The sequence below is a fragment of the Dipodomys spectabilis genome, unplaced genomic scaffold (genome assembly GCF_019054845.1).
Source record: "Dipodomys spectabilis isolate Male_0828 unplaced genomic scaffold, ASM1905484v1 ptg000277l, whole genome shotgun sequence".
In the NCBI taxonomy this organism is placed as follows: Eukaryota; Metazoa; Chordata; class Mammalia; order Rodentia; family Heteromyidae; genus Dipodomys; species Dipodomys spectabilis.
Window position 1 is genome coordinate 484,230 of NW_024870954.1, and position 258,736 is coordinate 742,965.

At 48.2% G+C, this 258,736-nt stretch overlaps 4 protein-coding genes and 3 pseudogenes across 9 annotated transcripts; 5 read left to right on the forward strand and 2 right to left on the reverse strand.

The window, feature by feature from the left end:
* The first annotated feature begins 18,949 nt into the window (after nt 1–18,949).
* On the forward strand, nt 18,950–115,321 carry Esyt2 (extended synaptotagmin 2). 2 transcript variants are annotated; one of them, XM_042701015.1, is made up of 24 exons: nt 18,972–19,354; nt 45,733–45,774; nt 46,962–47,096; nt 51,420–51,496; nt 56,519–56,591; nt 56,780–56,869; nt 67,408–67,463; nt 73,152–73,272; nt 75,661–75,837; nt 76,942–77,024; nt 80,669–80,717; nt 82,545–82,634; nt 83,415–83,510; nt 89,772–89,834; nt 93,858–93,932; nt 94,897–94,983; nt 101,071–101,220; nt 102,922–103,298; nt 105,568–105,666; nt 106,463–106,594; nt 107,621–107,726; nt 111,857–111,906; nt 111,993–112,882; nt 115,205–115,321. In XM_042701015.1, exons 1-23 carry the CDS (start codon nt 19,031–19,033, stop codon nt 112,036–112,038), a joined length of 2,598 nt encoding a protein of 865 aa, XP_042556949.1. In that variant the 5' UTR covers nt 18,972–19,030; the 3' UTR covers nt 112,039–112,882; nt 115,205–115,321. The 2 variants fall into 2 exon arrangements, with proteins under 2 accessions (XP_042556950.1, XP_042556949.1); XM_042701016.1 differs by lacking the exon at nt 89,772–89,834 and having other exon boundaries at nt 18,950–19,354.
* On the forward strand, nt 40,049–40,348 carry LOC122126406 (guanine nucleotide-binding protein G(I)/G(S)/G(O) subunit gamma-5-like). Its single transcript, XM_042701009.1, has one exon. The coding sequence runs from the start codon at nt 40,049–40,051 to the stop codon at nt 40,346–40,348; it is 300 nt and encodes a 99-aa protein (XP_042556943.1).
* Nucleotides 115,322–117,304: 1,983 nt separating the features above from the next.
* LOC122126411 lies at nt 117,305–118,095 on the forward strand (annotated as a pseudogene).
* Nucleotides 118,096–128,212: 10,117 nt separating this feature from the next.
* Ncapg2 (non-SMC condensin II complex subunit G2) lies at nt 128,213–188,717 on the forward strand. 3 transcript variants are annotated; one of them, XM_042701011.1, is made up of 29 exons: nt 128,245–128,297; nt 129,676–129,801; nt 130,008–130,124; nt 131,664–131,852; nt 132,462–132,576; nt 134,468–134,622; nt 136,993–137,127; nt 140,438–140,532; nt 142,448–142,517; nt 143,613–143,699; nt 145,980–146,072; nt 147,540–147,665; nt 152,168–152,347; nt 154,879–155,031; nt 158,393–158,615; nt 158,829–158,932; nt 161,049–161,222; nt 164,902–164,972; nt 166,009–166,162; nt 166,249–166,422; nt 166,903–167,019; nt 167,121–167,261; nt 167,633–167,732; nt 171,311–171,498; nt 173,378–173,518; nt 176,125–176,228; nt 177,958–178,058; nt 180,983–181,082; nt 187,704–188,717. In XM_042701011.1, exons 3-29 carry the CDS (start codon nt 130,047–130,049, stop codon nt 187,753–187,755), a joined length of 3,420 nt encoding a protein of 1,139 aa, XP_042556945.1. In that variant the 5' UTR covers nt 128,245–128,297; nt 129,676–129,801; nt 130,008–130,046; the 3' UTR covers nt 187,756–188,717. The 3 variants fall into 3 exon arrangements, with proteins under 3 accessions (XP_042556947.1, XP_042556948.1, XP_042556945.1); XM_042701013.1 differs by lacking the exon at nt 129,676–129,801 and having other exon boundaries at nt 128,213–128,297; XM_042701014.1 differs by lacking the exon at nt 129,676–129,801 and having other exon boundaries at nt 128,215–128,269.
* On the forward strand, nt 159,777–159,889 carry LOC122126420 (annotated as a pseudogene).
* LOC122126412 lies at nt 176,334–176,847 on the reverse strand (annotated as a pseudogene). The gene has a single exon (XR_006150921.1). The product of XR_006150921.1 is annotated as a 60S ribosomal protein L26-like (transcript).
* Nucleotides 188,139–190,408, reverse strand: LOC122126410. 2 transcript variants are annotated; one of them, XM_042701018.1, is made up of 2 exons: nt 189,362–190,408; nt 188,139–189,266 (listed from the first exon to the last, which is right to left on the reverse strand). In XM_042701018.1, the coding sequence occupies exons 1-2, from the start codon at nt 190,109–190,111 to the stop codon at nt 188,778–188,780; spliced, it is 1,239 nt and encodes a 412-aa protein (XP_042556952.1). In that variant the 5' UTR covers nt 190,112–190,408; the 3' UTR covers nt 188,139–188,777. The 2 variants fall into 2 exon arrangements, with proteins under 2 accessions (XP_042556952.1, XP_042556951.1); XM_042701017.1 differs by having other exon boundaries at nt 189,321–190,408.
* Nucleotides 190,409–258,736: the final 68,328 nt, after the last annotated feature.

The following is a 258,736-nucleotide window of genomic DNA, read 5'->3' on the forward strand; positions in this document are numbered from 1 at the left end:
GCTCTGCGGTTGTCTCTGGGCGGGGCTCTGCGGCTGTCTCTGGGCGGGGCTCTGCGGCTGTCTCTGGGCGGGGCCGTGCGGCTGTCTCTGGGCGGGGCTCTGCGGCTGTCTCTGGGCGGGGCTCTGCGGCTGTCTCTGGGCGGGGCTCTGCGGCTGTCTCTGGGCGGGCTCTGCGGCTGTCTCTGGGCGGGCTCTGCGGCTGTCTCTGGGCGGGGCTCTGCGGCTGTCTCTGGGCGGGGCCGTGCGGCTGTCTCTGGGCGGGGCCGTGCGGCTGTCTCTGGGCGGGGCCGTGCGGCTGTCTCTGGGCGGGCTCTGCGGCTGTCTCTGGGCGGGGCTCTGCGGCTGTCTCTGGGCGGGGCCGTGCGGCTGTCTCTGGGCGGGGCTCTGCGGCTGTCTCTGGGCGGGGCTCTGCGGCTGTCTCTGGGCGGGGCCGTGCGGCTGTCTCTGGGCGGGGCTCTGCGGCTGTCTCTGGGCGGGGCTCTGCGGCTGTCTCTGGGCGGGGCTCTGCGGCTGTCTCTGGGCGGGCTCTGCGGCTGTCTCTGGGCGGGGCCGTGCGGCTGTCTCTGGGCGGGCTCTGCGGCTGTCTCTGGGCGGGGCCGTGCGGCTGTCTCTGGGCGGGGCTCTGCGGCTGTCTCTGGGCGGGCTCTGCGGCTGTCTCTGGGCGGGGCTCTGCGGCTGTCTCTGGGCGGGGCCGTGCGGCTGTCTCTGGGCGGGGCCGTGCGGCTGTCTCTGGGCGGGCTCTGCGCTGTCTCTGGGCGGGCTCTGCGGCTGCGCGGCCTGGCCCGGCAGGGAGGGGTGACTTGGCTGGCTGCTCGCTGCCCTGGGGGAGAGGAGGAGGGCTCTTGTGTTTGCACAGCCGCCCTGGACGCGAGCCTCCTGCGGGACGCGCGCCAACACGGCTGACACAGACTGACACGGCTGACACGGACTGACACGGCTGACACGGACTGACACGGCTGACACGGACTGACACGGCTGACACGGCTGACACGGACTGACACGGCTGACACGGGCTGACACGGCTGACACGGACTGACACGGCTGACACGGACTGACATGGCTGACACGGACTGACACGGCTGACATGGCTGACACGGCTGACACGGACTGACACGGCTGACACGGACTGACACGGCTGACACGGACTGACACGGCTGACATGGCTGACACGGCTGACACGGACTGACACGGCTGACACGGACTGACACGGCTGACACGGGCTGACACGGCTGACACGGCTGACATGGACTGACACGGCTGACACGGACTGACACGGCTGACACGGACTGACACGGCTGACATGGACTGACACGGACTAACATGGCTGACACGGACTGACACGGCTGACACGGCTGACACTGCTGACATGGACTGACACGGACTGACACGGCTGACACGGGCTGACACTGCTGACACGGCTGACAGACTGACACGGCTGACACGGGGACGGCTGACACGGAATGACATGGCTGACATGGGCTGACACGGACTGACATGGCCACCTGGGGCATCGCCCGGGTCACACCGGCCCACCCTCGGCCTCCCCTCGGAGCCGCCGCGGTGAGAGCGGGCGGGCCGCGTCCCCCGAGCTTTCACAGGCCGCGGACGTCTGAAGACCGACCGGGGGAGCGGGCGACTCTGGAGGCCCGGCGTCTTCACGGGAGGACGGTCCGTCTGACCCCGGGAAGCCAGGGGCCTTCTGCAGGAAGGAAATCCACACACGCGTGCTAAGCAGTGCTGTGGTGGACTGTGCTAAGCAGTGCTGTGGTGGACCGTGCTAAGCAGTGCTGTGGTGGACCAGGCTAAGCAGTGCTGTGGTGGACCGTGCTAAGCAGTGCTGTGGTGGACCAGGCTAAGCAGTGCTGTGGTGGACCAGGCTAAGCAGTGCTGTGGTGGACCAGGCTAAGCAGTGCTGTGGTGGACCAGGCTAAGCAGTGCTGTGGTGGACCAGGCTAAGCAGTGCTGTGGTGGACCAGGCTAAGCGGGTGCCGTGGTGGACCAGGCTAAGCAGTGCTGTGGTGGACCGTGCTAAGCGGGTGCCGTGGTGGACCAGGCTAAGCGGGTGCTGTGGTGGACCAGGCTAAGCAGTGCTGTGGTGGACCGTGCTAAGCAGTGCTGTGGTGGACCAGGCTAAGCAGTGCTGTGGTGGACCAGGCTAAGCAGTGCTGTGGTGGACCAGGCTAAGCAGTGCTGTGGTGGACCAGGCTAAGCAGTGCTGTGGTGGACCAGGCTAAGCGGGTGCCGTGGTGGACCAGGCTAAGCAGGTGCCGTGGTGGACCAGGCTAAGCGGGTGCCGTGGTGGACCAGGCTAAGCGGGTGCCGTGGTGGACCGTGCTAAGCGGGTGCCGTGGTGGACCAGGCTAAGCAGTGCTGTGGTGGACCAGGCTAAGCGGGTGCTGTGGTGGACCAGGCTAAGCGGGTGCCGTGGTGGACCAGGCTAAGCGGGTGCCGCTGTGGTGGACCAGGCTAAGCGGGTGCCGTGGTGGACTGTGCTAAGCGGGTGCCGTGGTGGACTGTGCTAAGCGGGTGCTGTGGTGGACCAGGCTAAGCGGGTGCTGTGGTGGACCAGGCTAAGCAGTGCTGTGGTGGACCAGGCTAAGCAGTGCTGTGGTGGACCAGGCTAAACAGTGCTGTGGTGGACCAGGCTAAGCAGTGCTGTGGTGGACCAGGCTAAGCAGTGCTGTGGTGGACTGTGCTAAGCAGTGCTGTGGTGGACCAGGCTAAGCGGGTGCCGTGGTGAACCAGGCTAAGCAGTGCTGTGGTGGACCAGGCTAAGCGGGTGCCGTGGTGGACCAGGCTAAGCGGGTGCTGTGGTGGACCAGGCTAAGCAGTGCTGTGGTGGACCGTGCTAAGCAGTGCTGTGGTGGACCAGGCTAAGCAGTGCTGTGGTGGACCAGGCTAAGCAGTGCTGTGGTGGACCAGGCTAAGCAGTGCTGTGGTGGACCAGGCTAAGCGGGTGCCGTGGTGGACCAGGCTAAGCGGGTGCCGTGGTGGACCAGGCTAAGCGGGTGCTGTGGTGGACCAGGCTAAGCGGGTGCCGTGGTGGACTGTGCTAAGCGGGTGCCGTGGTGGACTGTGCTAAGCGGGTGATGTGGTGGACCAGGCTAAGCAGTGCTGTGGTGGACCAGGCTAAGCAGTGCCGTGGTGGACCAGGCTAAGCAGTGCTGTGGTGGACCAGGCTAAGCGGGTGCTGTGGTGGACCGTGCTAAGCGGGTGATGTGATGGACCAGGCTAAGCAGTGCTGTGGTGGACCAGGCTAAGCAGTGCTGTGGTGGACCAGGCTAAGCAGTGCTGTGGTGGACCAGGCTAAGCTGTGCTGTGGTGGACTGTGCTAAGCAGTGCTGTGGTGGACCAGGCTAAGCGGGTGCCGTGGTGGACCAGGCTAAGCGGGTGCCGTGGTGGACCAGGCTAAGCGGGTGCCGTGGTGGACCGTGCTAAGCGGGTGCCGTGGTGGACCAGGCTAAGCAGTGCTGTGGTGGACCAGGCTAAGCGGGTGCCGTGGTGGACCAGGCTAAGCGGGTGCCGTGGTGGACCAGGCTAAGCGGGTGCCGCTGTGGTGGACCAGGCTAAGCGGGTGGGGTGGTGGACTGTGCTAAGCGGGTGCCGTGGTGGACCAGGCTAAGCGGGTGCTGTGGTGGACCAGGCTAAGCAGTGCTGTGGTGGACCGTGCTAAGCAGTGCTGTGGTGGACCAGGCTAAGCAGTGCTGTGGTGGACCAGGCTAAGCAGTGCTGTGGTGGACCAGGCTAAGCAGTGCTGTGGTGGACCAGGCTAAGCGGGTGCCGTGGTGGACCAGGCTAAGCAGGTGCCGTGGTGGACCAGGCTAAGCGGGTGCCGTGGTGGACCAGGCTAAGCGGGTGCCGTGGTGGACCGTGCTAAGCGGGTGCCGTGGTGGACCAGGCTAAGCAGTGCTGTGGTGGACCAGGCTAAGCGGGTGCTGTGGTGGACCAGGCTAAGCGGGTGCCGTGGTGGACCAGGCTAAGCGGGTGCCGCTGTGGTGGACCAGGCTAAGCGGGTGCCGTGGTGGACTGTGCTAAGCGGGTGCCGTGGTGGACTGTGCTAAGCGGGTGCTGTGGTGGACCAGGCTAAGCGGGTGCTGTGGTGGACCAGGCTAAGCGGGTGCTGTGGTGGACCAGGCTAAGCAGTGCTGTGGTGGACCAGGCTAAACAGTGCTGTGGTGGACCAGGCTAAGCAGTGCTGTGGTGGACCAGGCTAAGCAGTGCTGTGGTGGACTGTGCTAAGCAGTGCTGTGGTGGACCAGGCTAAGCGGGTGCCGTGGTGGACCAGGCTAAGCGGGTGCTGTGGTGGACCGTGCTAAGCGGGTGCCGTGGTGGACCAGGCTAAGCGGGTGCCGTGGTGGACTGTGCTAAGCGGGTGCCGTGGTGGACCAGGCTAAGCAGTGCTGTGGTGGACCAGGCTAAGCGGGTGCTGTGGTGGACCAGGCTAAGCGGGTGCCGTGGTGGACTGTGCTAAGCGGGTGCCGTGGTGGACCAGGCTAAGCTGGTGCCGTGGTGGACCAGGCTAAGCGGGTGCCGTGGTGGACCAGGCTAAGCGGGTGCCGTGGTGGACCAGGCTAAGCGGGTGCCGTGGTGGACCAGGCTAAGCGGGTGCCGTGGTGGACCAGGCTAAGCGGGTGCCGTGGTGGACCAGGCTAAGCGGGTGCCGTGGTGGACCAGGCTAAGCGGGTGCCGTGGTGGACCAGGCTAAGCGGGTGCTGTGGTGGACCAGGCTAAGCGGGTGCCGTGGTGGACTGTGCTAAGCGGGTGCCGTGGTGGACTGTGCTAAGCGGGTGATGTGGTGGACCAGGCTAAGCAGTGCTGTGGTGGACCAGGCTAAGCAGTGCCGTGGTGGACCAGGCTAAGCAGTGCTGTGGTGGACCAGGCTAAGCGGGTGCTGTGGTGGACCGTGCTAAGCGGGTGATGTGATGGACCAGGCTAAGCAGTGCTGTGGTGGACCAGGCTAAGCAGTGCTGTGGTGGACCAGGCTAAGCAGTGCTGTGGTGGACCAGGCTAAGCTGTGCTGTGGTGGACTGTGCTAAGCAGTGCTGTGGTGGACCAGGCTAAGCGGGTGCCGTGGTGGACCAGGCTAAGCGGGTGCCGTGGTGGACCAGGCTAAGCGGGTGCCGTGGTGGACCGTGCTAAGCGGGTGCCGTGGTGGACCAGGCTAAGCAGTGCTGTGGTGGACCAGGCTAAGCGGGTGCCGTGGTGGACCAGGCTAAGCGGGTGCCGTGGTGGACCAGGCTAAGCGGGTGCCGCTGTGGTGGACCAGGCTAAGCGGGTGCCGTGGTGGACTGTGCTAAGCGGGTGCCGTGGTGGACTGTGCTAAGCGGGTGCTGTGGTGGACCAGGCTAAGCAGTGCTGTGGTGGACCAGGCTAAACAGTGCTGTGGTGGACCAGGCTAAGCAGTGCTGTGGTGGACCAGGCTAAGCAGTGCTGTGGTGGACTGTGCTAAGCAGTGCTGTGGTGGACCAGGCTAAGCGGGTGCTGTGGTGGACCAGGCTAAGCGGGTGCTGTGGTGGACCGTGCTAAGCGGGTGCCGTGGTGGACCAGGCTAAGCGGGTGCCGTGGTGGACTGTGCTAAGCGGGTGCTGTGGTGGACCAGGCTAAGCAGTGCTGTGGTGGACCAGGCTAAGCGGGTGCTGTGGTGGACCAGGCTAAGCGGGTGCCGTGGTGGACTGTGCTAAGCGGGTCCGTGGTGGACCAGGCTAAGCGGGTGCCGTGGTGGACCAGGCTAAGCGGGTGCTGTGGTGGACCAGGCTAAGCGGGTGCCGTGGTGGACCAGGCTAAGCGGGTGCCACTGTGGTGGACCAGGCTAAGCGGGTGCCGTGGTGGACCAGGCTAAGCGGGTGCTGTGGTGGACCAGGCTAAGCGGGTGCCGTGGTGGACTGTGCTAAGCGGGTCCGTGGTGGACCAGGCTAAGCGGGTGCCGTGGTGGACCAGGCTAAGCGGGTGCTGTGGTGGACCAGGCTAAGCGGGTGCCGTGGTGGACCAGGCTAAGCGGGTGCCACTGTGGTGGACCAGGCTAAGCGGGTGCCGTGGTGGACCAGGCTAAGCGGGTGCCGTGGTGGACCAGGCTAAGCGGGTGCCGTGGTGGACCAGGCTAAGCGGGTGCCGTGGTGGACCAGGCTAAGCGGGTGCTGTGGTGGACCAGGCTAAGCGGGTGCTGTGGTGGACCAGGCTAAGCGGGTGCCGTGGTGGACTGTGCTAAGCGGGTGCCGTGGTGGACTGTGCTAAGCGGGTGCTGTGGTGGACCAGGCTAAGCAGTGCTGTGGTGGACCAGGCTAAGCAGTGCTGTGGTGGACCAGGGTAAGCAGGTGCCGTGGTGGACCAGGCTAAGCGGTGCTGTGGTGGACCAGGCTAAGCAGTGCTGTGGTGGACTGTGCTAAGCAGTGCTGTGGTGGACCAGGCTAAGCAGTGCTGTGGTGGACTGTGCTAAGTGGGTGCTGTGGTGGACCAGGCTAAGCGGTGCTGTGGTGGACCAGGCTAAGCGGGTGCTGTGGTGGACCAGGCTAAGCGGGTGCCGTGGTGGACCGTGCTAAGCAGTGCTGTGGTGGACCAGGCTAAGCGGGTGCCATGGTGGACCGTGTTAAGCAGTGCTGTGGTGGACCAGGCTAAGCGGGTGCCGTGGTGGACCAGGCTAAGCGGGTGCTGTGGTGGACCGTGCTAAGCGGGTGCCGTGGTGGACCAGGCTAAGCGGGTGCCGTGGTGGACTGTGCTAAGCGGGTGCCGTGGTGGACCAGGCTAAGCAGTGCTGTGGTGGACCAGGCTAAGCGGGTGCTGTGGTGGACCAGGCTAAGCGGGTGCCGTGGTGGACTGTGCTAAGCGGGTGCCGTGGTGGACCAGGCTAAGCGGGTGCTGTGGTGGACCAGGCTAAGCGGGTGCCGTGGTGGACCAGGCTAAGCGGGTGCCACTGTGGTGGACCAGGCTAAGCGGGTGCCGTGGTGGACCAGGCTAAGCGGGTGCCGTGGTGGACCAGGCTAAGCGGGTGCCGTGGTGGACCAGGCTAAGCGGGTGCCGTGGTGGACCAGGCTAAGCGGGTGCTGTGGTGGACCAGGCTAAGCGGGTGCTGTGGTGGACCAGGCTAAGCGGGTGCCGTGGTGGACTGTGCTAAGCGGGTGCCGTGGTGGACTGTGCTAAGCGGGTGATGTGGTGGACCAGGCTAAGCAGTGCTGTGGTGGACCAGGCTAAGCAGTGCCGTGGTGGACCAGGCTAAGCAGTGCTGTGGTGGACCAGGCTAAGCGGGTGCTGTGGTGGACCGTGCTAAGCGGGTGATGTGATGGACCAGGCTAAGCAGTGCTGTGGTGGACTGTGCTAAGCAGTGCTGTGGTGGACCAGGCTAAGCAGTGCTGTGGTGGACCAGGCTAAGCAGTGCTGTGGTGGACCAGGCTAAGCTGTGCTGTGGTGGACTGTGCTAAGCAGTGCTGTGGTGGACCAGGCTAAGCGGGTGCCGTGGTGGACCAGGCTAAGCGGGTGCCGTGGTGGACCAGGCTAAGCGGGTGCCGTGGTGGACCGTGCTAAGCGTGTGCCGTGGTGGACCAGGCTAAGCAGTGCTGTGGTGGACCAGGCTAAGCGGGTGCTGTGGTGGACCAGGCTAAGCGGGTGCCGTGGTGGACCAGGCTAAGCGGGTGCCGCTGTGGTAGACCAGGCTAAGCGGGTGCCGTGGTGGACTGTGCTAAGCGGGTGCCGTGGTGGACTGTGCTAAGCGGGTGCTGTGGTGGACCAGGCTAAGCAGTGCTGTGGTGGACCAGGCTAAACAGTGCTGTGGTGGACCAGGCTAAGCAGTGCTGTGGTGGACCAGGCTAAGCAGTGCTGTGGTGGACTGTGCTAAGCAGTGCTGTGGTGGACCAGGCTAAGCGGGTGCCGTGGTGGACCAGGCTAAGCGGGTGCTGTGGTGGACCGTGCTAAGCGGGTGCCGTGGTGGACCAGGCTAAGCGGGTGCCGTGGTGGACTGTGCTAAGCGGGTGCCGTGGTGGACCAGGCTAAGCAGTGCTGTGGTGGACCAGGCTAAGCGGGTGCTGTGGTGGACCAGGCTAAGCGGGTGCCGTGGTGGACTGTGCTAAGCGGGTCCGTGGTGGACCAGGCTAAGCGGGTGCCGTGGTGGACCAGGCTAAGCGGGTGCTGTGGTGGACCAGGCTAAGCGGGTGCCGTGGTGGACCAGGCTAAGCGGGTGCCACTGTGGTGGACCAGGCTAAGCGGGTGCCACTGTGGTGGACCAGGCTAAGCGGGTGCCGTGGTGGACCAGGCTAAGCGGGTGCCGTGGTGGACCAGGCTAAGCGGGTGCCGTGGTGGACCAGGCTAAGCGGGTGCCGTGGTGGACCAGGCTAAGCGGGTGCTGTGGTGGACCAGGCTAAGCGGGTGCCGTGGTGGACTGTGCTAAGCGGGTGCCGTGGTGGACTGTGCTAAGCGGGTGCTGTGGTGGACCAGGCTAAGCAGTGCTGTGGTGGACCAGGCTAAGCAGTGCTGTGGTGGACCAGGGTAAGCAGGTGCCGTGGTGGACCAGGCTAAGCGGTGCTGTGGTGGACCAGGCTAAGCAGTGCTGTGGTGGACTGTGCTAAGCAGTGCTGTGGTGGACCAGGCTAAGCAGTGCTGTGGTGGACTGTGCTAAGTGGGTGCTGTGGTGGACCAGGCTAAGCGGTGCTGTGGTGGACCAGGCTAAGCGGGTGCTGTGGTGGACCAGGCTAAGCGGGTGCCGTGGTGGACCGTGCTAAGCAGTGCCGTGGTGGACCAGGCTAAGCGGGTGCCATGGTGGACCGTGTTAAGCAGTGCTGTGGTGGACCAGGCTAAGCGGGTGCCGTGGTGGACCAGGCTAAGCGGGTGCCGCTGTGGTGGACCAGGCTAAGTGGGTGCCGTGGTGGACCAGGCTAAGCAGTGCTGTGGTGGACTGTGCTAAGCGGGTGCTGTGGTGGACTGTGCTAAGCGGGTGCTGTGGTGGACCAGGCTAAGCAGTGCTGTGGTGGACCAGGCTAAGCAGTGCTGTGGTGGACCAGGCTAAGCGGGTGCCGTGGTGGACCAGGCTAAGCAGGTGCCGTGGTGGACCAGGCTAAGCGGGTGCCGTGGTGGACCAGGCTAAGCGGGTGCTGTGGTGGACCGTGCTAAGCGGGTGATGTGGTGGACCAGGCTAAGCGGGTGCCGTGGTGGACTGTGCTAAGCGGGTGCTGTGGTGGACTGTGCTAAGCGGGTGCTGTGGTGGACCAAGCTAAGCGGGTGCCGTGGTGGACCGTGCCAAGCGGGTGCCGTGGTGGACCAGGCTAAGCGGGTGCTGTGGTGGACTGTGCTAAGCGGGTGCTGTGGTGGACTGTGCTAAGCAGTGCTGTGGTGGACCAGGCTAAGCGGGTGCCGTGGTGGACCGTGCTAAGTGGGTGCCGTGGTGGACTGTGCTAAGCGGGTGCTGTGGTGGACCAGGCTAAGCGGGTGCCGTGGTGGACTGTGCTAAGCGGGTGCCGTGGTAGACCAGGCTAAGCGGGTGCCGTGGTGGACCGTGCTAAGCGGGTGCCGTGGTGGACCGTGCTAAGCGGTGCTGTGGTGGACCAGGCTAAGCAGGATGCCGTGGTGGACCAGGCTAAGCGGGTGCTGTGGTGGACTGTGCTATGCAGTGCTGTGGTGGACCAGGCTAAGCGGGTGCCATGGTGGACCGTGCTAAACAGTGCTGTGGTGGACCAGGCTAAGCGGGTGCCGTGGTGGACTGTGCTAAGCAGTGCTGTGGTGGACCAGGCTAAGCGGGTGCCGTGGTGGACCAGGCTAAGCGGGTGCTGTGGTGGACTGTGCTAAGCAGTGCTGTGGTGGACTGTGCTAAGCGGGTGCTGTGGTGGGCTAGGCTAAGCAGGTGCTGTTATAGATTGTAGTTTACTTGTCTACTTGTTTTATACAAAAATCCACTCATGGAGCTTGGCAGTGAGGACATTATTGACAGATTAGAGGCCCTCCTGTTTCCCTGTGGTCTATCACCATCTTCATTTCCACTCTTCTGCGTATTAAAAGAGCCAGATGGCAGTGGCTCACGCCTGTCATCCTAGCTACTTAAGAGGCTGAGATCTGAGGATCTCAGTTCAAAGCCAGCCTGAGCAGGAAAGGCCATGAAACTCTTATCTCCAATAAATCGCCAGAAAACCCGAAGTGGCGCTGTGGCTCAAGTGGTAGAGCGCTCACCTTGAGCTGAAGAACTGAGGGACAGCGCCCAGGCCCAGAGTTCAGACCCCACAACTGACAATAAACAAATAACTAAATATGTCAAAGGGATATCTTGAGGGATGGCTGTTATTCAGTAACTGCTCCACACAAGGCACCAAAGTAAGTGTAATGATCTCACACTTCACCTGATTCTCTTAGTCTTGTGTTGCTGTTTCTCACACAGAGATAGAAAGGATAATTAGCTTGCCTAAAGTGCTTCACTGAGGCACTAGCTTGTTCTTAAGCACTATATAACACCAGCTGAGAAAATAGCCCAAACTGGAAGGCCTCATATTCTGTTGATTGTGAGGCTGAATAAGGCCACCATCCATATTAGAAGTGACGTCTGCTGAGGAATGAGAGCCCCCGTCGCTTACCTGCGGCCACAAACTGCCATCAGACCCAACCAAAAATGTTTAGGATGAGGAGGACCAGCAAGTGGAAGAGGGCAGAGTCCTCCCTTCAGCATAGAGCTCATCAGCTCTTTAGTCCACTACCAAAAAAATTTCTTTTCAGAGCATTTCACAGAAAATTCACCAAGTAACAAAGATTTATCAAAGCAAAGCATAATAGAAAGGGTAAGAAGAGCCATCCCCGATAGACACAAAATGGGAGCCAAGAGTTCATAAAGGCTGTTGTTGGTGCATGAGTTTTTACCTCCAGACTAAGCCAGGAATCCAGCTTAACCTTTTCCTAAAAACAGGGTCAGAACACCTGAAAACTTTTCTTTGCATTTGTTTCATTGTTATGATAAATGTGAGGCACAGAGGAGTTACCATTACATAAGACCTGGAAACATTTACTAATTCTGCTTTGTTCCCAAGAATGGAGACAAGGGTGGGTTTAGAGTGGGCTAGTTGCCAAAAACATGGATACAATGAGTGTCATCTTTATGAGCGCTCCTTTCTGTGCTGAGACTACATTGCTCATTTAGGGAGACCAAAACTCAGCATCTAAAGAGAGGACAATGGAAGGAATGCAAGCCCGTGTGGTCTATTCCTTTCTGCTCTAGTGATTTTCAGCTTCAGTTTCCAGAATCTGGGACAAAATTCTGAACTAGTTTTGTTTTCCTTGTCACCTCCCCTTGTCTCTATCCAGCCTCAACTTCCTTCTCATTATCTTCTAACTGTAAATATATTCAGCTCTTTCCACTCCAGTCTGACCAACCCATGATCCACTGAAGACAAAGCTGTCTAAAAGGTAAGTCCTGTCACTACCGCACTATTTCATCGTCAGACAGAATAACTGCCAATGTGCCATAATTACAGAGCTTTGTGAATGGAAATCATTAATACGCAATGCAAAGCTCCCTTAGACTTAGCAGCTCTAGACAGTGAATGCCAGAGAAGCTTGGGGCTGGGAAGGTGGCTCAGTGGTAGAGCGCTTGCCTTGCATGCCTGAGACCCTGGGTTCAATTCCCCAGCACCACATAAGCAAAAAGAAAAAAGCCAGAACTGGTGGCTCCAGTGGTAGAGCGCTAGCCTTGAGCTGAAGAGCTGAGGGACAGCGCCCAGGCCCAGAGTTCAGACCCCACGACCGGACCCCCCCAAAAAAAACAAAACAAAAAAACAAAACAAAACAAAAAAGCCAGAAGCTTATAGATTCTTGAGCCTAGATATGGGACTAGGTTTTCAAATCCAGAGACTTACTGATTTAGGTTCTCAAAGCCAGAAGTGCTAGAAACCCATCCTCACGCAGAAACTCCAGCGTCATGGGCCTCAGCTCTCAACATCTCTGGTAACTCAGCTCTGGAGCTCACCAAGCCCCTGGGGTTTGCAGCTTCAGTATCTTAGCCATTCACAGCCTCTTGTCTTCTACGTTGAGTCTCATGTCTCTGCAGTTTCTGACCCAGGCTGCTTTCCTGAACTCTGTTTTGTTTTGTTTTGTTTTGTTGGTCAGTTGTGAGGCTTGAACTCTGGGCCTGGGGCTGTCCCTCAGCTCTTCAGCTCAAGGCTAGCACCCTACCACTTAAGCCACAGCACCACTTCTAGTTTTCTGGTGGTTTATTGGATATAGGAGTCTCACAGAGTGGGGCGCTGATGGCTCACGCCTGTAATAATCCTAGCTACTCAGGAGGCTGAGATCTGAGGATCGCAGTTCAAAGCCAGCCCAGGCAGGAAAGTCCCTGAGACTCTTATCTCCAATAAACCAGTAGAAAACTGGAAGTGGCACTATGGCTCAAGGGGTAGAGCGCTCGCCTTGAGCTGAAGAGCTGAGGGACAGCACCCAGGCCCAGAGTTCAAGCCCCACGACTGACAAAAAAAAAAAAAAAAAAGACTCACAGACTTTCCTGCCTGGGGTTGGCTTTGAACCGAAATCCTCAGATCTCAGCTTTCTGAGTAACTAGGGTTACAGGAGTAAGCCACTGGTACCCAGCTTTTCCTGAACTTCAGCCACCTTCTGGTTACTCCTGGGTGTATCTGCTGTGTTGAGTCCAAGCAACCAACACAGCCTGCTTTACCCATGATAAGGACTATAAGTAGATCATGAAAGACATCTTGGGAGGGGTTTTATTGAGGCCTAACGTTGCAACACAAGGAAGATGTAAGCAGCCATCCCAGAAAATCCCGTGGAGATAGTCATGTATAGGAGAAGGAGGTTTATAAGGAGGGGCCGTCACCCACAAGAATAGGAGCAATATGGTGCCTGCCCTAGCCAGAGAGGATCCTGTACCGCTGGGACTAGAGATGGGAGGTACTCCACATGCCCAGCCAGGTCTGGGCAGAGAGGGAATGCCCACCTATAGCAGAGAACCCCGCAGGAGCCCTGGGAGAGGGGGGGGTTAGCTCAGGTTTGGGTGGAAGGCATTGGGAGGCGGGGGCACCATGCCTGGCTAGTTGGCTCCAGTTCTCCTGGGTGAAAACAGGGCTTCTTTCCTACCACAGCAGCGCTGCTCTGAGGCACAAGGCACGTGGGCAGCACCGGACCTCTCGAGCAGGAGCAGCAGGCTGGGGTCTTCTGTAGCTGCCACACCAGTTCCTGAAGGTTCTCATATGCAGGGTATATTCAAACAACCTGACGCAGCATCAGAAAAGTTGACGTGGCCTAGAGTGATGGTTGGATGTGGTATCATCTCTAAAGTGAAGCCGAGAAGCTAGGACAGCCTCAGCTCTATGACTTGGGTGAAACATCATCTGCAGCTTGGTCTCAATAGGAGTTCAAGGCTGAGGTGCAGTTTCTTGCAGCCATGAAGTTTAGATGACAGGACAGGGAAAGGACTGACCGGCACCCAAGACATGCCGGATGCCGGGTCCAGTGCTATGGCAGTGAAAGATTAAAAACCTCACTTTACCATTACCATTACTAGCTAACTGCTGATTTTGCTTCTGTAAACATGCTTGCATTCAGACCCCCTTTCCCTGGGAGATAAAACTGGGCAGTGGCTCAGGGATATTGGCCGGCCCAGATGTCCCGATATCAGCCCACCCAGGACAAGGACAGCGTTATAGATAGTACATGTTCTTCAGTTCCAGATTAATTAAGCAATCCCTGGGACAAACCTTGACAACGACCACCTGGCAAGACCACAAGCTGAGCCAAGTGTCAACCAATCATGGGCCTGTAACCATGTAACCCCCCCTTAAACCAACCATGGGCCAGTCATTTTACAAAGAGTGTTACAAAATTTCCCGCGTGGCAAAGTGATTGTTGGTGTATATGGTGACCTTTAAATGGACCAATCATGGGATGCTTTGTGTTATGCGTTAATCTTGTGGTTTTTGCCTTTAAAAAGGCTTGTAGCCACTGCTCGGGGCTCCCTGTCTGCTCGGGACAGAGAGTCCCTTTGAGCAAACGTCAAATAAACTCCTCTTGCTTATTGCATCTCCCGGCCTGGAGTCTGAGTTTTCTGGGGCGCCCTCCCGTTGACGAAAGTATCCTAGGGGACTAGAGTCTTTCAGCAGTACTGCTCAGTCCCAGAGTCTGGGAACCACGGCCCCAGTCCACCAGCTTCGTGAACAGGGACACTGACAATCTAGGAGCTAACCAGCTTTCTGTGACAGCTTGTGCTGCCACTGCCAGGAAAAAAAAAGTTCTTACAACAAAAATCTAACATGAAATTTGAAATTAACCTTCTCCTTAGGAAAAACTTCTCTAACAATGCTTAAACCCTAGTCCTTCCTGGTCTCCCTACTAAGCCCCACCATATTCGCAGAGTAAATGGAGTTTTAGCCATAACAGGACTTAAATTATTTTCTGAATATCTGATTTGACCATCAATTATGTTCTAAGTCATAACATTTCTTTTATCATCTTTATTCACCAGTAACTTTCTGAACTTGATAGAAACAAATGTTAAAATGCTAAACAAAATAAAGCCTTATCTGGACCTCTAATGGCTCCTAAGAGTGAAGAAAAAATATGCAAGCAGCTATTAAAAGATGTGAAAATGCAGGAGATAAGAAGACTTGGTTGCAGAAGTGACAATGTCTGCTGGGCACTGGTGGCTCACGCCTGTCACCCTAGCTACTCAGGAGGCTGAGATGTGAGGATCGCCGTTCAAAGCCAGCCTGGGCAGAAATGTCTGTGAGACTCTTATCTCAAATAAACCACTTGAAAACCGGAAGTAGCGCTGTGGCTCAAGCGGTAGAGCGCTCCCATTAAGCTGAAGAGTGCAGGCCCTGAGTTCAAGCCCCATAACCGCCCCCCCTCAAAAAAAAAAAGAAGAAGAAGTGACAAAGTGTGCCTGGAGCAATGAGATTAAAAAGGGTTCACCGTGGTTAAATCTGTAAGTATAAATAACCAGGAAGATAGGCTAGGGAAGAGCACTTTGAAAGGCGCAGACAGTTTGAGCACAAGTTCAAGGTGAGTAATGAACAATTATAACCATGTTTTCTGGTTGTGATACAGGGTAAATCACATATATGATTGCATATTTTCTTGATTTTGTTTTGCGAGTCCTAGGGCTTGAACTCAGGGCCTGGGCACTGTTCTTGAGTTTCTTTTTGCTCAAGGCTAGCACCTACTGGTTGAGTCACAGCACCACTTGAGGATTTTTCTGTTTATGTGATACTGAGCAATCAAACCCAGGGCTTCATGCATGCTAGGCAAGCACTCTGCTAGAAAGCCACATTCTCAGCCCATGATGGCATATTTCCTAGTAGCTGCACTTTTAAAGTTAAAAATAGCTGAATTCAAATTTAATACATTGTATTTTACCAAATATATACGTGTTATCAATGTACATATATAAAATACTGGGTTATTGTCTATTTTTCATATTGTCTCAATGTCTATCACAACCTGACAATGGGCAAGGCAATAATGGAGACTGGACCCTAGAATTGAGATTTGGAGTCCTAGGGGACTGAAGACTTCTGCCAGGTTCAGATCCCAAGGTTCCATTAACCAAGGTCTTCATTGCATTTCATACAGGGAAGTACTGGCAGCAAGTAAGGTATAACATGTGACAATATTTTGTATACTTGTAATAAACAACTTACAATTTGTATAAACCTTAGTCTACCCCTCAGACTCCAAGCAGTTTAGGGGTGAATTAGCCCATACCTGGAATAGAAATATGAATTCCAGGTAAGCCAGGACTGACGGACATCTCCAGGAAACAGGTTATGTTGGGAGAACGGCCTTCTAGCCTCCATACTCTTAAGATCTCACAGCTTCTGAAGCTAGTGCGGCCTTCACGGTGGGATACTATGAGCCTCAGCAGTGAAAAAACTTGTGGTTGGTAGGATGAGGAAGTGACCTCAGAGGAAGAGGAAGTGACCTCAGAGCCGGGGAAGCCTCTCACTGTGGAGGATGAGGAAGTGACCTCAGAGGAAGAGGAAGTGACCTCAGACCGGGGAAGCCTCTCACTGTGGAGGATGAGGAAGTGACCTCAGACCGGGGAAGCCTCCCACTGTGGAGGATGAGGAAGTGACCTCAGACCGGGAAAGCCTCGCACTGTGGAGGATGAGGAAGTGACCTCAGACCGGGGAAGCCTCGCACTGTGGAGGGTGGTGTGATCTCAGTAGATGAGGAAGCGACCTCCGAGGTGAGGAAGCGACCTCCGAGGTGAGGGAGTGACCTCCGAGGTGACCTCCGAGGTGAGGAAGTGACCTCCGAGGTGAGGAAGTGGCCTCCGAGGTGACCTCCGAGGTGAGGAGTGACCTCCGAGGTGAGGAAGTGACCTCCGAGGTGACCTCCGAGGTGAGGAGTGACCTCCGAGGTGAGGAAGTGACCTCCGAGGTGACCTCCGAGGTGAGGAAGTGACCTCCGAGGTGAGGGAGTGACCTCCGAGGTGAGGAAGTGACCTCCGAGGTGAGGAGGTGACCTCCGAGGTGAGGAGTGACCTCCGAGGTGAGGAGTGACCTCCGAGGTGAGGAGTGACCTCCGAGGTGACCTCCGAGGTGAGGAAGTGACCTCCGAGGTGAGGAGTGACCTCCGAGGTGACCTCCGAGGTGAGGAAGTGGCCTCCGAGGTGACCTCCGAGGTGAGGAAGTGACCTCCGAGGTGAGGAAGTGACCTCCGAGGTGAGGAGGTGACCTCCGAGGTGAGGAAGTGACCTCCGAGGTGAGGAGTGACCTCCGAGGTGACCTCCGAGGTGAGGAAGTGACCTCCGAGGTGACCTCCGAGGTGAGGAGTGACCTCCGAGGTGAGGAAGTGACCTCCGAGGTGACCTCCGAGGTGAGGAGTGACCTCCGAGGTGAGGAAGTGACCTCCGAGGTGAGGAGTGACCTCCGAGGTGAGGAAGCGACCTCCGAGGTGAGGAAGTGACCTCCGAGGTGAGGAAGTGATCTCCGAGGTGACCTCCGAGGTGAGGAAGTGACCTCCGAGGTGAGGAAGTGACCTCCGAGGTGAGGAAGTGACCTCCGAGGTGAGGAAGTGATCTCCGAGGTGACCTCCGAGGTGAGGAAGTGACCTCCGAGGTGAGGAAGTGACCTCCGAGGTGAGGAGGTGACCTCCGAGGTGAGGAAGTGACCTCCGAGGTGAGGAGTGACCTCCGAGGTGACCTCCGAGGTGAGGAAGTGACCTCCGAGGTGACCTCCGAGGTGAGGAGTGACCTCCGAGGTGAGGAAGTGACCTCCGAGGTGACCTCCGAGGTGAGGAGTGACCTCCGAGGTGAGGAAGTGACCTCCGAGGTGAGGAGTGACCTCCGAGGTGAGGAAGTGACCTCCGAGGTGAGGAGTGACCTCCGAGGTGAGGAGTGACCTCCGAGGTGAGGAAGCGACCTCCGAGGTGAGGAGTGACCTCCGAGGTGAGGAGTGATCTCCGAGGTGAGGAAGCGACCTCCGAGGTGAGGAGTGACCTCCGAGGTGAGGAGTGACCTCCGAGGTGAGGAAGCGACCTCCGAGGTGAGGAAGTGGCCTCCGAGGTGAGGAGTGACCTCCGAGGTGAGGAAGTGACCTCCGAGGTGAGGAAGTGACCTCCGAGGTGAGGAGTGACCTCCGAGGTGAGGAGTGACCTCCGAGGTGAGGAAGCGACCTCCGAGGTGAGGAGTGACCTCCGAGGTGAGGAGTGACCTCCGAGGTGACCTCCGAGGTGAGGAAGTGACCTCCGAGGTGAGGAGTGACCTCCGAGGTGAGGAAGTGACCTCCGAGGTGAGGAAGTGACCTCCGAGGTGAGGAGTGACCTCCGAGGTGAGGAGTGACCTCCGAGGTGAGGAAGCGACCTCCGAGGTGAGGAGTGACCTCCGAGGTGAGGAGTGACCTCCGAGGTGAGGAAGCGACCTCCGAGGTGAGGAGTGACCTCCGAGGTGAGGAGTGACCTCCGAGGTGAGGAGTGACCTCCGAGGTGAGGAGGTGACCTCCGAGGTGAGGAAGTGGCCTCCGAGGTGAGGAAGCGACCTCCGAGGTGAGGAGTGACCTCCGAGGTGAGGAAGCGACCTCCGAGGTGAGGAGTGACCTCCGAGGTGAGGAGGTGACCTCCGAGGTGAGGAGTGACCTCCGAGGTGAGGAGTGACCTCCGAGGTGAGGAGTGACCTCCGAGGTGAGGAAGTGACCTCCGAGGTGAGGAGTGACCTCCGAGGTGAGGAGTGACCTCCGAGGTGACCTCCGAGGTGAGGAGTGACCTCCGAGGTGAGGAAGTGACCTCCGAGGTGACCTCCGAGGTGAGGAAGTGACCTCCGAGGTGAGGAGTGACCTCCGAGGTGACCTCCGAGGTGAGGAAGTGGCCTCCGACGTGACCTCCGAGGTGAGGAGCGGCCTCCGGGCCGGGGTCCGGTGACTGGCGGGCAGAGGCCGGGCCGCTCCCCGCTCTCCCCGCGGTGCCGGAGGGACCCGGCCGTGGTCCACGCGCGGAGGCCGCCGCTCGCGGCCGAAGCCGGCAGGAGTCGGGCGCTCGCCCGCGGAGGCGGGGCGCGCGGGCAGGGAAAGGGAAGGCCCTGGCCGGGCGCACGCGCACACACGCGCGCGGCGTGCAGGCAGGCGCCCCGCCGCCCGCCCACGGCAGGCCGCGCCGCACGGAAATAGACCGGGACCCGCGGGAGGCGTCTCGGCAGCGAGCCCGCGCGCGCGACCCCTCCCCCGGCGGAGGGCCCGGGGCGGGCCTGGGGCGGGGCGGGGCGGGGCCCGGCCGGGGCGAGCGAGGCTGCGCGAGGCTGCGCGAGGCGTGCGACGCCGCCCGCGGGAGGCGGGGCGAGGCTCGGCGCGATGGCGTCACGACTCGCCCACCCACGGCGGCGCTGGGCGTGCGTGCGGGGGCGCCGGCGTCGCGCTGCAGATGGGCGGGGTCGCGCGGGCGTGAGGACGCAGCGCCTCGCCCGTCCGCGGGCGGGGCCGCGCGCCGCGATGACGTCACGGGCGGCCGGCGGGCGCGCAGGGGCGGCGCCAGCCGTTCCCCTCAGGGGCGCTGGCGCGCCAGTCCCAGCCGGCTGCCGTCCGCGGGAACGCAGCGCCCGCCCGGGCCCGAGGGCAGTGCCGCGCGGCTGGCCATGAGCGGCGCTGGGGACGCGGGCTCGGAGGCCGGCGGGGCCGGGGGCCGCCCGGCGCCCGAGCCCCCCGGCGGCGCCCTCAGCGTGGACGTGCCGGGCCTGCTGGCGCAGCTGGCGCGCAGCTTCGCGCTGCTGCTGCCGGTGTACGCGCTCGGCTACCTGGGGCTGAGCTTCAGCTGGGTGCTGCTGGCGCTGGGGCTGCTCGCCTGGTGCCGCCGGAGCCGCGGCCTGAAGGCCAGCCGCCTGTGCCGCGCGCTGGCGCTGCTGGAGGACGAGGAGCGCACGGTGCGCCTGGGCGTGCGCGCCTGCGACCTGCCGGCCTGGGTGAGTGCGTGGGGCGGGGGCTGAGACCCGGGCCCGCGACCCCGCCGGGGACCCGGCCCCGAGACCCCGCCCGAGACCCCGCCGGGGACCCGGCCCCGAGACCCCGCCCGAGACCCCGCCGGGGACCCGGCCCCGAGACCCCGCCCGAGACCCCGCCGGGGACCCGACCCCGAGACCCCGCCCGAGACCCCGCCGGGGACCCCGCCGGGGACCCGACCCCGAGACCCCGCCGGGGACCCCGCCGGGGACCCGACCCCGAGACCCCGCCCGAGACCCCGCCGGGGACCCGGCCCCGAGACCCCGCCCGAGACCCCGCCGGGGACCCGGCCCCGAGACCCTGCCCGAGACCCCGCCGGGGACCCGGCCCCGAGACCCCGCCCGAGACCCCGCCGGGGACCCGACCCCGAGACCCCGCCCGAGACCCCGCCGGGGACCCCGCCGGGGACCCGACCCCGAGACCCCGCCGGGGACCCGACCCCGAGACCCCGCCGGGGACCCGACCCCGAGACCCCGCCGGGGACCCGGCCCCGAGACCCCGCCCGAGACCCCGCCGGGGACCCGGCCCCGAGACCCCGCCCGCGACCCCGCCGGGGACCCCGCCGGGGACCCGACCCCGAGACCCCGCCGGGGACCCCGCCGGGGACCCGACCCCGAGACCCCGCCGGGGACCCCGCCGGGGACCCGACCCCGAGACCCCGCCGGGGACCCGACCCCGAGACCCCGCCGGGGACCCGACCCCGAGACCCCGCCGGGGACCCGGCCCCGAGACCCTGCCCGAGACCCCGCCGGGGACCCGACCCCGAGACCCCGCCCGAGACCCCGCCGGGGACCCGACCCCGGGACCCGGCCCCGAGACCTGTGGCCGGCAGGTCGGGCTCCTCCGGGTCAGTCCCCTCCCTGCGGCCCGGCTCCCCTGCCGGCCCCGGCCCGGGGTGGGGCGGGGTGCGGGCGTCGGGTCCGGTCAGCGCCGCGCTCTCCCCGCGTCGCCCCCCTCCCTCCCGCGCCTCACCCGCCCCGGGCGGGGCCGGCTGGTCGCTCTCCCTGGCCCGGTTCTGCAGCCGTTTCCGCACCAGCGCCGGAGCGCCCCGGCTTCCCAACTCGCCCCGGCGAGTCGGCGGGGAGGCGGGAGGGAGCCCCGGCCCAGGCGGGGAGGCGAGAGGCGGGAGGGAGCCCCGGCCCGGGCCCCGGCGGGGAGGCGGGAGGGAGCCCCGGCCCCGGCCCCGGCGGGGAGGCGGAAGGCAGGAGGCGGGAGGGAGCCCCGGCCCCGGCGGAAGGCGGGAGGGAGCCCCGGGCCCGGCCCCGGCCCCGGCGGGGAGGCGGGAGGCGGGAGGGAGCCCCGGCCCCGGCCCCGGCGGGGAGGCGAGAGGGAGCCCCGGCCCCGGCCCCGGCGGAAGGCGGGAGGCGGGAGGGAGCCCGGTGCCAGCCGCCCGGGGGCCTGCGCACCGCACCGCAGCCCGGCTGGGAAGGTGGCTCAGCGCTGACGAGCGGAGGAGCAGCGCCCAGGCCCAGAGTTCGAGCCCACGACCGACAACACACACGAGTAGTGGAGAGGCGCCCTGGGCAGCCCAGCCTGCCTTTGCGTGCGTGTGCTGGTGGCTTTTCTTGGACTGGCCGGGAAACCGTGGACGCTGGCCTGGAAGGCGCCTCGTTCCTGCGGGAGAGGCGCGCTTGCCCTCGCCGCTTAACTCGTCTTTCACTTCCTTTCTTCTACCCAGGGAAAGACCTGGGCGGCTTGACGCGTAGAGGATAGTCTTGTGGTTGTTTCGCTGTCATTGGAGTTTGAACTCAGGGCTTTGTGCTCGCAAAGCATGTGTTCCACTGCTTGAGTAATTCTTCTGGCTCTTTAAGCCTTTATTATAGAAGTGACTCCTCTGTGTCAATGGGGGCTGTAGAAAATTATACTCTGAAGAATATTCGTGTGTGTGTGTCTGTGTCTGTGTCTGTCTGTCCGTGTGTCCGTGTCTGTGTCCATCCCTGTCCCTGTCCGTCCATCCGTGTGCCCTGGTACTTGAACTCTGCTTTTAGCTCGTGGCTGATGCTTTGCCACTTGAGGCACACCTCAGTTTTGCTAATTGGAGGTAGAGTCTCTCAAACTTTTCTGCCCTGGCTGGCTCTCTCAAGTATCTCAGATTGTAGAAGTGAGTTACTGCTACCTACCTTGAAAAATGTTTACAGAGATGAATGAAGATAATATTCCATTTTTGCATATTTGAAAAATTAGAACTTAATATAGCTAAGATGTGTGACTCTTATTTTTACTGTTGTCATTAAATGTTGATGTTAAGGTTTCAAAATATAGAAACCAAACTTGTCATGTATAGTATTATTTAACTGGTGTTTTTTTTTTCCCTCATGTTTGCTGGTATTGGGTCTTGAACTTAGAGCCTGAACTTGGCTGTATCACACTCACAGCTAGTGCTCTACATCTGAGCCTTTAGCTTCAGCATTTTGCTCGTTAATGGGAGATAAGCATCTCTTGTATTTATTTGTCTGCCTAGGTTGGTTTTAAATCACAATCTTCAGACCTCAGCTTCCCGAATATTTAGGGTTATAGATATGATCAATTGGTAACCAGCTTACCTTACTGTTTTGACAATTATTCTTTTTTCTTTTTTTTTTTTTGGGTCCGGTTGTGGGGCCTGAACTCTGGGCCTGGGTGCTGTCCCTCAGCTCTTCAGCTCAAGACTAGCACTCTACCACTTGAGCCACAGCGCCACTTCTGGCTTTTTTCTTTCTGTTTATGTGGTGCTGAGGAATCGAACCCAGGGCCTCAAGCATGCAAGGCAAGCCCTCTACCACTGAGCCACCTTCCCAGCCCCCAATTATTCTTTTAGTACTCAGATATTTGGATAATTAAGAATTAAAGCAAATTTAGTTTCTTTGGATAAGTTCTTCCATATTATTGTGTGCAAATGTATTTTGTGGACAACTTTCCTCTCATTCTTCTGGGAAGCTTTAAGAGAATTTATCAGTAGCCTAAATGTAATACATACTGTTTAAGAACAAGATAAAAATAATGTATTGTGGTATCATGTACAGAAAGGATTTGCCTCTTCTCTAAGTTTTAATCATTGACTTACTACTTCCTAAAATTTTGTGAATACTTGTAACAGGATTGAGGATACCAAGTTAATTTATTTTAAATTGAGCGCCACTTTAGCCTGCAGATTTCAGAGTGATTCCACAGTTTGAGAACTGGCATGTGAGATGTGAGCTGCTGGGTTTCTGGTGTATGCTGACACTGTGGCTGTTACCAAGGAAGACAGGACTGTGACAGTTCAGTAAGTTAATACAGCGTGCCCCAATGTTGATGAAAATGAGCAGCAAATAGGTGCTTTCAGTTGTTGTGGATACTATAAAATTAGGTGTAAAGTTGGGATATATGCATCCTGTGGCCTGTATGCTCTTGTTCTAGTATATTTCTGTTTCAGATTAATGTTCTTCTCCTTGTATAAAAATGAGAAAGCTGGGCACTGGCAGCTCATGCCTGTAATCCCAGCTACTCAAGAGGCTGAGATCTGAGGATCACAGTTCATAGCCAGCCCAGGCAGGAAAGTCCATGAGACTTTTACCTCCAATTAATTACCAGAAAACCGGAAGTGGTGCTCTGGCTCAAGTGGTAGAGCGCTTGCCTTGAGCTGAAGAGCTGAGGGACAGTGCCCAGGCCCAGAGTTCAAGCCCCACAACCGACCAAAAAAAGAGAGAAAATATGTCAAATATAAGTATGCATTAAGATACATTATATAGCTTATAAATATGTATTTATACATATAAATCTCAATACTGTAAAGAAACAGGTATGGAAAACTTACTACTATTTTTAGTTTTGTTATTAAGCCTAATGAACCTCTAGACTTTCCTGAGCCTTTTATGAGATAATGGTCACAGCATTTAATCTTGAAATAAATATTGTGAAGTACTTAAAAAGAATATTGAATTTTACACTTAAATAAGTGGCTTGGATAGTCAATTATATCATTTATTTATTTAGGTTTTGGGCTTTCAACTCAGGGCCTGGGCGCTGTCTGTGAGTTCTTTTTGCTCAAGGCTAGAGCTTTACCACTTTGAGCCATAGCACCACTTCTGGTTTTTGAGTGGTTAATTGGAGATACAAGTCTCATGGACTTTACTGTTTGGGCTAGCTTTGAGCTGTGATCCTCAGATCTCAGCACAGAATTATAGTTGTGAGCCACCGTTGCCTGGCTTCAATTATATCTTAATTACTAAGTATTACTAAAAATGCAGACATTGGTTGGGCACTAGTAGCTCGCACCTGTGATCCTAGATACTCGGGAGGCTGAGACCTGAAGATTGTGATTCAAAGCTAGCCTGGGAAGAAGAAGAAAAAAGTGGGATGTATTTAGATCTAAACTTGTGACATCAGAAGAGGAAAACTATAGCATAATGCAATATCATTCTCTTCTTTAATTCCCAGAAAACTTACAAGCGGGATTATTGCTTGTTCTATTGAATTCTTGTGTCCTGAACTTTTACAGTAGCTAGCAGTACCTACCTAACTTTCAATTACTCCTACCCACCTAACTTTCTTCAATTACTCTGTTCACCTTTACTCTCAATTATTTTATTGTACCTTAAACTGAGACACCTTGTATTCTTTGGAAATGGGTGGGGAATAGTTCTTATAGCTAATGGTTGTCTTTTACAAGAGATCAATAAAAATGTTTTATTTATAGGTATCTTTCTCCTGTCACTGATTTTCTTTCCTTTTTCCTCCCTTCCCTCCCCTCCCCTCCCCTCCCCTCCCCTCCCCTCCCCTCCCCTCCCCTCCCCTCCCCTCCCCTCTTTTCCAGTTATGGGGCCTGAACACTGGGCCTGGGTGCTGTCCCTCAGCTTTTCAGCTCAACTAGTGCTCTACCACTTGAGCCACAGTGCCACTTCCAGCTTTTTCTGCTTATGTGATGCTGAGGACTCGAACCCAGGGCCTCATGCATGAAAGGCAAGCACTCTACCACTGATCCACCTTCCCAGCCCCCCGATTTTCTTTTTAAGTATTATAAGTCCTGTATCTTTTTTTAAAAGTAAACTATGTATTTTGGTGAATTTTTTAGATACCACATTTTACGAATTATCATCTATATGTTGGGATTTAAAATTAATTTTTATGGATTTACTTATTTACTTGGCCAATATTGTTAAGATATGTGCTGTGTTTCAGGTAATATGAGGTATTGCGCTGCATTTCAGGTTATTTAGAGACATGAAAATGAGGAGAGCAAGGCTTTAAACTTAGGATATTATTAGTTGGTCAGAACAAAGTTGCATGTAATTCTAGTTTTAAAATTCATGGCCCTGGGCGACGGTGGCTCACGCCTGTAATCCTAGCTGCTCAGGAGGCTGAGATCTGAGGATCGCAGTTCAAAGCCAGCCTGGGCAGGAAAGTCTGTGAGACTCTTATCTCCAATAAAACCACTCAAAAACTGGAAGTGGTGCTGTGGCTCAAGCAGTAGAGTGCTCGCTCGCCTTGAGCTGAAGAGTTGGGGGACAGCGTCCACGCCCAGAATTCAAGCCCCATGACCGACCCCCCCCAAAAAAAAAAATCATGGTGTGGAGCCGGGCATCAGTGGCTTACACCTGTAAACCTAGCTACTTAGAAGGCTGATATCTGAGAACTGTAGTTCAAAGCCAGACCAGGCAGGAAAGTACATGAGACTCCTATCTCCAGAAATGAAGATGTGGCTCAAAGAGGTAGAGCGCTATCCTTGAGGGAAAAAGGTCAGGGGTAGTGGCCAGGTCCTGAGTTCAAGCATCATGACTGATTAAAAAAAAATGAATACAAAGTCATGGTGTGCAGTGGTGGTCTGAGTTATTGCACAGGTGCCTTGTGCCACCTCCCTCCCCCACTGCAGCTGGAGTTGGAACAAATGAGCCTTGAGTTTTTCTTCCTTTCTGTTTCACTGTTGTGTGTGTATTTTGTGTTGCTAAGACTTTATCTTCCATAATGTTGTTGTTTTTTTTTCCCAGTCCTTCAACTCAGGGCCGGCCTGAGCACTGTCCCTCAGCTTCTTTTTGTCAAGGCTAGCACTGTACCACTTGAGCCACAATGCCACTCACAGCTTTTTCTGCTTATATGGTGTAGGCTAGGCAAGCACTCTACCACTAAGCCACATACCCAAGCCCATGGTTTGGTATTTCTTTTTCTTTGTTTCTTTTTTTTTGGTTGGTTGGTTGTGGGGCTTGAACTCTGGGCTGGGCACTATCCCTGAGTTCTTCAGCTCAAGGCTAGTGCTCTACCACTTGAGCCACAGCGCCACTTCCAGCCTTTTCTGTTTATGTGGTGCTGAGGAATCAAACCCAGGGCCTCATGCTTGCAAGGCAAGCACTCTACCACTGAGCCACCTTCCCAGCCCTAGATACAATTTTCTGTAACACTGAACCTGAACTTAGAAAATGAGAGGTCATGAAGTAAAGCTGGCCCATTTATATCTACTATAGTGTCTATCATAGTGCATTTGCGTGTAGTTTGTGCTCTGTAAATCTAGTCAGACTGTTGAAACAATTGGCATTAATTATTTCTTAGGCTTTTTTGCACCTCGTTCTGTAAATTGCTGCCTCGCGCCAGTGTTGCTGTCATTACATGTGCTTAAAAGTGAGTTGCACTGCTCTTTTGGTTTCACTCCTGTGAGCCTGACTACTCAGAAACCTGAGAATGAGGATTGTGGTTTGAAGCCAGACGAGATAGGAAAGTCTGTGAGAGACTTACTTCCAATTAACCACCAAGAAGCCTGAAGTGGAGCTGTGGCTCAAGTGGTAGAGTACTAGCCGTAAGCAAAAAAGCTCAGGGGTAGTGCCCACGGCTGAACCTCCACAAGACAAATGTTGGACAGAGTGACATGCTCCTGTCATTCTAGCTACGCAGAAAACATAAATAGGAGGATTTCAGGCCAGCCCTGGCAAAAAGTGATACCCTATCTGAAGAAGAATTAAATAAATACTTGCCTCCCTGAGTTCAACAACCCTAGTACTGCCCTCCCCGTGTGCCCAGCTTCTCTTGAGAGAAGTCTGTGAAGTGTGACACTCCTCTGTGTGCCCCCCTTAAGGATGTTGCCTCTCAGGTGACCCAGACTCTAGCGCTTGTCTCCTGCTCTCAGATCTCCAGATTCTGCTGGCTTCTGTTTCTCAGCTGTATTTTTGCTGACTTTCTCCTTCTCTCATACCATACTCCTGAAGGACAACAGCTTAGAATGCCAGTCTCAACTCTGTGGTCCACTTCTCTGAATTTTAACCCCTCAAGTTCTCACCTGGCAGCTCTTGCAGTGTTTTAAAGTTCCATGCAAATGTGTGTGTGGGTGCACAGACATATGGGGCCTGTGCTGTGTTCAGCAGCACATGTCAACAGACATTTCAATTCTGATGTACATCGAGATTTTTAACTGCCTTAATGGTAAGAGTGGCTGGGCTATGTCCCTCACTTATCAGTGACACTGAGCCAGATGCTTCTTAAGGACTAGAGAGAAAACGAAACATCTTTGTTGGTTAGTCTGCTAACAAGAAGCTCTGAACTGAGCTCAAAATTCTCTTCCAGGCCTCTTGTGTTGTTTATTTGATTCTATTGTTGCTTTGGGAAATATCTCATTAAAATAAATGAACAGTTGTAAAATAGGATATGTTAGGAAAATGAAAGAGTTCTGGAGATACATCGTGGTAGGAATTGTACAATTATAGGAAGGTGCTTACTATCACTTCATTGAACCTGATCATTATATGCAAGAAAATGTCTCATAAATGTTAGAAATACAGGAAAATAATTGTGTGATTAAATACCCCTAGCACGTGATTTAACAGGTGTACTTCTGGACATTTGTTCTGGAAAAATGAAAAATATTTATTTTTTTTATTTTTTAGGGTCTGGTCGTGGGGCCTGAACTCTGGGCCTGGGCCCTGTCCCTCAGCTCTTCAGCTCAAGGCTAGCACTCTACCACTTGAGCCATAGCACCACTTCCAGCTTTTTTCTTTTTGCTTATGTGGTGCTGAGGAATCGAACCCAGGGCCTCAGGCATGGCAAGGCAAGCGCTCTACCACTGAGCCACCTTCCAGCCCTGGAAAAATGAAATTTATGTACAGACAAAACTATTATACAAATGGCCACAATGGCTTAATTTATAGTAATAAAAAAAACAACAGGGCCCCACAACTGGACCCAACAAATAAAAAATAAAAATAAAAACAACCACCCCCACCAATACGGCATTTATTAGGTGAGTGGTTAAACTGAAACATCATGCCATGGAATATCACTTGACATTAGAAAGGAGGAAACTACTGCTGTGGGTGGCAAACCACGGGCATTATGCTGAATCAAAAGTCAGTCTTAAAAGATAACATGAGCAGGGCACTGGTGGCTCACACCTGTCATCCCAGCTACTCAGGAGGTTGAGATCAGAGGATCATGGTTCAAAGCCAGCCCAGGCAGGAAAGTCCATGAAACTCTTATCTCCAATAAACCACCAGAAAACCGGAAGTGGCACTGTTGCTCAAGTGGTAGGGCACTAGCCTTGAGCTGAAGAGCTGAGGGACAACACCTAGGCCCAGAGTTCAAGCCCTATGACCGACAAAAAAATGACAGGATACATAGTTCCATTTATGTGTATTTTTAATGGTAGAATTGTAGACATGGAGAAGAGATTCCTAGTTACAGGCCCTGGGGATGGGGTCATGAGCAAGGCGGTGAGCTGTCAGGACCTGGGGATGGGGTCATGAGCAAGGCGGTTGTGCTGTCAGGACCTGGGGATGGGGTCATGAGCAAGGCGGTGTGCTGTCAGGCAGTCAGGACTGTAGTAGGACAGCTCTGCTTCCACTGCTTCCATTGTAGGGTGGTTTCCAAGTCCACATGATGGAGGAGGGAGGCAGAAGCTGCACGTCTGGTTTTGATGTTGTGTAAGATATAACCAGGGGAAACAGTAAAAAGCAAACAGACTTGTGTGCTTTAGAAATTTCTATAATTACTTAAAAAAGGAAAATCCTTGGGGTGATTTCCGAACTGTTTTTTATGAGCAACACTTCTCACCCCACAGGTGTGGGATTTCTTTGCATCTAAGAACACCAGCTGGGTGTTCTGCATTTCATGTAACTGACACCAACCACCAGAGTCAGCATCAGAGTCCTGGAGTTCAGGGCTGCCTCACTCGGAAGCCGGCTGCATGTGGGGTGCTCCGCTGCCCACCTTCTCAGTCCACTACAGATGTAGGATTTCTAAAAATCCTCTCAGATTTGATCATTTTCTAAAACGGAGCACAGAACTCAGGACAGCACTTCTGATGTAACAGGTTTATTAAAAAGAATAGGACTTGGAAACAGCCAGACAGAAGAAATGCACAAGGAGAGTTACTGAGCACAGAGCCTGCTTGCCCTTGGTGGGCATACCCCTGTTCTGGTGAACACCCCGTGTGTTTACCCACCCAGACAGTTCTTGAGCTCCCAGCATCTAGGTTTTTCTATACTGGCTCTATGCTGACAAGATCACTGACAAAACTGGCTCTTGCCCATCAGCTGACCTCAGTCCTTCCAGTCCTAGAGGGTCAGAGATGAGGCTGGAAATTCCAGCTCTGCAGCCCTGCCTGGATGTTTTTGGTGTACCGTCCCTTTCCTGGGGCAGATCCCAAAGGACTTCCTTTTGTTAGCCCCTTGATGAATTGGAGACAGAAACCAGATAATGCATTTTTTATTCTTTGATGGTAATCTTAGGATCTAATTATTGGTTTCTTTAGGCTTTTTAGAATTGAGAAGAATGTCTGTAATATTTTCCCTAGAGGCTTCCTATCATTCATTAGTTTATATGGAAAACAACAAATGATAGAATAAATCATGTTGGTTTTTTCTGGATTATGACAGTAGTATCAAAATTGTGTTTTGTTTTTTCTTTTGCCACAGCGCCACTTCTTTTCTTTTTGCTTATGTGGTGCTGAGGAATCGAACCCAGGGCCTCATGCATGCAAGGCAAGCACTCTACCACTGAGCCACCTTCCCAGCCCCAAAATTGTGGGGTTTTAAAACAAGTGTTTCCACACTGACATTATAGTGTGGCAGGCAAGATTGTGTGGCAAGACAGATGTACTGGAATCTTAAGCATCCATTTCTCAGGAAAAAATAACTTAGTGGCTCACAGGTCTCTTCACTGTTTCTTCATTTTATGCAGATTTTGGGGTGCCAAGTTTCTGATTTTACTCTCAAAGTAATACTCAAGGTAATTGCTCTCTACATGAGAGTGTAAAGTTAATCCTTTAGGTTTATTTGAAACAAGGTCTTGCCTACCTACCTGGACTGTTTTGAGACTTGTGATCCTCTTGGATTTGCCTTCTGGGTGCTGAAATTGCAGGCTTGTGCCACTATGCCTGGCTTAACTTTGTGTGCGTATGTGTTAGTAATGCGGTTTGAACTCAGGTCCTTGGTTTGCTTTTTTGCTCAGGGATGGCACTTTACCACATGACTACCAAACCTTTCTTAAAAATAAAAACTTCCCACACAGCAGGTGCCGGTGGCTTACGCCTGTAATCCTAGCTACTCAGGAGGCTGAGATCTGAGGATTGCAGTCCAAAGCCAGCCTGGGCAGGAAAAGCCATGAAACTCTTATCCCATAAACCACCAGAATACTGAAATTGGCATTGTGGCTCAAGTGGTAGAGGAGTGCTAGCCTTGAGCTGAAGAGCTGAGGGACAGCACCCAGGCCCAGAGTTCAAGCCTCATGATGGACAAAAAAAAAACCCCACAAAAAAAAACCTTCACAGCAAAACTTCAAATTTGATGTGACTTATGAAGCTGTGTAGCAGTTTGGTATTCTCATCACTTCTATAATTCTAAAGGATCTTAACCTTGCCTTCAGTCTCAGATTGTGTGTATATGTATGTATACACATATACATGAAATACATATATAGTATATGAAGATACAATTCATATAGACAGTAGAACAAAGCTGGATTTTTCCCACATAAAACATGTACAAGGGCTGAGAAGGTGGCTGAGTGGTAGAGTAGAGTGCTTGCCTAGGAACATGAAGCCCTGTGTTTGATTCCTCAACACCACATACACAGAAAAAGCCAGAAGTGGTACTGTGGGTCAAGTGGTAGCATGCTAGCCTTGAGCAAAAGAAGCTCAGAGACAGCACCCAGGCCCTGAGTTCAAGCCTTAGGACTGGCAAAAAGACATGTACAAGTAATTCAGAACTACAATTCCATTTCTACAATTCTGGTCAAAGCACAATCATGTTCTTTTTTCTTTTTTTCTTTCTTTCTTTCTTTTTTTTTTTTGTTGGTAGTGGGTCTTGAACTCTGGGCCTGGGCTCTGTCCCTCAGCTCTTTAGCTCAGGCTAGCACTCTACCACTTGAACCACAGCACCACTTCCGGTTTTCTGGTGGTTAATTGGAGATAAGTCTCATGGACTTTCTTGCTCAGGCTGGCTTTCAACCATGATTCTCAGATCTCAGCCTCCTGAGTAGCTAGGATCACAGGTGTGAGCCACCGGCGCCTGGCTTAGTATGTTCTTTTGAATAGTATTTAATTTGAATTTAAAGTGAAAAGCACCAGATTGCCTTATGTGTTAAAGACAGTCTTCTTCTCTTGGGCTCATGTTAATTTATGAGTTTGATGTAATTCATGCCAAAACTTCAGTTTAATTTAAGATTAAATCAAGATAATCTGCTTTTGTGACCTTACTTTTTTGTTAGCAGTAGCAAAACATTGTCTAAAGAACTTGAGAATTTTGTTAGCTTTTGTTTCAACTTTTTTTTGTTGGTCATGGGCCTGAACTCTGGGCCTGGGTGCTGTCCCTCAGCTCTTCAGCTCAAGGCTAACTATCACTCGAGCCACAGCACCACTTCTGGCTTTTTCTGCTTATGTGGTGCTGAGGAATTAAACCCAGGTCCTCATGCATGCAAGGCAAGCGCTCTACCACTGAGCTACCTTCCCAGCTCTGTTTCAGCTTCTTAAAAATGTCACACATGGACATGTTTCCATGCAAGACATTAAGTAAATTATTAGAGGGCTGCCTTACTGCTCTTCTGGCTGCAAGCTACAAGGTGTCCCTGGTTCTTTGTTTGTTTTCCTACATACTTGGTCATTTTTTTGAGTTCTTATGTTCTATACAGGGCACAGTTCAAAGAATCTGAAGACATTTCTTGCTTCTGAGTGGTGGCCTCCAGAGGCCCTGGGAACAAGGAGGGTGAGATGGGCCACTGGTGTGCAGGAATTGCATAGTGGAACTTTAACTCTGCCTTTGGATATTAGTCCTGGCTTAGAATCTGTTGTCATTCCTCACATGCATTGCAACAAAAGCTCTTCCAAAAATAAATAGCTACAACATACGAAATTTAGTGTACATTCATTCTCTTAGTGAATTAGAAATAAATATTGGTTTTAGCCAGGCATGGTAGCATATGGCTGTAATCCCAGAACTCAAGAGACTGAGTTTGAAATCAGCCTGGGCTACATAGGGAGATTGGCTCAAAAACAAAAAATAAAACAGTTTTCCTTTGTTTCTTAATCTACAAAAATAGATAGTAGCCATTTGTATAACAAAGAAATCATAATGAATTATTGAAGATAAATACCCCTTAAGCATTTTGTAGGCAGAGACAAGAATCTGTTTGCTACCATTGTTTCTCCTTCAGCCAGAAGGAGCTGTGAGTTTATGGTGTTGATCTAAGCAAACTAGTTCTTCACTATGGCTAATTTCCCATCTTTTGTCAGTATCCAGCCCTTATTTTAGACCACTGGAGTCTGCATGATATAGGAAAGTACAATTTTACCTCAGATAGGCTTCCATTTAATTTGTAGTAAGAAAATAAAAAGGGTACTGTTGCCAAGAGTCTGTGACTTGCCTATCTACTCAGGAGGCTGAGATCTGAGGATCACCAGTCCAGGCAGAAAAGTTCATGAGACTTTTTTTTTTTTTTGAATGGGTCGTAGGGCTTGAACTCTGGGCTTGGGCACTGTTCCGGTGCTCTTCAGCTCAATGTGAGCACTCTACCACTTGAGCCACAGTGCCACTTGCGGTTTTCTAATGGCTTATTGGAGATAAGAGTCTGACGGACTTTCCTGCCTGGGCTGGCTTTGAACCTCGATCCTCAGATCTCAGCATCCTGAGTAGCTAGGATTATAGGTGTGGGCCACTGGCGCCTGGCTTATGAGACTTTTATCTCCAATAAACTACTGAAAAATGTGGAAGTGGAGCAGTGGCTCTAATGAGCAAAAGAAGCTTAGGGGATAGCTCCCAGGCTGAGTTCAAGTCCCATGAACTGCACAAAAGAAAAAGAAGGGGGGGGGGTCAGTGGAGTTACTATACTTATGATCAAAGATGAGAACTTATATTGGTGTTATTTCATGTTCCCTTGTGAAAGTTCTCCTCTCTGAAAAGAGATTTTTGAAAATGTTTCCTGTTACAAGAGCCTTAAAAATGAATTTTTCAGAAATGTTGTGCTATACATTCTTTTTGGTGTGTCAGGTAACACCATTTCAGGAACAACTCTACAGAACACTGACACAATCCACTGAGAAAATTATAACCTTGGGGGTTTTTAGAGAGATTAATGACTTTATTTACGATGTGAACAATTGGTTACCTGCTCTTTAAACACTAGAAATAGATAAAAACAATCCTTTGTGTATTCTTTGCACCATGCCAAGTAGTAATTTGAACATAATATGAGGATCTATTCCAGGGTTTGCAGATGATATGAGGATCTATTCCAGGGTTTGCAGATGTTTTTAAAGAAGCTAGGTTCTTTACAACCTTTAATGTGGAGTCCTGTTTTCTTTATAGAACTATCTGAACAAAACATCCCAGCATCTTAGAAAAATAGCTTTTTTTTTGTCAGTCATGGGGCTTGAACTCTGGTACTTGAACTCTGGGTACTGTCTTTGAGCTCTTTCTCTCAAGGCTAGCGCCCTACCACTTTGAAGCCACAGCGCCATTTCCAGTTTTCTGGTGGTTAATTGGAGATAAAAGTCTCATGGACTTTTCTGCCTGGTCTGGCTTTGAATTGTGGTCCTCAGATCTCAGCCTCCTGAGTAGGATTACAGATAGGAACCACCAGTGATCAGTGAAATATTAATTTTAATATTAATTAATTAATCTCAAGATTCTTGTCCCTGTTCTTGTACGTTCTGTGGGTGCTGACTCAAGTCTCTGGAAGAGATAGGAGCAGGGCAGATTGCAATCAAGGTCTTGAAGGGAAACAGTTTGGGAAATGGTAGTGAACTTTTCGTATGCCTGGGCATTTTCCAGAAGATTACACACCAGGACACAGTATGGCCACCAGCACAGCCATGAGGAAGCCGGGCCTAGCTGTGTGTGTGTGTGTGTGTGTGTGTGTGTGTGTGTGTGTGTGCGCGCACGCGTGCGTGTGCGCGTGCTTGTAAACTTGTAGGTAAATATGTACGCAAGTGTATTTATTATTCAAGGGAGAACTCAAATAGTGTAATTCCTTAGACAGGCAAAGCCGATGCCCAAAAAAAACCCCAGCACTGGGAAATGGGTACTTGCAAGGCAGAGGTGGGGCTGAGGGGAAGGTGGAGAGAATCCAGTTCATAAATTGCTTTGTTAAATGGTAACTCCTTTGTATAACTACTTAAAGATAACAAAGAAGTGTAAGTGTGAAAAGATGACACAGCTGAATGTTGTCGCCACCATTTTCTCCTCCTGTGCTCAGCAGCCGAGCACAGACAGCAGAGCTGTCTACAGAGTAGCAGATGCCGTCAAGGTACTCCTGGCTTGAGGCTTTCAGATGTTAACAATCTTTCCCTTGAAAGTTTTGTCCAGTGTCTTTGTGTGTGTGTGTGTGTGTGTGCGCGCGCGCGCGTGCGTGTGTGCCTGCACATGCATGTGTGCTTGCACTTGGGTGTGTGCCTGCGCATGCCTGTTCAAATACTAGGGCTTAAACTCAGGACCTTAGTGCTGTCCCTTAGCTTTTTCACTCAAGTGGCACTTTATTACCTGAGCCACGGCTCCACCTCTGACCTTTTGCTGATTAATTCTACAGAAGAGTCTCACAGACTTCCTGCTTCCATCCTCCAGTATGAACCTCCTGAATAGCTAGGATTACAGGCTTGAGCCATTTATGCCTGATTACCTTGTATATTGTGAGCCAGCATTTTCTAAGCAGTTTTAACTTTTTGTAAATTTTCTTCATGCAGAATTTAAAACTAATTTGTTTGTAGATAAAACAGTACAAAGCATTTTAAGTATTTAAAAGTCTTGAGTTCATTTTTAGTCTCCCCAGACTTGGCTCAAGCCTAAAGTGTGCTGTGTGCTTCCAGGCACAGATGTATACCAGTGTTTACAGGTTTCCTGATGTATAACTAATAAAGAATAACACCTCACCTTTACAATGACAATAGAAATTAAATTTAAAAAGTAAATGGTTGGATATTAAACTAAAAAAAGAATAAGCTCAGGTTTTCTTAGAACTCCTGGTTTTTTTGTGTTCATTTGTTTATCCTGTTGATTTTAAAACAAGGAGAAAAACTATGGGCTATCAGAGACCTTCTTCCAGTGCAGGACCGCTGGTGTGCTCAGGAGGAGGCACTCATAGCTCTGCCCTTAAGAAGTGTGGTGTGGTTGGGTGGGTGGGTCAGTGAGCTCAGCTTGTGGCTCTTGTGACCCCTAGCTGTGGTAGATGATTGACATTCCCTCCATCCGATCACGGTCAGAGATTGTGAAAAAATTGTTCTCGAGCATCCAGTAATTGCTTCAAGCACTATTTGCAGTTTTGTTTTGATGTAGTGACTGAAGGTCTTCAGGATGGAGTCAAACTCAAATCTTTCTTGGAATTAAGAATATGAGTAAACAAAAAAAATTTTTGGAGGTGCTAGAGTTTTGAACTTGGCGTTCTATCACTTGAGCTGTGCTCCCAGCTCTTTTTGCTTTAGTTACGTTTTCTGTAGGGTCTTGCATTTTTGCCTGGGCTAGCCTGGACTACTGTCCTATTTCTACTTCCCTCAGAGCAGGAATGATGAGCAATGCCCCCATACTAGCTACTGATTGAGAAGGGACCTTGCTTTTTGTTTGGGCTGGCCTCAAATTGTGATTCTACCTTCCAGGTAGCTGGGATTATAGATGTGCACCATCATACCTAGTTAAATAAAATAAGTAAATAGGATTGACTTGCTAAAGTGGTCCCATACATCCATCCCAGGGGACCACCATCCCAGAGGCAGGCAGGCACAGGAGATTGATCAACTGTTATAAGGCTCATCAGAGGAGCCATATCCCCCACCCCCTGCCCCCCCACCAAAGGGAACACATGGCTTCAGCACCACCTGGGTAGCAGGAGGTCTGAGGGAAGGAAGTGAGGTAGAGGGAGCCTGGGTGGATCTGGGCGAAGAGAGGGAGGGGCCAGCTGTATGGTGGGAACTCCAGGGATGGGAGGGGCTGAGGACCAAAGGTGAGCAAAATGCTAACAAAGTGATCATTCACATATCATTGATTTTTAATTAAAGGTATTAAGGTATCAGTACTTCAATCATAATAGAAGTAGACGTGGTTATCATTGTGTGACTTTGCCAGATGTTATCTCTCTAAATCTAGTGTCTGTTGTTTTTTTTTGTCGGTTGTGGGGCTTGAACTCTGGGCTTGGGCGCTATCCCTCAGCTCTTCAGCTCAAGGAAAGTGCTCTATCGCTTGAGCCACAGCACCACTTCTGGTTTTTTTTTTTCTAGTGGTTTATTGGAGATAAAAGTCTCATGGACTTTACTGCCTAGGCTGGCTTAGAACAGTGATACTCAGATCTCAGCCTCCTGAGTAGCTAGGATTACAGGCATGAGCCACCAGCGCCCAGCTGTATCTAATATATTAATACCTAATAAATATCTAAATAAATACTTCTACATTGTTTATTAATGTAGGTTTACTTTTTAAAAAGGAGTGAGCAGGGCTGGGAAGGTGGCTCAGCGGTAGAGTGCTTGCCTTGCATCCATGAGGCCCTGGGTTTGATTCCTCAGCACCACATAAGTAGAAAAAATGCAGAAAGTGGCGCCGTGGTCAAGTGGTAGAGTACTCCTCTTGAGCTGAAGAGCTGAGGGACAGCACCCAGACCCAGAGTTCAGGCCCCCGAGACTGGCCCCCCTCCCCCTAAAAAAGGAGTAAGCAGTAGGATTAATTTGTGTTGCATACTTCAGCATTTCCTGTACACACTTGTGTGTGTGTGTGTGTTGGGGGGGGCGGTACTGGGGCTTTGAACCCAAGGACTTGTAGTTGCTATACAGCCTCTCTACCACTGGAACAATCTCCCAATCTGTTTGCTTTAGTTATTTCTCAGATGGGCTCTCAGGTTTTTTGCCCAGGGCTGGCTTCAGACCAGCGTCTGCCTCTTTGAAAGGCTGGAATTATAGGTACACACAGAGCACTTCCTACTTTCCCGAAAAATAGCTGCTGTACTGATTATAGTTGTTACTATCAAGCTATGGTGTGGAATTTACAAACCATTCTATACAAGATCTTGATATACAATGATTGGTATACAATGACATACATCACATTCTATACAATGATCTTCAGAGAGCAGTACTGTGTTTTTTTTGTTGACTGTGGGGCTTGAACTCTGGGCTTGGGCGCTGTCCCTGCGCTCTTCAGCTCAAGGCGAGTACTCTACCACTTGAGCTACAGCGCCACTTCCAGTTTTCTGGTGGTTTATTGGAGATAAGAGTCTCATGGATTTTCCTGCCTGGGCTGGCTTTGAATCGTGATCCTCAGATCTCAGCCTTATGAGTAACTAGGATGACAGGCGTGAACCACCGGCGCCTGGCCAAGAGCAGTATTGTTTGAAGAAAGTCATTCCTGTTATCTAACTTCAGTTTTATTCCAAATTGTATTGTTAACTTTTAGAGATGGGAAAATATTTACCCAGAAATTAAAAATTGACCATTTTACACATTTGTTTTATCCTTTTTGTTTTAGCCAGGTGTAACAGGAAGGACTAGAGTCCCCTGGGTCTGGATTTCATTTTTCCTAGTCTGTTAGAGCCATTGATCTTTCAAAGCCTTCTTGTGAACATTAAACAAGATATTGTATGTAGAGTTCCTGACTAAGTTAAATGTTCTGATTTTGTATATTTGGTTTAGTTTTTCTAAACATACAACTTTGGTAATACCATTAAAATTAGAATATCAAATAGACCTTTGTTCTTTCAAATGATAAGGGTGGTTTCAACTCTTAATAGAAACATGAATAACCTCACAATGATTATTTGTGGTTCACAGAGATAATAAATAGTAAACATGAAAGTTGATTATGTAATCGGAACTGTAAAGGAGCTTTCAGTAACTTTTTCTCACTTGGACAATATGATTTGAATGAAATAATATGGGTTCACCCATTCCTGGTTAACAATATGCTTCTCTTATCTAAGTATCTGTTTCTCTGATGTTTTTGCTACTTTAAATTCTGTTGTGTGCAACATGAGCAAATGTTTATGAATATGTATTAGTGAGAAGCAGATTTTACTTAGTGAACAGAATTTAAAATGTGGTAGCAGATATATTCTGTTCAAGTTTGATATATTCTAGTGAGAATATCTCTTGAGCATGTGCACTAACAGCTTGCAAATTAAACGCCACAGAGCCAGTGGATGGCTTGGGATGCTCCTGCAAATCGCCTCAGGAACAGGCCTCTTGTGTGCCTGGTTCTCTGTTAGTTCCAGAGAAAATCAGTCACTGCAGAGAATCACTTTGCATGCTAACCTCACATATTTCTTGCCAGTACCTTGGATGTTCCTGTGTGCCTTGTAGAATAAAGCCAGCCCTACTTAGCATGTCCATATCTCACTTGGAGTTTTCATATCCATTCCTCCATCTGTAGTTCAGCCACACTGAATTGTCTGTGGCTTAGCATGTTCTCAGAGGGGTAACAAAGTTCGACAGGAAATGTACTCATTACCTCACTTATGTAACCATAATCCCTCTATACATCACCTTTCCAGTAAATTAAAATTAATTTTTAAAAAGCCAAAAAAAAGAATTTTCTCAAATCTCACTTTGAACACCATAGTTCACCTCTTGGACACCAGATTGTGGAGCTGTATGGGTACCCTGCCCAGTTTTCTAGCGGAAACCAGTTCAGAGTCCAGTGACTCTCGCACTACCTGGGACTAGTTCAGACAGCACAGGTTTGCTAAGAGTGCCTCTCCTCCAGGTGACAATTCCTGTTATAGGTTGCCACCAGTGCTCCTGATGAACCAGTTACAAATGTGGTTTCTCATGCCCTCAACACTTACTGTTGAGGATATAGACAACCAGCCAGATGACTTGTCCATTGGGCAGGGCATGGGCAGGGTCACACAGTGTTGATACCCTTTTACAGACTCCTGATGTGCTCACTGCCCCATGGCCAACAGGCAAACTCTCCAAACCTGGTCCTTCCGCTTGGGTGGAGGCTTCGTTAAGTAGACATTGGTGATCATCTCATCCTCGGCTCCTGTCCTTTCCCCAGAGGTGGGAGGAGGGTGGCTGGCTGGAAGTTCAGTTCCTGCCCCCATCCTGAAGCTAGCCAGGAACCCAGCAGTACTCACCTGATTAGAACAAGAGATGGTCCTGTCACCTAGGAAATTCTGAGATTTAGGATCTTTGTATCAGAAATTCAGAGTCAAAGACTAATTTTAAGACAAAAGATTGTTCTAGCAACTGTATCCACAAGGGTTTTGGAAGCTGTAAAGAAGTATGGGAAGCTGGGCCTGGGCACTGGGGCTCCGTCCTTCCACCTCAACCCTCATGAGAGGCAGAGGTTGGGAGATGTGGTTCAAGGGCAGCCCAGGAAAGAAGGAGTTTGTGAGATTGCATCTCAACCCATGGCTGGGCGTGGAGGCACAAACCTGTTACTCCAATCCAGAATAGCACAATTGCTGAGCACAGCAGCACACAACTGTCATCCTCATTGACTTGGTGAAACACAGACATTAGAGTTGAAGCTCAGGCCGTAACACAAGACCCACTTCAAAAAGTAATGAAGGCAAAGAGAGAGAGGCTGGAGACATGGCTTACATGGTAGAGTACCTGCCTTGGAAGTATCCTGAGTTCAATCCCCAGTACCATACTCCCCATTCCCCCCAAACCCCCAAAAATGGCAGGACTGTTCGTGAACCTTCCAGGGGCAGGTACTGCTCCTCCCTCCCCACATGTGCCCTTTGGTTGGGACAGGAACAGACCCTAATTGCTGGATACATGGGTTCTTTAGGGAAGCAGCTAACGCATGCCAAACAAGGATGGCTCTGCGAAGGAAATGCATTGTCTGAGGCTTGAGCTCACAATCGTCAGAAGTTGTTCTTGTGCTGCCTTGAGTGGACAGGCACAGTGGTTCTAACCAGATGTGCTCTGGGGGGCCACCGTGGCATCAAGCATGACAGAGCCCCTGAAGTCAGTGTTGGAAGGGAGAAGCACTCAACTGCAGAGCACCCCGTGTGGTGACCCTCGCCCCAAAAAAGAAAGAATATAAAATGTGAAATTGTTAGGACCAGGTCAAAATTAAGAAGATAGGGTACTAGACCAAGGAAGAAGGAAATTTAACTAGGACACACAAGTCCCAGGTAACCTGAGGAACATAGGTACAGGCCCTGGGAATAGAACAAAACTGGTGTCGAAAACGAACTTCACAACGTTGGTGGGGGGGAGCGGGGAGGATTGGGTAGGAGGGCGGAGAGGGGGGAGGATGGGAAGGGGAAACAAAGGAGGAGGCTACAATGCTTGATAAGAAATGTACTCATGCCCCGCCGCGCGCCGCCCCTTCGTCTGGCCCCGCCGCCCGCCGCCCCTCGCTCCGACGCGGCAGCCTCGGCTCCCGGGCGCCAGGTCTGGGTCCTCCAGCGTCGCCGCGATGAAGAAGGTGGTTCAGCAGCTCCGGATGGAGGCCGGGCTCAACCGCGTGAAGGTTTCTCAGGCAGCTGCAGACTTGAAACAATTCTGTCTGCAGAATGCTCAACATGATCCACTGCTGACTGGAGTGTCTTCAAGTACAAATCCCTTCAGACCCCAGAAAGTCTGCTCCTTTTTGTAGTCCAGTAAATCTTTCAAAGGATCTCCAGACTATTTCCTATGAACCAGTGAATATTCAAGAGAGAGAAAGTTGAAGCCTGTACAGAACCTTCTCTGTAACACACGTGCCATAAAATACCAACTTCTACTTAATGTCAGTCCTTAACATCTACCTCTCTGAATTTTCATGAATTTCTATTTCACAAAGTTAACTGTTTTATATACACTGGCAATGGCATACAATAAAATACTTAATGTAAAGGTTAAAAAAAAAGTACTCATTATCTTGCCCATGTAATTGTAACCCCTCTGTACAGTATTTTCACAATAAAAAATAAAAATAAAAAAAAACCATGAAAATAAAAATAGAACAAAACTGGTCTGACAGTTACTGAAACTTGACCATTTGTATTAAGAATAGACCAAGCCTGGTGCTGGTGGCTCACTCCTGCCATCCTAGCTACTCAGAAGGCTGAGATCTGAGCATCATGGTTCAAAGCCAGCCTGGGCAAGAAAGTCCATGAAACTCTTATTTCCAATAAACCACACAGAAAACCGGAAGTGGTGCTGTGGCTCAAGTGGTAGAGCACTCGCCTTGAGCTGAAGAGCTCAGAGACAGCACCCAGCCCCAGAGTTCAAGCCCCACGACCGACCAAAAAAAAAAAAAAGGGCCAAATGTTAAATTTCAAAGATAAAGCCTTGAGTAAAGTAGAGAGTCAGGCATCAGGATGTTTGCAAGCTCAGCCATCTTACTTTGCTTTGATGACTTATTGCCTTGGTTACCGGAATTATAATCCCCATTTATTCTGCTTTTGTAACTTGTTTGTCACCTGTGAGTGGCCCCCATGGGCCTTGCCTTTAGGTTCCCTGAGCTATTTGACCTCACCGCTGTTCTTCACTGTCTTGGTATAGTGAGGGCTAGTCACCATGGCTATTATTGATTCCTAGCCTGATTGACTGAGTGTTGGTGATTCCTTTCTTTAGCTGATCGTGGGTTTGTGTCCCACCGGCCCCAGGGAGATTGGGATACTTCGCCTGTCCAGCCAGAAGGGCATTTGGTCAACACAGCTATGCTTTGTCCTTAAAACTTGACATAATCAAAATTTTTCTTTTTTTTTTCAAATTTTTCTTGCTAATAAAACGTGAAAACTTTTGTGTAATTATGTTCATACTGGAGCTTAAATTCAGGGCCTCAAGCTTGGTGCTTTACCACTTGAGCTATAGCTCCACTTCCAGCTTTTTGCTAGCTAATAATTGGTGATAGGAATCTCAGAGACATTCTAGACTTGACTAGCTTTCAACCATAATCCTCATCCTCTTTAGTTGCTAGGATTATAGGTGTGAGTCATCAGGGCCTGACTGGAATACTTTTGCTGTAGGAAAATCCTATTTCCAATAACTACCTCTTCTAGTGTAACTAAAGCCTGGTTTAATTTTGATAACTCAATTTTCACTTAATTTTGTTTATTTTGAAAAAAAATAGTACATCTGTGTCAAAAACATTTTCCTCCCTCTTTCCCTCCCTTCCTTCCTTGTTTATTTTGGAGAAGGGCTCCAGTAAGAAGCCCAGACAGGCCTGTAATTCACAACCTTTCTGCCCCAGCCTCCCAGTGCTTGGACTATGGGCATGTACCACCACATTCAGTATGTGGTATTTTCTTAATTTGAATCTTCAATTACAAGAGTAATTTATGCTTCTCAAAAGGAATTCAGAAGTATAGACATAGTGGAAAAAGTGAAGCCTTGTTCTTTTTGTTACTGGTTTCAGTATATATTCTTGTACTCTTGTGCACTTACAGACATGATAACTTATATGTGTATTTACATACATATATGTAGATTGTATGTGCAAACTATTTAAAGAATATATCATCTGTTCATCAGTTTTTATTTGTAGGGAAATTTGGCTCTATCTTACATTACCAGACATGGTACTTTCTCATGATTTTTGAAATCTTTTTTTTTTTGGTCAGTTGTGGGGCTTGAACTCTGGCCCTGGTCGCTGTCGCTGTCCCTGAGCTCTTCAGCTCTAGGCGAGCGCTCTACCAGTTGAGCCAATTCTGGTTTTCTGGTGGTTAATTGAAGATGAATTAACCATTTCATGGTTTTATGGACTTTCCTGCCCGGGCTGGCTTTGAACCACAATCCTCAGATCTCAGCCTTCTCAGTAGCTAGGATGACGGTGTGAGCCACCAGCACCTAGCTGAAGTTTTTTTAGAAAATAGTACATTTGATAGTATTTGGAAACAGGAATTTTATATAATATGGTGACTAAAACATTTAGGAATTATTACCATACTAGGTCAGGTAAGCTACAGATTTTGTGGGAAGTCTGGTGGAGAGAAGATGGAAGGCCTGTGACTTTAAGGGAGACAGGAGTTGAGGATTCTGACCCTGATTCACTCAGAATGTTGCCGTGACTGGTGCAGATTTATGGAGAGTTAAGGTACTGTGGGCACCGGAGCAGTTTGGCTCTAGTGGTGTCACAAACAGGAAGTTGCCTGGACCTGCATCAAGCTCTGGCTCTAGGTCAGTGCTGGCAGCGTGTGTTGGGAAGATGAGAGGTTGGTGGAGAAGCTCACGAGGGATCCCTGTCAGCCGTGCTGCTTTGGCTAGACTCCACAGGAATGTGACAGACATGACATTAGAGAGTAAGCTGGGGAAAATGTTAGCGCTCTGTGAAGATCAGCTTGAGGAAGTTGAACTATTCGATAAACAAGTAGGTGCTCGAGTCTTTGCGAAAGCAAATCGAAATGAAATTCTCATTTTCTAGAATTGTTTTGGCAGCTAAATTTAGTGTAGTTGGGAAGTCTGGAAAGGAGAGGTCTTGAAGGGAAGTTGATGTAGACAGACATCAAAGAAAGGCAAGAGCATTCAGATGTTAGGTAGATACTTCAGAGATGTTATTTAGTATTTGCTATGAAATTACAGAAGGAGCACATGAAGTTTTGGCTGTCACTAAATAGAAGGTGTATTTGTGTGTGTGTGTGTGTGTGTGTGTGTGTTCCTGTTGCCACCGTTGTTCATTGGGCTTAGAAGAAGGGGGGCAGTAAGGGAGACAGACAGCCTCTTAGTAAGTTGGGAGGGATCATGGCTGAATGTGTGGTGTAATACTTGGCCCACCCTTTGTTGACGTGACTTTTACGGTTGAGGTCATTTACAGTAATATAAAGAAATGTCATTGTACCAATTGCAGATGAATTTTAAAAAGTCTCACAAATCCTCCAGTTATACACCCCAAATTTCCTCCTGTTCCTTACAGGAGAATATAATATTCTTGGGTCAAAATTCGCCTCTCTGTGGTCTCAGAAGCACGTCCCCAGAATTGAATGATCATCTCCAGTTCTCTTTCCACGACCCTTGCCTTTTTTTGAGTATTGTCTTTTCCAGCTTGTAAGCCGTTGTTTTAGTTAGAAAAGGTTTTTACCCTTCAGTGTTTTGTTTTCGAGTGGATCCGAACTAACTTAATTTAGGAACATTTTATTTCAGCTCATTCTAGCCTACCTATGGTTCAAGCAAATTAAGTACGTCATGTGATGTGGTGTGGTACAACAGAATAATGCCTGCTTAGGCTTGCAGACAAAAGGGAACCCATGATACTACCAATGCCAAAGCAGCTGTGTGCTCCTCTGCTGAGGCTCAGGAGATAGAGTCACTGCAGGGCTTCTGTGAGCTGATGTGCTGTTACTTATGTCGGACTAAGGCCCCATTTTCTCAACCATGAGAGGTAGAACTGTTTCTCAGATGAGACTCCTTTTTGTTTTTTTTTTTTTGTTGGTCGTGGGGCTTGAACTCTGGGCCTGGGCGCTGTCCCTCAGCTCTTCAGCTCAAGGCAAGTGCTCTACCACTTGAGCCACAGTGCCACTTCTCGTTTTCTGAGTGGTTTATTGGAGATAAGAGTCCCATGGCCTTTGCTGCCCTGGCTGGCTTTCAACCGTGATCCTCAGATCTCAGCCTCCTGAGTAGCTAGGAGGACAGGGGTGAGCCACCGGTGCCCTGCGAGCCTTTTTTATAGACTCTCTCCCCCATGAAAATAAATTCTGCCTGTGAGCAAAATTAAGATGAATAGACTTTGCCAGAGAACCATGCAGACATACAGGTACAGAGAACAAAGAAAGGCTTATAGCTGGGAAATGGGGCTGGTAAGACTCCTTCTCACAAGGAAGAATGAGAAGTACCGCCTATGTCTAAGGTGACCTATATAACCTAGGAGGATTAGGAGGGGCTGGAAGGGGCTAGGAGGCGGAGACCTGGTATGGACGTGTGTGCCAGGAGCTTCATCATGTTGGACTAGGATTTATGGCTGCTGTCCAAATAGTAGATAAGGGTCCTGCAGCTGCCCAGGCCTGAAAATCACTTCAAGGGGCTCTAGTTGCCTTCTGTGGTGGCAGCTGCCCTAGAGAAGTGCCATCCCAAGGTAGAGGGGGCTGGAAGATGATTGCTTACTGCCTTTACTACAGGGGCCTGGTGTTGCCTAGGAAAGGGGCATGCTAAGCTGTGGAGAAGGGAAGGCATGGACTAAGCTATGGGAAGGGAGCTGCTTTCACTAACACTGCCTACCTTGGGTTTTCTGTATGGTCCAATTTAGCCTGCCTGGAGATGAGGTGAGGGTGTTGACTTGGGTTCTTTGTAGCTTAGGAAAATTATAGCCACCAAACCCTTCTCAGTCACCAGCACAAACTCCTGTCATCTGTTGTATCTCTACACCACAGTGTGTGCTCACAGCAGTGGTCTGCGTGCTCTTCTTTCTTTGAAAGCCCTCCTCTGCGGGTAGTTTTAATCTTAGCTCCAACAGAGAATTCCCCTCCCTACAATAGTTAGGTTTCTTTTAGCCTTTTAAATACTTCTTTAATCCACAGGTGCTGCTCATAGAAAATTAAAATTATAGCATGCAGTTGGGAAAGTGCGGGAGACTGAGTGGAAAAGAGCCTCATGATGGGGCGGAGGAGGAGAGCAGAAGAGAATGGTAGTGTGTTAAGACTGGATTTCTAGGGGCTGGGAAGGCGGCTCAGTGGTTGAGGGCTTGCCTTGCATGCCTGAGGCCCTGGGTTCAATTCCTCAGCACCACATAAGCAAAAAGAAAAAAAAAAAGACTGGATTTCTAGAACATAATGATGACATTGTTGATAATTCTTTTTAAAAGGAAGAGGTCCTTTTCGTGTATATTTCAGCTGCCTGGGGCTTTCCTTCTGGACCTTAGGAGGAAGAAAAGGCTCTGGAAGCTCTGAATTCCGGAATGTGCTGAGCCAGGTGCCCCACATTTTGGCTCCAGGGCATTAGAGCTGGGTGTTTTAAAAGAAACATGATGTAAACATAAGGCATACAATTAGAATACAAAATAGCCTGTGGGACATTTTATTTACAGTTGTCTGGCTTCAAGTCATGTATGTGCATTTTTTCTTTTAGGTTCATTTTCCAGACACTGAAAGAGCAGAATGGCTAAATAAGGTAAGATTAGAATATTACAAATACCATCTATCAGTGGGAATTAAGATGAGAAACCATCTTTGCCTATTTGGGGATTTCACTGTGGCACCCTTTGAGTTCTTTCAAATGCGAGAGAGGCTGACTTCTCAGCAGAAAACCCAATTGTAAGTGGTTTGTTACATTCCTTTCAAAGAGGAAGAGCTGTGTCATTAGGCTGAGAAAACATGGTGTGTTTGCATTGCGTCACCACTGGCTTGTGTCTTCCTTCCTGAGTGGAGCATGCTGAAGTCAATTTTACAGTGATCACAAGCAGAGCTAAGTAACTCAAAAAGCAGAACAACATACAATATTTTTATTAACGTTTCTTAATTGGTGTACTGGAATTGGGTCTGTTTACCTTGTGTATTGTGCATCTGTAGATCTATATAGTGAATACTAGATAGCACTTTGCAGAACTAGAAGTTTGTCGAAAAAATTTCAATATTAAGATATAGTTTTAAGATTTCTAGCAATGATAGGACACAAGAGCATATTGGCCAGTTTAGGAAATGGAATCTCTTAGATTCTTCTGCCCAGGCTGGCTTTGAACCAAAATCTTCCAGGTTTTAGCTTTCCCAATAGTGAGGATTATAGTCTTGAGCCACTGATGCCTGGTTGTTGTGGTAAGTTTAGGTTAAACTTTAAAGTATACATAACAAGAAGACCATTTCCCCCTTCTTTTCTGTAGAAATGGGTTTTTGTTTTTTTTTTCAGGTAAGGGGTAGTTTATTCAGTAGACCTGCTGGGACCAGGCAAGGTTGGCACTCCACGCAGCTGGGAAAGGCTTAGGAAAGAGAGAGAGGAAAGAGAGAGAAAAGAGCTTGAGAAGAGCTAGACAAGAGCAGAGAGAGAGGTAGCCGAGTAAGAACAGCAGCACTCACGTGGTATTCAGGTAAGGGGTAGGTTTATTCATCCTTCCGGCTGGCACCAGGTCATCTTGGTCCTCCATGTGGTGGGGAAAGGCCTGGGAAAGAGAGCTGGGAGAGCTGGGAAAGAGAGAGAGAAGAGCTAGAAAAGAACAGGGAGAGAGTAGAGAGAGTACAGAGAGCAGAGAGAGCTAGAAAAGAGCCAGAAATGGATTTTAATAAACTACAGAATTACAATTTTTCATTGTGACTCCAGTGTTACTTTGAATTACAGTGATCAACATGAGTTCTTTTTCCTTCCAGACTGTAAAACACATGTGGCCTTTTATTTGCCAATTTATAGAGAAGCTGTTTCGAGAAACCATAGAACCAGCTGTTCGGGGAGCAAATGCTCACCTCAGTACCTTCAGCTTTACAAAGGTGGACATGGGTTATCAGGTCAGTTACTTCTTGTGTCCTTACTTATGCATACAGTAGGGTTGCTTTGGAAATATAAAAACATCTTAAGCCACCCCAAATGCTGTGGAGGAAAGTGTTTACCAAGAAGAAACATACGTGTTTTGTGTATGGTTCCTTTAGGGTCTGCTCTGTATATCCTGGGCTGAATTTTCCTGCTTACAGGAAGTCTGCGTGTGCCCCACTCTGAGTGTGCTTTTGTGCTCAGTTCAACCTTCACATGTCTTTTTACTCCAGATCCTTCTGATAGAATTCAGTCTGACACATTTAAAGTGTGATCCAGTAGTTGCCAACAAAGTTAATTTATATTTACTCCTAAGATGTTATAAAGTGGGCTGGGGTGGTGGCTCAGTGGTAGAGCGCTTGCCTTGCATGCCTGAGGCCCTGAGTTCGACTCCTCAGTACCACATAAGCAAAAAGAAAAAAACCAGAAGTGGCGCTGTGGCTCAAGTGGTAGAGCGCTAGCCTTGAGCTGAAGAGCTGAGGGACAGAGCCCAGGCCCAGAGTTCAGGCTCCAGGACCAGACAAAAAAAAAAAAAAAGATGTTATAAAGTAATAGCTCATGGTACTGATCTTGATTGAAGGATCTTATTCATTACATAGATGGAAGGAGATTTTATTGATGGGACTGTATTATGAAAGGAAAGCAGTGTCATTTCTAATAACAGCCACCTGTTAGATTTAAGTGACTCCATCATGGCAGGCTCCTTTTTCTGAGTTACGTTTCTTTTGAGACAAGGCCTTGCTGTGCAGCCTTGGCTGGCCACAGACGTGCAGTGTGCCTGCTTCAGCCTCCCAAGTGCTGGGGTTTATATTAGCTCTCCTTTTATTTTTCAAGCCAGTTTTTATAAGGATTGTATGGTCTGCCCCAAGAATTAGCAACAGTTTACGATAACATGTTTTATATGCCTAATAAAAACTCAGAGTTTGGCTCTACATTAAACACATACACAGTTCGTACATCTCAGTGCACAAAGGAAACGTGGGCATCACCGTGCAGTAGGCAGGGTGGTAGCAGGAGTGGCTGAGGGAGTGTCTCTCGGGTGGCTCTGTGTTATGTTCATCCCATGCTCTCCAGACTGCTGGTCATCTTTCCCCATGAAAGCTGATCTTGTTCATACTGAGAATATTGTCTCTTGGTGCAGTTCTTCTAAGTACTGTGTTTCCCAGTGGAGGCTCATGGGGGCATTTCCCTGTATATCTAGCTGGTTCCTTTAGCTTTGAAGTCTCCACATTCTGGACATTCCTGAGGTGTGGCATCCTGTTCAGATGGCCAAGTACTTGGACAGGATGTTGTGTGACCATGTAAAGTAATGCTTACTTTACTTTCCATATCCAAAAGTGACAGCAGCAGTTGGGAATCACAACTCCAAGTTTAAATGCTATAAAGTACCTGTCACAAACTTTCTGGGCAGTATTGATGTTTTAGCTTCAGATAGCATTTTCTTTTCCTGCTTTACTCTCCCTTTTACATCCTTCAAAATGGTAAAAGTCTTTCTTTGCTGTGGAGCTGTACAAAAACTAAGGCTAAGTATAGCATGCAAATCATAGTTTGTTGTCCCTTAATGGAAAGAATGCTGATGTTTGTAGAGACAGAAAATTTTAACTGCAGCAGGGTTTATTTGGGGAAGAACGCAATGATATTCAGTTCTGTTGCATGTGCTTTGAGTTTTACACTCACTTAATGGACCCTTGGAGAACAGTGATTGCAGTGGAAGAGTCCTGCATAGTACAAGTGGTTCTGGCACCATTGACCTTGTAATATCTGAGTGGCTATTCTCTGGCATAAAGTTTCCCCTGTTGTCTGGCCCCAGTCCCTCCTGCTGTTGGAAATGTACTGTCTCTCCTGAGCCCTGAACCCTCTTTCTCTGGGAAAAGAAGGGTGTCCACGAGAACAAAAATATGAAATCAGAAAACAGAACAAAATTACTGATAAAGGGCAAAACCTCTCGTTAAAAACCTCAAGCAAAGACTGACTGCTGGTCAGCCTTAGCCTCTTCTCCATCCTTGCTAAAAAGCAATAGACCCTCTCTCCCTCATCCAGGTTTACCAGGCTGGCAGCTGTGCAGAAGGCACTGACCACCTGGAGGTTTGTCTTCAGCTGCACTGAGCTTCTGTATTAGTTGGAAGAGTACAATAAAAATAATTTCTATGTAGTGTCAATAGCATTGATAGGATTGTCATGCTGACCAAGTCAAGATTATGTTTTACTTATGCTCCTGTGACTCAAGGCTGTGTTTTTGCTATGTTTTGCTTCTGTAACTTGGCTTGCTTCCCTCAGTAGCAAGGCCTTAAGCCCACAGGTGACATCACCACTGTCCTCCAGTTGAAGACCACGGTCCCACTATGGGTGGCTTTTGCAAATTATTACTATGATATTTACTATAAAGAACAAATGAATTTAAGGCCATATAACCATAACCAATGAAAATGTGCCAGACCTGCCTTGCATTGCTCGTCTATGTAACTCTAGGTAACCTACCCCTATAAAAACCCATCCTACCCAGAGCTCACGGCCGTTCTCCCACTTTGCTAGGAACCAGACCTGCGTTGCTGTAATAAAGTTCCTAGCTCCTTTAACTGGGTATCTTTGATTCTCTTTGGGATCTGTGATATTATAACCTCTGACAAGTAGTCCCCACCCTAGCAATCTACAGTAGTAGTAGTCAGTCTGAGCTGCCCCGTTTTCACTGACCCACAGAGCTGGTTGAGTTTCTGAGTGATTACTTGCTTTTAGATATCTTAGCTAGAATCATGAGGGAAACTCCTGGAACCTGGGTGGTAAGAAAGGTGCAGATTCCCAGTGAAGTTTACATGCAGTTTTGTAGCTCTGTCAGAGACCGGGACACCCAGCCTGTCATCTGTACTCTGAAGGGTTCTCCTCATATCTAGTTCTATGCTACTAGGAACGTAAAGAACTTTCTTCAAAGCTGTCCCATATTTATAAATGAGAAGAAGGTTTGAAGGCCCTTGAGACATATGTTACAAATCTACCTTTTGTGTTTATGGAGCTATTTCCTTTACCATGTATTAATGTTTGAAGCTGGCCTGAGCAGGGGTCTGTGAAACTCTCATCTCTAATCAATCACCAAGAAACCTTCAAGTGATAGAGTGCTAGCCTCGAGTAAAAAAGGTCATGGACAGTATTCAGGCCCTGGATTCAAGCTTCAAGCCCCAGGACACATACACACACACATACATACATACACACACACACACACACACACAGATATTTCATATACAATTTGTCTTTTTTCTTTCTGAGACAAGGTCTCTATATAGCCTAGGTTGACTCAAACTCAATGATCCTCCTGATTTTGTCTCCTTAGTGTTGGAAATTACAGTCATATCCAACTTTCCAACTTGTCTGTCTTTCTTCCTTCCTTCCTTCCTTCCTTCCTTCCTTCCTTCCTTCCTTCCTTCCTTCCTTCCTTCCTTCCTTCCTTCCTTCCTTTCTTTCTTTCTTTCTGCTTTCTTTCTTTCTATCTCTCTCTTTGTCTCTGTCTCTCTCTCTGTCTCTGTCTCTCTCTCTCTCTCTCTCACTCACTCATGGGGCCTGAACTCTGGGCCTGGGCACTGTCCCTTAGCTCTTCAGCTCAAGGCTAGTGCTCTACCACTTGAGCTACAGTGCCACTTCTGGCTTTTTCTGCTTATGTAGTGCTGAGGAATTGAACCCAGGGCCTCTTGCACACGAGGCAAGCACTGTACCACCTTCCCAGCCTCTTTCCTTACTTCAAAAACCTCGTTTTTATGACAATCTCAAGTGAAAAGTTTTGATACATAAATAAAAAATAAAGGAAAGTTATGTTTTAAATAATGTAGTGAAGATGGAATAGAGTAAAATGGTCAGAGTTAATGGAAAGAAATGAGATGATAGGATTTAGAAACGGACTGGGGGTGTGGCTGTAACAAAGGCCAGCTGTAAGCAATAAGCCAAGCTAACGCACAAGACTCAGTTCAAAGCTTGGTACTAGATGGGGGGAGAGGGGGAAGGAAGGGAGAGACAACAATATCTAATGTTGACTGAGTACTACATGACAGGCAGTATACTTGATACTTTACATTCATTGTGTCATTTAACTTCCCCAAAATTTAATGAAGTAGGTACCCTTGTCGTTTTTATATCACAGGTAAGGAAGCTGTGAAACAGAGGCTAAATAACTTCTTGAAGGCCAAACAGAATGTTCTGAAAGTCGAACATTAATTCCTGTAGTATGCTGCTAATCCTTTTTCTTGTTACCTCTTTGTTATATTGTTTTTTAAGAAAAATTCTTGTTTTTTAAAATAAGTTACTTCTTATTTCAGCCCCTTAGGGTCAATGGTGTTAAGGTATATACTGAAAATGTAGACAAAAGACAAATTATTCTGGACCTTCAAATTAGGTAAGTTTTTATTTGCATTATATTTTGCCATGGTTAATGACAAAGAATGTCACTTAGCTATTCCCATAGGTAGAAGATATGATGGAACATGCTTCTTACTGTTCTTTTTGGGAATTTAAATTTTCTAGTATATCAAAATTTTATTCACCTTCTGAATTTTAGTTCCTAACAGCCTAGGTAATTGTCATTCATAAAATGTGTCAAAGAAATTGAATATGCTATAAGAAAAGAAAGAAAGCTAAACACAACTAATATCCCTTATGAACTTTATGCAAAAATTGTAAACACTACATCAGTAAACTAAACTCAGCAGCATATTAAATTGGTTATACAACACAAAGTAGAATTTATTCCTAGAATGTAAAGATACTTAAACATATGAAAATCAGTCAATATAATACACCACATTAACAGAAAGGAGGTTAATTATATAATTGTCTCACTTGAGGCAAAAACACAGAATTTTATGATAAAAACAAATGTTTTATCTAGAGCAGATAGCCAGAAAAGGAAATAAATGATACTCAAATGGGAAAGGGATAGGGAAATTTTCTCTGTTCATAAAGATATAGTCCTTCTATATAGAAATCTCTATGGGTAGGTAAAAATCAGGGGATCACGATTCAAGACCAGCTGTCACAAAAAGAGGTTTGTAAACCTTCATCTTTAATGGTTGGGAGCAGTGGCATGCACCTGTCATCTCCAGAAACATCAGGAAGTACAAAGAGGACCACAACCCATACTGACTGTACCTTGAAAATACCCAAGGCAGAAAGGGCCTGGAGGTATGGCTCAGATGGTAGAGTACCTGCCTAGTCAGCACTAGAACTCAGGATCAGTTCTCAGTAGGTATGGGGAGGAGGAGAGGGAGGGAAGAATGCTAAGAAGGAAATCCTAAAGATTCCAAAAAAGACCTGTTAGAACTAGTAAATGAATTCAGCAACGTAGAAGTAGACAAAGTCTGTACACAAAAATCAATTGCATTTTTGTACACTAATAAACGGTGAACCAATAAACAATTGAAACTAAGGATACCATTCCACATTTAATAGAATTAAAGTATATAAAAGTCTTAGGAATAAACTTAACTAAGCTTGTAAAAGACTTGTACAATGAAAACTAGAAAACAATACTGAAGGAAATTAAAGACAGTACATATAAATGTTTAGATGCTCTATGTTAATGAATTGCATACCTTAATATTGTTAAAATATCAGTATTACCCAAAGCTATCTGACTTAGTGCAGTCTCCATAATCATAAATCTGAGCTATAAGTTAATAGAATAGACAACTTTTAAAATAACATACATAAACTAAGCAGCTATTAAAAATGGACAAAACATTTGGCAAGATCTTTCTTCAGTGAAGGTATACAAGTGATCACTACACACATAAAAAGATACTCAACTCAAAATCATTAGGAAAATGTAAACCACAGAGAGATACTACTTCATTCACATTAGTGTAACTACCAACAAACCAGAGAGGAAATGGACATTGGACAACTTGAGTACTATTGGTGGGAACTTAAAATGGTTTAGCTGAAAACACTGTAGCAGTTTCCCCTAAAACCATAAAAATATAATTACCATAGGATCCAGCAATTCCACTTCTGTTTGTGTTGACTTAGTCCTTTTCTGTTGCTACAGCAGAATATCTGAGACTGTGTGGTCCATAAGGAATAGAAGTTTATTTCAGCGTACAGTGCTGGAGGTGGAATCTTTAAGATCAGGTGGTTACATTGGGTCTTTCGCTGCTTCAGCTCAGGTGGAAACTGGAAAGCCTAGGTTGGGTATGGGCAAAGGAGTGAGAATATGCAATATAGATTTGCTTTATAAGACCCATCCTCCAGGTAACTAAGAGGGACATGTGCAAAAAAGACATTACTACATCCATAAGATCTCCTTTCCCAGAATTCAGTCCTACCTCCCAGCACTGACTGTAGTACTGAAAAGCTAAAGTTCTTTTGGAAGACCCACTCAGGCCGTATCATAAATATTCCCAAAATACTTGGAAGCAGAGGCTGGACAGATACCTGTTCACCACTGTTCCAACATCATCACAGTCATGTATGGCATCTTTGCGCGCATGACAGCGGTCCATCATTATTTCCTTGCCTAGGAACATTGTAGCCATTGAGGTTTAGGTAGGTACACTCTACGATGGTCACACAGTGACCAAATTCTCAGATTTGTTGCTGTTACATCATAACTTTAATTTATAGTAGCTGAAAGCAACTCAGGTGTCCCAAGACAGGTCCCGGGGTATATGGTATACGCTACATCATACACCTTGGTATCGACAGTCATTACTCAGCCAGTCACATGTTACATGGTTAATCCTTAAGGACATTGGTTTAACTGAAAGAAGTCAGAACAAAAAGACAGGAACTGTATGAATCTACTTGTAGTCCCTTGAGTAATTAAAGTCGCGAAGGCAGAAAGCAGAGCAGTGAGCATCAGTGACCTGAGGAGGAATGAGCAGTCAGTTGGTAATGGATACAGAATTTTTGTTTGCAAGATGTGAAAGTTCTCAAGATGAGTGGTGCTGGTGGTTGTGTGGCATTATGTGTGTATATAATAACACTAAGCCATACCCTTCAAAAGTGAAGTTTATGTTACATGTAGCTTCATATCTTTTAAATTGTCTTTTGAAGAAGAATTTACCAAAATGATGCTAATTGAAATGAACTCCAAGAAATGGAAACAAGATGTTTCTTATTGTACTGTTTGTATTTATTTCTGTTTTCTTTCTTTTTTCCTTTGGTTTATTACCTTTTGTCATTATTTTCGATTTTTGTACCCTTTGTCTTATATATGTTTATCTGATTTGGGAAGGAGAAGGGCAAGGGGAAATCACAGAAACAATGGGATAAAGGGTGAACCAATTCAGCAGGGATGTTCACTAAACACTATAGAAAAAGAGCTTTACAATTTGCGGGGTGGGGTGGGGGAGGTGGAGTGGGGAGGGGGTAAAGTGGGAGGAAGTGAAGGAGGGGGTAACTTCAAAAAGAATGTGTTCATTACCTGACTTATGTAACTGTAACCCTTCTGTATATCTCCTTTACAATAAAATTGAAATAAAGCAATTTAGCTAGGTGCCGGTGGCTCACGCCTGTCATCCTAGCTACTGAGGAGGCTGAGATCTGAGAATCCCAGTTCAAAGCCAGCCCAGGCAGGAAAGTCCGTGAGACTCTTACCTCCAATAAACCACCAGAAAACTGGAAGTGTTGCTGTGGTTTAAGTGTGCTCGCCTTGATCTGAAGAGCTGAGGGACAGCGCCCAGGCTCAAAGTTCAAGCCCCACGACCAACAACAACAAAAAAAGAATTTACCATGGACCGAGTCTATCATGATAAAAGTACCTTTCCTTGTTTCTTATTCTTGTTCTTTTTTGTCAGTCATGGGGCTTGAATTCTGTGTCTGGGCACTGTCACTCAACACTTCAGCTCAAGGCCAGCAGTCTACCACTTGAGCCACAGCGCCACTTCTGGTTTTCTGGTGGTTAATTGGAGATAAGAGTCTCACAGACTTTGCTGCCTGGGCTGGCTTTGAACCATGGTCCTCAGATCTCATCCTCCTGAGTAGCTAGGATTACAAGTGTGAGCCACCGGCATCTAGCTGCTTTTTGTTTATTTGTTTTAGCAGGGTTTTTTTTTTTTTTTTGGTCCGGTTGTGGGGCCTGAACTCTGGGCCTGGGCACTGTCCCTCAGCTCTTCAGCTCAAGGCTAGCGCTCTACCACTTGAGCCACAGCGCCACTTCTGGCTTTTTTCTTTTTATGTGGTGCTGAGGAATCGAACCCAGGGCCTCAAGCATGCAAGGCAAGCGCTCTACCACTGAGCCACCTTCCCAGCCCCTGTTTTAGCAACGTTTTATTTTAGTATAACTGGGTTATGCCAAATCCTATACCATCCCATGGAGGGAGGGATCCTGTTTGCATTGCATGACTACACTGAAAGTAGATGTCATAGTAGATTCACACTTGTTTCATATTTGTGTTTGGGATGACTTAATCATTGAGTAAAATCTGAATCCCAAACAGATTGCTGCTTCTAATTTTTGATATTACAGAGCCTGTACTACCTAAGTGAGCATTTTTTTGGGGGGGGGGGGAGAATACCACTATTTTCATGATAGTGGTAAAATAAAATTCAGGCTTTTTTGGCACTTTCAGGATGGGCAGTCTACCACTTGAGATGTACCTTCAGCCCCTTTTGCATTGGTTCTTTTCTTTTTTTTTTGGGGGGTCCGGTAGTGGGGCCTGAACTCTGGGCCTGGGCGCTGTCCCTCAGCTCTTCAGTTCAAGGCTAGCGCTCTACCACTTGAGCCACAGCGCCACTCCGGATTTTTTCTTTTTGCTTATGTGGTGCTAAGGAATTGAACCCAGGGCCTCAGGCATACAAGGCGGGTGCTCTACCACTGAGCCACCTTCCCAGCCCTGCATTGGTTATTTTCAAGAGAGGGTCTTGCTGTATGTTCCGGTTGGTCTGGGCTGCACTCTTCCTACCTGTGCTTCTCCATGCTGCCATACCTGGCCAGCTACTGCAGCCAGCTGCTGCGCAGGACATAGTCCTCCCCGCTGATTTTACCTTAGATCCCCTAATAGTCGCTCTCCCAGTAGCTGGGATTGCAGGCTGGAACCACTGCATCTGGCTAAACCTGAACTTCTTTTGTGTTTGTGTGTGTGCGCATGTACACAAGTGCACAAAGCGTGCACATGTGTGTTAATACTGGGGCTTGAACCCAGGGCCCCAGGCACTGCCCAAACTTGTTTTGCTCAAAGCTACTGCTCTACCACTTGAGCCACCATCTACTTTTGGTGTTTTGGTGGTTAATTGGAGATAGGAGTATCACAGACTTCCCTGCATGGGCTGGCTTTGAATCTCGATCCTTAGATGTCAGCTTCTTAGTAGCTAGGATTACAGGTGTGAGCTACTGGGGCCCAGCAGCTATAGTTTTTAACCAGTGATTAAGAAAAGACTTCCACTTACTTCGTGTAATGCAGAATTTTTTCTGTGTTAGTTTTGTAGGAAATTGTGAGATTGATTTGGAGATCAAACGATACTTTTGTAGAGCTGGTGTGAAAAGTATACAGGTAAGTTTGTCAGATTTTCAGCTTTAAGTTCTCCAAGTTGTATCAGAAGAAAACTGTAAAGTTTGTACTTGCTTAGTAGGTTTTGGAAGTAAGTTTGTCTTTATGGTTGTAGTTGGAAGAAACATGAAGTCAGGTGCATGACCCTGTAGAACTGTGTTCTCTGACTTGCTCTGCTTTCCTGAGGGCAGGTCCATGGGACGATGCGTGTGATCCTGGAGCCGCTCATCGGAGACATGCCCTTGGTGGGAGCTTTGTCCATCTTCTTCCTTAGAAAACCCGTAAGTCCCTATTTACCTCGTGTTTATCTACCGATTTGTAACAAGACCAATACAGACAACAGAAAGACAAAATTATACCCGTAACTCATGTTTCCCCTTTCCAGTGCACATGGATTTTTTATTGCTCTTCACCTTCATGGAGGCTTCTCCCTCTTTCCCCTACCCTTTCCTCCTCCACTCCCCCACTTCTTCCTCCGCGGTCCTGGAGTTTGAGCTCAGGCCTCCCACTTGCCAGAGAGGTACTATGTCCCTTAAGCCATGCCTCTACCCTTTTTTGCTTTAGTGATTTTTTTGTTGTTGTTGTTGGTCGTGGGGCTTGAACTCTGGGCCTGGGCGCTGTCCCTCAGCTCTTCAGCTCAAGGCGAGCGCTCTATCCCTTGAGCTACAGCGCCACTTCCGGTTTTCTGGTGGTTTATTGGAGGTAGGAGTCTCACGGTCTCTCCTGCCCGGGCTGGCTTTGAATCGCGATCCTCAGATCTCAGCCTCCTGAGTAGCTAGGATTACAGGCGTGAGCCACCAGCGCCCGGCTTGCTTTAGTGATTTTTAAGATAGGGTTGTGCATTTTTTGCCAACGTCTGACCCAGGATCATGATACTATTACTCTTACCTGTGCTTCTGCATGGCTGGATCATAGACATGACCTACCAGGCCTGACCTGTACAGGTTGAGATGGATGTATTGCTAAGTTTTTGCCCAGGCTGTCTTTCTAAACTTTGCTTCCTGAGTAACTGAGATTAAAGGTGTGCCTAATCATAACTAGCCTTGAAAAAAAGTTTTTTAAAAAAGTATAGGTTATAGCTCACCTTTGATTCAGCACCTATCACTGAGTATAATTTTAAGATATTTGCTGAATTAATTCTCATGTGCCTAAAGCTAAATAATGTTTCCCATTACTGATCATGAACTAAGATCAGGAACTATTTGTCAAAGTGACACCACTGATCAATATTGGAACATGCATGTAGACCTACATTAGTCTGACACAGAATCTATGTTCCTTAACACTGTGTTACTGTTACACTGTGAGCTCTCCCACTGACCACTGGAGATGAATCCAACAGCCTTTTAGATGCATTTCCCTCCCTTTCTGTGGTTGAGTTTGATGAAGTACACATATAGCTTTGTGTAGTGTGTTTTTAAAAGACATAAAAGTTCTTTTTATTGACCTAACACTTGGATAAGCCACATATTATTGTTACATATACATTTTTTTTTTTTTTGAGTTCGGTTGTGGGGCCTGAACTCTGGCCTGGGCGCTGTCCCTCAGCTCTTCAGCTCAAGGCTAGCAATCTGCCACTTGAGCCACAGCACCACTTCCGGCTTTTTTCTTTTTGCTTATGTGGTGCTGAGGAATCGAACCCAGGGCCTCAGGCATGCAAAGCAAGCACTCTACCACTGAGCCACCTTCCCAGCCCCTACATTTTTTTGTTGTTATCAGTAGTTAGTACTTACTACTCATTATTAGCACTAAAACAAGGTAACAAAGCAGTTCGTTATTCCTGTCAGAGTCATTCCTTCTAACCTGGGTTCTTATAGCCTCCAACTGGCATTAGCTTTAGTGGAGGGACTAGGGAAAACTGACCCTCTGGTGTTGTCTTGTCCTTACAGAAAAGGTCACGATGATGTCAAGAGCATCTCTGGTCTCCACCACTGCTCTTGTGAAGTTCTGAAGGCACTGAGGAAAATGTCAGGCCCAGTTATCTCCTCCTCTCGACCTGCTCCTCCTGAGAATGCCATCTTTTCTCTCTCTTTTTCTTTCTTTCTTTCTTTCTTTCTTTCTTTCTTTCTTTCTTTCTTTCTTTCTTTCTTTCTTTCTTTCTTTCTTTCTTTCTTTCTTTCTTTCTTTCTTTCTTTCTTTCTTTCTTTCTTTCTTTCTTTCTTTCCAAAAATTTTTTTATTGTGATTAAGTGGTTACAGAATTTCCCAAATTTCACAGTATTGTGAGATAGTGATGCTTAGTTAAAGTCACAAACACATCCTCACTTTCATGGGGCAAATTGTCTTTCATGGTTTATCATCTTTATGAATTCTGTGAGCTTTGCCATACGGTTATCTCTTCCACATTGGGTGATATGTACATTTCTTTTGTTTTGCATAGCACCAGCTGTTCCCTCTTTCCCACTCGTTCCCTCCCTCCCATCGCTGCCATTGAGTTGCTTAGTTCATTTTGATCAATGTCCAGTGCAGCTGATGGGTCCCGCTGTTGTATGTTTTTCCCTGATTCCCTCTAGTTCTGTGTCGTCCTCTTGGTTTCCCTCCGGTGTGCACATATATACCATACATGTGATCAGCAGCATGGGGTTATTTAGTAGTGATTCAACCAGATAAGTGGAAGTCTTTTGTTTCTTAATTAAGTCTTGTTAATTTTGTCGTATTACCTTACATTTTGGATTTAACATACTTATCAGGGAGACCATGTGCCATTTGTCTCTGCTCTTGGCTTACCTCGCTCAACATGATTTCTTCTAGCTCCATGGATTTCCCTGCAAATGCCATCATTTTGTCCTACAGAGTTTAGTGAGTGTTGCATCTGGTGGTATATAGGTAACCCTAGACAAGTCCCTGGGGAAGGCCTTTGACATCATGTATAACTTAACATGAGTATATTTGTATAATTTGTGCATTTGGTTGTTAAAATGTGCGTTTATCTAAGCCCAACCAACTGTGGTGTGAGAAGTACTTTTTCTGTGTGAAAACATGAGAGGAGGGGCTGGGAAGGTGGCTCAGTGGTAAGAGCGCTTGCCTTGCATGCATGAGGCCCTGGGTTCAATTCCTCAGCACCACATAAGCAGAAAAATCCAGAAGTGACGCTGTGGCTCCAGTGGTAGAGCGCTAGCCTTGAGCTGAAGAGCTGAGGGACAGCGCCCAGGCCCAGAGTTCAGGCCCCACAACCGGACCCAAAAAACAAAAAAACAAAAACAAAAAAAACATGAGAGGATCTGTGTTCTCACTGTCTGTTAGGGTAGGGTTTTTACTCTTGATGGCTTATTGCTTAAATAATAGTCTTATTTTGAATGCATTTTAAGTACTTTGGGCATGGTAAAACCAAAGGCAATTCGAAGTGCTAGATGTGTGTATCCAGTGGTAGTGCACTAACCTAGTAAGCATGAGGGCCTGAATTCAAACTTTAGTCTCACTTTTTCCCACAAAGATGGAAAGGGATCTCTGCCAGATTTTACTTTGTTAAAATTTTTTGAGCAATAAAAGATTTAAAAGACAATATTGTAAGAAACTGACTTCATTTATGACTATTAAAAAACTAATCTTTTAACAAATTCGCTAAATATTTTTTTAGTTTACCATCATTGACTAGGGACTTTTTAAAAAAAATTTTTTTGTGATGGTACTGGGGCTTGAACTCAGGGTTTCACTTGTTCAGTTTTCCTGGTCATGGGTGGTGCTCTACCGCTTGAGCAATGTCTCTAGTCAGTCATTATTGGTTAATTGGAGATGGAGTTTCACAGACTTTAAAACGCAGGCAGATATTCTTCAGGTCTCACCCTTGTGAGTAGATAGGGTTACAGGCCTGAGCCACTGGTGTCCTACAGGCTAGGAATTTTTTTTTTTTTTTTTTGGCCAGTCCTGGGGCTTGAACTTCGGGTCTGGGTACTGTCCCTGAGCTTCAAATTTTGCTCAGGGCTAGCACTCTATCACTTGAGCCACAATACCACTGGCTTTTTCTATTTATGTGGTACTGAGGAGTTGAACCCAGGACTTTGTGCATACTAAGTAAACACTACCACTAAGCCACATTCCCAGCCCATTATTCTAAATAATTTAAACAAAGGGTTGAGTGTGTTTGTTTTGTTGTTGTTTATGGCCTGGAAAGTAACAGAACTTTAGTTTGGATCTTCCACAGATAATTTACTAATTAACAGCAGTATAGCATTCATTTCAAGTATATTCTTAGTACCTAGAAGAAAAAGATGAGGCCGAAAAGTTCAGAATTACTCATTTCCTTATATGGTGAGTAAAGCTACTGCAAGCACTTCAGAAGGAATTTTTCAGTTACTTTTAACTGGAAAATATGAGAATAGATTTACTGTTAGTTGCCAACTAAACTTTCCTGACACTGGTGAGAAATATAACTGGCAGGGTTTTTTATTTCATTATTTTTTTACTGTCGAGGTGATTCAGAAGTATACAGAGGCCTGTCTAAAACCTTTATACATTTTGATGCTTGCTGATTTGTTTAGGTTTGTTTTGATGCAAGGCAAGCACTCTACCACTGAGCCACCTTCCCAGCCCCATAGTGAATTTTTTAAACAAGGTTTTTATAAATACTTTGCTACATATAGGTTTAGTGTTCTAGCAAGGTCCTGTCACTAGGGTGAACACAGTAGGGTAAGGAGGAAAGTACAGCTAAATATACAGAGAAAGTATATACAGAAAGTGTTAGGTAAATTAAATTGGCTGCCGAAAAAAGAGAGAGCAGCAGGTGGTATTCAGGCAAGGAAAGTTTATTTTCGAGATTCAGGCTGTGTCTGGTCAAGTTGGAAGCCTAGGCAGAAAGGATTAAAAAAAAAAAAAAAAAAAAAGTCAAGTTAATCCAAGGCTTATCAAGGCCAGGGGCAGGAGAAGGTGTGTCCACACCCATGTGGACATGAGTGTGTGTGTGTGGGGGGGGGATTGCCTCCCAGTGTGCCAGTTACCTAGGTGACGGAGGTACTGGGGGGAGACTTAACCAATAGGAGGGAGGAGTCTGATCCACCTTCCCAGGGTGGACCTCACAGAAAGTATGTACCTTCTGAACACATACAAATGTATAGAAACATACAGGTAAATGGGGTGTAACTACATAGTAGAGCTTTTGCTTACCATGTACCAAAGTCTGAGTTTCCATTCCCAGCAATGCCTTGAGGGAAGGGGAGGTGGGAAGGAGAAAGGGAAAGGGGAGGCAGGGAAGCAAATTCTGGTAAGAGCCAGAAGGAACTTCACTTTTTTTTTTTTTGGTCGGTCATGAGGCTTGACCTCTGGGCCTGGGCGCTGTCCCTGTGCTCGTCAGCTCAAAGTGAGCGCTCTACCACTTGAGCTACAGCGCCACTTCCGGTTTCCTAGTGGTTTATTGGAAATAAGAGTCTCCTGGACTTTCCTGCCCGGGCTGGCTTTGAACCATGATCCTCAGATCTCAGCCTCCTGAGTAGCTAGGATTACAGGCGTGAGCCACTGGCACCTGGCGGAACTTCACTCTTAACTGGTAGCTGTTGGATATGCCCTTGGCATATCCAGGGTACTGTCTTTTAAGTGTGTGCAGGTTACGCTTTGTAAATATCAGAGGTTTTTCCCAGAGCTCCTTCCAGGGCTGGAAGTGTGGTTCAGCAGTTCAGTGTCTGCCTAGCAAGAGCAAGATCCTGGATTCAAATTATAACCCCACGGAAAAAACTTCTTGTGCAGATATACCAGGGCTGCTCCCGCTGGACTCATCTTTAGGGATTTTTCCAGTCAAGCAAAGAGGGACGGCTTCTGGAGTTTGCTGAACCACAAATTTCGTTTGTCAAAAAATAGTAGTCACTGTGAGAAGAACTTAAACCCTGGGAGCTTAGAATTTCAGAAATTCACATGTTTTTTTGTTGTCATTGGTGCCTTCCCCCACACCTTATACTAGCTTTTTAATTCAGTGCATTGTACTTCGTAGGCTCTACCACTTGAACCATGCCTCCAGTATTTTTGCTTTAGTTATTTTTGTCTTAAATTTTTATTTTTTCCTACTGTGACTAGACTCGAACCATGATCTTCCTGTCTATTCCTCTTGTATAGTTATGAACATAGGAATATGTCACCATGCCCAGCTTAATTCTTTGAAATGGAGGTTTCAATAACTTTTTGCCCAGGCTAAACATAATCCTCCGATTTCTGCCTCCTGAGTAGTTAGTTGCTACTATAGTTGTGAGCTACCATGCCTAGGAGATTCAAGTGGTAAGCAAAGCAAGTGACCAAGGAAAGTTTTTAACTATAAAAAACTGTGTTGTCATTGTCCCGTGAAACTTCCCCAGGAGACTCAATTTGAGTCTCAGAAACAATTTGGAGCCAGGAGCACACAACTGCCTGAAATTTTGCTCCAGTTCTTCGTTGTTGTTGTTGTTGTTGTTGTTTGTTTGTGTGATTTTTTTTTCTCTTTCAAGAATAGCTTAGATTCTGTAGTCTACAGGTCAAGGAGTGTGCCTGCAGCCCTCCATAGATCAGAAGCCTGTATCTAGAGCTTTGCAGACTCAGACCACATTTGAAATAACTTCAGAACTGTGGGGTTATTTAACTTGCTAAGTTTTCTGAGTTTCTTGGACCTGTTATTTGATGTCTTTCCCATTTCGGACAGTCATCCCTTGGTGGTCCTGGTTCATCCGGGGTCCCAAGATGTTGCTCTCTCTCTGTCTCTCCTCCCATGTTCCATGGCTGTGGTGGATAGACTGGCCAAGGACCTTAGCCAGCCACACCCCAACGGGCCTCTCCTCTAGCTACAGTGGGTCCTCCCTTTGCTTCCTTCCCTCAGTGTCCTCCCTCCCTAAGCTAGAAGGAGGGAGGAGCAGCTGCCCTTGCAGAAAGTGCACTCCCCTTCCTGACAATATGCCACAAGCACAGTGGAGGTGTGCACCCATACTGTGCCTTTGGCATGGTCATCTCCCCTCCTCTGAAAGTCCCACTCCCGCCTTTCCTCTTCTGGAGCTGTTTGCAAGGAAGTGTCTCAGGCTGGTGAGTGGAGACCGCAGACCTTGTACACCATCAAGAGTAGTGCTCCTCTGTTTCCTCCACCCTCAGTGAGTGCTGGCTGTCCTGGGACCTGAACACATAAGAAAAACATTTTTGGAATTGTACTGCCAGCCCACATCTAAATCAGAACCACTAGGGAAAAACTTACTGGGTTTGCTTTATTTCTGTAAATTTAGAAAGGTTGTATTTTAGTAAAATAAGATTCAAGTAGGGAGAAATGGAGAACAGTGCAACATCATTGCTCCCCATGCAGGAACGAGAGTGTAAGGCTCCCAGTTTGCATTTAGCAGACTTCCCGGGTAACTTGCTGGGACTCTGCCCTGCAGTGTAAGTGCTCAGTGGTCAGTCGCTTTCACCCATCTGTTTTCTTCCACTTACTAGTGCATCTGGGAACAGCAGAAAAGGCACCTGATTTTCATGACATTTATTGTTCCAGGTAAAACATTAACTTGGACCACATTCACATTCTACTTCTACCAGAGCTGGAGATGATGTCCAGTGCTTGGAAATTCATGTTTCGTTCACTCCTCAGTTTCCTAAAATAGAGATTTGACTCATCCCGAAGCCCTGGTCTGCGCTGTCCCAGCAAAGGAGGGGGGTGGGGGGAAAGTATAGCTAATTTTAGTTGTTTTTCCAAAGTGCTGCACTGATCTATTCCTCCTGGCAGTTTCTCCCTGGTGTGTGTGTGTGTGTGTGTGTGTGTGTGTGTGTGTGTGTGTGTGTGTGTGTGTGTGTGTGTGTGTGTGTGTGTGTGTGTGTGTGTGTAAACTTTTCAAACTGAGATTCTAAAAAAAATCTTTCTCACACTCACTCTTTCACACACTTGTTTCCTCTCACACTTACCTTTACACACACTCATATTCCCATCTAGTTCTGTCACATTTCATCTCTTTCTCATACATGGTACCTCACACATTTACCCTCACATGCTCGTTCTCAAATACGCTTGCTCTCCATACTCCTACTTGTTTGTCTTTCTCTCCCACTGGCTTGCTCATCTTCACACGCTCTAGACTTCTGTGCTTAGCAGCCTCTCCTGGTCTCATTGTCTGGAACTCGGGGACCCTTTGCCTGGGTCTCCTTTTTGCACTCAAGTCTCTCTTCGGAGCCCAGCTGGCTCTGACCTCTCCCACAGTCTCATGTCTGCCTTCTTAACAGTTTGCTTCTCTGAACCTTAGCAGCATGCAGGAGTGTTTCAACCATTTTCATGAGGTTCATGTGGAAACAGCAGCAGTGTATATTGTCTGTAAACCAGACTGAGAGACAAGTTCAAAAAGCAAGTTGGGGTTAGAGCTGTTCCATGTAGAGAGACATTAGGGGAGAAGGTACATCAGAGGCAGGGCTTGGCTTAGGGCAAAGATGACCCTTGAAAACGAGGCTACCCCCAATGTGGACTGAGCAGGAAAGAGGATTTCATTTTGGCTTGTTAACTAGCTGTGAAGTCCAAAAGTTCCAGGTGAAATCATTTCCTTCAGGTCTGAGTTTTCTTATTTGTAAAATTCAGATATAGTTATTTTGGTTCTGTATCTAATTCTAAACTTGACTACCAACTTTTTTTTTTTTTTTTTTGGGTCCGGTCGTGGGGCCTAAACTCTGGGCCTGGGCGCTGTCCCTCAGCTCTTCATCTCAAGGCTAGCTAGTGCTCTACCACTTGAGCCACAGTGCCACTTCTGGCTTTTTTCTTTTTGCTTATGTGGTGCTGAGGAATTGAACCCAGGGCCTCATGCATGCAAGGCAAGCGCTCTACCACTGAGCCACCTTCCCAGCCCCGCCTTTTTGTTCTTGCATAATGCTATCATGCTTTTTTTCTTTTTTTGCTGAAAATGGAAACTTTCCTGTATTGTCAATGCCTTTTATCTTTGATTTTGATGATGGAAAGATATCTTTCAGATTTCTAGTCTTAAGCTTTTTTCTTGTTGTTCATAAGACAGTGTTATTGCTACCTTTTGTGGATGCTTTGCAGCTAATCTTTGCAGTTTTTATCATTTAAAATACAACAGCAGATTTAATTCAGTTCTGTTATCAGGCTTTTAAAATTTTCATGCAGGGGCTGGGGAGGTGGCTCAGTGGTAGAGTGCTTGCAAGGCAAGCACGATGCCCTGGGTTTGATTCCTCAGCACCACATAAACAGAAAAAGCTGGAAGTGGTGCTGTGGCTCAAGTGGCTGAAGAGCTGAGGGTTAGTGCTCAAGCCAAGTTCAAGCCCCACCACCGACCAAAAAAATAAATAAAGTCTTCACGCAACAGCAGGCTACACCTAGCTGATGAAAATCAGCAAAGTGTTGGTTGGAGCAAGGGTTGAAACAAGGTCTCATAGTGTAGTCCAGGCTAATCTCAACCCTCACATTCTTCTTGCTCTAGCCTTTGGGAGTTGGGATTATAGGTGTGTCTCACGTGCCAAACAAAGCATACTTTTTTTTTTTTAAGCAAAACGAAGTAGAGGCCATCTAGGATACATTTTACAGTGAATTTAAAATTCAATTCAGTTTTATGTGTCTTAGGAGACAGAATGCCAGCTTGTTTAATTCAGTGTCATACTCGGCTGAGGTTGCTCTGAATGCCTGACTCAGCTGTTTTCCTGTGTCAGTCTTCCAGAAGCTGGGACTATCGTTACACAGCACCATGACAGCTGTGATTTATTTATTCATTTATTTTTGTCTGTTGTAGGGCTTGAATTTAGGGCCTGGGTACTGTCCTTGAGCCTTTTTGTTCAAGGCTAGTGCCCTACCACTTTGAGTCACAGGGCTACTTCCTGTTTTCTCATGGTTAATTGGAGATGAGTCTCTTGGACTTTCGTGCATGGGCTGGGCTGGCTTTGAACCACAATCCTTAGATCTCAGCCTCGTGATTAGCTAGGATTACCAGTGTGAGGCACCAGTTCCCAGCTTGTGATCATTTTTGTATGACACATTTATGCAGTTTTCTAATCCGAGTGCTACTAACAAATAGCAATGCATCCGGAGAAAAAGCTGATGATGGATCAGTGTAATTAAAGAGACAATTCTTCTATTCTGGGCTACAGTTTTGATCAGATAAGCAGGGTGTTGAAAACGGGTAATGGGAATGGCTTTCATTGTTGTGTGTGCATGTGTATAATGATATGTAGTATGCACAGTTTTAGGAATCAGAACCCAGAAAAGATTCCTTGGTTGTTCTCCTTCATGCGCTTAATACATGTGTTTTCTTTGACAACTTAGAATTGGTCATTTGGTTTTTAGTTTATTCATGTGATACTTAGGTATCCTGGTGTTTTTTTTTTTTTTTTTTTGTAGGTGGTGAGTATTGAACTCTGGGCTTGGGTGCTGTCCCTCATCTCTTCGGCTCAAGGCAAGTGCTCTACCACTTGAGCCACTGCACCACTTCTGGTTTTCTAGTGGTTTATTGGAGATAAGAGTCTCACAGACTTTCCTGCCCGGGCTTGCTTTGAACCGTGATCCTTATATCTGAGCCTCCTGAATAGCTAGGATTACAGGCCTTAGCCACCAGCACCTGGCTCCTGGTGTTCTTAAGATCAGAGTAATTAGCCGGGCGCTCGTGGCTCATGCCTATAATCTTAGCTACTCTGGAGGCTGAGATTTGAGGAACTAGGTTCGAAGCCAGCCCGGGCAGGAAAGTCTGTGAGACTCATGTCCAGTAAACCACCAGAAAACCGGAAGTGGTGCTGTGGCTCAAGTGGTAGAGTACTCGCCTTGAGCCGAAGAGCTGAGGGACAGCACCCAGGCTCAGAGTTCAAGCTCCAGGACTGGCAAAAAAAGAAAAAGAAACCTGTATGCATTTGATATGAAACTGGAAACTGTATGGACCCCTAATATCATTGTTCTTTTTTTAAAACAGCTTTTAGAGATTAACTGGACAGGACTGACTAATCTTCTGGACATCCCTGGATTAAAGTGAGTTTGTTCAGAACCCACCGTTGGCTCATTGATAATGTCTTTTGTCACAGACATACCATAAAAATGGCTAACACTATTGTCTGGCATGTAGAATTGGTGCCTCTCAGTAGGCTTTCATCAGAAGTGACCAGAGTGTAGTTGAGTTTTGTTCACTCAGCCGTGCCTATCTAAAGCAATCCTGATTAAAGTAGGATGACTCCAGGAGAATCATAGAGCCACTCCTCGTGTACCTTTTTTTCTAGGGCATGTCTCCAGTGGTGGCACTTTAGAGAGTAGCTGTCCCTTCCCTGCCTTTTCTCGCCTTTACCTCTGTCTCAGTGAGCAGGACCTCAGGGTGAAGTTTCTGTATGGTATACTGGGAGTCCCTTCCTTCCTCTGTAATGATTTAATATCTGAAAATGCGTGAGGCATGGAGGTTTCGCCCCTGGGAGGGAGTGGGATTGGGCTGTTGCTGAGTCCCAGTATTCGTCTGAAATGGTGGGTGGAACTTCGAAAGCCAGAAGTTTGGGTTACACCCTTCTAAACTTGGTTTTGCTCCTTTTGCTATTTTATTCGAAGTTTAAAACACATTACTTGTTAAGGGTGCAAGTCTTTCAGAAATTTGAGGCAGTCCTGTTCAAAAGTCAGTTGTAGGTGCTATGGGTTGCTGGACTAGGAAACTTACCGTCTTTCATAGAGCTATAGAAGGAACATCGTTAAAATATTTATCATCTGACTCAACTGGTCTTAAAAATGGAGAGAGCATGAGTGAGAGAGAAGAGAAAGAGGGAGCAAGTACTCTACCTCTGAGTTACATCAGTAGCCGTTCCAATCAAGACTATTTTTTAAGGCAGATTGTGTATCTACTTTGAACCAGCCACTGTTCTCAATTTGGTTGTAACTGAACAGCAGTCCCACAACTGTTCTTACGGAGCTCAGCCTGCTGCTGGCCTCAAAGACTTGTACAATGAGGGCATCTGGCACAGGAAAGGTTACTACAGACTGATGCTGTGGGCCAGCATGCACCTGCCAAATTTTCCTCAGCCTACCTAGGACAGATTCCTGAAGATGAGGTTTGGATCTCATGTATACCTTTAGAGGAGGAAAGAGAACAGGTTAGTTGTTTGAAAATAAACCACTGAATGGAGGTATCCCCCAAAGAAAGAGTCTTCACAGGAAGTAAGGGGACTGGGTATTGTTTGCCAGGTTAAAAAAACAAACAAGCAACAGATACCTACATGATGAATGTTTCACTGTGTGTACTTTGTCTCTGATTGGCGGGAAACCGAAATAACACATGCTATGGAGCTTCTGCTCTGTAAAATAACACCATATTAGCTATCCAAAGGCTTGACATCAGACCATGTAAATGATGTGCCCCTCCTCTGGCAAGCTAGTTAGTCCCAAGCCAGCTTCTTTACAAGGGATCTACACACAGACACAGTCGATAAGCACTAAGCACACACATGCATATGCATACATATCTAGCTTCTCTTTAATAATGTATCTGTAGATAGTCTCGTTTTACATAGTAGTAGCTTCGACTATTTATATTTATCTGTGTAGTATACGTATTCCTGTACACTCATCTCTATAGAATTACATAATTAAAAATTTACATGCACTTGTATATCACATATATAGAAAGATTAATATACATCATGAGAATAGCTGGGAGCTGTGGCTTACATCTAAAACCCTCTTTTATTCCTATCAGTCCTGGGGCTTGAACTCAGGGCCTCAGCACTGTGCCTGAGCTGCTTTTTTTCCTCAAGGCTAGCACTCTACCACATGAGCCACAGCGCTACTACCGGCTTTTTCTGTGTATGTGGTGCTGAGGAATGGAACCCAGGGCTTCATGCATGCTAGGCAGGCACTCTACCACTGAGCCACCTTCCCAGCCCACATCTATAATCCTAACAACTCAGGAGGCTGAGATCTGAGGCTTATGGTTTAGAACCATCCAGGCAGACAAATCTAAGAGACTTATCTCCAAATAACCAGCAAAAAGCTGGAAGTGGATATGAGGCTCAAGTGGTAGTGCCAGCCCTGAACAACACAGTGAGACTGAAAGACCCTGAGTTAGAAAAGAAAAAAACAGGCAATCTACAGTATAAAATTTAAAAATGAGATATATATTTAATATACTATATAGTTTACATTCAGTCATATAAATTTTATATAATATATAATATATCATAAGCTTACATAATAAAATATAAAATTGGGGCCACTAGCTCTTGCAGACTTTGTGTCAAGTTAGAGGTGTAAGCTGGCCACTAGTGACTCACATCTGTAATCTTAGCTACTCAGGAAGCCAAAGTCAGGAAGACTGTTTTAAGGCCTGTCTAAGCAGAAAAGTCCACTAGATTCCATCTTCAAAATACCTAAGAAAAAGCTTGACTGGAGGCACGGCTCTCACACGTGCAAAGCTGGAGTTCAGATCCCACTTGCATTACCACCATCACTGCCTCTCCCCAGATTAGAGCTATAACAAGTCTTACGTTGTACCCAAAAGAGGTAAATAATAGTTGAGGTTAGTTACAATGAAGCCTCGCTCCTGTCCATAGGCTGTATTAATTGACTACAAAAAGGAGCCTGAAATAAAATAGGGCTAGTGCCTGAGTCACTTGTCTTTTGTGGTGGTCGTGTTTTTATGCTGATGCTTGGCTTTCTCAGTCATGGCTGGCCCTCTGGCACGTGAGTCTCACATCCAATTCTGACTTTCTTGCTGGATGGTGGGAGATAAAAGTATTGAAGATTTGTCTGCACAGCTTGTCTTTTACTCTCAATCTTCAGATTTCAGCTTCTTTAAGTAGCTAGTGGCTCCACTGCCTGGCTTTGTTACTGTTTTGCTTATTAGTTTTTATTGACATATATTGTTCAAGATTAATTGTACTTACAAACTGACATGTTGAATTAAAACTCCTTTGAAAATAATAAATATTATATAAAGTAAGATGTTTCACTGTGATACTTCCATAAATGTATACGGTGTAATCATTCACGCTGTCATTCTTTCTTTCCTCTAACCCTTCTCCTCCCTCATCTACCCCTCCAGAAATCCCTCTTTAGTGATATTTGTTGTCTTTATTTTTATGTATGTGTGTATATGTGAATATTTATGGATGTGTGTATGTATGTACTTGTATGCGTGTGTGTACTTATGTGTATGTAGGCGTGTATGGGTATATATGTTTGTGTGTATGTGTGTGTATTTATGCGGGTATGCATGTGTGTATGTATCTGTGTGTATTTGTTGGTACTAGGACTTGAACTCAGGACCTCCCTAAGCTTTTATGTTCAAGGCTGGCACTCTGCCACTTGAGCTACTGGATTTTGGTGGTTAAACGGAGATAAGAATCTCACTGACTTTTCTGCCTGGGCTGGCTTCTAACTTTGGTCCTCAGATTTCAGCCACCTGTGCCTGGCTGTTTTTGTTTTTATTTGAAAGTTTTTTCTTCTAAATTCTTCAAATGAAAGAAAAAGATGAGTATTGCTTTTGTGGGTCTGGCTTGATTTCGTTTAGCATGATGCTTGGCTGTTCTCCTGAATGTCCCAGTTGTGTCTCAGTGAAGAACTTCAGGCAGCCTGGGAAAGGTGGAAGAGGACGGAGGCTGGGGCATGCACAGGAGTGGGGCTAAGGAGGGATTTGGGAATCGTGGCTTTAAGAGATCACTGCTGTGTGGGTGCTGCTGGGATAGGAGCAGCGCCCACAGCGGATGGTTCAGAATGCTCTGAGATTTGGGAGTGGGCATTTGCCACATTTGAACTGTGTTTCTAAGCCAGCATGCACAAGGTGGGTGCTGCAAAGGGTGCTTCAGTTTAGCACATTTCTCCATATAAACAAAACCACTGTTTCGGAGAGAAATGCCCAAGATAAGAATACATCTGGTGTGGGGCTGTGCAGAGCTTGCACAAGCCCTCAGCATCTCCCTAGAGTATCAGTAGCCAGGGCCATCTGCTCATAGTAGAGCAGTTCCATGTGCATTTAGCACTTAGGGTTTTTAAAATCTTTTTTCCTGTTAAACTGAAAAGCCTGTAAAGTAAATTCTGTATCTTGTCATAACACCTGGATCCCTGTCTTGCTCAGGTAATACTTGCTGAATGGTGATGCTGATAATTATTGTCTCACTAGATGTATTTAACTGTATAATTACATATCTGTGCTAATGATTTGATCTGGCAAGAACTATGATCCTTCAAAACTTTGCAGTTCTGGAAAATACGTTCCATAGCAATATCTTTACATTTATATGCTTTCACAAGTATGGCCAGACACTTAAAGGGTAGGCAAGCCAGGTGCCAGCGCCTCGCACCTCGAATCCTAGCTACTCAGAAGGCTGAGAACTAAGGATCACGGTTCAAAGCCAGTCAGGGTAGGAAAGTCCCTGTAAGACTCTTATCTCCAATAAACCACTCAAAAAAACTAACAAAAACCAGAAGTAGAGCTGTACCTCTTAAGTGGTAGAGCTGAAGAGCTCAGGGACAGTGCCTAGAGTTCAAGCCCCACAACCACCACCATCACCACCACCAACAAAAATAGAACAGTGAGACCTGCTAAAATTGGTCTAGGATGGGAAAAAGGAGGAAGAGACCAATAGAGGGGATAAGATTGATAGGAATATATTGTAAATATGTGAATGTCATGGTGAAATCTCTGTAACTAATATATGCTAATAAGAAAGAGTAGGCAAAAGATACATTCAATTATATTCTTTTGCAAAATGCACTGGGATATGATAAATTATACAGAACTCTAGACACACAGTGAAACCAAAAGAGGGTACTCTTAGGAGAGAAACAAAGGTGCAGTGCCTGCCTGTGTGCCTCTTCATAGTTACATAAAGTAATACACACACTGAAAGGAACTCCAGGATATGGAAACAAGAGACTTCTCTTTTTTCTCCCCTCCGCTTTTTTTTTTTTTTTAGATTTTAGTTTGTGATATTCTGTTTTCTTTTATCTTAAGTATGGTATATTCAAAAATACATCTTTAGGAGGGTTGAAGGGAAGATACAGAACTCGAGGGAAAAGGGTGAGAAAGTGCAGGAGTGCAGCTCACTGGACATGGGTGAAAATGACCTATACAACTCGGGTGGAGACGGGAGGCAGAGGCCGGGGGAGTGAGGGGCAGAAGACACTGCACAAAAGGAAATGCACCCATTGCCTGACTCATGTAAATGTAATCCTTCCATACATCACCTCTATAATAACAATAATGTAAACTTATAAATCTTTTGCACTATATAATAGGCTAGAGTTTGCTCTATAGTGCAATATAATAGACTTAAATATTAAAATACTCAGTATAAAAGAGTGTGAATAAACAATTCTTTTGCTTCATCAGAAGCTAGTATACAGTAGTAGTAAATGTAATATGTGTAAAAAGCATAGGCCAGTCAATGTTTGCTGTTACTCTTTTGTGTATGAAGTATTTCAAGTTGAAAAATTAATGAAACGTATCTTACTCAACATCTAGTCTATAATGAAGTTACACAGAAATGTATAAAAGATTTTTTAGGAAATTGCAACATAGTGGGAATTTTACCTATTCTGAAGATAAATTCTACCTTGTAGTTATCATAGCAGTTTCCCAGCTGAAGTGTCTTACCTGTCAATAGATACTGCATCATATTGTGGCTTGCTTATTGTTTGTTAAAGGTGATATGTCTGATTGTTTGTTCTTTACCTTCAAACTAACAGTGGTTTATCCGACACTATCATTCTGGATATAATATCGAACTACCTGGTGCTTCCCAATAGAATCACTGTTCCTCTTGTCAGTGAAGTGCAGATAGCTCAGTTGCGGTTTCCTATACCAAAGGTAAGCATGCTATAGCGTCTATAACACTAAAAATACCTTAAGGACTTGTGCAGACATGGGTTATCTGGGGTGGTGTAATTCCCCAGGTCTGTCTGAAGGTCTGCATTGCCACCTTTGTCCTGATGCAGTGGTGACTGTCCTGCTCTCCACCCTCTGCTGAACAGGTGTGCCTGTGACTCAGAGATCTCAAGGGGCTCATGAGCCTCAGTTGAGCTCCTTAGAGGTTCTGCAAACACTACTGTAAGTCATAATGACAGCTAGGAGCATCTTGACAGCCTCAGTCATTTCAGAGGGTATGTGCTTTGTTTGTCCTTTCTGGGATTGTAATTGCTCGTAGCAACATGAGAGACGAGGAAGGTTGTGATAGGATGGCGTGTGTAGGTGTCTCTCGGACATTGGAATGTGATTACTGCTGGTGTCAGTGTGCAGGGTGGCAGCAGAGGCCCTTGGATAGCAGCTGTCTGTGCAGAGTGGAACAGCAGAGCTGGAACTTGGTGGACATGTGGCAGAGCATGACTAGCGTCAAAGTTGTTTTTTTGTTTGTTTGCTTTTTGGTGCCAGATCTGGGCTTGATATCTGGGCCAGAGTGCTGCCTGTGAGCTTTTATGCTCAAGGCTAGCACTCTACCACTTGAGCCACAGCTTTATTTCTGACTTTTTTGGTAGTTAATCAAAGATAAGAGTCTCACAAGCATTCCTGCTAGGCTGGCTTTGAATCGCAATCCTCAGATCTCAGCCTCATAAGTAGTTAGGATGACAGGTGTGAGCTACCCTTCCCCAGCTTAGCATCAACTTTTACATCTGTAAAATGATAACTGCACTTGGCACACAGCTGGATCACAGACATACAGTCACCTTCAGTTGAGCAAACTGAAGTCTCACAAAGTGGTGAGGCTTGGTAGACAGGAAGTTCTGGTCATGAGGGTTAGTGGAGTAAGTGATTTTCACAATCCAGAGTGTCAGACACCAGATATGAGTCTGCATTATTTATATATATATATATATATATATATACATATATATGCATGTATTATTATATGTATGCATTATTTGCAGTAAGGAATACTACTGGTGCACACTAGGTTGTTTTATACTCACATAAGGAGTAAGCTGGTGCTGTTTCAAGTGTGTGTGTGTGTTTGTTTGAGTTAGAGAGAGAGAGACTGATGAACTCAGGGTCTCAAGCCCTCACTTAGCTTTTTTGCTTGGAGATAGTAATCTACCATTTGAGCTACACCTCCTTTGTTTCAGTTTTTGTTTCCTGAAGTAGAGATGTTTCCCTGATGCTTTTTACTTTTCCTGGCTAAATTAGATCTCAACAATAGTACATAAATCATCAAACATGCATGAACACACAGTAGATTTAATGTGACACTACATATTAGAATGTCTTTTTCTTTAATGTTAGATGCAGGAATCTTTCTTGACATATTTCTTTACTGTATGGACCTTTTTTCTCTGAGTGCAGTGAGCATTGAACCTTCCAGGTTCCAGCTGCCCTCCATCCCAAGGCTTAAAGGTCAATATTATACAAAGATGTTGCCAGATCATTTAACCTTTAGTCATATGAAAATATAAAGGAGAAATTTTCAATGTTTTTTAAGGGTGCTCATTCACAGAGAAGCTTATCTTGTGCTGATTGAGACAGGAATGTCACTCTGTAACCTTTTAAGAGTAGGGAGAAAATGGGACAAGACATCCTACTTTACCATCCAAACTTTACCACCTTTGTTTGCTTTGAAAGAAATATGAAGCTGGGCACCAGTGGCCCACACCTGTAATCCTAGCTACTCAGGAGGCAGAGATCTGAGGATTGAGGTTCAAAGCCCGCCAGGGCAGAAAAGTCCGTGAGACACTTATCTCCAGTAAACCACCAGAAAACTGGAAGTGGCGCTGTGGCACAAGTGGTAAAGTGCTAGCCTTGAGCTGAAGAGCTGAGGGACAGTGCCCAGGCCCAGAGTTTAAGCCCCATCATCAACAAAAAAAGAAAGAAAAATATGAGTGGACTTTTTTTGTCAGCTGTTTTAGAGAATAGACTATTTAAAGTCTACATGTAATACATATTTCAGAATTTCAGTTTACTCTTGGTTTAATGACAGTATTTCATAGGACTTTTCAAAAAATTGAGTGGTGTGGTTACTACCTATGAAGTACTTAGTGACAGGTCTGATGCACCTTCATGTCAGTTATTACTTAGAACTAGAGTGTAGAATCATTTGGTGAGCAGCATGGCTCTGTGTCTTCAGTTTCCTTTGGGGTTACGTTCACTGCCATGCTAGGACCTCTGTAGTCAGTGTTCCTGACACCCCAGTTCTTCCAACTGGGTCAGATACATAGCTGTCAACCAATCTCTGTAAATGAACCACAAATGCTTTGTTCTTCTTTTCAGGGTGTTTTAAGGATACATTTTATTGAAGCTCAGGATCTTCAGGGGAAAGATACTTACCTTAAGGGTCTCGTCAAAGGAAAGTCAGACCCCTATGGGATCCTCCGAGTGGGAAACCAGATCTTCCAGAGCAAGGTCATCAAGGAGAACCTGAGTCCCAAATGGAACGAGGTATATGAGGTAAGGGATTTGTCCTGCTGGGTTCCTTGGTGTGGTGCACTTGACACTGAGTTGGTGCATGGCCCTTTTCATTCCAAACTTCACATAGCAGTGTGGCTAATGTAAACCATTGCTTAAATTTTCTTTGCTTTAATTTCCCATCTTTAAAAAAGTATTTTCTCTTCCTCATAACAAACAAGAATGTTATGAGGAACATTTTTAAAGCTTAATTATATAGTGTTTTATATATACATATATACAATAAATAATTGGCAAAATATTCTTATGTATTTTTCTAATCATAAAATGTTACACGTGGTTATTAACACATATAAACACAAAGGTGAGATTCTTCTGTTGTATGAACCTTTCACTTAACGCATGCAGGCATGCATGGTATTTACACGCCAATGAACAGAGACCCCCTTGAGTTAAATGTCTTACTGCCTTGAATTTACAATTTTTCTGCTTCAGTCTTCCAAGTATTAGAATTAACACGTGTGGGCAGCTACACTGAGCTGAACTGTACATGATTTTAATTAACAACCATTCTTTTGAATGGTTGTGAATACCATCATTTACTCGTACTTGTCAGTGCAATATTATCAGCACACGTATAATGTGAATGTTTTCCACATGTGAAGCTCCTCAACGTGAATTGCTGGATCAAAAGGTACAGGTTTTTAAAGGACAGGATTCTTCAAAACAATAATGGATTTATGCTACTCCTGCTTCCTGACTCCCTGCCCTTTGTCAACCTGTGACTTCCTCATTTTCTTTTTCTCTGAGTGCTAACTGGGCAGTGGTTATTCTGTGGTTATTCTGAATGGAATTACTTCAGGGGTGCTGTATCCTGCATCTTTTCTCTGTCCTGGGCCTTGTACAGGGTGTGGGTGATGTTGTATTTGACCCAACAAGATGTAATGCACATAACCAGAAACAAGCACAGTGAGATGTTGCTATGTAGGCAAGTATTTTAGAATGCTTCAGACATCAGGAAGATGTGTGGTCTGACAATAAAAACAGCTTACTGCTAAAGTACATAGTCATATTTATTATAATCATCATAGCAGTAGATGACGGCTTTAGGGAGGCGGCAGTAACTCCTAACCATTCATTTTTCAGGCTTTAGTCTATGAACACCCTGGACAAGAATTGGAGATTGAACTCTTTGATGAAGACCCGGACAAAGATGACTTCTTAGGAAGGTGACGGGAAGTGTGGGAACTCCTCTATCACTGTCATAGATAGGAGCTTTCAATACATTTTAAAGTCGTTTTTAAATGTAATGTTTCACCTTCTGTTTCTCTCTTTCTTCTTCTTTCCTTCCTCCTCTCGTCTCCATCCTCCTCTTCGTCCCCATCTTCCTCTCCTCTCCCCTCCCCTCCCCTCCCCCTCCTCCCCCTTCTCTTCTTTTCTTTTTTGTCAGTCATGGGGCCTGAACTCTGGGCCTGGGCGCTGTTCCTCAGCTCTTTAGCTCAAGGCTAGCGCTCTGCCACTTGAGCCACAGCTCCTACTTCCAGCTTTTTCTGCTTATGTGGTGCTGAGGAATTGAACCCAGGACCTCATGCATGTGAGGCAAGCACTCTACCACTGAGCTACCTTCCCAACCCTCTTTTCTTTCTTTTTTCTTTTTCTTTTCTTTTCTTTTCTTTTCCTGTCCTGGGTCTTGAACTCAGGACTTTGGCACTCTCTCTGAGCTTCTTTTTGCTCAAGGCTAGTGCTCTACCACTGGAGCCACAGTGCCACTCCCAGCTTTTCCCAAGTAGTTTATTGGAGATAGGAGTCTCACAGACTTTTCTGTCTGGGCTAGCTTCAGATCACGATCCTCAGATATCAGCCCTCTTGTGTAGCTAGGATTATAGGCAAGAGCCAGTAGTGTCCCATCTTCTGTTCTTCAAGTATTATTATTTCTTCTTCTTTTTTTGGGGGGGGGGGGGTCCAGTCGTGGGCCTGAACTCTGGGCCTGGGCAGTTCCCTCAGCTCTTCAGCTCAAGCTAGCGCTCTACCACTTGAGCCACAGCGCCACTTCCGGCTTTTTTCTTTTTGCTTATGTGGTGCTGAGGAATCGAACCCAGGGCCTCAAGCATGCAAGGCAAGCACTCTACCACTGAGCCACCTTCCCAGCCCACTAAGTATTATTATTTCTAAAAGGGCCTTGTTGTGTGTTGCAGTAACAGCTAGCCCAAGGACCCCTTGAGTCAGGTTTAAACACATGAGAGGTCCAGAGGCTACACTCAGAGATGCCTATGTGCAGGTGCCTACAGGGGTGCTTTGTCCTGGTTTGTAAAAGTAGCTTTTTTTAGTTTGGCCTATACATTGTGATAATAAATGTCAATTTATTTTGTTTCAGTTGAATGACTAATAGCTGAAAAAAAGTGAGCTAAAAAAAAATTATAGGGCCAGTTTGTTGGATTTAGGCCTGTGCCCGTAGTACTAGCTACTCCAAAAACAGGAGTAGGAGAGTTTGCAGTCCTGAGCCCAGCTGAGACAAAAGCACCAGACCCAAGCTACAAGCGAAGGGCTGGGAATGTGGCTCCAATGATAGAGTGCTTGGCTAGCAATGAGGTCTTGAATTCAAAGTATCACCAAAAAATTATTTTTCTATTTGATCTTTTTTCCCCCTTGGTATTAGGGCTTGAAGTCAGGGTCTTAATCTCACGCATAACTTGTTCATTCAAGGCTAGCATTCCACTACTTGAGCCACAATCCCGCTTCTGATTTTTTACTTGTTTATTGGAGATGAACGTCTTACAGACTTTTCTGCCCAGACTGGCTTTGAAGTGTAATTCTCAGATATTAGCCTCCTCCTAAGTAGCTAGGATTACTGGTGTGAGCCACCAGTAACAGTCCTTCTAATCTATATTATTTAACCTTGTTATTGTGTGTGTGGAGGGAACATGGCACCAGTGGCTCATGCCTATAATTCTAGGTTTTCAGGAGTCTGTCTGAGGAGTCTGTCTGTCAAGGTTCAGAACCAGCCCTAGCAGGCAAATACTCAAGAGTCTATCTTTAGTTAGCTAGCAAAAAGCTGGAATTGAAGATGTGTGGCTCAAGAGGTAGAGTGCCAGCCATGAGCAAAGGCCCTGAGTTCAAAACCTGAGTTAAAACCCCAGTGCTGGCACGCATGCGCGTGTTAGCGTACACACACACACACACACACACACACACACACACGCACGCACGCACGCACGCACGCACACAGAGATATAGGAGTGGGTGACATTGCTGAGGTTTAGGAGTGGGTGACATTGCTGAGGTTTGTGCTTTTTCTGAAGTAATCTTGTATGTTATACCTGATTTGAGACTATCTAAGATTTTATGTGTTGTGTTCTGACTTGGGTATCTGTGGCTGCAAAAGAAAACTGAAGTAAAAGCAACTTCAAGAGGAATGTTGTGAGATCAAATGTGTTCTGGTAAACTTAGTGTGTAGACTGGAGGCTAACAGATCAACCAGGGTTAGGAAATGAGGGTTTACACTAAGACCTAGACTGCAGGGGCAGAGGGAAGGGTGTGTAAAGAGGAATGCAAGTACAATCGTCTTAGTCATTCTCACTCCTGTGGGGGTCGCCATCCTTTGAACCGGAGAAAGGTTTTGGAAATAGAGCAGGGTTCTTTTTGGAAATTGAGCCCCAAAGGCCTCTGTAGGACTGGATACTCTGTGTGTCTGGAGTCTGCAAGCGCAGGTGGAAGGTCCGAGTTACAATTCAGTACGAGAGCAACTGATCCATGGGGATTGGGGATCAGGAATGGAGCAGCACCAGCGGAGAATTTGTAATGTAAGAGAGTTGAGCTTTTTTTTGTCAGTCTCTTGGCTTGGACACTGCCCTGTGCTTTTCAGCTCAAGGCTAGTGCTCTACCACTTGAGCCACAGAACCACTTCTGGTTTTCTGGAGGTCTATTGGAGAGAGTCTCACGGAGGGGGTGGGAAGGTGGCTCAGTGGTAGAGGGCTTGCCTTGCATGCATGAGGCCCTGGGTTTGATTCCTCAGCACCACATGAGCAAAAAAAGAAAAAAATAAAAGGATATAGTCTCACAGAGTTTCCTGCCTGGGCTGGCTTTGTAACTGTGATCCTCAGATCTCAGCCTTATGAGTAGCTAGGATGACAGGCGTGAGCCACCAGCACCTAGCCAAGAGTGCCCGGCGAGTTGAGATATTTTTAAATATTTTCAGTGCATACTTCATTGTAGGAAAGACTAGGGTTTTTTAAAAAATCATTTATTTACTTATTTATTTATTTATTTTTGTCGGTCATGGGGTTTGAACTCTGGGCCTGAGCACTGTCCCTCAGCTCTTCAGCTCAAGGCTAGCATTCTACCACTTGAGCTACAACACCACTTCTGGTTTTCTGGTGGTTTATTGGAGATGAGTTTTACGAATTTTCCTGCTTGGGCTGGCTTTGAACCGTGATCCTCAGATCTCAGCCTCCTGAGTAGCTAGGATGACAGGTGTGAGCCACCCAGCGCCTGCCTTTTTTTTTTTTTTGTCGGTCATGGGGCTTGAACTCTGGGCCTGGGCACTGTTCCTTATCTCTTTAGCTCAAGGCTAGCGCTCTACCACTTGAGCCCCAGCACCACTTCCATGATTTTTTATTTTTTATGGCTCTGATTTCAGCTGAGCCAAACTTGGAATTCTGACTTTTAGAAACTAAATCTTAGTCTTGTCCTCACTTCTCTGGACGTTGTTAGGAATATGCTGGGTAAACCTTAAGGAATGCAGCCTGTTTCCTAGCAAACTCTAGCACTTGGTTGCATTTCTGGAGTACCTTTTCAATGCGCATGTTTGAGGTCATTTTAGTCACAAAATGTGGGTGTTCTAAAGGTGTTTTCCTGTATTTTGTTTTTCCTATAGTCTTATGATTGATCTCATTGAAGTGGAGAAGGAGCGCCTTTTAGACGAAGTAAGTTTTCTGCAGTGAAATAAGCATTGCCTCCTGTGTGTGACCCCAGAAGGGCTGCGGCTCACTTTCCCACTCAGCCATTGTGGGGAAGCTGGACAAGAGACATGTGCTTCACAGATACAGAGAATCTAGCAGGCCTGTGCTAGAGTGGGTTCAGTGGTAGAATGCTTGTCCAGCATGCACCTTATAAGCACTGAACATGCATATAAGCACATACATGCACATTCATACATACACACAGAACGTAGGCCTTTAACAACAAAGTAAAAATGAAGTTAAGAGTCACATGAGATGGAATGCCTAGAATACTTAGTATGTGCTAGAAATTCTTATAGAATACACAACTATCTATTGCAGACAGACCTTCATGCCAAGGCAGGCATTAGGGCAAAGATGTAGGTGAGCCGCTCAGTAATGAGGATTGTCACTGTAGCTGCAGTGAACAGCAGAGACATACATGCACTTAGCCTGTTAAAGGTACCTCTAAGTGCTACAAAAATGTACAGCAGAAAATACTTCTAGTGGAGATGTTACTAACAGAATTAAACAGGAAGGGTGGGGAGGAGGGGGGGCAGCAGGGGGCGCTGGGGAGATGGGAAGGGGAAACAAAGGAGGAGGCAACAATGCTTAATAAGAGATATACTCATTACCTTGCCCATGTAATTGTAACCCCTCTGTACGGTATTTTCATAATAAAAAAAAAAAGAATTGCACAAGAAGAATGTGAATTGGCTTCCAAAAGGTGAGTAAAATTGAGGCACATGAAGTTTAAAACTAAATCAGTATTTTGACTTTGCAGCCTTTAAAGCAGAATCTTCCTGCCCATGAGGGTTCAGTGTCCATGTAGCAAGTGATTCTGTGTGCCTTCTTGGACTCTGAGCCGGAGGCTTCTGTGGGACTGGATGCTTCGTGGGTCTCAAATCTGGAATCACATGTGAAAGGGCGTCTGAGTTAAATTTCAGTACGTGAGCACCTGCGTCCAGACATAGCACAGTGTTGAACAGAATAGACAAAGACCTGTGCTCTGCCTGGCCTTTCCTTATTGGATGTTTGAAGACCCTCTTTGGTTATCTCTTGTGATTTTGTTTTGTTTTTAATTGTTATTTTTAAGGGGTTGTACAAAGGAGCTATAGTTTTATTGTTTTTTTATTTTTATTTTATTTATTTATTTTTGTTCATTGTGGAACTTGAACTCTGGGCCTGGGCACTGTCCCTCAGCTCTTAAACTCAAGGCTAATGCTCTACCCCTTGAGCCATAGCACCATTTCCGGCTTTTTCTGTTTATGTGGTGCTGAGGAATTGAACCCAGGGCCTCATGCATGCGAGGCAAGCGCTCTACCACTGAGCTACCTTCCCAGCTCTTAAAGAAGAAATGAAATTTTGCTTATTTTTATTTATTTTTTTGTGTGTTGGTCGTGGGGCTTGAACTCTGAGCTTAGGTGCTGCTCCTGAGTTCTCCAGCTCAAGGCCAGCACTCTACCACTTGAGCCACAGCACCATTTCCGGGGTTACAGTTTTATAACTCAGGTTGTGAGAACAGTGCTACTTGGGCATATCCCCTTCTTGGCTTTCCCACACACAGCATGATGGTGGTCATAACCTCACAGGGGTTTTTGTGAGGGTGAATAGATCCTTTAGCTTGTCTCTGGGCAGTCAGGGCAAGGTCATTACATACTCAGGACAGACTAAGTGCAAATTAAGTCCTTCTGTGCTGTTGAAGAACTGTCCATGCACACAGTCAGCACACAGTGCCGTATTGGTAGAGACAGTTTCAGTCCGCAGTTGACACTCATAAGAACTTCTGCTGAACATAGCACCTTTTTTCAGTGGTTCTCACTGGACGAAGTTCCCAAAGGAAAGCTGCACTTAAAGCTGGAGTGGCTTGCACTATTACCGGACGCATCGAACCTCGACAAGGTGCGTGAAGGGTCTGTTCTTAATGACCAATCGCTCAGGATCTAGGATCAGTCTCTGACCGTGTTGCTACTTGACAAAAACAAAAAACAGAACAACACACACACATACACACATAAATGTATGTCTGTATGTAAGTTTGTGTATGTGTATATAACACTAGTCTTTATTATGCCATTAGTTACTACAGTAATGTCAGGAATAAGTTAAAACATTAAAGAACTGCAAGTTATTATACTTGTTCTATAAGATCTTCAAATTTGTGCTTGTAATGGAAGAGATTCGGAATGATATAATCATTGTGTGAGTACTTTTAGTAAATAACCTCTTTTTTTGGGGTGGGGGGCTGGCCATGGGGCTTTAAACTTGGGGTCTGGTGTTGTCCTTAAGCTCTTTTGCTCAAACCTAGCACTCTCCTACTTTGAGCCACAGCTCTACTTCTCATTTTCTGGTGGTTAATTGGAGATAAGAGTCTTGCTGACTTTCCTGCATGGGCTTGATTTTAATCATGAGCCTGAGATCTCAGCTTCCTGAGTAGTGAAGATTTACAGGCATGAGCCCCCAAGACCCAGCTAATAAATACTTTTTAAATGTTATTTCATACACATCAAAGGGTATGAAATAACATTTGAGAGATACTGTTTCTGTTCTTGGTCTGTTGAATGCATTGAATGGTTTATTTCTCAGCTTTTTCTCTTGATCATAAATGACACAGTACAGTCAACTGGGAACAACCTGTCCTTGGTGAACATGAACCTGCTGAGATACTTCCTTCCTTTCTAGGTGCTGGCAGATATCAGAGCTGACAAAAACCAAGCCAATGATGGTCTTTCTTCTGCATTGCTGATTTTGTATTTGGATTCAGCAAGGAACCTTCCGGTAGGTTATACAATAACTCATTTGGGTACTTTACTCCTGGTAGCAGATCTTGCTTGGAAATCTCTACTTTGTTCAGTCATGATGTGCCATGTGGTTTTGTCTGGCTATGTGTTCAATTCAGTGCAGGAGAGTAGCAAAAGAGAAGTGTGAGTTAACATTTTGCAGGTTCACCATTATTTCTATTAGAACTTTGTTTGCTAAAATGGGAATAGTCTCTGTTTGGAACAGGAATGAAATAAAACTGCTCTGAGCACAAACTCCAAAAACGGGGTGCAGTACCCAGAGCTGCTGAAGCCAGGCAGCCACCAGGGTGCCAGGTGCAGGTTGGCGCTGCTGGCCAGACATGCTGACCTTCAGGTAGCCAGGGTGGTTCAGAGAACAGAGAGGACACACAAGTGATGTTTCACTGCCCAAAAGATAGTTTTGTTTGTTTACATCAGCATTGTTTTGTTCTTAGAGAAAACACAGTCTTAAAAATAACAGTTGGGCTGGGAAGGTGACTCAGTGGTAGAGTGCTTGCCTTGCATGCCTGAGGCCCTGGGTTCGATTCCTCAGCACCACATAAGCAAAAAAAGACAAAGAAAAAGAAAAAAGCTGGAAGTGGTGCTGTGGCTCAAGTGGTAGAGCGCTAGCCTTGAGCTGAAGAGCTGAGGGACAGCGCCCAGGCCCAGAGTTCAGGCCCCACGACCGGACCCAAAAAAAGAAAAAAAATAACAGCTAACTTTGGAAAAGGGAAATCCTACCAATCCAATCATTTTAGGCACAGGGTGATTCTCCACTGTCATGCTTTAAACCCAGTATTTAGGGTATGTCATTGTTATAAATGTGACATTGTTTGTTAATTTTTCTGATCATCCTATCTTTGTCTACTGGGTAGACATTTTTTAATTTCCTTGTGCCAATGGCTGGTTTTGTTGAAAGGAAGACTACCGCTGCCAGGCACAGAGGCTCCACCTCCAACATCTTTCATTGCATAATTATTTTTACTTAGTAAATCTCATCACAGAAACACTTGGCTTTTTCAACACTCTGTTTTGGACCTTTCCAGTATAATCCAACCTTGCTGTGGGAAAACTGTGTTTCTTTGTGGTTGATAGAATGGTTTTCATTTAGCATCTTTCAAGTTTTTAACATTGTACATTTACTTAGACTTTTCAAAAAAAGTAAATGTACTTTTTGAATCAATATATTTTATTTCAAGTTAATAAAAATACAATTGAACATTTATTTTCTACACTGGGAAGATGTAATTGTTGTTATAACTGCCTGTAATTGTACTCTTTCTTTCAATGAGGATTTCTTGACTGATTTTAATTTCTTGAATTCTTAACTTTTCTGAATGTTTGATCAGTCCGTTTAGGTAAAGTCTATGACCTGTTGAGCATGGTGGTACATGCTTGTAATCCCAGCACTTGCAAGGCTGAGGCAGAAGGAGCATGAATTTGAAATCAGCCTAGGCTTCTAGTGAGATCATGTCTCAAACAAAATAAATCTGTGACCATATCTGTTAGAATTTCAATTTGCATAAGGTACTTTATTATTATTTAGCCTTTTTATAGAATTTCTTACCAATAGAACTTTCTGCTTTTGATCATGGTAGTGTTTACTATACACTGTTGTTTATAATGTCTGATAAAAGTAAATTTCTTGTATATTTTATCATAGAAATAACAGAGGTGGCCAGGCTCTGGTGGCTCACACTTATAATCCTAGCTACTTAGGAGGCTGAGATCTGAGGATCGTAGTTTAAAGCCAGCCCAGACAGTAAAGTCCATGAGACTCTTTATCTCCAGATAACCACCAAAAAAACAGAAGTGGAACTATGGCTCGGAGTGGTAGAGCGCTGGCTTTGGCCAAAAAGAAAAACGCTCAGGGACAGTGCCGAGGTCCTGAGTTCAAGCCCCACAACCAACAAAAAAACAAAAGAGAAATACTGGAGTTCGTGAACTGGCAAGAAAGGATTTGGCCTCTCTGCAGAACTGTGTGCTTTGTAATATCAAAGTGAAATTCTAATACTGTCACATAAGCAAAGAGGCAGTGAATGCGCTGCCCTTCTGTCAGGGGAGTACTCTGGATGTGGCAGTGCCGTGGCTGTTGGAGGCACAGCATCCCCGCACAGCCACTACTCCGCGAGGTATCTGGAGTAGCCGGAGCCTTGGCTGGCCAGGCCCTCTGTGTGGGGGTCCTCCTCGAGACTCTGTCTCAGCAGTCCTGTTTGTTTGTGCTTCTGTGCTTCTGGTGTGTACACACTGACCACAATCCACCATTCTTTGCTTTCTCTTCCCATCTCCACTTTCCTAAGAGTATCTACGAGGGAAACTTTGGGTGTGGCTACTTAAAAGAAAGGCGAGCGTCGGGACTAGTGTTTTGTGAGAATACTACCTCAGTCTATAGAGCACTATTTGTGAGTCCTCCAGCTCCTTCTTCTTCTGCCCAAGTGTGGCCTGGAACGTTTGTGCAGTCTGTTCCTTGGAATGATGTGCATGCCGTTTTCCGTTCCTTGCATGATTTCAGTTACTGTGTCTTCCCTTGGTGCTGTTTTTGTAGAATGTCACACTCTTGGGTAGTGCATCAGACATGAGATGAGCTAACCTAAGATTCTTCAACTGCTACTGACCCATAAGAACTAGAAAAGCAAAAAAACAAAAAACAAAAAACAATTTTAAAAAGTCCTTTGAGGAAGAAGTAAAGCCATAATGCTAAAATTTATCATCTATAGTTCATGTCAATCTGAGATGTGAATATTTCTTTTACAAGACTTTCTTAAATCTCCTTTTTCCTTCTGACCAAGTATAACAGTGTTAGAAACTGGCCCCCTCCTGTCTGTACCTTATATGTCTCTCTTGGTCACTAGACAGGGTCATGTGCAGCCAGGGTCACCCAGCTAGCGAGAGCCTGCCTTCTACCAGTGGCCTGGCCAGAACCCTCAGAGCAGAAAAAAGCTGCATTGGGTTCAGCTTCTTTCTAAGAAGGAAGAATTAAGTTTCCTAGAATAGTTGAGCATTTTGTTTTGATCTCATTATATCTGCTTCCTGTGCTGTGTATGGGGCCTTTACTCCCACTAATATCCTGGTTGATATCTAGTCTTACTCTATGATCATTGAATACTACTAATAACTCACTTATTAGTCTAGAAAGTCACTCTTGAGACTCACATAATAATCAGTGACATTCCTAAAGTCCTCTAGTCCTTTGGGTCCAGTAATGAAAGGACTTGGCGTTTTTGTAGAGCATTCCTTTGTTTCCAAAGGCTTTCCACATCCACCCTCAGTTTATTATCAGGGGCTGAGGAGGACCATACTTAAAGAAGAAGTATTTGTCTCATTTTCTAGATGAGGAAAACCTTGACTCCAGCAGGTAGGCAAGTCCCTTGGCACCTTCCTGGCCTTGTCCACTTACCTTTGTAAGGCCTTTTTAAAAGTCAGAAGGAAGTCAGTGTGGGAGAACACTCCTGTAATTCCAGTACCCCAGTGGCTGAGTCAGGAAGCTCTTATGCTTGAGGCCAGCCTGGGTTATATACATACTAAAATCCTATCTCAAAAAACAGAAGTCAAGAGGAGATTAGCAGTGATGTATATATAATGTTTTAAAAAATCACTTCTGGCCAGCGCCAGTGGCTCACGCCTGTCATCCTAGCTACTCTGGAGGCTGAGATCTGAGAATTGCGGTTCAAAGCCAACCTGGGCAGGAAAGTCCATGAAACTCTTCTCTCCAATAAGCCACCAGAAAACCTGAAGTGGCGCTGTAGCTGAAGTGGTAGAGTGCTAGCCTTGAGCCGAAGAGCTGAGGGACAGCACCCAGGCCCAGAGTTCAAGCCCCACGACCGACCCCCCCAAAAAAAAAATCACTTCTGCTTCTAGTATTTCTTGGTGGAAAACATCATAAACAGTGTAAATGACAGTATCACTGTGCCATTTGCACTCTGTCAATCTTAGTGTCTCTTTTAACTTTTCTAAGTTGCTTTTTCCTAATCTACAACTACTTCCCTGTCAGATTTGTAAATTGCTTTGTAGTATTTAGCCTATGACATTTCTTGGTTCTCAAAATTATTTTCTTTGTACATTGTCAGAGCACATTGTACTTTATAACTAGGATGCATGAGACACGTAAATGCTCATAGAATAAATGTGGGCACTTCCTTTTTACCCACTGGTTTCCTATAAGAAATCAGATCAGCTTTCTCAGTCTTTGACATCAGACTGAGGTATCATCTTACTTTCCACTTGCTTCAGACAGCTTTAATTGCCATTCCAGGGGCATATTGGCAACCTAAAAATGATGCAGCAGGACCTTACTGGGTTATAAATGGCCCCTTTTATTATAGACTCCCAGGACTTGACCCTTCTCCTTCCAAACTCTGCCCTGCCCCGCCTTCCTGACCAAACCCTGTTCTCCAACTTTAGGCCTGCACACTGAGGGTATTCTGACTATGATGGCCAGGACAGCTTTAGAATCTTAGGCTTATAATACTGTGTTTACAAGTACTTTCCAACATCTAAGTGATCAGGCTGTGAGGGATCCATGTGTGTATCTAATTTAGTCTGTAAAGACAGCACAGAGGCCACAAGTGACTGAGACTAGAGAGCTGCAGCCACGTCACTTGATGTGTTTATGGACGCACAGCTCTGTGCTTGGAGTTCATCTGAAGCGAGGGGCATTTACATAATGCCTGCTTTAAGTGTAACCATGAGGTTTTTGCCCACTTGAGTGGTACCTATCTATAATCTTAACCCTAAGGAGGCTGAGGTAGGAGGATCTGGTCTATGTAAAATGTTGCTAGCCTGAACAATATAGCAAGACCTTGTTTTAAAAAACAACAAAAACACTTGACAACTCTATAATAGCAACTCTTGTATTCACCCATAAGGACAAGTATGCCTCTGTTATTTTGGCTTTTGCTTAAGCAAAAAAGTATAGGTGCTACTGCCGCCTCCGTGGATGGTCAGGGGTCTAGAAGTACATGGAGCCTGCCTTCTGCCTCTCAACCCTAGATACCAGTCCAACGCATCTCAGTTACTAGTCTGTCTGGCCTCCAGGCCGTGCAGCTTGCTGTGATCACACACAGTTCCTCTTGCATGCCAGTTTCACACCACAGCTGCTTTTGTCCCCATAACTGATGCATGGTACACTACCAGGCACATTTGGTCCAGCCATCTCTGCCTAGCATGAGCTTCAGGAAAGGCCTCACTCTTGAAGGCAGCCTCCTATGACCCATAGTGTGCAAGCTGATGGCGAGTGCCTTCTCCAGGCACCAGCCAGAGATGGAAGAAGTGGTTTTATGTCTTTGGAGAGCCCTGCAGACTGAACAGATACCTCGAACTGAGTATCATGGACTCCTGGCTTCCCAGGTGCTCCACCTTCCCACACACTCAGCACCAATCATAGAAGACTGGGAAGCTATCTTCCTCCATGACCACATCTGCTGCTTGACACAAAGGTACACATCAAGTTCAGTTTGCCATCTGAAGTTAATTACAGCTACACTGATAAAAGCCTTTAACTTCAAAACATTAGTCCAGGAAGTAACTTGCAAAAGAATTCAGTCTTACCTTTATGAAAGTAACAGGTTGAAAACAACTCAGTGGGGCTGGGAAGGTGGCTCAGTGGTAGAGCGCTTGCCTTGCGTGCATGAAGCTCTGGGTTCAATTCCTCAGCACCACATAAGCAGAAAAGGCCAGAAGTGGTGCCTGTGGCTCAACTGGTAGAGCGCTCACCTTGAGCTGAAGAGCTGAGGGACAGCGCCCAGGCCCAGAGTTCAAGCCCCACGACCGGACCAAAAAAAGAAAAAGAAAACAACTCAGTAAAAGGACACCAAACCCAAGATGTAGGATACAATTTAAACCCAAGAGAAATGACCTTTTCAGCCTCTACGGTGGGTTCACACAGAGCGGCCCTGCTTTTGCAAGAAGGCCTGGCTGAGGCAGCACCCAGCACGCCTCAGATGACACCCGAATGGCAGGGATACGGTAGAGGCTCACTTGGCAGAACCTTTCCCCAGGCTTCACTCCGGCATTCCCAGCTCACTAAGGCCAGGGTTGAGAATAAAGGACTGCTGAAGATAAATGTGTTTTGATATTTCTGGATTAAGGTCACTCTAAGGTAAAATTCTGAACATAAAGAAGAATTTAATAGTTGTGTGTGCTACTTAATTTGGTTTAAATTTTGTTTATTTTCATAATTTCCATGTCATTAACCTTACATAAACTCCTCATTGCATGTTTTATTAACCCTTGGTGTATTCGTTTTCTTCTGATCTGAAAGAGTAACCCATTAGACTTTAACCCCGGTGTCTTGAAGAAGTCTGCAGTTCAGAGAGCTTTAAAGGTAAACGAAGTGTTCTCTTGAGGTCATGGTGTTAATCAAGACATATTGAAAGAGATGATACTTGGGCTCTCGTAAGTATGTGGGCAGATTTCCTCCCACCTTAATGTAATTGTCCGGTAAAAAGAGATCCAGCTTTTGTTATCCAAGAATTGGAAAGAAGAAATTAATAATGTACAAAAATATGATAAATTAGATTTCTTTGTGTCTCTAAAGCAATTGAAACATCCATATTTTGTTTGGATTTGTGAAAATGGAGACCTAGTTCTATTTATAGTCTTGTCCAACTTTTGCGATATGATTTAAAGACCCACCTTACAAACTGTGCCTGCAACATCAATTAATCACCTCTTCCAATATGTTGAGTAGGGGCCTCTCTGAGTCAACAACCTCATGTCTTTGGTGCTGTGGGTTTGGGTAACAGATCTTTCCAGAAGCTTTAAATTTTCAAATGAGGTATATTGAAAACTAAGCTCCACCCCCTAAAACTTGACACTGCCCTGTATTCTGTAACTTGTTTGTTAAAAGTTCAATCACTTCAATGCTTTTCCCCCCAGGTTTAAGCCTAAATAAGGAAGGGTGTTAAATATGATTGTCTTAAGAAAATTCCCAAAGAACCAGGAAGTTTTTAGCCAGTTTCACGGGAGAAAAGTTAAAATTTCAAAGATAAAGGACGCTGGGGAAAGAAGGCTTTTCAGTGCTTGTACCTGATTCTGAGTGGTGGTGTGTGGGTCAGGGGTTGCATCCTGTGAGTGCAGGTCAGCACGCGGTGAAATGCCTGCACCGCCTTGGCCCTGGAGGGACCCAGGACAGCCCTCCCAGATCCCTGCCCCTTGCTGTTGGAAGGTTATTGCTCTGCAGATGTCAGGCTGCTCAGCACTTCGATCCATAGGGATGTTTAACCACTTGTTTAATCAAGATGAAAGTATTCTCCATTGGATTACTAAATTAAAGTAAGGCATACTAAGGGCCAGATGCCTGGCTCAATGATACAGAACTTGCCTGGCAAGCACATGGCCCTAAGTTCAAACCCCATAACCCTCTCAAAAAGCATATGGACGTGCATTGTGTAGGAAAGCAGGTGCATTAAGATCATGGTGTCACATTAGTTCATTTAAGCTTAATATCAAGTGCTAGAAATGGCATTATGTCCGGTTTGTAGATGTAGGAGCTAAGGATGAGATTGATGAAACAGTCGGGTGCCAGTGGCTCACGCCTGTCATCCTAGCTACTCAGGAGGCTGAGATCTGAGGATGGCAGTTCAAAGCCAGCCCGGGCAGGAAAGTCCATGAGACTGATCTCCAATAAACCACTAGAAAACCAGAAGTGGTCTGTGGCTCAGGCCATGGAGCACTTGCCTTGAGCTGAAGAGCACAGGGACAGCGCCCAGGTCCAGAGTTCAAGCCCCACGACCAACAAGAAAAAAGAGAGAGAGATTGATTAAACAATTAGGTTTCACTAGGCGAGAGATAAAAACCTGAGATTTTAATTTCAAGATAGTGTGACTTAAAAGCTTACATTTTTGGGCTGGGACGGTGACTCAGTGGTAGAGCGCTTGCCTTGCATGCATGAGGCCCTGGGTTCAATTCCTCTACCACATAAGCAGAAAAAGCCACAAGTGGTGCTGTGGCTAAGTGGTAGAGCTCTAGTCTTGAGCTGAAGAGCTGGGGGACAGCGCCTAGGCCCAGAGTTCAGGCCCCACAACTAACAAACAAAAACAACAACAACAGAAAACAAACATTTTCATTATGCTTTATATCTTTGCCTTGTGTTGGTGCATTTTGGGTACTGTGTTATTGTAGGAAACTTAATGAATAATTTAATCTTGTTTCATATAATCTAAAATGTCATCCATATTGAAGAACATCATTATTTTATGTACCACTAAGAAAGACTATAAAATGTCAGCTAAATTTTGACAGTATTTATTTTACATTTAGGAGATACATATACACACACACTAAGTATATTCCTCACACACATATATAAAAGCAAAATGTAAGCATGATGAATTGGTTAAGATGGTTACACTTATTCACTACTGCAAACTACTCAAAAAGCAAGTATGTGGTATTATCAATGATAAGTTCCCATCTGTTTTCAGAGATGTTACAAAGTAGGGAATAAGTGTGTCTTTCAATTGTAAAATACACTAAATCTATTCCAGGTGCTGGTGACTTATACCTATAATCTTAGCTACTCAGGAAGCTGAGATCTGAGGATTGGATCACAGTTTGAAGCTGCCTTCACAGTCAGGATATTCTGTGAGATTCTTATCTCCAATTCACCAGTAAAAAGCTGAAAGTGTGGATTTGGCTCAAATGGTAAAGCACCCAACTTGAGCCAAAAAGCCCATTGAGAGAATGAGGGCCTCCGTTCCAGCCCCAGCCCCAGCCTACACATACATACACACAAGACACAGTGAATTCCAGGGAATCATAGACTACTCTTCAGAGATGAAGTACTTGTACTAGTTTGGAGACAAACTCGTTGTCTGTGTCAAAGAGCCAGGATAGCACCGGTTGACGCATGATATGCTGATAGCCTCATGGATGAGATCTGGGAAGGGATATGCCTTTTAAATCTGGCCCCATTTATCTACAAGGGACGTGTATGCAAAGAATTTTATTCACAGAGGACTGTGGTCAGCACAGACTTGAGGATCCTAATATTAAACGAAGAAAGAAAAAAGTGAATTAGGGAGAAATCAGTGCTCTCTGCCACAGTTGTCTGAAGCATTGGATATTTCTTTAACAGCATTTATTTCATTTTGCAGAATTCATTCACATCAAAAAAGATGAACCAGAAAATAGATTGTCACAGTAGGTTTGCGATAGTAATATTTTCCCAATAATAATGTGATTTTCACACCTATTTCTATCATTGCCGCAGTGTTGAGGATTGACTCTAAAATTTTGTAGCTAAAAACATTTTTGTGACCCTCTAATTAATTGTCACTAACAGATATTTAACTATATCTTCTTATGGGGCTAAGTTATAAATAAACCTCATGTCACATATCTGTTGTATTTTGCTATGTTTTCTTCTATCAGCTGTCTGTGATGATGCCGCTTGCTATTTTTTTATTTCTGAAATTTTTATAATTATGTTTTCTTAATTTCATGCAATTCTAAGCTGACATTCTTGTAGTCAAAATTAGGTAGTACCTAATAATCAAGATTTGAAGTCTGATAGCTATGTGTTCTTGAGCAGAGGATGTTAGATTAAAAATGCAAGGCTCATATCTGAAAACTTAGTGTTTTGTTATTCCAACTGGAGAATTTTGAATTATCATTCTTTTACATTTGTCTTCTCATGGTTCTTAAGAATTATAATTAACATTAAGTGTTAAAAGAGCCAGGTTCTGATAGCTCAGACCTCTCATTCTAGCTATTCAGGAGGCTGAAATCTGAGAATCCCAGTTCAAAGTCAGACCAGGCAGAAAATTCCCTGAAACTTTTATCTCCAACTAGCCACCAGAAAACTGGAAGTAGAGCTATGGCTCAAAGTGGTAGAGAGCTAAATTTGAGCAAAAAGAGCTTAGGTGCAGCACCCAGGCTCTGAGTTCAAGGCCTATGACCGACCACCCCCCTCCCCGCCCCCCCCCCCCCCCAAAAATGTTAAAAGATTGAGTTTTCCCCAATACGCTGCTTAACTTTTAACTTTATCATTTAAGGATAGTGTGTAGCCAGACAGTGGTATGTGTGTGTCTGTAGTTGTAGCTACTCAAGAGGCAGGAGGATCAGGCAAGCCTGGGATTCAAGACCAGCCTGAACAGCAGAGCTGAGACCCCTAAAAAGTGTGAATGAAAGTTTTCTTAATTTATTTTATGGTATAAACAGGTATGGGTTAGGGTGTGCCTTGAAATTGTTTTCCAGCTAAATTGTTCTCAAGTATCCTTTGTATCTGAAATATCAGAGATAAATAGATACAACTCATAATTTTGGCCAATAGTTTCATTTTTAGTAGAACTCATTTAGAAATGTGTCTAATAATTTTATCTATTTTGTTTTTGTTTTGGGGTAGTCAGGGAAGAAAATAAACAGCAACCCAAATCCTCTTGTCCACATGTCAGTTGGTCACAAGGCTCAGGAAAGTAAGGTAAGGCACTCACATGTGGCTGATTTTCTGACACTACCTTAATATGATCACAATTACCACTGTCACCATCCAGCGCTGTTCCAGGTATATGGCGTGTGGCTGCCAGGACCGTCGTGTTCTCTTTTTTTCCCCCTTTAAAGCCATCATTTAATAGGTAACCAACTACCTACTTTGTAAATGAATGTGTTTCTATTTTTTAAAATAACTTTAAAAGTACTATATGAATGATTTCATGGATATGTGGGAAAAATGCCCAAGTTTCCTTTGATCAGCCTACAAATAGCTTTAAGCTAACCAAAAGTACTTAAATCCACCACATATAGTTTAGGTCCAAGGCTTGAAATAAAGTATTGCTGTTGTTTTAATATGTCTTTCTCACTGACTTTTAGCAATTATTCAGTGACAGGTCACTGTTTACTGAGAGTCATCTCCATTTAACCAACAGAAAACTGGAAGTGGTGCTGTGGCTCAAGTGGTAGAGCGCTAGCCTTGAGCTGAAGTGCTCATGGACAGTAGTGCCAAGCCCAGAGTTCAAGGCCCACGACCAACAAAAAAAGTGGGGGGCTGGGAAGGTGGCTCAGTGGTAGAGTGCTTACCTCCCATGCATGAGGCCCTGTGTTTGATTCCTCAGCACCACATAAGCAGTAAAAGCCAGAAGTGGCGCTGTGGCTCAAGTGGTAGAGGGCTAGCCTTGAGCTGAAGAGCTGAGGGACAGCGCCCAGGCCCAGAGTTCAGGCCCCAGGACCAACCAAAAAAAAGGCAGAAAAAGACTCTGAAACTTTGGACTGTCTATCCATCTTTTCGAATAGTTTAACACTAATATGATAGTACATCTCAGTAATCTAAGTAATTATGTCTTAGAATTTGATTGAGGTTATCCTGTCCTGTAAACATTCGTAAGTACAGTGCTGGTATTCCTTTCCCAGAGCATATATCAGTGCTAATGTTGGACTATTTCTTTCAGATTCGGTATAAAACCAATGAACCTGTGTGGGAGGAAAACTTTACTTTCTTTGTTCACAATCCCAAGCGCCAGGACCTTGAAGTTGAGGTATTTTACTTGCATTTTTAATCTTGTGTTTAATAATTAATACAATAAGCTATACATAAAGAATACAGTTTGATGAGTTCTGATTTGTACACACAAACATACACGTATCCATGTGATTTTTCATACAGTAGTATGTTGTTATACAACCCTACTAAACTTAAGTTTGTTTTTGATCTTGCAACATAGACAAGGCTGGGATGAAAGTCATGTACTACCCTGCCTGACATGTGTTAATTCTAGTGACTGTTGCATAAATGTCTTAGGGTTTTATGTGTGGGCAGTGTTATTACCCACTGTGAGGGCCACATCTGCTTCCCATTGCTCCTCTTGCTTGCCCACCTTCCTTATTCTCTGTGTGGTGAAGAGTTGGTGCGGAGACACCCTACCCCCGCCTGGCGCAGTGAAACTACCAGGACTGATCTCCCAAGATGCCTGATCAGAGATGCTCCCTTGGCTTGTCCTAGTTTGCTGAGCGTTTGTTTTCGTGGGTGAATATCAGATTTCACTCAAAGGCTTTTCTGTATTTAGTCAAATGATTATAGTAGTTTTTTTTTTTTAAATAAGATTCACTGTTGATTTTCTAATATTAAAACTGAAGGAATTTTATTTACTTTTTAGGATCAATGTTTGGAAACATTACAAGCAAATTTTTGTTCAGGGATAGGCCCCATGTGGACTCTTTGAAGTTTTTGTGTCTTACAATGGACACCGATCTGTACTATTCTTTCCTTATAGCGTCCTTTTCTATTTTGGTGTCTGAGTATTTGACCCCTTGAATGAATTAGGAAGTATCCTTCCTCTTTGATTTTCTGAGTTTGTGTAGAATTGATTTTTTAAATCTTTTTTTTTTTTTTTTTTTGCCTTATATATTTGGTAGTCTGCAGTTTTCCTTGTGAAAAAGTTTTTAAAGGCAAACTCAAGCCAGGCGCCGGTGGCTCACACCTGTCATCCTGCCTACTCAGGAGGCTGAGATCTGAGGATCGGGGTGCAAAGCCAGCCTAGGCAGGAAGGTCCGTGAGACTCTTATCCCCAATAAACCACTAAAAAACCGAGAGTGGCGCTGTGGCTCAAGTGGTAGAGCGCTCACTTTGAGCTGAAAAGCTGAGAAATAGCACCCAGGCCCAGAGTTCAAGCCCCACGACCGACAAAAAAAATGCAAACTCTATTCTATCAGTGGATATAGAGCTATCCAAGTTATCTGTTACTTGTGGTTTGATTGTGACATTAATGTCTTTCAAGAAATTGGTTGCTTTCATCTGTGTTGTTGAAACCTTTCTATAAGGTTAGCCTTTGATGTTTTCCAGTCCCATTGAAATGTGTATGTACATAGGAGATGATCTTCCCAGTCTGACAAGAGGTTTATTGATTTTACTTTCTGAAAGAAATAACTTGTGGTTTCATTGATGATCATTATTGGTTTTTTTTCTTCATAATTTCAGTAGTTTTTGCCATGATCAATCTCATTTCATGTTTTATGATTATTCAGCTTTCATTTGCTTCTCTTTGCCTAATTTCTGAAAAGGAAACTTGATAGAAGAACTGTTATAACACAGGCATTTGGTCTAACTTTTGACTTACAGTTTCATTTTTATTTCTTTTGATAATTTCCCTTTTGATTATTATTTCCTCCATTTCCCTTTTCCTTTTTTTTTTTTTTTTTGGGTCCGGTCGTGGGGCCTGAACTCTGGGCCTGGGCGCTGTCCCTTAGCTCTTCAGCTCAAGGCTAGTGCTCTACCACTTGAGCCACAGCGCCACTTCCGGCTTTTTTTTTCCTGCTTATGTGGTGCTGAGGAATCGAACCCAGGGCCTCATGCATGCAAGGCAGGCACTCTACCACTGAGCCACCTTCCCAGCCCCTCCATTTCCCTTTTCCCTTCCCTCCCTCCTTCCCTCCCTCCCTCCCTCCCTCCCTCTCTCCCTTCCTCCCTCTCTCTCTCTCTTTCCCTCTCTCTCTCTTTCTTTCTTTCTCTCTCTTTCTTTCTTTCTTTCTTTCTTTCTTTCTTCCTTTCTTTCTTTCTTCCTTTCTCCCTCTCCCTCTCCCTCTCCCTCTCCCTCTCCTGTCGTGGAGCTTGAACTCTGGGCCTGGGCGCTGTCTCTCAGCTCTTCAGCCCAGGGCAAGTGTTCTGCCACTTGAGCACAGTTCCATTTCTGGTTTTCTAATGGTTTATTGGAGAAAAGAGTCTCATGGACTGTCCTGCCTGGGCTGGCTTTCCAGAGTAGCTAGGATTACAGGTGTGAGCCACTGGTACCAGGCTGCATTTCTTCCTTGTTTTGAGGATTTCTGATTTACACGTATGTTGCTTAGTGTTTAAGTAGTTGGGAATTTTAAACATTCCATAATGGTCAGAGTATATGCTTTGTATAACTTGAGCCCTTTACATTGAGAATGGTTTGTTGCCACAGCTTTCCTTTGGCTTTTTAAAAGTTGTTAGTTGGAGGTAAGAGTCTCAAAGACTTTCCTGTCAGGGCCGTTTTTTGTTGGTTTTTTTTTTTTAAAGAGATTGTCGACCAGCTCTGTTGATTGGAAACAAACGTGACAGTTCAGCTTTTTCAAGGGTCTCAGTAGACATATGGAAGGAACAGAGACACTGTATCAGGACCTGCTAGGAATCAGAGATGAGTAATGCCTATATTCCTTTTTATGGCTCTGTTCATACCTTCTCTCTGTGTGAGTTTGTTTTGTTTTGTTTTGTTTTTTGTCTGTCATGGGCCTGAACGCTGGGCGCTGTCCCATTGCTCTTCAGCTCAAGGCTAGCGCTCTACTTTTTCTGCTTATGTGGTACTGAGGAGTCAAACCCAGGGCATCATGCATACAAGGCAAGCACTCTACCAGGCCCCAGTTTGGTGGGTTCTTTTTGAATATTTTTTTAATTGAGATTAAGCGATTATATAAATTTTACAAATTTTCACAGTATTTTGGAATAGTGATATTTACTTAAAGTCGCAAGCACATTTTAAACTTCATGAGGCAAACTGTCATTGTCATTATTGTGGTCTATAAAGCTTATGGACTCTACAAACTTTGACACTCCAGCTATTTATTCCAAATCAGGTGATACATACATTTTTTTTCCCTTTTGTTTAGTATAAGCTATTCCTACTTTCCCTCTTATTCCCTCCCTCCCACCACTGCCCTTGAGTTGCTTAGTTCATTTTAATCAATATCCAGTGCAGCTGATGAGCCCCTCTGTGTATTTTTTCCCATTTCCCTCTGATTCTGTGCCCTCCTCCTAGCTTCCCTCAGATGTGCGCATGTATATACCATATATGAGGTCAAGAACATGGAGTCATCTAGAAACGATACAACAAATTAAGTAGAGGTCCTTTGTTTCTTGAGTCCTGTTTTCTGTGTTGTATCTGCATTTTGAATTAACATCCACATATTGGGGGACTATGTGCCATTTGTCTCTCTGATCTAGTGCTGGTTTTGAGCCATCATCTTAGGTCTAAGCCTCCTGTGTGGTGAAGATTGCAGGCATGAGCCACCAGTGCCTGGCTGTGGCCCCTGTTGATGCCTGCCCTCCACCTACCTGAAGAGCATGTGTTTCTGATGTGGAGTGTATCTTAGCAGAAGGGAGCTAAGGGGGACACTTTTGTGTACTCTGTTTTCTATCTGTTTGCTGTGTCAGAGATAGAGCTTGTGGAACTTATACTCTAACTGCATCTACCTGTTTTTTTAAATCGTTCTCTGTTTATGCTACATTTGTTCAGAGCTTCACTAATAGATGGTGTGAACATCAGGGGCTGAAGGCTCATCAGCATGCCCTGTTTCATTGCTGTTTGTTGTTTTATACTCGTGACCTCTGTTATACATAAAAATACTTGGTAGGAGCCAGGCACCGGTGGCTCATGCCTGTAATCCTAGCTACTCAGGAGGCTGAGATCTGAGGATCATGGTTCAAACCCAGCCCAAGCAAGAAAGTCCGTGAAACTCTTATCTCCAATAAATCACAAAAAAACCGAAATGGAGCTATAGCTCAAGTGGTAGAACACTAGCCTTGAGCTGAAGAGCTGAGGGACAGTGTTCAGGTCCAGAGTTCAAGCCCATGACCGACAAAAAACAACCCCAAACCAAAAAAACTTGGTAGGTGCCAGTAGCCCTCTAATTCTAGCTACTCAAGAAGCTCAGATCACAGTTTGAAGCCAAAGTTCATAAGACTCTTATCTCCAATTAACCACCAAAAAGCTGGAAGTGGAGCTGAGGTTCAAATGATAGAGTCCTCCTTGAGTAAAGAAGCTCAGCACCTAGGCCCTGAGTTCAAGCCACAGGACTGTCATAAACAAAAACACCCTGTATCTATAATTTTCCTTTATAAAATGACTATTAAAATAACTTGTACTTTTGAAGGTGTGTGTGTGTGTGTGTGTGTGTGTGTGTGTGTGTGTGTGTGTGTATTAAAATAACTTGTACTTTTGAAGGTGTGTGTGTGTGTGTGTGTGTGTGTGTGTCCTTTATAAAATGACTATTAAAATAACTTGTACTTTTGAAGGTGTGTGTGTGTGTGTGTGTGTGTGTGTGTATTAAAATAACTTGTACTTTTGAAGGTGTGTGTGTGTGTGTGTGTGTGTGTGTGTGTGTGTGTGTGTGAGAGAGACTGGGTCTGAACCCAGGACCCTGCACATACTAGATGAGTGCTCTACCACAGAAGCACATTTGCAGGCCAAATGTGCCTGCAATAAAATAATAAAATAATTTATTTTATTATCATTTTTAATTTTTTTTTTTTTTTGTCGGTCATGGGTTTTGAACTCGGCCTAAGTGCTGTCCCTTAACTCCTCAGCTCAAGGTGAGCACTCTACCACTTGAGCCACAGCGCCACTTCTGGTTTTCTAGTGATTTATTGGACATAGGAGTCTCATGGACTTTCCCACCCAGTTGGCTTTGAACCGCGATCCTCAGATCTCCACCTCCTGAGTAGCTGGGATTTCAGGAGTGAGCCACCTAGCCTGGCGATCTTTGTTTTTGTTTTTTTTTAATATAATTTTACTGTTAGTAAGTTCTTATATAGAGGGATTACCATTTTCTAAGTCAGGTAATGAGTACATTTCTTTCTGGACAGTGTCACTCCTTTCTTTGCTTCCTTTAGTTCCCCCACCCATCACTGCATACAAGTTGCATAGTTTTCACATAGTGTCAGCTGCATACCATGCATTTGTTCAGCCTTCCTCCCTCCGAATCACCCCTTTGCTCGCCGAAAGCAAAAGCAAAAAACAATACCACCACCACGTCTCTATTTCCTGGAATTTGTTTCCATAAATAGTATTCTAAATGATCAGAGTAATTTTGCCTTTGGGTTCCTCCCCTAAGACTATCCTCCTTTAGTCTAACTTTCTGTGTGTGAATTCTTAGAGTCCTGTATAAGTTATCATGTCCAGTTGTTATCAGATCCAGCTTCTGTATGTGAGAGAACACATGCACCATTTGTCTCTGAGCCTGGCTTACTTCATTTAACATGATTTGCTCTAGGTTCATACACTTCACTGCCAATGATGTAATATTATTCTAGTAGATGAGTAACCTTCTATCATGTATCTGTACCACATCTTTTTGATGGACTCATCTGTTGTAGGGCAACTGGGCGGTTCCCATAGCTTGTCTGTTGTGGTAGTGCAGCAGTGAACATGTGTCTTTACCATATCCTGGCTTGTGATGCTCTAGTGCTGGGTTATAGAGGACTGGTGTGTTTAGTTTTCTGAGGATCTGCAAAGTGCCTTCCTGAATGGTTGTACTAGTTTATATTCCCGTCAACATTCCCCACATTCCCTGCCAACATTTGTTTGAATTGTTGTTTGAATTTACAATGTTGGCTAGTCTTACCTGGGGTGAGATGGAATCTCAGAGTTATTTTGGTTTGCATTTCCTTTATGGTCAGGGGTGATGAACATTTCCTCATGTGTTTGCCATTCTTCTTCTGAGAAGTCTCAGTCTAGTTCCTTTGCCCCTTTATTAATAGGTTTATTTATTTGGGGGGAGTTAGTTTCTTGAGTTCCTTGTGTATTTTGGATACTAGCTGTGAAATGTTTGAAGTATATTTTTCAAAGGCTAGTTTTTGGACCTTTCAGTGTTTTCTGTTCTGTGTTTTGCAGGTCAAGGATGAGCAGCATCAGTGTTCCTTGGGGAGCCTGAGGGTCCCCCTTAGTGAGTTGCTCACCAGTGATGACATGACAATAAACCAGCGGTTTCAGCTGAGCAACTCCGGACCAAACAGCACCTTAAAAATGAAGATTGCTCTTAGGGTACTGTACCGTCCTTCATATGCTAGTGGGAAGAGAGAAGGCAGATGCAACCCGCACTGCTCCTGGTCCCAGCCAGTGTAACTGGTGGTGGAGAGGTGTAGGGAGGTGATACAGCAGCCAGGTGGCCGTGGTGTTAGGGACCATCAGGGAGTTCTTTTGAGGAGAGCAGAGACCATAGCAGTCTTGGACCTCTAACAAGCACTTCATTTCTAGGTATCAACAGGCCAGTGGGTCAGAAAGCGTCACTCCATCAGAGGCAAGCAGCAAGCCATGGGTTTAAATCCCTAGAAACTTGCTGGGCATTCAGTGGCTCACATCTCTAATCCTAGCTACTCAGAAGGCTGAGGTCTGAGGATCCAAGTTGGAAGCCTGCCTAGGCAAAAAAATCAGAGAGGCTCTTATAGCCAAATCACCATCAGAAAGCTAGGACTGGATGCCGGGCTGAAGCGTCAGTAGTTCAGCCACAACAAAAAAGCTGCGCAAGAGCATGAGGCCCTGTGTTCAAGCCCCAGTACCAGAGCACACGCGTGTGTACACACACACACACATGCACACACGGTCTCTCTCACCAGTTCTATCAATAAATAATCAATTTTATCTATCTAAAATATACAGGAGTGGGGGCATAGCTCAAGTACTAAAGCACTTGCCTAGCAAAGTCAGGGCACTGATTATAAACCTTAGTGCCATAAAACAACCACACACACACACATGAACATGTGCACTTAAACATTACATACAAGCGTATGTACACACATATATGCACATATACACATGAAACATTAACATAAGAAGCCTACTTTTTTTTTTTTTAATGCTAGGGATTGAATGCAATGTCTTACTCATGCATGGCAAGTGCTCTACTATTGAGTTATCTCCACCCAGAGAATGAACTTTTAAAAATAGTTTAAATGAACTGGATCTCTTGAAGATCGTAATGACAATATTCTTTGTACCTGATTAGACTCAGAGCACTGGTGCAACCTTTGGCAGAGTTCCCAGCTACAAATTCCATGTTCTTAGGACTAATAGCCTGTTTCCAAAACATGACTCTTGGTAATTGCACGATATACAGGGAGGCCATGAGCATGTGGATGTTTACTGACATTTTGTTTCTTAAAAGTGAGGAAATCCTCAAGCCATCTTTGGAGCCCCGGAATGGAGGGCCCGCAGAGTTCAGAGGTTGTTACTAGTCTGTGTGTGTGTGCACATGTATGTGTGTGTGTGTGTGCACACTACTTTTGTCGCTGCTCCAGGATGTGCCCCAAAGCTGGGGGACATTGTGACTGGCCCCTGTTGGCCGCTGCTCTGCACTTGGTGGTTTAGGGTTGCACAATGAGATCAGATTTTCTCTGAACTTCCTACGTATGTAGAATGGGGGGTTTCATTGTCTTATCAGGGGTCTGTGGCTTGGTAGGCTTCTCTCATGAGAACATTGTTCCACAAATTGTGGAAGAATGTGTACAAATAGAAGAGACCAGAAAAAGACAGAAGAGGTATTTCGACTACTGAAACTGCTTTTTCTAAATTTGTAGCAGAATATGACTTTGATAAGTGAATAATTGAAAAGATAATACTTAATTAAAAAAAATTTTGAGCCAAGTTTTAAAGATACTTGGGAATGGATGCATCTAACTTGATATAGTCAAGATGTGCCCAGATGTTGCTAGTGTAACTGGGTTCCGTGTTTATTGCCTCTAGGTACTTCATCTGGAAAAGCAAGAGAGGCCTTCGGACTACCAACATTCAGCTCAAGTAAAACGACCTTCTGTTTCCAAAGAAGGAAGGAAAATGCCTGTCAAATCTCAAGTATCTGCCTCTGGTAGCAGCACTGGTGGCAGCAGTGTGGCTCCACCCACACCAGTGCTGGGGAGCCACGAGGAGCCCAGAGTGGAGGAGGAGGCCCAGCCCCCGGACGCCACCCCTCCCAGGCAGGGAGACCTGGGCAGGAGCTCCTCCAGCCTCCTGGCCTCCCCCAGCCACGTCTCTGCCAAGGAGCCCACGCCCAGCATCGCGTCAGACATCTCCCTGCCCATCGCCACCCAGGAGCTGCGTCAAAGGCTGCGGCAGCTCGAGAAGTAACTATTATTAATGCTTTCGGCATTGTTTATCACAGAGTGTGCACCCCACACCACATTGTCAGACACCATCAGAGTTCAGATCGCCACATGGAAGGTTGTCATCAGGCTTAGACTTTGCCCCCACATCAAGGGTTGTTAATACCCACACACTAAGGGTTATTGATACCATCAGAGTAGTTGTTAACATCATCAGAGCTCATGTCCTCCATGCCGAAGTTAGTTGTTCTTTACACATCACAGTTCACATTCTATACACTTAAAGTGGTTATTGCCATTAGCGTCTATGTCTCTCATACTAAGGGCAACTGTAAACTCCATCAGTTTACATCCGCCATAGCTATGGTTGTTAACACTTATCAGTTCTCATCCCTATACTGAGAAAGGTGGTTTTTACCAGGTTCACATCTCCTGTACTGAGAGTGGCGGTCATTTACACCATCAGAGTTCACACCCCACACTGAGGGTGGCGGTCATAAACATCATCAGAGTTCACACCCCACACTGAGGGGCGGTTATAAACACCATCAGAACCCACATCCTCGCGCTGAGCACCGCCACACACCATAGGAGGGAGCTAGGTTCTTAGGTTAGTTAGCTAGACTAATTTTGATTTGTGCTGTTGTTTCATAATCTGAATCTTTGATCTTCAAAATAAGACCTGCTGTTTTATAGGTGTATAGCAGAATGATGAAGTGAGAATTTTGGCAAGTAGGAAGGGCAGGAGGCTTAGCACCATGCATGTGCTTCTGGCCAGGAATGGATGGTAAGGGTCTCCTGTGGACCCTTACGTGTACATGGGCAGTTTGGCTTGGCTCCTTTTGCAGAAGAGTGAGTCTTTGCTTGTGTGGGCAGCATCCCATTACCACCATTCAGTCCCTCTTGTCTGGATGTTTGTGTTGGTTTCTTATTTTAACCAGAGATTCATAACTATGCATATGGCTTCTTAGGGTAAGGAAGAACATAGTTAATGCTTCCATTAGATGCTAAAAATTCCTGTGATTAGGGTATATTGGCCTCTGAGACTGCTCTTCCTATTTTAAATTTTTTATTGTGATTAAGTGAGTACATAAATTTCACAGTATTGTGAGATAGTGATTCTTAGTCACAAACACATTCTAACCTTCATGAGGCAAATTGTCATTATCACAGTCTATAAAGTTTGTGAATTCTATGAGCTTTGACACTGTATCTGTTTATTTCTGTATCAGGTGATATGTACATCTCTTTCCTTTGGCTCAGTGTGAGCTGCTCCCTCTCCCCGCTCCCTCCCTCCCTCCCGTCGCTGCCCTGGAGTTGCTTAGTTTGTTTTCATCAATGTCCAGTGCAGCTGATGGACCCTTCTGTTGTATGTTTCCCTGCTTCCCTCTGTTTCTGTGTCCTCTTTCTAGTTTCCCTCAGATGTGCACATACATGCCATACATGTGGTCAGCAGCATGCAGTCATTTAGTAATGATAGAACAAGATGAGTGGAGGTCCTCTGTTTCTCGAGTCTTGTTTACTTTGTTGTATCTCCTTATGTTTTGGCTTTAGCATCCACATATCAGTCCCTTTTGCTCTTGGCTTACCTTACTCAGAATGTTCCATTCATTTCCGTGAATGCCATATTTTGTCCTCTCTAATGGCTGCATAATGTTCCGTTGTATGTAGGTACCACAATTTTTGGATCCATTCATCTGTAAGTGGGGCATTTGGGTTGTTTCCATATCTTGGCTATTGTGAACAGTGCTGCAATGAACATGGAGGTGCATGTGTCCTTGTATCCTGTTTGCTCTTCCTGTTTTAATGAATTGTGCTAAGTTATAGGAAAATACTAAGAGAGGCGTGGGTAATGGTGAAGAGATGTTTGTTCTTGGTGATTGTGAAGACACATGTGCAGACATGTGAGGTCCTCTGATCCACACTCACTTTTTGCCTTCGCAGTTTGCAGGTCATTATTTTGGAAAAAAGCAATGAGTTATATGAGTTGGGGAAGATGGCTTGCCCAGCAGGTGCGAGGCTGCAAGGCAGGCACTCCCAAGAGAAGATCTCAGGATTGAGGCCCCAATAGGGAGGTCTCCGTGTCATTTTCATTTTAGGCACACTGTGAAAGACTGTCCGTTTTGAATCGTTAAGTTACTGAACCCTCTAGTTTCAAATGTTGTTTTAAGTCCGTGGAAATTTGATTTCTTTTTATATAAATGAACGGAGCCGACCTGTACACTGTGCCATGAACCATTTTACTCTGGCAGTCAGGGGAAGGCTGGTGACCTCTGTTCTGTTTTCCCAGTGGGACGACCTTGGGCCAGTCCCCGCTGGGGCAGATCCAGTTGACAATCCGGCACAGCTCCCAAAGGAATAAGCTCATCGTGGTGGTGCATGCCTGCAGGTAAGCGCCCAGCTTCCTTGCTGCTCATGATTCTTGTCTTTCTATGTGATTCTGACTTGTCTTATTAGCAGTTGAAAAGGATATAAATAAGGAGTTGAGCCTATGAAAACCTGTTGGAAACAGGAAAATAAAATTGGTGGCATGTAGAAGCATAATATAAATAGCCTTTAATTAAATATGTAATTTGGAGCATCTTGTATGTTCTTGCTGTTAAGATAATAACGGAGAAGAGGAACAGTGGAGGCCACATCATGTAGATAGGTCTGCTGGCACCCTGTGGAGTTCCAGTTCACTTAGGTCAGTGAGGAATCTGAGGTGGCTAATGCTTGGCAGTACGTGGCTCACACCAGTGTTCCTTTCTAGTACAGAGAAAGTGGACCCTGTGCCAGCCCAGTTTGTGTAGGTGGAGGAAATGGCCCAAGCAGGTCCAGTAGGGGACCCGTGTGTCAGCTCAGACTCATGCCAGGAAGGCCTGAGTGGCATCACGGGACTTCTGGGTGCTGGCTCACTTGACAGAGTCAGGGTGAAACAGTAGAAGGCTAAGAGACAGTGTTAGCAGCAAAGAAGAGGGACGTAGAATCCCTCCAAACCTGGGCTCAGGAAGTAGACACCAAAGTCTCCTCTGACAAAGTTGCTGAAAGGGAATTTGGGAGAGATGCCAGCAGGCAAATGGGCTTCTCTGCCTCTCTCTCCTTGCTTCTGCTTGGTGTTTAAACATGAAATCAGCACTGAAGAAAATGTGATGGTATTCTCATTTTCTGAATTCTAATCAGTCTTTTCTGGTTTGTGTTATGAGAAATCTTATTGCCTTCTCTGAGGATGGCTCCGATCCCTATGTCCGCATGTATTTATTACCAGACAAGAGGAGATCGGGAAGGAGGAAAACACATGTGTCAAAGAAGACATTAAACCCTATATTTGATCAAAGGTATGGCAGATTCTTTATCTAAGAAGAGGCTTGTTGTGTAGCAGATAAGGACAGGCCTGAAAAACGTTTTTGAGTAACTAAGCATATGAGTCAGGCTCTGTTGAAAAATTAAACGGACAACCTTTACCACATTTTCAATATTGTGAACCTCAAGTAGACGTGCTAAATGTAACAGACCAAACTACAAACACTTCACAGGAAGACCAAGGATTACATAAAAGTCAAATTATTGGCTGGGTGCCGGTGGCTCACGCCTGTAATCCTAGCTACTAAGGAGGCTGAGATCTGAGGATCATGGTTCAAAGCCAGCCCAAGCCGGAAAGTCCATGAGACTTTTTTTTTGGGGGGGGGGAGGGTCCAGTCATGGGGCCTGAACTCTAGGCCTGGGCGCTGTCCCTCAGCTCTTCAGCTCAAGGCTAGCGCTCTACCACTTGAGCCACAGCACCACTTCTGGCTTTTTTCTTTTTGCTTATGTGGTGCTGAGGAATCGAACCCAGGGCCTCATGCATGCAAGGCAAGCGCTCTACCACTGAGCCACCTTCCCAGCCCCAGTTTCTCTTTTCTTTTCCTTCTCTTTCCCCTTCCCTTCTTTGTTGGTCTTGGGGGTTGAACTCAGGGCCTGGGTGTTGTCCCTGATCTCTTTCGCTTCAGGCTAGCACTCTACTACTTTGAGCCACAGCACCACTTCAGTTTTCCAGTGATTAATTGGAGCTAAGAGGCTTATGGCCTTTCCTACTGGCTGGCTTTAAACCATGATCCTCATATCTCAGCTTCCTGGGAAGCTAGTATTATAGGTGTAAACCATAGTGCCCAGCTTGGTCCCAGTTTCTTTTAACTCAGATCTGTCTTATTAACCACATTTTCATACCAGAATCTGTATTTAAACCACAAGACAGCTCTAGTTTTATAAGAAAAAGAAAATATACTGTTGGGAGTACTTTCATAAGCAGAAATGTCATTTTCAATTAAAAGGAAAAGTGAACATAATTATGGAGAATCTTAAGTCACGTCCTGTTCCCATTTCAGCTTTGACTTCAGTGTCTCACTCCCTGAGGTTCAGAGGAGGACGCTGGACGTAGCAGTGAAGAACAGTGGCGGCTTCTTGTCCAAAGACAAAGGGCTTCTTGGCAAAGTGAGTTTAAAAAGAGTGCTTGATTGGTTCCTATACTTTAAAAATTGAACACCTCCCACTGTTCCTGGATCTATCTAAATGGATTCAAACTTATTTAGAAGTTGGTTTAGAAATGGGTTTAGAAGGAATATTGATTTTTTAATTTTTAAGGCTTTGCTCAATACTACATTGAAGGAATACATGGAGGAAAATATTCTCAAATAGCTCATCTCTTCAACCGTCACTATTCTTCTAGCTACTAGTATCTAGCAGATTATAAGCTTTATCTACTAATATTTTAGGTGTCTGTACTCATGTTGAACTTCTGTGTAAAATTGTGTGCCCTTTAATAGTGCATGTAAGAGGTAAGTTAGGGAAGAGGGCTTTGAATTGTAGATACTACTTTCTCAGTAGCGGCAGTAGTACAGAAAGCTCCCGTCGGCTATGCTGCCTGTGTTAGTTATAATGCTTTCTTGCCACTGTGACCAATACCTGAAAGAGGCATTTTGGAGGAAGAAAGATTCATCTTGAATCACAGTTTCCATCCACTGTTACTTGCCTCTGTTAGTCTTGGGTCACAGTAAAGCAAAGTATCTTCATCAGGAGCCACATTGTGGCAGGGCAGAGCAGAGCTTCTGAACTCATGGAAGCCAGGAGGCAGGGAGAGACAGAAATGGACCTGGGACAAGATACACAGGCCCTTGACATCCACAGGTACATGGTTGAAGAGGGAAAAACATGAATGCTCAGGATGCACACAGTTCAGTGCTGTGTTGCAGATGCTTGAGTCCTTTTTCCTGTAAGCTGCCCAACTTCTACTGAAAATACGCTGCTTTTCAGAGCAAATCTAAAATTTTTACTTTATCACTTATACTAAGCACATTACCAAGCCCTTTTTGCTTTAGAGGGTCCCTGTCATTTACCTTGCTTTGGGCAGCATTTGTTTTGGGGGAAGTGCATTTTTCACAAAATTAAGAACAGGTAAATTGTTCCAGTTTTTGTTTGTCCTGGGATGTTTTTCTCTGCTCTTCAGTTATGAAGGAAAGCTTGAAGGGGTAGAGTGTTCTTGGTTGGTAGCTCACTTTCAGTGTTTGGCATACATCATGCCAAGCCCTTGAGTTTCAGCTGAGAAGTCTGCAGTTATTTTGACTACTTTTCCTTTTTTAAGTAATCAATCTTTTCTCTATAAAAGCTTTAAGTATCCTTTCTTTGTTTTCTACCAGTCTGTTTGGATAACGATATGGCAGTAGAAGTTTCTTCTCTGGACCGATGGTCTGGTGGGTGTTCTAAAAGCCTCTTCCATCTGAAAGTTCTGTGCTAGAATTCTGTTAAATTGTCCCCGGAATTGCCTGTTCTTTCTCAGCCACAAATTAGGTCTTCAGATTGAGTCCTAAAGTTTTTTAAAGCTCCTTGCTTGTTTCTTGGCGTGGTTCTATATATTAACTCCTTTCTCTCTATATCTACTCTTATCTTCAAGCCCCAAATCTCTGCCTACTATGTCTTCTATTTTGCTGTAGAAGAATTCTACTTTGTTATTTCTTTGCTTTCTGTTTGGTCATTTGTAAGGGTTTCTATCTCTATTGAAGGTCTTTTTTTTTTTTTGGTCTGGTCATGGGGCCTGAACTCTGGGCCTGGGTGTTGTCCCTCAGCTCTTCAGCTCAGCACCACTTCCAACTTTTTTCTTTTTGCTTATGTGGTACTGAGGGATCGAACCCAGGGCCTCATGCATGCAAAGCAAGCGCTCTACCACTGAGCCACCTTCCCAACCCCTCTATTGAAGGTCTTGTACTGACTTCTTCATTGAGTTGTCTGTACCTTCCTGCAACTCTTTTAACTGTTTTTTCATTGGACTCCTTTGCCATTTCTTGGAATTCATTTGGCTTTTTGTGTTCTCCATGAATTCTTCCGTTATTGTCTCATTATGTTCACGAAATACCTTGTAAAAGCTTTCTATCATTTCATCGACTAAAGTAGGTCTTTCCGTAGCCTAGTTTGCAATATTTCTTCTAGGTCACTGTCTGTTCTATTGTTATCTGGTTGTTTTCTGTGGGTGTTATATTTCCTTGATTTCTCATACTTGTATTTCTCTGATGGATTTTACCCATTTGAAGACCTTTTTGTTGTGACTTTCGAGAGTATGAGATCTTCCTAATAGGTTATTCTCTGTGTTCTTGGTTGACTGGGTTTGATGGTTTGATCTTTTGTTGTGATTTACTTATCTAGATTCTAGGTTTGTAAAGGCTATTCAGTGCAAGATTAGAGTTCAATCATGATCTGGAGCAATGAGTTAAAGCTTAACTATCAGTTGAAGAATTAGGGTACTAGGTATGGCAGGAATGGAGAAGAATAGTTTCCAGAAAGATCTAGAGGTGAAAGAGATAAAAGATTATAGAGGAGTTAGGAGAGGAAAGAAGGAAACGAAGACAGGGAATGTGTGTAAGGGAAGGAAAGAAGAAGGAAAGAGAAATCATGTGATCTACTCTAGTGAAGGAAAACCCTCGTGTACTCTAAACAGCCTACGCGAGGTGCTGATATTCATCTACTTAATCAGCCCTGCACTTTTAAATGGAGAAAAGCAACATAGAGAAAACAAACAGAATATACACAAATGTCCACACATATACACATACATATATAAATAAAGCAAACAAAAACAACAACAAAAATGAACAAGTGCATAAACTGAAAAACAAAAATTGAAAGAAGAGTTTTCTTTTCAACTGTCCAGGCTACCTTGTCTGGAGAGTTGCTCTGTATCTTTTTGATCCTCTGTGTTCTGAGGCCCTCCTCCTGGTGGCTTAGGGGAGGAAGGAAGGCGTGGGGTGGCAACCACAGGGCCTGCCACAGAAGTTCTTACTCCTTCTGTTTACCTGGGGCTGCACAGAAGTTCTTACTCCTTCTGTTTACCTGGGGCTGCACAGGCTGGAGGTCAGGTAATCTGACCTCTTCCTGCTGGCCTCTGGCAGATCCCCCCCCCCCCCCCCCCAATTGTCGGTGTCCTGGACAGGGCCATTGTCCTGGAGCACAATTTTCTTCTGCCTTTTTTCTACTCTGCACCCAGCAGATAACACAGTAATTCAAACACAATTGATGATAATGCAGGACTGACTTAGAGATTCCCAGCACCAACAACTGTGTAATGTGCATGCAGAATTTAAAAATTGTTATTTTTGAAAATTCTTTTGGTTTTTAAAATATATTACCAATTTTTTACCATGATGCTCAAAACTACATGTGGTAAATCTATGAATAAGGCAGACTCACTGTCTTTCCTGGGTAAGCCCTTAAGGACCTGTTTCTTCCAGCTAGGCCCCATCTCACACCTGCTACAACCTCCTTAATGCCATTAAAATTGAAGCCATCAGTGGATTAGTCCATTGGATACAGATCAGAGGCTGAGTCACCCACTTCCTCAAACCTCACAGGTGGTGCCAGAGAGCCTTTAGCACATGAGCCCTTAGGGAAGCACTTCATGCACAAACCATAGTATGACAGTGTTACATTTGCTGATATCCACATAAGTTCCTTTATCTAATGCTTCATAATAATGTAATCTTTTCTTTTATGCCAGTACTGAGGTTTGAAAACTCAGGGATTAGCCGTGGTCCCTTAGCTTTTTCACTTATAGCTGGTGCTCTACCACTAGAGCCACAGCTCCACTCCCAGCTTTTTGGTGTTTAATTGGATGTAAGACTGGCTTTGAACTTTGGTCCTCAGATCTCAGCCTTCTGAGTAGCTAGAATTACAGATGTCAGCCACCAGAGCTCAGCATAACTTAATCGCAAAACTATTGGATAGGGAGCTGGGAAGGTGGCTCAGTGGTAGAGCGCTTGCCTTGCATGCATGAGGCCCTGGGTTCAATTCCTCAGTATCACATATGCAAAAAAAGCCAGAAGTGGTGCTATGGCTCAAGTGGTAGAGCACTCACCTGAACTGAAGAGCTGAGGGACAGAGCCCAGGCCCAGAGTTCAGGCCCCACGACTGTAAAAACAAACTATTGATATAAGAAGACTCTCTTAGATAAAATCAATCCTAACAGTTGAAAAGATTGAAGAACTGGGAGCCTCAAAGAAAGGAGAGGACTAGATTCAGAGAAGGTTGGAGAAGCAATGGAAGACTTGAGTTTCTCATCCCTGTCTTTGGACCCACAGGTGTTGGTCGCTCTGGCATCTGAAGAGCTTGCCAAGGGCTGGACACAGTGGTAAGTATTCCCTCCCTGGCCACGTGTGAGGAACGCTCAGGGAGGAGCCTGGCTCCTGTCTGCCATGCGCTTCTTTGCTTTCTCAGGTATGACCTCACAGAAGATGGGACGAGGCCACAGGTGGTGGCGTAGTCACGCTGGACGTGAGGCGTCTTTGTCTCAGCGCATCTCGCCTCAACTTGGAACACACCTTCTTACAGATGTACCAAGGCTATTTTTTATAATCTCATGTGTTGAATTATTCATACCGTAATAATTTTATAAGGCTGTTGGCATTTTAGGCAGGGTTGGCAGATATTATCGTCAAACTTCTATGTTGCGTTTCCTCTAGTGCTTCACTGGGTACTGTTATGTTCAGTACTGGGTGTCAGGTTAGGAGCAGACCAGAGCTTGCTTTATTACTGCCTTGTTCTGCATCACTGAAGGGCACTAGGTCATGTAAATAGACTGCATTTTTATAATCTACATACTAGCTTGGATTCAGAAGAAAATGGATCAAGGAAATACTTTCTTTAAAAGCTTGTTAAGTTCTTGTGACAAATAATCATTCTCATCTGTGCAGCAAAAAGCTCTCAGTGACCTGTTTTGCATATATTTAAAAGGGAAAATAGAAAGATAATTACCTTAATTAGGCTTTAGCATATTCCTGCCCATTACAAATGATCAAAGAAAGGATTCAAAATATTAACATTTTACAAATTTAAAATGTTATTGAGAAGTCAGTGGAGGGCTGGTGAGGAATACAAAGTATCAAGAAAACTGTCATGCTTTATAAATCATAATGTATTTATCTGAAATGTCCTATTTTCCATTGCTTGTTATAACTGATGTGTGAAATTGTACCGAGATGCGCACCTGCTGGGCTGGTGATGCAAACCTGTATGCCGGCCCTCAGGAGGCTACAGAGCAGGCCCTGACTCGAGAACAAAGGTGTGCACGTTACACAAAGATGAAAACAGACTTTCAGTGTTAGCAGGTGAGCTCTTGTCACCACGGGTTGTTGGTCATGTTCCCAGAGCTTCCTAGTCTGTGCAGATAGGAGCCTTCGCTGCTGCACTGTAAGGTCGTGAGGCAGGCCAGGAGGAGCACTCAACACGGTGCCCCTCGGAACTGAGCGCTGCCCTTGCACGGAGGCACAGGGTCTCCGTGGACCAAGCGGCCTGCCTGGTGCCGTCCCATCAGTGGTGGCTCTTCATTAACCCTGGCTTCCTCCTGTGTGCGACGACAAGCCTTCATTTTGGAATATTGCCATGACATTTTTATTTTGGAATTTTTTCTCTTTAGATGATAAAAAGCATGGTGTTTTATACCTAAGAATCCCAGAAACCTCTTGTGAGAGGGGGCTCTGTAGGTGGCAGCATTACAAGCTGTGTAGACATTAAGCTGTAGGATGAAGGCGGCTTTCTTGACCATGAGAACATTTAGAACTATCTATACACCTACAAGATATAAAATTTTGCACTGAAAATTGGAGATGTTCTTTTTGCATCATGCTGGAAACAAATAATTATGGGTAGCTCATGTGACCAAATGTACCAAAGTGCCTATGGTGAATGCTGACTGCCATTTCCAAACGTTCCCCCCATCTAGTTTGTAACTTACACTTTGCTCCATAGGTGTGTTTGTAATGGACTCTACATTCCACAACACGTAGGTTGTAATCGTAGGACTGGTGTGGTCTCCCTCTCCTGTCCACTGACATGTTCATCTAAATAGTTTCTAACTGGTTCAGAGAGGAAGTTTTGAATATGTCATGCATAGCAATATATAGGCTCCCTCTTGTCTCCTTCCTTCCTTCCTTTCTTCCATTTCTCCCTCCCTACCTCCCCTTTCTTCCTCCCTCCTTTCCTTCCCTCCCTTCCTCATTTTTCTCCCTCCCTCCTTCCCTTCCTCTCCCTCCCTCCCTCCCTTATCAAGAGGTCATTTTTTCTCCCCCCTCCCTCTGTTCTGTTCTGTTCCAATATTGGGACTTGAACTGCTGCCCCTGAGCTTTTTCACTCAAGGCTGGCACTCTAGCATAAGACACAGCTCCACTTCTGGCCTTTTTTTGTGTGATTCATTGGAGATCAGAGTCCCACAGACTTCCCTGCCTTGGTGGCTTCAAGCTACAATAATCAGATCTCAGCCTTCTGAGTAGCTGGGATTACAGCTGTGAACCATTGTCTTCCTGAAACTGGCATCTTAATAGCAGACAAGAAACAGGTGTATCTTATTAAATTAGTTGCTTATTAATAGTATTGATTTCTTTGACTTTAAAAAAAAACAAGTTTATTGATGGGCTTCTATAAAGAAAATATATTCATTGAAATTTTTCACCTGGGTTTTGTACCCATGTACTTCATGTGTTGACAGGTATTGTATCTATGGAATACTTAGGTAAGCCGTTGTTGGGCAGAGTGTGCAGTTAAGGACATAGAGCCCAAAGGAATCCTCTGTAGCAGCACGCGTTGCCAAGCTGCAGGGGATGGGGAGCTGCCGCCAGGAAAAGGGCTTGGGTAACCCTCCACCCACTCGGGGCGCCGGAGCCCCCGTAGCCATCGCCATGAACTCTGGGCCTGGGCGCTGTCCCTCAGCTCTTCAGCTCAGGGCAAGTTCTCTACCACAGGAGTCACACCACCACTTGTGGATTTCTGGTGGTTCATTGGAGATGAGTCTCACAGACTTTCCTACCCGGGCTGGCTTTGAACCATGATCCTCAGATTTCAGCCTCCTGAGTAGCTAGGATGACAGGCGTGAGCCACCAGCGCCCGGCCATCTCCATGCTTTTTAAAGGAAGAAAGAAGGGAAAGAGAAAGTACTGCCAAGAGCACAGAGACACTCCCAGATGCACTTCTTTCTGTTTACTATATGGGGAAGGTTGTGAATTACCATCAAGGCCTTTCTCTATACTTCAGGATTCAGGTGACAGAAAACACCTCAACCTATTCTCTGAGTATAACTTTTAGGCTTTAGTAATTGGTTTTTAGTTCTCAGTAATGGGTTTTTCTAAAGAAAGGGAACTTCACTTCCTACTTTGATCCAAACCAATATTAACTCTGATTAATTTGAAGTGCAGGTCTGCTGGCTGGAACACGGGTTGCTTATCCTGTGCCTTAGAGTACAAAAGTGCTGTTCCAAGTGTCAGATGAAAACAGAAAAAGCCTTGTAGCTGTATTCACCAAAATTTATATCGTGCACTCTGAAAATTCCTTATGTAGGTCATCCTTATCAAGAGACCAGTCCTTATTTAAAACCTAAGCAGATGCCTTAGGTCAACGTGGGGGCTGTGCACTTATTCTATTTTCTGTGCTTACTTCAGTCCCGGCTGGATGACCTACTACAAGGAAAGAAGAGCAGAGGAGCTGTTAAAATCTTGCTTAACTAATTTTACACGACAGTGCATGTATTTATTCAATAAAACTTTTGTGATAGCTCACTTGTGCTTTGATTTTTTTCTTTTGAAATGGGATTTTTAGTGTGGGACCAGATAATTTCTTAAGTTTATGTAGTGTGTTTGCCATTATGAATTCCTTCATTTTCAGACAGTTTGATGTTCCTGTGCACCTGTTCGATGTGCCTTTGCAAGGTCTGCCACGTCATTTGGTGAATGACTGGACAGACACAAATTCTTCTGGTAGACTGCCTGTGCCCATCTGCTTATATAAATCATTTGTATGTCCTTCAGTGTTATAAATACCCACGTGTAAAAAGAGCTGCTCTTAGATACATTTTGGTCAAACTGTTGAATGCCAGAAAGACTGATGTCTAGAGAAAGGCTCCACGGGCTCCTCAGTAAGCATCCAGCTGGTTCCCATTGGAAACCGGGGAGCAGAAGTGGGGTGGCAGAGTCAAAATGCCAAAGAAAGATTATCACCAGGGGTCTGTCTCCCACAACCACTGTCCCAGAGCGAAGGTGAAATTAACTCATTGCCAGATGTGGTTTTCAGAAAGTCTTACAGGTTGGGCTCCATCTTCCTGCCTCCATTTTCGAGGGGGGGGGGGGTTAGAGGTGTACCCCACGCTGAGTGTCACGCTCTTAGAGAACTGATTGCTAGTCAGCGTGTCCTAAAAGAAGAAATACTTTTTGTCCCTGTGTCTGTGTGACTGACCTTTGAAAAGCAGCTCACTGTAGACATTCCAAGTGTTCTGTGTTGTAGCGTGAGTCCCATGGTATGAGGTTGGGCCCGAGTCTCACACTGCACCGGCAACCTGAGGGTCAGTCATGACTTCTCCGTTCCTTTAGGTGCCTGGCGGCAAAGTAGACACAGGCACAATGGTTACCCCAGAAGTAGTGCTGAAAGCCACGTGTAATTGTTAGCGCCCACGCTGCCTGTCTACAACCCTGCGTTGGGAACGGCATCCTGCCCTCCTTGTCCCCTGAACCTCTATCAGCATGTCCTGGCATTCCTTTCCTGTACCTCTGGGCTCGTGATATCTGCATGTCATCATTTGTCCAAGAACAAGCCCCTCAGCAATCATCCCTAAGGTCATGTGTTTGTTGCTTTCATATTCCTCTAAGATTGACTTTACCAGGGAGGCCCCACAGTGCAGTGGGGCAGCAGTATATGAGTGCAAAAGTTAGGGCACATGTCCTAACTTCCCACCTTGATCTGTTGTCACAAACTGAGTGTACCTGTGTAGCCCATACCAGAAAAATGCCAGATTCCCAGGTCACTTGTACCCTGATCCAGATGCTCAACCCTGCAGATCAGTTTTGCTCTTTTATTATAAGCTATATGTAAGTAGAGCCCTATGATGGGTTTTGTGTCTGACACTGTGCAGAGTGTTTTAACAAAGCTTGAGGACTAACTCGTAATCAAGACCCCAGTGGACCAGTGTATGAGGAGGAGGCGGCTCTGTAGGCCCAGGTTCACGACCCCCGTGTTATTTCCAGTCGCCTTTGGCCGAGGTCAACTTGAGTGGGTTGCAAGGGCATCCAGCACATGCATGGTTCATGGGGTCACACGGAGGACGCATGCTTCCCTTTCTAGAAACTTCTGAGAATCCCAGAGACCAGGCCAGTCTCATGCAGTGTGTGAGAAAGGAAAGGAAAGCAGCAGCCTCCAGATACCACGGGCTCAGACAATAGGCTGGCTTGGGATCCCAGAATCATCACACACGTGTGACACTATACACTCAACACAGTACACATCTGACTTCAACATGCCACAAGACAAAATATCCAAGACATCCCACTCATATACAACATACACACGGTAGTGAGCATCATAATATAGTCACAATACATACATACACACACATAAAACACTACCACTCAGACAACACTACACACAACACCTACAAAACATACGATATGACGCTGCGGCCGCTGTGACTGGAAGCTCTCAAGGGGGACTCCGATCTGGGTCGCTGCTGCCTGCCCTGCCCGCCCACCCGCCTGCCCGCGGTCCCCTGTGCCATGGAGAAGACGGAGCTCATCCAGAAGGCCAAGCACTATGACGACATGGTCACCTGCATGAAAGCTGCAAGCCGCGACCGAGCAGGGCGCTGAGCTGTCCAACGAGGAGCACAAACCTGCTCTCGGTGGCCTACAAGAACGTGGTCGGGGGCTGCCGGGCCGCCTGGAGGTTCATCTTGAGCATCCAGCAGAAGACCGACACCTCCGACAAGAAGTTGCAGCTGATCAAGGACAATCGGGAGAAAATGGAGTTGGAGCTGAGGTCCGTCTGCACCACAGTCCTGGAATTGTTGGATAAGTATTAACAGCCAATGCAGCTAATGCAGAGAGTAGGTCCTCTATCTGAAAATGAAAGATTATTTCCCGTACCCTGCTGAGGTTGCATGTGGTGATGATCGAAAACAAACGATAGACAATTCCCAAGGCGTTTACCACGAGGCTTTTGATATAAGCAAGAAAGAGATGCAACCCACAGACCCAATTGGCCTGGGGCTGGCTCTAAACTTTTCTGTATTTTACTATGAGATTCTTAATCCTGAGCTTGCTTGCACACAGCAAAAATGGCTTTTGATGAGGCCATTGCAGAACTTGATAACGCTGAATGAAGACTCATACAAAGATAGCATCCTCATCATACAGTTGCTGAGAGACAACATTATGGTCATCAGAGAGCGCAGAAGAATGTGATGCGGCAGAAGGATCCGAAAACTAAACACAAACAGGGTGTAATCCTATTCAAGAAACCTTTTTACACGTCTCCACTCCTTATTCCACTTGGATTTCCTACAGCAGAGGAACCCGTTCTTGTGTATGGAATCAACTCATAGTCTTTTCACACTGCAGCTTTAAGGAAACTCCATTCCTTGATTTGTGTTTGTCTTGGCCATCCTCGTGTGCAGTTACTGCTGTAGAAAAGTATTAATAGCTTCATTTCATATACACATAAGTAACTTCCAGACACTTATGTAGAGGACTAAAAATGTACCTGGTATTTAAGTAATCTAAACCTGTTCTACAAGTGACTGTGTTTTGTATTACTATGAAGATATGAAAATGTAGTGAATTACAACTTGAAGTGTGTTCTATATAGCTTCCTTATTTCTACATTCCCTCCCTTACTCTTCTTTGGGAGTTTCCTTTCAGAAAGCAACTTTTCCATGCTCTTCTGTACTCCTTTCTAGGAGGGATCCAGACGTATTAGATTGTTTCTGGGCTGAGGGCTTACAAATTGAAATACTCCCTGTTTCACTTTTTAATGGAGGTCATGTGTGTGACAACAGGGAGTTTCCTATTCATTCTTCATTTGCTGCTGTTTAAGTTGACAACTTCCCTACCCAATAAAAATTCACTTACACCTCCTGAAGAAAAAAAGAAACAATATGTACAATGCACAGCACATAAAGCACATGCCGTATTGTCATGTTCACAACATACTTCACATACAGAGACCATGCACAACACAATATTCACAATGTGCACTGCACCTCACCAAGTACAACATGCACAGGCAAGACGCGTTTGGAATCTAAGTCTCACCTGGCGAATGGGGAGGTCTCATTCTGTTCTCACTGCTTTATCCAGGGGCCGTAAGCTGTTTATTACGCGGAGTGATGAGCTTCTCAGAACAAGCAGCCGCAAGTGGTAGAGCGCTAGCCTTGAGCTGAAGAGCTGAGGGACAGTGCCCAGGCCCAGAGTTCAGGCCCCACGACCAGACCCCCCCCCTCCAAAAAAAAAGAGCAAAGAGCCAGCTGGAGTGGACTGCAGACTATTTCTGATATTCTGTGGCATTTATAGGTTCTGCACCTGACACTGTCCCACATGATAATCCCACCTCCCTGCGATCAGGACTTTGTTTCCCTTTTACCAAAGTCTCCTTAATTTTTCTAACAAATATTTAACGGCACCATCTCTTTCTTTGCTGCAGATTCCCTTTCTTCCCTGCTCTCCTTATCCCCCGTTCTGATACGTTACTTCACTTTCAGTTGAGAGGCTGTCCTTATTTATGAAGATTTTACTGTTTGTTCTATGGATTTCCCTACATGGTAAATGGATTATTTTCCTGTAGTTTTTGACACTTTATATATTCTAGATATTACTCCTCTGTGAGATAGAGCTGCCAGAGATTTTCTCATATTCTGCAGGCTCTCCTTTCTCTGCTGTTTCTTTTCTTTTTTTTATCAGTCGTGGGGCCTGAACTCTGGGCCTGGGCGCTGTCCCTCAGCTCTTCCGCTCAAGGCTAGCGTTCTACCACTTGCGCCATAGCGCCACTTCTGGCTTTTTTCTTTTTGCTTATGTGGTGCTGAGGAATCGAACCCAGGGCCTCATGCATGCAAGGCGAGCGCTCTACCGCTGAGCCACCTTCCCAGCCCCTCTGCTGTTTCTTTTGCTTTGCAGCTTTTTTTTTTTTTGGTTGGCATCAGGCTTTGAACCCAGTGCCTTATGCTTGTTCAGCTGCTTGCTCAGCCGGCACTGTATTTCAGCCACACCTTCAGCCCTGACTTTTTGCTGGTTGTCTTGGAACTGGGGTATCATGGACCTTTTCTGGGCGTGCATATGCTGGTACTGGGGCTTGAACTCAGGGTCTGGGTGCTGTTCCGTAGCTTTTTCACTCAAAGCTGGTGTTCCACCACTTGAGCCACAGGAGATAAAGCATCTCATGGACTTTCCTGCCCAAGCTGTCTTTGACCAGTGATTCTCAGATCTCAGTCTCCAGATTAACAAGGATTATAAGAGTGGGCCAGTAACACCTAACTCATGGAGTTTTCTGTCTAGTCTGGTCTTGAACCCAGATCCTCTGGCTCTCAGCCTCCTGAAAATCTAAGATTACAGATGTGAGTCGCTGGTATCTGGCTGGCTTTGCACTTTTCAGATTTGGTGCAATCTCAGTTACCACTCATTCCTGAGCTATTAGTCTTATTCAGAACACAAGTGCTACTTGCTCAGTGCTTTACATTCTGTTGTAGTTTTCAGGTCTTGTATTAAGGTTTAAATCCATTTTGATAGGACTTTTGTACAGAGTGAGAGATGGGACTTTACCTTCCTATTTCCACACCCCACTCGTTAAAGAGTGTGTTTTTACCAGTGTATGTGTTTGGCATCTTAAGAATCAGGTGGCCTAGGCTCTGTGGGCTTATTTCTGGGCCTTTCTTCTATTCCATTCGTCTATACATCTGGCACAGTGATGGGCCAGATCTGTTGTTTCTCTTACTATGATTGTGTAATAAAACTTCAGGTCAGGTATTACGATACCTCCAGACTTGCTTCTTTTGCTCAGGATTGTTGGCTTCGTGTTCATGTTAGTAGCTCAAGCACTCTATTAAGAGTGTAGTGAGGAAGTGTCGCAGTGGCTCACGTGGTAGAGGACTCGCTTCGAGCTGAAGAGCTGAAGGACATTGCCCAGACCCAGAATTTGACCTCATGACCGACAAAAAAAAAGGTGGGGGGTTAGGATGGTGGCTCAGTGGTAGAGTGCTTGACTTGCCTGCGTGAGGCCCTGTGTTCAGTTTCTCAGCACCATACATGCAGACAAAGCCAGAAGTGGTGCTGTGGCTCAAGTGGTAGAGCGCTAGCATAGAGGTGAAGAGCTGAGGAACAGCGCCCAGGCCCAGAGTCCAGGCCTCACGAACAGGAAAAAAAAAAAAAAAAGTATAGTGAGCGAGGTGCTGGTGGCTCACACCTGTAATCCTAGCTCCTCAGGAGGCTGAGATCTAAGGTTAGTGGCTCAAAGCCAACCCAGGCAGGAACATCCGTGAGACTTTTATCATCTCCAATAAACCACTAAAACTCAGAAGTGGTGCTGTGGTTCAGGTGGTAGAGCACTAGCCTTGAGCTGAAGAGCTCAGGAACAGTGCCCAGACCCAGAGTTCAAGCCCACGACTGACCAAAAAAAAAAAAAGTAGTGAGTGGACACTGTCTTGTTCCTGATTTTAGAGGAGGAAATGTTTTCATTTCATTTGTTCCTTCTTGTACATTGGCTGTAGGTTTGTTATATTTAGCCTTTATTCCCTTGAAGTATGTCCCTTTGCATCCTATTCTGTGATTTTACTTGAAGGGATGCTGAATTTTGTTAAGGGTCCTTTCTGTATCTCTTGTGGTAATCATGTGGTTTTTCCCCCTTGATCTGTTTATGTACTTTCTAACACTGATTTGTGCATGTGAAATCATTTTAGCATTTCTGGAAGCTAACATCATCAGGGCATGTGATGTTTTAAATGTGGTATTGAGATTAGTTGAGAAGTTGTGCGTCTGTGCTCATCAGGAAACTTTTCCTTCTTGCTATTTTTGGACTTTGTTCTCTCTATTCTTTTTATCCTGTGCACCTGTGTAGCTCCGGTGGCCTCTACCCCAGCCCTTTGATTACTGGTGTTGGCCACCATGGCCAGCTGGTATTCTTCAAGAGGTTTAGTAGAATTTGGCAGTGAATTCATATGGTCACAGTGAGACCTGTCTGTGGAGTTCACTTGCCTATATATTAATCAGATTATTTGTTCTCTTGCTGTTTATTTTTTTAGTTTTCTGTATCTTCTGGATATTAATGTTTCATCTACTGAGTCTCTAGCTAAGATGTTCTTCCATTCTGTGGGCACATCTCTTGGCTCTGTGATTTCTTTTGCTGTGCAGAAACACTTTAACTTCATATTGTCTATCAATTGTCAATTCTTGTTCCTACCTTTTGGGCTTCTGGACTCTGTACCTGTATCTTCCAGAGTTTCCTACATTTTCCTGTAGGAGATTTAGAACTTGAGGTTTGACTGTGAATTCTTTGATTCAGACAGAGTTGACTTTGTAGAGGGTGAGGTAAAGACCCAATGGCAGTCTCCTGCAGGTAGACACGCAATTTTCCCAACAGTTAGAGCCTTTTTTTCCATTGGCTCCTTTGTCAAGTACTAGCTGGCTATAGCTATATGGTTTTATTCAGCTCCAGTCATCCTCTGATCTTGTGCCAGTTCCATTCTGTTTTAGTTACTATGACATTGCATTATAATTTGATGGATGGCAGTCCTCTTTATTTTTTATTTTGCTGGGGCTTGAACTCAGGGCCTGGGTGCTGTCTCTGAGTTTTTTGCTCATGGCTAGCACTCTACCACTTGAACCACAGCTCCTCTTCTGGCTTTTTTGGTGCTTAATTGGAGATGAGTCTCAGAATTTCCTGCTCATGCTGGCTTCAAACTGCAATCCTCAGATCACAGCTTCCCGAGTAGTTAAGATTATAGGTGTGAGCCACTGGTGCCCAGCAAGAGTTGATCTACTTTGTAGAAAACAAATAATTTAGATAACATCAACAACAACAAACCCTACTGATTTTGGGGTGTTGAATTTGTATCCTACTACCTTCCTGAAGATATTTATCATTTCTAGAAAGCTTTTTGTGGAGTCTATAGAGTCTGTTAAGTACAGGAATATATCACGGTGATAATTTACTTTTTCTTTCTTTAATTCCTTTCATTTCTTTCTCCTACCTAACTAATTGCTCTGTCTAGAGATTCTAGCCCAGTATTAAATAAGATTAGGGACAGTGGGCGTGTCTGTCTTGTTCTTGACTTTGGGAATGAGGTTAATTTTTCCCTTTATTAAGTTCAGGCACATCCCTTCTCAGCCTAGTTTCTTCAGAGCTTTATTTTTAGTCGGTCGTGGGTCTTGAACTCTGGGCTTGGGCACTGTCCCTGCATCCTTCAGCTCAAGGCGAGAACTCTACCACTTGAGCCACAGTGCCACTTCTGGTTTTGTAAATGGCTTATTGGAGATAAGAGTCTCATGGACTTTCCTGCCTGGGTTGGCTTTGAACTGCGATCCTCAGATCTCAGCCTCCTGAGTAGCTAGGATTACAGGCATGAGCCATGGCACACAGCTCCTCAGAACTTTTATCATAAAAGGATGCTGAATTTTGTCTGGCCTTTTCTGTATCTAGTTGAGATGATCACATACTTTTGTTCTTGGTGTGGCTTATGTGATATGTTATACTTAGCCATTTGTTGGTGTGGAACCAGTCTCGAATCTTGAATGAAACCAACTCAATCAGAGTATGTGATCTTTTTGATGTGTTTAATTCAGTTTGCAAAGATTTTATTGAAAATTTTGTGTAGATGTTCATCAGTGAGATTGGTCTACAATTCCCTTTTGTGTTGCAATTCTGGTTTTGAAATGAGTAGAATACATGTCTTACAGAATGGCTTCAGTAATGTTCCTTCTTTTTTTATTTCATGGAAGAGTTTGCAGAATATTTGGTATTAGTTCTTTGAAGGTCTGGTAGAATTCAGCCATGAATCTATCTAGTCTTTAGTTTTCTTGTTTTATTGGGAGATTGTTACTGCTTGTAATACTGCTTTTTATAGGTGTTTAAGAGGTTTTATCTTCTTGCTTCAGTTTTGGTAGCTTATATGTATCTGGAAACATCCATTTTTTTCCCTGCACTTTTCCATCTTATTTGAACATAGGTTTCTAAAATATTCTCTTGTATTTTGGGGGGTTTTTGGTATTTATTGATATTTTCTTTTTCTTCTCTGAATTGTATTGTCTGTTTTCTCCTTTTGGTAAAATTAGCTAGGGGCTTATCAATATTATTCTTTCTTTTTTTTCAAAGAACCACTTTTTTCCTTTTTTTTTTTTTTTTTTGGTCTGTCATGGGGTTTAACTCTGGGCCTGGGCGCTGTCCCTGTGCTCTTCACCTCAAGGCAAGCGCTCTACCACTTGAGCCATACTGCCACTTCTGGTTTTTTTGGTAGATAATTGGAGGTTAAGAGTTCTGTGGACTTTCCTGACTGGGCTGGATTTGAGCCACAATCCTCAGATCTCGGCCTCCTGAGTAGCCAGGATTACAGGCGTGGGCTACTGGTGCCCAGCTCAGAACCACTTTTTTCAGATTTTTTGTATAGTTTTATAGTCTCCATTAGTTTCTGCCCCCAATGTTTACTCTCTATCTGCATCTACTTGTTTGGGGTATGGTTTTGTTCCTGCTTTTCTAGAAGTTTGAGTTGCATCATAAGGCTATTTATTTGCAGCTTGCTTTTTAAGTCAGCTAGAAGCTATCTCTGTGCTGTCCCCTAGTGTTGCCATGGGCAGTCCTGTGAAGACTGCATGGCAGATGGCACTGAGCAGAGGCAGCAGCAGAGCTAGAAAGACACTGATATCAGCAGAGCCGACAGCAGCCCCCGGCCAGTACTGCCCGGCTCAGGAAAACTGTGACTCCCCACCTCCCGTGCCAGAGAGCTGTCACTGCTCTCTCCCAAACCAGACTGGCGCGTTCAGGAGCCGGCACCGGCTGCTGCTGCTGCTCAACGTCCTCTCTAACCTGAGACCTGCCGAGAGCCCCGCGTGTCGGGAGAGCTGCTCCCGACACACCATGGCCTGTCGGTCACCTTGTGTGTGACAATGCCTCCTGCGTGCAGCCAAAGGGTCCTGGTGCCTGGTTTCGGGAACTAGGGCAGCTCTGATGCAGGCTCTGTGAGTGCCCCATTTTAAACAGGGGGAAATAGAGGCTCAGGGCTCATTGTTACTGCCTGTGGAAGGGCTGGGGAGACCTGGCTCTGAGTAGCAGCGAATGTGGCTTCAGAACTCACTTCCAAACTTCTCATCTCCTTTTTTTTGGTAGTAATGGGTTGGAATCAGGGCTTGGTGCTCCCTAGGCAGGTGCTCTACCTCTTGAGTCACACCTCCAATCCTTTTTGGTTGCATTATTTCTGGGAGAGGGGCTCATACCTTGTCTGGACCACAGTCTTCTAGGTATGCTTTCCATGTAGCTGGAAGGCAGGCAGACACCACTGTCTAGGCTTTTTCTGTTGAAATGTCTTGAGGAATTTTTTTTTTTCTTTTTGGTCTGGGCTGTGATCTTCCAGAATCCCAAGTAACTACAACGACAAGTACATGCCACTGTTACCAGTTGTTGCTTGGATGGGTGTCTCATGAATTTTTGACTCAGCTGGCCTCAAATGACGGTCCTCCTGATCTCCACATGAGTAGCTAGGTGTGAGCCCCTGGCAGCCTTCCCTTTCTCTTCCTTCTTTCTTCCCCTCCCCTCTCTCATCCATTTGTTTTTTTCAGAAGGCAGACTACCGGAAACAAGTGCCAAGACAAAGAGGCGGACTCAGGAGGTGAAGGGGCTCCATTTTGGATGTGTTAAGACAGAGTGGAGTGTGTGGTTTAGAAAAGAGCTTCACACTCCACCCAGATGTGGGAGTACTGCTTGCTCTCTACATCCTGGGATGGGTGAGATTTCTCATGGAGAAAAGATGGGGCTTCCAAGACAGGGGCGCTGTGCAGAGGGAGAAGCTCAAGAGGAAGTCCAGCGTCTCAGTGGAAACAAGCACAGGCTCATGCTGTCACCTTCTGGGAAAGGCCCCGCTGACGGCTGCCAGCCTGCGCGCTACACTTTCCGGGACTCCTGCTCCGCTTAGGCCAGTGCGCCCATGGACTTTGCTGCTGGGCTGGGGGGGGGTCTGTCGGGGGGGCTCTTCCGGCCGGGTCAGAGGGGCTGGGGGGGTCTGTAGGGGTGGGGGGGCTCTTCCGGCCGGGTCAGAGGGGCTGGGGGGGTCTGTCGGGGTGGGGGGGCTCTTCCGGCCGGGTCAGAGGGGCTGGGGGGGTCTGTCGGGGTGGGGGGAGCTCTTCCGGCCGGGTCAGAGGGGCTGGGGGGGTCTGTCGGGGTGGGGGAGCTCTTCCGGCCGGGTCAGAGGGGCTGGGGGGGTCTGTCGGGGGGGGCTCTTCCGGCCGGGTCAGAGGGGCTGGGGGGGTCTGTCGGGGTGGGGGGCTCTTCCGGCCGGGTCAGAGGGGCTGGGGGGGTCTGTAGGGGTGGGGGGGCTCTTCCGGCCGGGTCAGAGGGGCTGGGGGGGTCTGTCGGGGTGGGGGGGCTCTTCCGGCCGGGTCAGAGGGGCTGGGGGGGTCTGTCGGGGTGGGGGGGCTCTTCCGGCCGGGTCAGAGGGGCTGGGGGGGTCTGTCGGGGTGGGGGGCTCTTCCGGCCGGGTCAGAGGGGCTGGGGGGGTCTGTAGGGGTGGGGGGGCTCTTCCGGCCGGGTCAGAGGGGCTGGGGGGGTCTGTCGGGGGAGCTCTTCCGGCCAGGTCAGAGGGGCTGGGGGGGGGTCTGTCGGGGTGGGGGGGCTCTTCCGGCCGGGTCAGAGGGGCTGGGGGGGTCTGTCGGGGTGGGGGGGCTCTTCCGGCCGGGTCAGAGGGGCTGGGGGGGTCTGTAGGGGTGGGGGGGCTCTTCCGGCCGGGTCAGAGGGGCTGGGGGGGTCTGTCGGGGTGGGGGGGCTCTTCCGGCCGGGTCAGAGGGGCTGGGGGGGTCTGTCGGGGTGGGGGGAGCTCTTCCGGCCGGGTCAGAGGGGCTGGGGGGGGTCTGTCGGGGTGGGGGAGCTCTTCCGGCCGGGTCAGAGGGGCTGGGGGTCTCGGCCGGGACAGCGCGGGCCTCACTCCCGCGGTGGGCGGCGCGGTGGCCGATCTGCCCGACCCGGTCGCGCGGGGCCCCTCCCACCCGTGTGCCCCGGCTCAAGTGGGGGCGGGAGGCCTCCCGCTCCGCATCCGGTCCAGCGACGGAAACCAGCCCCGCCTCGTGTGGGAAGGGGGTGCCGGCACGCACGTGGGCGGAGCACCCCGACTCCCCGGTCCGGAGGCCCAGGCTCAGCCGCGCACGCGCCGTTCCGGGCGGGAGCTCAGGGCCTGGGCGCTGTCCCCGCGCTCTCCAGCTCGAGCCCCAGCGCCACTCCCGGTGTCCTGGTGGTTCACTGGAGGCCAGGGTCTCACGGCCTTCCCTGCCCGGGCTGGCTCCGAACCGCGACCCTCAGGTCGCAGCCTCGAACGGCCGGGATGACAGGCGCGAGCCCGGCGCGCCAACGCGGTGGGTGCCGTCCGGCCTCTGCAGCGCCCGAACAGCAGGCCCGGCCCCCGGGCCCGCTCCGTAACCGTGGGGAGACGCGACGGCAGAGAGGCGACCAGGCGCGGCCGCGGGCTCGCCCCCCTCGTCTGCCCGCCGCGCCTCCCAGCCCGCCTCCGAGCCCGCCCCGCCTCCCAGCCCGCCCCGCCTCGGAGCCCGCCCCGCCTCCGAGCCCGCCCCGCCTCCGAGCCCGCCCCGCCTCCCAGCCCGCCCCGCCTCCCAGCCCGCCCCGCCTCCCAGCCCGCCCCGCCTCCCAGCCCGCCCCGCCTCCCAGCCCGCCTCCGAGCCCGCCCCGCCTCCCAGCCCGCCCCGCCTCCCAGCCCGCCCCGCCCCGCCTCCCAGCCCGCCCCGCCTCCCAGCCCGCCTCCCAGCCCGCCCCGCCTCCCAGCCCGCCTCCCAGCCCGCCCCGCCTCCCAGCCCGCCCCGCCTCCCAGCCCGCCCCGCCTCCCAGCCCGCCTCCCAGCCCGCCCCGCCTCCCAGCCCGCCTCCCAGCCCGCCTCCCAGCCCGCCCCGCCTCCCAGCCCGCCCCGCCTCCCAGCCCGCCTCCCAGCCCGCCTCCCAGCCCGCCTCCCAGCCCGCCTCCCAGCCCACCCCGCCTCCCAGCCCGCCCCGCCTCCGAACCCGCCCCGCCTCCCGCCCCGCCTCCCAGCCCGCCCCGCCTCCGAGCCCGCCCCGCCCCCTTAGCCGGCCCCGCCCCCGCCCCGCCTCCGAACCCGTCCCAGCCCCGCCCCGCCTCTTGCCCCGCCTCTCAAGCCCCGCCCCGCCCCTCTTTCCCCATCCTTCCTTCCTCCCTTTTCCTCTCTCTCTCCCTCTACCCGGCTCTCTTCCGCCTCCGCCCGCTCTCACCAGGAATTGGTCGCGAGCCAGTGACGTCCGCGCGGGAAGGCTCGGTTCGTCGGCGGCACGCAGCCGCGGGCTTTGGCCCCAGGCCCCGCCCAAAGACGGCCCTCGGGAGGGCGGGGCCTTTGGACCCAGCGGGTGGGCGGGGCCCGCGCCGCCGTCCCGCTCTCGCGAGAGTGCCTTTGGTGACGCGCGAGGGCGTGAGCGTCGTGGGCGCGGGCGGCCGGTTTGAATGTAGTCCGAGCGCGGGAAGCGCGGGTCCGGAACCGGGTACGGCTTCGCGGCCGGCTCTCCTCAGGTGAGGCCGCCGGCGGCGCGGGGGCGCGGGCCCCGCGGGGCGGCCTCGGCGAGCGGGCCGCGTCCGCGCTGCGGGCGGCCGGGGCGGCGGGTGGGGTCGGGCCGGGGGACCGGCGTCGGGGCCCGGGCGTCCGGTCAGGCCGGGCCCGCGCCCTGGGGCCTCCCCGCGGAACCCCCGCGGAGCCCCAGCCCTGACTCGCTTCAGTCCGCTTCTCTCGAGCAGACGCCCTAGGCCGGTCCTGGGACTTGAACGCGGGCCCGGGGCTGTTCCTGGGATGCGTTTGCTCAAGGCTCGCCCGCTGCGGCCTTCCTGAGTTGTGGGGTCGCCCGGGCCGGCGGGGAACCGCGCGGCGGCTGCCTCCGCCCCTCGTTGCTCCCTGTCATTCCTTTTCCGGGGTTTTGGGGTTTGCGCCCGACCCCTGGAGCCAGGCTCCCCTCCCTCCGTTTTCAGCCCTGGGCCTGAACTTGGGACCTGGGCACTGTCCCTGCTTTTGCTCAAGACTACTGCTTGAGACACAGCCCACGTCCAGCTTTTTGGGTGGTTGATTGGAGACAGAGTCTCACGGATTTTTCCCGCCCGGGCTGGCTTTGAACTGTGAGCAGATCTCAGCCTCCTGAGTAGCTGGGTTTCCAGGCGCCAGCCGCCAGTGTGTCTGGATTCCCCACTATTTCTTGGTGATCAGAAGGCTTTGGTCATAGTTTCACCATTTGAATTGGGCAGTAAGGTGGCTTGTCTTTTGTTTTACTTTGTAGGTGTTATTTTCTACTTCTCTTTGTCCAATTTGGAACTTAAGATACAGGACTATATTTAGTTAGGGTGATTCCTATCTTTAATTGCTGCCAACAATTTTTCATGTTGCTGAATTTATAACAGGACAAGGGTTTTACTCTTTTTTGTTGTGTTCAGTCATGGGGCCTGAACTCTGGGCCTCAGCACTGTCCCTCACTTCAGTTCTTCAGAACCTAGCTAGGCTAGAGTTCTACCACTTGAGCCACAGCACCCCTTCCGGCTTTTTCTGCTTATGTGGTGCTGAGGAATCGAACCCAGGGCCTCATGCATGCAAGGCAAGCGCTCTACCACGGAGCCACCTTCCCAGCCCCCAGGTTTTTACTCTTAAAATGAAGGGATCCTATTACAAATACATTTCATCATTTACTAGATGATATGAGCACCAGGTGGTGTAAATGTGGACTAGGATTTGCTGGGAGTGTGAAGATTTACCTGAATGTAGAAACGAGGGCAAACAGGGTCCTCTGAGCTCTCTTTATCCTACTGGGATGGAGGGAGAGTGACTGCAGTAACTAACAAGCTCCCAGGTGGCTCCAGGGCTTCTGTTGTAGCTCTCACTTTGAATAACAAGCTCTCACTTTCACAACAGGAAGACAATGAAGTGGGATCTCTTGGTGGAGAAATAGCTCTATAGAAAAGGAGTCTTCAGAGTTCAGTTGTAGGAACTAGCCTGTTCTGACCCAGCATCTATTCAACGTACTAAACCTGAAAATAGGTGAGCTTCCTGGAGCCATTTGGGATCCCTTTCCTTAGGTGGTAACGTGACTAGTGATTATTTTAACAATCTCATTTGAGGAAATAATATCTCAGATAGTTGTAACAGAAATTGTCTACCATGAGTGGTATAGGAATTTCTTTCAGTTTGTCTTGTAGGAAAAGATGTATTTGCCAATATTACTTATAGTATGTGTACTTCACCAGGATTACAAGACAAATGTCATTTGAACAGTTTCATCTGTCATGGAAAAACGTGAGTCATTTGTGCGAGCCGTGTGTAAGGAGCTGATTGAAGACTTCCTGCAGTTTGTTCAGCTTGATGTAAGTTCTGTTTTGGCTTTCTTGTGTTTTTGACTGTTGCTGATATGTCCAAAAACAATATAGTCCCAAAATGAAATAGTTATCTCAGTGAATTGTTAGGGGCCAGTATTTATTTTTAAAATCTGCAAGAAACCATATTAGATTCAAGTAGGCCTGCTTATGGGCTGAGCTAGATAGAATGTGGAAGGCAAGCAGAAGTTAACATCCATCTGTTTAACCATGGGGAAGCAGTTGAGGACTGAAGAAGACAGGTTGTGTTTGAACCTGAAGAGGTTCCAATGCCAGAGTGGAAGGGATGGTGAGAAACCCTCTGCCATTTTAGGGAGTTCAGATTTTGTTCTGGCAGCGTGGCTGTCCACAGAGTGCCCAGCATGCCCGAATGAGGAGGGCCGGGAAGTGGAGGGGAAACAGCAGAAGAAAGGGAAAGGAACATTTGCCTTTGGAAAACTCCACTGGTGAGAGAGGAGTCTGCTTGTCCTGGGTGCTGAATGTGGGTAGAAGCAAGAACTCTCAGCTGGTGTGTGGATATGAGTGGGGAGAGCCAAAGAAGATGCCAGGTTTGAGGAAGAAGATGGAAGTACCAGCTGCAGGGCCACAGTCACTAGATATGTCTGAAGATCTCAAGGAAGTCCAGGGTAGAGACAGGAGGAGTGTTACCAGCTGCATCAGATCTGTGGTAGAGGAGCAGCTGAGAGGCCTTGGGTGGAGTTCTGCTAAGATACTCAGGACTTTAGGGCATGGGATTCTTTGTCTCCCTGCCTTATCTGTTCTAGGTGTGCAATAAAAATCAAATTACAGAAGATAGCAAGTTAGAGAATAGCCTAATAATAAATTAGATGCTAGCAACCCTTATCAGATTTTAAAACAAATGAGCTTTTTTTTGAAACAGGAGCTTTGATTTTGTATTACAAAATGCTATCTTAAAACTTAGCACACTTACAAGGCAATACCACAGAAGTATTTATAAGAGCAAAATATAATTTATAACTACATAAATGCTTTAGCAGTCAAAGTTATTTAAAGTCTGTGAAGGATGATAATCAGGGGAGGAATCCAAACATGTAACTCCTCTGAACAACTGACTGTTTATCAAAATGATACCAGGAAGTGGAAACAGTTTTGGGGGAGGAAGGGCAAAGGGGATGGGCACCTAAATGGAGGGAAGGTGAGCCAATGCAGTCCTTATATTCTGTGTGCATTATGACCTGTGTCACTCGAGGGTAGAGATGGGGAACCATGGAAGGGTGACATTGATGAAGCACTGCATTCATCACCCGATTTATGGAACGCTAACTTCTTTGTACAACTGCTTAATAGTTTTTGAAAGAGCTAAAATATTTTTTTAAAAAGCTATGCCAAGTCCAAAGGTTGCTTTTGCAAACAACCTTCCTTTAGTATTAACTAAAACCTCAGTGAATGAACTGATTAATGAATTAATAAAGCCAAAAGGCAAATGTAACAAGAGCACACACCGCTAAGCACATAGCATCTTTTGATGCTGAGAAGAACACAGCTAACTTTTTTATGTGTGTTTTACAGAAAAATACTTCAGACCCTTTCAGTCTAAATGAGTTACTAGATGAATTATCAAGAAAACAGAAAGAAGAATTATGGCAAAGGCTGAAGAGCTTATTAACAGAAACATTATTAGAAAGCCCAGTGGATGGATGGCAGACGGTGGAAGTGCAGGGTGAAGATAACATGGAAGTAGAGGATGGCCCCAAAATGGTATTTGTCTTTCAAAAATTAAAAAAAAAATCTTTTCTATATTAAAAATTACTGAGAATAATTGAACTTAAGAAAATGTTTTAAGAGGATAGAAGTAAATGCTAGGTGTAATTTCTGTTTGTTGTAGTTTTCAGACCTTGCTGCTATTTATTGCTATGATGCAGCTTGAGCCACAGTGCCACTTCCGGTTTTCTAGTGGTTTATTGGAGTCTCACAGACTTTGCTGCCTGGGATGGCTTTGAACCTCGATCCTCAGATTTCAGCCTCCTGAGTAGCTAGGATTACAGACATGAGCTTCTGGTGCCTGACCTTTTTGTTTTGTTTTGTTTTCTTTTTTGTTTTTTGGTGCCTGTCCTGGAGCTTGTACTTGCTCAAGGCTAGTGCTCTACCACTTGAGCCACAGCTCTACCTCTGTGCTGCCCCTGCACCCCCCCACCTTTGGTGCTTAATTGGAGATAAGGGTCTCACTGACTTTTCTTCCCTGGATGGCTTAGAACTGTGATCTCAAATCTGAGCCTCCTGAGTAGCTAAACTAACTTAATTTTTTTTAAAATTTGAGTTTTAAATTTGTGATTTTAATTCATTTATATTTTTATTTTTCACTTATAGAAAAATAGCATAAAAATAATTCATGCAATCACATCTGTGATTCTTGCTTCTGTATCTGTAATAAGTGAAAATTCGAACTTTGAGGCCCTCTTGGAATGTGCTGTTATATTAAATGGTAAGTGCTTTTGTTACAAGTAGCATATTTAGCAATATTGTACTAAAGTGACCACCTGTTTTCATGAGTAGTGTTGAGTTTAGAAGCAGAAGTGGGTTAGAAACATAGCTTTGAACTCAGGCTCTTAGTTCAACTGGAAAAGGAGCAGTCAGGTACTGTTCTGAGTAACTGGCTTAATTTGGGGTGTGTTTGAATGTTTCAGGTGGTGAAGATGTACAGTTCCGAGCAGCTACCCTCTTGTTTGCAAGTTCTGTAGGATAGTCTGTCTTGACTTACAGGACCATGACCAAGAGCTTCTTGAAGCACAAGATTTTATGATAAATTTCTCAGCTGCTACTCTGTTGTTGTTGTTTTATCTCCTTCCAGACTGAGTGCCAATTTAACCAAGAACTTATAACTGAATTTTTTCCTCTAAATACATTATGAATATAATCTAAAGAGTAATTGTTGCCTTCCTTGGTTCTTTTAGAGTTTTAACTGAATTGTAAAGTTGTTACTAGCTTAGGAAGTACACTAGTCTGAATTAATGCAAGATTTAGTAATTAAGTATTTACATTAAATTACTGAATAGGCATAAAAGCATTTTTATCTCTAAGAATGATTTGTGTTATGTGTGCACATGTGTGTTTATGTCACTACTGGGGCTTGAACTTAGGGCCTGGGTGCATCCCTTAATTTTTTTTGCTCAAGGCCAGTGTCTACCACTTGAGCTGTAACTTTACTTCCAGCTTTTTGATGGATAATTGGAGATAAGAGTCTCACAAATTTTCCTCCCTGGGCTGGCTTTGAACTGCAGTCCTCAGATCTCAGCCTCTTGAGTAGCTTGGATTACAGATGTACCCTTCTGGTACCAGGATAAGAGTGGTTTTTAAGAACATACCTTAAGCCAGGCAGAAATTAAAGACCCATACACAAAAAATGCCTCTATCTCTCACTATGAGTGTAATTTAGAATATTCTCATTTTTAACATCACTTGGATTGATGGATCTCTTTAGTGTATTGTTTTGATCAGAATGTTTGAAATTCAGCCTCAATAAAAAGTCATCCCTGAGCCAGATGACATTGGCTCATGCCTGTAATCATAGCTACTCAGACTAAGATCTGAGGATCACATTTGAAGCCCACCCAGGCAGGAAAGTCTGTGAGATTCTTACCTCCAATTAAACATTTAAAAAACCAGAAATGGATCTGTGGCTCAAGTTGTAGAACACTAGCCTTGAGCACAAAAGCTCAGGGACAGCACCTAGGCCCTGAGTTCAAGTCCCAAGGTCAGCACGCACGTACACAAAAGGTCTCAGATGTTTGTGAATTTACTATCAGTTTATTTGTACAGTGTTGACATAATGTCTGGTTAAGTGACATTGTAGTTGCTATCAAATTCTTAGTTAATTTAGGAATCTTAAATTATAGTGACATTCAGAAATCTGGGTAATTGTGAACATATTGCTAGTATTATGAATTTAATTATTGAGCTTTTTGGTTTATAAAAACAAATCATGCTCATTATGGTGTAATGAGCCATATTTATTGTGATAGCTACTTTTACTGTTTCTTACCTATGTAAGAATTTGAAGCTACTATATCCAGGGAAAATGATAGTAGATTACTAGTAAGCAGATCTGACTATTGGTGTTACTAAGGTTGATGGAAAATTGGAATGTGGCCAGTATGATCTGTATGAAGCTTTCAAGTCTAAAGGTCTTTGTTTTGTTGAATCTTTTTAAATAATAAGTATCATTTCATTAAGCATTTTCACTCTGTAAACAAGGTATATAAATACTTGGCATATTAAAGATAATACTTTATTCACTTGGGGAAGCTTTATATTGTTCAAAATAGTCATACTTTGTACTATTGAATTTGGACTGATAAGAATTTGTTCTGTTTTAGGCATTTTATATGCCTTACCTGAATCTGAACGAAAACTCCAGAACTCCATTCAGGATCTGTGTGTCAGATGGTGGGAAAAGGGTCTGCCTGCCAAGGAGGACATGGGGAAGACTGCTTTTATCATGCTGCTGAGGAAGAGTCTGGAGACTAAAGCAGTATGTTTCCTTAGTCCAACCTAAGTATGGCTCTACAGGGATCTGATGGGACCTGATTCAGGTAGCCAAGCTAGAGGAGTTTCTTACAGTTTTAAGATGTGCAGATACCCAGGGTAGGTGCAGTGGCTTACATTAAGATGGAGAGCCAGGTTTTTCCTCCACCGTTTTCTTTCCTCAGCGGTTGGCTGCTGTCTCTGTCCTTGCTCCGTGGTTGCCACCTTCACCTTCTCGTGCCAATTCAGGCAGGAAGAGAAAGCAAGGGAGCAGTGTTGATGGGCTCATTTGTTGAGAAGCTAAGGGACAGACGGTGCCGTGTGGGGGTGTCTGGGGGGCTCTGCATCTCAGTGGTCCTCTGAGAGGGACTGGGCAGGTAGTTTGGCAGAGCCTTGGACCAAGACTTGGGCAGATCCCGAACTATTATTGGGATTTTTTTCACCTTACAGTTGTAGTTCTAAGAAAATTGTGACGGGGCCAAGGGATAAACCACACTTTGTTGTTTGGGCTGGTCCTGGGGCTTGAACCCAGGGCCTGAGCACTGTCTCTGAGCTAGCGGTCTACCACTTGAGCACTACTTCAAGCTTTTTTGAGTAGTTAATGAAGCTAAAGTCTCATGACCTTTTCTGCTCCAGATGGTTTCAAGTCATGAGCCTCATATCACAGTCTCCTGAATTGCTAGGCTTACAGATGTGAGCCACCAGTGCCTGGCTCTAAAGAGCATTTTTGAAAGATACAACTCAGACTATTTCTCATACTTTAATCTTTGGTGTATAGATTAGAAATCTAGACTAAATCTATAGACTAGAAACAGAACAGTTATTTTCCTGATTGAGGCAGTAATACATATTGGGCAAATGAAAATAAAAAAGTTGTCAAAACTTTTGCCATCTCATTGTGATCATTGTTATTTTAGGACATTGGAGATAACTTGTTTTTGACTCTACCCACCAGTATCTACTTCCATAGGATAACTCCTGGTGGATATGAATTTGAAGACTCTTCAATATGTTTTGCCAATGGCTTTCTAGAAGGCTTTTACTTGTTTAGGCTACGCATGTATCTGAGGGCCTGAGTAGGTATTGTGCAAGGAGTAGTCAAGGTTAGGGCATAAAAGCCCTTGGTTGTACTGTAACCAGCTGTCTAATTTTCTCTGTTGCTCTGGGGAATGACTGAGAAATTCTTTTTCCTTTTTTTTTTTTGTCGGTCATGAGGCTTGAACTCTGGGCTTGGGCGCTGTCCCTCAGCTCTTCAGCTCAAGGCGAGTGCTCTATCCTTGAGCCACAGCGCCACTTCCTGCTTTCTGGTGGTTTATTGGAGATAAGTCTCACGGGCTGGCTTTGAACCACGATCCTAACCACGATCAGATCTTAGCCTCCTGAGTGGCTAGGATTACAGGTGTGAGCCATCGGCTCCCGAGAAATTCTTTTTAGTGTCAGAATTTATTTGCAAGCTATCATTCATTTTTGGGCTGGGAATGTGGGTTAGTGGTAGAGTAGTAGAGCGCTTGCCTAGCATGCATGAAGCCCTGAGTTTGATTCCTCAGCGCCACATAAACAGAAAAGTCCAGAAGTGGCTCTGTGTCTCAAGTGGTAGAGTGCTAGCCTTGATCCAAAAGAAACTCAGGGACAGTGCCCAGATCCTGAGTTCAAGCCCCAGGACTGGCAATAAAAAAAAAATTGTTTTTTTTTTCATTTTCTTGCTGGTAGTTTAGCTTTTAAATCAACTCCATTTTAAATGTCCTTGTAATAGTCTAAAATTGTTCTGTTCAGTATAGTGGCTAAGCAATTGACGCAATGTAAAGTTTAAAAAATGAAGAATTTGAGCCAGGCTCCAGTGGCTCATGCCTGTAATCCTAGCCAATCAGATCCAGGGGATTGTAGTTCAAAACCAGCCTAGGCAGAAAAGTCTGCAAGACTCCCACCTCTAAAAGAACCAGCAAAAGTCTGGGCTGGAAGGGTAGCTCAAGTGGTAGAATTGCAGCTGAGCAAGGAAGCTGAGCAAGTGTGAGGCCCTGAGTTCAGATTGTGTTGCCAAATAAGGAAAAAAAATTGGCTCTGTGTAGTAGACACAGTCTGTAGCTGTAGCCAGCTCTGGCCAGTGGCTGTGTAGTGAACACCTCAGACAGAGCATGCTTATTAAGGGAGGTGGAGTTGAACAGGTTTTGACTGCTTTTGCCTATGTTAAAATGTTCTCTAGAGCTACAAGTAAATTTGTAAATTTGTTTACTTCTCGCTTTCCTGTGACTTGTTGATTTATCTGTAATTGTCATTATTGGTGATGTAAAATATAAGTAATTTGAAGTTTGACTTTACTATTCATTTAAAGAAGAACAAACCCTAACTACACCATTGTTCTTTCTGGTTTCATTCTCAGGGTGCAGATGTGTGTCGGATCTGGCGCATTCATCAGGCTTTATGTTGTTTTGATTATGATTTGGAGGAAAGTAGAGACATTAAAGATATGCTGCTTGAATGCTTCATAAATGTCAATTATATCAAGAAAGAAGAGGTAAATAGCTTTTTCTTTTTGTTCTGTTTGTGAACTACTTCTTTAGTAGAAGCTTTTCCCATATTTGTTTGGCTACTGTTTGTGTCATGCCTAGCACAGCATTTCATGGAAGAGCTGTGTATTTTTTTGTTGTTTTTGTTGGTTGTGGGTCTTGAGCTATGGGCCTGGGCGCTGTTTCTCAACTCTCCAGCTCAAGGTAAGCCCTCTACCACTTGAGCCACAGCGCCACCTCATTTTCTGGTAGTTAATTGGAGATAAGAGTCTCATGGGGACTTTCTTGCCTGGTCTGGCTTTGAACAGCGATCCTCAGATCTCAGCCTCCTGAGTAGCTAGGATTACAGGGGTGAGTCACCAGCTCCTGGCTTAAGCTGTGTATTCTTTGTACCTCAGTTTGTATGGCAGTGTCAAGCACACACTTAAACAAGTCTTGTTTTTATTTGTCATCAAATTGAATTGTAACAGGTGAGTCCTGGGTGGGCTGGGGAGGGGAGGGGAACCATGCTTGCATTAAAAAAAACAAACAAAAAAAACTCAGGTGCTATCTCTGGTGCTATTCCTTTTGCTCACTTTTCCGCTTGAGCCACAGCTCCACTTCTGGCTTTTTGAGTAGTTTATTGAAGGTAACAGTTTTATGGACTTCCTGCCCTGGCTGGCTTCCAATCGCAATCCTATAGGCATGAGCCACCCTGGCACATGGCTCATAATTGCATTTTTGTTTGTTTTGTTGGTCATGGGGCATGAACTATGGGCCTGAGCGCTGTCCCTCAGCTCTTCAGCTCAAGGTGCTTTACCACTTGAGCTACAGCGCCACTTCCAGTTTTCTGGTGGTTTATTGGAAATAGAGTTTCACGGACTTTCCTGCCCGGGTTGGCTTTGAGCCGCAATCCTCAAATCTCAGCCTCCTGAGTAGCTAGGATTACAGGCGTGAGCCACTGGCACCCAGCTCATAATTGCATTAAAAAAATTTTTTTTAAAAATTGAGATTAGGTGATTACATAAATTTCACAGTATTGTGGAGTAGTGATACTTGGCTAAAGTCACAAACACACCTTCACAAGGCAAATTGTTTTGTTTTTTTTTTTGGTCAGTCGTGGGGCTTGAACTCTGGGCCTGGGCGGCAAATTGCCATTCATGGTCTATAAAGTTTGTGAATTCTGTGAGCTTTAATGATACAATTATTTCTTCCACATCAGGTGATACTTACATTTCTTTCCTTTTGCTTAGTGTAAGCTGTTCCCTCTTTCCCTCTGTCTTTGGGTTGTTTAGTTCATTTTCATCCAGTGCAGCTGATGGGCCAGTCAGTTGTATGTTTTCCCATTTCCCACTGATTCTGTACCCTCCTAGTTTCCCTCCATTGCGGGCATAAATAAATAAATACATACACACACACACACATAAATACACACACACCATATATGTGGTCAAGAGCATGGCGTCATTTAGCAATGATATGACGAAGTGAGTGGCTGCCCTTTGTTTCTCGAGTCCTGTTTACTCTGTCATATCTCCTTGCATTTTGGCGTTACATCTATATATCAGGGAGACCATGTACCATTTGTCTCTTTCCTCTTGGCTTACCTCGCTCAACATGATTTCTTCTAGTTCTATCCATTTCCCTGCAAATGCCGTCATTTTGTCCTTTCTAATGGCTGCCTAATATTTCCTTGTATATAGGTAAGGTCTGCACAGGGACACATCCCTCCCTCTTGGCTAAGTCTTGGCCCAGTGCTTATTACCTAGGTAACCGGCACACCTGGAAGCAGTCACCTTCCTCTCCTGCTAGGTCACATCCTGGGCCACCTCTGGTCACATGCCTCCCATCTGATCCTGAGGTCACATCCGGATCCAGTGTGGCCACTGGCCTAGATAAGTCCTGGCCCAGGGGTGGGTCACCCCTTTCCTTTTCAGCCATGCCTCTCTGCCATGCGCAGCACGGGGTGGGTGGGGGGGGGGGGGCAGCAGTTTGGTAAACAGCAGTTCGCCTAATAGTGTGTGGTGTTCTCTTCATCGGCTACCTAGTGAAACCTCCCTATTTGATATACCTTACAGTCAGTAGTCCAAAAACTGTCACCGCACAACGTTCTCCCTTTCTTTTTCCGCCCATCTGGTAAATACGGAGAGGGCCTCTGGCCTGTTACACTGGTTACATTGGGTGGTTCCCCTCTGGCTGCTAAGCCTTAGGGCTAGTCAAAGTGACATGTGCTTTAAACATGAAGTGTGTGGGCTTGAGGACTCAGTGTGAGCGAAGCATTATAAAATATCTCAGTCGTCTTTGTATTTGTTATGTGCTTGTTATAAATAATATTTTGGAAATAATCGCTTCATATAAAATGTTACAAAGTGAAATTAGTTGTTTTTTTTTTTTTTACTCTTACTAGCATGGTTTCTAGAGAATTAAAAATTACAGAGTAGGAAGCCAGTGAGGTTATACAGTTGGCTAAACTGCATCTTATGCAATGCTGGGTTGAAAAACTTTGTTTAAAACTTTGTTTCCTCCTTTGAATATCACATGTCTACACTCAGTTTTCTGATCAGTCACTGATGTGGTCAGGCAACTTTCCCGTTGCTAACAGTGTTAATAACTGTTTAACTGTAAACTTTACTGGCAAGTTACTTACAGTGAATGCTCTTGTTACAAATGGGTTGCCTCATTTAAATCAAAGTGTTGGTTGTGTAGAACCGCCCAGGCTGCAGGGAGGCATTTGTGAGCAGTGACAGTTCATGGGCTATCACTGAGGAAATTCTTAAGAGTGTATAAGCGTTCTTTCTTCTTGGAATCGTGTGTAGTCTAGTGGCATGCACCTAAACTAATATTATGTGATATAACCAGTGCTGTATGTGGTTGATGGCAAACAGCTTCATGATTTCATGGGTCTCAGTTTTCTCCACGCCCAAGTGCTCAGTTTCCAGCCCTCTTCAATATCAGGTTATGTGACTGCCAAACGCAGAGCCAGAATGAAATGTTGAAGGACCCATCGTCAGGGTCTGCATGGCTGTATCTCTTGAGTGGCCCCAGTATCTGCCTACAGAAGTCTTTGCCCAACTCCACCGATGTTTGCAAGTTTGTAATCACATTTCCTTTTTAGGAATAGCCAAATATTGTGTATTAGTTATTGGGAACTTTTTGTTGCAGTTTTACTTTACTTTTTTGTTTTGTTTTTGAGGTGTGAGCTTACTATGAAGCCCAAGCTAAGCTGGGCTCAGCTTGTGATCCTTTTACCTCAGCCTCCTGAGTACTTGCATGCTTCACCACGCCCAGCTTTTAGTTTCAGTTTCAAGATCAAACCCTGTTTGTTTGTTTTTTAAACAGGGAAGAAGATTTCTTAGCTTTCTCTTCAGTTGGAATGTAAACTTTATTAAAATGATCCATGGCACCATCAAAAACCAGTTACAGGGATTACAAAAGTAAGTATTAAAGGTAATTAAAATTTTGTGCTGTTAATGTGACTTTGACTTTGAAAAATCTATTTACTCATTTTCGTGCCTGTCTTGGGCTTGAACTCAGCACCTCGGTGCTTTCCATGAGGTTTTTTTCCTCAAGACCAGCACTCTACTACTTGACCCACAGCTCCATTTCCAGGTTTTTGCTGGTTAATTGGATATAAAAGTTTCGCAGACTTTCCTGCCAGGACTGGCTTTGAATTGGAATCCTCGGATCTCTGCCTTTTGACTAGCTAGGATTACAGATGTGAGCCACCACCAGCCCAATTGACTTGGCTTTTCAAAGTTATATTAGCCAGGCACTGATGTCTCATTCATGTCTGTAATCTAGCTGCTCAGGAGACTGAGATGTGAGCATGGCAATCCAAAGCCCAGCTTGGGCAGGAAAGCGTGTCCCGTCACCCACCAAAAAGCTGGAAGTGGAGCTGTGACTCAAGGTAGAATGCTGGCTTTGAGCAGAAAAAGCTAAGGGACAGCACACAGGCTCTGGAGTTGAAGTTCTAGTACCAACGCGTGTGTGCGCGTGCACACACACAAACACAGTTATATTGATATATTGGAAACTTTGGAATTGATGCAACATTATATGCCACTATATCACCAGGTAGTTTTTGTTAAACTACTATTATAGTAGGACATCATTCTTTCAGTAGTAACCACTGAAGTTAAGCTTTTTAAATTTGTCTCTTCTCCTTCCCTCTCTTTCCTCCCTTCTTCTTTCCTTCTGTCCTCTCCATCATCCCTCCTTTTCTTCTTTCCTCCCTATGCTCTCCCTCCCTTTCTCCCTCTCCTTCTTTGCTCCCTCTCCCTCCCCTGCCCCCTTTTCCTTCCTTCCTTCCCTTCTCACTAGTTGTCCAGGCTAGTCTCAATCCTAGAGACTCAAACTCAGGCTCCAGTAATTCTCTTATCTCCGATAACTGGAACTTGACATGGTAATGGTTCTCTAGTCAAATTATGTACCCTAAGCTTAGGTCTTAGCCTCACTCATAACAAAGCCCATGTCATTAGTATCTCTGATGATAATCTGAATGTAAAGTATGTCTTTTCTGGTGATTGCTGGAAAGAGCCTTCTGGTTGAAGAACCCAGGGAAGCAGAATTAGATGCTCTATTACCAGTACTGCTCTTCACATAGCACTGGTCAGAGGTGGCTTTTGAATGTTTGCATTTGCTCGGTACTGGCATTGAATACTTGTGTGCATTTCAGAAGCAGTCCTTTTTAGCTCTCTCTCTTCAAAAATTTTTTAACTTGTATCATTATAAAGGTGATATACAGAAGGGCACAGTCAGGTAGTGAGCACGTTTCTTCTTGGACAGTGTCACCCCTTCCCTTGCTCTCTCAGATTTTCCCTCCTCTTACCTCTCTTTTGAGGTGGGCTGTGTAGATTAAATTTCCAACCACTGGCAACTGTAAATAGTAAGTTGGGATTTGGTTCTTGATTTCTGATGGCAAAGTTTCTGCTACATTCTAGATTGCTTTCTGATAGTTCCCCATTTGGGTTAATAATAGGTTTTTAAACTTCGGTGATTCAAAGGTCAACTGATAATTTAAAGGTTCTTGTATTTGAGGACTTAGTATCTTAGACAGTCCAGAATGACTGCAGGTCAAAATTTACTTAATATTGGAGTGATGTTGCCTTTAGAATTTGGTTATTGGCTTAGGTTCTTACAATTTCACAGGAAATGGTAAAATTCTGGAGGCATTTACTCAAGATCAAGAAAGAGTGTTTCTGCTTTCTACTCCAGGTAAGTTTGCCGAGCCTTGGTCTATCTAAACAGAACTTCTTCCCCAGGAAGGCATATATACATATTAATGATACATATTAAAGGCCTAATTCTGGAAACTTGAACTAAACACATCTTTTTTTTTTTTTTAAATAGGTCTTTGATGGTACACATTGCAGAAATTTATTTCAGAGCTTGGAGGAAGACTTCAGGGAAAATATTGGAGGTATTTTCATTTTCTTAAATGCTTGCTATATTTTAGTTACTAAAGTACTTAGTCAGGACTCTTTAAAGCTGTGTCTGCTATTAGAGATGTGGCAGTCTTGACTGTGTTTGTCTGCGTGCAGAAGCATAGCCTCAGGAGTCACATCGCTCACCACCAGTGCCTCCTGGAGTGATTTTGAGAATTGAGAGACATTCACCGTGAATATAGTTAGCCTTCATAACTGTACTAGTTACAGAGATATGGTTATATAACTCTGTGAACAATTCAGCAACCTTTTCAGACAAAAATGAAGTGTCTGAGTTTGTTTTTGTTTTCTCTCTTTTCCACACTGCTCTTCTCCCAAACATAACCTCAGTTTCCAGTGTCAGGGTTTGTCACTGACTTCTACTTCTGGAAAACAAAAATCTGCTATAGTCCCCTGCAGACAACTTTTTAAAAATATCCTTCTCTGAGGCCACAGAGTCCTGTTCACAGGAGGTATGAGGTTTGGATAACAGACCGCAGGATCTGCTGGGGTTGGGAGTTGTTCTTGTAGGCTTGGCCCTTCCTCCCTTGCTCCACCCTGAGTTCTTTCTGAACCCTGGGCTGCAGAAGAGGTTCTCAACACCCCTTCCTGCCCAGCCCTTCTCAGTGGCAGCCTAAGAATGTTGTTCTTTTTAGTTAGTTTTGAGTCCTGGTCCCCACTAAGAGGTGTTACTATTGCAGATCTGAGGAGACTCTTGGAACAGGCCTCCAGTGCTAGGTGGAAGCTTGCTGTACTAGGGGCACAGGTTTTACACTCCTCAGATAAGACAGCAGCTAAGTGCTGTCCATGGTACGTGAAAACTGAATGAGGAATTATAGAGAGGCATAGAATTACAGTGAGAAAGTTCTGTTGAGAAGATCCAAGTGGTCCCTTCTGAATATAAGGTAGACTAGTCCAGCCATTCATCCCCGCCGGGCCATGGTCCACAGGGCCCCGGGGTGGGGAGAGGGGAGGGAGGTGGTGGTGGGGGGAGTGACAAATAAAAAAAAAAAAAGGTAGACTACGCAAATGCCTACTGTCTGCTTTGCCACCTGTACACAGCAAGTGTTCAGCAATGTACTTGTTTTCAGACCATTGAAAACGATTGCATCCAGGACTTCATGTTCCATGGCATCCACCTTCCCAGGAAGTCTCCAGTGCACTCCAAAGTACGGGAGGTAAGGCACCTCTAATGCTTCTATTGAGAATAAATTGTTATTGAGATCATGTTTCATCCTTTGTTTTTAGACATTGTTTTGCTTAAAATTTTTTTTTTTTTTTGGTTGGTTGGTTGTGGGGCTTGGACTCTGGGCCTTGGCGCTGTCCCTCAGCTCTTCAGCTCAAGGCTAGCGCTCTACCACTTGAGCCACAGCACCACTGCTGGCTTTCTGGTGGTTAATTGGAGTCTCATGGACTTTCCTGCCTGGGCTGGCATTGAGCCATTATCCTCAGATCTCAGCCTCCTGAGTAGCTAGGATGACAGGTGTGTGCCACCGGTGACTGGGGTTGTTTCGCTTAAATTTAAGAGTTAAGTTATACTTTCAGGCCATCAATCAGAGAGGATTCTCAGAATCTTGATATTTGGTATCTAGCAGTTTTGTTACACCACCTGTGCTGTAATGAGAAAGGCAAACACATGCTTTTGTTAAGACAGGAAGAACTCTGTATTTCCCTCCTTAGCCTTTAGAGTGTTGGGATTATAGCCATGTGCCACTGTGCTTGCAACTGCTGTGTTTAAAAGTGAATTTTATGCTGCGTGAATTATGTCTCTACAAAATATTCTAAGCTACTACACCATTGATGCCAAAATGAGATCTCTTTCTCCTCCCCCCCCCCCCCCCCCCACACACACAAAGTTAAAGACTAATATTACCTATTACCATTAAACTCTCAGATAAGGAAAAAACAATAGCCCCATGTTGTTCTTTCAGGTGAAGATAATAGATTCACTTAGAACGCAGGCTGTTTGATGGTCTGTTTCATGTTTCTAGTTTCCATTGTTCACTAATAAATTTTCTCTCCCAGTGGAATGAATTGTGAAAGTAGGGCAAAACAGGATCTTGAAAAGGCTGACTGAGAGGGGAGGAAAGAATGGCAGCCACAAGAATGATCTGTTTTCTTCCAGGCACCAGTGGACCATGCTGTAACCCTAGCTACTTAGGAGGCTGGAATTGGGAGGGTTATAGTTTAAAGCCAGCCCAGGCCAAAAATGTTCCCAAGACCCCTTCCTGATACAGAGCTGGATATGATGGTGTGCATTTCTAGTCCTTGCTATGATGGGAAAGCTGAATATAGGCAGATTGTACCCAGGCATGTGCAGTCAGACATCAGGACCCTGTCTTAAAAATAATCAGCAAAATCGGACCTTGAGATGTCGCTATTCACCTGCCTAGCCAGTGTGAGGTTCTGAATTCAGACCTTAGTACTGCCAAAGGAAAGGGGACAAAAAGGTGATCTGTTTTCTGAGTCTTCATAAGTTTTGGTAAAAACTTGGATCTAAATTATGCTTCTGTTGTGAAGGGTCACTGATTAGTGGGGCTGAAAATAGAGAAAGCGTCATCTGCCTCCAGTGGATGGCAGAGAGCCTGCTGATGCCTCTGCTAGCGGGTAATAGTGGGTTTAATGAGCATGCGGAGCCAAGAAACATCAGTTGAGCAAACTCCTTAACACATTCCCCTTTTCCATTGTACACTGAATGTGAGAGGTTTAAACAACAGTTCTGTTGAAGCGATGCAGCCATTAGAAATGGCTTCTCATGTTTTATCTATTTGTTTTGTTTCGTCAGTTGTAAGGCTTGAGCTCTGGGCCTGGGCACTGTCCTTTAGCCTTTCAGCTCAAGGGGAGTGCTCTACCACTTGATCCACAGCATCACTTCCAGTTTTCCAGTTGTTAATTAGAGATTAGAGTCTCATGGACTTTCCTGCCTGGGCTGTCTTTGAACCACAATCCTCAGATCTCACTGGCACCTGGCTTATCTATTTGGTTTTTAAGGCAGGATCTCACTAAGTTGGCCAGGCTGACTTTGACCTCCTGGGCTCACATGATCCACCTTCCATGGCTTTCCTGAATAATCATGACAGAGGAGTGTACCCTGTACCCTTATGCCTGGAATGGAGTACAGAGATCAGAATCCATATTGTAATCTTCATTTCAGTCAGGGTTTCTTTCTCATCATTTGCCATGTCAGAACTGTTATCTTTCTAGGTGCTCTTGCGAGGGAATATTGTGACAGGGAAGGCAGAGAATAACCTCGCTTCTTGTTGTTTTTTTTTTTGTTGTTGTTGTTGTTTTTAATCTTTGCTTTTTTTTTTGAGGCAGTCTTGTTATGTAACCCAGCTGGTCTTGAATGTTGATTCTCCAGTTTGAGCCTGTTGACTGTTGGGGTTGTAGGGATGCATTACTTTACCAAGCTTGAATACACTTTAAAGACAATACTGCCTTTCTCTTGTTTTTCTTAGGTGTTGAGTTACTTTCACCAACAGAAAATTCGACAGGGAGTGGAAGAGATGCTGTACCGATTATATAAGCCTATTCTTTGGAGAGGATTAAAGGTATGCATTAAAATAAGTGTGCCTATGTTCTGGATCTTGCAGTTATGCTTTGAATTGAACATATGCTAATTTAAAAGTGTAATAAGGCAGTAAAAGTAAGATAGGAGACCAAGTATAGTGCCAAATTTTGGAACAAAACGCTTGTGTGTTTTTTGTTTTGCGATCATGTCTTCCATTGTTCAGGCTGTCCTCAAGCTGTGCACTCAAGGGACCCACCTCCCTCAGCCTCTGGTGGGCGGGGACTATAAGCATCACTAAGCCTGTCAGAAAAATTGAGCATTTGTTGCAAGGCATTGGTAGTATATGCCTTTAATCTTTATACTGGGACATCAAGAAGGGTTACATCTAGACCAGAAAAGTTGGAAAGACCCTACCAAAAATAACCTCCAGGGGCTGGAGGGGGGCACAGAAAGGGAGGGAGAAAGGGTGAAGAGATGCACTCATGTTGTTCAGCATACACTGTGGAACATGGCCTATGCAACTGGGCAGGGGTGGGCGGTGGAGGCGGGGATGGGTGGTGGAGGCGGGGATGGGTGGTGGATGGGGGGGGGGATTGAAGGGGGAAGTGGTGACATTGTCCAGAAAACACAACGTACTCACGATGGCAGCCCCTCTGTTCAATACCTCAATCATAACGATAGTTGTAAGAAAATTAAAAACATAACTTAGGGGGGAAAAATCACCAGAAGGCAGGATTTGAGGTGTGATTCAAGTGGTCGCGTACTAGCATATAATGACCTGAATTCAAATCTCAGCACCACAAGGGAAAAAAAGAATATTTCTGGGGTCTACTTACCTGCAAAAGTAAGAGTGCACAGTGATTGTGAAATAAGCAGCTGGGCAGGAGAACAGGACATGTATGAATGCCAGTGGGGCTGGTGGCATGTGGAGCGCCCTGGCTGCCTGTTTCCCTCATGTTCCATGCTGCTAGCAAGGGCAGGAGGCAGAAGCGCTCCTGGTGAGTGTTCCGATGAACAGACTGCCCTGGTGTCCTCAGAGGTGATGACTCTTGATGACACACGGTGGCCTTTGTGCAAGGAAACTGATCTTTGATATCTTGACTTAATTAAAGACAGCACCACAAAGTCTAGACATGCTTTTTCTTTTTTTTATTATTTTGGGGGGGGGGGTGTGTTAGAGGTAAGACTCAAGGCCTCAAAAATGCTAACTGTATTAGGTCAACAAGCCATAGCAGTGGTATACTTTGACCAACTTAAAGATTAAAATGTTCTTTTCTTTCTTTCTTTACTGTTATCATAAAGATTGTGTATAAAGGTTTAATAGGTAAATCAGGTAAAAAAAAAAAAAAAAGCATGTTTCTTTTTGGACCATGTTTTTCCCTAAACTTTTCATTCAGTTATAAATTAGTCTATATTAATAGAGATAGAAATGTTAACTTAGGAATTCCAGACTTAAGCTTCATTAGATATTATTTCTGAGAATCTAAAAAATACCTTACTCTTTTAGGCCAGAAACTCTGAAGTTCGATCAAACGCTGCATTGTTATTTGTTGAAGCATTTCCTATTAGAGATCCAAACTTCAGTGCCATCGAAATGGATAGTGAAATTCAGAAGCAGTTTGAAGAACTGTATGTATGTATTCATGTGGTGGAGCTGCTGAGGGTCTTTAGCTCTGTCCAGTTGGGACATTTAGCTGCTGGCACAGTGGACAGCCTGCTTGTTTCCCTTTTAAGTGCAGTGCCCGGTGTTTCCCCACTCAGAAAAGTGTATAGATTCTTTTTATTCTTTCTTTTTTGGGGCCATACCAGCAGCCATTTCTAGTTTTCTGGTGGTTTATTGGAGATGAGAGTCTCTCTTGGGATCAGAGTCTCTCTGAACTCTCAGCCTTCTGAGTGTTCAGATTACAGGCATGAGCCACCAGTGCCCAGCTAGGTTTTTTGGGGTTTTGGGTGTTTTTTTGTTTGTTGCTCCTTTTTTGTTGTCAATACCCACATTTCCACAGGTATTCTGATCCAGTTTCTCCTTTGTCACCCTCCCTCGCTCCCCACTCTCTTCTGGAGACATTTTAACAGATTTCATTGCTCTCTTGCTGCTCTCATGCATGCAAATGAAATACTTCGATCATAGTCACCCTCTCAGCCTCCCCGTCCTTCCAAAGGGACTCTTCCTCACTAACAGCTTGCTGTACTTTCTTGTAATTACTTTTTTTCAGTGTGTATACATTGTACCAAGGGGTTTCACCATGGTATTTTAAACATACAGTCTTTTAATCAGAAGAGTCTTCTCCATTGATTTCTTTTTCCCTGCACCTATACCCTATTGCATATATTACTAATTAAAGCTATTGCATATCAAAATGACAAGTTCTTATTAAAAACTTAAAATTCTTTTTTTGGGGGGGAGGGAGGTGGGGGTTGGTTGTGGGTCTTGAACTCTGGGCCCGGGTGCTGTCCCTGTGCTCTTCAGCTCAAGGTGAGTGCTCTACCACTTGAGCCACAGCACCACTTCCGGTTTTCTAGTGGTTTATTGGCGATAAGAGTCTCACAGACTTTACTGCTCGGGCTGGCTTTGAACTGTGATCCTCAGATCTCAGCCTCCTGAGTAGCTAGGATTACAGGCATGAGCCACTGGCATCCGGCCCTAAATTCTTTTGAGAGTCAAAAGAACTCACATATTGAGTCAAACCCTGAGTCTTTAACCTTTTAAAAAATAAAAGTGATTAATTTTTTTTAAGAGGAGAAAGTAATTGCTGAAATCAGCTAAATGTTCTCAGAAAAAATTAGATTCTGAGTCATTCCTTTGAAGTTTATAAAATGTAGAAAACATTGTGAAGGGTATTATTTTGAAGTTATGAAATGTTTGGACTGGACATGCTTGATGATGAAATGCTTTTTCTAGCATGTGTGAAGTCTCAGGTTCAACACGCGTGCAGGTGTGCATGCGCGCGCACACACAGAGTGAAAGTAATTCATAGGAAAAAAAATCTCTGAACTTGTGAATTCCAAGTCCTCAGAGTCCTAAAAGCTCTCTCTGGTTTTCCCTTTAATTTTGTACCTCCTGTTCTTGTTTGTTTTTTCTCAAATGGTGCTCGTAGTGCGGTGCAGTTTGGTCCCAGGTGGTCCTGGGCTTGGCAGGGTGAGGAGGATGGCTCTGGGTTCTCAGCAGCACAGGCTCGTTCAGTTTTCCACACATGCAGAAGACGTCTTCCCACAGCCTTACTTCCTTTTCCTTTTGTGGAAACGTGAAGTTTAATTTGCCCTTTGTGCACCGGGCTCAGCCTGTTCCAAGCGTACGCTGGACACGTGTCTGCCCTGTCTCCTGGAGTCCTGTCGCTGGTCTGAGATAGGACTTCCTATCCTGTCATAGGAGTGTTAAGATCACACTGCCTTTACTTCTTTCTCCTCGAATGGTACTACCCCACAGACACTTCATTTTGTTGGCCTTGGCTCTGATTTTGGGGAGTAGCGGATAAGTGCTAAAGCCATCTTGGAAGTCTTTTTTTACCCTAATTGTAAGGGAAAGAAGAATCACTTTTTTATTTTTCAAATTGAATTATTTGTACAATAATTAAAATATAGACTAGTATAATGGCCTTGTCTGTACTCATAATAGGTTCAGTTGTTACTGATCAAGGCTGATCTTATTCTTCCCTTATGTCACTTTTTAGACAGGGTTCAGCTTTGTAGACTGGGTTGGTCTTAAACTCATGATCCTTCTACCTCCACCTCCTGAGTGCTGGGCTGGGGTCACCATACCCATTTTACTTCTCTTCCTTTCCCTTTTGTGGGGGTGTTTCTCCACTAAGCTGGAGCTTGAATTCAGGACCACACCTCCGTGTGTGTGTGTGGGGGGGGGGATATATCCTAGGTGTGTTGGGTATCATGTATAATTTTTGAGGTGAGGTTTTATGCCTCGACCACACCTCCTTCACGCGTGCGTAGGATATATCCTACGTGTATTGGGTATCATGTATAGTTTTTGAGGTGAGGTGTTGTGCCTCGACCAGCCCAGCTGTAATCATCTGATTTAGGCCTCCTCGCACCCCTGGTGACAGGCACATTGCACTGTGCTTAGCTGTTGTGCTGGAGGACATGCCCAATACCCAGCCATTGGATGAGATGGAGTCCCTAGAACTCCTTTTTGCCTGGCTGGCCTCAAACGACAATCCCTGACCTCTGCCTCCCAAATAGTTAGGATTGCAGGCTTGTGCCAGTGCATCTGATGCTGCCCTTGCTTTAAAATATCTGAAACAAAGCTGAATGCTTCAGATAGGCAGAAGGCTTCATGTTAAAAGACAAGAACTCTTTTTTAAAATACATAGAGTTTTTGTAGCTAAAGATAACCAAAGAATGAATCCTTAATGTCATCAAATAACAAGTTCACACTTTTCCAGTTTTGTTTGAAACGGTGTTTAGCTTAGGTTCATGTATTGCTAGACTAGGAGTTTACTCTCCAACAGTTTCTCTGGTAACTTTTTTTTTATTTGAACTCAAGGTTTCATTCTTGCTATGGAGATACTGCACTGCTTGAACTATATCATCAGCTGTTTTGTGGCTTTATTTTTTTTTGTCGGTTGTGGGGCCTGAACTCTGGGCCTGGGCGTTGTCCCTCAGCTCTTCAGCTTAAGGCTAGCACCCTACCACTTGAGCCACAGCACCACTTCCATCTTTTTCTGCTCATGTGGTGTTAAGGAATTGAACCCAGGGCCTCATGCATGCAAGGCAAGCACTCTACCACTGAGCCACCTTCCCAGCCCCTGTAGCTATTTGAGATGGAGTCTTGCATTGTTTTCAGGCCAATCTGAACCACGATCTTCCTTCCTATCCTTTTCACTATAGCTACAATGAGAAGCACATACCATCAAATGCAACTTTTTTCTGTTGAGATGGGGATCTCAGGAACTTTTTTGCCTCAGCTGGCCTTGTACTGTGGTCCTCTGGGTCTCATTCTCCGACCTAGCTGTGATGAGAGGTGTGCATCCAGCTGTGTTTGAGACAGGGTCTCAAGCTCTGACTGGCTTGAACCTGTTCCTTATTTCTGCCTCCTAGTAGGATTAGAGGTAGGATCTAGGAAGTGGCGCTGTGGCTCAAGCGGTAGAGCACTTGCCTTGAGCTGAAGAGCGCAGGGACAGCGCCCAAGCCGAGTTCAAGCCCCATGACCAACAACAAAAAAGAGGATCTATTACATATGCTTCTCTCTCTCTTTTTTTTTAACTTGCTGTTTTTTATTCCCACAATCTGGCTTTTACATGATCTATTTCTGTGTTCTCTAATGTTTTTCTGCCTTTTTTGTTTCTTGTCAGTTGGTAGTTAAGTATAGCACGTTGGTGAGATTTGTGTTGGTGAGGTGTGTGGGAGTGTGAGCTTGCACTTCCATTGGGGCCACATAAGTGTGATGGGTAACTTACTCCTTTTGAATTGTTAGAAGACACCGATAGGAGTGACCTGAATTAATGCAATCCAACAGAGTTTTGTATACTGGGTCTGTTCCATGTATGACAGTGTGTTGTACAGTTCAAGAAGGGCTGCCTGTGCTCCTCCCTGACTCAGTCTCTGCAGACACTACTGGGTGGTGGTTGTTTGCGCCTGGTCTGCTGTCCAGAGTGCCCTGGGTGAGGTGGCAAACAGCGCCACCTTGTTTTTAAATACTCTGCACTAGAAAAGAATAATCAGATTCAGCAATCCACACAGTTTGCTCTCCTTATCCACGGATTCAGCATCTGGATTTGCCCAGCTGTGGATGGAATGTATTTAGGAAAAAAATATTGTCTGTCCTGGAGATTGTTATTCCCCAACAGTACCGTAGAAAAACAACCATTCACAAAACTTTTACATTTTGTTAGTTACTAGATAAATAATCCTGAGACGCTTTTGAATACTAAAGAAAGTCTGCAAAAATTACACGCTATGGTGTTTTGTGTAAAGCACTGGAGCACCCACATGTTTTTGTATCCTTGGTAAGCAGCCCTGTAATCAACCCAAATAACTGTATGGTCAATATTCATGAATATGTGCATGTGTATTACTAAGCTGTAGATTTCCAGAGGGCTAAGAAAGATTTACAAAACAAACAATAACAGGAAAATTATTTCTGATTTTTAAGCCTTTTTCCTTTTCTACTTTTTATACCTTTAGAGCCTTTTAGAAGACCCTTATCCTATGGTCCGTTCTATAGGCATTCTTGGTGTTTGTAAAATAACTTGCAAATACTGGGAGATGATGCCCCCTGCCATTCTTATTGACCTCTTGAAGAAAGTAATCGGGGAGTTGGCATTTGATACAAGCTCAGCTGATGTTCGTTGTTCTGTCTTTAAGGTAAGCTTTGTAAAGTTATATAAGCAATATTATATAGAGTAGTCTTGTAAAACCAGAGAGATATGTAGAAACTACAGAGAAGGAAAAAGATTTTAAAATTACCTGTTATCCTACTCTAAGGGATCATATTGGCACTCTATTTCCAGGTAAGATTTTGAGGTGTTTTGCTGGTTCTATGCTTTGTCTCCAGCCAGTGTCACGATCTGGTGAATATGAGAGCCCGGGACAGCAAGGCTGACCACTCACCTAACCACTGGCAACATACAAGGCTAATTCTTTCTCCTATTTAAGGAGTCTCTGCTATTTTCATAAGTAAAAATTATATAAAAGCCCCTTTTCAGAGAGATTATGCTTTTAATGCTCTACACTGAGCCTGTACATGGAATGTTTTGGGACTAATCTGTGTGGCTTTTACATACCATCTTCCAATCAACACCACCCATAGTGGATCACTTTTATTTCCTAAGCAGTTGGAACCAAGTAGATCTGGATTTATAGAAACTACAACATAGCTATTGGATAGTCCTTTTCTCTGCTTAGTATGATGATAAAGTGAGGGTAGTAGGCCAGAGTCTGCCAAGACATGGTGCTAAGTGTTTTGGGGTTGAGCTGGAGCGTATAAAGCTCTAAGAGGAGATAGTCAACACCATTGGAATGGACTGTCTAGACATTCAGGCTCCCAGCACCTGTGAGCATAGAGCCAGTGACTTTTCCCATTCGCACAGGAAAGCAGGTCTGTTCAGGGGTGGTCTTTGGCCTTTCAAGTTTTTTGTTTATCTACTTGCTTCTTCTGTTTTCTATGTCCTTGCTGTGGCATCTCCTGTTCCTCATATGTTTTTTCAAGTCTGGCTCAGAGATAAGCAGGTCTTCCCTTGGCATGTCCCCGTTGTAGGACCTCCGTCTAGCCTTCCTTTGCATGCCTAGGTACTACTGTAGTCAGTAGGAGCAGCCTTCCACCCTCAGCAGAACTCCTAAGTGTCTATTTCCTTGCGTAATTTGAACCCACTGTAAGGCGCTTCTGGTTCTGTATCCTGTAGAAGGGCATTTCTGGTTATGGGGCTGACTTTTTTTTCTTGTTATTTTTCTTGGTACTATTCTGAACTCGGGCGGCTCCCACTTGAAGGACAAGCGGTCCGCCACTAGAGCTACGCCGCTAAGCCTTTTCTGCTCTTTGCTCCGGCTGTTTCACTAGAAGATCTTCATTTTTACCCAGACTGACCTGTGCTGTAGTTCTCTTATTCTTCATCCAGTAGCTGGAAAGACCGTGTGTGCTGCCATTCCCTGCTATTAATTGAGATGAAGTCTTGAGAACTTTTTACCTGGCCTGGCCTGGAATAGTGATTTTTTTTTTTCAATTCAGAACCTCCATAGTTTAGCTAAGAAAACTAAATGTGTTTTTTTTTTTTGGGGGGGGGGGGGGGGAAGGTGCACGTGCGTGCCTGCAGGCCAATCCTGGGACTTGAACTCAGGGCCCATAGGCTGGCCCTGAGATTTTTTGCTCCAGGCTATCATTCTACCATTGGGCCACAGTTACACTTTGGCTTTTTGGTGACTGTAAAGATTGCTGAAAGGAGACCATTACACAGTTCAGGCAGAAGAGAGTTTGTTAGGAGAACCAAGCTGCCAGCCTACACCAGATGTAGGTGTGCAGAGCACAGAGAGCAGCCTGTAGGGTAGGGAGCAGCTTGTGGTGGAGAGAGATGGTATAGGGAAAGGCAAGGAGAAGAGAGGAGGGTGTGGCTGCAGCACCTAGGGATTGACCTCTGAGTCTGAGGTCCTTTGTTGACTCCCAGTCAGGTAGTTGCCCCGTGATTAACAGCTACAGGAGATTGTGGTTTGGGGCGAGTGGTTTCTGGTAAAGCTAGGTGCTTTCCTTCAGGAAGGGTGGGAGGTGGGGGACCTATTCTCCCCAGCCCGACCTAACAAGGATTAATTGGAGATAGTCATCTCTTGTGCATTCCTGCCTGGGAACTTCAAGCTGTGATCCTCATGTGGCAACCTTCTGAGTAGCTAGGATTGCAGGTGTGACCCAGAAGCACCAGCTGCAGATTTTTTTTAAAAGAACTACGGTAGTCTCATTTGTGTGAAACAGTAGCTGGACTTATTGCCAGTTGTTACTCCTACTAACTCATTAATTGTATTTTTTTAAACCGGTTATAGAGCTTGAACTTAGGTCCTGGTACTGTCTCTGAGCTTATTTTTACTCAAGGCTAGTTCTCTACCACTTGAGCCATAGCACCACTTCAGGCTTTTTTCTTTTTGCTTATGTGGTGCTGAGGAATCGAACCCAGGGCCTCATGCATGCAAGGCAAGCTCTCTACCACTGAGCCACCTTCCCAGCCCCCAAAAGTATATTTTTTGATATATGAAACTTGTAGAAAAATATTTTCTGTAGGAGTATTTTCACTAGTATGTTTGGAAAGATGGAGCTGAACATCATCTTAAGTGAATTTTTCTGAACACTCTCTCTATATATATACACACACACACACATATACTAATTCTGAACTTTTTCTTTTTCCTTTTTGTAGTGTCTGCCCATCATTTTGGATAATAAAATGAGCCACCCCTTATTAGAACAACTATTGCCAGGGCTCAGATACAGTCTCCATGATAATTCGGAGAAAGTAAGAGTGGCTTTTGTGGACTTGCTGCTGAAAATCAAAGCTGCGAGAGCTGCAAAGGTGGGTAAATAGGACTTTTCTTACTAAAGATACAAAATGACACAGCTGTTTTCATCCAACAGAAAGACAAACTTTAATTCTAAGAATCTGAGTAATCGTATTTTAAACAGTTTAATGTTGTATTTGCCTAGTTCTGTATCATAAAATTTTGTTTTAGGCTTCTTATTGAAGGTTCTAAGAATATCAGTGTGTGTTTTTCAAAGTCATTAATATTATAAATCTCTTTAAATTGTCTTTTGATCATATGTGGAAGTGTTGGCTAAAATAAGTGTTGACTAAAATGATGTAATATGTATTTGACACCTTGTTAGCACCTACATTACTTGGAAATGAGGCTAGAAGCCCTTCTCCCTTCCACAAGGGAAACAGAGACCCTTGCCTCATAGTAAAGGTTCCTTGGGTACCATACACACTGCTGTTGCGATTATTCTCTCCTCGTTCCAGTTGTGTTCAGTTTCTTGACAAGGATATCAGTGGCAATATTGCTGAATTGGATTTGCTGCTAATTGGTGATACTGTGAGCTTTTCCTCCATGTAACAGTTCTCATTTACATTAAAATACTATTTTGTTATGCCACAAGATTTGGAAAACAACGTGATTTGTCCTTCAGTGTTTGCATCAGCTGGATTTACGTGTATTCACACAAGTTATGATGAGCTGCAGTGTGGCTCAGTGGTAGTAGCATCATGGTGCTGGCTTCCGTCCCCTAGCACTATAAAAGGGAATTTTTTTGTGGGTCTCCTGTGGAGATAGCAAGGATGTAAATGAAAAAGCATGGAAGCAGTGGAAGTATTGTAGTGTGTGACCACTTGGGTATGCATGTGTATCTCTGAAGAAAATGGCGCATTGCTCACCATTGCCTGGGGAGCTTTGTCACTGCAGGTTGTAGTAGGAAGACCCCTACTCAGGCAGACAAGCCCATCTAGTCGTCCGGAGTGACAGAGCCCACCACAACAAGGTTGTTAATAGAGAAGTTGTTTATTGAGAAAGTTCCTACACTGACCAGTCAGGGTCGCAGTACAGGCTCAGGAGCTGATACTGCGACCCCCCAACGGCCTACGTACTTTGGTTTTTAAAGACAAAATCCTTGAGGTTGAGCCTGGTCACACGCAGGTGACCAATGGGGTAATACCAGACCACACACAGGTGGCCAATAGGCGAAATTTACCGTAAGCATGTGCAAAAGGCAGAGTTTATAAGGCAGAGTTTACTGTAAACACGTGGTGTTGGAGCCAGATTACAACCCATCTGTTTTATGGGTCAGTCTTTAACTCAACAATCAAGGTGGGTTAGGTTGTTAAGGGGAGGGGGACCTAGAGGTATTCTTTCCATTCCAGGAACTGGGCTGATTGGAGCCAAGGTCTAGTTAACTTTGTTTAAAGGTTTTTTTTTTTTTTTTTCTAAAATCCCTAAAACAAAAGCAAAGCCTGGAAAGAAGCTGTACCAGCTCAAGTCTCCTCTCAGGGCCTACTTCAAGGGGACTTGTGTCAAAAAACGAAGGACATGTTGAGTCCGTGCAGTAAGAATCCTGAAGTCATGCCCAATTGCGTTACTTTGGAATTTTTGTGTATATTGTAGGCTGTGTACTTTTCTGAATGTATCCAGGGTGTTTTAGTCTTACAGCTAATCTTAATACACTCTTTGCTAGTTTTCTTTTTTTGGTGGTACTAAAGTTTTGAGCCGAGGGAGGGCTTTGTACCCTAATATTTGAGCCACATCCCTAGCCCTTTATGTTCTGGTTATTTTTCAGATAGCTTCTAGAGGTTTTTGCCTGGGGCAAAAAGGATTGGTGTACACCACCACATCTGAATGGCACAACTACCGCACTTGGTTTGTGTTGATAGGGGTCATGCTAGCATTTGCCTGGGCAGATCTTCACCTCCTGCGCCATTGTGCCTGACTTCTTTCCATTTTAGATTCTTTCCATTCCACTGTAAGTTTTGGAGTTAGCATGTCATTTTCAACAAAAAGCTGGCTATAATTTTGATTACCTGCTAAAACTTTGCTTCTGAATCTGAAGCTCAAGCTTGGCATGGTGTAGATGTGTTTGCAAAGGATTAAGGACATGTACATAGCATGGTTCCTACTAATTAATGGCATATACCCAAGAGAACTGTGGAGATACCAAGTAAGACAGGCCTGAAGGGTTGGAAACAGTAGAGGTCTGTGTGTGGGTACAGAGAAAGGAAATGTCGTATGTTCTTTCCTAGCTTTGAAGCTTTGTGGTGGGCAAGCAAGCCTAGAATCACTTTTGGGATGTCGAGGTACTAGGAAGGAAGATTGTGCTGTGGTAGGAGTGGACACATTTGAACTGTTGGTTCTACTTCTAGTGTCAGAAAGAGTCATGTTAATTTCTTTTGTTGTTGTTGTTGGTTGTGGGGCTTGAACTCTAGGGCTGGGTGCTGAACCTGAGCTCTTTTTGCTCAAGGCTAGTGCTCTACCACTTGAGCCACTTCTAGTTTTCTGGTGTTTAATTGGAGATAAAAGTCTCGTGAACTTTCCTACCTGCTCTGGCTTTCAACTGTCGTCCTCAGATCTCAGCCTCTTAAGTAGCTAGGATTACAGGCGTGAGCTACCAGCACCCAGCTATTTTTTTTTTCTTTTTTTTTTTTGTGCCAGTCTTGCGCCCAGGTACTGTCCCTGAGCACCTTATGCTCAAGGCTAGTGTGCTCTACCACTTGAGCCACAGCTCTACTTTTGGCTCTTTCTGAATAGTTAATTTAGAATGAGTCTCACGGGCTTCTGCCTGGCTGGCTTTGAACCTCGATCCTTAGAGCTCAGCCTTCTGAGTGCTAGGATCAGACATGAGACTCAAGCAGCCAGTGCATGTTTCTCTTTAATCTCCTTTCAGTAGAGGGTTGGGTGTGAGTGGTCTGATTTGTGCAAGTTATCTCGTGTTAATGATGGGCTAGAGGAGGGAGGGACCAATAAAGAGGCCAGATGGTGGAATGTGTGATAACTAGTCCAGTTTTAGGCATGGAGGCTGCTCACTGTGGTGCTCAGGAGCGGTACCCTGTGCTTCTGAAGATAGGAGTGGGTATCCATGTCAAGGTGATGACATTGTAAGAAATGCAAAAATGGTTAGCTTGGTAGTCATAGCTATCATTTGAATGTTTACTGTGCATTGCAGCCTGCTAACTATTATTGCCCTCCTCCCTAACTTTTATACTTCTACCTTATATATTGGCACTTCTTAAAATGTAGATTGATTTATTCTCTTCACAAGTAAGATTTTTGCATGTCATTTGAAATGAGTTTTCTTCAATAGAAGCTTGGTTTCTCTTTCGTTATGGTTTGGTGTTTTTCAAGATTATAAGAACAATCAATTATTTCCTCCTGTGCATGTGTTTCTTTCTATAGTTTTGGAAAATATGCCCCATGGAGGACATTCTAGTTCGTCTGGAAATGGATTCTCGACCAGTGTGTCGGCGCTTGGTGAACCTCATCTTCACCTCTTTCCTGCCTGTGAACCAGCCAGAGGAAGTCTGGTGTGAGCGCTGTGTCACACTGGTCCAGATGAACCACGCAGCTGCCCGGAAGTTCTACCAGTATGCCTGTGAATACACTGCCTGCGCCAACATAGGTCTGGACTCCCACTCCAAAGCACCATGCACATCACACACACACACATGCCCAATATTGGTCACACTAGCAGGCTTCATGCTTCAGTGCATTTCTTAATGATTTCTCTTCATGTAACATTTCTTATTATTTGGTATTATAATCTTTCTATTGTTAGAAAGTTAATTTTGTAGAAAGAAACAATTTATTTGTTGATTAATCTTAAACCTTTTAGCAAAACTGATCCATGTTATTCGCCAATGCTTGAATGCCTGCATCCAGAGAGCTGTTCATGAGCACCAAGAAGCCCAGGAGGAGCAAGAGAAGGAGAACGAGACTGTGAGTAACCCCTTACCCCCTACCTAGAGAAAGGCAGAGCCTGGTACCCTAGGGATATTTTTATTTTGTGTTTGTTCCTTTAGTAAGAATAGTTTAGCTGGGCGCTGGTGGCTCACGCCTGTAATCCTAGCTACTCAGGAGGCTGAGATCTGAGGATCGCGGTTCAAAGCCAGCCCGGGCAGGAGAGACCGTGAGACTCCTATCTCCAATAAACCACCAGAAAACCGGAAGTGGCACTGTAGCTCAAGTGGTAGAGTGCTCGCCTTGAGCTGAAGAGCTGAGGGACAGTGCCCAGGCCCAGAGTTCAAGCCCCACGACCGACCAAAAACAAACAAAAAAAGAATAGTTTAAACTTTTTTTTTTTTAATGATAGAAAATTCTGGTGCCAGTGCCTCAGTCCTGTAATCCTAGTTTGCTTAGGAGGCTGATTTCAGGATAACAGTTTGAAGTTGTCCCAGGCAGGAAAGTCTGTGAAACTCTCATCTCCAGTTAACCAGGAAAAAGCCAGAAGTAGAGCTGTGGCTCAAGTGATAGAGCATTAGCCTTGAGCAAAAGAAGCTCAGGGACACTGCCCCAGTACCTCAGTTCAAGCCCCAGGATCAGCAAGAAAAAAAGAGATCAGAAAATGTGTGTTTGGAAGAAAGTAGATTATAGTACAGACTTTGCCCTGAGCTGCTGGATATGTTGATTTTCCTAGGTGTGCAGCACTAACTGGGTTCCATTCTGACTATTCCCACAGTTCATGATTCCATGGCAGTCCTGTCAGGGCCAGACTCACAAGATGCTTCTAGAAGCATCTCAGGGCAGAGGTTGTGTAGAGTTGTTTTTTATAAAATGTAATCTGGTGCTTGCATCAGCAGCACACATACTGTAACTGGAATGATACAGAGAAGATTAGCATGGCCCCTGTGCTGGGATGACATGTTTCATAAAATGTTGCCTGTTTCCTAAATTTTTTTAAGGAACAAATAAAAATTAAACTTTATTGCTGCTGTTCTTCAGAACACAGTGTCCTATGTTCTTTATGCATTTTTAAAAATTGTTATTGTAAGGTGATGTACAGAGAGGTTACAGTGTAAGTCAGGCAAAGAGTACATTGCTTTGGGGGCAGCTATTGTAAAGGTGATGTACGGAGAGGTTACAGTGTAAGTCAGGCAAAGAGTACATTGCTTTGGGGGCAGTGTCACCCCCTTCCCTCCCTGTCTCCTAGTTTTTCCCTCCTATACCACCCACAAGTTGTATAGTTTATATTCAGTGCAATGTCTGTTGTGTACCACTTTGTTCACCCCTTGTCCCTCCAGTTCTGTTACTCCCTCCCACCCTCCCCAAAACAGGTAAACAAACAAGAAAAAGAGGAAAGAAAACTAAAACAGCAACAAACAGAAAGCCTCTTTCTGGGATCTGGTGGTTCACGCCTGTAATACTAGCTACTCAGGAGGCTGAGATCTTAGGATCAGGGTTCACAGTCAGCTTGGACAGTAAAGCCCTCATGAGACTTTTAACTCCAATTAACTACTCAAAAACCAGAAGTGGTTCTGTGGGTCAAAGCGATAGAGAGCTAGCCTTGAGCTCAGGGACAGTGACTAGGCCTGAGTTCAAGCCTAGCAACCAACAAAAAATAAAAAAGGCTCTTGTTTCCATTTCCTGGAGTTCATTTCCATAAATATTATTTTGTATGAGCATGATGCCTCTGTTTCTTTCCTAAGACTAGAATTTACCACCTTAGTAGACATTCTGAAACAGTGAATAACATCCCTCCATGGCTGAGCATCAATGTCACAAGCTAAGCTTGTGATTCTAGCTACTCAGAAGGCTGAGACATAGAAAAAAGCACAGTTTGAAGCCAGCTTGTTTCCAATGATATGGTTTGTTTCCAATCAGCTAGCAAAAAGCTTGGCTGGAGGCGTGTCTCAACTGAGGGCAACAGCCACACAATTTGAGGACCTGAGTTTAAACCCTGGTACCAACCCCCGCCACCCTCTCTCTCCCCCCCCCCCCCCCCCGAGAAAAAATTGTAATATTAAAGAGCACTTTATATTCCTTACATTTTGTGTTGAGTCTGACATGCAGTACTTACTAGCTCCTCTCACAGTAGCACACATTATTTGTTTCTTAGGTACTGGACAAAATGCTGTCAGTGGATGATGTTGCCTCTATGGCAGGATTACTAGAAGTCATTGTGATTCTCTGGAAGAGCATCTATAGAAGTCTGGAAAACAACAAGGAAGCCAAAGTCTTCACCATTAACAAGTTTGCGTCTGTGCTTCCAGAGTACCTGAAGGTATTCAAGGTAAGTCTTCGGCCCCTCTGTGAGCAAGATGTGTTTGGCTGATTTAATCTAGTGGGAGTTGTGTTTTCTCACCAGTACAATGAGACCATTGAAGTGGCCTTTGTGTCATAGTTTGATTGGTATCCATCCTCACTTCATGTCCATATGACCCAGAGAAGTGCCCAAGGTGAGCCCTTACTTTCCAAAACCAGAAATAGTGTTTTGGAATCTAATTTGACTTGCAGGTGAGAAGAGGATTTTTGTGGCCAAAAGATGTAATTATAACCATTCTGTGGCTGTATCCTAAGTCATCTGAAAGTGCTCAGGAAACACATAACCTCTGTAGCATTAGAGTGGAGAGTGTAAATCAGACAAAATAGAACAATGTGGTTTTTATTTCTACTTTTTTTGGTCACACTGGGGACTTTGCACTTGCTATGTAGGTTCTATCACTTGAAGGACACTCCTGGACCCTTTGGCTTTAGCTATTTTTCCAATAGGATCTTGTGTTTTTACCCAGGCCAGCCTGGACTTGAAGTCTCCTGGGATTACAGGCCTCAGCTGGCCCTGTGTGAGATTTCATTTACTTTTAGTTGACAGACAAAAACTAAGTTTGTGTTGTGTTCAACTTGATGTTTTAAAATAGGTATAACTTGTGGAATGGCTAAGTTGAGCTATGTTAAGTGATGAGAGCACATCAGAGTCTTTCTGTCCAGAGTTTTCAAGAATATAGTACAGTGCCTTGTTATTGACTGGTGACCATGTTGTTTATTGTTAGAGGTCTCTTAAACTTCTCCTAACTAATTTAAATTTTGCTGCTCTGACCAGCATCTCCCTTCCTAGCATTTGGTTGCACCTATGCTCTCCGTAAGTACAAATTCAGTTTGGATGAGGGAAACATTATTATGTCTTCACTTTTTTTTTTTTTTTTTTTTGGTTGGTCATGGGGTTTGAACTCTGGGCTTGGGTGCTGTCCCTCAGCTCTTCAGCTCAAGGCTAGTGCTCTACCACTTGAGCCACAGCACCACTTCTGGTTTTCTTGTGGTTACTTGGAGATTAAAGAGTCTCACAGCCTTTTCCTGCCCAGGCTGCTTTTGAACCACGATCCTCAGATCTCAGTCTCTTCTTCACTTTTTTTTTAAGTTTGTATTTCAAAACCAAGTTTAAAAGAATAGTACAAGTTAAAGCCAGGCACAGGTGGCTCATGCCTGTAATCCTAGCTGCTCAGGAGGCTGAGATCTGAAGATCACAGTTCAAAGCCATCTTGGACAGGAAAGGCTGAAACTTATGTCCAGTAAACCACCAGAAAACTGGAAGTGGCACTGTGGCTCAAGTGGTAGAGTACTCGCCTTGAGCTGAAGAGCTGAGGAAGAGTGCCCAGTCCTAGAGTTCAAGCCTCCCCTCTCCCACAAAAAAATAGTACAAGTTAAAAATGCAAATTTATTCCTAACTATACATACATATATATAATTTACTGCTTGGGCTGGCTTTGAACAAAAGTCCTCAGCTCAGCTTCCTGAATAGCTAGAATTACAGGCCTAAGCCACTGGTGCTGAATTTTGAAATGTATTTTTTAAAAATAGTGCTTTTGTGTGTGTGTGAGCGTGTGTGGGCTGGTCCTAGGGCTTGAAATCAGAGCCTGGGTGCTGTCCCTGAGCTTTTTGCTCAAGACTAGTGCTCTACTACATCTCCACTTCTGGCTTTTTTGGTGGCTAACTGGAGGTAAGAATCTCACAGACTTTCTTGCTCATGCTGGCTTGGAGCTATGATCCTTAGATTTGAGCCTCCTGGGTAGCTAGGATTATAGGAGTGAGCCAGCGGAGCCCAGCCAGATAATGGTTTTGAAGATAGAGTTTAATGATAGAATGATCATAGCTGACCGTAGATCTTAAAAACTTTTTTTTTTGATTATTCTTCACTCTACTAACTCAGTTTTTTAAATAATTTTTTATTAAGATTAAGTGATTACATAAAATTTACAAATTTTAACCTTCATAAGGCAAATTGTCATTATTGTGGTCTATAAATAGCTTTGACAATACAACTATTTCTTCTGCATTGGGTGATATGTACATTTCTTTCCTTTTGCTTAGTGTTAGCTGTTCCCTCTTTCCCTCTTCCTCCCTCCCTCCATCCCTTTGCTGCCCTTGAGTTGCTTAGTTCATTTTCATCAATGTCCAGTGAAGCTGCTGTATGTATTTTTAAAAGATATGTATGTATTTTTTCCCGTTTCCCTCTGATTTCTGTGGTTATCCTTGACTCTACTAACTTGTGATTTTGGACTACATACCAATTTTAAACCTTGTTTCTGTGACTATCATCTCTGAGCTACGCACTCAGCTTTTGAGCTTTTGCTCATGAAGGTAAATTATCTCAGTTGCCAAGTTTTCTAGTAAATTTTTAAACTCAGTATTTTGCCTTAGGCAAAGAAAGCAGTATTATCTCAGAAATTTCCAAAGATAAAACAAGCCACCCACAGTGGCAAATGCACAGGGTCTCTAGGACTGGATATAGTGAATTTAGGAGCTCAGGGAACCTTGGCAGTGGATGTATGAGCACGTGCATCAGGCTATTTGTGACATTAGGGAAATAGTTCTTTATTCTGTGTTGAGGGTCAAGGTATGCAGATGACACATCAGATTTTGATTTCACCTGTTTGTATTTCATGTGTATTGTTAGGAAAATTATTTCACTTTAGAACTTACCATTGGTTGCTTATGTACCATAAATGGGTTTTGATACATAACTATCTCTATCTATCTATCTATAGTGGTATTCTTGGTATAATCTAAGCAATTAAAATCTGCTCAGATTGCTTGTTACAATAATGATAATACTGATAGAGCTATATTAGTAGCTCTTAGCACTTATTAGGTAACATTGTACGTTTCCTGTGGTTTGGTTTGTCTTTTTTAGTCCTGTCCATTTTGTTTTTTTTGTTTTTTGTTTTTTTTGTTTTTTGGGTCCGGTCATGGGGCCTGAACTCTGGGCCTGGGCGCTGTCCCTCAGCTCTTCAGCTCAAGGCTAGCGCTCTACCACTTGAGCCACAGCACCACATCCGGCTTTTTTCTTTTTGCTTATGTAGTGCTGAGGAATCGAACCCAGGGCCTCTGGCATGCAAGGCATGCACTCTACCATTGAGCCACCTTCCCAGCCCTAGTCCTGTCCATTTTGACAAGAGGAAGAAACTAAATCTGCCTGTAGTCCCTGACCGTTTTGCCAGCTGTTAGGTTGTGGCTTTGATTAGACTTGGTTTGTTTTTGTAAGCATGTGTGTTTATACTGTCTTCCTAAAGATACTCTTCTTGAATGATTTGCTTCTTGTGAGAGTTAATTTCACATATATTGACTATCTACCAAGAGTATAGTTGATTTTATTACATTATTTATTGTTGTTTTCAGAGCAGAACAAGCTGTATGACAGCAGGGTCTGTAATCTGTTCTCATTACAAGTGTCCATAGGATTTAGAATAGTGCCTGGAACATAGCAGATGCATAGTAGAGAAGTTGTATAAAACCTTCAGGATCCTGGATTTGACAGTAATCTCATCCTCTAACCTGCTATCAATGGGTTGGTTTACAAACATTGAAGAAAGTCATAGGATGTAATCTTAGCACCTTTGGAATTAGGTTATTCAGAGTAATGTGGAGAGGTATCCAAATTTCCTGAGTTTGTTCTGTTTTTCTTTTTCTGCTGTTAGGATGAACGCTGCAAGATCCCTTTGTTTATACTGATGTCCTTCATGCCAGCGTCTGCTGTCCCTCTCTTCAGGTACGCAGAAGCAAAGCAGGAGAGACACTCTTGTGCTTCAACCTTTCTACCTCGGCTAGATGTGATTTCAGTTAGCATTGCAGTTGTCAGGTAATGAAGAAGAGATCCTGAGGTACTGAACTGTGACTTCACTTGAAAGTCTTGGTGTTTAACACCTGGTGTTGTAACTCCAGGCCACTCAGCCACCACTGGTTATACATATCTCTAAACATGGGAATGTAGCTATCTGGATTTGAGATGTTGTAAGTATAAAACATACATGGAATCAAAGCCTTGGTGTAAAGGATATTGACTAAGAATGACATTTGGATTAGATTAAGTAAGGTATGTATGTCTTTGAAACTCAGTTTACCCAATCCCCTTCACACTTTAAAATGAGTGTTAGAAAAGTTTGAGTTGCATATGTAGTTTGCATACTCTTTTCTCTTTTTTTTTTTGTGGTGCTGGGAATCAAACTTAGAGCCTTACACATGATATCTATATACCCCATCACTGAGCTTCTATTCACATACTCCTTTTACCAGATAATGTAGATCTAGAGTTTTCCTTATTACTTAGTAAGAATAAGTTATTTGTATTCATATTTATGGAAAACAAACATTTTTTTTGTTGTTATTAAAGAAGCAACTTTATTGAAAAGATTCCTACACTGACCGGCCAGGGCCACAGCACAGGCTCGGGAACTGATACTGTGGAAAACAAACATTTTTAACATTAAACGAAATTTAATTCCAAATTAGCAATTCTTGGTCTAGAATCTGACAGAGCTAGTACAAAAATAAAAGGTCTTGAGGAGGTAGGACATATCCTAGGTCACTGAGACCTTCGTGGAGTTGTTGTCTTGGTGTTTTGGTGTGGGACAGTTACTGTCTGTGTCCTGCAGAATACCAGTATCAATATAGCAACAATGTCTGAACAACCCTGACTTATCTGAAGTGAGGATTTTTCTCCCTTTGTGGGAATATGAGGGATTTGTTATTGGAATATATCGAATTTGTTGTTGACGTGTTGTCCTGGTTTTATGTACTTGACTCAGCTGTGGTGTGATTTCGGTCTTGAGAAACCAGGAGGAGGGTGTTGCTGGCAGGAGCTACTGTACCTTGTTGGATTGTCTTTGTTCCTGGGGCCAGGTGGGGCATATCCTGGAGCTCCTGGATGACTGGTTGCCCGAGGAACGGCCCCGAGCCAAGGTGTGTGATTAAGAACTACTGTGTTCTGGAAATTACTTTCTTTTCTAGGAACATGAGCTCTAATTGCTCATTTATACCTTCTTCAGAGTAATATGGCCTCTAAGCGTAAAGTGCAAATCCATGACACACGTCCAGTAAAACCTGACTTAGCACTGGTTTACATGGAGTATTTGTTGACCCATCCAAAGAATCGAGAATGCCTGCTCTCTGCACCCCGGAAGAAACTTAACCATCTTTTGAAAGCACTTGAGACGTCAAAGGTAACTTGATATTCTGAAAGTTGAGTGATTGTGCATGAAAGTTGCAGTGATACAGTAAGGTAGATGTTCTTCATACTAGTGGTGCTGTGATGTTTGAGCTGGGACATCTACAAGGGCACTGATGTGGGAGGGGCTGCATTGGGAGTAGGTCCATTTCCATGCCCTTCTCCTGAGTACTGCCCCACACCCACATCTCCGCCCAAGCTGCATCTTGGAGCATATTACTCTCTGAGGTCTCTAGGAGTCATGTCACTTCATTGTGTTCCTGCGCTCCCAGCGTTGTCTCCACTGGCAGCTCTACCATCCTCTGCAGAACCAGGCGTGAGATGGTCTGGGGAGGAGGAGAGTCCTGGTTCACTGGATCTGCTTGCGGGCTTCTCCAGAGTTGATGTCTTCCTCCTCACCTGTGGCCCGAATGCCTGCTTCTTGGGTGTTACGGGGAGTACATTTAAACATGGCTTTTGGGTTGGGATTTTACAGGCAGACCTGGAATCACTTCTGCAGTCTCCAGGTGAGAAGTCCCCTAACTTCAGCCAGGTGTCTGCACTGCGAGCCTTCAGTCTGCACTGCCGGTTGGGCATCCATATTCAGCATAAGGTACACTGTGTGGGCCCAGGTCTAAACGAGTGGGTCTGGAGTGAGTGGCATGTTCCAGAGCTTCTGTCATCACTGATTTGTCCTTTCATTGTGTCGGATAGTTCTGCTCAGAAGGGAAAACTCATCTGTCCATCTTGGAAGACACTGGGTTTTGGTTAGAAAGCAAAGTTTTACCTCTTATTCGAGATCAAGGAGAAGAACATCTGAAGCTCCAAAAGGATGCCTGTCAGCAGATTATCCAGGTCAGCAGTCTGGGCCACAGTCTGGGTCATGGTGTGCTGTGTGTGCAGGACTGCTTCTTTTGTCCAGGTGGCTGTTATGGACCTTGTTGCTCTTTTGAAATATTTAACAGATGCATTGAAGTATCTAGCACTTATCTTTTCACAAAGTATAAGCAACATAATTTTAATGTAGTTTTGTGCATTAGGTGCTTGGTTGGTGGAATTAAATATCTTGATTTCTTGTGGGAAAATGTGAGAATACATTTATATAGAAATTCCTTTAGAAACATCTTTGTAAGTCTCTTTTTATGAGTACACTACACCACATAGGAGAAGCTTTGCTGGGCCTGACTAAATCTCTTGGTAACAGTGAACACATCTCTCTTTTACAGACCTACTTGACTGTATGTAAAGATGTTGTCATGGTTGGCCTTGGAAATTCGAAGTTTCAAACACAACTTTTACAGCAGAGTCTTGGAGTCATGCAAGCAGGCACAGTATACTTCATTCACTACTGGGCTACTTTAGAGCAATGCATACTCGAAGCTAGTGCTTTCTTTCTTCCCTTGCTCCTTTACTTGCAGATCAGGACTCTGGCTTTTAAGAGACAGACGTGCTATGCAAATTGACTTATGCTAAAAGAATGGTTTCTCCAAGGCTGACACTCCAAGGGAATCCCAAGACACAGGTGTCCTGGTTTTGATAGGGTCTTGGGGTTCTGCCATCACTAGGCAGACATGACCCAGCCTGGCATCTCTAAAGCAAGTCTCACAGAAGAACCCTCTTGTTCTGCTGTGTCTTCACTCCTGTGGGTGGAGTGAGTTAGGAGTTGTTGAGTAGCACCCCCTGGTCCAAGGAGAATGGTGGCATAGCTATATGGCAACAAGAGTGTCAGATCAGCAGGGGGCCAGTGGCTCATATCTTACTCACACTTGGCTTTTATCTTCATTCAAATAACAGAAGTGGTGCTGTGGTTTAAGTGGTAGAGTGCTAGCCTTGAGCAAAAGGAGCTCAGTAACAGTTCCTAGGACTCATATCCAGCCCCCCCCCCCCCCCCCAAATGTCAGGATGATTGAACCATCTAACTCCTGAGGGTGAAGGTTCTCTTAGCCTTCAGGCCAGCCATGTGGCTAGGAGAGTGTCACGCTTGGCTTCTGGTCATCATCAGGGTCAGTCTGGCGGGAAGAGCACTGGTGCTATGTTCTCTCCTCGCCCATCCCTGCCCTCCACCTCTAGCTACCGGCCCCTAGCCCCACTGGTGGTCTCTGTGGAGTAAACTCTCTAGATGGGTTTTGCTGTACACTCTAGTTACAGGATCTATGGAACGTCAGCATTTCCTTAAGCCCAGAGCTATTTCAGGAGAGGTACTCCATTAAGTTAGACTCAGTAAGGCTCTAGTCAGGTGATAGCCAGTCCACCTATCTAGCCACGGCCTGAGCATCTTTGGGCAGGGTCTTGTCTAGTCTACGTGCTGCTGGAGCTTGATACTGGCCAGCACCTTGAGGTTACCTTCGGTTACACTCAGGATTATATGTCATTGCTTTAACATTTCCGTTAGAGACTAGACGTAAAGTAGAACCAGCATTGTTTATTTCGTAGTCTAGCTTTTACATTAAACTCATTATGCAATTTATACTTAGTGATTTAAGCTTAATGACTGAAACAGTCAAAATGACTTTAATAAAGACATTTTATTTATCATTCAGGACTTACATATTTATTTATAAGCTATAGGATTTTGAATCTTTAGTTACTCAGTTCCCCCTAATGAAGCTGGAGCACTCTTTATATTTACATACCCAGTAAATAAGGTTTTCAGAATTGGGCCACTCTGTGGCCATCCTTCTGTTAGCTGGTTGAAATGTATCCAGTCATAAAGCTGCATTTTAACCAGGTGGACTGGAGTGTACTGGTCACTGCATCGTGGACTAATGAGCCCTCACACAGATGAGTTTTTATTAACTTTTTAACTTTTTATTTTTTATTATTATAAAGTTCATGTATAGAGGGGTTACAGTTAACCTAAGTCAGGTAATGATTGCATTTCTTTTTGGACAGTGTCACCCCTTCCTTCGCTCTCCCAGTGGTTTTAATTTAAGAAGTTAGTTACATTTATGTTAGTTTTGTTCAGTTATGTCATTCTTCATGCCAAGTGCGCTAGGAAAAGGCATTCTTGGGATGCTGTTGTGGTAGCCCAGCACATTGCCTAGAGGCAAGGACCCTGCTCACTAACACGCAGGTGCTCACAATATAGCACAATAGACGTGCTTCATAAACCTCCATTCTCTCTGCAAAGTCAGACACTAAAAAGTAACAGGGCTTATGGGAAAGGCAGAGTTTTCCTAGTACGAGTTTAGCATAATTAAAAGGGAATGTTAAATCTCTAAAGTATAGAAATGTACTGTAAATGCAGGACTTTGTCTTAGCTGAAATGATACAGATGATTGACAGAGAGAATGCAAGGCAGGCTGGCTGTTGCACCCCGGAGACCACATCTACCTCATACGATATGGGGACAGCACAAGGCGGTGAGCTGAGAGCCAGCATTAAGGCACTCCTTGTTTATTCACTGACACTTGGTGTCTAAAAGAGTCACAGGTTGGAAAGAGCCATGGGAGGAAAACCCTTAGCATGTGACCTCCAGCCAGCACCCTCTGTGCAGTCTGACTTGTCACTAGGAGTTTGTTTGTCCTGACCACATACACTTAAATAGGATGAAATAGCTTTTAATGAGAACTTGTAGCCTTCTACCTTTTTGTCAGTTTGCAGAGAGCCCTTGCCCTGCAGGAAGTCTGAGCCTAGCACCCTCTGCCTGGCCCACTGAGGAGCTTCCGTGGGACCAGTGGGTGTCTTTTAAATCATAGTTCCTTGAAAATTTCTGTTGTGGTTTCAGATATTTTTGCAGTTTTTATTGATTCTGGCAGAGCCTAGGCTTCCTGCAGGGCCATTGGATGCAGGGAATGGACCATCTGTCTTGTTATCTCAGCAGGTAGACTGGGGTTGTAACTAGCTCTGTCTCTGGTGGAGCTTAGTAGATCTAGCCTGCCTTAGAGCGGAGTGGCTTTGTCTAGTGTTTGCAGGCCTGTTTCCTAGGCAAGCCCTTATGGCCACCTCATGACAGCCTCTTCACAAGGAGCATTATTTCTGTGCCTTATCACCTGACTGCTTTGTGTTAAGGCATCTTGCAGCATGATTTGGCTGGAAGGTGAGTCAAAAGCTAGGATAGACTGGGATGAGGTGAGGGAGAACTCCCATGAGGCTTGATGGGGCAGGTCCTCTGCTCTGCTTTTGTTGCTCTTACCAACAGGATTGATTAGAAAGGAGGTTTCAGGGCCAAAGAATATAATTAAGATTACATTATGGAGGGGCTGGGAAGGTGGCTCAGTGGTAGAGCGCTTGCCTAGCATGCATGAGGCCGTGGGTTCGATTCCTTAGCACCACATAAACAGAAAAAGCTGGAAGTGGTGCTGTGGCTCAAGTGGAAGAGCGCTAGCCTTGAGCTGAAGAGCTGAGGGACAGCACCCAGGCTCAGAGTTCAGGCCCCATGACCAGCAAAAAAATAAAATAAAAAGATTACATGTGGAGTAAAATTTGCAAAATTCAGTACAATAAAGGAAATGATATGGAAGAAAAAGAAAATTATAACCACCATGTGTAGGAAATTTTAACAGTTGGTTGTGGGATTATCAAATCATACTTTGAGAGGTGTCATGCCTTCCCAGTTGCTCTCACAGTTGGTGATTTGTGAGAATTATGTGAGAGAAATACACATGCTTTAATTCAGGTGTCCTGAGTTCATGCTCCCAGTTGCTGTATGCTCATGCATGCAGCCAATAGTTGTTACTTTAGTGAATGAGTCAGTGTCCTGTTATTGCTAGGGAAGTTGGTATTTTGTACTTAAATGTAGCACAATTTTTATTTAGGTTAGAATCTAGATTAACCTGACCAATGTGGGATTCAGTATTGGGTCACTAGTAATAAATAGGCTCTTGTACATCACCATTATATGCATATGTTAAGCACTTTACCTAAATTATGAAATTAGATAATTGCTCTTCTTTTCTTTCCAGTGAAGGGATTTTTTTATGTTTCGTTACTTCTTGGCATTTTGAAAGAAGTAACTGGGAGTTCCTTGATTCAGAAAACAGATTCAGATGAAGAAGTTACAGCACTGTTTGACAAGGTCCAGGAAGTGTTTCAGAAAATGCTGGAATATATAGCACGGAGCTTCAGGACACAGCCGGAAGAAGGACTGCGGGTACTGGTGCCCTGACTGTCTGGGTCTGGGGTGAAGGGTGTGTTCGGTGCTGACTGGGCGGGGGGGTGGAGATCACAGGTGCATATGGACATGTTTGGCCACTTGCCCTGATGTAGGGGCTGTGGCTGAAATCTTGTCCCTCAGGTAAGTATACCCATATCCTGTGGTGATACTCTCAGAGATGGTCCTTAGTGTGTGGATTGGAGGGTCATAGGCCCAGAGCCCCATATTTTATCTATGCCAGTCTTAACAGCAAGAACTCTGGAATTCAAGCCCTCCATCTGGCAGGACCAACACAGAACGGGATCAGCACTGCCTCTGCATGTGCATTGGTCTGCTAGAATCCCTAAATAGAAGACATGTTCAATGGTAATCATTCTGCTTGTTTTCAGAGGGAGAGAAACCTAGCCTGGAAGAGATGCTAATTTTCACAGTGGATCATTCTGTTATTGTTAACATCAGCCCCCAGGTTGGGAGCAGAGTCATAGATTTGAAGGGATTCTTTTTTTTCCTTGATGGTAGAAGTTGGTGTGATACAAGGAAACGGGAATCAATTCTTTTTTTTTTTTTTTTTCCTGTGTCTGTTGGTCGTGGGTCTTGAACTCTGGGCCTGGGCGCTGTCCCTCAGCTTTTCAGCTCAAGGCTAGCACTCTGCCACTTGAGCCACAGCACCACTTCTGGTTTTCTTGTGGTTACTTGGAGTTAAGAGTGTCACAGACTTTCCTGCCCGGTCTGGCTTTGAACCGCGATCCTCAGATCTCAGCCTCCTGGGTAGCTAGGATTACAGGCGTGAACCACCATGCCCAGCCAGGAACCAATTCTTGTAAAAACGTGTATGCTGGATTTGCTTCCTCCTAGAAATAATGCATGCCAATTCCATAGCAAAGTCATGTTACTGGAAAGAGCCTTGATTGTTTTTTTCTATCTAGTAACTTTTAAAAATTTTTTTGCTGGTCATGGATCCTGAACTCTGGGCCTGGGCGCTGTCCCTCAGCTTTTCAGCACAAGGCTAGCACTCTACCACTCGAGCCACAGCGCCACTTCTAGTTTTTTCTGCTTATGTGGTGCTGAGGAATCGAACCCAGGGCCTCATGCATGCGAGGCAAGCACTCTACCACTGAGCCACCTTCCCAGACCAACTATTGTTTTCTAATGAAGATGTTTACAAATGTTTTAATGGGAGGCTGTTTATGAAATATTGACCTCCCAGTTTTACTTGTCTTAGGTGGTGGAAGTAATTGAAAGTCATTGCCTCAGTTTTTCTTTTTCTTTTTCTTTTCTTTTTTTTTTTTTTTTTTTTTGTCGGTTGTGGGGCTTGAACTCTGGGCCTGGATGCTGTCCCTCAGCTCTTCAGCTCAAGGCAAGCGAGCCACAGAGTCACTTCCGGTTTTCTAGTTGTTTATTGGAGATAGGAGTCTCACAGAGTTTCCTGCCGGGGCTGGCTTTGAACTGTGATCCTCGGATCTCAGCCTTCTGAGTAGCTAGGATTACAGGCGTGAGCCACCGGCGCCCGGCTGCGCAGTTTTTCTTAATTCATACTGAATTCCTTTGAAGTATTTATTTATTTGAGGAGCCATTTGATGTGTCTGTGCTCAGGTAATGTAATTTATGCCAAAATCATTACTTTTGCCATCAAGTCTTAACACTGCTTAAGTATCATCTTAGGAATGCACTATTTTATAGTTATCTTAATGTTATTGATGCTCTTCCCCTCCCTCCTCGCTACTGTCCCTCTCTTCCTAGATACGTCCCCTTCTTACTATTGCTACTTTTTTCCTGAAGCGTTTTGTTTGGTGAAGAAATGTCCTATGGTAATTCCTGGTGCATGGCTTGGTTTTTGTTTTTGTACCATGGTTTTAATGGATGTGTTTTCTTGCAGCTCCTCTATTCTGTTCAGACCCCTCTTCATGAATTTATAACCACTGTCCAGTCTTGGCATGAGGACACTCCTGTCCACCGGGGGATCCTTTCTACTCTGATTGCTGCTCCTGTGGTGGAGATAAGTCACCAACTGCGGAAGGCGAGTTATATTTATACTGACATTTCCAGATCTTTGAACAGGATGCTGCTCGCAATGCCCATTTGGGCTTTTCAGATGCAGTCCTGGCGCGAGGACTTGCTTTCCTGTGGTTGCACCTCACTGTCTGGTAGCTGGCTAATAGTATAGAGTCACGTGATCACCGAGGGTGTCATCACTCCTGATAAAACGGAGCCTGTTGTGGGTATTTCTCGTGTTGTGGATATTTCTGCTGGCTCATTACGAAAATTGAATGACTTGACACATCTCTGAAGGTTTTTCTCTCCTGGGAGTTGGCAGAGGTACTAAGAGCAGGGTACAGGACTGTTCTGGGTTATTTTGGAATGGAGAGTTTGCATCTCTGATTGCTTGCTGTATTGTTTGTTAAAGAATGACTGAATCCTATTAATCAGCTTGAATGATAATTCAAACCAACACACAAAAAATGATGTTTTGCCAAAAGAAACAGTTTGTTTCCACATCACAGATGCCCTGCTAATTGCGTAGGTGGCGAAATAAGCAGGGCAAAATGAAGAGAGCAGGCCTGCTTAGCGTAAGGGGCTGCGTGCACTGCTGCATGCAGCACTGACTCGCCCGCCTTTTGAGGCAGGCAGTGCTAGGTGATTTCCCGTGTGTCACTGCGAGAATGGTCCTCACAACAGAATTACTGTCCAGTACATGACTCAGTCACATACATTTGATGATAGAGAACCATGACTAATAAATCCTACAACATTAAATAGAATATAAAGCCCTTTTTCAAAACTTGAAGGGCAGTTACTTGGTTTAGGAAGTAAATGATAGATGACACAGAATAAAGCTTAAACTTACTATAGGAGATGTATCAGATAAGTTACAAAAACCAGTGATGGTTTTGGCCACAGTCTGCTCCTGTACCTGCCTGTGAGTTCTGGCCCATAGCGTGGTGTTTGCTGTGTATTCTCTACTGCCTTGTGCTGTGTGTGGAACCATTCCTGCTCTGTTGGAGTGCAGGCTGCTTTTCTACTGAGGGGCCTGCCTTCTGCTCCTTTTCAGGACGGGCCTGAGGCTGGCCTCCGCTGCCTCCTTCCTGAAGATCGAGATTGGTCAGCAGGACACACAACACCACGTTTGTGACTGTGGTGGATTTGTCTCTCTTTATTTTATTTTATTTTGGGTCTGGTTGTGGGGCCTGAACTCTGGGCCTGGGCGCTGTTCCTCAGCTCTTCAGCTCAAGGCTAGTGCTCTACCACTTGAACCACAGCGCCACTTCTGGCTTTTTTCTTTTTGCTTATGTGGTGCTGAGGAATTGAACCCAGGGCCTCATGCATGCAAGGCAAGTGCTCTACCACTGAGCTACCTTCCCAGCCCCAATTTGTCTCTCTTTAAAAACTCTCTTGTCAGTTTCCTTTGTTGCTTTGCTATGGTGAGCATACACATTTAAAGTCCTCTTTTCACAGACTATCTTGTTAAAGAATATCTCCATTGCTTGTAATGCTTTGATCTCAGCCAACTTTCTTATGTTTCTTATGTCTAGTTTTATTATTTTACTTTTAACCTCTCTTCATGTTTAAAGTTTTTCTCTTTTTGGTCAGTCGTGGGGCTTGAACTCTGGGCCTGGGCGCTATCCCTCAGCTCTTCAGCTGAAGGTGAGCACTCTACTGCTTGAGCCACAGCGCCACTTCTGGTTTTCTAGTGGTTTATTGGAAATAAGAGTCTCAGAGTTTCCTGCCTGGGCTGGCTTTGAACTGTGATCCTTAGATCTCAGCCTCCTGAGTAGCTAGGATTATAGGCGTGAGCCACCAGCACCAGCTTAAAGTCTTTCTTATAAGTACCATGTGAGTGGTTTTCTAAAAATCCAGTCTGACATCCCATTATTTGTGTTGCTTATAATTCATTTGGTTTTAATGAAGTTGTTGACTGATGCACTTGGAATTAAAAGCATCATTTCAATGTTTGTTTCCCTTCCTGCCATCTGCTTTTCTTCTTTTTCTGCCAAATTTTGGTGAATCAGGTGTTTTTCTATTCCATTTTTCTATTCCATATGAACCTTGTGTTGTTACTTGTGTGAGAAAGTTTTGAGTAGCCACTGAAGAGTGGCTGCTCTGCATGCCAGATGGCCACAGCTTGCCTTGCCGTCTGGAATCAGGTGGAGACACTCCTCCTGCTAGAGCCCTCCTGCTCCTCCGTGACCGTGAGGAGTGGGAGACAAGCATAAACTTTTGCTGGCAGCAGGAACTTGCGTGAGGAATTCTTTACCTGGCTGTCAGGACCTCCTACAGGATGTGCTGTGGGGCTGAGTGCATAGAGTGCCCTATGCTGTTTACATTCAGTGCCGTGCAGCACCACCACAGAACTGCAGGCCCAAAATCTGGACTGAGGGGGAAAAGGGGCTGAGTTGGCTTGGCATAAACACATAGGAACAGAATAAAATCACAGGAATGTTTGATGGAAGGCTCTCTGAGAGGCATGGCCTCTTTATGTCTCCCTGAGTATAGCTCTCTTATGTGCATAATAGTAAAAAGTCCTTGTCTTGGGTTTTGGGTATAGGAGGAAACTCAGGATCATTGCAAAACGAACTATTAGCCTAGGCTCAAGTTACAATTCACTGATTGAAAACTTTCTTTCAGGTTTGTGATGTGAAAGAGTTGACCCTCCCACAGTGTCTTTCTGACCTTCCGCCATTTTCAAGGTGTCTGGTAGGAATAATAATAAAGTCACCAAACGTGGTCAGGTAATTGTCTCCTTTTCTAAAATGTACTGAGGCTATAAGGTGCCTAGCATTTTTCCTCTATTCTCAGATTTAAAAAATAAATTCCCCCCCCCTTTTTTTTTTCATTTAAGAAGTTCAAAAGCTGTATATAAGATTATTTTACTCCTGCATCTTCTCAATTGTTTCTTCCTTGTATTTGCCCTTTTCCTTTCCTACTTGGCGGGATTTGGCTTTCCGTTCCAGGATCTTTTTGCGGTCTTTGTCCAGTTTCAGCCTGGTGATTACCACCTTGCTGGGGTGAATGCCCACGTGGACAGTGGTGCCATTGGCCTTTTCTCGCTGTACCCGTTCAGTAGTAGATGACATACTTCTTTCTGTAAACCTGGACCACTTTGCCAATCTGCTGGCCTTTATAGTGTCCTCGTACAACCTGCACCTCATCATCCTTCCGGATGGGCATAGACCGCACATTGTACTTTTGTCTCTGCTCTTTGGAAAGAGGGGAAGACATAATCTTCCTGCGAATGTGGGAAGGTGCATTGAAATGCCTTTTCTGGTTCTTGCTTCGGTCAGAAGTGACAAAGGGATTGAACTTCATTTTGGCCACTGCTGCTTCAGCGATGGCCGAAAAGGGGGAAGAGCCCCCCCCCTTTTTTTTTGGCAGTTGTGTGGTCTAAACTCGGGGTCTGGGCTCTGTCCCTGAGCTCTTTTTTAGCACTCTACCACTTTGATCCACAGCTCCACTTCCAGTTTCTGATGGTTAATTGGATATAAGAGTCACATGGGCTTTCCTGCCTGGGCTTGCTTGATTTGAACCATGAACCCCAGATCTCAGCCTCCTGAATAGCTAAGATTACAGGCATGAGCCACCAGCACCCAGTTTATTCTCAGATTTTTAAAAGGTGTATCTTCTGTCTTTTTTATTTTTGCCAGCCCTGGGGCTTAAAATCTGGGACTGAGTGCTTTCTCTGGGCTTTTTTGCTCAAGGCTAGTGCTCTAGCACCTGAGCCACAGTGTCACTTCGGGCTTTTTCCGTGTAGTTTATTGGAGATAATAGTCCATGGACTTTCTTGCCTGGCTGGCTTTGAGCTGGGATCACAATCTCAGCCTCGAGTAGCTGGGATTATAGGCGTGAGCCACTGGCATTTGACAGCATCTTTTGTCTTTGAGGAACACATTCTAGAGAAGTTTCCTCCATTTATCAATGACTGAAAAATATATTAAACTTACACAAAAGAAACTCCAACTTTCTGTAAAGTGTATTGAGTTAGAAAAATGTAAACATGTAGTAAAATACTTCCTACTGTGTACTTTCAGAACTTTCCTAAGTTGAATGTCTGTGCAGTTTTTGTTTCATGCACATTGTAACGTGTGCCCTAGTCCTTGTGTCGTCACGTGACCCAATTCCAGGGTCTTACAGAGCACAGGCCTGAAGATGCAGAGGGACTGTTCTGCAGATGCTGAACACCTGGGGCCTATACAGAGCGGATGCATTCCTTCTTAAGTACTTTGGGACTGTAGAGAATAAGTTTTTCCTCCTGCCATGTTTCTGTACCCTTTCCAAGAACATCACCTGGTTTTTAATCCCTCACCTCGTGAGCTTGGCATTTTGAAGTGAAGTATGTGAGAAGAGCTCAGGTTTTCCTGTTAACTTACCAAACAGCACTCGTGGTTATTGGTGATCCCTGACTGTTTTCTGAAATGCATTAAGCATATACTATAAAGTAACTGCAGCTATTTAATTTTGTAGGTCATTTTTGGATGAGCTGAAGGCATGTGTGAGGTCTGGCGATATTGAAGGCATTGTGTGTCTCACAGCTGTTCTTCATATTATTTTGGTTATTAACACAGGTTGGTTATTTTTCTCCTTCATCTGATGTATTGTTACATATTCTTTACCCTGACTCATAGGGATATTGGAAAATTTTGCTTCTGTGTTTCACCTGAGCTCTCCTGCAGATTGTGTTCTTACAGCCTTTCCATCCATGTTCCCTGAGCTCTCTACCTGGCTTTTTCTTCCAGGCCAGCTTAGGTCTATCTTTGAACGAACTTGCCCCATTCTTTTTTTTGGGGGGGGGGCAGTCATGGGGCCTGAACTCTGGGCCTGGGCGCTGTCCCTCAGCTCTTCAGCTCAAGGCTAACACTCTACCACTTGAGCCACAGCGCCACTTTGGCTTTTATTTTCTTTTTGCTTATGTGGTGCTGAGGAATCGAACCCAGGGCCTCAGGCATGCAAGGCAAACGCTCTACCACTGAGCCACCTTCCCAGCCCTTGCCCCATTTCTGCAATGCCATTTCTGTCTACCTTTTACTTGTCACTTGTTCAATTTCTCTCTGTGCTTTAGAGTTGGATTTGTGTTCATTTGCCCTGCATTTCCAATATTTAAAAATCGGGGCTGGGAATGTGGCTTGACGGCAGAGTGCTTGCCTAGCACACATGAAGCCCTGGGTTCGATTCCTCAGTACCACATACACAGCAAAAGCCAGAAGAGGTGCTGTGGCTCAAGCGGTACAGTACTAGCCTTGAGCAAAAAGCTCAGAAACAGTGCCCAGGCCCTGAGTTCAAGCCCCAGGACTGGCAAAAAAATGAAAAATAAAAAATCTGACTATGTATGTTGGTACAAGCCTAAAGTTTCATCTATTCAGACTGAGGTAGGAGGATTGCAGGAGCAACATAGACCTATTTTCACAAATAAAAAAGATAATGGCAAATTTGCACCAGCTAAGACATAAGATTTACAATAACCATTTCATAAACACATAAATTCAAATTCAGTAGGAAATACACAAAACACATAGGAATTATAGCTCATTCAAAGTGAAAAGGCACCTTCTAGTGAGTATATGTATACCAAAAATGATCCTGATTTGAAAAAGTAGTTTCTATAGAATGTCATCGTAGGCATTATTTTTAAAATGTTATAAGTAAATGGTATCTTGATTAAACAGCAACATCAGCATTTCCTAGCAGAGATTGTAGTATATACATACAGAAGTAGGCATGCCTGTTTCAAGTTTCCAGGTTTTATCACCATAAAAATGTTCTCTAAAACTGATCATATACACGCACCAACATAAAATGATGAGGTAAAGTGTCTTATACTTTGAAGAAGGTACCTGAAACAACACTCAAATAGCCTCAGCTGTCCAGACTCTAGAATAATGCTTTTAGAGGTCTTCCGTCATGATGATTTTTATATGTATCTGAACACCTGATGGTTTGTAATCTTCTCAGTACTCAGAAATCATCTTTTCTGTTACTACTAAGCAGTCAGGACTTCTGCCCATAGCACTGTCCAGCATGGTTTAAGAACTACAGTGCCATTCAATGCCATGCTGTAGCTCATGTGGGAACAATACCCAGTCAGTTTCTTGACCCTGGCAGGTGAGAGAGGAAGAAATATTCTCAATTCAAAGGAATCAAAATGTGTCACTGTCCAAGAAAAGCTGCACCAGGAGACTATGGCAGTTTGGGATGTTATGAGCAGAATCCAGAGTCCTGGTAGTCTAGTATTTCCACCATCTTCATTTTTCAAGTTTTTGGCATGCAACTTTTTTTTGTTTTTTTGTCAGTTGTGGGTCTTGAACTCTGGGCCTGGGCGCTGTCCCTCAGCTCTTCAGCTATGCTCTACCACTTGAGCCACAGCGCCACTTCCCAGTTTTCTGGTGGTTTATTGGAGATAAAGAGTTTCATGGACTTTACTGCCCGGGCTAGCTTTGAACTGTGATCTTCAATCTCAGCCTCCTGAGTAGCTAGGATTACAGGCATGAGCCCAGCACAGCATGCAGCTTTTGAGTGGGTGTGAGGGCGGTGAATTTGGTGGACCACCACTGCTCTACCCCCCCTACAAGGTGTGGTGGTCTAAACTTGGGAAGCTGAAAACTGGAATTGGTGGAGGTTTCCTGGCAGAGGACTTTGCACAGCTGAATTAGTGATAGACAGGTTGACATTAGCCTCTTGAACATCCAAACAGTTAAAATAATACTGGAGAAGTAATTGGTAACACCTGTCCAATGCTTACCAGTGAAACAAAGGAGTGGTCCATGGAGAATTTCGCCTTTAAGTTTCTGGGTTGTTGGCTTAGTGACACTAATATTGAAATGATTTTCAAATTTAACACATTATAGATAGAGATTGCCCCTAATGAAACAAGCTTTCCCCTTGGACCTGAATGCATAGGAAATCTGTGGATTTATCGTTCAGGTTGAGTACCCTTATTCTAAACATTTGATTACAGAAGTCTTTCAGTATTTGGGATATTTTCATAGACTATATTGACTGAGAATCCCTCATTTGAAAATTTAAAAAAAGCTGGAACTTAGAAAATCACATAAAGTCAAAAACAGTCAGCATTTGGAGCATTTCTGATGATAGATTTCTGGGTTAGAGATGCCTGGGCCCCGAGTGAGCACAGAAAGGGTTTGTATAAGTGAGAGATGTAGAAACACTGAGGTTTGCAAAGCAAGGGGTATGCCACATGAGAAGGCAGAAGCGTAGCATAATGCTGGTGTCTGACACTGCATAGGCATGACCTTGAAATACGCTAGCTGTCATTCCTAACTTTGCAGTCCATGTGATCTCCCACACAACAGATGTACTTTCATGGACACTTGTTTAGTTTATGAACATTCTTGTAGAAGGGAAGACTTTTCTCACAGTCCAGCAGTGAAGTTAACTTGGAGGGAAGGAAGGAAATTGACCATCTGCACACCAGCGTATACCTGCTTCTGTTGGTGATGTTGAAGTCTTTGTCTTTCAATGCATCCTCTCACAGGTAAACATGGGAATTCAAAGGTGAAGGAGGCTGCATCCACTGTGTACAGGAAGCTGAAGTCATTCATGGAGATTACTCTGGAAGAGGATAGCATGGAAAGGTAAAATGTGAAACATTGTCAGGGTAGAAGTTTTGCCATCTCTTGTACTTACTAATTCTGTTCTCACAAGCAAAGCTGTCACTTGAAGAATTCTACTTCAGGAAAGGATGGTCATTACACTCACCTCACATGTTTTCCCAGCGAATACTGGTTTTGTTTTTGTTTTTTTTTTGGTCGATCGTGGGGCTTGAACTCTGGGCCTGGGCTATCCCTCAGCTCTTCAGCTCAAGGCGAGCGCTCTACCGCTTGAGCCACAGTGCCACTTCTGGTTTTCTAGTGGTTTATTGGAGATAAGAGTCTCACAGAGTTTCCTGTCTAGGCTGGCTTTGAACCCTGATCCTCAGATCTCAGCCTCCTGAGTAGCTAGGATGACAGGCGTGAGCCACCGGCGCCTGGCGCAAATACTGTTTAATGGCGGTTTTCTGAATTTGGAAGCACAGCACTTTCTGAGCATAAATACCTGTCTGAGCAGGGATTTATTTGGGGGGATAGGAGGCCAACTGTTGCTCAAGGACTGATGGTGATAATTGTGTTGATGGGTCCCTTTTCCTTCCAGGGCCTCTTGTTGCTTTGGGTTATCTTTGAATGCCCTAAATTTTTTTCTTTAGACTGTTGAGAATTAGATTGCACTTTAATATCAGCCAAAAATCAGTGTCTCCCTGCTCTTTTATGAAGAAGTTAAGTGTTAGCAGAGCTATAACTCAGTGATAATAGTTTTACTTGTGTCTGGGAAATGAACCACACTACATAGCTACTTCTTCCTTTAGAGAAATGCTTTCATTATCCTAAATTTATGAATGGAGTTCCAAGGCATAGCATTTTATTGATCTGTTATATAAGTACAAAAAGTATTTAATGTATTTCACTAGGAAATTGGACCTTCAAATGAATTTGTATTATACTTAATGGAAGGGCTGTTGAATATATTTGAGTCCCTGGTCACCCTAATTTTGATTACTCTTAGTGAAATGGGACTTTGTCAGCTTAATTGTGACCTTTCCAAAAAAATGAAGTAATAAACTTCCTTCATTTCTTTGAAATTTATTTCAGACTTCTTTTTTTCTGTTGGTGGTGCTGGGAATTGCACCAAGGGCTTCACACACAATAGGCAAAGCTTTACTACGTAGCTAAATCATGTCCCCAGCTCTTACCTCAGATCTTCTGTATCTTTTCCTGATAATTAGGAAATTAGATAATTGATAGCTTAGAGTATGTATGTGATATTTACTTTGAATATGCGTCACAGGCAAACACTTGATCTCCCAGAGGTGGGGTGACGGGACCCATGTGGCTGTGAGCTGTGTGCTCACAGCAGCAAGCTGGAGGGTGTGCCGAGGGGGTTGGATTTGTTCTGTCCCCAGGTCCTGATTTGTCTCCAGCACCTCTTCACTGCCCAGAATTTGTTTTCCATTTCAGTAGAAAGAAACCCTACATAACTTATACACAGCTCTGGCTGCATGGATTGTGGAAGAATAAGACATAGGAGCAGGTGGATGGAGTTGAATTGTAAAATGGACTTTTCTTGGGCAGTTAATAAGTTAATGTGGGAAGCAACTCCAGAAAAGTATCAGAGATGATTCAAGCAAGATAATGATTTAAAAGCTGGAACTCCTTTGGATATAGAAGTATAGGCATTTCAGTGCTAGATGATATAGGGTCCTTGTTGCTCCCATTCTATATGTATTTTTGCTTTTGTAAATTATAAAGTGGCAATTATGAAAAATTAATCTGGAACATTTCAAGAATAAGTAGAATTGATTACGTATCCCAGTGTTCAGAGCTCTTGTGTAGTGCTATACTTTGTATGTGATGTATGAGCATCCTCCGGTATGCTTCAGAACACCTGTAGATTATGTATAATACCTACTACAATAGAAATGCACAGGAAAGTCTGTGTGTTTTATACTGTTTTTTAATCTGTTGATAGAGTCCATGGCCTGGAGCTCCTGGACACAGAGGACTGTTGAACAGGTCTTGCAATGTTAGGGTAACACAGTGGATTTTGCTTTAAAGCCGTTAATTCACAGCAAAATTAGAAGAAAGGTACAGAGTTTCTATATAATCCCCTGCCTCCATTATTGATACCCTGCTGGAGTGGAGCTAATGAGCCTGAAGACTATATCCTAGGGTCTGTGGTTTACATTAAGCTTTACACTTGCTTTTATACATTTTGAAGGTTGGAGCAAATGTATAATGACATATATCAATTATTATAGCATCAGAAAGTAATTCTATTGCCCCAAGCTTTTCTGTTCCTCCTATCTTTCCTTCCTCTGTTGGAAGCACACGGCCCTCAGAAATGAGTAGAGACAGAACTCAGCAGGCACACTGGGTAGGATGGTCTGCTCGCCCAAGGGTGACCTTGCCCCTCCTCCTTGTTACTGAGGAGTCAGGTTCACTATTTTCTTTACACTTGGTTTACCAGAATGATGAGTTAATACAAGGCAGTTGGAAAATACTAACCATCAGTGAAAGGTCCCTGTTGGGGGTTGGGTGGGGGCAAAGGCACACATTTTTCTCCTCATGGTGGAGTGGGGCTGGGAATGGTTCTAGTTGGAGGAAGTCGGTAAACCCAGGGGAAAGTTCTCACTCAAGAGAACTCCATTGACATGACTTGATCACAGACAACACAGATGATAGTTAAAATTGAAATCAAGAGGCAAAGAATTTAAAAAAAAAAACATGAGTACCAGGAAATATCAGTGTACAATGGTGACTGGCTACAAGATAGATACATTTTAGTTTGACAGAAAAGATTGCTTCTTCTCACTCTTCTGTCAACATACCCAGAACCAGTAGGGCTTATAAGGAGGGACTGATGATGGGAACTGTTTCACATAATTAAGAAGGCCAGTGTCATGCCATAATGGTGTGCAGGCTGAAGAACCCCAGAGAAGTAACGGGCGCACCTCCGTCTAAATCCAGGGCTGAAGACTGGGGAGCCTGAGGGGGGCTGAAGGCGGGAAGCCTAGAGCTGTGGTGCAGAGCTGAAGGGAAGGGTCGCGGATCCTGAGCAGTGACGCTCCTTCTCTGTTTTCCGTGATTTAACCTCCTGTCACAATCCCCGCTCACCAAAATTGTAGCTCTGTGTGTATCCCACTACTGATGCAGGTTAATAGGTTAACCAGAATTTCAGCCAGAAATAAAATTTTCTACTAGAATTAAGAAAAGAAAGTGCTATATTCTTCTTCCACATTTGACCCCTTTACTAGAAAACTTGGCTTGTCAGTTTTACTAGCTCAGTTACTAGACATGTCTCGTGTTTTTCAAATATTGGCAAGTCATTTGTCTAAATTTCAGAACTAGTAAAGTTGTATCTGTTAATTAATGTATTTATATATTTATGTATTTGCCAGAACTGAGACTTGAACTTAGGACCTGGATGCTGTTCCTTGGCTCTTTCACTCAAAGTTTATGAGCCACAGTTCTACTTCTGGCTTTTTTGGTGGTTAATTGGAGATGTGAGTCGCACGAACTTTTGTGCCAGGGTTAGCTTCAAACTGCAGATTGCAGCCTTCTGAGCTAAGATTATAGTCATGAGCCACTGGTGCCTGGCTCCCTTCTATTTTAGAGGAAAAGATGAACAGGATCTGATATCCATGGATATGTAAGGCAGGCGGTGGCTTCTTTGGGATCATTGATTCTGGACTCTTCCAGCCAGCCCTTACTAAGCCCTCCTGCTAGGCTAGGATGGTTCTTCTGAGTCATTCCTTAGCTGTGTCCTTGCAGAAGACAAAGGAGGTAGCAGAGGGCTGGGTGTGCTCCTGAAAAGCAGAATCTCATCCACAGTTAGTTTTCCCTAAAGAATGTCCTTTTTCTGCAGAAATTAAGAAAGGAATAAATACTTCAGACAGCTGTCCTAGCCTCGATGTGTACTCATAAAACTGCTTGACAAACATGCACAGCTCTCAGTCTAGGGAAGGAAGGCAAGAACTAAAGTTTAGGCCTGTTTTGTTTTTTTTTTTGGGGGGGGGGGCGGGGGGGGGGGGTCCAGTCGTGGGGCCTGAACTCTGGGCCTGGCTGCTGTCCCTCAGCTCTTCAGCTCAAGGCTAGCGCTCTACCACTTGAGCCACAGCGCCACTTCTGGCTTTTTTCTTTTTTCTTTTTTTTGCTTATGTGGTGCTGAGGAATCGAACCCAAGGCCTCATGCACGCAAGTCAAGCGCTCTACCACTGAGCCACCTTCCCAGTCCTAGGCCTGTTTTTGAGATGGGGTTTCTTTGTGTATGAGACACCCGCTTGGACTTGAACTCACAATCTGCTTTATTACAGTGATGCGTCATCATATATAGTTGATTGTTATTTTAACACAATTGAACATAGGATTCCAACCTTTTTTTTTCTGGTCAGTTGTGGGCCTTGAACTTGGCCTGGGCACTATCCCTGAGCTCTTCAGCTCAAGGCAAGTGCCCTACCACTTCAGCCACAGTGCCACTTCCGGCTTTCTGGATTCCCAGCATGTATTTCTCTTACGTTATTGGTCTTCCTAGGAATTACAGTGCTATGTTGAAGAGAAATGGAGAGAGTGAACACCCTTGGCTTGTTCCTGATGTTGGAGGCGATGGTTTTAGTTTTTCACTCTTAAGTGTGATGCTGGCTGTAGGTTTGTCACAAACATCCTCTATTATATTGAGGAATGTTGCATGTATTCTTAGCTTCTCCAGAGCTTTTGTCATTTTGGAATGATCATGTGATTCTTGTTGTTGTATTTATGTATTTATTTATTTTTGGTTCTAGTCCTGAACCGTGAACTTAGGGTGTAGGCCCTGTCCCTGGGCTCTTGTGCTCAAGGCTAGCACTCTACCATTTGAGCCACAGCTCTACTCCTGGCTGATGTTCAAGTAGAGATAAGAATCTCACAAACTTTTCTGCCTGAGTTAGCTTTGAGCCGCAGTCCTCATCCATCATGCCTCTTGAGTAGCAGGAGCTGCTGGTGGCTGCCTGAGACCCTATTTAAGTAATTTTAGACCGTGGAGGATATTGTCTCCGGTGCTGCCTTCTTGTCTCAGCCCCCGCTCCAGGGCTGCAGCTGGGTGCACCAGGGTGTAGATTTTTTTACCCTTGCACCATGAGGCCAGGTAGGAGAAGAGCAGGGTGGGCTCTTAGGAGTGTCCCAGCTTCCCAGCTCCTAAAGAGCTAGCTGGGGAATGGTTCTTCCCGCGTTTCTGGCCCAGTGGTGGGGCCGCCGGTGTCTGCAGGGTGGTGTCCTCGGCTCTCCTGTGTGACACCCTCATACCTGGAGCAGCCATCTCTGTTCCATCACGGGTCAGCTTCAGTGCGGACAGAGATTGCCCACCTGCTGAGGGTCCTGTCAGGGCACTGCTAGAGCTCTGCTAACACAGGAATACGGTGTGCAGGGTGTTGGTAACAAGTCTTTTCTGAAGAAAAGTCTGGTATAGCCTCAAAGGGTAGCCAGCGAGAAGGAGACACTCTGGAGAGGTTGTGTCTGTGAGACTCCGATATTAGTCCCCTGGGTAACTAGGATTGCAGGTCTGAGCCACCGGTGCCTGGCAAATATTTTACTAATAACCTGGTGGGCAAGAATGGATGTATTGTGGGTATATTTGTTGTTTTTTTTTTGGGGGGGGGGTTCCGGTCGTGGGGCCTGAACTCTGGGCCTGGGTGCTGTCCCTCAGCTCTTCAGCTCAAGGCTAGCGCTCTACCACTTGAGCCACAGCGCCACTTCCGGCTTTTTTCTTTTTGCTTATGTGGTGCTGAGGAATCGAACCCAGGGCCTCATGCATGCAAGGCAAGCGCTCTACCACTGAGCCACCTTCCCAGCCCCTTGTGGGTATATTTGGTTAAGTAAAATATTTTGAAGTGGACTTCCCCTGTTTCTTTCCAGCTCTTAGTGTGGTCACTAGGACATGTAAAATGCCAACTGCTCTGGCCGTAGATGGCAGCAGTGCAGGAGCAAGGGCAAGCTGACACCAGCTCTCTTACTTGTTGCATGGGCAAAAGAGGGCAATCGTAAGTCTTCCAACTCAGAATGTTAAGTCTAGCAGACATACGGCTTGGGATGCAATAGCACTTGGTTCTGGTGGGATTGGAGATCATCTCTGAGGAGGGTTCTTGGGAACAAACTAACTGAACAATACACGGGAACTGATTAGGACTGGCTGCGATGGGAAGGAGAAAAGGTAGTGAATGACAGTGCTTATATCTGCAGAGACGTTGCAGGGATGTGTGCAAGTGAGCAGGTTGCTGTGGTTCTAGGAAATGAGAGAACAGGCACCAGGTGCAGTAGCAGCATTATGAAGGCAGAGCTTGCCGGTGGTGGGGTTGTTTGTATTTGTGTGTGTCTTTCTTTCTTATGTGGTGGAGAGGGCTCAGGTTGTGGGTGTCAAGAGAGACATGCATCTGCCGTCTCTCCTGTGTGCTGTGGGTGTGGGTGCTCTGAGCGTTGAGTGTAGGAGAGCAGGCATTGATGAGCTGGTGCTGCTGAGTTGGCTCTAGGGCGGCCTGCGCGGAGGCCTCCCTCGGGGCAGGATTCTGACCCACTGTACGCACGTGGTGCACAGGCTACGTGGCTGGCTTAAACTGTCTGCTTCTACACCGCTTTAATAGGGTGCTTTTAAAAATGCACCTTTGGATAATGTGGCTATTTTTCTTTGTGTTTCAGATTCCTGTATGAATCATCAATGCGAACTTTGAGAGAACTTCTGAACTCATGAGCAGGTCACCATCTTTGGACATGTACAAATGGGGAAGGACTCACAAAAATGAAATTTGTGTCCATTTTCCTGTGTGTTGTGTTGTTTTGCTGTGCTGTGTTTTGTGGCTAGGCTAAGCATGGAGGGTCCCCTGAGCCTGTACACGAAGGGGCCTGGTCTGAGCTTCCCGGAGGTGAAGATGGCACGCAGCAGTGTGCCTCCTGCTAGTAGCTGTCTGAGAGCAGGCAGCGAGCTGGCATGGTCAGGGAACTAAAGGTCAAGGTGGAGGATAGCCGGCAAGGAGTTTATTCCTTCTGTACGTGAGAGTGAGCCAGTGTAGGAAAAACATGGCCTCACACCTGTCTGTGGGACTAGCTGCCAGGCCAGCTTCGGAACCAGCCTGCAGTAGCGCTCCTTGCTCCAGATACTACACTGTCATCCGTTGTGCAATGAATGTGTAGACCTACAGCCTCTGATGTGAAAAGTGTCCTTAGTGTCTGACCTTAAATCTGAACCCAGCAGCCTCAAAGTCTGCAGTAGTAGCCTCTTTCCACTAAAGTCAAGGTAAACTCATAGTGACCAAAGAAATTTGATCTCTTTAGAGTCTAAAGTATAAACAATGAGCAATATAAACCAGTTAGTTAATTCATAGTCCAATGGCAAAAGTTTGAGCTAGGGTATCTCAGGCCCTCCTGCCTGAGGGCCACAGCAGAGACTCCGTTCTTGCCTCATTTCTACTCTTCAGGAAGAGGCACAGTAACTGGAGGTTTGTTGAGTGCTTGCGTAAATAGTATATTTAATATCAAGGATGTTGGTGGTGTTGCTGTACAAACCCCTGGTACAAAGTAAAAAGGACACTTTTCTTCCAGCAAAACTGCTTTTAGAAATGATGTGTGTGTCTACATGTGTGTGTATAACTTGCAAACAGTGAGAAGCAGCCACATGTTTGTGTATTTCATTAATAAATATTAGTGAGTTCTCTCTGGGAGAAAAAGGTTACTTTCTTGGATAAACCTCACATTAGGTTCCCTGAAGGCCAAGTTTCAGGGCCTCCCCCAGTGAGCTGCAGTAGGAACGTAGAATCCATCCTGCATTGAGACCTGGGCACCGTCCCCATGAGCTGTGAGGAACACGGATCCGTCATCCATGGAGACCTGGGCACCGTCCCCAGGAGCTGTGAGGAACACGGATCCATCATCCATGGAGACCTGGGCACCGTCCCCATGAGCTGTGAGGAACACAGGTCCTTCGTCCATGGAGACCTGGGCACCGTCCCCATGAGCTGTGAGGAACACGGATCCGTCGTCCATGGAGACCTGGGCACCTTCCCCATGAGCTGTGAGGAACACGGATCCGTCATCCATGGAGACCTGGGCACCGTCCCCATGAGCTGTGAGGGACACGGATCCATCGTCCATGGAGACCTGGGCACCGTCCCCATGAGCTGTGAGGGACACGGATCCATCGTCCATGGAGACCTGGGCACCGTCCCCATGAGCTGTGAGGGACACGGATCCATCGTCCATGGAGACCTGGGCACCGTCCCCATGAGCTGTGAGGGACACGGATCCATCGTCCATGGAGACCGATGAGCTGTGAGGGACACGGATCCATCGTCTATGGAGACCTGGGCACCGTCCCCATGAGCTGTGAGGGACACGGATCCATCGTCCATGGAGACCTGGGCACCGTCCCCATGAACTGTGAGGAACACAGGTCCTTCGTCCATGGAGACCTGGGCACCGTCCCCATGAGCTGTGAGGGACACGGATCCGTCGTCCATGGAGACCTGGGCACCGTCCCCATGAGCTGTGAGGGACACGGATCCGTCGTCCATGGAGACCTGGGCACCGTCCCCATGAGCTGTGAGGAACACAGGTCCGTCATCCATGGAGACCTGGGCACCGTCCCCATGAGCTGTGAGGAACACGGATCCGTCGACCATGGAGACCTGGGCACCGTCCCCATGAGCTGTGAGGGACACGGATCCGTCATCCATGGAGACCTGGGCACCGTCCCCATGAGCTGTGAGGGACACAGATCCATCGTCCATGGAGACCTGGGCACCGTCCCCATGAGCTGTGAGGGACACGGATCTGTCGTCCATGGAGACCTGGGCACCGTCCCCATGAGCTGTGAGGAACACGGATCTGTCATCCATGGAGACCTGGGCACCATCCCCATGAGCTGTGAGGAACACGGATCCGTCATCCATGGAGACCTGGGCACCGTCCCCATGAGCTGTGAGGGACACGGATCCGTCGTCCATGGAGACCTGGGCACCGTCCCCATGAGCTGTGAGGGACACGGATCCGTCGTCCATGGAGACCTGGGCACCGTCCCCATGAGCTGTGAGGAACACGGATCCATCATCCATGGAGACCTGGGTACCATTAGGAGTGGAACGTGGTACAGTGTAGGCTACAAATGGACCCTAATGATCCCCTCCTTTTTTCTGAGTATTGTTAGCATATTTACTGGAACAATATTGTGTGTTTATGGTAACTTTCTAACCTGCCCTATGGTGCTGGGTAGTCTCAGAGCACCCTGGGTTCTGATAAACACACATTTGAATAGATCATAATTTAGTGCTATTTAAACTTCATATTTAGTCTGATTTCAGCCTCGAAACCAAAAAAAAAAAAAATGCTGAGCTGGGCACCAGTGGCTTACTCCTGTAATCCTAGCTACTCAGGAGGCTGAGATCTGAGGATCATAGTTCAAAGCCAGCCTGGGCAGGAAAGTCCGTGAAACTTTTTCTTGGGGCTTGAACTCTGGGTTTGGTCGCTGTCCCTCAGCTCAAGGCAAGCGCTCTACCACTTGAGCTACAGCACCACTTCCGGTTTTCTGGTGGTTTATTGGAGATAAGTTTCACAGACTTTCCAGCCAGGCTGGCTTTGAACCTCGGTCTTCAGATCTCAGCCTCCCTGAGTTGCTAGGATGACAGGCATGAGCCACTGGCACCTGATTCCGTGAAACTCTTATCTCCAATAAACCACTTGAAAACCGGAAGTGGCACTGTGGCTCATGTGGTAGAGCGCTTGCCTTGAGCTGAAGAATGCAGGGACAGCACCCAAGCCCAGGGTTCAAGCCCCATGAATGACCAAGACGAAAACCAAAAAATAAGTGCTAATAACATGGTGTGAAGCTACAAGAAATCTACTTCTGAGAGTAGGAAGGAACATTTAAGGCTTTACTGGGGAATTGCTGAGCAATAGCAGGATACAGATTAGTATTCCAGCGAATACAGTTAATTTTGAAAATCTGTCCACACATGTTTGCTAACTATACCATGCTCTATCGGCATATGACATTGTTGCTACAAACATTCTATCAATTTTAATAAACCAGTTACTTGTTGGGAAGGGTTTGTGCTAATTTGTCACTGCCAGTTAATTGAGGATGAAATCCTGTTTTACACAGAAATGCGGCCTCTGATTTTCCTAGCGGGGTTCACATCCACCATGAGCGAAGACCACACTCACCATCCTTGCTCACGAGTGGCCGTGTACTCTGATAGTTCCATGGCATGCTGTGTCTGTAAGCCTCTCCAACATCTTGTCTGGAGGAGAATTGATAGTGATACTGCTGCTGCATTATCCTGTGAGAATGGTGTAGGTTTCAGATACACACACACATGCTTCACATTGAGCTTCTGAGGCTTCATGAGAAGTGGAAGCCCATGCTTGGAACTGAGACCAGAGTTCATATCTCACAGCTACAGTGAGAACCCCCCCATCGCTGCCACCAGGCACCTCAACCGCCCCCTGCCCAGCTCCCCTCGAGTGCTCCATTCCCAGTGTCAGTCATTCTGAAGGCCAGGTCCCTCAATGACTTGTAGGTGGCAAGCTTGGTGACACATGCCTGTAGTTTTAGTACTCATTGTCAAAACAAGACTTGCCTAGGGGCCGAGATTGGGAGGACTGTGGGTTGCTCAACAAAACTGTCATGGTCAGGTGCCGATGGCTCTCACCTGTCATCCTAGGAGGAGACAGATCTGAGGGTCGCAGTCCAAAGCCAGCTCTGGCCGGAAAGTCCATGAGACTGATCTCCAATTAAACTCCAGAAATCTGGAAGTGGAGCTATAGGTCAAAGTAGTAAAGTGCTAGAAAAAGAGCCAGGCCCAGACTTCAGGCCCCATGACAAACAACAGAAAAAACGCATGGCCAGTGCCCGTCTTCTTTTCAAGTTATTCAGATGGCTCTTGGGCCCTAGGAAGATGTGTCTGCCATTGGACCTGAAAGACAGTGCCCTTCTCAGCTGCCCTGGTTTGAAGTCAGGCCTGGAGCACAGGCGGTGCTGGCCGGGTAGTGTAATCCAGCGACTGGAGTCAGGACCGTGTTCACAGGTGGTACTGGCCGGGTGTTCTAATCCAGCGACTGGAGTCAGGACCGTGTTCACAGGCAGTGCTGGCCAGGTGTTCTAATCCAGTGATTGGAGTCAGGACCGTGTTCACAGGCAGTGCTGGCTGGGTGCTCTAATCCAGCGATTGGAGTCAGGACCGTGTTCACAGGTGGTGCTGGCCGGGTAGTGTAATCCAGCGACTGGAGTCAGGACCGTGTTCACAGGTGGTGCTGGCCGGGTGTTCTAATCCAGTGATTGGAGTCAGGACCGTGTTCACAGGCAGTGCTGGCTGGGTGTTCTAATCCAGCGATTGGAGTCAGGACCGTGTTCACAGGTGGTGCTGGCCAGGTGTTCTAATCCAGTGATTGAAGTCAGGTCTGTGTGCCAAGGTCTGACTGCCTTTCTTGGAATTGGCAGGTAAATCATCTTGTTGGTGAATTCTGCTTGAAGGATCTCTGCCAGCCCCCAGCCCTCTGAAGTCTCCTGAAGCCTTGCTGATTGACTGGTGCCTTTGTGGGATGGCAGATTACCCTCAGCCCCACGTTACATGACGTGGCAGTGAGGCAGCGAAGTGGGGTGCTTTCTCTGGGAGCTCTCCCTACGGTTTCTATCTGTGGGTTCCCCATTCTCTCCACCATTCTGGGCACAGGGTCTGGACAGACCGATGGGAGGAGAGGAACTGGTTTAGGGGAGAAGAGGGTTGTTTCGGGAGCTAAGAAGGTACAGGGTGTAGCAAGGCCTAGCAAGAAAGTGGTGGAAGTTTGAAACCTCGGGACAGTAGGCTCAACACTGGTTTTATGGGCTGAGCTGACGGGAGCACCTTTAGTATCACAGTAAACCCAGGCGGCCACACATCAGTTCCCATACCTCGGGTAGGGGTGTGCAGAGGATGGGGTGGGAAGGCTAGCTTCCCCTGGCTGGAGCACTGGCAGGTGGACAGGGAGGAGGGAGGGGGGTGTGGGGAGGATGGGGGTGGGAGGATGGGAGTGTGGGGAGGAGGATGGGGAGGATGGGGTGTGGGGAGGAGGATGGGGAGGATGGGGTGTGGAGAGGATGGGGTGTGGGGAGGATGGGGTGTGGGGAGGTGGATGGGGTGTGGGGAGGAGGATGGGGAGGATGGGGTGTGGGGAGGATGGGGTGTGGGGAGGATGGGGAGGATGGGGTGTGGGGAGGATGGGGAGGATGGGGTGTGGGGAGGATGGGGAGGATGGGGTGTGGGGAGGTGGATGGGGAGGATGGGGTGTGGGGAGGTGGATGGGGAGGATGGGGTGTGGGGAGGATGGGGTGTGGGGAGGAGGATGGGGAGGATGGCGTGTGGGAAGGATGGGGAGGATGGGGTGTGGGGAGGTGGATGGGGAGGATGGGGTGTGGGGAGGATGGGGAGGATGGGGGTGTGGGGAGGATGGGGAGGATGGGGTGTGGGGAGGAGGATGGGGAGGATGGGGAGGATGGGGTGTGGGGAGGATGGGGTGTGGGGAGGATGGGGAGGATGGGGTGTGGGGAGGATGGGGAGGATGGGGGTGTGGGGAGGATGGGGTGTGGGGAGGATGGGGGTGTGGGGAGGATGGGGAGGATGGGGTGTGGGGAGGAGGATGGGGAGGATGGGGTGTGGGGAGGATGGGGAGGATGGGGTGTGGGGAGGATGGGGAGGATGGGGGTGTGGGGAGGATGGGGTGTGGGGAGGATGGGGGTGTGGGGAGGATGGGGAGGATGGGGTGTGGGGAGGAGGATGGGGAGGATGGGGTGTGGGGAGGATGGGGAGGATGGGGTGTGGGGAGGATGGGGTGTGGGGAGGATGGGGAGGATGGGGTGTGGGGAGGATGGGGAGGATGGGGTGTGGGGAGGACGGGGAGGATGGGGTGTGGGGAGGATGGGGTGTGGGGAGGATGGGGTGTGGGGAGGACGGGGAGGATGGGGTGTGGGGAGGATGGGGAGGATGGGGTGTGGGGAGGATGGGGAGGATGGGGTGTGGGGAGGATGGGGAGGATGGGGAGGATGGGGAGGAGGATGGGGAGGATGGGGAGGAGGATGGGGTGTGGGGAGGATGGGGAGGATGGGGTGTGGGGAGGATGGGGAGGATGGGGAGGATGGGGAGGAGGATGGGGAGGATGGGGAGGAGGATGGGGAGGATGGGGTGTGGGGAGGATGGGGAGGATGGGGTGTGGGGAGGACGGGGAGGATGGGGTGTGGGGAGGTGGATGGGGAGGATGGGGAGGATGGGGTGTGGGGAGGATGGGGAGGATGGGGTGTGGGGAGGTGGATGGGGAGGATGGGGTGTGGGGAGGTGGATGGGGAGGATGGGGTGTGGGGAGGATGGGGTGTGGGGAGGATGGGGTGTGGGGAGGATGGGGAGGATGGGGTGTGGGGAGGATGGGGTGTGGAGAGGATGGGGAGGATGGGGAGGATGGGGTGTGGGGAGGATGGGGTGTGGGGAGGATGGGGAGGATGGGGTGTGGGGAGGATGGGGTGTGGAGAGGATGGGGAGGATGGGGAGGATGGGGTGTGGGGAGGATGGGGTGTGGGGAGGATGGGGAGGATGGGGTGTGGGGAGGATGGGGTGTGGAGAGGATGGGGAGGATGGGGAGGATGGGGTGTGGGGAGGATGGGGTGTGGGGAGGATGGGGAGGATGGGGTGTGGGGAGGATGGGGTGTGGAGAGGATGGGGAGGATGGGGAGGATGGGGTGTGGGGAGGATGGGGTGTGGGGAGGATGGGGAGGATGGGGTGTGGGGAGGATGGGGTGTGGAGAGGATGGGGAGGATGGGGAGGATGGGGTGTGGGGAGGATGGGGTGTGGGGAGGATGGGGAGGATGGGGTGTGGGGAGGATGGGGTGTGGAGAGGATGGGGAGGATGGGGAGGATGGGGTGTGGGGAGGATGGGGTGTGGGGAGGATGGGGTGTGGAGAGGATGGGGAGGATGGGGAGGATGGGGTGTGGGGAGGATGGGGTGTGGGGAGGATGGGGAGGATGGGGTGTGGGGAGGATGGGGAGGATGGGGTGTGGGGAGGATGGGGTGTGGGGAGGATGGGGTGTGGGGAGGACGGAGAGGAAGTGCTCCTGTGAGGAGGATGAGGACCGCGGGTCCCAGGTGTGGGGACAGACGCGCCCGGACGCTGGTCGGCCTGGCCGTGCGGTCCAGCCCCCATGGACCGGCAGGGGGCGCAGCGGGGTGGGGGAGGAGCAAGGGCAGGGCTGGGTGGGCGTGGCCAGAGGCCGGCGGGGCGGGGCCGGCAGGCGGGATCGGAGAAGGGGCGGGGTCGGCGGCGGCGGGGCGGGGCCGGCGGGCGGGGTAGGGGCAGAAGGCGGGGCCTGCGGCGGCCAGACGGGAGCCAGGGGCGGGGCCTGGACAGGGCCAGGGGCGGGTCCGGCAGGCGGGGTCGGGGAAGGGGCGGGGCCGGCGGCGGCGGGGCGGGGCCGTGGGCGGGGCCTGGGCGGGGCGGAGGGCGGGGCGGGGCCGGCGGCGCTGTCCGGTGCTGAAGCCCGGCCGGAGCCGCCGCAGGAGCGCGGCGAGGCGCGGCGGGAGGAGCCCTCGGCGCCGGCTCGGCCGGCTCGGCCTGGCTCCGCGCGCCGTGGACTGACGGGCGCCACTCGGGCCGCGGGGATGGGGCCGCCGCTCCCGCCGCCGCTGCTGCTGCTGCTGCTGCTGCCGCCGCCGCTGCTGCCGCCGCCGCGCGCCGTGCCCGCCGCCGCCGCCGCCCGCGGCCGGCCGCTCCCGGGGCGCCTCGGTGAGTGAGGGGCGAGGGGCGGGCGGGGGGAGGCCCCGGGCCCGCGGGGCCGCCGCGCCCTCGCCGCGCCGTGGGGCGGGCCTCGCGGCCCTGCCTCGGTTTCCCGCCCCGGCCCGTGGCGCGCAGCCTCCTCAGGCGCCGGGGACTCGGCCCGGGGCGGCCCCGCCTCGCCCGCGCGTCCGTCCGGGCGCGGGTCCCGGGCCCTCGAGGCCCGCGGCCGTGGGAGCCCGCCGGGCCCGCGCCCCCTGCGGCCGGCGTGGGCGCCCCGCGCGCGTGCGCGCTCCGGAGGCCCGGCCGGGCCGGCGCCGCGGGCCGCGCGAGGCGGGGACCCGCCGCACCGACGCGCCCCCCGCCCGCGCCCCGCCTGCGCCCCCCGCCCTCCCCCCGCGCCCCCTGCCCTCCCCCCGCGCCCCTCAGCGCCCCGCCTGCGCCCCCCGCCCTCCCCCCGCGCCCCTCAGCGCCCCGCCTGCGCCCCCCGCCCTCCCCCCGCGCCCCCTGCCCTCCCCCCGCGCCCCTCAGCGCCCCGCCTGCGCCCCCCGCCCTCCCCCCGCGCCCCCTGCCCTCCCCCCGCGCCCCTCAGCGCCCCGCCTGCGCCCCCCGCCCTCCCCCCGCGCCCCTCAGCGCCCCGCCTGCGCCCCCCGCCCTCCCCCCGCGCCCCCTGCCCTCCCCCCGCGCCCCTCAGCGCCCCGCCTGCGCCCCCTGCCCTCCCCCCGCGCCCCTCAGCGCCCCGCCTGCGCCCCCCGCCCTCCCCCCGCGCCCCCTGCCCTCCCCCCGCGCCCCTCAGCGCCCCGCCTGCGCCCCCCGCCCTCCCCCCGCGACCCCCGCCCTCCCCCCGCGCCCCTCAGCGCCCCGCCTGCGCCCCCCGTCCTCCCCCCGCACCCCGCGCCCTCCCCCGCGCCCCCTGCCCTCCCCCCGCGCCCCTCAGCGCCCCGCCTGCGCCCCCCGCCCTCCCCCCGCGCCCCTCAGCGCCCCGCCTGCGCCCCCCGCCCTCCCCCCGCGACCCCCGCCCTCCCCCCGCGCCCCTCAGCGCCCCGGCCGGACGCCCCCTCCCCCCGCGCCCCTCAGCGCCCACCGCCCTCCCCCCGCGCCCCCCTCCGCCGAGGACGCCCCCTCCCCCCGCGCCCCCCTCCGCCGAGGACGCCCCCTCCCCCCGCGCCCCCCTCCGCCGAGGACGCCCCCGCCCCCCGCGCCCCCCTCCGCCGAGGACGCCCCCGCCCCCCGCGCCCCCCTCCGCCGAGGACGCCCCCGCCCCCCGCGCCCCCCTCCGCCGAGGACGCGCGGCGCAGGCCGGGACATTTTCGCCGACACGTGCAGGGCCGGGAGCCACGGGAGGAAGGTGGGGCCGGCGCCGCCGACACGCCTGGTTGGGGCTGCGCCAGGAGAGGGCGGCCGGGGAGAGGCGGCAGCCCGGGGGAAGGGCGCGCGGGGCCGGCCCAGGCAGGGGTGGGGGTCCGGGGTGGGGTCCGGGGTCGGGGTCCGGGGTGGGAGGTCCAGGGTCGGGGTCCGGGGTCGGGGTCCGGGGTCGGGGTCCGGGGTGGGAGGGTCCGGGTGGGGGTGGGAGGGTCCGGGTGGGTGCGGGGGTCCGGGAGGGAGGTCCGCGGTGGGAGGTCCGCGGTGGGAGGTCCGGGGTGGGAGGTCCGGGGTGGGAGGTCCGGGTGGGGTGGGAGGTCCGGGGCGGGGGTCCGGGTGGGGTGGGAGGTCCGGGGTGGGAGGTCCGGGGCGGGGGTCCGGGTGGGGTGGGAGGTCCGCGGTGGGAGGTCCGGGGTGGGAGGTCCGGGTGGGGTGGGAGGTCCGGGGCGTGGGTCCGGGTGGGGTGGGAGGTCCGGGGTGGGAGGTCCGGGGCGGGGGTCCGGGTGGGGTGGGAGGTCCGCGGTGGGAGGTCCGGGGTGGGAGGTCCGGGTGGGGTGGGAGGTCCGGGGCGTGGGTCCGTGTGGGGTGGGAGGGAAGGTCCGGGGCGGGGGTCCGGGTGGGGTTGGAGGTCCGGGGTGGGAGGGTCCGGGTGGGAGGGTCCGGGGTGGGAGGGTCCGGGTGGGAGGTCCGGGGCGGGGGTCCGGGTGGGGTGGGAGGTCCGGGGCGGGGGTCCGGGTGGGGTGGGAGGTCCGGGGTGGGAGGGTCCGGGTGGGAGGGTCCGGGGTGGGAGGGTCCGGGTGGGAGGTCCGGGGCGGGGGTCCGGGTGGGGTGGGAGGTCCGGGGCGGGGGTCCGGGTGGGGTGGGAGGTCCGGGGCGGGGGGTGGGAGGTCCGGGGCGGGGGTCCGGGTGGGGTGGGAGGTCCGGGGCGGGGGTGGGAGGTCCGGGGCGGGGGTCCGGGTGGGGTGGGAGGTCCGGGGTGGGAGGGTCCGGGTGGGAGGTCCGGGGCGGGGGGGTCCGGGTGGGAGGTCCGGGGCGGGGGTCCGGGTGGGGTGGGAGGGTCCGGGGTGGGGGTCCGGGTGGGGTGGGAGGTCCGGGGTGGGAGGGTCCGGGTGGGAGGTCCGGGGCGGGGGGTTCCGGGTGGGGTGGGAGGTCCGGGTGGGGTGGGAGGTCCGGGGTGGGGGTCCGGGCGGGGTGGGAGGTCCGGGGTGGGAGGGTCCGGGTGGGAGGTCCGGGGCGGGGGTCCGGGTGGGGTGGGAGGGTCCGGGGTGGGGGTCCGGGTGGGGTGGGAGGTCCGGGGCGGGGGTCCGGGTGGGGTGGGAGGTCCGGGGCGGGGGTCCGGGTGGGGTGGGAGGGTCCGGGGCGGGGGTCCGGGTGGGGTGGGAGGTCCGGGGTGGGGGTCCGGGTGGGGTGGGAGGTCCGGGGTGGGGGTCCGGGGCGGGGGCCCGAGCCCCTCCGGCTCCCCTTAGCCGTTGGTCCCGCACACAGCGCACAGCTGCGGGGTGCAGGGACGGGGTCTCTGCTGACCCCGGGGGGGCTGGGCGGGGTCACGTCCAACTCCCCAAACCACGGGAAAGGCCGGCCCCAGGGCGTGGGTGCCCTGCCCCCGCGGGCCCAGCCCGGAGGCTCGCAGAGCCCAGGAACCCCAAGGTGGAGATGGGCAGAGAGGAACGCGGCGTAGCAGCCCGCCTGGCACAGCCCAGCTGCCTGGCGACAGTTGCATCATCCCTGAGAGGCCGTCCTCCCTGCGGCCCCCCAGTCCTGCCTCGTGTTGGCAGCTGGGGTCAGAGTCCGCTGGGACCCGGGGTGCGGGGCGCGCGCCCCGGGCTTGGGTGAGCGAGTGGCGCTCGCCCCTGTGGAAGGACGGACAGCCGGCCGGGCCCGGTGTGTTCCGTTGCTGCCTGTGTGCTTTGGACGCGCCTGTACTCGCTGCTGCCCGCCTTCTTGACATCCACCATGGAAGGCAGGCGCGTCCTGTCGTTTCTCCGTTGTCGGGACCCATGTTTGGTAACGGTCTCGCCAACTGCACTGTTTCAAGGAATTGCGTGGAATGAAGACGCGCAGGATGACTTGTGTCGCTTGTGGTCTGTTTCTCTGCGTCCTCCTCCCTCCTTCCTTTTCCTTTTGGTGCTGGAGGATTGAACCCACAGCCTTGTGCTAGTGTTGAGGCCACATTGGCCTCCTTCTCCAACCCCCAAAGCCCATGTCTGTCTTTAGGTATTAACATTTAACCTTGAGGTGAGGCTACAGAATAGGTGGTGGAAGGAGACCCATGTTTCTGCTACGTCTGTGGCACACATCAGCCCTGTGGGTTAGAACTAAGGAGAGATGTTGTAAAGACAAAGGATCCCTTCTTCCCGTCTGGAAACTATGTGAGCGAAGGATCCTTTCCATTTAAAGCTCTTGATGAACCCAAGGCCACCAGACACATCTGGGTTTGCCCTTATTTGTTTGAGCCGCATTTCCCGAGGCAGGTGTGGCCAGTGGATGCCCCTGCCCTGCCTTGCTTCCCGTGTTCTCCATCTCCTCCGTAATCACCGGAGCTTTCTACATGGTACCTTCCCTTCTTTGGCATCTTTCTGGTGAGAAGAGGTTCCTTATGATATTAATGACCTCTGATCCCTTGGTCAGAGCTCTCCCCTTCGTCCAGGTTTGCAGTAAAAATGTGCTTAAGTCTATCTTGAATGTAAATCCCCATGGCACAGCTCCTCAGAGGTCTGTTTGTGAACCTACTCAAGAGGCCTCCACAATGAATGGACAGGTATGTGAAGAACCCTCTCCTTTTGGCTAAAAACAAAAACAAAAACGTTAATTTCCCAAAGACAGAGCTGAAGCCTCATGCAGGTTTTGCTAAGGGAGTGCAGATCCTAAGGCGGTGGAGCACCCGACTGAGGACAGGCAGTGGGTTGTTTATTCTGCCCTTTGTTTCTGCTCCTGGTGCCCACACATTCATTCACCAGTGAGCCCACGCAGAGCTGAGCAGCAGAGCTGGCAGAAGTAGGAGCTGGCTGGCTTTGTGAACTAGATGGCGTGATTGTTTATTTTTAAATCAAAGAATCCTTTCTCCCACAAAAGCACAGATCCAGCTTTGCTTCCTGGGGTCTGGAGCCTTTGATTGTACCGGGTTGTATGGAAGTGAGCAGTTGCCTCTTCCCCAGAGCTGAAGCCCGCCAGCACGCCCCTGAGTGCTTCTCAGTGCCCGTTGTCCTCAGCAGCCTGGGCAGGACTACAGTATGTGGAGAACTGGGCTTTCGGGAGAAGCCGGTTCCCGGCAGTGGCCTCATGCATGAAGCCAGATAGATTGCATGGAACTGTGGAGTAGCTTCTTCCTGTGTCCAGAGGTCCCAGTTGCATATGAATGGAAGGGGTAGCTCAAGAATTAGAAGAGAATGTTAAATGGCTTCCTCTCTGCTAAGCCTTGCGATGCATCTCAACACCTCACAGCTTTTCAAAGCACATCGGATCAAGCTCCAGCTTGTCAGGGTCATGATTCAGTGCTCCTCACCAGAAGGAGGGGAGTGCCTGATCTGTACCAGCCTGTGTTCCTTTTCTCCGAGGTGGCCTTGGGGCCCGCGCACACACACTCCAGGGGCTTCTATGTGCCGCTAAATGTGTGGTTTGCTGCACTCCAGGAAAAGAGGGCTTAGGCTAGGGCTCAGTGGATGGAGGTCCCTGGCTCATCATCCATCCAAGACATTATGTTTATTTATGTATTTGTCTTCCACCACTGAGGTGTGAACCCAAGGGTGGACTCTCCCTTGCTTGATTGGCATTCTTCCACTTGAGCCACACTTTGCTGGTTATTTTGGAGATAGAATCTCACATTATTCTGCCTTGGCTGGTCTTTGAACTGCAGTCCTCTGGGTCTCAGCTTCCCAAGTAGCTGGGATTGCAAGCATGAGACACTGGTGCCTAGCTTTGATCTGATGTTTTGATGGCAGTAACTTCTGAACTCTGGGTCTATACTGCCCTATCCTTTTTAGAAAAAGTATCTAATTTTTGAATACAGGACTCCACTCACTTTTCTCTAGGTTTTTGCAAGAAAGGTATGTGAGGTAAGGAAGAGAAGGAAAGTGTGAAGGCGTGACAGCCACCAGAGCTGTGGTCTGGGCTTACAAAGCGGTGTTCCAGTGCCTCTTGGAGCAATACCTTGGCCTTCCCTTCTGTGGCTACGTGCCCCAAATAAAAAACAACACAAGATACACGCGAGCAGGTGCACATGTTGCTAGGATCCTTTGTGTGTGAAGGAGCAAAGGAAAGTCTAAGAAAGAGGTAGAAAGGGTTTCTGTCTGGATGTGCCCGAGGTAGACCAACTCCCATGTGCTCAGTTATCTTTTCTGACAAGATGTTCCATTTCCCAGAGAAAACTAACCGAGTGCATGGTGGGAAGCCCTTCACCCACACAAGGCAGCTGGCAGCTGTTTCTACGTTAGTCTAAATTGACCTTCGTAAAAGTAGACCCAGCTGGACTTATTTTTCTAATCTTGGTTGATAGAAGGTCAGCAGAAAATAGTCTGTTTTTCAGCTGCCTGGAAACTGTGGAAACAGTTTGTCAAAGGAAGAATATTCTTTTTTTTAAAATTCCTTCTATCTCAAGCAGCTTTGCCAAATGCCTCTTTAAATATCTGGGACAGGAAGTACAGGGGGTGAGGCTCCCCTGGGAGGGCCTCCTTCTCCACGTATTAAACGCCTTTTGTTTGCTAGTCTGTCTGTGGTAGGAGGTCAGCAGTGCTACGGATGAGAGTCTCTGGAACTGGACTTTGAGTTCACATGAAGATGCCTTCGTGGTTACTGGCCGGGTGCTGGGCAGTGTCAGAAGTCAAGGAGGAGGCTCAGTGCACTGTGATGGTTGCTTTTCTAGGAGGGCAGAGGGCCTTTTCCTTCTTCTACCTTACCTGTTCCTCCCAGTTGTGCTGGTGTCCACGGTGGGTCTTACGGGCCACTCCGGGTCATCAAGCAGAGTGTAGAGGTCTGCTTTATAAATAATGGAGGAACAGTCACGGGGTGCAGTTGGCTTTTTTGGTGCTCCTTTGTGCGTGTAGACTCAGGTGCTCTTCACTGTTGAGATAAAGAGCAGATTGCCACCCCCTTGCTCTGGCTGCCCCGGTCCTCTGCCCCTCGCTTTGAAGGCCAGCTGTGTGCGTTCTAGCCCCGGGGCAGGGAGCGTCTTCTGGCTCCACTGTTCAGGGGCTCGGGCAGTTGTGTTCAGGAGTGTTCTGTGGGATGTGTGGCAGTGGCTCCCACGGCCTCCTTTGGCTCCCAGCGGGTGACCTCGGGAAGGTGCAAGCGTGCCACACGGGGACCTGGGGTGGCCCAGAACTGTGGGTGTGCAAGCGTGCCTATACGGGAGACCTTGGCGTGCCCAGAACTGTGGGTGTGCAAGCACACCACACGGGGGACCTCGGTATGCCCAGAACTGTGGGTGTGCAAGTGCGCCACACGGGGGACCTCGGCGTGCCCAGAACTGTGGGTGTGCAAGCGCACCACACGGGGGACCTCGGCGTGCCCAGAACTGTGGGTGTGCAAGCGCGCCACACGGGACCTGGGGTGGCCCAGAACTGTGGGTGTGTAAGTGCGCCACACGGGGGACCTCGGCGTGCCCAGAACTGTGGGTGTGCAAGCACGCCACACGGGGACCTGGGGTGGCCCAGAACTGTGGGTGTGCAAGTGCGCCACACGGGGACCTGGGGTGGCCCAGAACTGTGGGTGTGCAAATGTGTCTACACGGGAGACCTCAGCGTGCCCAGAGCTGTGGGTGTGCAAGCGCGCCACATGGGGGACCTCGGCGTGCCCAGAGCTGTGGGTGTGCAAGCGCGCCACACGGGGGACCTCGGCGTGCCCAGAACTGTGGGTGTGCAAGCGCGCCACACGGGACCTGGGGTGGCCCAGAACTGTGGGTGTGCAAATGTGTCTACACGGGAGACCTCAGCGTGCCCAGAGCTGTGGGTGTGCAAGCGCGCCACACGGGACCTGGGGTGGCCCAGAACTGTGGGTGTGCAAGCGTGCCACACGGGGAGACCTCGGTGTGCCCAGAACTGTGGGTGTGCAAGCGCACCACACGGGACCTGGGGTGCCCAGAGCTGTGGGTGTGCAAGCGTGTCTACACGGGGGACCTGGGGTGCCCAGGGCTGTGGGTGTGCAAGCGCGCCACACGGGACCTGGGGTGCCCAGGGCTGTGGGTGTGCAAGCGCGCCACACGGGACCTGGGGTGCCCAGGGCTGTGGGTGTGCAAGCGCGCCACACGGGATCTGGGGTGCCCAGGGCTGTGGGTGTGCAAGCGCGCCACACGGGATCTGGGGTGCTCTTTGGACGTCTGGTTCAGATGAGGTGTCCCCTCCCCCGCCCCCCGTGGTGTGGGGCCTGCGGCGGCGGCTCGGGGCAGGCCGGCTCGGGGCAGGCCGGCGGCCCGGGGCAGGCCGGCGGCCCGGGGCAGGCCGGCGGCCCGGGGCAGGCCGGCGGCCCGGGGCAGGCCGGCTCGGGGCAGGCCGGCGGCTCGGGGCAGGCCGGCGGCTCGGGGCAGGCCGGCGGCTCGGGGCAGGCCGGCGGCTCGGGGCAGGCCGGCGGCTCGGGGCAGGCCCGGCCCCGTGGGCGGCAGGGGCTGGTTACTCTGCTGTGCGGCTGCACCGGCCGCTCGCTCCCGACTCTGGCCTGGGCGGCCGCTTGCGCGGTCAGCCGCGCCTGGGCCCGCGCGGGGCGGGCTGGAAGGCCCCCCGGCGCCCGTCCGCTCCGGACGCAACGCCCTGTGCGCAGGGTGCGGACGGGGAGAAGAAAGGCTGCCGGGTCCTGCGCGGACCATGACGCGCAGCACTGAAGAGGAAGCGTTATGCTACAAAATGAACATGAGATTCTTAGTCCACCAAGAGTCAGGATCTGTTTTTCTTCCATCTTCATTACAATTTCTAACAACTGCGCATCCTTAACATAGGAAGGATGTAGGGCTGAGTGTATCTGCCACTGAGGTCATGGCAGGTGCATAGATCAAGTCACTAGAAGTATGTGAATTACCTTCTGGAAACCACCGGATGCAGTTCTATGACAAGCAATGCCCACGGCAATGGACAGGAGTCAATAACGTGTGAATGAAAATATGGTGACCACCAGGGCCAAAGAAATACCAACCTTTAGCAGTGCAATGAGGGTGCTTGGTTATGTCTATTTTGTCTCTTTATGAAGCAAAGTGTTCTAAAAAATCTTGACTTAGTGCTATTCTGGGAAAATATGAATGCTCAATAGAGCTGAAATTTTGGGTATTTATGTAGATGTGCCTGCAGTTATTCTCTCAGGGTTTTGAGGGAGTGAAATTTAGATGTGAAGCCTACCTTAGGGGCTAGAAAGCTACATTGTCGACCAGATTAGTCAACATTCATAAATGTTGGCTTAAGAGTGATATGCTGGCTCTGTAAATCGGTCTTTCTAAATAGTATTTAACATCGTTTAATAATAAAATGTAGGAACTCTGAAAGAATATCAGACATGCAGGGTGAGTTTAAAGTTAAACAGTATGAGAGAAGCACTATTTCTGGCTGTTCCAGGTGACTTTATATAAAATAGCATGTCTCACAAGGAGATTGGGCATGTACTAGCTCCAGAATCAAAGCCTCCTTTTGAAAGGTTTAGTATACTGCCACCACATTCCAAATGCTGCCGTAGTTCTGCCAGGATGCTAAAAGATTCTGCTTTTCCATAAATGCATACAGGGAAGGAGACCATGTCTTCCAGAGCCAGCATGGTGGAGCGTTTTGACGACAGCCTGGAGGGGAGAGCCTTTTCTTGAGGGGATGCCTGTGATAAACCAGTGGTTCTCAGTGAGGAGAGGTGTATGGCAAAGACCGAATGGGGGACACAAGCATGCTCTTTGCTATCCTAGGATGTGCAAGTCAGATCAAGGAGCCAATGGGACCAAGAGTGTGTCCGCAGCCTCAAAGCAGATGGAGTGCCTTAGGAAGGTGCTGGTCACATGATTCTCACATGCGGGAAGAGAAAGAAACTGACTTAGGTAGCTCAGTGAGAGAGCACTGGGCACTAAGGAAGGTCCTGAGTTTAGTTCCCAGCAACACACATGAAAAATAGGCTTAAATTGTAGCAGAACAAAGGAAGGGAATACAGTCTTGCTGTCCTTCAATTGTGGCCACAGTGACTGTTATAGCTGGAAATCCACTGTTGCTCTTAACTTGTTAACATGGCCCAAGGTATCTTGTGATTGGCAGGCGACCTCTAGAGCCTCATTGTCTTCTCCCTGCCTGTTGCAAGTTGTCTGAAAAGGTCTGATAGTATCACAAGTAGAAACATGCACTTATGTATGTATGTACATACTTACAAGTCATATGTATGCTCTACTCAATTCATAGTATGTTTATTACAAAACAAATTCAGAAACAAACTTAAAACAGCAAGAGATTATACATTACTAATAACTGAAATATTCTTGTTGAAAGTACAAAGTCCTTTGTCCTCATTAATTTTTTTATTAATAACATTTTGGATGCTTAGTTTCACTTTTTTTTTGGTGATGGGCTTGACCCCAGGCCCTCCACCTGCTTACCATGCACCATGCTGAGCTCTGCTGAGGTCCAGCCGTCTGTTTCAAACGTCTCCTACCTCTGATACCAGTCAGCTGGCTGCAGTTCTTTTGCTCTTTCCCAATAGGAATTTTGAGTAGGTGAGGGGAAGCTCTTCCAGTGCCAGAAATCCTGAGCGTGTAAGTATTATAGGTTGAATTGGCAGAACCAGATACTTATACCTCTAAGCCCCAAGACTCTGGTCCCTATTGCTGTGGGCTCTAGAAGCAGAGACATGCAGTTCTTGGTACTCAGGTTGGAGGTTTATTAAACTGGGATTTAATTACTAGTGGCCCTAACACTTGGCAGCTTTTGCAATCTTCAGCTTCCCGCAGCACTGAGTGGGCAGAAGCCAGCAGCATAGGCGGTACCTTCTAGGGTTCTAACTCTTGTGCATGCCCTGGATACCGGGACCCTCCCATCCTGCAGTGGCAAACATTTCAGCTGCACACGCCCTGGATGCTATACCCTTCTACAGTGACAAGTGCTCTAGCTTCTGTACAAGGCCTGAATACTGTACCCTTCTACAGTGACAAGTGTTCTAGCTTCTGTACACGCCCTGAATACTGTACCCTTCCAAAGTGACAAGTGCTCTAGCTTCTGTACACGCCCTTAATACTGTACCCTTCTACAGTGACAAGTGCTCTAGCTTCTGTACAAGGCCTGAATACTGTACCCTTCCAAAGTGACAAGTGCTCTAGCTTCTGTACACGCCCTGGATGCTGTAGCCTTCTACAGTGACAAGTGCTCTAGCTTCTGTACACGCCCTGGATGCTGTAGCCTTCTACAGTGACAAGTGCTCTAGCTTCTGTACACGCCCTGAATACTGTACCCTTCTACAGTGACAAGTGCTCTAGCTTCTGTACACGCCCTGAATACTGTACCCTTCTACAGTGACAAGTGCTCTAGCTTCTGTACACGCCCTGGATGCTGTACCCTTCTACAGTGACAAGTGCTCTAGCTTCTGTACACACCCTGGATGCTGTACCCTTCTACAGTGACAAGTGCTCTAGCTTCTGTACACGCCCTGAATACTGTACCCTTCTACAGTGACAAGTGCTCTAGCTTCTGTACACGCCCTGAATACTGTACCCTTCTACAGTGACAACTGCTCTAGCTTCTGTACACGCCCTGAATACTGTACCCTTCTACAGTGACAAGTGCTCTAGCTTCTGTACACACCCTGGATGCTGTACCCTTCTACAGTGACAACTGCTCTAGCTTCTGCACACGCTCTGAATGCTGTACCCTTCCAAAGTGACAACTGCTCTAGCTTCTGTACACGCCCTGGATGCTGTACCCTTCTACAGTGACAAGTGCTCTAGCTTCTGTACACGCTCTGAATACTGTACCCTTCTACAGTGACAACTGCTCTAGCTTCTGTACACGCCCTGGATGCTGTACCCTTCTACAGTGACAAGTGCTCTAGCTTCTGTACACGCCCTGGATGCTGTACCCTTCTACAGTGACAAGTGCTCTAGCTTCTGTACACGCCCTGGATGCTGTACCCTTCTACAGTGACAAGTGCTCTAGCTTCTGTACACGCCCTGAATACTATACCCTTCTACAGTGACAAGTGCTCTAGCTTCTGTACACACCCTGAATACTGTACCCTTCCAAAGTGACAAGTGCTCTAGCTTCTGTACACGCCCTGAATACTGTACCCTTCTACAGTGACAAGTGCTCTAGCTTCTGTACACGCCCTGAATACTGTACCCTTCTACAGTGACAAGTGCTCTAACTTCTGTACACGCCCTGGATGCTGTACCCTTCTACAGTGACAAGTGCTCTAGCTTCTGTACACGCCCTGGATGCTGTACCCTTCTACAGTGACAAGTGCTCTAGCTTCTGTACACGCCCTGGATGCTGTACCCTTCTACAGTGACAAGTGCTCTAGCTTCTGTACACGCCCTGAATACTGTACCCTTCTACAGTGACAAGTGCTCTAGCTTCTGCACATGCCCTGAATACTGTACCCTTCCAAAGTGACAAGTGCTCTAGCTTCTGTACACGCCCTGAATACTATACCCTTCTACAGGGACAACTGCTCTAGCTTCTGTACACGCCCTGGATGCTGTACCCTTCTACAGTGACAAGTGCTCTAGCTTCTGTACACGCCCTGGATGCTGTACCCTTCTACAGTGACAAGTTCACTAGCTCTTCTACGTGCCCTGGATGCTGGATGCTTCTTCTACAGTGACAAGTGTTCAGCTCTTCTACATGCCTTGGATTTTGGATGCTTCTACTACGATGACAGGTGCTCTCATTCTTCTACATGCTTTGGATGTTGGGACCCTCCTCGTTGTAGTGATTAGTGTTCCACGCTCAAGATGCTGGGATCTTTCTATAGTGACAACTGTTCAGCTCTTGGCCCTGAAGGATTAGGAGCTTCCTGCAATTCTTGTAGTGGCCACAGAGCATTGTCTCTGCTGCTCTTGTGCTCTGGCTGCGGTTGGAGTTGCTCAGCTTGCCTCTTATCACGCCGACACCACCCCACTGCTGCCTTTGTCGCCACTGCTGGCTTCTCTGCTGCTGTCAATCTGTTGCTATTCCCTCCATCCATCCAGCCGCTAACTACTGGTGAATATCAAAGTAGGCAAGAAAAAACTGCTTTCACTGGGTGTAATGCTATAGTAGCTGGGGTTACCACAGAAGAGGGGTGTCTCCCAGCTGGTTCAATAAGTATGCTGAGCAGCCTGCTTATACAGCCAGGAAATGGGCCTGGCCAGCAAGTCTACACCAATAATGAGAAACCTTTATGAGCAGGCTGACCAGCTTGTATATATAGCCAAAAAATGGGCCTGGGTGGACAAGAGATTTCAGGTGCCCATGCTATTTGGAGAAGCCAAAAGACTGCTGTCTGGTCCCGGCCTTCAACTTTGTGAGGCTTCAGCTTAGTGTTTCTCTGAGTGGCTCAGTGATGATCAAGAACTAGAAACGCGATCTCTCAAGATGGTCTGACTGGTGGCCGGTGGGTCAGTGTGCTCATTTAGTGAGATGGGACAGCTATGCGGCATTTGCCGTTGGGCCTCCTGAGGCTGGTCTGGGGCTCCTCTGGTGGCTAGGGCCAGCCACCAAGGACTCAGTGACAAGAGCCTTGTCTTGGTCAGGTCAGACCAGTCAACCGAAGGCTGAGGGTATGTGTATGTGTGTGTGTGCATATATATTATATGTGCATATGGGTGTGTGTTTATTTTATGAAGTGATTGTAATGGGTGAAAGGCTATTTTTTTCTATAAATATTTAAAGTTGGAGGCTGGGTGCTGATGGCTCACGCCTATAATCCTAGCTACTCAGGAGGCTAAGATCTGAGGATCACGGTTCAAAGCCAGCCCAGGTAGGAAAGTCCATGAGACTCTTATCTTCAATTAACCACTAGAAAAGCGGAAGTGGTGCTGTGGCTCAAGTGGTAGAGCACTCACCTTGAGCTGAAGAACTGAGGGACAGCGCCCAGGCCCAGAGTTTAAGCCCCACGACCAACCAAAAAAAAAAATCATTAAATATTTTAAGTTGGAAACAGGAAAATTTGATGACCTCATATGCAGATTATACCAATAAGAGTAAAAATCATTGTCAGTTTGTGAAATAACAAAAAATAAACAAGCTAGATGCCAGTAGCTCATGCTACTCATGTGGCGGAGATCTGAGGATCAAGTTTCAAAGCCAGCCCAGGCAGGAAAGTCTATAAGACTCTTATTTCCAATTATCCACCAAAAAGCGAGAAGTAGAGCTATGGCTCAAGCGGGACAGTTCCTAGGCTTTGAGTTAAAATGGCACAAAACAAAACAACAAAAGCCAAAATAAAAAATCACTTTTAATTCTCTGAATTGTGATATATTTGTTTAAAGTGTTTGTGTAAACCTCTGCATTTTCTGCCCAATATAAATCAATTATACAATTTGCACTATTATGTAAAGACTTTCTTTGCCTACAGATTTTCTGGGTATTTCAAAGATAGCCTAGTCCAAATGCTATTTTATCTTTTTCTCTCAGGCCAGAGAACCCCAGGGCCTGTTTCCCTTCATAGGTACGGGTCTGAGCAGGTCTTCAGCATGAAATATCAGTGTTCAATGGATGTGTATCAACTGTTAGTTTCTGGGTTCACCTGTGATCACAGCAAGCTGGGCTTGCTAGGGTGAAATGACTTTGCCCATCTGAAGCACCAGGGTGGCAGTGAGGGGTGGATTGGAAGAGGTCTGGTTTTATTTTCTGAGCCCAGATAGCTTACCGTTGAGAGTGCAGTACTGGCTCCCTGTCCGCTCCTCTTTTATCACGGACCTCTTCGTGTGCCTGCCAGCAGGTCTCAAGGGCGTGCCCCTGCCTGATACACCCTTCCTCCCTGCCAATGACTTGGGAACCTTCCTGCAGTGCTCAGCATGTGGCTGGACCTCATGTGCCCATGGTTAAGGAGCAGGAGGTGGAGGACTGGAGCGTCAGCCCTGCATTTTACATGGCAGTAATGCAGAGCCTTCCTAAAAATCACTGTGGGCTGCGCAGTCTCATACGGATTCTGTGTGAGGGTGGAAAGTGGGACTGCAAGCAGCCTTGTTGGGCCTGTTTGTTACAGCTGTAGGACAGGGTTGCCTATAACTGTCCGGAGTCCATTGCCAGTGCCCTGCGAGACTCCAGGGGCCACACCTTCCTCTGACTTCTGATTATACCTGGATATGCACACAGGAAGTGGTGAAAACATGTAGAAGGAAGCAGCTTCCTGGGGAAGAGGCTGTTCCCCATGTCTGCCTCCTCACCGGAGCAAATGAGAAGAACATGAAAAATCTTTTCCCTTTTAGACTCCTTTGAGGGACACAATTCAGAACTTGAGGCTCACAGGAGGCTGACGGCCCCAGCGAGGCTTCCTCACTTGTAGAGGTCAGTGTGTTCTGCTCGGGTTGGAGCTGCTGGTGCGTAGGGCAACGGCCTAGGAGCCCTGCTTACCAGAGATCCTCTTCACAGAGCAGCCCACTGCCACCACGACCTCCTCTCTGACTTCACCTTCTTGACTACTCAGGAGGTAAAATTTGAACACTTTTTCCAGGCCAACATATAAAATAGTATTTGTATTGATCTTTGGTGTTACCAGAATTATTTATAATCTTAGATTATTAAAGAAAATGGAGCTACTGTAATTATTTAGAGGACATACACTGTGTTTAACCCTTGGACGGTCTAGGAGGATTGCTGAGCAACTCCGTGACTCAGTTTCCTCAACTGGGAGGTGACAGTAGCAGCATCTACTTCAAGGTTCCTGGGGACTGAGCCGAGGCTGTTTTGTTTGTCTTGTGGAAGAAGAAAGACAGAGGTGTGAAGTAACAAAGTCCTCTGGACGTGTCTCACTGGATGTCCTAGCGGGTTTCCTGGTGTTTTGTCAGGCTAGAGTAGGATATCTGTGTCTGCAGTTTTACCACTGACCAGGCCCTCTTTTTTTTTTTTTTTTTTTTGGTCGGTCGTGGGGTTTGAACTCTGGGCCTAGGCACTATCCCTCAGCTCTTCAGCTCAAGGCTAGCACTCTACCACTTGAGCCACAGCGCCACTAACAGTTTTTTTCTTTTTTGCTTATGTGGTGCTGAGGAATCGAACCCAGGGCCTCAGGCATGCAAGGCAAGCGCTCTATCACTGAGCCACCTTCCCAGCCCCTGACCAGGCCCTCTGTGAGGGAAGCTGCTGAACTTGGAACATGTCCTCCTTTCTGCTCTGCTGAGGTGGATCCATTAGCCTGCATTGGCTAGGTAAATGCAACTCGAGGTAGCTCAGGATGCTGCATCTTGATTTGACAATTCCTTTGGGTGTGGTGATATTGAGAGTTGCTGATTGGTTGTATTCTGCTGATGTGCGTGTCTCGGCCCTGTGTCGGGTGTATCTCTGAGTGTGTCTCAGACGCTGTGTCATGTTCATATGCATGTCTTAGTCACGCTGCGTGTCTCAGCCACACTTGTGACATATGCCTGTGTGTCTCGGTCGCAGTGACGTGTGCGTCTGCGTGTGTCTGTCACAGTGATGTGTGTGTCTGCGTGTGTCAGTCACAGTGATGTGTGTGTCTGCGTGTGTCTGTCGCAGTGACGTGTGCGTCTGCGTGTGTCTGTCACAGTGATGTGTGCGTCTGCGTGTGTCTCAGTCACAGTGACGTGTGCGTCTGCGTGTGTCTGTCACAGTGATGTGTGCGTCTGCGTGTGTCAGTCACAGTGATGTGTGCGTCTGCGTGTGTCAGTCACAGTGATGTGTGCGTCTGCGTGTGTCTCAGTCACAGTGACGTGTGCGTCTGTGTGTGTCAGTCACAGTGATGTGTGCGTCTGCGTGTGTCTCAGCCACAGTGATGTGTGCGTCTGTGTGTGTCAGTCACAGTGACGTGTGCGTCTGCGTGTGTCAGTCACAGTGACGTGTGCGTCTGCGTGTGTCAGTCACAGTGACGTGTGCGTCTGCGTGTGTCAGTCACAGTGACGTGTGCGTCTGCGTGTGTCTCAGTCACAGTGACGTGTGCGTCTGCGTGTGTCTCAGTCACAGTGACGTGTGCGTCTGTGTGTGTCTGTCACAGTGATGTGTGTGTCTGCGTGTGTCAGTCACAGTGACGTGTGCGTCTGTGTGTGTCTGTCACAGTGATGTGTGCGTCTGCGTGTGTCAGTCACAGTGTTGTGTGCGTCTGCGTGTGTCTGTCACAGTGACGTGTGCGTCTGCGTGTGTCAGTCACAGTGATGTGTGCGTCTGCGTGTGTCAGTCACAGTGATGTGTGCGTCTGCGTGTGTCTGTCACAGTGACGTGTGCGTCTGCGTGTGTCAGTCACAGTGATGTGTGCGTCTGTGTGTCTCAGTCACAGTGTTGTGTGCGTCTGCGTGTGTCTCAGTCACAGTGACGTGTGCGTCTGCGTGTGTCAGTCACAGTGACGTGTGCGTCTGCGTGTGTCTCAGTCACAGTGACGTGTGCGTCTGTGTGTGTCAGTCACAGTGATGTGTGTGTCTGCGTGTGTCTCAGTCACAGTGATGTGTGCGTCTGCGTGTGTCAGCCACAGTGATGTGTGCGTCTGCGTGTGTCAGCCACAGTGATGTGTGCATCTGTGTGTGTCAGCCACAGTGATGTGTGCGTCTGTGTGTGTCTGTCACAGTGATGTGTGTGTCTGCGTGTGTCTGTCACAGTGATGTGTGCGTCTGCGTGTGTCTGTCACAGTGATGTGTGCGTCTGCGTGTGTCTCAGCCACAGTGATGTGTGTGTCTGCGTGTGTCAGTCACAGTGATGTGTGCGTCTGCGTGTGTCTGTCACAGTGATGTGTGTGTCTGCGTGTATCTCAGTCACAGTGATGTGTGCGTCTGCGTGTGTCAGTCACAGTGACGTGTGCGTCTACGTGTGTCAGTCACAGTGATATGTGCGTCTGCGTGTGTCTCAGCCACAGTGACGTGTGCGTCTGCGTGTCTCAGTCACAGTGACGTGTGCGTCTGCGTGTGTCTCAGTCACAGTGATGTGTGCGTCTGCGTGTATCTCAGTCACAGTGATGTGTGCGTCTGTGTGTGTCAGTCACAGTGATGTGTGCGTCTGCGTGTGTCTGTCACAGTGATGTGTGTGTCTGTGTGTGTCAGTCACAGTGATGTGTGCGTCTGCGTGTGTCAGTCACAGTGATGTGTGCATCTGCGTGTGTCTCAGTCACAGTGATGTGTGCGTCTGCGTGTGTCTCAGTCACAGTGATGTGTGCGTCTGCGTGTGTCTGTCACAGTGATGTGTGCGTCTGCGTGTGTCAGTCACAGTGATGTGTGTGTCTGCGTGTATCTCAGTCACAGTGATGTGTGCGTCTGCGTGTGTCAGTCACAGTGATGTGTGTGTCTGCGTGTATCTCAGTCACAGTGACGTGTGCGTCTGCGTGTGTCAGTCACAGTGATGTGTGCGTCTGCGTGTGTCAGTCACAGTGATGTGTGCGTCTGCGTGTGTCTCAGCCACAGTGATGTGTGCGTCTGCGTGTGTCTCAGTCACAGTGACGTGTGCGTCTGTGTGTCAGTCACAGTGATGTGTGTGTCTGCGTGTGTCAGTCACAGTGACGTGTGCGTCTGCGTGTGTCAGTCACAGTGACGTGTGCGTCTGCGTGTCTCAGTCACAGTGACGTGTGCGTCTGCGTGTGTCAGTCACAGTGATGTGTGCGTCTGTGTGTGTCAGCCACAGTGATGTGTGCATCTGCGTGTGTCAGTCACAGTGACGTGTGCATCTGTGTGTGTCTGTCACAGTGATGTGTGTGTCTGCGTGTGTCTGTCACAGTGATGTGTGCGTCTGCGTGTCTCAGTCACAGTGATGTGTGTGTCTGCGTGTGTCTCAGTCACAGTGATGTGTGCGTCTGTGTGTCTCAGTCACAGTGATGTGTGCGTCTGCGTGTGTCTCAGTCACAGTGACGTGTGCGTCTGCGTGTGTCAGTCACAGTGACGTGTGCGTCTGCGTGTCTCAGTCACAGTGATGTGTGTGTCTGCGTGTGTCTCAGTCACAGTGATGTGTGCGTCTGCGTGTCTCAGTCACAGTGATGTGTGCGTCTGCGTGTGTCAGTCACAGTGATGTGTGTGTCTGCGTGTGTCTCTGTCACAGTGATGTGTGCGTCTGTTTGTGTCAGTCACAGTGATGTGTGTGTCTGCGTGTGTCTGTCACAGTGACGTGTGCATCTACGTGTGTCTCAGTCACAGTGACGTGTGCGTCTGTGTGTCTCAGTCACAGTGATGTGTGCGTCTGCGTGTCTCAGTCACAGTGATGTGTGCGTCTGCGTGTGTCAGTCACAGTGATGTGTGTGTCTGCGTGTGTCTCTGTCACAGTGATGTGTGCGTCTGTTTGTGTCAGTCACAGTGATGTGTGTGTCTGCGTGTGTCTGTCACAGTGATGTGTGCGTCTGCGTGTCTCAGTCACAGTGATGTGTGTGTCTGCGTGTGTCTCAGTCACAGTGATGTGTGCGTCTGCGTGTCTCAGTCACAGTGATGTGTGCGTCTGCGTGTGTCAGTCACAGTGATGTGTGTGTCTACGTGTGTCTGTCACAGTGATGTGTGCGTCTGCGTGTCTCAGTCACAGTGATGTGTGTGTCTGCGTGTGTCTCAGTCACAGTGATGTGTGCGTCTGCGTGTCTCAGTCACAGTGATGTGTGCGTCTGCGTGTGTCAGTCACAGTGATGTGTGTGTCTGCGTGTGTCTCTGTCACAGTGATGTGTGCGTCTGTTTGTGTCAGTCACAGTGATGTGTGTGTCTGCGTGTGTCTGTCACAGTGACGTGTGCATCTACGTGTGTCTCAGTCACAGTGACGTGTGCGTCTGTGTGTCTCAGTCACAGTGATGTGTGCGTCTGCGTGTCTCAGTCACAGTGATGTGTGCGTCTGCGTGTGTCAGTCACAGTGATGTGTGTGTCTGCGTGTGTCTCTGTCACAGTGATGTGTGCGTCTGTTTGTGTCAGTCACAGTGATGTGTGTGTCTGCGTGTGTCTGTCACAGTGATGTGTGCGTCTGCGTGTCTCAGTCACAGTGATGTGTGTGTCTGCGTGTGTCTCAGTCACAGTGATGTGTGCGTCTGCGTGTCTCAGTCACAGTGATGTGTGCGTCTGCGTGTGTCAGTCACAGTGATGTGTGTGTCTACGTGTGTCTGTCACAGTGATGTGTGCGTCTGTGTGAGTCTGTCACAGTGATGTGTGCGTCTGCGTGTGTCAGTCACAGTGATGTGTGCGTCTGCGTGTGTCGGTCCCAGTGATGTGTGCATCTGTGTGTGTCAGTCACAGTGATGTGTGCGTCTGCGTGTGTCGGTCACAGTGATGTGTGCATCTGCGTGTCTCAGTCACAGTGACGTGTGCGTCTGCGTGTGTCAGTCACAGTGATGTGTGCGTCTGTGTGTGTCAGCCACAGTGATGTGTGCATCTGCGTGTGTCAGTCACAGTGACGTGTGCATCTGTGTGTGTCTGTCACAGTGATGTGTGTGTCTGCGTGTGTCAGTCACAGTGACGTGTGCATCTGTGTGTGTCTGTCACAGTGATGTGTGTGTCTGCGTGTGTCTGTCACAGTGATGTGTGCGTCTGCGTGTCTCAGTCACAGTGATGTGTGTGTCTGCGTGTGTCTCAGTCACAGTGATGTGTGCGTCTGTGTGTCTCAGTCACAGTGATGTGTGCGTCTGCGTGTGTCTCAGTCACAGTGACGTGTGCGTCTGCGTGTGTCAGTCACAGTGACGTGTGCGTCTGCGTGTCTCAGTCACAGTGATGTGTGTGTCTGCGTGTGTCTCAGTCACAGTGATGTGTGCGTCTGCGTGTCTCAGTCACAGTGATGTGTGCGTCTGCGTGTGTCAGTCACAGTGATGTGTGTGTCTGCGTGTGTCTCTGTCACAGTGATGTGTGCGTCTGTTTGTGTCAGTCACAGTGATGTGTGTGTCTGCGTGTGTCTGTCACAGTGACGTGTGCATCTACGTGTGTCTCAGTCACAGTGACGTGTGCGTCTGTGTGTCTCAGTCACAGTGATGTGTGCGTCTGCGTGTCTCAGTCACAGTGATGTGTGCGTCTGCGTGTGTCAGTCACAGTGATGTGTGTGTCTGCGTGTGTCTCTGTCACAGTGATGTGTGCGTCTGTTTGTGTCAGTCACAGTGATGTGTGTGTCTGCGTGTGTCTGTCACAGTGATGTGTGCGTCTGCGTGTCTCAGTCACAGTGATGTGTGTGTCTGCGTGTGTCTCAGTCACAGTGATGTGTGCGTCTGCGTGTCTCAGTCACAGTGATGTGTGCGTCTGCGTGTGTCAGTCACAGTGATGTGTGTGTCTACGTGTGTCTGTCACAGTGATGTGTGCGTCTGCGTGTCTCAGTCACAGTGATGTGTGTGTCTGCGTGTGTCTCAGTCACAGTGATGTGTGCGTCTGCGTGTCTCAGTCACAGTGATGTGTGCGTCTGCGTGTGTCAGTCACAGTGATGTGTGTGTCTGCGTGTGTCTCTGTCACAGTGATGTGTGCGTCTGTTTGTGTCAGTCACAGTGATGTGTGTGTCTGCGTGTGTCTGTCACAGTGACGTGTGCATCTACGTGTGTCTCAGTCACAGTGACGTGTGCGTCTGTGTGTCTCAGTCACAGTGATGTGTGCGTCTGCGTGTCTCAGTCACAGTGATGTGTGCGTCTGCGTGTGTCAGTCACAGTGATGTGTGTGTCTGCGTGTGTCTCTGTCACAGTGATGTGTGCGTCTGTTTGTGTCAGTCACAGTGATGTGTGTGTCTGCGTGTGTCTGTCACAGTGATGTGTGCGTCTGCGTGTCTCAGTCACAGTGATGTGTGTGTCTGCGTGTGTCTCAGTCACAGTGATGTGTGCGTCTGCGTGTCTCAGTCACAGTGATGTGTGCGTCTGCGTGTGTCAGTCACAGTGATGTGTGTGTCTACGTGTGTCTGTCACAGTGATGTGTGCGTCTGTGTGAGTCTGTCACAGTGATGTGTGCGTCTGCGTGTGTCAGTCACAGTGATGTGTGCGTCTGTGTGTGTCAGCCACAGTGATGTGTGCATCTGCGTGTGTCAGTCACAGTGACGTGTGCATCTGTGTGTGTCTGTCACAGTGATGTGTGTGTCTGCGTGTGTCTGTCACAGTGATGTGTGCGTCTGCGTGTCTCAGTCACAGTGATGTGTGTGTCTGCGTGTGTCTCAGTCACAGTGATGTGTGCGTCTGTGTGTCTCAGTCACAGTGATGTGTGCGTCTGCGTGTGTCTCAGTCACAGTGACGTGTGCGTCTGCGTGTGTCAGTCACAGTGACGTGTGCGTCTGCGTGTCTCAGTCACAGTGATGTGTGTGTCTGCGTGTGTCTCAGTCACAGTGATGTGTGCGTCTGCGTGTCTCAGTCACAGTGATGTGTGCGTCTGCGTGTGTCAGTCACAGTGATGTGTGTGTCTGCGTGTGTCTCTGTCACAGTGATGTGTGCGTCTGTTTGTGTCAGTCACAGTGATGTGTGTGTCTGCGTGTGTCTGTCACAGTGACGTGTGCATCTACGTGTGTCTCAGTCACAGTGACGTGTGCGTCTGTGTGTCTCAGTCACAGTGATGTGTGCGTCTGCGTGTCTCAGTCACAGTGATGTGTGCGTCTGCGTGTGTCAGTCACAGTGATGTGTGTGTCTGCGTGTGTCTCTGTCACAGTGATGTGTGCGTCTGTTTGTGTCAGTCACAGTGATGTGTGTGTCTGCGTGTGTCTGTCACAGTGATGTGTGCGTCTGCGTGTCTCAGTCACAGTGATGTGTGTGTCTGCGTGTGTCTCAGTCACAGTGATGTGTGCGTCTGCGTGTCTCAGTCACAGTGATGTGTGCGTCTGCGTGTGTCAGTCACAGTGATGTGTGTGTCTACGTGTGTCTGTCACAGTGATGTGTGCGTCTGCGTGTCTCAGTCACAGTGATGTGTGTGTCTGCGTGTGTCTCAGTCACAGTGATGTGTGCGTCTGCGTGTCTCAGTCACAGTGATGTGTGCGTCTGCGTGTGTCAGTCACAGTGATGTGTGTGTCTGCGTGTGTCTCTGTCACAGTGATGTGTGCGTCTGTTTGTGTCAGTCACAGTGATGTGTGTGTCTGCGTGTGTCTGTCACAGTGACGTGTGCATCTACGTGTGTCTCAGTCACAGTGACGTGTGCGTCTGTGTGTCTCAGTCACAGTGATGTGTGCGTCTGCGTGTCTCAGTCACAGTGATGTGTGCGTCTGCGTGTGTCAGTCACAGTGATGTGTGTGTCTGCGTGTGTCTCTGTCACAGTGATGTGTGCGTCTGTTTGTGTCAGTCACAGTGATGTGTGTGTCTGCGTGTGTCTGTCACAGTGATGTGTGCGTCTGCGTGTCTCAGTCACAGTGATGTGTGTGTCTGCGTGTGTCTCAGTCACAGTGATGTGTGCGTCTGCGTGTCTCAGTCACAGTGATGTGTGCGTCTGCGTGTGTCAGTCACAGTGATGTGTGTGTCTACGTGTGTCTGTCACAGTGATGTGTGCGTCTGTGTGAGTCTGTCACAGTGATGTGTGCGTCTGCGTGTGTCAGTCACAGTGATGTGTGCGTCTGCGTGTGTCGGTCCCAGTGATGTGTGCATCTGTGTGTGTCAGTCACAGTGATGTGTGCGTCTGCGTGTGTCGGTCACAGTGATGTGTGCATCTGCGTGTCTCAGTCACAGTGACGTGTGCGTCTGCGTGTGTCAGTCACAGTGATGTGTGCGTCTGTGTGTGTCAGCCACAGTGATGTGTGCATCTGCGTGTGTCAGTCACAGTGACGTGTGCATCTGTGTGTGTCTGTCACAGTGATGTGTGTGTCTGCGTGTGTCAGTCACAGTGACGTGTGCATCTGTGTGTGTCTGTCACAGTGATGTGTGTGTCTGCGTGTGTCTGTCACAGTGATGTGTGCGTCTGCGTGTCTCAGTCACAGTGATGTGTGTGTCTGCGTGTGTCTCAGTCACAGTGATGTGTGCGTCTGTGTGTCTCAGTCACAGTGATGTGTGCGTCTGCGTGTGTCTCAGTCACAGTGACGTGTGCGTCTGCGTGTGTCAGTCACAGTGACGTGTGCGTCTGCGTGTCTCAGTCACAGTGATGTGTGTGTCTGCGTGTGTCTCAGTCACAGTGATGTGTGCGTCTGCGTGTCTCAGTCACAGTGATGTGTGCGTCTGCGTGTGTCAGTCACAGTGATGTGTGTGTCTGCGTGTGTCTCTGTCACAGTGATGTGTGCGTCTGTTTGTGTCAGTCACAGTGATGTGTGTGTCTGCGTGTGTCTGTCACAGTGACGTGTGCATCTACGTGTGTCTCAGTCACAGTGACGTGTGCGTCTGTGTGTCTCAGTCACAGTGATGTGTGCGTCTGCGTGTCTCAGTCACAGTGATGTGTGCGTCTGCGTGTGTCAGTCACAGTGATGTGTGTGTCTGCGTGTGTCTCTGTCACAGTGATGTGTGCGTCTGTTTGTGTCAGTCACAGTGATGTGTGTGTCTGCGTGTGTCTGTCACAGTGATGTGTGCGTCTGCGTGTCTCAGTCACAGTGATGTGTGTGTCTGCGTGTGTCTCAGTCACAGTGATGTGTGCGTCTGCGTGTCTCAGTCACAGTGATGTGTGCGTCTGCGTGTGTCAGTCACAGTGATGTGTGTGTCTACGTGTGTCTGTCACAGTGATGTGTGCGTCTGCGTGTCTCAGTCACAGTGATGTGTGTGTCTGCGTGTGTCTCAGTCACAGTGATGTGTGCGTCTGCGTGTCTCAGTCACAGTGATGTGTGCGTCTGCGTGTGTCAGTCACAGTGATGTGTGTGTCTGCGTGTGTCTCTGTCACAGTGATGTGTGCGTCTGTTTGTGTCAGTCACAGTGATGTGTGTGTCTGCGTGTGTCTGTCACAGTGACGTGTGCATCTACGTGTGTCTCAGTCACAGTGACGTGTGCGTCTGTGTGTCTCAGTCACAGTGATGTGTGCGTCTGCGTGTCTCAGTCACAGTGATGTGTGCGTCTGCGTGTGTCAGTCACAGTGATGTGTGTGTCTGCGTGTGTCTCTGTCACAGTGATGTGTGCGTCTGTTTGTGTCAGTCACAGTGATGTGTGTGTCTGCGTGTGTCTGTCACAGTGATGTGTGCGTCTGCGTGTCTCAGTCACAGTGATGTGTGTGTCTGCGTGTGTCTCAGTCACAGTGATGTGTGCGTCTGCGTGTCTCAGTCACAGTGATGTGTGCGTCTGCGTGTGTCAGTCACAGTGATGTGTGTGTCTACGTGTGTCTGTCACAGTGATGTGTGCGTCTGTGTGAGTCTGTCACAGTGATGTGTGCGTCTGCGTGTGTCAGTCACAGTGATGTGTGCGTCTGCGTGTGTCGGTCCCAGTGATGTGTGCATCTGTGTGTGTCAGTCACAGTGATGTGTGCGTCTGCGTGTGTCGGTCACAGTGATGTGTGCATCTGCGTGTGTCAGTCACAGTGATGTGTGCGTCTGCATGTGTCTCAGTCACAGTGACGTGTGCATCTGTGTGTGTCAGTCACAGTGATGTGTGCGTCTGCGTGTGTCAGTCACAGTGATGTGTGCGTCTGCGTGTGTCTGTCACAGTGATGTGTGTGTCTGCGTGTGTCTCAGTCACAGTGATGTGTGTGTCTGTGTGTCTCAGTCACAGTGATGTGTGCGTCTGCGTGTGTCTGTCACAGTGATGTGTGCGTCTGCGTGTGTCTCAGTCACAGTGACGTGTGCGTCTGTGTGTGTCAGTCACAGTGATGTGTGTGTCTGCGTGTGTCAGTCACAGTGATGTGTGCGTCTGCGTGTGTTTGTCACAGTGATGTGTGCGTCTGTGTGTGTCAGTCACAGTGATGTGTGTGTCTGCGTGTGTCAGTCACAGTGACGTGTGCGTCTGTGTGTGATAGATTGAACTGAGAGGACACCAATATATTCCAGGTGAGTATGCACATGTGGTGTCCCGCTTTGAGTGGGCTGCGGGCAGCAGAGTGCCATGTGATTATCTCTGTCAAGAGAACTGCGTGCTGTGTCCAGGTTGTGTTTCCAAGGCCCTGTAGTTCAGTTTTCCTTAGCTGAAGCTAGAGTGTTGCACCAACACGCACATGGCTAGTGGAGGGGATTATGAGCCTGCACACTGCTGGGGAAGGGAGTTGTACTCTGAGGTCCTCTAGGTCACCTCGTCACCAGTAGGCCTCCCTATCTACCTCCAGTGATGATGTGGGACAGAAAGCTCTCAGGAGGACTTTCCTCATTGGCATCCTTTGTGGTGTGTGGGATGCTGCCTGGACTGGGAACAGGGTGTGGGGCCTAGTAAGGATTCTCTGAAGCTAGGACTGCTGCTGCCCCCCCATAGGTGGCTGGGGAAGCTGGGTGAGGGGCCCTGCCCTCCCCATAGGTGGCTGGGGAAGCTGGGTGAGGGGCTCTGCCCTGCCCCCCCCCATAGGTGGCTGGGAAAGCTGGGTGAGGGGCCCTGCCCCCCCTCCCCATAGGTGGCTGGGAAAGCTGGGTGAGGGGCTCTGCCCTGCCCCCCCCATAGGTGGCTGGGGAAGCTGGGTGAGGGGTTCTGCCCTGCCCCCCCCATAGGTGGCTGGGGAAGCTGGGTGAGGGGCCCTGCCCTCCCCATAGGTGGCTGGGGAAGCTGGGTGAGGGGCCCTGCCCCCCCCCCATAGGTGGCTGGGGAAGCTGGGTGAGGGGCTCTGCCCTGCCCTCCCCATAGGTGGCTGGGGAAGCTGGGTGAGGGGCCCTCCCCATAGGTGGCTGGGGAAGCTGGGTGAGGGGCCCTCCCCATAGGTGGCTGGGGAAGCTGGGTGAGGGGCCCTGCCCCGCCCCCCCTCCCCATAGGTGGCTGGGGAAGCTGGGTGAGGGGCCCTGCCCCCCTCCCCATAGGTGGCTGGGGAAGCTGGGTGAGGGGCCCTCCCCATAGGTGGCTGGGGAAGCTGGGTGAGGGGCCCTGCCCCCCTCCCCATAGGTGGCTGGGGAAGCTGGGTGAGGGGCCCTGCCCCCCTCCCCATAGGTGGCTGGGGAAGCTGGGTGAGGGGCCCTGCCCCCCTCCCCATAGGTGGCTGGGGAAGCTGGGTGAGGGGCCCTGCCCCCCTCCCCATAGGTGGCTGGGGAAGCTGGGTGAGGGGCCCTCCCCATAGGTGGCTGGGGAAGCTGGGTGAGGGGCCCTGCCCCCCTCCCCATAGGTGGCTGGGGAAGCTGGGTGAGGGGCCCTGCCCCCCTCCCCATAGGTGGCTGGGGAAGCTGGGTGAGGGGCCCTGCCCCCCCATAGGTGGCTGGGGAAGCTGGGTGAGGGGCTCTGCCATGGCTTTTGCTGGTATGGGCTGAAGAGCTGTCTTGAGCAAGGACAGCTGTTAAGCTGTTCTGATTCACTGTTGTCCGCATGGAAGATCTTGTGCTGGCTCTTGTGTGTTTGGCTTATGCCCCAGTGGTGATGGCAGCATTGTTGAGCCTGCATTGCCTCTGTGAGTCTCTGCTCTGGGGACATAGTGGGGTGAGGCCCGGTGGAGGAAGGGCTGCAGGAGTTACTAAGGCCAGGCCCGTTGCGGTGCTGCCTCGCTTGGATCAGCTCTGCATACTGTTCTGAAGGCTCCCAGCAACACGTGGCTCTTTGTGTGCTGTTAAGTGCTAAATGGACTATTGGTAACTAACGTAGGTCTCTATTGAGGAAGACGGAGCAGTGTCCTGATGTAGATGGCCCCGGGAGGTCACTGCATTGATGTGTGTGTGTGTGTTACTGTTTAGTTGCTATCGATGTTATTTCTCATGCAGAAGGAAGATGAGGAGACAGGACTGTGTACCCCTCTCATTGATATAATCTCAGTATGTCCCCCACCTCAAAGTGACATGTGGGATCTTCACCCTAAGTTGGTGGCATTGGGTACTAGTGAGGCCCTGAGGATTGCATGGACCCCATACTTGTGTGTGTCAAGTCACCCAAGTGTCATGTGAGCTGTGGAGAACAGTTTCCAGGGCAGCTTAGGTCTGCAGTATGCGCCAGGGAGGCCGGGTGCTGGGAGTTGTCCTTCTATTAGGGTTACGTGTCTTCATCTGGTTTGCTTTGCTCATGTATAACAATTGTGTTGGTTTTGGCCCAGACAAGCTTTGTGCTAGCTGCATTTGGGGCTGCTGGTCTTTGAGACACGGTCCACCAGTAGTCCTTTGGCTCTCCAATAAAGACTCATAATTTGGCCTTAAAAAAAAAAAAGAAGAATGAAGTGTCTGCAGAACTGCTCTGCTTGGTCTTTAAGGAAAATGTTTCTTGACTCAGGGAGCACAAATGCAGCTGCGGGGAGCTGGCCAGCAGAACTGTTCTACCCAGGTGCCTGGAACACTTCCCAGGCGGGCCTTGATCTAGGGCAACAGGCCTCACAAGGGTCTGATTTTAAAGAACAGTTTGAGACATTAATCAGAGTTGTTAGTGCTTTGACATCTAGAATCACTGGCCTGCCCTGGAGTCAAGGAATTATGAGGATCACTTAAACCAGTGCTCTGGACTTCTGGGATTCACTGACTTGGTCAAGTTGACAAGGGGAGTGAGCACTGTAAAACCTTGAACCGAGGCTCGATTCCCACCTCCTGGTGCTTTAGTATACCAGCAGACATCTATAGGTACCTGGGGTTTTCCTGTCATGGGTCAGAGCATACCCAGCATGGGGCAGTGAGCATACCCACATGCCAGCAAACTCCGAGCTGCCTCTTTGTGCAGGTGCAGACGGGGTGGACATCAGGAGGATGTGGATCTCTAAAGGGTTCAGGTTTCTGGCTATGTGGGAAGCCAGTTTGTTATTTTTTTAAACAGGGGATTGAACTCAGGGCTTTACAATGGCCTGGCAGGTGCTATGTGAGCCACACCCTCAACTGTATTTACTCTTGTTCTTTTTTGAATAATGACTCAATATTTGCTCAGCTTAATCTGCACTGTGATCCTGCTGTTATAGTTCCTGCATGGCTGTGATGACAGGTGCGCAGGGTGGTGTGAAATGGCGTCTCAAGAATGTCTTGCCTGGCCTAGAGCTTCAGTCCTCCTGCTCTCCACCTCCCAAATAGCTGGAACTGCAGGCATGTGCCAGTTCTGCTAACCTCAAGCCAGTGTTCCCAGCTACAACTTCAGGCATAATATTTACACGCTATTTGGTCTCAGACAAGGTTTCTTATTTAGAGAGGTGGACAGTTGCATTTATTTGGTTATCTGAGGACTGTGAGCAGGAGCTTGCTATTCTGTTCTTCGTGCCTCTTACCTGATTAGAGTCCTCACAGATTATCAGTGACACTTCCTGGAAGTCTAGAAATCTATTAACAAACTCCTGTTTGTCCTTGAGGTAGGCCAACATATTTACTCAGTTCACATAGACAATCAGAAACCATGTGAGCTAAAAAATAAAATAAAATACAGCTCTGGGTGTATTTCCAAAAGAATTAGAAAGGGGCCAGAATGGGTATGTTCCCTACACACAGCAGAGTGATCACAGGGGTCAAAGGCAAAGCCTCCCAGTGTCTGTCATGATGTGTGGTTAAGCCAATCACAGAGAAAGGGAATTCAGACATATACTGCAGCACAGATACATGTTCCAAGTGGAGAAGCCAGTCACCAAGGGCAGGTCCTGGAGGGTTCCACCTGCATGAGGCCCCTAGCTGTTCTCATACAGAGAGAGGGGGCTGGATGGCATGCTGGGCTAGGGAGTTAGTTTGGGAAGATGAGAACATTCTAGAGATATACATTGTATAACAACATGCATATGGTTAATATTGCTCCACTGTGTATAAAAATGGCTAGATACAATTTTGTATCACAAGGTTTTTAACCACAAAAATTAACATATGTAAATAGAAACACAGCTGGCATTGGTGGCTCATGCTGTGATCCTAGCTGTGTTGAATTCTGAGGATGGAGGTTTGAAGCCAACTCAAGTAGAACGTCTGTAAGACTTACTTCCAATTAACCACCAAAAAGCCAGATGTAGAGCTATGGCTGTATGGCAGAGTGCTAGCCTTGAGCTAAAATGCTTACGGACAGTGTGTCGGTTCAAGCCCCAGGCCTGGCCGAAGAAAGAAAAACAGAAGAAAGAAAGAAAGAAGAAAGGAAATAAAGAATGAAAGAAAGAAAGAGAGAAAGGAAGAAAGAGAAAGTCAATAGCAGGGGGAATTTTATTTTGTGATGTCTCCCTGCCTGTTAAGTTTCCCCATCTTTACTTCAGTGGCCAGCAAGGCAAGCAGAAAGAACCGCGGGGGGATTATCTTGCCCATGTAAGTGTAACCCCTCTGTATGGTATTTTCACAATTAAAAATAAAAAAGAACTACGGGGCGAGTCTTCATCTTAAATCTGAATGGAATGTAGGACATACACAAATGGCTCCTCTCTGCTTGCTTGAGACTCTGTATCACTTTGATCAACACATAGCAGCCCTGCTACCCTGATTCTCGTTGAAGCAAAGGTTGCATGAGAGGGAATTGGAAAACCTGTGCAGTGAGGTCCTGCGTGACAGGCTGGAGAGGTGGCGGTGTACTTGTGAGTGGAAGGACCGGTGCTCCGTCTTCAGTACACAACAGATTTCCACGACAGCTATCATACCGTTCATTCTACAGATGGGTCCATGGGACCTGGGCTTGGTGGTCAGTTCCAGAGGAAGACAGAGGGACCAAGACACTTTGGGGCGGAAGAGGTTCTACTCAGTAGCCTTCCTAGGTCCACAAGGAGGGTGATCCCACAGCCAGTACCACCCTGGGAGGACTGATGGCACAAAGGTCCCCAAGGAAAGAGGACAGGTCCTCTAGGTCCAGGAGCCCTGGAGGAGTGAGTGAGCCTCCCTCTGCCAACCAGCCGTGAGGTGGGCCAAGTCTGATCAGCTCTTGGAAGCCAGCCCTGCCACACACAGCAGAGTCTATTGTCTTAGTTAGCAGCCTGGGAACAGAGCCCAGGAAGATTCAGTACACCTGCCGGAACCAGACCCGAGACACTCCGCGGCTCACCACAGGCTCTGTTCAGAGCCTGGGCCACAAGCTGCCCACAGAGGAGGAAACTGTGCTCTGGGAAGTTGCTCTCTTAATCACAGGCACTGCGGGTGCGCTCCCTGGGGAGGCACTGGCATGGTTAAACATCCGGCTTGGCAGGAGAGGCTGCCTGTGGAACAGGACACAGCTGCCTCTGCCGTGGCTGGGAGGCGGGTGTGAGCGGGCCAGCTGGGCAGGCGTGAGGGCCAGCCCGGGACCCGCCTGACCTGCTGATGCCTGTCGCAGAGCTGGGCAGGCGTGAGGGCCAGCCCTGGACCCGCCTGACCTGCTGATGCCTGACGCAGAGCTGGGCAGGCGTGAGGGCCAGCCCGGGACCCGCCTGACCTGCTGATGCCTGACGCAGAGCTGGGCAGGCGTGAGGGCCAGCCCGGGACCCGCCTGACCTACTGATGCCGGACGCAGAGTTGGGCAGGCGTGAGGGCCAGTCCTGGACCCGCCTGACCTGCTGATGCCTGTCGCAGAGCTGGGCAGGCGTGAGGGCCAGCCCTGGACCCGCCTGACCTGCTGATGCCTGTCGCAGAGCTGGGCAGGTGTGAGGGCCAGTCCTGGACCCGCCTGACCTGCTGATGCCTGACGCAGAGCTGGGCAGGCGTGAGGGCCAGCCCGGGACCCGCCTGACCTGCTGATGCCGGACGCAGAGCTGGGCAGGCGTGAGGGCCAGCCCGGGACCCGCCTGACCTGCTGATGCCGGACGCAGAGCTGGGCAGGCGTGAGGGCCAGTCCTGGACCCGCCTGACCTGCTGATGCCTGTCGCAGAGCTGGGCAGGCGTGAGGGCCAGCCCTGGACCCTCCTGACCTGCTGATGCCTGTCGCAGAGCTGGGCAGGTGTGAGGGCCAGTCCTGGACCCGCCTGACCTGCTGATGCCTGACGCAGAGCTGGGCAGGCGTGAGGGCCAGCCCGGGACCCGCCTGACCTGCTGATGCCGGACGCAGAGCTGGGCAGGCGTGAGGGCCAGCCCGGGACCCGCCTGACCTGCTGATGCCTGACGCAGAGCTGGGCAGGCGTGAGGGCCAGCCTGGGACCCGCCTGACCTGCTGATGCTGGACGCAGAGCTGGGCAGGCGTGAGGGCCAGTCCTGGACCCCTCCTGACCTGCTGATGCCACCTCCTGGTTGGACACAGAGCTGGGCAGGCGTGAGGGCCAGCCCGGGACCCGCCTGACCTGACCTGCTGATGCCACCTCCTGGTTGGATGCAGAGTTGGGCAGGTGTGAGGGCCAGTCCTGGACCCCTCCTGACCTGCTGATGCTGGACGCAGAGCTGGCTGCACAGGCGTGAGGGCCAGTCCTGGACCCCGCCTGACCTGACCTGCTGATGCCACCTCCTGGGTGGACGCAGAGCTGGTTTGGAAAGGAGTGGGCTCATCACAGTCCAGTCAAGGACGTGGTCGACATTTCTTCCCCCGTGTGCATGTGGAGCCTCTGGGGCTTCTTGAGCCCCAGGGCTGGGCAGTCTCACAGGGCTGGGACCCGTGTGTGGGGCTGGGTCTCTGCTGTAGGGCTCTGGCGCCAGTGGCCTCTGCCTGTACGTCTGTAGGAAGAAAACTGAACTTACCTCTAAGACAATTTTTGAAAGACCCCGTTTGTGTTCATATTTTTGACATTCTGGCATGTCAGGGCTTATGACACACAGCTGCTACCTCCTGGAAATCCAGTGTTCAATCTTCCCTGGGTTTTATGGTCCTGTATCCTAAGTTCACCTCCTTCCTTGTTCCGAGAGCTCTCCCTCCATATCCCTTAGAAGACTTTATTAAAATTTTATTGTAAAGACTGTACAGAAGGCTACAGTTCCATGAGTAAGGTAATGAGTACATTTCTTGTCCAGCATTGTTACGCTCTCTTTTGTTGTTCTCCTACTATCCCTTTTCTCCCCCACCTGCCTCATTCCCCCCACCCCAAGTTGTAAAAGTTCATTTCCAATATACTGTCTTGTGGGTATCATTATTGCAATGGGTCATCCTGTATCCTTGTTTTAGCGTTTTGTTATTCCCCTTCCCCTCCCCAAATTGGACAAATGTATATATAAGATGCAGGGTACCAAAATTAAGTACAGTGACAACCAGATATACCATAGGGGAAGAACACACAAAGGAAATAAAACAATCTCATAGGACATTAAAAACAACAGCAAAGAAGAACCACTTGTGTCCATATCTTGGGGTTCGCTTTGCTTAGCATCACCTTTTTTTTTGTTGTTGATCATGGGGCTTGAACTCTGGGCCTGGGTGCTGTCCCTGCGCTCTTCAGCTCAAGGTGAGCACTCTACCACTTGAGCCACAGCACCACTTCCTTAACATCATCTTATATGGTCATATGTACATAGCTTTTGAGCTTTTCTACTCATCTGATAAAGTTTTCCTAGACAAATGCTAATTATTGCAAATGTGGAAACCGTGGGGAAAAAACAACAATAGAGAAAAAGAACGAACTGTATAGAGGGTTTAATGAGAGTCTCTTTTTCTCAAAAGTTGGAATCCGTGTTAATAATGCTTCATTATACATAGTCCTTTGCACTCAGCATTTGGGATCTTGATCTCCTCTGTTAAGAGTATCTTCTATATATTCTAATTCTTACAAATGAGGGAGATCATGTGACCTGCTTTTCTTTGGGTCTGGGTTACTTAATTTTTTCCAGGTCTTTCCATTTCCTTATGAATGGAACAATATTATTCTTTCTGAAGGAAGCATAGAATTCCATTGTGTATATGCACCACATTTTCTTTTTTAATTATATATTTTTATTGTAAAGATACTGTACAGAGGGGTTACAGCTACATGAGTAAGGTAATAAGTACATTTCCTCTTGAGCATTGTTACGCCCTCCTTTGTTTTTCCCCAGCCAGCCCAGTTCATTTTCAACATAGTGTCTTCTTGTACATCTCATCCTGTATCCTTATTAGCATTTTGTTACTTCCCTTCCCCTCTCCAAATTAGAAAAATGTATATACAAGATGCAGGGCACTGGAATCAACTACAGTGACAACAGGGGTTATACTGTGGAAGAAGAACATAGGAAAGAAACAAATCACATAGTACATTATAAGTACATTAAAAACAACAACAACAAAGATAAAATCTCCTGTGTCTCTATCTTGGGGTTCATTTTGCTTAGCATCATCTTATATGGTCATGTATGCAAAGCTTTTGACCTTTTCTATGTGTTGGGTAAGATTATCCTATACGTATACTAGTTATTGCAAATAAGGGAATCCATGGGACCTATGTTTCTTTGGATCTGGCTTACTTCACTTAATTTTTTCCAGGTCGTTCCATTTCCTAACAAATGAGACGATGTCATTCTTTCTGAGGGAGGCATAGAATTCCATTTTGTGTGTGTGTGTGTGTACATATATATCTATATATCTATATCACATTTTCTTGATCCATTCAGCTACTGAGGGGCACCTGGGTTGTTTCCATATCTTAGCTATTGGAGAATAATGCTGCAATAAGTATGGTTGTGCTGGTAGCTTTAGTGTGGTCTTGTTTGTGATTGGGTAATGCCCCAAAGTGGGATTGCTGGGTCACAGGGGAGCTCTACGTGCAGTCTTTTGAGGAACCGCCACACTGCTTTCCAGAGTGGATGAACAAGTGTGCACTCCACTAGCAGTGCAATATTCTCCCCTCCGGCCACGCCCCCCAGCAGCGCAGCCGCCTCCCCTCCGGCCACGCCCCCAGCAGCGCAGCCGCCTCCCCTCCGGCCACGCCCCCAGCAGCGCAGCCGCCTCCCCTCCGGCCACGCCCCCAGCAGCGCAGCCCCTCCCCTCAGGCCACGCCCCCAGCAGCGCAGCCGCTCCCCTCCGGCCACGCCCCCAGCAGCGCAGCCGCTCCCCTCAGGCCACGCCCCCAGCAGCGCAGCCGCTCCCCTCCGGCCACGCCCCCAGCAGCGCAGCCGCCTCCCCTCCGGCCACGCCCCCAGCAGCGCAGCCGCTCCCCTCCGGCCACGCCCCCCAGCATCAGCTGCTGTTGGATTTCTTGATTGTTTCTGGATTGCGGGCATTCTGACTGATGGGAGGTGGACTCTCAACGCTGCTCTGATGTGCCAGACATTGAGCAATTCTTCATGTGTCTCTTGGCCATTCGTGAGGTCTTCCTTAAGGTCTCCAGCCCGCTGTTTAGTGGGGTGGTTGTTTCTTTGGGGGGTTGTTCTGGGGAATTTAATTTCTTGAGCTGTTGGTATACTTCAGCTATGAACCGCTTGTCTCTTGTATGGTTATGAAGATCTTCTCCCAATCCGTGGGCTTTCTGCTGATCTTGCTAGCTATGTCCTTGGCCCTGCAGAAGCTCTGTCTTTCCATGCTATCCCTTTTGTCCAGCCTTTCTTCGATTTGTTGTGTTTCTGGGTCTTTATTAAGAAAGTTTCGACCTGTGCCAAGGAGCCCTAGTCTTTCTCCTGTTTCTTGAAATATTTTCAAGGTATCTGCTTTTACCTCAAGGTCTTTGACCCATTTGGAGTTGATTCTGGTGCTGGGTGATATATAGGTATCTAATTTTAGTTTTCTACACACGTGTAGCCGGTTCTGCCACCACTATTTATTGAAGATGCTGTCTTTCTTTTGTCCTATTTTTTTTGGCTCCCTTGTCAAAGATTAGGTGGCTGTAGGTCTGCGGGTTCATTTCTGAATCTTTGAATCTATTTCATTGGTCCTTAGGCCTGTTTTTGTGCCAGTACCAAGATGTTTTGATTACTGTGGCTTTGTAATAGAGGTTGAGGTTTGGTATTGAAATTCCTCCAGCATTTTTCTTTCTACTAAGGACTGTTTTTGCTATTTGGGGTCTTTTGTTGTTCCATATGGATTTTTGGATTGCTTCTATTTCATTGAAGAAAGAAGTTGGGATATCGATGGGTATTGCATTGAATTTGCGGATAGCCTTTGTCAATATTGCCATATTCACAATGTTAATCCTCCCAATCCAGGAACATGAGAGGTTATTCCACTTCCTGAGGTCTGCTTTAATTTCCTTTTCCAGATTTTTGAAGGTTTCATTGTAGAGATCTTTCACTTCTTTGGGTAAGTTGATTCTGAGGTGTTTTTTTGAAGATATTGTAAATGGAGTTATTTTCCTAATTTCAGCCTCTCTTTTCTCTTCGTTGGAGTAGAGGAAAGCTACTGAATTTTGTGGATTGATTTTATACCTTGCTCCTTTGCCAAAGTTTTGGATCAGCTAAAGTAACTTGGGAGTGGAGTCTATGGGGTTCTCTATGTATAGGATCATGTCATCTGCAAAGAGGGAGAGTTTTACTTCTTCTTTTCCTATTTGGATCCCCTTTGTGCCTCTTGCCTTATTGATCTAGTTAGGAATTCTAATACTGTATTGAAGAGGAGTGGACAGAATGGACAGCCTTGTCTCGTTCCTGATTTTAAAGGAAATAGTTTTAACTTTTCACCATTGAGTATGATACTGGCTGTAGGCTTGACATATACAGACTTGATTATATTGAAGATAATCCATGGATTCTGAGTTTCTCTAGAGCCTTCATCATGAAGGGGTGTTGGATCTTGTCAAATGCTTTTTCTGCATCTATTGAGATAATCATGTGGTTCTTATCCTTGCTTCTATTGATGTGTTGAATTACAATGTGCATATTGAACCAGCTTTGTATCCCTGGAATGAATCCTGTTTGATTATAGTGTATAATTTTTTTATTAGTTGTTGAAGTCAATCAGCTAGAATTTTATTAAGAAGTTTTGCATCAGTGTTCACCAGAGAAATGTGTCTATAGTTCTCTTTCTTCGACGAGTCTCTGTCTGGTTTTCGAATGAGGGTTATGGTGGCTTCATAGAAAGAGTTTGGTAGTGAACTTTCATTTCTGATTTCATTGAAGAGTTTGAGGAGAATAGGAATGAGTTCTCCTTTCAAGGCCTATAGAATTTGGCTGTGAATCCCTCAGGCCCTGGGCTTTTCTTGGAAGGGAGGTCTCTTGCTGTTTCTATTGCATTACTTGATCTGGGTCTGTTTAGCTGGGTCAAATCCTCTTGATTTAGTTTGGGAATATCGATTTTTGCTAGAAATTCATCCATTTCTTCCATATTATTGAATTCACTAGCATAAAGGTCCACGTAGTATTCCCTTATGATATTCTGAATCTTGTTAGTTTCTGTGGTGATGTTTCTGTTCTCTAATTTTATTTGGATGTGTTCTTTTTTTTTTTTTTTTTTTTGGTGAGGTTTGCTAAGGGTCTGTCAATTTTGATTTTTTCCAAAGAACCAACTCTTTGTCTTGTTGATTCTTTCTGTGGTTTTTTGGTCTCTAATTCATTTAACTTTGATTTAATTTTAATTATTTCCTTACATCTGCTGGATTGGGGTTTGGCTTGTTGCTTTTTTTCAAGGAGCTTAAGGTGTATCATTAAATTGTTGGTTTGAGTTTTCTCCAATTTGTTGACATAGGCACTCAGAGCTGCAAATTTTCCTCTGAGAACTGCCTTTGCTATGTCCCAGAGGAGCTGGTATTTTGTTTGCTTCTTTTTGTTAAGTATCATAAACGTTTGAATTTTGGATGTGATCTCTTTCATGACCCATTGGTGATTCAACAATGTGTTGTTGAATCTCCATGTGCTGCAGGTTTTTCTCTTGTGGCTTTTGGCTTTGAGCTCTAATTTATTCCACTGTGGTCTGAGAGAATGCATGGAATAATTCCAATCTTTCTGAATTTGCCCTAAAACATGGTCTATTTTAGAGAGTGATCCATACGCTGCTGAGAAGAATGTAAATTCTGGTATTGTTGGATGGAATATTCTGTAGATGTCTGTTAAGTCTAGTTGGTCTATGCAGTTGTTTAGCCCTGTAGTTTTCTCTGTGGAGCATTTGCCATGGAGATCTGTCCAGTGGTGACAGTGTTGTGTTAAAGTCACCAACAGTCACTGTATTGGGGTCTATATGTATTTTTAGATTAAGTAATGCTTGTTTAATGAAAGTGGTGCTACACCGTTTGGTGTATTGATGTTTAGGATTGCTATAACCTTCAATTTGAAGTCTATTTTATCTGATATTAGGATTGCAATTCCCACTTGTTTATGGGGGCCATTGCTTGATAGATTTTATTTCAGCCTTTTATTTTGAGTATATATATATATATACATATATATACACACACATATATATACATTTTTTTTTGCAATTGCAACATGTGTCTCTTGAAGACAGCAAAAAGATGGATCTTGCTTTTTGATCCACCTGGTCAGTCTATGTAGTTTAATTGGGGAGTAGAGTCCATTGATGTTGAGAGTTAGGCTTGAGAGGTGTTTGTCTGTTCCTGCCTTTTTATCCATCTTTTTTGGGAGGGTCTGTGCCTTGGCTGTTCTTGCTGTGATTACATACTTCTCTGTCTGTGGGCTGTGTCATCACATTTTTGTTGGTTTCCTATGTGTAGAACGTCTTTGAGGATTTTTTTGTAATGCTGGTTTGGTAGCAATATATTGTTTCGGTTTTTCCTTGCTGTGGAAGGATTTTATTTGTCCTTCCACTATGAATGAGAGCTTAGCTGGGTAAATTATTCTTGGTTAGTAGTTATTTGTCTTTAGGGTATGGCATACCTCATTCCATGCTCTCCTTGCTTTCATGGTCTCTGCTGAGAAGTCTGAGGTAATTCTGATTGAGTTACCTTTATAGGTAATTGTTCTCTTCTCCCTGGAAGCTTTAAGAATTCTTTCTTTAGGGGCTGGGAAGGTGGCTCAGTGGTAGAGTGCTTGCCTTGCATGTATGAGGCCCTGGGTTTGATTCTTCAGCACCACATAAGCAAAAAGAAAAAAGCTGGAAGTGGCGCTGTGGCTCAAGTGGTAGAGCGCTAGCCTTGAGCTGAAGAGCTGAGGGACAGCGCCCAGGCCCAGAGTTCAGGCCCCACGACCGGACCCCCCTCCCCCCTGTTGTGTAGATGTATAGAACTTAGGGTCTCAAAATTGTAGGTAGGTGTTCCCCTATTTAGCTCTTTTTCTTTATTTGGAGAGGGATGTTGTGGTTCTGGGGTGGAGACTACCTGTAGTTGTAATGTGTGAGATGATCTGGGTTTGGCTGAACCTTAGGGTTAACAAGATGTGCCCCTTGTACTCAGTCAAAATGGAACCAGCTGCAAGCTGTTGGGGATCAGTGGACTGAAGAAATTCAGGAGAAGGGTTGGGATGGGAGAGATAGGAGTTTAAGAGGACTAAGAAGAAAATCTGGGTATAATGAGAGTAGAGGGTGAGAACAGCTTAGAGGAGAGGTGTGTGTAGTAGGAAGAGAATAGAGACCTTGTTTCAGAGTGAAAGAGGTAGAAAAGAACTTGAAGGATGTGAGAGGAATAGCTTAGACATCTAGATGGAAATAACAGACTGTGTGAGGCACGTGGTGCAGAGGGACACGAGGGACATGGAGAGAAAGGAGAGGAAAGGAAAGGTGGAGCGAGGAATCTGAGCGCGGAGAAGCAGCTAGCTGACAGTGAGGAGAGGATTGGGGGGACATAGCTAACCCTGGAACAGTGCACAGACATGACAGGAGGGGGCCAGGCTGGGGCGCACGCGGCGGGCTGCGGGGCTGCCGGCTGCGGGGCTGCGAGGGCTGCGGGGCTGCGAGGGCTGCGGGGCTGCCCGCTGCGGGGCTGCGAGGGCTGCGGGGCTGCGAGGGCTGCTGGATGCGGGGCTGCGAGGACTGCGGGGCTGTGAGGGCTGCGGGGCTGCGGGGCTGTGAGGGCTGTGAGGGCTGTGAGGGCTGTGAGGGCTGCGGGGCTGTGAGGGCTGTGAGGGCTGTGAGGGCTGTGAGGGCTGCGGGGCTGCGAGGGCTGTGAGGGCTGCGGGGCTGCGAGGGCTGCGGGGCTGCGAGGGCTGTGGGGCTGTGAGGGCTGTGAGGGCTGTGAGGGCTGTGAGGGCTGTGAGGGCTGCGGGGCTGCGAGGGCTGCGGGGCTGTGAGGGCTGTGAGGGCTGTGAGGGCTGCGGGGCTGTGAGGGCTGTGAGGGCTGTGAGGGCTGTGAGGGCTGTGAGGGCTGTGAGGGCTGCGGGGCTGCGAGGGCTGCGGGGCTGTGAGGGCTGTGAGGGCTGTGAGGGCTGTGAGGGCTGTGAGGGCTGCGGGGCTGCGAGGGCTGCGGGGCTGCGAGGGCTGTGGGGCTGTGAGGGCTGCAGGGCTGTGAGGGCTGTGAGGGCTGTGAGGGCTGCGGGGCTGCCCGCTGCGGGGCTGCGAGGACTGCGGGGCTGTGAGGGCTGTGAGGGCTGCGAGGGCTGCGGGGCTGTGAGGGCTGCGGGGCTGTGAGGGCTGCGGGGCTGTGAGGGCTGCGAGGGCTGCGGGGCTGTGAGGGCTGCGGGGCTGCGAGGGCTGTGGGGCTGTGAGGGCTGCAGGGCTGTGAGGGCTGCGGGGCTGCGAGGGCTGCGGGGCTGCGAGGGCTGCGGGGCTGTGAGGGCTGTGGGGCTGTGAGGGCTGTGAGGGCTGTGAGGGCTGTGAGGGCTGTGAGGGCTGTGAGGGCTGTGAGGGCTGTGAGGGCTGCGGGGCTGCGAGGGCTGCGGGGCTGTGAGGGCTGTGAGGGCTGCGAGGGCTGCGAGGGCTGCGAGGGCTGCGGGGCTGTGAGGGCTGTGAGGGCTGCGGGGCTGTGAGGGCTGTGAGGGCTGTGAGGGCTGTGGGGGCTGTGAGGGCTGTGAGGGCTGTGAGGGCTGTGAGGGCTGTGAGGGCTGTGAGGGCTGCGGGGCTGTGAGGGCTGTGAGGTCTGTGAGGGCTGTGGGGCTGCGAGGGCTGCGGGGCTGTGAGGGCTGTGAGGGCTGCGGGGCTGTGAGGGCTGCGGGGCTGTGAGGGCTGTGAGGGCTGCGGGGCTGTGAGGGCTGTGAGGGCTGTGAGGGCTGCGGGGCTGTGAGGGCTGTGAGGGCTGTGAGGGCTGTGAGGGCTGTGAGGGCTGTGAGGGCTGTGAGGGCTGCGGGGCTGTGGGGGCTGTGAGGGCTGTGAGGGCTGTGAGGGCTGTGAGGGCTGTGAGGGCTGTGAGGGCTGTGAGGGCTGCGGGGCTGTGAGGGCTGTGGGGGCTGTGGGGGCTGCGGGGCTGTGAGGGCTGCGGGGCTGTGAGGGCTGCGGGGCTGTGAGGGCTGTGAGGGCTGTGAGGGCTGTGAGGGCTGCGGGGCTGTGAGGGCTGTGAGGGCTGTGAGGGCTGTGAGGGCTGTGAGGGCTGCGGGGCTGTGAGGGCTGTGAGGGCTGTGAGGGCTGTGGGGGCTGTGAGGGCTGTGAGGGCTGCGGGGCTGTGAGGGCTGCGGGGCTGTGAGGGCTGTGAGGGCTGTGAGGGCTGCGGGGCTGTGAGGGCTGTGAGGGCTGTGAGGGCTGCGGGGCTGCGAGGGCTGCGGGGCTGTGGGGCTGTGAGGGCTGTGAGGGCTGTGGGGCTGTGAGGGCTGTGAGGGCTGCGGGGCTGCGGGGCTGTGAGGGCTGTGAGGGCTGTGAGGGCTGTGAGGGCTGTGAGGGCTGTGAGGGCTGCGGGGCTGTGAGGGCTGTGAGGGCTGTGAGGGCTGCGGGGCTGCGAGGGCTGCGGGGCTGTGGGGCTGTGAGGGCTGTGAGGGCTGTGGGGCTGTGAGGGCTGTGAGGGCTGTGAGGGCTGTGAGGGCTGCGGGGCTGTGGGGGCTGTGAGGGCTGTGAGGGCTGTGAGGGCTGTGAGGGCTGTGAGGGCTGTGAGGGCTGCGGGGCTGTGAGGGCTGTGAGGGCTGTGAGGGCTGTGAGGGCTGTGAGGGCTGTGAGGGCTGTGAGGGCTGTGAGGGCTGTGAGGGCTGCGGGGCTGTGAGGGCTGCGGGGCTGTGAGGGCTGTGAGGGCTGCGGGGCTGTGAGGGCTGTGAGGGCTGTGAGGGCTGTGAGGGCTGTGAGGGCTGCGGGGCTGTGAGGGCTGTGAGGGCTGTGAGGGCTGTGAGGGCTGTGAGGGCTGTGAGGGCTGCGGGGCTGTGAGGGCTGCGGGGCTGTGAGGGCTGTGAGGGCTGCGGGGCTGTGAGGGCTGTGAGGGCTGTGAGGGCTGCGGGGCTGCGGGGCTGTGAGGGCTGTGAGGGCTGCGGGGCTGTGAGGGCTGTGAGGGCTGCGGGGCTGTGAGGGCTGTGAGGGCTGTGAGGGCTGTGAGGGCTGTGAGGGCTGTGAGGGCTGTGAGGGCTGCGGGGCTGCGAGGGCTGCGGGGCTGTGGGGCTGTGAGGGCTGTGAGGGCTGTGGGGCTGTGAGGGCTGTGAGGGCTGTGAGGGCTGCGGGGCTGTGGGGGCTGTGAGGGCTGTGAGGGCTGTGAGGGCTGTGAGGGCTGTGAGGGCTGTGAGGGCTGTGAGGGCTGCGGGGCTGTGGGGCTGTGAGGGCTGTGAGGGCTGTGAGGGCTGTGAGGGCTGTGAGGGCTGCGGGGCTGTGAGGGCTGCGGGGCTGTGAGGGCTGTGAGGGCTGCGGGGCTGTGAGGGCTGCGAGGGCTGTGAGGGCTGCGAGGGCTGTGAGGGCTGTGAGGGCTGTGAGGGCTGTGAGGGCTGTGAGGGCTGTGAGGGCTGCGGGGCTGTGAGGGCTGTGAGGGCTGTGAGGGCTGTGAGGGCTGTGAGGGCTGCGGGGCTGTGGGGCTGTGAGGGCTGTGAGGGCTGTGAGGGCTGTGAGGGCTGCGGGGCTGTGAGGGCTGTGAGGGCTGCGGGGCTGTGAGGGCTGTGAGGGCTGTGAGGGCTGCGAGGGCTGTGAGGGCTGTGAGGGCTGTGAGGGCTGTGAGGGCTGCGGGGCTGTGGGGGCTGTGAGGGCTGTGAGGGCTGCGGGGCTGTGAGGGCTGTGAGGGCTGCGGGGCTGTGAGGGCTGTGAGGGCTGTGAGGGCTGTGAGGGCTGTGAGGGCTGCGGGGCTGTGAGGGCTGTGAGGGCTGTGAGGGCTGCGGGGCTGTGAGGGCTGCGGGGCTGTGAGGGCTGTGAGGGCTGTGAGGGCTGCGGGGCTGCGGGGCTGTGAGGGCTGCGGGGCTGTGAGGGCTGTGAGGGCTGTGAGGGCTGTGAGGGCTGTGAGGGCTGCGGGGCTGTGAGGGCTGTGAGGGCTGTGAGGGCTGTGAGGGCTGTGAGGGCTGTGAGGGCTGTGAGGGCTGTGAGGGCTGTGAGGGCTGCGGGGCTGTGGGGGCTGTGAGGGCTGTGAGGGCTGCGGGGCTGCGAGGGCTGCGGGGCTGTGAGGGCTGTGAGGGCTGTGAGGGCTGTGAGGGCTGTGAGGGCTGCGGGGCTGTGAGGGCTGTGAGGGCTGTGAGGGCTGTGAGGGCTGTGAGGGCTGTGAGGGCTGTGAGGGCTGCGGGGCTGTGAGGGCTGTGAGGGCTGCGGGGCTGTGAGGGCTGTGAGGGCTGTGAGGGCTGCGGGGCTGTGAGGGCTGTGAGGGCTGTGAGGGCTGTGAGGGCTGTGAGGGCTGCGGGGCTGCGGGGCTGTGAGGGCTGCGGGGCTGTGAGGGCTGCGGGGCTGTGAGGGCTGTGAGGGCTGTGAGGGCTGTGAGGGCTGTGAGGGCTGCGGGGCTGCGGGGCTGTGAGGGCTGCGGGGCTGTGAGGGCTGTGAGGGCTGTGAGGGCTGCGGGGCTGTGGGGGCTGTGAGGGCTGTGAGGGCTGTGAGGGCTGCGGGGCTGTGGGGGCTGTGAGGGCTGTGAGGGCTGTGAGGGCTGTGAGGGCTGTGAGGGCTGTGAGGGCTGTGAGGGCTGTGAGGGCTGTGAGGGCTGTGGGGCTGTGAGGGCTGTGAGGGCTGCGGGGCTGTGAGGGCTGTGGGGCTGTGAGGGCTGTGAGGGCTGTGAGGGCTGCGGGGCTGTGAGGGCTGCGGGGCTGTGAGGGCTGTGAGGGCTGTGAGGGCTGCGGGGCTGCGGGGCTGTGAGGGCTGTGAGGGCTGTGAGGGCTGTGAGGGCTGTGAGGGCTGCGGGGCTGCGGGGCTGTGAGGGCTGCGGGGCTGTGAGGGCTGCGGGGCTGTGAGGGCTGCGGGGCTGTGAGGGCTGTGAGGGCTGTGAGGGCTGTGAGGGCTGTGAGGGCTGCGGGGCTGTGAGGGCTGTGAGGGCTGTGAGGGCTGTGAGGGCTGTGAGGGCTGTGAGGGCTGTGAGGGCTGTGAGGGCTGTGAGGGCTGCGGGGCTGCGAGGGCTGCGGGGCTGTGGGGCTGTGAGGGCTGTGAGGGCTGTGGGGCTGTGAGGGCTGTGAGGGCTGCGGGGCTGTGAGGGCTGTGAGGGCTGTGAGGGCTGCGGGGCTGTGGGGGCTGTGAGGGCTGTGAGGGCTGTGAGGGCTGCGGGGCTGTGGGGGCTGTGAGGGCTGTGAGGGCTGTGAGGGCTGTGAGGGCTGTGAGGGCTGTGAGGGCTGTGAGGGCTGTGAGGGCTGTGAGGGCTGTGGGGCTGTGAGGGCTGTGAGGGCTGCGGGGCTGTGAGGGCTGTGGGGCTGTGAGGGCTGTGAGGGCTGTGAGGGCTGCGGGGCTGTGAGGGCTGCGGGGCTGTGAGGGCTGTGAGGGCTGTGAGGGCTGCGGGGCTGTGAGGGCTGTGAGGGCTGTGAGGGCTGCGGGGCTGTGGGGCTGTGAGGGCTGTGAGGGCTGTGAGGGCTGTGAGGGCTGTGAGGGCTGTGAGGGCTGTGGGGGCTGTGAGGGCTGTGAGGGCTGTGAGGGCTGCGGGGCTGTGAGGGCTGTGAGGGCTGCGGGGCTGTGAGGGCTGTGAGGGCTGCGGGGCTGTGAGGGCTGTGAGGGCTGTGAGGGCTGTGAGGGCTGTGAGGGCTGTGAGGGCTGCGGGGCTGTGAGGGCTGTGAGGGCTGTGAGGGCTGTGAGGGCTGCGGGGCTGTGGGGCTGTGAGGGCTGTGAGGGCTGTGAGGGCTGTGAGGGCTGCGGGGCTGTGAGGGCTGTGAGGGCTGCGGGGCTGTGAGGGCTGTGAGGGCTGTGAGGGCTGTGAGGGCTGTGAGGGCTGTGAGGGCTGCGGGGCTGTGAGGGCTGTGAGGGCTGCGGGGCTGTGAGGGCTGCGGGGCTGTGAGGGCTGTGAGGGCTGTGAGGGCTGTGAGGGCTGCGGGGCTGTGAGGGCTGTGAGGGCTGTGAGGGCTGTGGGGGCTGTGGGGCTGTGAGGGCTGCGGGGCTGTGAGGGCTGTGAGGGCTGTGAGGGCTGCGGGGCTGTGAGGGCTGCGGGGCTGTGAGGGCTGTGAGGGCTGCGAGGGCTGTGAGGGCTGTGAGGGCTGTGAGGGCTGCGGGGCTGTGAGGGCTGTGGGGGCTGTGAGGGCTGTGAGGGCTGTGAGGGCTGTGAGGGCTGCGGGGCTGTGAGGGCTGTGAGGGCTGTGAGGGCTGCGGGGCTGTGAGGGCTGTGAGGGCTGTGAGGGCTGTGAGGGCTGTGAGGGCTGTGAGGGCTGTGAGGGCTGTGAGGGCTGCGGGGCTGTGAGGGCTGTGAGGGCTGTGAGGGCTGTGAGGGCTGTGAGGGCTGTGGGGGCTGTGAGGGCTGTGAGGGCTGTGAGGGCTGTGAGGGCTGTGAGGGCTGCGGGGCTGCGGGGCTGTGAGGGCTGTGAGGGCTGTGAGGGCTGCGGGGCTGCGGGGCTGTGAGGGCTGTGAGGGCTGTGAGGGCTGCGGGGCTGTGAGGGCTGTGAGGGCTGTGGGGGCTGTGAGGGCTGTGAGGGCTGTGAGGGCTGTGAGGGCTGCGGGGCTGTGAGGGCTGTGAGGGCTGTGAGGGCTGCGGGGCTGTGAGGGCTGTGAGGGCTGTGGGGGCTGTGAGGGCTGTGAGGGCTGCGGGGCTGTGAGGGCTGTGAGGGCTGTGAGGGCTGTGAGGGCTGTGAGGGCTGTGAGGGCTGCGGGGCTGTGAGGGCTGTGAGGGCTGTGAGGGCTGCGAGGGCTGCGAGGGCTGTGAGGGCTGTGAGGGCTGTGAGGGCTGTGAGGGCTGTGAGGGCTGTGAGGGCTGCGAGGGCTGCGAGGGCTGCGGGGCTGTGAGGGCTGCGGGGCTGTGAGGGCTGTGAGGGCTGTGAGGGCTGCGGGGCTGTGAGGGCTGCGGGGCTGTGAGGGCTGTGAGGGCTGTGAGGGCTGTGAGGGCTGTGAGGGCTGCGGGGCTGTGAGGGCTGTGAGGGCTGTGAGGGCTGTGAGGGCTGCGGGGCTGTGGGGGCTGTGAGGGCTGTGAGGGCTGTGAGGGCTGCGGGGCTGTGGGGGCTGTGAGGGCTGTGAGGGCTGCGGGGCTGTGAGGGCTGTGGGGGCTGTGAGGGCTGTGAGGGCTGTGAGGGCTGTGAGGGCTGCGGGGCTGTGAGGGCTGTGAGGGCTGTGAGGGCTGTGGGGGCTGTGGGGCTGTGAGGGCTGCGGGGCTGTGAGGGCTGTGAGGGCTGTGAGGGCTGTGAGGGCTGCGGGGCTGTGAGGGCTGTGAGGGCTGTGAGGGCTGTGAGGGCTGCGGGGCTGTGAGGGCTGTGAGGGCTGTGAGGGCTGTGAGGGCTGCGGGGCTGTGAGGGCTGTGAGGGCTGTGAGGGCTGTGAGGGCTGTTCAGAGGGAGGAGAGGCTGGGTGCTCAGAGGGAGGAGGGGCTGGGTGCTCAGAGGGAGGAGGGGCTGGGTGCTCAGAGGGAGGAGGGGCTGGGTGTTCAGAGGGAGGAGGGGCTGGGTGTTCAGAGGGAGGAGGGGCTGGGTGCTCAGAGGGAGGAGGGGCTGGGTGCTCAGAGGGAGGAGGGGCTGGGTGCTCAGAGGGAGGAGGGGCTGGGTGTTCAGAGGGAGGAGGGGCTGGGTGTTCAGAGGGAGGAGAGGCTGGGTGCTCAGAGGGAGGAGAGGCTGGGTGCTCAGAGGGAGGACAGTCTGGGGGTGTTCAGAGGCAGGTCGAGCTGTCGGGTTCTCTGACAGAGGGTCTGGGGCTGGCTAGGCCTTGGGTCTTCTTCAAGGTGATTGGTTATAAAGAAGTAAGCCATTCTTCATGACCTTTTAGAAGAGAATGGTTCTAGCAACTATTTAACTCATGCTCTATGTGCAAACTTTCTCAAGGGATGGGAAAGCATTAAGCCCCCAGGCAAAGCCACCCCTACAATGGAAGCACCCCAGGCTGCTGCTGGTGTTTGAAAGTCACTTCTCAGGTTAGATTGCTCCTCAGGGCGGGAGGGGACTGAGGGGAAGTGTCTCCCCTCTGGGATTCTTGATGCCCCAGAACTTGCCGGAAGGCAGCCTTGAGAAGGAGGACCATAGTGAGCCTGAGTGGGAGATGAGCTCCTGGAGAGACGGGCTTCCGTTTCTGAGAACGGGTGCTCAGAGGAAGAGAAGAACGAGGTGTGGGCAAAGCAGCCCTGCCAGGAGGTCACACACCCCCTGTGCTTTTGAGGAACCACAGGAAGGCATGTTAAGGTGCTGGTGCACACCCGGCCCGCTGGGTGTGTCCCTGTCACACTAGGCTCCTCACGCCCTGTTCCTCCCTCCCGTGTGAGCCAGCATGACTCCTGGAGGCTGTGTTCCCAGTGGTTACTTTGATATTTTTTTGAAAATGGGACACATAACATAAGGCGTGCTGTTTGTACCTCTGGGTCCCATAACACAGCCTTCCAACCCTGTCATAGTGTCAGAAATTGTTTTTCTATCCTTTGGTGGTACTGAGGTTTTAAACTCAGGTCTTTGTGCTTGCTAGGCAGGCACTCTACCACCCGAGTCATGCCTCCAGTAAATTTTTCTTTAGTAAGTGTAAGGTCCGCTCCTGGATGGTGAGCAGACTCCACCCTCCTCGCAGCAAAGTCTCCACCCAGTACCTGCGTTACCTAGGCAACTGGAACACCTGGAAGAGGTCACATCTGCATCCGCTGAGGTCACATCTGAATTTGATGTGGCCACACCTTTCTCCGCCCATACCCTACATAAGGCCTAGCCCAGGCCCAGACTCTCTCTTTTTCTCGCTCTGTTCTTTTCTAGCTCTGGCTCTTCTTTTCTAGCTCTCTCTCTGCTCTAGCTCTTCCCTTTGTCTTTCCCAGCCACGTGGAGTGCCAACCTTGCCTGGTCCCAGCAGGTCTACTGGATAAACCTACCCCTTACCCGAATACCACGTGAGTGCTACTGTTCTTACCCCTCTCTCTGCTCTTTTCTAGCTCTTTCCTCTCTTTCCCAGCTCTCTCCTTCCCAGGCCTTTCCCAGCCACGTGGAGTGCCAACCTTGCCTGGTCCCAGCAGGTCTACTGAATAAACCTACCCCTTACCTGAATACCACGTGCGTGCTGGTGCAGTTCTTACTCGGCCACCTCTTTTTAAAAACCTAACAGTAAGGTCTCCCTTTTTTTGCTCAGGCTGTACTAGACTGCAATCCTCACTGCCACAGCCTCCAAAGTAGCGAGGATTATAGGCATGAGATGCCTCAGTCGGCCTTGGGTGCACCAGCAGACCTGTTTGCTTACCAGGTGGCTTTTTCACTAGGGTCACTTAGTTACTATAAGAAGGGAAATAAAATCCCAGAACACTGAGCTGTGTGGTGCAGACTTAGAGGGTAATCAGAGGTGGAGTTGCATTGGAAGTGTGGTAGGTTTCCATGCTTAGGCTGAGGGTGACCTATCCCCTGTTCCTCTCTTCCTCCCCAGGGAAGGAGACAGCGGCTCCATGCAGGGAGATGAGAGGCCGTGCACCAAGTGCCAACCAGAGTGAACACCTTTACCTCCTTTCTTCCGGCATCACTGGTGCTTTTGTTTGAAAAGTGATTTGAATAAGACTGTGTTTTTAAAGTAGAGGAATCCTTTCTTCAAATTAAATTTGATAAAGGTGTTCATTAAGAAAACTAGATAATGCTTGGACAGTAAGGTATTGGTAGCATTTTCTTTTTTTTTTTTTTGTCGGTCGTGGGGCTTGAACTCTGGGCCTGGGTGCTGTCCCTGAGCTCTTCAGCTCCAGGCAAGTTCTCTGCCGCTTGAGCTACAGTGTCACTTCCGGTTTTCTAGTGATTTATTGGAGGTAAGAGTCTCACAGACTTTCCTGCCTGGGCTGGCTTTGAACCGTGATCCTCAGATCTCAGCCTCCTGAGTAGCTAGGATTACAGGCTTGAGCCACGGCACCCGGCAGCATTTCATTATACTTCCTCCCAACCTCTCCCTGGGGGCTGGCTGCCGAGGGTGTGGATGGACAGGGGCTGTCTGTCTCTGCTCTGGATAGGTTGGAGCGCCTTGAAGCATTCTTGGGATTATATCAGACTTTGGAATTATACAGCAAGCCCTAGCAAGTGGGAAAGGAGACATCCTCTAGAGAGGGACTGTGTTTGTTATTGATATGGTCAATATGCTGAACACTGAGTTTTTAGATCTTGTTATGAATGTTTGACAAATTGAGAGAAAGATGAACATTAAAAGAGAAAACAGGGTCTTCAGGGTGTCTGACAGAGTGGGCAACAGCTGTGTCCCCAGCTGGAGAGCTGTGTGCCCCAGCAGGAGAGCTGAGCTGTGTTGGTATCAGCTGACCATCACTTCTGTGTGATACGGCTCGCTCTCACCCAGACGCTGGCAGCTAGAAGGCCACTTCCCCAGGCCAGTTTCCACCGCTCTTTCATGTCCACGGGCTCCTGTAAGGAATCAGTGAAGGTGCTGATGGCTTTGAATTAATGAAAATCTAGAGAACTCATCACTTCACTTTTTAGGTTGCAAGTCAAGCCAAATAAGACACCTTTGGTTTCCTGTTTCCCTTTGGGGTCTTGCTGGATGCATGCATGTTCATTTGGTGATTTGCACTGCGAGTGCTTGTAACAGGGTAGTGCTTATTTTCTGAGGTAGGCTGGACCATTGTCTACCCCAGGCTGGACTGTTTGCCCCATGGATTGAGTCAACAGTCAGCTTGCCAAGAGTTCACCACCCTGAAGTAAATATGGCTTGCAGGGGCTATGCAGCCTTCCATGTACTGAGCCTGTCCAAGTTGTCTGGCTCCTCTCCTTGGCCCTGCAGTTCCGTTTAGATTCTAGCTCTGGTAAGTATTAGCCAATATTGTGATTTTCTTTAACTGACTCAGCTGTCCTTTGAGATAATTAAACAGTGTTTCTGTTTTGCAAAGCGCTTGCAGAATGCATCTTGCTGGCTTCAGAGTCTGAATACTGACTGCTGGGAGCAAGTCTGCCTGGCACAGGAGATGTTCCCCTTGAGTTACACACTGCACTGAGACATAGACATGATATAGACACGAGGGAGAACTGGACAGAGCTGGGCAGATGTCCAGTAGAAAGCCACGAAATCAGTCACGTGCACAGGCTCAGGAAGGTTGAGCCCTGTGTCCCGATAGGCTGTGTCCCTCGGTGGCAGTGTTTCCCAATCAAGATGCAGACACGAGCCACTGTTTTGTGCATTTCAAATTACATGACAAAGGAAGGCTCAGGAGAGGCCAAAAATTGGAATGTCACTTTGAAAATTCTAGTGAAACTTTGCTTTCAAAAAGAAAGAGAGAACCTATTTATGACACACCAAGGGGGCACCAGGGCACCAACAGCATTATTTACTTGGATACTTTGTGATGAACAGATCTGGGTTTGCATCCCAGCACTGACAATTATTGGCAGTCCAAGACAGAACACCAACCTCTCTGAGCCTCAGTTCCCTCATCTGTACAAAAGAAATTCTTCCCTTGAAGGCTGTTGTGAGAATTAAATGGACTAATTTCTGCAAAGCATGTGGAACCTAGTGTGTGCTGGAACCAACTAAATACTCAATAATTGTATTACCACATATCACCATTGTGCTGACCGTAGCAATCGGACAGCTCAGCTGTCAGTCCAAACTGAAAGAAAAGCTCATGGAATTTTAAGGGTGAAAGGTAACTAGTGTTGGGTGTGTGTCAGAGGGCAATGCCTTCAACATAAAGATGGGTAGGTGCAGTGTGGCCGACAACCTTGGCAGTGTGTCAGAGTCCAGCCCAGGACCCTGGGTTGAGCTAAGGGAGCATGCCCGGTGCCTTGGTTTTGGATTATGGATGGGCTTTGCCCAGGCACAGAAGCGTGGGCCCAGGCCAGACAGACTGACACACTGCACAGAAAGGGACGGGCTTCCAGCCTGAGTTTCTCAGTGAGTTCCAGAGTGAGAACATCTCAGAAAGCAAAGGAAGGGATGGACTGGCACCATCTGAATCCGATCTGATCCCAGTGCTAATCTTGCCAGTCTGTGTTTATACTCTTCCTCTCAGGGCACCCTTAGAAGCATCTCTCTCTTCTCTGTCCCGAGGCTGGGCCAAGTTCTACCACAGTAGCCTCAGTCAGAGATGGACTCCCACGGCTCATTTCCAAGGCTTGGCTACATGGGCCCTGTGGGCCACAGGTGTGTCTGAGCTGGGTTTGCACACTCACACTTAAAGGGAGGAGCTGGTGCCATGTGTTCTTGTGGAAATACGCTAGGGTTTGAAGGCAGCAACCCCAGGGACAGTTAAAAGATCAGAAACCAGTTTTAGGGGTTAAATATATACTTAAAAAACATACCACTAGTGTTGCTATTGCTTGTGTGTCAGGGACTTAAAATGTAAGTACGATAAATAGCAAATTCATCCTTCATGCTTTTGAATGTAATTTCAAGCTCATTTGAATTCAGAGTCATATATTTAGATGAAGTTGGAGAAGCTTTCAGGGAAAATAGGGCAGTTTTCTAGTTTGTTGCAAGTGTGAGGCTTTGCCATCTCCAACTGGGAAGCCTGGGTACCGTGTTTTCCCTGAAATATCTGAATATGTGGTTTCAGTTCCCGCAGTGGTTGGGAGAGGGGCAGAGTGGCTCTCCTGGTTTATATCCGGGAAGAGTGAGCTTGTGTTTCCGAGCTGCTTGGCTGCTGCAGGGAGCAGGGCTGGGTCTGGGGAACCTCTCCTTCTCCTGTAGGATGACAGCAAACTGCCCAGTCCACAGGGGATGCCTGGGTGTGAAGCCGCAGCACCCGAGGCTTCACACATGGTAGAGCAGCCCCTCCTGAGGGCCAGCCTTGCCCAATTCTCTGCCCTATGATGCCACCCCTGTTGCTCAGGGGGAGGACAGGCATGTCCTCATTGTTTAGGGACCCAAGAACTTAAGTCCATCTGTGGCTTTACGTTGATCATCACAGTGTATCAGAGAGATGCTTCCTGTATTAACTGAAAATACATAGATGAGTAATGCTAGATACTCAAAAGCTACAAGAACTACAGAATATAGTAGATTAGACTTTGGAAACCCTAACTGGGCACCTGAATACATGAAAGAACTAAGCGAGCATGTGAAGTCATCGGTTAGGCGGTGATCTTTCTTCTCTCTCCTAGAAATGTTGCCAGCAAGGGAAGTGTTGGAAAACATGTTGCAATTGCAATCGTCTGTTCTTTGGTAAAGAAAACATGCTGGAAAACGGTTTTCGAGTTTGGTGGACGCAGCTGGACTGAGCACTTTGTGTGTATGGATGGATGGCTTTTCTGGACAAGATGGCAACTCAGGAGGGCACCCTAAAAGTGGATCCATATCCCAAATTATTATTATTATTGCTGGTCTTGGGGCTTGAACGCAGGGCCTGGGCACTGTCCCTGAGCTTCTTTGTGCTCAAGGCTAGTGCTCTACCATTTGAGCCACAGCACCACTTCCTGTTTTTTTTTTTTTTCAGAGTGGTTCGTTGGAGATAAGAGTCTCACTGACTTTTCTGCCTGGGCTGGCTTCAAGTCGCTAGCCTCAGATCTCAGCCTCCTGAGTAGCTAGAATTACAGGTGTGAGCCGCCAGTGCCCAGCTTACCCTAACTATTTTGTTTATGCAAGTATAATATGAAGTTCACATAGCCTTTCCTCATTTTAGCACTTGAAAAGCCCAGAGCTTTGCTTCCAAAGCTAGAAGACATAAGTCATGAGCAAAGCCACTATTTTCTTTAACCAGTTCAAAATGATGGCTTCTTCCTCTTTTGAAATTCAGTTCTGTTGCTAGAAGTTAAAACAAAAAAATAAGACTTCTGAAGTTACGGTGAAACTAGCAGGTATTACAAAGTAAGGAACACTGGCAAGTTCTTCTTGTGAACGCATGCGGCATTTTATCATTTTAAAAAAGACACATGCTGAAAATGCTGGCAAAGGAGCCCGGCGGCGCGGGGCGGCGTGGGGCGGCGGCGTGGGGCGGCGTGGGGCGGCGTGGGGCGGCGCGGGGCGGTGTGGGGCGGCGGCGCGGGGCGGCGTGGGGCGGCGTGGGGCGGCGGCGTGGGGCGGCGGCGTGGGGCGGCGCGGGGCGGCGCGGGGCGGCGGCGTGGGGCGGCGGCGTGGGGCGGCGCGGGGGCGGCGGCGTGGGGCGGCGGCGTGGGGCGGCGTGGGGCGGCTGCTGGGCGGCGGCGTGGGGCGGCGTGGGGCGGCGGCGTGGGGCGGCGGCGTGGGGCGGCGTGGGGCGGCGGCGTGGGGCGGCGGCGTGGGGCGGCGTGGGGCGGGGTGGGGCGGCGTGGGGCGGCTGCTGGGCGGCGGCGTGGGGCGGCGTGGGGCGGCGGCGTGGGGCGGCGTGGGGCGGGGTGGGGCGGCGTGGGGCGGCTGCTGGGCGGCGGCGTGGGGGCGGCGGCGTGGGGCGGCGTGGGGCGGCTGCTGGGCGGCGGCATGGGGCGGCGTGGGGCGGCTGCTGGACGGCGGCGTGGGGCGGCGGCGTGGGGGCGGCGTGGGGCGGCTGCTGGACGGCGGCGTGGGGCGGCGGCGTGGGGCGGCGTGGGGCGGCGTGGGGCGGCTGCTGGACGGCGGCGTGGGGCGGCGGCGTGGGGCGGCGCGGGGCGGCGTGGGGCGGCGCGGGGCGGCGTGGGGCGGCGGCGTGGGGCGGCGTGGGGCGGCGGCGTGGGGCGGCAGCGTGGGGCGGCGGCGTGGGGCGGCGTGGGGCGGCGCGGGGCGGCAGCGCGGGGCGGCGTGGGGCGGCGCGGGGGCGGCAGCGTGGGGCGGCGCGGGGCGGCAGCGCGGGGCGGCTGCTGGGCGGCGGCGTGGGGCGGCTGCTGGGCGTGGGGCGGCGCGGGGCGGCGGCGTGGGGCGGCGGCGTGGGGCGGCGGCGTGGGGCGGCGTGGGGCGGCGGCGTGGGGCGGCGTGGGGCGGCGGCGTGGGGCGGCGTGGGGCGGCGGCGTGGGGCGGCGTGGGGCGGCGGCGTGGGGCGGCGTGGGGCGGCGGCGCGGGGCGGCGCGGGGCGGCGCGGGGCGGCAGCGCGGGGCGGCGCGGGGCGGCAGCTGGGGCCGGTCCTCGGCCAGCAAGCGAGTGCCTTCCCCGCCCTGCGCTGCACCCGTGCTGTCTGTGCCCTGCCGCCCTCCGCCGCCCCGGCCTGCCGGCCAGCGGGCACCTCAGCAAGAGTCGCAGGGAAAGGGAGCCGGGACAGACAGCGTCTGCGTGCCCAGGGCTCGCCTGTCCCCGTGAAGCTGTCTGCTCTGGGGCGCCTTCCTCCCCCTCGCGAGCTGGCACCCTCTGGCTGCTTCCCGGAGCCTCCGGCCTCCCGCGCCTTCTTACACCCTGCTGCTCCCTGGCGCGTCGGATTGGTTGAGCGGGCCCTGGGCGCAGGGCTGCTCTGGCTGGTGAGCGGCGTCTCCACGCGTGGCCCCTGGTGGAGTTGGGAGCCAGCCCCCGTCTGGGGCTCTGGGTCATCTCCCCACTGCTGCCTCCGTGGTGTGGAGCCCTGGAGTCATGAAGGCTGGTCCGCTGCTGTACCTCAGTGCTGAAGTTCTTAGCGTTTGTGTATTCCCTTCGAGATGGCCCGGCCTCTCGTTCCCGGGCCAGGGAGGGCCAGTAGGCCGGACAGGTCAGAAGTCTGGTTGGCGCTCCCTGGGCCTGAACTTCCTCACTCCTGTGTTGCCTTCAGTTTCTTGTCCGGTATCTGTTGATTCACCTGGGTAGATGCCCAGTTTCCAAAATGCAGAAACCATCACCTCCGGGTAACTTCCCAGAGAAGCTTTTATTTTACAGACGCGTTGTGTGCGGGGCCCCTGGACCGCTAGATGCCGGGGCTGGATCGTCCCCCTGCCCGGTGAGGCCACGGCCCATGGTTCTGTGGTGTGTTGGCCAGCGGGTGAGGCTGTGATCATGGCATTAGGCCCTCCTTGGCCAGATCTCTTACCGATGGGGTGAACGTTGGCTGGGAGGCGCAGGTGCGCTGTCAGTCCCTTGCCTCCCCCGGCGCCTCCCGGCTCCTGCTGCTGGCTCTGGGCTGGAGCACATGCCTGGCGCCTTGCTGCTCCGGCTCCACGTCCACCTTCCTTGGAGAACTTGTTTGTCCACGTGCAGCCTCGTTTCTTCATGACGACATACGTCTCCTGTGGCGATCGTATGAGAGCACACAGGAACGGATCTTCCCACAGCTCTGCAGCGTCCTGCAGACCACGATCCGGGCAGGGCTGCGCCCACCGAGGCTGTGGGGGACCCGATTCCCCAGATTTGGGCAGGTTTGGTAGACTGCGGTATATCTTGGCTGTTTCTGGGCTTGTAGATATATCGTCTGATATTTGCTGTAATACTTACGAGGTTTTCTCCTGTGTGTGTCAGGATACCAGTCTTATTGGAAGGGAGCCTATTCTGATAAACTTGCCTTAATTTAACAATTACTCTGAAATAACCTAGTTTCCCCTTCAGGCCATATTCTGATGAACTGGGGTTAGAATTCAATTTACGAGTCTTATGTTTCCATTTTTAATCATTTGTGATTATTTTTATCTGCAAATGGTGGTAGAAAGGGGTTACATTCTAGCTTCTCCATTTATGTGTGAAGTGAAGATCGGAGTCATCTTGTCCACCCTTCTCCCTCTGTTCTACCACAGCCATATCAAGTTTCCTACTTCCTTCTCATTTTGAGTATTATGATTGTATTCCTCCATCATTCCCTTTTCCATTCATTGCCCCCAACATCCCCACTCCATTCAAAACCTGTTTTGGCTTCCTGATACTCATTTTGTTACACTGCCTACTGATTTTCCAAAGCCTTTGTTCAAGGGTTTTACTCCTTCCTGTACTACATTGAGTTGCTTTGATCAGGTGCATGTACACATGCGTTGTATGTATTTACCTGGGGGTGGTATTTTGGGTCTAAGATCCACACATGAGAGAAAACTTGCATATTCATCCATTTCCCTACAAATAATATAATTTCACTTCTACTGATGGCTGAGTAAAATCCCCTCACATGTACGTACATACATATGTATGTACGTATGTATGTATGTATGTATGCACGCGTGTATGTGTGTATGTAGATTGCATTTATCTGTTGTAGGGCATCTGGGCTGTTGCCATAACTTGGCTATTGCACATCATGTGACAGTGAACATGGGTGTGCATGTGCCTTTATTATGCTATATTGTCTTAAAGATAAGTCCCCAGGAGTGATATCACTGGCTTATGGGGTAGTTCTTCTCTTAGTTTTATGAGGAATCTCTATTCTGATTTCCATATCAATTCATGAGTCTAAAGAGGACATGGTTCCGTCTGTGACAGCGACTGACTTGGTTTCATTCCTCACCACTGGCTCCTTTCAGTCTTCTGCACACTGCCTTGGCCTCCGGCCTGTGACACCCTCCTCAGACTCTGGACACTGCACTCAGCTGCTCCTTCAGCCACCCTGCTCCCTCTGTTCTTTTCTTTGACTACGCTTCTGATCCCAGCAATCACAGGTCGTGGTCCCCGGTGGTCTCATCTTGTTCCCCTTTCCCCCCAGTTTTGAGGAGAACCATCTTGATGTTGAAAGCTCCTGATTCAGAAAATCTCACCCTCTATTTTACACCCTGGATTGTCCATGGATATGTCTATGTGAGTATCACTCAGTCATCTAACCCGTGTTCAATGTGAATTATATCTTTCATTCTTCTCAACATCATGTCCATTTTGTCTTCATGTGACAAATGGACTCACACAGCAGTAGAGAACTAGGCTGGTGAGAGGAAGAACTTGTGCTGATGAGCAGTGTCAAAAAGAATGGAAGCGAATGTCTGCACGATGGCAGGAAAGCCACTAAACCTGCTGGAGAAGCTCACTCCGTTCTGAGTCCTTGCTGACTGGGCAGCAGGCAGCTCCACCATTAGGTCAGTATTGTGCCACAAACCATATCTAACTCCAGCAAGACCAAGCGCAAGCCATGGTTTCCCACAGAGGAGGATGGCCAAGAGAACCGTTCATCGTAGACCCACTAGGGTATTAGAAAACATAATGCCACACAAACTCTCCCGGGACAGTAACTTACTACACACAGACTGTCCTTTCTAAGTCATTACCCTCATGTTACTTGTGACAAACTGTGAACTGACTTAGAGTTATCTTTGTGTCGGTATTCACTAGTTGCTAACAGAGCTCATTCTCGTTAAGAAGTAGAGGTAAAGCCATTGATACAAATTAGCTGTCTGGAAGGCAGGGGCCTTTGCTCTGTACGGCTCAGGAGCTCTATGGTTCTGTGCAAGTACTCAGCATGCTAGTTTAGATTTTCCCTCAGGACACCTTGGGCAAGAATGCTTAAATTGGCTATACATTTTTTTTTTTTGCTGATGCTGAGAATCTGATTCATAGCAAGCAATTTCTCTTACAATTGAGCTACATCCCCAGCCTTGATCATGCTTTAAAAATTCTAGGATTGTAGTTTGTGTTTTCTTCCTTTTTAACTGTGCGACTGCTACTTTAGAGAGTGTTGCTACTACCACATATGACAAAGACTGTCCAGAATTTGGAAAACTAGGCTTGGAGCTTCTGTTGCTCCTGACAGAGGGCTTCTTTAGAGAAACCTGATGCAAGAATTCATTTCCTGTGTCAGGAATCTCCGGCAGAGGGTAGATACGCACCAGGAAAAACTGGTCTAGAATTATCTATGGAAGATCATGGGTTATTTGAAAATAGCGGTAATGAACACTCCACTCTGAGACTCTCCACTTAGATGGTCATAAACAGTGCTTTTCATGGAGGAGGAGTGCTGAAGAGGAATCTCATGGCAGGTGGGTTTAATTCTTCCTTCTCCTAGACCCTCTTACTCTATCTCATCCTATGAGGTTGAAACACAGGCTTGCTTTTTTTTTTTTTTTGCCAGTCCTGGGCACTGTCTCTGAGCTTTTTTTGCTCAAAGCTAGCACTCTGCCACATGAACCCCAGAACCACTTTTGGCCTTTTCAGTGTATGTGGTGCTGAGGAATCAAACCCAGGGCTTCCTGCATGCTAGGCAAGCACTCCACCACTGAGCCACCTTCCCAGCCCTGAGACAAAGGCTTTTGAAATATTTTGTCCCGGGTCCTAAATTTTCCTTTAGGGGGTTAGAAAGACCTTCATGTTATTCTGTCCTTGGAAGGAGAAGTGGAAGCTTCAAGTTCATGAGTGGAAATGCTTTCCTTTCTTAGCCTTTTTTTTGGTAAAAGCAAATGACGAGGTTGAGTTAGGGCCTGCGCAGGGGTTCTGGAAATCATTACACTAGAACACTCATTACACTGGGATGTGTCCCCATGGCACAGGTCCGGTCCAAAACTCACACACTTGGCAGAAGAGTAATTATGCTGAACAGGAGAAACTGGTTTTAGGTTAATGATAAGTGAAATTGGAGAATACAATGAGAGCAGATGGGTTTAATTTACTGAATGCTACTGTGCTGGCATAGCCTGGGAGCTGGAGAACTAACAGGGGAGGAGCTTTTCCTCCTATGGCAAGTTACTTCTTTCACTTGGTAGCCTGGAATGGCAGAAAGTTCTTACATCGATGGGAAATTATACCAACAGCATTGGAGAATGCATTGGCAGCTCCTGGGGACAGCATGTGGCCACTGGATTCTTGAATGGTTTTAGACCTAAGTTTCCGAATTGTTCAGACCAATCCAGAGAATGCTGGTCCCTTCCGAGACTCTCCAGAGCCACCCTTAGGAATATACCTAGCCCTTGTGTGCCCCAAGCCTTCGTGAACCCAAATATCCCTGTGTGCCCAACCACTCCTGTGAGGCTCCCACCGCTGTGAAGCACGGCACACTCCTGTGACTCCCCACACCCCGAGCCCCATCTCCCTCATCAACCACCAACAGATAGCGCCCGGGGTAGACTTGGCACTCTGACTGCATTCTGGCACCTCTTTACTTATTTATAGACTAATTCTTGTTCTTGGCATGAAAAAGTAATTCCACTGTCATGGCTGAGTGTTTTTTTAGCAAAGACAGCTGAGATTATTGCAGATTCATAAAGCAAGAAATAGGCAAACAGGCAGGCAGAGTAGATCAGTGCTGAAGGACTTCTTTCAATATTTTCTGTTCTCTTCACTTGGAAGCTAAGAGAATCCTGAAGTTGGAAAGGATATAACCTTCAAGAAGTTCCTGGGAATGAGGAAGGCACCATTGGCCTGGGCAACCTCTGTTGTTGCTCTGTGCCGTGGTTTGGGGACACTCAGATCACTGGTATAAAGGTGTTCCTTCAACCCGCAACAGGGTTATCCAGGGCTGGTCAGCCTGGTCAGGTTAGGCCTCGGGCCCGTTTTACCTGTCCACACCTGGCTTCTCTTAGTTGATGCTTTTTGTGCTCTTTGCTCCCATGTGCAGTCCATTTCTTTCTTCTTTGGTCACCATATTCTGTTAACATGGAGTTATCTAAATTTATCCTTTTTTCACAGGTGAAACTTGAATTTGATCTTCTCAATTGAGACCAGCCTTGACTATACTTTCTTAATTTCTGCTTTACTTGGGCTGCAGCATTTGGCCTTTGCTATGGTGTGTTCTTCTGTCCATCTTCCTGCTCCTCATGTGTTACAGACACACAGTAGGCCCCTTACTGTGTGCAATAAGAGGAACTGCAGAACTGTGCGCTCTCCCCAGGAGCAGGAGACCTGACCACACAGGATGCAGGTCTGAGGCTGGGTCTGAATGCTCATTCTGGAGAAGATAAGTTCTGAGTGTAGAGGCACGGGTCCTGCCGTATTAATGAATCTATGGAAATCTTCGCTGCACCTACTAGGAAGGGTGTCAGCTTCCCTCTGCTTCCTCCAGGTAGCATTTACCTTTGAACGCGGGGATGGGTGATGGCAACTGATGGCTGTTATCATGTCCACTTTCTGCCTCCCACTCCAGCAGGTCTCCACTATTTATTAAAGGCTATATATGTGCGTGTACTTATTCAGTACTGGTAGATAGGTACTAGAGCAGTAATTAAGGTGAGCCCAGCCCTTGCTTTTGTGGAGTCCATGTCCTCATGGAAGGAACAAGTAACTAAGTGATGATCATATATTTGTGAAAGCTGAATGGGGAACGTTCAGGGAGTCAAACAAGCATGCGGCTGGGGTAGAGTCAGCAGATGTACAGCCTTGCTAAGGACTGGAGAGGTGGGTGGAAGTTAGCTAGGTTAGTAAGAAAGCCAAGGCATTTACTCAGTGACATGCTAGTGAAAGCGTGAATGTGAGGCAAATATGAACCTTGGAGGAACTGGATGAAGATCTGTCTGGAAGCCATGACTGTTGGCCTCCATCTTAGTGGCAATGAGACTTCGTGGGAAGTGTTCACATTTGTGAGGAGTCAAGTCTTTTGTGCCTTTTATGAAGGTCCTTCTGGCTCACACACTGAAGACCAGTGCGATTAAGACTGACCATGCAGAGATGGTGTGGAGAGATGGAAAGAATTGGAAAACTTCCAAGAGATAGCCAAATGAGAGTCTGATTACACTAAGTATCTGTAGGTAGGTAGAGAGCCATACTATGGAACTTTTCATGTGTGGTCTAGAACTATTTGAAGGAACAGATCATGTAGGCAACCTGTTAGGCACAGGCCAAAATTCTGGTCTGCTTAAAGGAAAGCAGTTGTCCGCACAGGCCACATAGTTTGAACAAACAGTGGAAGCATCATGAGCTACTCATTATTCAGAGAAAGGTGCACATCGGTGTGGGGACAAGCACCGTGGAGCTGGCCTGCCCTCAAGGCTTTCCAAGTGAGGCAGTTAGTTTCATTCATGCCATTAACTTATTGAACAGCATCTCTAATTTTGTTGATTTGAATTTCTTCTCTCCTTAGCTAGTGGTCTGTCAATTTTATTGATTTTTTCAAAGAGCCAGCTTTTTGTTTTGTTGATTTTGTGTATAGTTTTTTTTGTCTCTAGTTCATTGATTTCTACTCTAATCTTTACTATCTCTCTCTGTCTGATAGTTTTGTTCCTGTTTTTCTAGTAGCTTTAATTGAATCTTGAGGTTATTTACTTGAGATGTTTCTTTTTTCTTTAAGTGCATGCTTAGAGCTATGAACTTTCAACAATGTTTTTGCTGTATCCCAGAGGTTCTGGAACAAGGCTTTCATCTTCATTGAATTGTTGGAACTTTCTGTTTTCCTCCTTTATTTCCTCAGTGACCCCTCTTTTCAACAGTGTATTGTTCAGTCTCCATGTATTTGAGTGTTTTCTGTAGTATCTTTTGTTGTTGAGATCTAGCTTAGTTCCGTTGTGATCAGATAGGACGCAAAGAGTTATCTCATCAGCTCAAGCTTGTTGAATGTCCTAGGATATAATCATTTTAGAAATGGATTGGGTGGTCATTGGGTGAAGTAGTCTGTAGGTGTTTATTAAGTCCATTTGGGTTATGGTTTCATTTAATTCACAGGCTTTCTTGCTGATCTGTTGTTTGGTTGACCTCTCCTTGGGTGAGAGTAAGTGTTTTTTTTGTTTTGTTTTGTTTTGTTGGTCATGGGGCCTGAACTCTGGGCCTGGGCACTGTCCCTCAGCTCTTCAGCAAGGCTAGTGCTCTACCACTTGAGTCACAGCGCCACTTCTGGCTTTTCTGCTTATATGGTGCTGAGGAATCGAACCCAGGGCCTCATGCATGCGAGGCAAGCGCTCTACCACTGAGCCACCTTCCCAGCCCCAAGAATTGAGTGTTAAAGTCTCCCACTACTAGTGTGTTTGGGTCTATCATGTTCTGTAAATCTGAGTATTTGTTTAGTGTATTTAGGTGCCCCATTATGTGGTGTATATATACTAACCACTGTGATTTCCTCTTTGTGGATCATTTCCTTTATTAATATGTGTTGTCCTACCTGGTCTTTTGTACTAATTTCAACAAGAAGTCTGTTTTATCAGGGAATAGTACGGCTACTCTGGCCTTCTTGTAGATTCATTTGCATGAAAGGTCTTTCCATCCCTTCACTCAGAATTTGTGGTTATCTTTGTGAGATATGTGTCTTGGAGACAACAAATGTTGGGATGATATTTTTTGATCCGATCTACTGCTCTATACCTTTTGACTGGGAAGTTGAGCCAGTTGATGTTTAATGTTACAGTGGAGAAGTATGTCATGTTTCCTGGCATTTTGTTGTTTTCCTGTATCTTGCTTCTTTCTTTCTTCTTGTGTATACTATGCTAGACTTGTAGAGATTTTTATTCTTTATCTTCAGATAGTATGCTTCCCTTTAGTATCTTTTGCAGTACTGGTTTAATGTTCAAGAATTCCTTTAGTTTCTGTTTGGCATGGGATGTTTTAGGGTCTCCATCAGTCGTGAATATTAGTGTACATAGTAAAGCAGTGTACTCTAGGTAAGGTTGGAAATTATTGTTGGTTAGAGTCTGCATTATACCACCCCAGGAATTCCTTACATTCAGAATTTGTGTGGAGAAATCTTCTGTTATTCCAATATTTTTTCCATTGTAATAAAGTTTTTAAATTTTTTCAGCCTTTAAAATTAATTTCTTGTTTTTTAAGTCCAAAGTTTGCACAACACGGTGTCTAGAATATTTTTTCTCTGATTCTGACTGCTAGAAGCTCTTTCAGGTCTCTTTCTTGAGGTTGGGGAAATTTTCTGTTATTATTTTGTTACATAGGTTGTCAGTGCCTTTAGTTTTGAAATACTCTCCCTCATCTATTCCAATTAATTGGAGCGAATCTGCCAATACTTGCATGTCCCTTTGGTATGTTCTGAGTGGTTTATCGATGCTTTTGCTTTTTAAAAATTCTAATTCCTCTACTTTATCTTCACCTCTTTGTATGCTGTTTTATACTTCGCTTATTCTGTTGCTTATGCTTTCAACTGTGCTTTGCAACAGGGAGATAGAGCCTTTTATGCTTCCAAGTTCCAAGTTCTTTGTTGGTGTCAGTTCTCATAGTACCCATCCTTGTTAATTTTGCCTTTCATTTCCTTTCTTGAAGTCTGTTAAATTTTTGTCTTCTTGTTGATGTCATCTTGTGATGTCATCTTGGATGTCCTGTTTTTTCATGATCATTTTCTCTCTGTATTTGTTTATGGGCCTGCCCCTTATTTCATTGGTGGATTCGCTCAGCATTGTTATAATTGTCCTTTTGTTCCCTCTCCCCCTTTGCTCCCAGTGGAGTCCGTCCTTGAGTTGTTGGTTTTTGACAATGGCACGCTGTCTTGATTGCTCATGTATTTTGTGATCTTTCATTGTGATTTGGACCTCAGGGTTCAGTGTTTGTAGAGGCCCTTAAGATGAGGTCTTAGGTTCAGTGGTAATAGGCTGTGATACTCTAGCTTGCTTGTGGGTTTTCTGTGGTTAGTGCTCCTGGAAAGGTGTGGGCAGTCTTGGTTCCAGCTGCGTGCTGTCTCTGGCACTGTATAACGTGTCATAGGCAGGGTTCCGGTTCATGGTGCCATGGGCCGTTGGGACTTGTGCGAGGGTGTTCGGGTGGACTGCTTGGGCCAGCGAGGCATCGACCCTGGCGCTGGGGGAAGGCACAGATGGGCTTTTTGGCTGTCTGGGTGCAGACCTTTGGCACTGTGGGTGCCCAGTGGCACCCCACCCAAGGATATGTGCAAAAAGCTGTTTCTTCTCCTGGAGGATAGTGTTAGAAACCAAGATGTGAGCATGAGGAGTGCCCACTTCTGCTGGAAGTAACCGTGACACACATCTGTGGATATTCACGAGGAGTGCCCACTTCTGCTGGAAGTAACCGTGACACACATCTGTGGATATGCACATATTTATAAATATTTCGATATGTAACAGTATCTGTGATATGACAA

Bases quoted from the DNA above. Each gene is read 5' to 3' on its own strand.
- Esyt2 (XM_042701015.1), top strand. From the start codon at position 19,031: ATGAGCGGCGCTGGGGACGCGGGCTCGGAGGCCGGCGGGGCCGGGGGC. The intron at 56,592-56,779 runs GTAAGTTTGTCA...TCCTGAGGGCAG, and splicing joins CTGGTGTGAAAAGTATACAG to GTCCATGGGACGATGCGTGT. The intron at 106,595-107,620 runs GTATGGCAGATT...TTCCCATTTCAG, and splicing joins AACCCTATATTTGATCAAAG to CTTTGACTTCAGTGTCTCAC.
- LOC122126406 (XM_042701009.1), top strand. From the start codon at position 40,049: ATGTACTCATGCCCCGCCGCGCGCCGCCCCTTCGTCTGGCCCCGCCGC.
- Ncapg2 (XM_042701013.1), top strand. From the start codon at position 130,047: ATGGAAAAACGTGAGTCATTTGTGCGAGCCGTGTGTAAGGAGCTGATT. The intron at 164,973-166,008 runs GTACGCAGAAGC...TACTTGACTCAG, and splicing joins TCTGCTGTCCCTCTCTTCAG to CTGTGGTGTGATTTCGGTCT. The intron at 176,229-177,957 runs GTAATTGTCTCC...TTAATTTTGTAG, and splicing joins AAGTCACCAAACGTGGTCAG to GTCATTTTTGGATGAGCTGA.
- LOC122126410 (XM_042701017.1), bottom strand. From the start codon at position 190,111: ATGGATGATGGATCCGTGTTCCTCACAGCTCATGGGGACGGTGCCCAG. The intron at 189,267-189,320 runs GTCTCCATGGAC...GACGGTGCCCAG, and splicing joins GTGTCCCTCACAGCTCATCG to GTCTCCATGGACGATGGATC.